This window comes from Lates calcarifer, linkage group LG2 (assembly GCF_001640805.2).
Source record: "Lates calcarifer isolate ASB-BC8 linkage group LG2, TLL_Latcal_v3, whole genome shotgun sequence".
NCBI lineage: Eukaryota > Metazoa > Chordata > Actinopteri > Centropomidae > Lates > Lates calcarifer.
In genome coordinates, this window is record NC_066834.1 from 22,263,167 (window position 1) to 22,513,274 (window position 250,108).

At 41.6% G+C, this 250,108-nt stretch overlaps 2 protein-coding genes, 1 long non-coding RNA gene and 3 other non-coding genes across 6 annotated transcripts; 2 read left to right on the plus strand and 4 right to left on the minus strand.

Annotated features, from left to right (window-relative positions):
• Window positions 1–70,040: 70,040 nt before the first annotated feature.
• On the plus strand, window positions 70,041–74,830 carry irx5a (iroquois homeobox 5a). Its single transcript, XM_018666969.2, has 3 exons — window positions 70,041–71,791; window positions 72,718–73,123; window positions 73,817–74,830. Exons 1-3 carry the CDS (start codon window positions 71,549–71,551, stop codon window positions 74,524–74,526), a joined length of 1,359 nt encoding a protein of 452 aa, XP_018522485.1. The 5' UTR covers window positions 70,041–71,548; the 3' UTR covers window positions 74,527–74,830.
• Window positions 74,831–113,292: 38,462 nt separating this feature from the next.
• LOC108877041 (uncharacterized) lies at window positions 113,293–181,230 on the minus strand. The gene is made up of 4 exons (XR_001960061.2): window positions 181,144–181,230; window positions 179,556–179,647; window positions 132,103–132,194; window positions 113,293–113,461 (listed from the first exon to the last, which is right to left on the minus strand). It is a non-coding gene; the product is annotated as an uncharacterized LOC108877041 (long non-coding RNA).
• Window positions 181,231–198,436: 17,206 nt separating this feature from the next.
• On the plus strand, window positions 198,437–203,975 carry irx6a (iroquois homeobox 6a). The gene is made up of 7 exons (XM_018666857.2): window positions 198,437–198,787; window positions 199,915–200,184; window positions 201,078–201,187; window positions 201,472–201,764; window positions 201,926–202,606; window positions 202,868–202,979; window positions 203,345–203,975. The coding sequence occupies exons 1-6, from the start codon at window positions 198,722–198,724 to the stop codon at window positions 202,972–202,974; spliced, it is 1,527 nt and encodes a 508-aa protein (XP_018522373.1). The 5' UTR covers window positions 198,437–198,721; the 3' UTR covers window positions 202,975–202,979; window positions 203,345–203,975.
• Window positions 203,976–223,365: 19,390 nt separating this feature from the next.
• Window positions 223,366–223,438, minus strand: trnam-cau (transfer RNA methionine (anticodon CAU)). The gene has a single exon. It is a non-coding gene; the product is annotated as a tRNA-Met (tRNA).
• Window positions 223,439–223,706: 268 nt separating this feature from the next.
• On the minus strand, window positions 223,707–223,777 carry trnag-gcc (transfer RNA glycine (anticodon GCC)). Its single transcript has one exon. It is a non-coding gene; the product is annotated as a tRNA-Gly (tRNA).
• A 682-nt stretch (window positions 223,778–224,459) lies between these two features.
• Window positions 224,460–224,530, minus strand: trnag-gcc (transfer RNA glycine (anticodon GCC)). The gene has a single exon. It is a non-coding gene; the product is annotated as a tRNA-Gly (tRNA).
• Window positions 224,531–250,108: the final 25,578 nt, after the last annotated feature.

The following is a 250,108-nucleotide window of genomic DNA, read 5'->3' on the forward strand; positions in this document are numbered from 1 at the left end:
TCTTCTCAAGTTCTTCTATTTAGAACTGCAGTCTTAAAAGACATTAATGTTCTTTCCCCTTCTGCAGCAAAATTAGCATGTCAACATGATGGTCTTATTGACATTGAAGATATTTTTACCTTTTGTCCTGACTTCACACTCTTTGGAGGTAGAACATTTGCCAGTGGAGAACAGGTTTCCTTTTTATTGCTGTGACATATAGTCAATACTCAATATAGTTCTTGACACCCTGAGGCACAATAGCAGTCACTTGTGTATAAAGAGTGTCAGCGAGTTATTTTGACCCCCTACTGTAATCATGACCTTTCCAATAACACGACTCCCCCACAGAGTCTCATTCCCTAAAGGCTCTTCCAACTCAGGGCTAAACTGCATTACCCCCAGCCAGCATTCACAGCTCAGCAGCTTCTAAACAAGCTACTGTTGACACACACTGAAGCACACATCCACACATGTATGGATGCGATGGGCAAGGACAATAAATGCCTGAATAGTGCACGTACACACATACACACATACACACGTGCACTCATAGACACACATATACATGTACATGAACAAGGCTTGCATATTTAGCTCAAGGGAACATAACATGTAACCAGCGATATCATGCATAAATGAAAGGGAAAATGATATGGCATGCATTTCATTCTTTTGTAAGATTGCGTCCCCAGGTCATTGACTAAATAATTAGGCGATTGAAGTGACAGATTAAAGGCAGATTGGAAGTGACTGTGAAAGCAGGATAATGTTTCCCTAATCAGCTTGGTCGGAGAAATGCAGATTGTGAAATTTTCCAGCTACTTCCTTAGAAAAATGCATTTCACTTCTGATTAGGGATGATTAGTGTGTTGGTGGAGGAGGAGGGGGGTCAGGGCCTTATGCTCCTGGGTTCCTGAGGCCGGAGTGAGAGAGACAGAAAGAGAGGAAGGGAGCAAGGTTGGAGGAGGGCATAGGTGGGGTGCCAGTGTACATATGCAGAGAGCAGAGCCTCACAGCCTCAGAGAATGACTGGAAATGATAGAGCTGGAAATAGAGAAAACACACAAAAAAAATGACTGTGTCCTCCCAATTCAAAGAGGATGATTTAGGAGTAGATAAGCATTTGAAAGAAGAGAAGATCACGTAGGAGGAAACACAGAATTGCTCTTAGTCCTGTCCCATAAGGCAGGAAATAGCAAGGGGAGATCTGCTTATCATAACGTTTCAACTGGTGGATCATTTATTTACGGGGCCATGACAAATATGCCAGATTTACACTGGCTACAAAGTCACCAGGTAAACTCTTCCCCTGTTATGCCAAGATAATAGTTTCTGAGCAGCAGCATTACAGAAGGTTAAATGTAGAACAGATGTAAAGTATAAAATACAACATGATCAAAGCTAAGGCACTCAAGACAGATACGCCAGCAAATGATGATGAATGACTCTCTGCAGAATTGTAAGCTGCACACAAATGTAGCGAACTGCAAAGGTTGGGGTGGAGGGGTGGGGACAGAGAGAGGAGAGCGGACACCAGGGAGCAAAAACAGTGTCCAAACTCATCGGGATGATCCTCTGCAGAAGGCCCCCACGATTAAGTTCCTACAGCAGGAATCACAGTTCGGACAATGTGTAATTGATTTCCCCAAAGGCTCAGAGAGCACCCTTAGTGATCCCTGGGATAGCCTCGCCTGTGAAAGTTTGCTTTTCTCCCAGGCTTGCGGCCATAACTGCATGACATCATCACCTAGCACACATTTTTACTTTTATCTCTGAAAGATATATTATCCATGTGCTGGGCTCTGCTAGTGGAGATCAAAGGCAGCACTCTGTTCAGGCACCATATTAAAGTGAAACATGATTTTGCTACAGAAAAATAATCTGTTTATTTCAAGATAGATTCTGTTACATACCTGGCTTGCACAGGCATACACAATTCAACTTGACTCAGGTGCTTTTCCACCAAGAACCACTATTGTTATCCATTCCAGGTGATGAAATGAAGAAACATATGTTTGAAATAATACATGTGGACTAATATATATAGTATACAACAAAACTGAGTAGACCCCAGGTCAATATCAGTAAAATGTTAACTAATAACAAATCCTGTCTATTTAATACAATTTGTTTCTTTTTAGGCATGGCTGAAGAAGAATAAAGCCAATTCATTTGAGAAACAGAAATGTTTGACTAAACACTCTATAATAAATATTTAAGAACCAACTGTAACAAAAGTCAGTTTGCCCTTCATTAGTGTGATTCCAATATTTTGTATGTTGACAAATTTGATCCTCCTGGGCATGGATGAAATCTGTGGAGAGATGTTCTGCCTTTCTTCACAGATGATTCTTTTTAGCTGCTCTTTGCTGGAGGGGTTTTGTTGCTCTACAGTCTGCTTTAAAATACTCCAAAGGTGTTCTACTGGATTCAAGACATGGACATACTTGACCAGGTCATAGTTTTTACTGTTTTTCTTCTTTACAAACACTTGTGTGATGTTTTCAGTGTGTTTGGAATCATTGTTGGAAAATTTTCCTCCTGTCAAGCTTCTCTAGACTGAGATTCATCTTTTCAATAAATATTTAGGATATACAAACTTGTATTCTTAGTGCCATGATCTATGACATTTAATGCCATCTCCTCTACACCTTTTGCACACATGCAGCCCCATATCAACACACTCAGCACTATGCAGGCACACTGGTAGTCCCTGCCAGGATGACTTTGCTGTACCCCATCTGATGTATAATTTTAAAAAAATAAATAAATAAAATAGCCTACAAATACCCCACTTTTCAACTCAAAAATAATATAACTATTTTAAGATTGTACAATTTTCATTTAATATTCTAGTCATAATGTGCAGGGGTTGTACTGTACATTATTTTTCTGTATTAACATTTATCATTATTACAAAAGACACCTGTAAAGATACTTTTTCTTCAGTTGCAATCAGTGCACACTCATTCTACAGCGTATGCATATGAGTGGGTATACTGCCAGAATACTGCCAGAATCAGAAGCACATGCACACACATACACCTTTATTGGCACACACACAATTGCAGACATTCACATCCTCTTTAATCTCTTGACGCTCTGTCCAGGATGATCACTGGCTGGTGAGAAGCGTCACGCTTAGAAGGATACCAGACAGAGGGACACATGTTTGTGCACTCCTAAATGAAGTGTGACCATGGTGCACCTCTGAGGCAGGGGCTGAGCTGGGGGCTATTATGGGGTCTGACAGTAGGGGGGCGCTGTGATAATTTGATGTGAACTGGCTTGATAAATCACTGTGTTGTTACCCTGGCTTTAGTATCTGTTTATGTCTCTACAAATTGAAACCCCACTGGCACAGGGCTGAGGTAGAGTCACTCTCTGGCCCCCAACGATTAGTTCAAGGTGGGGAGAGTTTAGATGGTTGGCCCCTATTGGCCATCTCCCTCTTGCTGTTTTGTCTCTCCCTGCTGAGGGAGAAAGCCATGGACATGTGTAAGCAATAAAGCCAAAGGTCTGCCTTCCACCGCAGCCTGAGTGAAAGGAATGCAGAACCAAACTATAAAATAATAATGGGCACTGGGGCAGGGAAGAGGCAAGGGAGGGTAGAGGGCGGTGGAGAGGGGGGCATCAGAGACAGACACATCTGCAAGGAAGGTGGGAGGTGGTGGTTGTGGATTGGGGAGGGGGCGAGAGGGTGTTAAGGTGGGGTGGAGTCCTGAAGCAGAGCCCTCCTCTGACCCCCGGACGTGCTGTTAAAAGCAGAGCGTAGCAAGCAGCCCAGGCTGGCACCACATCAAAAGGCTGACAGATGAAGGGCAAAGGCCAGTTTGACCTGGGCGCTAAGCTGCTGCTAAGCCTCTTAAAGCCAGAGGAGAGGTGCAGTAACAGGGAGAGAGAGGGGGAAGAGACTGAGGAGGAAGGAAGGGAGTAAGTGAGACTAAGAGCAAGGAATATCATTCACAACTCCCTCCTCCTCTGTGATAATCAAAGGAATGATAAAAAAGCCAGTCATGTAGACAGTAAATACAGATGCACAGAAGTCAGAAGAGATAACATTAAGTACCTTGTGTGGAATCGTCACACGAGGGGTATACTTCATCTAAAGCTAATAAACCAACATCCCCAAAGCCTGTTTAAAGCAGGTTTTCATAATCACCGAAAATAAACTACAATCAGGACAATAAGACAGACAGATGGAGTCCTCAGGCATTTATCTGCTTTAAACATTTTCCCTTAGAAGCCACCAACTTATCATGAGCTTGTCAACACAGTGACACCATTCTTTCAAATGAAACGCTAATGCGCTGATCTGAGCACACAGCGCCAGTATCTGTTCATGAAATCTGAGGGTTGATCAAAAGGTTCGGTACATCCAGTTCAGTGTATACCTCGGCAAATAAGTGGAAATCATCACAAGTACTCACATAACAAGGATACAAACACAGTGGAGCTGCTTCCAACCAGAGGAGCTATGACAAAGCAAAGCAAATAACACCATGAGGGGGGAAACGGCAGACAGGAATGAAGGGGAGATGAAAAAGAGGGAGAAAAAACAACAAGAGAAGAAGTAAAACTTTGAAAAAGTCCAACTGATCTCCCTAAAAGGAAGCGGACATATCCCACAATGCAACAGGACAGGAAATGCCTACTGTGAGGATAAGGCTCCCCTCTGGACCCCATTAAGGGAATGCATGAAATTAATAGTGACATCATGTTGCTTGGTCAACAAATGCAGGTTGATTGATGAAGACAAACGGTCAGGGTGATAGCCAGTTGTTGGCTTTCCCTGGGAGATGCCATTTTCAGCCAGCCTCTACTTCCAGCTCATGAAAGGGATATGGGCTGTCTAGCCAGCCCTGTTCCAATGCCACTCCTGTCACTCAAACTCACTGTAGGGATTGTTTTCAGCACTTGTGTATGGTGATTGAAAGGAGTGCTGTAAAAATAACAGCATTTCAGGTGTAATGTTAGCATTCAGATTTCTATCATCCTGGCAAATTCGTTTTTTGTTATAGTGTAGGAAAGCCAGCACAATTATACCTTATATCGTATTACCAAAGGATTAAACTTTCAAAAATATATATAACATATATTTAATATGAATGTATCCCTTTCTTTCAACATATCTGGGTCTTGTGGCAGCACATCAATCAAAATAGCCCCTTCATCCTTTTCTTCGGCCATGCACGTCCTCTAATTTTATCTAGAGGATCCTGGTCCAGGTAGGATGTATAATACCTTCAGCATGTTCTGGGTCTGCTTGAGAGTCTCCTCATATCTGTTTGAAATCTCTTTACTAGGAGACACATTTAGAAGACTGAACCTCTTCAGCTGACTCCTTTTAACACGAGTGCTGTCATACCACTCAAAGTTCCTTTATGATATCTGAACTCATCATCCTTTGCATATCAGTGAATCCAAACACCCTGCACAGGAAGTTAATTTTTCAGTCATTACCCAGAGCGTATGACCATAGGTGAGAGCTGGACTACAAACTGACTCACAAATTAAACACCTGCGTTACTTTGGTCGATGTATCAATCTGCCTGTTGATCTTGAATCTGTCAAGCTTTTGAACTTCCTTACTGACCTCTGCCACAGAGCTGGAAAAGGCTTCCCTCTAATCCTCAAGCTCTACCTCCGCTTTAGAGGTTGTCTGTCAGAGCTCACAGACCCCATGCCCCCAATCGTTTGCAGGATTTAGGAAAAATGTTTTCAGAGGTGGGAGCTGAACATTGTATGGACAGAGGCTTCAGCCAGAAGTTCCCACTTCTCACTCACTGCCTATTTGGCTTAATCAGGTCTTAATCCAACAACATCAAAGCACATTAAAGAACACATCTAATCCATCTGTATAGTATTAATAATGGCATTGAATTTTAAAATTTTTACTAACAATGTCACCGTCGTAGTAATAACACAACTTGTACAAGCTGTGTTAAAAAAAAAATTTCTTTCATTTTATTTTATTACATTTAACTAACTCATTTAGTATTTTCCCATGACATACACTAAACGCAAGCCATACATGAAAACATCACTTTTTCCTCAAGGTACTGTTGTTACTGAATTTCAGTGATACACAACTGTTTCCATTCATCTCAAATTCTATGCAGCTGTTGAAAGAAAAGTTACTTTGATTTGATAAATATCTCTGCACATCTAGTGTAGTGAGCATCAAAGGTACGTGAGCAGATATCAAAGAGTCCTTCAGGATCGTCTATCCTTGGCAGCTAGACTGTACTTTCCATCTCAAGTGTGAAGCAGAGTTACAATGTAGAAATGAGACTGCAAACCTTTTACAAGGGTACAACAACTTCTGACTGAGATGGCCATCCTGGGTTTCATTTGAAAGATGTATTGGAATGTTTGCTATTTTGCACACCAGTGATAAAAGGCTCGCACAATATTCTGGTATGTAGTAGAAAACAGAAATACTGCTTTACAAATGTATACATCCAATGTCTCACAAGCCTTACTTTTGAAGTTTCTCTCTCTCTTGGCATGGATTAATAAAACATCTTCTTTTACAGACTTGTTAAATTCAACAAGCTTGATATTGCTTTCTATTTCTCTGTTTTATTTAAGTTTAATTTTATATTCTAAAGACAATTCAAAGTGTATTATATAAAGTACATCTGAAGCACATGTTAAAACCAAAACAAAAAGTATTTAAAAAATAAAGAGAGGTACATACAGAGTGAAACAAAGTCAATCAAGTTAAGAGACCAATGTCAACTGGAAGATGGTGAGTGTTAACTTACTAATTGTGGGAGATCAGAGGTGTGACAACAATGGCCTAGTGAGGAAATAGGACTGAAGAGCTTGCACATTACTAGATGCCTTATGATAGGGAAATTGGTGCCACCAGTGTGTTGCACATACTAAACTGTGCCACCATCTGCTTGGAGACCTGGGACCAGCCCAAACCACAAGACAGTGGCTGAAACACACAACTCAAGATGGAAGCTGGTCTGCAAACACAAGCCACAAAGCTACTCTGAGTCTCAAGGATGTAGGACTGAAATACGGAAGTGCTTTAGGTGTGACATGATGACACAGACATTTGAGCTTTTGGATTTATGCCAGCGAGCCTCGGCCAAGCAGGATATTGCCCGTCTGGCCAGCCTACTACGACTTTGTGAGCAACTACATTTGATATTTCAAAGACAGTCAAAGTAAGAAGCTGGCAGCAAGTTAATACCAATATAGGATGGCAAAGGAGCAAACTGCTCCATTTATGTTCATGTCCGCATGCTAGTATGGAGGATATCACTCGGCCGGTCCCACAGGTATAAGATGTTCTCAGTTGTAGTTTCATGGACAAATAACAAAGATCCAACATCAGATAAAGGCATTTGGCTCTTCGGAACAGAGTGGGAAGCCCAGTGCAGCACGAGAGGCTGTCCTTCACTAGCAGAACCATTCTCCACACTTGGCACTGACATAAAAGCAGCTTCTACTCCACTGAAGTACTCAGACATACATACACACATATACACACAACCCCACACACACACACACATGCACACACAATGCAGGAAGTATGCCTGTCACGGACATGCAGGGAAGGGAGGCAGCAAAAACAACTTTCTGTCGACAGGAATAAGAAAAACAACAGTTGAAAGGGGGTCTGCATGAGAGAGAGCGCGAGACAAAGGCATTCGCTCTGTCAGAACTCATCAGTCTGCAGAGGGAAAATATGTAAGGGAGATGCAACCATATGAGCGCTGTCACTGTCCTCCTGAACACAAGACAGAGGGGACAGGCTGGTGGAGAGCGAACTGAGAGTCAGGGAAACCTTCAGTAAAGCCCTTCCATATCAACAGAGACATTGGCAGGTTGGTGAGGTTTAAGCATGTCTGGGATACAGGTATACAGAACAGTCTGCGGAATAGACAGAGGTGTAAACACAAGACTAAAACAAACTTTCTTTAGCAAATGAGCAGGCACTATGAAATGGAGGTGTTTAAAGCTTGGTAATGAGTTTCATTGCCCAAAGGCACAGGCTTTGCTAAAGAGAAACAGAGAGAAGAAAAAAAAACTTTGGCGAGCTAGTCAGTGAGGGCCAGATTACCCTAAGGCCTCCAGGGCCACTCTCCAGAAGAGAAGATAAAAGAGCTTATTAATAGCCCTTAGATTTACATGCACTAAGTGGATGTTTATGTTGGAACTTGCTGCTTATGTGTGAACATCCAACAACTGTAAACAGTGCCATTCAGGTCCCATTTCCTTTACATCATTGATATTGTTTCAACTCGCAAAATAGGCGGCCAGAGTTTAAAAAACATCATTCGGGCATTATCTTTTAAGTGGTTCCACAGTTCAGTCTCCCCAGGGCGGTAATCAAGAAGCTTCATTGTGCACTTCCTCTTATGCCTCTTAACGTTACGCTGACTTCAGTATAAACAGCTGAGAAAGGGTCGACCGACAGAAGCGCTGTTGTGTTGTGTGGCTATACAATGTAGCAATACCATTACGGTACTTATTTCCACCACTAGAGGCATCTACAGATACTGGCATCTGAATGAACATGATCGGGTTTAAAACTCTTTTTTAAAAACCTGATTAAACTGCAAACTTGGCCAATACAACTTGTTTAATGTCATTGTGGGATTTTCATTATGTATGGTGTGTGCCTTCTGAATGTAACTACAAGTTAAACAAGTATTTCCATTACATGTTAGATTACAATCCTCTGGAATAAATAGAAACCTATTTGATTTGATCCACCTCTTGCTTCGTAAAGGTTATGACCAAAAACATTACGCCATTGTATTAAAATACTGGGAAGCCCTTCATCAACCACATGAAAGAGAGGCAGTCAAGGGGAGTAGGGTTCATGGGGAAGCATACAGCCCATGTCTGTAACCCCCACTGCCTTTTATTGGACAAATATAAAATTAACAACAGTCAGGAGCTGTGATGGTGAGCCAAGCTGCTTCCAACACTAATTTCCAATTTGAGGTCAGCTGTATGGTCCTATAAAAGTTTACAGGGCTGCTTAAAGAAGAGCTGTCACTTTACAAGAAACAAACTTTTCTAATTAATCATCATGCTAATAACCCCTGGGCTTTTAATGCGCTTCAAGTCTAATGCATGCCCCTATTAAAGGTAAAAAGAAGGCAAAGTCCAAACTAATGGCTATTGACATAAATCAATAAAAAAGCTGCTGTTAAATTTTCTTTTCTGGGGCAACTAATAAGAAGACTGTAAAAGTACAATGCTCACCAAAGAGAAGTGACCTAGCTTTTAGCATTAAATTTTATACTAGCCTTTCACTCATGTTAAAATATGTAACTTGTCAAAACGTACAATGGGGGCAACAGCAAAGGGAGTGCCAATAGCTAAGCTGGCTGCAGACTATTAAAACCATTAAAACAGAGAAAATAATGGAGTAAAACAGTAAAACATTGGCTGGAGGGATAGAAAATTGGGGTGTAATGAAAGGTAAGATCTGTCAAAATTTTGTTGGATATTAGGACATCTGTTTGCAAATTTAATCAGTTTGTTGCATCTGCATTTTTTAAATTTTAATTTGATTTCAGATTTTCCTCATAATGTGTTTTCCAAGTGTTTTGGAATTAAATCTGTCATATGTAACAGATCCATTTAACATCTAGAACACGTGGACAGGGAGTGTGGAGGTGTTAATGGACTGGTTGACACAAGCATCATGTTCAGGATTCCAGGCTTGAGTGTTCTCTAAGTGTGTAAGGACGCTGAAGCTTTGTTCTGCCAGGACATCAAAGGGACAACCCAAGCTATTTGAACAATGACTCCCATCTATATTTAGAGGAAGTGATGGACGAAGAGAGTTGGACATGTATGAGGTCACCGACAGAATGCAGGGAACATCCATGCCAACATCCATCAGGTGATGAAAGAAGTGCAAATAGTTCTTCCCTGCCAGTCCAGGGTCAGTGACTGGCTTCTGAATATGGCCGCCGCCAAACCACTAAGAGGACTAAGTCACCTTTAAATACCAACTCTGGGTCATACCTCAACTTCCCAAACAAAGAGAACGGGGCAGCTTTTACCTGCTTAAGCCCTGTCCATCTAGCCTCAGCAAGGTCGGGTCCTGTAACATGTGAGACCTCTCCTAGATAAGATCACGGAGAGATTAAGCTCCTGTATCAGAGATTAGGCTAAGTTTGTTTTCTCTCATTTGAACCTGGGTGGGGATAGTCCCTGGGCCTGCCCCCCACCCCCCCACCCCCCCCCAGACCTGGGCATAATGCCATTAGTGGTGTTTTGTTGACAGCAGGCAACGGTAAATGAGGCCCCGCTTTAATCAGCGGCATGCCGGGCTGGTGTCAGAGTTCCCCCATGTCTCCCAGGTGAAAGATGAGCAGGGAGAGAGGTGTTGTCTCCACGTTAATTAAAACTGCTCCCCTCACGCGAGGACTCAGCGCTGCTACCGCCAACCTGCCCCCTGAAACCACGGCAGTACTCTCAGCATAAACACTAGCCATTAGCCAGGAAAGCAGAGAGAGGGGGCAAGCAGCAAGGGGTGTAATTAATCAGACTAAGATCATGTTCTAACCACTTAAAAGCAAGAGGGGGGCATTTATCTGCAGGGAAAACAGGTCTGTTTTGGTTTACATGGTAACTGAAATGTATAGAGAGTGGTTATTTCAGAAGTCCTTCACATCAATAACATAATAATAACAGCAGAGTGAATTTTTAACAATGAACTTTTTCGTTGTACTGCCTTGTTTTTATTTCAAAGAGTCTGGCCTAATACTGCCGGTGTAACTACCATCTCCACTTTCAGACAACTCAGTTTAGTCAATCAGTCAGCACAATGTTAGGTTGAATATCATCCTCTTCTTTCTCTTTCTCATAACAGTACAGTTCAGTCCATGTCAGAGGGACAGGAGACACTGTCCCAGCAGCCTTGCTATTTACCCAGAAATCCCATCCTCCACAGCGGCTTCCTGTTCCCTTGAAGTGAGACATCCTTTCCTGGGGGATCAACTGGATGAACCAGACACAGAGATGCAGATGCTGCTTTAGCCTGGCCATGCCCAGTTACAATAACACCTTCATGCTGTTCGTCCCAGCAGCCCGTCCTGAAACACCAGCTCCATCCCAGCCAGGAGCACCAGGCAGGAGGCCTGCTGCGCCCTCGATCTGGCCTGGGTGAACGAGACAAAGAGTGCTCGGTGGAGGGTGGGTATTTGGGATGGAGGGGGTTAGTTAGGGAGTCCCCCTGCTTCCCTCCCATACACTATGAAACCTCCCGGCCTCTGATGCAAATGAGGTGGTGGGGGCAAAGAGAGAAAAACAACATGAAGGGAAAACGGACACAAAGAAAGGATGGGAGGGGAGAAGGCCTCCTAAAGCACCACAGCACTGAGATCCCTTTCAAATCATGGCAGCAGTGAGTGTCAATCAAGCGGTCAGCGTTAACAATGTTAGGCCAGAGCAAGAAGGGCTAATGTCCTCTTTGCTTTGCCCAACCCCCACCACCAGCACCTCCCCAACTCCCCACCTTCCACAAGCCCCTTGTGACCACATGAATCTGACTAGTGACAGCTCGCCATCCTGTAATTTGCCAATTTGCACGCATGTCAAAAAGCCAGACCATAGTGAATTATGGCCACAAAGTGGAGATTGGGCGAAAGAAGTGCAAGAGATCTGCAACACAGGGGAGGATAATGGAGATGACGGGGAAACAGCAGGATGAAATAGATTTGAGTGAAGGCTGCTTTCACAGTGTGTGTGCCTCATTCATTGTGAACATTTGACTCTCATGATTTCTACATAACACAGCCTGGTGAGCCTCGTTCGTTTGAGTGTGTGTGAGATTGCGTGTGGATGATCGTGATGTGCTGTGCGCATTTGTTTATGAGTGTGTATGAGTGAACAAGAATGTGTCTTCTCTGACAAGACCATGTGTGCCATTCGTCTTACGAGCACTGGTGTGAGAAGTTGAACGAGTCTATCTGCGACTGCTGCGCAGAAAAGTGGGGGATGAGGGTGATTATCCACGGCTGAGCCATTAATCTTGAGCATTATCAGCACCTTGCTGGTGCAATCTGTGTTTCAATCCAACAGTCCATGAATACTTCTCAATCAGTGTTTAGCTGTACGTTATAGTGAAGACTACACAAGAGCTATAGACTAACTAAAAAACTAATCAAATAAAATAAAAAGTATGAATTGCCCACAGTCTACTGCTTACACATCACCAAGACATATAAGGGAATAGAGCTAAAGAAACTTGACCTCATATTTTTTCCCAGTGGAAAAGGAAATATACCTTTAATGTTCATATGTGCATGTCCAAATACACCTCCCACACACATACACACACACACACTCTAACACAAGAAACAACCATGAAGCCTATATAAATCTCTATCAGGAAACCAGCCAACCTCTGTGCCCCTTGCTGGTGAAAACCATATAATAGTCTAAGGAACCAGAAACACATTTTCTGGATAGTTGGCAGCAAATGTCCCATACTGGTCTGAGCTGGGTAACTTTCTAAATGTTATTTTTATTGTTGGGTCTAAAAGGTAGGGAAAAAAAGGAACAGCTGACAAATGTGTATACACCCTGAGAAGCCTACAATTGTGCTCTACATCATGTATGTAAAAAAGAACAGAGCGAGCAGATGTGGTGCCATGAAATCCCAGTCCACACAAACATTAGCTGACAACCAAAATAAACACTGCAAAACTGTTTTGTACTTGTACACAAAAATAACAGCTAGTCAGCACTTGTAAACTCTTGGTGTTGTCACATTCACATGAAGTCACGTCTTGCAAAGTCCCAAAAATCACAAACTATCTTCGCTAACATGTCATTTGGCAATGCAGCGGCAGAGTCTGCCCTTTACACTTGTTTAACAATGTTGTACGTCTCCAAAACAATCCTGAGCACTGATTAACATCTGACAAAGGGGCACTCACTACTGCAGGAGATCCTCAAACCATCCGTGAAAGTGAAAATGAGAAGCAATTCTGTTAAACACTCCACATTATGATGGCTATTTACCACACCATTGTAACTCTAAAGGGTGGACCTTTAAATGTCTCACAAAGTAATCTTGCCTTTGGTACAGTTCACTGAATCCTTTACCACCGGCCCAACAATCTGTCTTGCATTACTCGCCTTCCCAAGTGTGAGATGTTAGAAAGCTGAAGGGAGGACAAAGCTGACATTGCTTTTGGCTTTTCAAAGTTGTGTCATTTACTCAGGGGTAAGGACATCACGTGGCCAGGTGTTCAGAGAGGAAAAGTGAAAAGGAAAGTGTTTGTGCTGAGTATAGTTAAGCGGTCTGGTGTCTTTGGGGGCTTGGGCCCAGAATTTGTTGTGCAGAGCCCTTAATATTTTAACAGTGTACTGTATGTGCAGGCCAGAGTTGTGTTCCGGCTTAAGAAGACAGAATGTAGACGATGACTGTAAAGTTATCAGCTGGTGTCACAGGTAGCAGTGAGCAAGGTTTTGAGTGGTCAGCACCAGGTCAGCATGAAGTCACTCAAGTGTTGCAGCAGGATCTTAACAGAGGCACAGTAACACTACAGACATTTTCCACTTGAGAAAGTTTCTTCTTTTTTTCCCCTTTTCAAACACAGAGAATTGATAAGAAAATGACCCGTGGAACATTCACTGGTGGCTACAGCTACGTCTACATCAATAAGTTTTAAAATGAAAATGTTCTCAGTCCAGACAACCACTTTAGCTTAGTTCATACTAACACGTCTGAAAGCGTATCATGACTACACACATCTGCTGAACATGCTGGTGTAAACAGAAAACAGATTGTCCACTCAGCCATTGGTTGTTTAGTTGCAGAAAATATTGCGAGCTAAATGATCAGGTGATCAGGGAAGGATGCTTTATGTGTATTTGTGTAAGACACAATTTTCAAGAACTTTTGGATAGCACTGTGCAGTTGAATAGATGAGGTTAACTGAAAACTGATTAACTGATGAAACTGAATAACTGATTGGTTATCCAGAATTTGCTGCTTACAGGAAGTGTAAAAAACAACGACGACTATAGTTTAAATCGATTTGCATCTAACAGCATAACAAGCATTACTGATCCAAAGTTTCCAACATTCTTCTGTTGTTTTGACTTTAAAAACAAAAGTGTAGTAAGGGTAATGTAGTAGGATAATAATGAGCTACTGTGACAGGGTGAGAAAAGAAAAGTGAAAAGAAACAACCTGCACAAACATAGTTATAGGAAAGTTTTATGTCACAGTGCTTAACTGTTGACATTAAAAAAAACACACAAACAGGGAGCTAGTTATCCTCATCTCACACTTTGACTTTGACACACATAACACAGCATTACTAACCATAGCTCTGCACCTCATATATATTTTTTGCTCTTACTGCATGTTCTAACAATAAATATCTCCCTTCACCCACATCAAGCTGCAGGTTGGTTTCCTTCAGGGTAATTGATGTGAAGGTTCTGCTGAAACCAACCCTACACGCATTTCGAAGAGGTGAGCAGGAAATCGGCCCATCAGAGGCGGAACGCCACATTCCTATCACGCAGCTCGGGTCAGAACCTTGGGTAGAGTCAGGATTTGTAGCTTAAAGGCTGTCAGAAACGATCACTTTGCTCTGCGACGGCGCCCCCACCCTGACACAGCCCCTCCTTTTGTTAAGATAAAGGATGTACCCCAACAGATTTGGTGACCTGCTCTCTCTCTTTCGCTTTGCCTGTTCTGATCTGGCCTAAACACAGTTCAGGTTGTGGTGGTAGCGCAACGCTGTCGTACAGGGGGGAAAAGAAAGGCAGAGTTACTGGATATTACCCAGGGAGCCAGGGTGGAGAATCAGTTTCCATTTCACCATGACCTTTCTCCGGTCCCAACGGTGGTCAGCTCCACCACTACCTCCTTCCTCCCACATCCCCACTGAGCAGCCTCCGCTCCACTGCTGTCTCTCTTTTTTTCATTTGTCAGCCTATCCATCTCACACTTTTACTCAGATAGGACAGAAACCCCCCCACCCCCCAACAAAGGGATCAAATTCCCATAGCTCATCTATCTTCTCATCAGCTGTTTACACCAATTTAAATGTTAGCATTGCACACAGTGCAAATGCGTAAGTAATATCCAACTGATGAATACTAAGAAAATTACATCTAAACAACTCCATATCAAATTAAGGACCACCAACTACTTCTAAATAAAGATATAATTTCAGTGAAATTTTCCCCTCAGGATGGGAGTCATCCATTTCCAACACCCAAGCTATTCTTAGTGTCTGTTAGTATTGTTTTCAGTCACCAAATGTTACCTTCATACTAAAACCTGTGATGACTTTGTCGTATGCCAACAATGCCGGGAAGCTGTTTGTCACCCGACTTACTGCACAGACTCTGACACACTCTGCACACACCCTTTACTCTAACTGTAACCACTTATATTTACCTTTTTACATTTACTTTTCAGATACTTTGTGGCCATATCCAGTGAGAGACAGATATGGAGAAATAATGAGGGCATGCAAGGATCAGAATGTCATCATCCAGGTTTACTATAATCACAGCCATAATCCATACACAAGCACTTTTCTTGTCAAAACACTGTCACTTTCTTATGTGACAAAATTTGACCAGGCTGAAAGAATAGCAAAGTTGAAACAAAGAATAACATTAACTTTTAAGTCAACGTGGGACAAAGTCCTAAAGTTCAGAATCTTGGAAAGTTTGAACATCTGCAGCTACATGAGAGCTGACTTATTGCCTCAGTCTGATGTAGAAGACTATGATGACTGATTTACCAAAAGATATGCTGTTTGTGTGTCATCAGAGGCTCATTCTGCATGTTTTCAGTGAGATGTGCCTGCATACGAATGTAAAGGAAGATCACGTAAATAAGGGTGGTGGGTGGGGGTGGTGGCGTAACAAGTGTGGTTAATTGAAAATTCCACTGGATTTACCAAGGTTCACTCAATTTGCAAGGGTCACTTTTGTGTGAAGCAGGTGCAAATGTACACAGCTTTATTAAAGTAATGTGGTAGTGGTATAAAGAAAATTCATCTGGCCTGTCCTGAAATCTCAATGACAGCAGACAAAGAATGTGTGTAAGAAATACACACTGAATCACAAAGGACAGAGCAGAAACCATTTATATAAATATAATTTTAACATCAAACAAAGATGAAGAGTTGTGACTGCATATGTAGTCATTAACCTTCATCTTGAATTCATGTCCACAGACTTGCTATAGTAATTAGACTCTTTACGATGTAAATTAGACATTTACATTGCAATCATTTGTATTCTTTTATAAGCATTCTTTTCCATTGTGCATGTTTTTATGAAGTGACATCTTTAGAGGATTAACAGCTCCCACTGTACTAGTTTTACATATTTTCCTACGAATTAATTTTCAACAATCAAATAATTCTCTTAGTTAATGATTTTGTGAGGCTTTTGTTAACGTTTATAGTTTGATTTCATTTCCAAAGTTGCTGATCTTAAGACATATTAAAGGAACAGGAAAAGTGTGTGATATCGTTGAAGCTTCTCACTTTTGTCTTGGGGAATAATACACAGCAGTTTCCATTTAAATAACTGGCAGGGCAGTTTCCCTAGGTTTACTCTTCTAATAGATTGCCACTGGTATTGTGGTAATCATTGTCACTCCCACTCAAATTCATGTGCATGTTCACAAGGACTTGTCCTGCTCTTCATGTCTGAGAGATGATGCCAAAAAGTGGAGGTCACATGCAGACAGACAGCTGAAGAGTCACCTGTGCATCATTCTGCTGACATGCCAACAATCTACCAAAAACAAACCTTCACTACAGAAGAAAGGCAGCCTAATCACCCCAACGTTTGCAGTCCTCATACATTGATAAATGAAGCCATTGTGCAGTGATTATCACAGTTATTCATAGCCTCTTTGCTATGGGGATGGTACATTTGTTGCATTACATAGGAGCAGACACTGCTGGGCATAGCGCATGTTTCCCTGTCAGTGTGTATTACAGGCCGGCCAGTGACATTTATAAATACGTGGTAATCTACCCTGCTATATGAGTCGCGTTATTAAATTGCCATTATTTTGGCGGCAACTGAGCCCAGCCTGTGATTAATTGAATACGATTAAGTTGAGGTGGATCATGCCTGTTTATAAATGCTGCTTTTACATTACAAATTAATCACAGACAAATTACGATAAATTACTTTTTGGTGGCGTTATGTTTTGCATCAGTTGGCTTCCCTATGATAGAAACACAAGAAATATGGAAACATATTATTTTTTCATTACTTCTTGTGACATTGTAATAAAGAATGATTTAGAGAGTTGGCCAATATCAGATTGGACGTGTAAGCATTATGCAGTGAGTGTGTGTGTGTAGGCTTCAGACATGGGAGAAACAACAGACCACGCTCTGGTAAGCATCAGGCCAAGGCATTTGGCTTTTTCTTAGTCTTGGAGCTCTGAGTCGTGTTTCTACTCTACCACGTAACCTCAAACACAAACCCCAGCCAGCAGACAGCCGTGTTAGCTGCAGGATCTGAAGTACGCATTTGCTTTTATCTACACAGATCACTAGATTAATGCGTTTTAATGAATCAAAACAATTAAGACAATCATAAGTGTATTATGTTCAAATTGTCTTGATTTTCTGGCTTTGCTTGTACGGCCTATGTTTCAAACCCTGAACATCTGAACATATCTGGTGAGCAATCAAGTCTATAGGCAGGGATACATTCAGATAAGTTGTGCTATTTTATCTTTACTTTTCAAAGCACATGGCAGCAAAACAGAGGATGCACAGTGTCATGCTGGTATTCAGGAGCAGTACAGGCGAGTCTTGCTATAAGCACAGAGAAAGGATACACCGTGACACCAGATCTAGTGAGAGGGGTTATGGAGTTATTTAATATGATGAGAGCATTACTGTAACCGCTGCACTGTCATCTGTCTTATTACCCTCTCTTTTTTTTAGTATGGTTTTAGTGGATGACTTGGCCAATGTCTACAGAGTCCTGTTCATCATTAGAATGGCATCTCCACTGGCACAGCCTGGCATGCTGCACTGAGCTCAAGGCCTTTTCACAACTCTTTAATGAGAGCACACGATTTAGTGTTTACATTCTTTTCTACCCCTTGCCACCTCCCTGTATCCACTCCCAACTCTGGCACTTTGGCAATTCCCACTCCCACCTCATGAAGGCCGCCTGTCTTTGGTGGTTTGCAATTAGCATCCTTCATGATGTTTTACTTTGTTGGCTTTGCAGAGCTAAAATCGGGGAGCGCAAGCTACGCCATGTCACTGTTAGTCAAGGAAGGGTGGCGGTAGGAGAGTTTTCACTGGGGTTTACTGTGTCGGTTCACAGGCAGTGGCCTCCGAGCCCCCTCTCCTCTTCTGTACATTCAAACAAACTCTAGTTATTTCAGCCTCAGTGAAGGCTGACTTGGATCTGAGGAGAAAGCCTGCCTGCCACTGAACCCCGAGGGAATGGGCGACCGGTAGCCTTAAACACTTCTCCCTCACTTCTTTCCCTCCTTCCTGCCATTGCTCCGTTCCATTCACCCTCTATCCCCGAGCTTTGACAGAAGGTATGTATTTTAGGAGAGACCCCTGGTGATGTGATGGACATGAGAGCCCTGTTTGAAATGGAAACCCACACATTCTGCCCTGCCAGGGAGCACCAGGAATATCCCAACAGAGATGGCGAAAGGAAATGGAACAAGTGAAAAAAATAGCCATCTTTATTGAGGTTTTCCTTTCAAAAACACAAGTAAATATAGGAACAACACTTTCTATTCAGGATATGACGCTCTGTAATGCTATAACCTCAGTAGAGTATTCACTGGCCACCACAGATGTAGATCATTTCTTTTTCTCATATCAATTCTCACTCTTGTATACACTGACAACACATGCTGGCTCAGATAACCAAGAAAAAAAACATGATAACAGAAATGAATGTAATTCATGAATAGAGATAAACTGGGCCACACACAAGGTTGCCCTCTTGTGTGTGCAGCACTGCCATGTATTCACCATCTATCGTCTCCTTTTCCCTTCAACCTCGATTTATTTCATGCTGGAGAAGAATAGTATGCGTTTATGTATGTATGTGTGTGTGTGTGTGTGTGTGTGTGTATGCTAGTGTACATGTGTGTTTCTGTATATGTCGGCCTGCTTTTTTGTGTGTGTCTGGGTGCTCAAAGAAAATGAAGTGGCACACTCCATCTCCCTATGACTCACCTGGACTGATAAAGAGAGCAAAGGAATCGTTTCCTGCGCCTGCTACTCATTCAAATGGGCTGGCGTCTGTAAACAAGAGCTGCAGTTATCCGTGTAGCGGTCAGATAAGAAGGGAAGGAGACCTCCGGAGTGATGGATCACGAAGGGGCTCCCAGTCCTCTTCTCTTCCCAGCACCGCCTTGCCACCTTAGGATAATAAACAGCCACAGAGCAGGGGGCCAGATAAGAGCCATCACTCACATTGGCCAGGCTGATAAGACACAGACGCTCTCTGTCACCCTCCATGACATTTGTTTTTCATTCCACTTCAGACCGAGAGAGAAGTCAACCTGTTTCATCTCATCAATGGGCTCCACTCAGGATCCCCCGCTGAGTGTGTGCCACCCTTTGACACTGATGGCAGTCAGGTGACTGACTGTGTCATGCTGCAGAGAAGAAGAATGGACTGCAGCCTGAGTGTTTCCACTGTTTCATTCACAACTACAGCACCATATCTCAAGCACTGTAGCATAGGTTTAACTATAAAATTACTATGAGAAAATTGAAAAGGGATGTGATTCAACTCTTCCCCCCGCTACGCACCCAGTACGGTTACTGATACAGTAGAGCTGCAAATTTTCCACCGAGGGTGTGTACAGAACTTTGTTGACTTTGATGAATTGTGGCTTATTTATAAAGATGTGGTCACAGTTAAACAAAAGGCCTTGCACTCCCACTACAAAGTCTCTAGAGAAAATGTCCTGATGCTGTAGAGTTGTATGAACAGTCTGTTAATTTTGAATACCTTTACTTGAGCTATTTTTTACACCTCATATGTCATATTAATGGACCAACAGGGTGAGGCCTTAGAGTAAGAAACAACCAGCAAAACAGAGGTGGATTTCTATCCTTCCCCAACTGGCTATAAAACCAAAGTTAGACATGAATCAATGTGAAATCTCCTTGAAGAAAAAACTTGAGTTACAAGTTGTAAATTATGCTTTGGAGACTAATATTTCTGATAGGGTGCATAAAATTATTATTTAAGTCATTTTGTATTTTGGCACCTTTAATTCCCTAAAAACGCAGAGGCCTATCAGAGGGAATATGCAGTCATTGTAAATCTGCCTGCCCTAACATTGCCTGTACCAGGGTCACCTACAAGTCACAGATTTGAGAAGGTATAAAATGGTTACTTTATAGCTATCCCAATTGTTATACGTTAGAGTTATGTGCATTGTATTACCTCTAATGAAGGGCGTAAATTCTTAGTTTACGACTGGACCTTTACACGTGGGGTTGTAAAACACACGCTTTTTGCGTTACTTGTGTTTGTCACAGGAGTTCTGGAGTTCAGACTGTGCACACACTGTTTCCATTAGTCAGGGACCAGTCCTCCGAGAGGTCTCCGTCTGCAGTAATAGACCTGGGCCGTGAGAGAGTGGCGTCTCGTCAGTCGGTCATGGATGACATTTAACAGACAGGGCCCAACTTCCTGTGATCAGAACAGCGGTAACCACGAAGCTAATCCATGGCTCTCACAAATCCCTCATCCTCATCCTCCGGCTGTCAGAAACTGGTAGCGCCTGATAGTTGTGAGACAACTATCGCCTGTGCCGGCCTCATCTGGTATGTCCATAGTCTCGCTAAACATGGAATCTGTTTACTGCACCTCTCAGTTCAAAATACTGAGGTATTTGGTCAGTGTTTTAATTCAGAACATCTTAAAGGACGAGTGGATGTATTTATCAAAATGAACGCCAACCCAGCTGAGTGCTGGTGATATGCTCTGTTCAAAGCGCTGGGTGAAAGTCTAGAAAAAGATATTTGCTTAAATTATTATTGTCATTTTTTTCACAGTGATGCAAACCTGATGTCTGACAGTAGAGACAAGTATAAAAGTCAAAAAGGTGCTTTGCTTGATTTAAATTGTGTCAGTTGGCTTTGAACAGATGACTTACGTGACCAGTGTTGGTTTTACTTGCCATCTTGTATTCTTTACTGATAGAGCTCACCATAACTATGTCAATCACATTTATGGGAGTTGCACCTCATGCTTCAGTAAGGCATGGTAATAAACACTGGAGCTCTGAAAGGGAATCTTCGTTCAGTTTACAACCTCAGCTCTGCTGTTTCTCAACAGGGTTAACAACTGATGATGTCTTTCCTAAGAAAAGGCCCAAGATGCAACAATTTTTTTGTCAGTTCTCTGGGGCTGATTAGGTTCAGGTCATAAAGTACAAGCTGCTCACTGAGCCCTTTTATATGTGCATTTTAAGTGCTATAATTTTGCACATTTTTTGGAAGTGTTGTATTTAATGTGTACTGTAACATCAACATAATTCAGAACTATGCAAATGCAAGGCCTTGCTCTGTCACAGAGGGTAATATTTGACAGTAAAATGATGTTGGAGACAGGAGATGTACAGCGCAGCAGCACAGGATTGTGAGGGATTGACAAATCAAGCAATTAAAAGGGAGGTGATTATGTCATCATTTTCTTGGGCTGGCTCAAAAAAGGTCCTGCTACATTTCATATTCACTCTGAATGAATGAATAAGGAATGTAAGGGGGGGGGTGGGATTGAAATATCTCACAGGGACATTCTGCTTACTTTTTTAGACAGGCCTTATCTCCCCACGTTCAGCCCTGTTAATATGATGATGAACAATATTTCATGAAGGGCGTCTGAATGTGTCTCTCCTGGAGAGAGCCCAGGCTCACTCTGTCTCCTCCCCATGTCCTCATCTTTCTTTTGTACCACTCTTTTCTGTGGGAGTGGGGATGAAGGGGGGGGCAGGTGAGAGAAGGGAAAGTGAGGTAGATAATCACTACTGCTGCTCACACACACATACACACACAACACACACATCCCTCAGAAACACACTAGTCCAGGAACCACATCTTCTCCTTCAACCCCCCTCCCAAAACATTTTCATATCAATAATCAAGCAATTTTTCTACATGCTAATCCATCAAAGCGGGCTGGGGCTAATCTGCAGGCGTGGGGCTGGGAGGTGTGTGCTGCCTCTTCTTTTCAGGTGTGCCCCGCTCCTTGGCAGACATTTGTCCCGCTATGAGGCACACAAAGCCCCTGCCCTGTCAGCACTGATTGATCAGAAGCTGGCTGTAAAGGGAGGAAAGCAGCACACCCTATCAATGATGCTCTACATCTGCACCTGAAAAGAACCTTCGTCTCCTTCCACAACATGCTCAATGCTGTAGATAATGAGAGCTGTGCTGTTAACAGCTCCTGCAGCTCTGGTTTTTGTCGTGTATATAGGCAAAGTGCTTACCTTTAAGATGGAGGTAAGAGACAGTAAAAAAAAAAAAAAAAACAGGGCCCTTGGTAGGAAGATTATCATAATGTCTACAAACGCTGACAGGGTTGAATTTCAGTGACTCTTTTTCAGATTAGTGGGGCTTTTAAAAAGGGTGCATTTGCAGAACAATGTGATTGCGTGTTTGATTTTAATTTTCTGACAATCTTTCGCAGCATGTAACGGATACATGTGGATGTTTTTTTCTGTACTCTGCATTGTTAGGATTTAGTCAGGCTAAGGGTGCTTTTAGATGAGTGTGAAGGCATAGCAGGCGCCTCTAAGAGCCTGGGCGATCCTGCAGGAGGGAGAGTGAGAGATAAAATGCAGAGGCCTCATTAGTAGCACATTTATCATCTCCTGTCTGTGATTTAAAAGAATGACTGGGTCAAATCACTTTAAATACCTCGGGGGAAATCAACATTTGTCATTGCAAAGCAAACCTGCCTCTCCCCTCTCTGCTGGCATTAATTTATTCTGGTAAAGCAGCCCCATTCGCCGCTGCGCTGATTTTAATTTCATCCTTGCAAAAACCTTGGCTGACTGTCTATCTCAATTCATTGCTTTAACATACAATTGTCCCCTTCAATTCACTGAAGTAATACTCACCACTAGCAAGGCTAAGCCCTATCCATAGACACTGGGCAGGTGATGCAAATGGTCTTTAGTGAAACACTAAAGCGTGTGAGACATTGCAAATTATTCTTCTGATGTCCACAATTAAAAACGAATGCCATCAGCGCTGAACAGAAAAATGTACACGCTAAGAACAAGAAAGAGATTATGTATTATAAATGTGTTATTAATGCGTAACTCGGCAAGGTCGGGGAAGTCAAGATAGGTGTTGAAATATGGATGTCACCCTCAAAGAGCCTGCTAACATTGCTGCAAGTAGACCCTCTGGACAAACCGCCTGACAGAATATTTATGTGTTTGCCAGCACACCAGCTTACATTTCTGTAAGAATTATCTGAGGACAGTGCAGCGCTGGTCATGCTAGCAACAGCAGTTCAGGTGTGAGCAAAATAAGGCCTTGAGAGTTCTTTAGCTGAGACTCAGCTTCAAACCTGTGAAAAACTTTCCACCAAGTTTTCATCTAATGTCAGTTTGCCATTCATTATATCTAAAATTGTTTTATTCTGCTACATTTTACCAGTGAGCATGCATGAAAAGACACACACATGAGAATCAAAAAATTTCAATCTTCATAAATTTCAACCCTTTGATTTCATGTTTTTACAATCACGTAATTTCCAGCAACTGCTTCTCATACATTGTCAACATTCTTGCACACTGCGTGCATGCTGGACAAATCACATTGTGTTTTAGTTGTGGAATGGTCACTTTCACACTGCACCACCCTGTCACCTTTTGTTAGTTCTGCTGATGGGACATTTAAGATGTTGATGCCAAATATGTATTGTAAGGCACTGCAAAAATATTTCAAAGTCAGGAGGAAGGAAGCAAAAGGGACAGATGCTGAGCAAGTCCTGAAAGAAGTGCGGGATGGTGTAAAAGCTGCACCAGAATAAACGCATATCTATTTCATGCCAGTTCAGACAGAATAGTCTGCCATATGTAAATAGGGGTTCAATAATGAATGCACTTCCCCTGCTTTTATTTGCTTTAAGCCCTCACAGTCACACACACATTGGCACCATGCAAGACACAAATTAGAGAGCGTTTTAAAGAAAATATTCAAAGAACAGCCTGCCGCCGGAATATCAGTTATTATTTTTGATGTTGCAATTTCTGACACTTTGATGCAATCAGTGAGTAGCCCCGGCATTCAGCCCTCTCCAGGGAGAGAGCTGTCAGGAGTGAGGAGCCGGTGGGTAGATAATTATGGGAGATCAAACCTCGCTAGTTAGTAGGCAGGAACGGGAGGCAAATGCCAAAAACCAGCCAATGTTTCGCAAACGCTTGTTCAAGGATATCCTAATTGCTATAAGTGGTTCCTTCAGGACTGGCACTTCAAACACTGCCTGCTGCATGATGTCATCTCCCTGGCTCCCCTTCACACTCACAATAGGCAAATTAAGGGAGAGGGCACAGCAAAACATACCGAGAGGACAGTGTCCTTCCTCTGTCATGACATGTGACCTACATCAGTAGCAGTCTATGCATATACTGTATATACATACACAAAGAGACAAGCAACCATATGCAAGTAGACAAAATATTCTCTTTTCTTTATGTGGGCAGTGCACAGTTGTTACTTGTTACCTTTTTATGCTGATATCAATATAAACAAACAACACAACATCACTTAACATAATTAGTATAGAATGCCGGCTAATTTATATGCAGAACAGAACAAGTACACCCATACTGTTCGTAAATATTAGGGTTGTATGATCTCAAAAGCGATATATTCTGACATCCAACTGTGTGCTCCATAATTCAAAGTGAGAACACAGTCCTATCTGTCAGTACTGTTTCCAGCCTACCTCTCCGATTCCCTTCTTACCTTTACAGTTCAAAGGGAAGGAGAGGGAAAGGTGAGTACAATTAGCAGAAATCAGTCAGAACAAATTGTCCGACTGCATTGTACTATGCTAAGACATCAGAGTCCATTTGCTGTTGGTTGAATGACCCTCTTATCGTGACCCTTGTAGCCCATACAACATGCATAAAAACCGCTGTTGTCTAATCAGGCTCTCATACTTATGGTTGACCAATATCTCATCTAATACAGAAACTAACTTGAAAAAGAATCCAAGACCTGTTTCTGTCTGCCTCAGCTACATCAAAGGAAACTCAACCCTCGGCAATCAAAAAGAAGGATTTCATGTTTCAAAAACAATTCACATTTTCAAAGGGGGACCACAGCTGACATACAATCGCAGTAAACCTATTGAGTCTTCAGCTCCCTCATTCTTTTTCTCTCCCTGTTGTGAATGTGAATCTTGAGGGTCATTGATCATCTCATTAAATTCAGCCCCAAAGAAAGCGATCCTTTTCACACAGCTCAGGAATTCAGACACGAAACACCCCCGCCTCTCTTCAGGCACACACAAACACGCTCGCACCATCAAACATCACCAAATGACTGCCTTTCGCAGACAAGAAAGACGGCAATAAAATGATAAAATAAAGTCTATTTTGTTCAAAAAGGGTAGAAAGGGGTCATTTTCTGCATAGAGTGCTGAACTGTTAGCATAACAAAGCAACTGGCTGGTGAGCTAATGGCTCTTCATCTGTGACAAGGGGCTCACTAGCTTTTCACTGTTGTGCTCCTCATAAAGTGGCCTGAAACAACACCTTACTTCTGCTCCTGACCTTCCTACACTCAAACACAGGAAATCCCAATGTCAAGCTCAAAGTCTATACACGTTCCACACATCACACCTCACACAAAGTGAGCTAAAATAATAAACATACTACAAGGGGTATTAGTATATCTCCAAAGGCATTATGAAACAGACACATCTACACACGCACATACTCAGACGAGGCAGGCAGGACAGCCTTGTGAGCGCTCCGCAGCCCTAGAGTGGCTTGGCTCAGTCTAATTGTCTCTCTAATTGGTGATGTCTAAAGGGGGTCTTCTCTTTATTTTTGGACAGAGCGGCATGCCATCACGCAAGGCAAATTACATAGACAGACAGACTGGAACACAACAGAGGAGACACAAATGACAGCCAGAGGGGGAAAAAGTGAGAGCAGAGGGAGGAGGATGATTATCATTATTATTATTATTTTATTCACCACGGGGAAAAGACATGTTTAGAAAAGTGAGTTTCAGGTGGCTAAACATCCAAATTGCTCCCCTCCCAAAGGCCCCTCCGTCCCCTCCATCATCCCAACTCTGGCTGACTATGTTAGGGATGAGGTCATGCCGTACTCATCCAGCCAGTGGTGAGAGGCCTCATTCTCCACTCCACGACCCTGACGCTTTATCCAGGAGGCCTGCCTTTGATGTGCTCGTAATATGAAGGACGCGGGGCTATCAGCTAGCTGTCAACTCGGTAACTACCCCGCATCGCTCCCAGGGGCAGCAGAGCCAACCGAGCCAGCATGGCCGTCCAGCGCCCAGCAGCTCTGCCGCTGATGGACCTGATTAATTCCCCGGAACGCTGGTTTGTCTTCCTGCAGTTCAGTCAATGACTTCATTCAGCAGGGTGAGGTCACCAGAGGCCTGGTAATAAAGGGGCTGCACTTCACAGTAAAGACAGCACGCCTGTGTGCAGCTCTCCAAAAAAGCCCTTTAAGAAAGGAGAGGGTAAAAAAAAAAGAGGAAAACATCCAAGTGTCTTTGGCTCTGGAGCGGCAGTCCTTGAGCAAGAGGCGAGTGGAACGTACTTCCTCTCACTCTTGCCTTCTCTTCTCTTTCCTGTCTCCCATTGTGGGAGAAATAATAATTGGCAGACCAATGAATTATTACTACACACAGTAGCTACAGGAAGAACAATGTCCCTTATTGGTGGAGGCTCCACTAAATGTGACTTTCTTTTAAGAGAACAGAGGTTCATAGAGTAAATGGATTTCTTAAATAAAAAAATAAAATGGGTGTTTCGTTTCCCTCTGACTCTGACCACCTTCTATTCTATTTGAAAACTTTCATCGTTTTTATAGAGAATAATGTGTCAATGTGATGAATGAGTGTTCAATAAAACCAGTGATAATGATAGAAGTTGTCCTCTCCTCTCCTTGAGTCATAACTGATGTGGCACGGCGGTTTAAAGCAGTAGTCTCATATAACAATGCTTATTAAGAGGCAAAGGCCTTTAAACAAGTCAAATAAAATTGATGTCATTCACTTTTTGAAACTCAATGATAATCTAGGGAATTTCACTCCCAACAAACGGCATGGGAAAACGACACAACTTACGAGTGCAAGTAACTCACTCTCGCACTTATGGGATTGTAAAAAATGACAATTTCTTGAAATGTGCCATAAATTTGCTGAATTGCTCTTGCCATCCCCACGATGATGGTTGCTTTCACTCCGTGGGCCATGCAAGTCTAGTCACTTCATATAATCTGTAGTCACAAATCACAGTGGGCCTCCCAGCCTCTGAGGAGTAATATGGGACTTTGGAGGCTTTTTTGGCAGCTCAGGTTAGCTCAGCAGACGGGGACAAATAGATGGCGGTCTGTGGCCTGTCTATCCATCCGTCCTGCCTTTGGGATGGAGCGCAAATTGGGAGGGGGCGAGAGTGAAAGGGTGGCCCAGCAGTGATGCACGGCGCTGCAAGCTCATAAAGCAGGCCATCAGCTGACCTCTGAGGCACGGGGGAACAGGCAGGGCCTTTACGACCATCACCAGATTTAACAGCCAATAATGACTGGAATAACCGCTTAAACCTTTACGGACCTGCACAGCCGCATGGTAGCAGTGACAGCAGAGCAAGGCAGGAATAAAGAGAGAGCGAGAGAGTGATATATTCAGCCAGTGCACTGACAAGGGCCATGTTTCAACCGAAGGGAAAATGACAGATGCAAAGGGAGAGCACCCTGATATGTGTGTCTCTTTAAGTGGAGCCAACTGGCTTGTCCATTCCTATCCTGATGAATGCACAACAGGGAGAGCTGGAGGGAGAAGTGGACGAGGGAGAAGACAGAAGTGATGCATGGGGTTTGAGACATGAGGGGAGAACAAACAAAAAATGGCAAGAAAAGAACGCAGTTTGGAGAAGAGTTTTTTTCTGTGGGTAAATATATTCACTAAAAATCACATTATTCACATAATATTTTTGTTTTCATGATATCTTGCCAGTGTATCAGAGCAGTTTTCAGTGAATATCATACTAAATTTAACAGTCTAGGTCAAAAGCACTTATTCGACACTTGCTACTTAATATAGTGTATAGAAAATTATTTCAGCCAAGCCTGATTCTGCTTCAAACTGCACCTGTGCATTCAGTAACATTTTGCCTGTGTATTTTATATTGTTGTGTATGGACAGCACAGTTAGCATAAATAGAAACATACAATATATCCATACACACACACACATACATATATTCATTCGACATATATAAATGTATATTTTCTGTTATTTATGGGTTAAATGGCACCCATCTAATAAAAAATACACTAAAATAATACACAGGCACAATATTACATTTAGTGCAACACAGTGAAAAGTATATTTGAAGCTGCAGTATATAAATTTCTTTACTGGCGGAAAGTAAAAATCTTAATTTACAATCTCTGTTCAGCAGGCTTCTTTCTCCTTTATTCTGACGTCAAGTCTAAGTTATAGCACACTAGCATCCTTTGGACTAAGATCATAACACCAATTCATTAACTGTTGGCAGCAAACTAATTCTGATTTTCAATAAACTCTCTAAACCTAATACAGTGCTCATGAAAGGAGGCCCATTTCACAGGCTGGCACATGTTCAAGCAACATATGCTCACATAATCTCTTAAAAAGCATGATCCAAGTCCAAATTTAATTATGTAATAGCACAAACGAAATCAGAGTGCCGACACAGCAGAGCTCTGATACACAACGTTCTGCCACTCTACTCCTATTCTCCTCATTTGTTTATTGCTCTCACCAGTCCCAGCAGCCTCAGGGGCCGTGGTGTCCAGAGTCCACTCAACGGTCTACAGATGGCTCCAAGGCTCGAGGCTCGTTTCACATGGTTGTTTGTCTTTTTAATAAGGTCTGCTTGAGATATATGACTATTGTTATATGATCATAATGCTTTTTCTTGGTCTCTCAAGCCATTACTTTCAGTGCGCTGTGTTTTTACATACTAAGTTCAAAGTCTTTTAACTTGATTTTTTTGTTAGTTCATGCGGATTTACAGTGGTATGACTCAGTCGAGGCAGTAGTGTTGGTGGTGGCAGTTAGATGAGGTTTAGCAGTTTCAGGGACTAAGTGGGTGTGTGTGTGTGTGTGTGTGTGTGTGTTGGGGGGTGGGGTGGGGGGGTGTTCATGGTTCCCTGAGCCCTGCACTTCCTCTGGCAGCAGCACTCAACTTGCAAAGCACTGAGCTGAGGCTCCTGATCTCTGTAGAATACAGATAAAATTTAACCAGTGAACAGTGTCAGGCCTTCGCCGAATATGATACTGTCCCCAAACATTGCTGAGGAGGAGTAAAAATATATATATACGAGCATAAAAACCACAAAGGGGCTCTACTGAAGACTATATCCAAGATACCAGGTCACCTTTTTTCCTGTAACTGTATCAATAAATCCTGGGACAAAACTGCATATCTTAAGCACCTTACTGGCGACTTTTACAGTGCATAGTCGGCGCTTGGCACGCAGACGATAACATTCCCCCCACACAATGGTCTAATCTTCATGGCACAGGTAGCACTGGGATTGTCTTGGATGTGCACTCTGCCGTCGCCTGGGTTTGTCCCGGCATTAGAGCCCTCGGCATTCCTTTGTGCTTTTTAACCAATGAATTAAAGAGGATTTCAACAGGGGAATACTTATCGGAAAATTACCCCCTTTACTCAGAGATAAACAAATCAGACTAAATAAGTTGGAAAGAGTTTCACAAACTCATTCTGTAATCAGGAAGAGCTGCTTAAGATAACAACGCCTGATTTAGACATTTTCTTACACAAAGAGTGAGGAAAAGTGAACCTTTAAGCTATATGGGACAGGGTTCATTTTGAGCAGCTGCCATTGCTGTGTAGGATAGTTTACTTTATCATTTGTATTTATAGGAGCCAATCAGATTCTTGTGTTGTGAGTAAATAAATGAAATTGTTGGGAAGTATTGTTTGTAGATTATATATTCAGGTCACTTCTCCCAAGAAATCTTTTAATTTTTTAATCCATGCAGATGTTTGTTTTCAGAAAACTTTCTGAAGTGCATCCCCAGATGAACACTGAAAGCATTCTTAAGTAGCTAAGTTGCTCTTATACAAAATACCTCAAAGCGTCTAAGATAATACATGTGGATTGAAATGCAATCTGCCTCTCACTTCTTCCCAAGATAAGTACAGCCATTGACAAGACCTGGCTTCCTCCTCTTATCTTGCAAACACTTGATACCAGAAACTCGGTGCATGAATAAGTCTTTCAAGATTGTGATGTAAATATATCCGATTAATCACAACAAGGAAAACTGCAACAACTCGTGCTCCCACCCCCCAAACAACATTGTAAAAATGTTCCTTTGCTTGCAGTTGTATCAAAAAATATTTTTCTTATCCATACTTCCCACTCCCGAGTCTGTGATCACACAGCCCTCAGTCATATACCTATTACATTGACGTGTTTTAATCTATGCTAATCTATTGTAATATTTTCATTTTCAGTTTTAAAGATTATTATTAACATTAATTTAAAGCAAGACAATATTAAAAAAGTCGAGACAAAACTGCATTTGGATAATCTATGCAAAAGCTCTAAGCCCATTTCCATTCCTGATGGATTTAGTGACACCCCCCCTCCCTTTACCCCCCAGCACTAAAATATTTAATTTTACTGAGTAGATCCCCAGGACACGAAGGAAAACCATCAGGTCCATGTTCAAGTTTAATTACTGATTACTGATTTAAACCTAGTCTCAACCCTGCAGCCCCATCTCTGCCTCTGCTGCAGGAGTGCAAAAAAAGAGACACAGAGAAGTGCTGAGAAAGAGAGAGAAATGAAGATAAATGTGAATGTGTGTACTGGGGTTTTTAAAGCTATATTTGCTGCCCTATATACTGCCCCTGAAGCAAATACTACTGCTTTGTGTACATATTTTTGTGTAATAAAATGATCTGATTGTGTGATTACCAAATTCATCAATGTTTTGATGCTTTGATTTGCTCTGCTCTGCCCAATATCCCTCCAGTCCACAGTGTGGCGCTCCGCTCTCTGTCTGTTGCACTGCAGAGTCAAAGCAGATTGAGATGGGCCTTGTTTTGGCACTTACCATCTGCCCCCCTACTTTTCACACTATTAAACGTCTGTGCATGTGAGCATGCGTGTGTTTGTGTTTGTGTGTGTGTAGTGAAGAGAGAGAGAGAGAGAGAGAGAGAGAGAAGAGAGACAGAGTCTGTATGTGCATGTGTTTGATTAAGCCCTGTCTAGCAACCCTCATTGCTGCGGATGCCTCTGAATCTATTACAATCTCTCCATCACAGAAGCCTCTTCATTTACATTCCCTGGGCCTTGCTTTGAAGAATATCTCAGGTGGGGGAATATATTTTCAGAGTGTCCCTCTTATAGGTTTACCCAGACTCCAATTGGGCTTGAAAAGTTGCTGTTGTACACCAGAGGGAGGAGTTTTCACCTAATGAAACCCAAGATCAATAGAACTGTTCTATCCTCTCATATATAGTGCATGTACACAAGGGAAATAAAGTATTATTTTTCATCCTCAAATGTATAATGGATATCATTCTTTATTTAATACTTAGTTCAATTCCGCATGTGCCACAGAGGGGAAATATTTCTTCTGATGATGTCCCTATATTACAGACAGACGATATAAAGGTGGAAACATTAGGTCAGAAGGTATGAGAAAAACTGAGTGTTACATACCTGAGAACTGACAATAGACTGTGTAGAATTCACCATCTCGCTCAAGTATTATGCCACAATACAGTTAATCTCATATAATTAAAAAGCTTACGGACATTTACATATTAATCTGCTCTGCCTACCGCAATCGACATATTTTAAATCAAGAGCTCAGGTTTTAAAGAAGAAAGAGAGAGAGAGGGAGAGCACAGGAATGAAGAGAGGAGAAAAGAGCAGATAAGCGTAGAGAGGAAGGAAGATGAGGGAGAGGAAGATGAGAGGAGAGCAGTCACTTCAGGTGCAGCCCTTATCGGCAGTAGAGAGAGGACCTTTCTTATGTAATCTGTGATTTCATTCAGCCTCCGTATCAGATGATTGTCTGGGAGAAGAAAAAGCCATTTTGAGGGGAACGGGCTGCGTGAAAAGGATCGTCTCCCCGGCAGCTCACCCTTCCATGTCGAACCAGCCGCATGGCACCGAAGGTCAGCAGAATTATTGGAGGCGGGGGTGGCTCCACCAGAGAAGACAATGATATGGCCTTAACCCTCATTTAGAGGTGCCATTTCCCCACCTGACCCCCCTGCTAAAGTGTTATTTTTCCATGTTATGAAATGTGATAGCTCTCTGGTGAAACAGGAGTCTCCAGTTAGGGAGGTAATACTGTGGCGTGCAGCGACAGCGAGGCAGGCTCAGCCTCCCCTCTAAATAGGCTGGCTGTGCGGCCTTACTGCTCCGTGCTACGCAGACAGTTCAATCAGGGTAAAACAACGTTCATTTAACCGCTTGGCTAACAGCAGCCAGTGGCACACAGCAGTACACACAGGAGCCCCAAGATTGCACAGTTCGTGGAGATGATGATAATGTCTTTGTGGATTTCACCCAAACATGTCATTTTAAACTCAGGCTCTGCACAGGGCTGTGTTAAGTGTCATAACCTGTTGTTTTCGGTTCCTGCTCTCTTTCCCTCTCCCCACATGATAGAGGCTGTATATGAGGGAATGGTTTTTAGTATAGGTGGAAATATCTTCATTTAACACAGCATTTAAATAATTGATGAGGAATAGAATGCAGCAGTGATTAACAGGTCTATTTCTGCATGAGCTGAAGATCATGTTTGAAATACTTGTCCGGCAATTACAAAGTCAAGTTTTACATGTGGGGTGGTATTAATAAGTAAGGTGGAAAAATCATAAATGGCTAATGCTTCATTAATTTCATATTATATTTTCATTAATGTAAAATGATGTGAGTGGATCTCTGAATAATTCACTTTCAAAGCGAACCATGTGTAATATCATATGTAAATCAAATGTCAAGGAGATAAAGCATCTAATCACTTCATAGAAAAGGTTGCACGCGATTATGATTCTATTAATATAAGTTCAAATTACTTTATTCAGAAAAAAACTAATTTCCGTTTCGCAATTCACTGTTGTCTCTCTTTGCTGTAATGGTGAGACAATTTTGTGACTTATGTAAAGTGAAGAAGGTATCGCCTGCACTGGAAGATTGATTGCTGTGTGTGTTATGATGTGAGAGCTGCTCACAGGCAGAGGAGGGGGGACAACAGAAGATGTACATCTTGGTCTACTCTCAGCAGCTCCATCTAGGGGAGCGGAGAGGAGCCTGAATGCCTCTACACTCAAACCTATGATATTTTCTCACTCCCTCTGCAGATCTAAACAAAACTGTGTGATGGTTTGCTGCGACTTGCTATATCTCCGGCAAATCATTCCTGCATATTTGTCACTAATCACTCCTTTGATGTGAGGCGAGAGGACACATGGCTACAGGGTCCAGCCTGACACATGCGCCTTGGCTTTGGATAATGGTGCCCAGAGGGCCATGGCACAGGGTAGCGCTGAGGGTCAGAGGAACAGGCAGATTAAGGAGGAGAGGTGTTGAGGTTGTCACCTCGGGGCCTCCACCCACACAAGGAGAAGACGCCGAGACCATCATTCAAAGCAGATGGCATTTTTCTCAATGTGTCAGGGCTTATTTTTGGGATGCAGCCTCTGGCAGGCCCCGGATAGACTAGTTATTAAGCATGTACGCTTATAATTTAGCCAAACCACGGAGGGTTTGGACACAAACCCTGAAGCCTCAAACTGAAAGTCTTCCCCTCTCTCCTCTCTCTTTTCTCTGCCTTCCTGTCAGAGTACTGAGCAAAAGCAAGGGAAAATGAGATTGTGAGGATGGCTTTACACAAAAATGCTAATGTGGTTTTGCCGAGCACAGGGCAGCATGCTGACAACTATGTAGTTCAAGTGCACTATTGCTATAAAGGTGTGGGAATCCCACTGGGGCCACACATGCAAAAAAATACCATCCCTAACACTTATGGAATAAAAGCATTTACCAGATGCTTATATCATACATGTCATGATTTGTTAGTCTATTTAAGGAAAAGCATGTTGCATGCAACTTCTGATATAGCTTCTAACTGATATAACAATAAAGACACAGTCATTGATCCAAAACACTCAGACAAATGCGTAAAAGTGTCTGCAGAGCAAGTAGACCTGCTGCACAAGCACTGGAATCTAAATCCACACACTCACATGTCACAACAGCACTCACACAAACACACACAGGCATCAGGACTGCAAAGAGATAATTAGCAAGCACAGCTGACTCCTTGAATTGTCCTCCGTCCTCCCCCCATCGTTTCCCTGCTAATAGGGGCGTGAGTCCCACTTATTAGATGTGATTATCCACCCAGGGCTGTATGTAGATTAGCTTTATTACATCCCTCAACCAGCTTCTCTGCTATTTAGACAGAAAATGTAATTCAATGATGTAACTTAGATATAAATCTGCATTTACAGGGCAAAGTCCCACTCTAGCACTGGTTATGACAGGTTGGCTGATTAAACTATCAGGCTGACAAGCCCAGCAGCCACACAAGAGGACAGGCAAAAGTACAAAGGCCCCTCTTATTATAGAAAATCCCCCAGAATAGCCAACGGTGGGGTTATGGTAATGATGTAGTACCTCTCCATCAGGTCTACAACACACACATACACACAGACACACACAGACACAGTGCAACACCTATAGGCATGCACATATTTGTGGACTCAAGTACAAATATAACAAAAACAAACATACACACAGAGATATTCTATATAGTATGTATGTGTACTTATACGAATGTGCACAGACTCACATACGCACAAATGCACGCACGCATGAGAACACACAGACACACACACACTTATCTCTCCAATTCCCTTATCCAGCTGAATATGATGACTGGCTTTTGGAATGACCTCCAGGCAGAGGACAAGGCCTTATTCTGTGGCTCCCTCCCCTTCCCCGTCTTTCTTTCTTCCTCCCACAGAATGAATCTAAAAGATTGGTGACCTTGCTGTGGGTCTGTGAGGGAAATGAGCTACATCTTGTCACAGACTGAACAGGCCATTTGAAACCTGGTTTGTTAGCTTTGAAAGGGCCAGCGATAGTGGAGCTGATAAGCGTAAGGGGTGTGAAGGGTTGGCTTTTATTCTGAAAATTAAAAGGCAGGCCCTGATGGAAATATGTCTGCATTGGTGTTAAGCATATCATTGCAGGACACTTATCAAGTGAGCATCTCTACAGCAAGAGAGAAAGGGCAGACAGTAGCTGTGAATCCATACTCTGCTTCTGGCAAGCTGTAGGCACGAAACAAAAACAACTGGTGAAGCTTCTCAACAGCCCTTATGCCAATAACTGGGAATATGTTAATGATTTTCAGGAAGCAAATTAACTTTTAAGGGTTTCTTACCAATGTGCCATCTCTGGGATAGGATTTAAAATTCATTATCTGCACAGTTATCCAAATCCATGCTATGGTTCAGACAGACATACAACACACACAAAGTCTGGAAACAAGCGCAAATGAGCAAACTCGCTTGTTTCTCCAGCGATTGTGTGTGTGTGTGTGTGTGTGAGTGTGTGTGTGTAAAAAGCTCTCCAAACAAAAGCTGGCATCTCCCATGGCCTGCACAAATGTTTGTCTAATGTAAACCGCCATATAGGAGCATCTAATTAGGGGTGTCAGGCTGCATGTGGCTGAGAAATCTCAGCCAACTGTCAGCCGATTCAGATCGCTCCCAATCAGCGGGGAGACGAAAAAGGAAGAAAAGGCAGGAAAGGATCCGGCAACTGGGATCCAGGGACCAGAGCGGGGGGGCAATTAACAGCCAAGGTGAAGCCACTCATTGTCGTCAAAGAGACTATGCTAGCCATGCATGTTAGACTCCTACCCTCCCTGTTACTTTGCCAGCATCTGATGGCACTTTTGTAATTAGGCTCAAAATGTGGAGCAGTGCTGCATGGCGGTGGCCTCGGTGCTGCCTTAAATGACACATGAAGGGGAGCATGCTGGGTAGGCAGAACGGTGGTGCTGCAAGTACATACCTACAGAGTAAAGTAGGTCTACAGTTTTTAAGGGAGTGGGAAAGTGGGCAGGGCTCACTGGAATGTCACAGTGGGTGAAACCCAGAAAAAGGTCATGGTAACCCAGCATGGGTCCAGTGTCCTCCTCATTAAAAACCTTAGTATTACAGTGAGGTGCTCTTAACCACAGCTATGCACTTTTAAGACCACACCAAGTTAAGGTAAGATCACCTTAGAAGGCCATGGAAACACATAGTAAAAGATTTTAAACATGCAGACCTGCAGAAAGAGGTGAACACTACTTGAAAGGCTGGGGCAAACACATGGCATGAAAGGTAAGAGTGAAAAAAAAAATCAGAGGCCAAGGTGTTTCTAAACCATCTCCCTTGGCGTTGATGATTAGTGGGTGAAAACTGTGAGAGGAATGCACTGTTTTTTTTCTACCTAAAGCCATGATTTGCTTTGCATAAACAACAACAACAACAATAGCAGGCAGGTTCTTCTGTAGAAGCCACACAATGAGCTCAAGGGTTCCTCATAACATCTCATTATAGTTAATGAGCGCTGTGTGTTTACAATGTGTAGCTCTATAGAGCTAGCAGTGTTTACCCATCCCCTCCTCTCAATGGAGATCACTCAGCACACCCCAAAACAAAGGAGGATTTGTTTAGCCATGGGCTGTGTTTCTTCCCCTCTGGATCATAGGGCTCAATCTAGCAGGCACAGGCTGTTAGCACTATCTCCCAAATTCATCACAGCTACCTTGGAATCCCCAAATATATGTTGGGTTACAAACCAACATAATTAAGTTAGATTAAACAGTAAACACTATATGTCTACCTCTGACATAAATGCATATCTCTGAGGGACTATCCAAACTGAAACGTCCACAAAATTAAAGTATGTCATCTTGAAAACAACAAAGCGGCCTAGGTTAGCTTGTCCTTTGTCTATCGGTTGGGCTCAGTTAGATTGAATCAGTCATAGCAAACTCCCAAGACCAGTGGAGGTCTGGAGGGATGCAAAGCTTACACCTGGGCGTCCTGTCAGAAGCTTGCCTTGATTACAAACTCCTCTCTTACTGGAGAATCAGGCAATCACGTCAAAGAACTCAGAGACTAGGACGACCAGGCTGGTGCAGATCAAGTTTTTAATCAGATTATCCATTTCTTTGACTTTGGTAGTCAGAACAGCGAATGTAGCTCATCCGTCTTGCTTCCATACACCTCTGTAATTAAACAACTAGGAAAATACCAGAAGGGAAGAAAATTAAACACATAAAATGTTTCCGGAACATCACATTTGCATCAGTACAACACATACCTCACTGCATCATACGCCTATCCACTAATTAAGGAAATAATTATCAGCACCTAAGATCCTTGAGTGAAAAGCTACAGGAGAGTTTTGCATGGTAGGCTCTTCTCTTAATCAGTGTGTTAGGAAGCATGGCAATTGAGAGGCTGATTGAGTCCTGTGTTGGGTGTGTTAATCTCTGATTAACATCTGCGTGTGATCTCATGGAAGTATGGCACCAGTGAGCCCTATATGCACACAGGGCATGAAATATCCAGGCGTGTAATAACATTTTATTTACAAAGGGCCCACTGGGCACAATGCATGCCAGCGCTGCCAAACTGAGGCCAACGCAATTCACTTGAATGCATTATATTACTCTGGCAATCCAACTGGGGAAAGGAAAAGGGAATGGCTGTAGTCACACTGGGTTATTAGGAGCTGAGAGCTGATGGATACCTGTAAGGCAAACCTAATCCAACACTCATAAGCCTTAGCAAAGAACAGCAGAGTAGCTATAAAAGCAGAAGGATGAGGCATGATGATAGCCATGCGAATGGGTCAGTCTGGTCTAACCCGCCCGGCCCAAATCATTACATTTGTCTGTAGTAAGACCTGCATCGTCTCCCTAGCGAGGACTGAAGCAGGACTTTATTTCAGGAAGGAATGTGAGGCATGCAGACCGCAACGCCCATCCACTCCTCTTAAATCAATGGTGCATTTAGCCGGGAACCCGCTGGATCAAAATCAATAAAACACACTATTTCAGCGCACAGTGGGGAAAACATAAACGCATACCAAACATTAAATCATTAGTTTGTGGTGTGACAGAAGTTTATGGAAAAGTAAATATTCATACATGGTGACAACATGTTGGCGAATATTACCAATACACAGTGTATCTAAAAGGCAGGGGTGTGTCTATGCATTATGTGCAGTAAGAAAAAAAAAATTTGGGGCCATAACACTTCACGATGTTCCCAGACTGATTCAAGCAATGACAACATTTACATCCTGTGTGCAGTCAAACTAGAGGGTTCAAGGTATGGCAGTACTTACATATGAAGTGCAATGAATGCACAATCACACAATATATGAAAATATATGGCTCAATTCATATTCATTGTTGCTATGAACTGACAGCTTATCTGAATAATCTCCACTTTATGCAAGCGTGAAAATATCACCTATGGGCTGACCTACTGCACCCTTGGGGCTCAGAAGAACCACATCATTTATCTGGTATTGTGAATATCCAACATAATAATACCAGAATAATATTCTTGGTCAAAATGACCTTTTTGCATCCATTTTAATGGAAAATATGATACCAAACAAAATATTTAGCAGACGTGTCAAATTGTACACTGAGACCTATATTTACAAAATTGCAAATACCAAGAAGAAAGGTCAAAACACTTATGCACAAATATACTGTACATGCTAATTCACATTCATACACACACTCTGTAGTTGCATATACACAACCATAGGACTTTTCATACGACATGTCTTACTGTTTTTAAATGTACACATGTAAATAAATCAGACTGATAATATACTATCATTTGTCTGGTGGAAAATTTCTATTTTATAAAACAACCAGGATCATAAACATAAGCTCTGTTCATATAACATTTACTGTATATGTTACTTTAGGCGGACAGATATAAACAAACCCTTTCAACCATACATCTAAGGGCAGCATAAGCCCAGTAATTTTAGGTATTTTATGCTGTCTTTCCCCCTTTAAGGATTCTCTTATAATGAATATATGCAAAAGTCCATTAGAGCATAAAAACACAGGCACTGAGCCCTTGCTTCCCCTTTCCCCAACATAAAAAAATAAAAAATAAAAAAATAACGGCATCGCTTTCAGTGAGAGCTACGCCTTTCAAACTGCTTTGGTGTCCTACAAAATTACCATATGAGAAGCTATTTACGACTCGACAAAATTTCTGTGTGTTTCCATGAGAGTTCAGTCCGTTCCTGTGATGGAACAAAATGAAAAGCCTGCCTTACTTGTTGCACGCAATTAAGCCCCTGCGAAAAGACAGTCGGGGCAGTTTAACATTTCATAGGGCTGTAATTATTCTTTAACTGTTAGAAAGTGTTGTCCCCTAGGAGCCAATTACTTGAAAAGCGCTCATCACACACAAGATATATACAAACAAATCCTTCAAGCACAAAGTAAATGTTTAAACATTAAAAGGGATGAGCGGAGGAACCCATACCAATCAGTTTTGGTAGGAGCTAATTACTAATAAGAGCAGCAACCCCGTTGTGTTAGATAATTATGACACCAACTTGCACCTCAAACACACAGAGCCCCTGGCTGGCTGGTGTACCATGGCTCTCATGATCATGGGGGAAGAGCAGAATCAAGCATAGACTCGTAAAGACCAAGCAGAAGGACACAAAAAGTTATTGGCATCAGTATCTCAGCACAGGTGGGAGAATATTAAGGCTTACAACACACCCAGATCTAAAAATTTGATTTGATCTTTAAATACAGAAAAAAGACCAAGTAGATTAACTACATGTATCACTCTCCTGCAGCAAAAATATTTTTACAAGCAACCTCAAATCTGTATTTTTTATTTGTTTCAATAATCAATTTAAAAGACAAGCAGAAATATCTTTAAATGAGGTTAGTTACTACACTAGAATCACGCTCATGTCACTTTATGAAAAACTAAACACACTTAAAAAACAATTACAGAAGCTGAATTGGGCTGGACGCCACCCTGAGTGAATTACATCACTTATTTTTAACTAAAATAAAAACTTAAAGTGTCAATATTAGCTTAAGTGACTTGGATGGTTCAGCAATCATATTAACCTCCACTTACTCTCTACATCTGCTTGGCCTGTTGTTTGCTCATCTAATCAATCTCCTTCAGCCTTGTTCTTTAATGTCCTACCACGTTTGGCCATCTCTAAATATCCGTTAATGCCTGGGAAACATCAGGCCCTCAATGATAGCACTGTAAATGTAATTTATTTCTCACTCATGCAAGCACTTGAGCTAAACGATTATGGCTACTGAGGAGCAGCACACTATATAAGATAAATATTGATTGACTGGAGGGTTTGTTAGCTACAGTGAAGAATAAGGGCTGAGTGAGAAGAGATGTCTATAAAAGAGGAAAGTGTGTGTGTGTGTGTGTGTGGTGGAGGGGGGTTTGGAGTGTTCGAATTGTCTCGTGCCAACCAGGCTTGTTCCAAATAAAGAATAAGCTGGCTCGACCTGGCTCAGCCACAATCAACCATTTCATGGGACTTTGAGTCTTCAAGATCCAAAACCAAACAAACTGGGTGTCTCTCACTCACTCTCTTTATACAAGAGCATCATTTGCTATAAATCTTTCTCCTGTCCATTTAGCAACAATGTGCTAAAAGCTGCTAACATGTTTGTCTGTGCTAGGTGTGGACAGGACTGAGTTAATTAGTAAGATATGATCTGTAACTGAATTGCAAGTACAAGAATCTGGTCATTTAATTTTATTCTGAATATTTTGAATCATTATATTACATCAAATACTTACTATTTTCAAAGGGCTGTATATTTTAAATCACTGATGTTTTGAAGATATGAACAGTTGCAAATATCATTTTATACGTCTTCAAATAATGGCTGACATTAACAGCTCAAATCACTGTATGTATTGCAGCTCATTGTTTAGTTTTTGTAAGAAGACAAAGTAATTAGTTTCTGTTCTCAATAGAATTATGTTACTCGTGACATTTTTAGCAAGTAATTGGCAAAGGAATACATTTCAAGATTAAACCTCCACGTTTGGAAGGTGAGTTACAGAAAAAATAATTACACTTATTCATACTCACTAAAAAGCGTTCTCTCTCTCTGTGTCTGTGTGTGTGTGTATCGTCTGTTGTAAATGCCAGAAATGTAGTTATCAGAACAGGACAGGAACAATGTGAGATGACCTGAATTCTTTCTGATATGTGAGAGGGTCTTTATGTCTACAGAGGATCACTGATGCAGCGTACTGTGTTTCCACTACCCACACACACACACACACACACACACACAAACAGACTGTGTTTGCCTTGTTTCATCGTCCTTGACATCATATTGTAACAGCATCTCCAGAGGCCCAGGCATAACCTCAAAATCCTATTTAGCCAAATTAACATTAGGACTCGCGTTGCAACGCAGCAAACCCTTTTGTGATGTAATATATGAGATGGATTGCTTTGAAAAACATTATCGGATGAACAGCCTATCTATTCTCATGTCGCCAGGGTGCACAAGTATGTGCCTGTCATATTAACAGGAGAGGCACCGCTGTCCACATATTCCTCAATGAAATCCAAACATTACAATGTCACATGAGGGTGTGCGCGCTTGTATAAACTGCGGTAGTGAGCATATGTATCCTGATTCTGTTTGAGCGTGTGTTTGTGTGCAACCAAACTTTTCCCTGACCCTCAGTTACCACAAACACACTTGCATATACACACACGTTACACAGGAAATTTTCACCAGTGTAAACAATGTTGTGTTGTTGATGTGTGAGAGTGACTGAGAGAGAAACAAAGCTGTCTCAAATCCCATTTGGGCTGAGAGGCGGCCCATATGGAAAGTTACCAAATAGTGCTAATACTGCTAATAGGATGTTCCACTCTAAATAGGAGCTCATGTTAATACCCAGATTTTCATTCATGCTGGAAATTGTAGTTTTAAATTACAGTTTAATGCTTCAGATTTTTAATAAAAAAAAGCCCCTCAAAAAACCTTCACAGCAACACAAAAATTACCACAGCCTCTGAACAGAGCCTCAGCCTCCCATTGTCAGCCAATTACTATGCAATCTCTTTCTTATGACTGAATAGCTCACTGTTAGCAAATAATGAAAAGGCAATTATGGCAAAGCTGTGTTCATATTACCCTCTTCATTTTATGCAGGCTGTAATTATTGTCAATCCTAGAGGCTTACTCTACCATGTAAGAGGCAGCAGGGAAGAAAATGGAGTGGGCTGGTGCATGGCAAATTGGAAATGTCACAGCTACCTTTTTATCAGCACCACTAGACCCCTTTGTGCGTGTGTGAGTTCACGCACACGTACATGTGCACGTATACACATGCACTGCAAACATACATGGTTATACCTAGACGTCCATTAGCTCACACACGTCCAGGGTATACATTTATTTACACATTAACACACACATATTTACTGCCATCACCAATCATAAATTCTCCAGCAGAGGGGGAAAAAAAGCGCACATGCAGCACGTGCAAAACGATGTGTGTTTTGCAGAATCTTCACCTCAAGCTGTTACCATTGCTTAAGTACAATGCTAGCGGGTGAAGAAATAAATAAATAAACTGATAGATGAAGCGGGTGTGAGAAAAACACACACATGCGCGCGCACACACACACATACACACACACACACACACATATTCCTTTTGTTCTTCCCTTTTTTTTCCTGAAAACAATGATTCCCTGAAGACTCCTGGATTTCTTTCCCTGCCAGTGTCTGTCTAACAGCAAAGTGGTGGATATATTCCTTTTGCCTTGGCCCTCATTAGCTGTCTCCATGCTGTTCAGTAATAGGGAGTGGCACATAAATGATTCCCTTTATAGAGTTTGATGTGCCACACTGAGAGGACCACAGCCCCCGTATGGACAGCACCCCCCATCAACCCCTTCACCCACACCCCCCCACCACCTCAGATGGGAGTGCACACTGGGGGAGGCAGAGCTGGAAGAGAGTGGTGTGTGACATGCATGACAAACGCCTTGGCCTGCGTCGGTGCTAATTCTAATGGGCGGCGTTGACCCTTAAAAAAAAAAAAAACATTTCATCAATGTTTCCCTAAGTGCCACTAGCAGAGGTACATAATTAGGGTGGGACATCAATAAAGGCCCACGCAGGGGCATGACTGTGGCGCACATGGCAGCAGGCGCAGTGGCGGCAAGATGGAAATACAGAAGGGATACACAGACAGGAGGTGCAGCGAGGAGAGATCTTTTGTCAATACTCTTGCATGCATCCCTGACAAATCAAAGTGAATAAACAATGTCGTGATTCTACCGTACCTTGACAGGCGAGAAGCAGGTCTACTAACACGATTCTGACGGCAGACTTTTCAAGGTCAGCCTTTAAGCTCTTTAACTGCACTGTTTCAGGCTTTGCACCAAATTCAACTCGACATTCATATACCTGGCAAGCACATTTATAATATATTTTTTTGAAAGTTATTTTCTCCTTTCTCTTTTTTCCCCCCACTTCGTCCCACAGAAGCAGGTGCTGCTCCTTTTGTGTTTAACAAGATTCTTGAAAGTGTGCATGAGGGAAAAGTGCATTTCTTAAAGGAAGGCGTTGCACTACACGAGGCTGTCTTCCAAACGTGCTTTTCAAATGGATACTGAAACCTGTCACAGTCATATTACTTTACCTCTAACATAATAGCATCATCTAGTGCACTCCAACACAAAAGACAGCCAGGGAAACATCACAACAGTATCAGGGAGAAGAAAAGCCCTCTTTTAACTTTCAAAACTCCGTAAGTTCTCAGAGCACACAGACTTCAGTGTGCCGCTAGCTTACGATGGTGCATTTGCCTGCTGCTTAGAAGAAGGGTGGAGAGAGAGGCAGTAAAAACAATGTAGTCATTACAGCTCACTTGAGTGTCATTTTGGCAGGCAGGCATCTCTGCTTGACTTCAGATGTGTAGCTGAAATCACTCCTCTGTTGTCTTGTGGCCTGCTGGCTGTTAGGTAGAGTTACAAGGCACGCAAACAAACCAAAAAGATACCAATTTACTTCCCTACACTGTTCTCCATATTTGAGAATTTTGAAAGCAGTGTTTTGATTTTCGCCAAGCGAGTAAGGTGACAGAATATGATGGCAGAATACAGTGATCAATCATAGACATTTTGTGGAGGTTGCTCAGTTCTTTTCCAGATACAGATCTTACCCAAAACAACAGCACAAACAGCAACAGCTGCTGCAGGAACTAGACCTACAACAACACCAAAAAGGTTTCCTGAGAACAGGCTACTGAGCCTGTGTGACAGACTCTCTGCGTGCATGTGTGTGTGTTGTATGTGTGTGTGTGTGTGTGTGTGTGTGTATATATCACAGAATTCTCGGATTTGATGTCATGATTGTCACAGGCCCTTGAAGCGAGTGGCCTGTGTGTTCGTCAATTCAGTTTGATGTGTCTCTCTCACACACACAGTGACACACACACACTTTCATACATACCTTGTGAGCTGTGGTTTTCACTCATCCTCCACCTCTGTCCTGGAAAACCATGCTGTAAATAAAACAGGGAAGAGAGGAAAAAGAGAAAATGAGATTGAATGAGAGGACAGAATAATACCCTGCTCTCAAGTTATCTGGCTCAGAGAAATTATTTTCTGCAATAACAGGTAGTGTTAATCTGTAGAGGCCTGATGACATGTGAATAACACAAAATGACCAATTACACTAAACACGCCAGCTTTAATTTCCTGCCTCTGTGGACGATAAATAAACATGGCTTCTACGAAGGCGCGAGTGGAAAGTGCTCCGCTATCAAAGCCATCCCCGAGTTATTTTCTTTGATTAGCTGCCAAGGCCCAGATACCCCCGCCTGTTTCAAGTCATTTGAGGCGTTCAAAATGAAATTATGGAGCATCTCTATGAGATATTAGTGTTAAAGAGCGAGTAGCCCATGGCTACAGTAATCCCCTGTTAATCCTGACCTAATGAGACCAGGCATGAGAGAAGGGGAAACACAGGGTTAAATGGCATTAGTGAGACTTACTGGATTGGTGTAAGCTTTCTCAAAGGGTAAATTATAACAGTTTCTACAACAACAGTATAATGTAACATGCCAGTTAAAGTGTAGGAACATGAAAGACAAGAACTTTTAATCTCCAGATGAAAAAATGAGAATGACAATAAATCTAATACACAGTATGAGATGAAAAGATCAACGGTTAATATGCTATTAATGATAATACATTTTTATAATTGCATTGTAATTTGAACTTTGGTCTGGTAAGTCAGGTTGTGGTATTTTATTTGTTTTTTGCTATATGCTATATTGGCACATGAAAAGTATATAAAAAAGCAATACAGTAGCTAACTAAAACTAATAAACAGACTTATCTAAATTGCTAATTAAATCAGACTTCTTGTATTTATGATAGCTTACTGTGATGTAAGTCATGGGAGGTAGTTTACAATCAGCCAGACTAGAAAAAGAATCTTAAATCTCTAAACAATTCTATTGCAACTCTACATACATTTAGGACAAGGTGGTTATATAGAATATGTTACATATATTATATCAAATTAAAACATCCTCCTACAACACATGTAGACAAACAAAAGTATCATTAATGCGCTTGCCCTACAGCTTCCTACCACACTGTGTTGTGTACAATACCCAATAAATCAAAGTGTTACATTCACATACAGGTTACCTACACATGGTTAAGGTTAGGTTTGGGTCATAGTCAAGGTTATGGGTCCAACCAATCCCAAGAGAAATGACTGCTCTGAGGCAGACTTTGGGGCAAAAATAGCCTTTTTCTACTGCTGTTTATAAGGCATTTTGTGTGAGTGCATTCTTTCTGCAGAGCCTGCCATTAAATGCTATATCTTGTCTTGTTTAAAGCTAGGTTTGAGGATCTGAAATGATTGTGAAACACCATTAACTCACAGCTTTTTATCAGCTCTGGAAAAAGCGTCTTTTGTGAAGTTAGCTTCTTAAATTTTAATCTGTATCTGTGAAAATATTCTGAACAACACTCTTATTGCAAGCCTTATTTCAAGCTGAACAACACAAAGCATTGTTATACTTGTTTTTAAAGAATTGAATTCGTGTACTTTTTACATCAAAGTGATAAAAGCACCAAGATTACATTACAGATCTGGAATTACCACATTTATTTATAATTTCCCATGTTGCCTCAGTTAAAAACCAACCTGGTCCAAGTGTGCTCTAATAAACTCAGTAACATGGTAATAAGGTACAGTGGTGTGCCAGCAGGGCAGCCAAACTCATCCAAAGATAACACACCACTGAGCACCCAGATCACCACGGCACTTCCTCCTCACCCCTCTGATCTTTAATAGACACTAATCAGATGTGGGCCTGGAGAGAGGGAGGGAGAGAGGGAGAGAGAGAGATTAGGAGAGAGAGAGAGAGAGAGAGACACACACATTTAGCTTAACATCCTCAACCATTATAGTCAAAGTAATGTGATGTATATATTAAAAAAAGAGTTTCTCTCCAAAAATGCGTAAGAACAAATCTATTCAAAAATCCAGTATTTTTTAACCTGACAAAAACAGACATATAACGAGAGAGAGAGCGTGTGTGAGAGCATATGTGTGTGTCATAGAGAGAGGGGAAAACATGAAGCTTTTAAACCTGAGATTGAGCGCAGCCTCCATCTTTCAAGAACTCATAAATTAATCACCAGGCAGTGAAAATGTCCAAACAAACACATGAAAGTAGTTAGATGTTGCTCTTGTGTGTGTGTGTGTATGTGTGTGTGTGTGTGTGTGTGTGTGTGTGTGTGTGTGTGTGTGTGTTCTGTGTGCAGACATGGAGGGAGTACATATAGAAGCTGTGTCTGATCCTTGACTGGTAATTAAGCTTATAGTTTTACACACTTGCATGCACACACACCCCCCACATACACACAGTTGCGCACACACACATTCAGAGTTAACAGGTCATACATAAACCCACTGTTAGCAAAATGAAAGACCACGCTCTTTGTCTCTCTTTTACATTCTCACACACCCACACACACACACATATACACACACAGAGGGCACAGGCCCACTTCTAGGACTGTCAGATTAGAGAGGGTCCTTAATTTGTGTGACTCAGTGGAGTTTCGCTGGCTAATGAGATTGGGCTAATTGGTATCGTTACTGTAATCTCCTGAGGCGCAGGACAACACATTTAAACATATACTCACTGATCACACTTAAAACCTGCCAGCGATGCTAAAGGTCATTAGTGGCTGTTTTCATTTCCAAAGCCATGCAGTGTAATGGGGAGGGGAGTGTATAAAAGACTGTGGAAGTTCACCAGGGTTAAAACATTCATTTGCTAATTCTAGGATGCATGTTGCCAAAAGAAAACACGCTGTAATTACACAGGAAAAAAACAGAACAAGCTAAAGTAACACTCTTAGACATAACCATGGATCTCGCTATGCAACCCATTTTCCAGGCAAATTAAAGCATATGTTGTTGCACTGAACACTTAATTTGGCAAATTCTCCTATAAACAGATGAGACCTTAAGTTTGTAACCCTAGTTAAGTTAAATTTAGCATTTAGAGAGAAAGACAGAGCTTTTTGCATGTTATTTTATATACTTTATTGTTCTCTTAAAAAGGTCACATATTAGTTAGACACTACAGATGCACTTTTAATTACCTTTCAACACATTTTCAACAAATCTAATGAAGTCTGTAATGTAAGGTGGTAACCAAAACCACTAGAAAGCAAGTACAATCTCAACCAAAGACCAAACACCAGGATTTATTTATTAATATGCTAACTAATGTATGTACACATTAGTAGAAAAAAAGTTGAAATGCTAGAGTCCTGGGGTCAAACCCCACAATGGCCACCTGGGGCCTAAAGTATACATGTTCTCACCATGTTCATGTGGGTTTCCCAAGGACATGCACGTCACCACAAGTTTTAGAATACTTGTACTCTTGCCCTTGAGCAAAGCAGTGGAGTAAAGTTGGTCCCTTGGCACTGCACTATTCTCCTAAATAGCTGAGACGAGTCAAATCCAGAAATTTCCCCACGGGATTAATAAAATATAACTTAACAAGCTTAGGAACGATAAAAAATTCATCACTTAATATATAAATACATATCTTTTATTTTATTTATTCCCAGGTCCTAATATAATGAATGTAGAGCAAGGCCATCAGCATAAGTAGGCTATCAGTCTCCCTTTTGGCACAGGCCAGGGGAATGGCATGGGGCTGACAGAGTGAAACAAGAACAGTAGCTAATGTTAGCACTAATGTTAGCATTAGTATTAGCATTAGCAATAGAGATGAATGGAGCGCCTGGCAGCCAGGACTCGTCTGTCCACAACTAGAGACAGGTGGGCCCTTAAGCCAGGCTTCAGGTTACTTAGATGAGCCACAATGTGCGTCACATACTCACAAACACACACATTAATACACACCGTGAGCTGCAGAAACCCTGATTCATTTATTTTAGACTACTTCAATGCCACACTGTGTGCTAATATTTTAAATAAAAATAGTAACAAAAATGTTTTTTTGTCTCTTTTTCATTATCCTTTTGGATGCCCTCTTTGTGGCCACATTTCCGCACTTGATCAGAGCAAAAATAAAATGCAGAGTTTTTACTATACAGTAAGTGACAGAGGAGCAATATTCTGCATGTGTAACAGGGCTTTGTGATGCTAAAATATGTAGGGGAAGTTTGCTTTAGCGCTGTGGGGGGAACCTAAGCTCTGCCACCTGTTCGCCAGATCCAGAGGCTTTATTGAATATTCTTATAAAATCAAAAAAGGGGGAAGAGAAATCAAAGCATTTCCTGCCTGCCTGTGGCACAGCTTCTGAAGACCGGGCCTATTTTTAGGTTTTGACCTAAAGCAGCAGCCCTTCTCTTTTAACCTCCTAACAAATGTGGACCCAGATGTTGACGGTACAATAAAAACATCTAACCAATATGTATATGTAACGATTCAGTTCCTGACCTGCTCCATTGAGTGACAGTGACAAATCTTTAAATTTAAGGGACAATGTATTTGCTCATTTACACAAAAAGAGACATACGACACAACTCTGCAAGATCTGTAAATTAAAACCAAAAATTGGTATCTGTCTGTACTGTGACCAAACAGATTGAGCTGTGGTCAGCTGACTGTTTTGTGTATTGTCATAATTATCTCATAAGACATTCACAGCCCATCTATTTCTATTTCCCCCTTGCTTTAGAAAATGTTTACCAAGGGATCTGAGGAGAGATGCCATGTTTGCCTTGCAATCAGATCTGAGCTGGAATGTGGGCAGGAGGAGGGCAGGCACTGGCCTCTCTTCCTGCCTTGCTGGCTGGGTGGCTGGCTGACTGGTGGTGGGTGGATAGTTGGGACGTAAGGACCTAGCTATTTCTAAACCCCCCCCTTCACACACACACACACATGCGCACGCACTTACCCCCCACCTGTTTCCTTGACTCCCCATCATTTGAGTCCTCAAACAAACTGCCCCCTCATGGACTCAGCTTGTTCTATTCCTTCTCAGGAGGATCGTCCCTAAATAAAGCCTGGCTGCCATTAAGCCAATATGGGTTTTACTGGATGCTCATCCTCAGCCTACAAAAATAGAGAACATAGTTACACAAAGTTCACACTCTAGTCATCCACACATACAAGCCTGAGCATCTCCTCATAAAGTAAATTAGCTTATAGCTGCTGTTTCAAAACATATTGCAGCCACCTGTATGCCTTGACTACTTGACCTTTATGTGCAAGATAAAAAGGAGAGGAGCTCGGGCTTATTTCATGAAACATAAGGGCTGTGGAATCTGAAACTGGTAGGCTTGTTTTCAAAGATTTATACTGCGATTTATGCTATAACTGATCCAGGATTTTATATAATACAACTATATGACTGGTGCTTTAACCCGTCTGACCCTGTCACATCCTTCTGGTCATGTCCCATAAGGTACTTTGAGTCCAGTCAGTTGATTTAATGACCAATTTATTTTAACAGTACAGTTTTTACACTATAGAAATGAGATTCAGAATTTATGCTTTTATTGTTGCAGCAGTCTTTTAGATTCATTTTACTGTACGCTGTGTTTTTGATATTTATTGTATTTTTACTGTTTACTAAGATTTTATAAACTTGTCTGACTTTTCCACAGCAATGCTGCACTCTCCAATCCTTTTTTTGTTCTCCCCACTGATCTTACCACTGTCATAGCTAAAGGTTTTAAAAGGATTCAGCATCCTAACAAGTGATGACTGAAATTGAAGGAGAGACGCAGAGAAAACAAGACTTGGCAAGTGAGGGAGAAAGAAAGGAGAAGCAGGGAGAAAGGGAAAATGAGATCCATTGTAAAAGCCAGTCTTGTTAGCACTGCGTCACACGAGCGTCCATATATCATCTCCCGGTCTGTCACCTGACCCCGGCATGTCACAGACCCTGGACTGTCCCCTCAAACACGAGCCCTTCTCTGGTAACCCCTGGGCCCTCTGTACCCCCATCTCTCCCCCCGAGCTCCCAGTGAGTGTTAGGCAGTACTTTACAGCCTCTGAAAGGGAACTAAAGACCGCTGAGGATTGAGATGAATTACAGCCGGGGGAGCTCCTCTAACGAAGGGCGTCCAAATTTACAGCTTTGCCAGCTTTCTTAACTTCATGGATGGAGATAAAGCAGGCCCTGGTTTTGACAGAGCCCCACTAAGAGCATGAGGAGGGGGAGCAGAGAGGAGGAAAGTAAGACAGAGAGAGAGGAAGACAAGGCTTAGTTTCTCAAAGAGAACCTAATGAGTGAAAATATATGAAGCAGAATGGCCCTTGTTATTCTCTCCCCTGACAAGAAAAACGGCAGCCAAACGTCAAGTAATATTTATTGCGATCAACAGTCATTGAGAGGTTATGGACACAGAGGCCCTAACTGCACTCACTAACTATTTTGTGAAACAGAAAGAGCCAGCCACAGCATGAAACACATTTTTCTTTCTTTCCCTTTTTTTTTTTTTTTTTTGGAGATCAGTCGGTTTAAATGCTTGTTAAATCAGCCAAGTTAAAAAAAAAAAAAGAGAGGAGGGAAAAAAAGCCTTTCGAGTGCTGTCTAAACCTGAATGAAAAGCCCTTTGTAGTTCACTCTGTTGGGTTTGTAAAAACAAATGCACGCTACATCAAGCCAATCATTTATCCCCCAGACAAAGATCAAACTAATATTGACTGAAAAACACCTGAAAGATGAGACAGTGAATGCTAATGAGAGGGGCCTTCCTAGCTGCTAATCACAGTGAGCCTTTTTTCAAAAGAAGGGGGGAGAGAGGGGGGAGAGGGACGAGAAAGCCACCCTCATAAACATATCCTCATTTTCTAGGAGCGGAGGATGGTGTACAGGGTCTGGAGTCTGCAGCCAGACTTCTATAAGAACTGTGAATTGTATATCAGCCTCTAAAGCTGGCACTTTAATCCTATTTGCATTCATATGACTATAGCTGGATCCTGGGAGCCTTTATCCTTAGATTTGCCCATTTGTATGCCCCTGTGAGTGCAGGAACTCTATGCACGATACCAGTATCTGGATGTCTCTCACATCTTTCGGCCCAATTTCACTCACGCAGCCGCTGCCATTCACTGGCTGGTGAAGCAGTGGGAGAACTTATTGGAGAATGGTACAAATGAGTAAACATGGAGACTCTTGGGCAGGTAATGGACTCTCATGCACACACATGCAGACACACACACACAGGTCCCATGCACACATACAGAGAGAGAGAGAGAGAGGGGGGAGAGGGGAAGAGAGAGAATTAAATACTCCTAGTGGTTCCCTAGTGAAGAGAGCCACAGGCTTAGCTCCACACCGGCTGATTTGTGAATCTCTCTTCTCCTTAAACAGCTCTGTGCCTCTGTGCACACGTTGTGCTGGCGCAGGGGGAGCAGCGCTCTCACCCATTTGCACATTAATAAACCTCCAGAAACATTTATTAAATGCTGGGAGAATAGACAGTATTTACATGTGAAACTCCAGAGGACATCAGTGTGTTTGGCAGGGGCCACACCGCAGGCCTCTGTGGTCCTGCAAATCCTCGGCTGCACACGGGGGCATGATAATAACATCCTCTGTCCAATTACTCCTGCTGCCAATAGCACTGGTCATGATGGAGAGGAACACACTATTAACCCTGTTAGCATTATCGACACAACCAGCATAGCTCACATCAGGACTTTATTAAGGTGATGATGAAGGTGATTATTAGAGAAACCAAAACAGGATTCCAGACATTATTAGTAAAAAAATATAATGTATTCTGTTATTTATCAATTTGTGACACATAATAATGATAATAATAACAGTAAAAATAATAATACTAATAGCAATAGTAATAATAATAATAATAATTTATCATATGCCATAGTTGATCTTTATTCTTTCATGTGAGACACATTATTTGTGTTTATCAATATTAATGGTGAGCTAAAAAGGCAACCACACTGCACAATCTGCAAATATAATGTCCCACCTTATCAATTCATAACACAGACCAGCTAAACTGTCAGAAAAATCTGAAGTCACACTTAACCGAGCCCAATACCTACTATTAAGATGGCTCGACATAACAGGACGGCTGCCAATAATTGTACATAAAGATATGGAAAAGCCACAGTCCAGCTATGAATATTTCATGAATTCCGACACAAAGAGCATGCTAAAAGGATCAAAGAGAAAAATGGGAGAGGAGTCAACGTGAACATCCAAACAATATGCAAGAATCCCGACAGTATAGGTCACATGCAAAAAGACCGGGGTCACACTGAAATTGTCCATCAGTCAGACAAGCAGAACTGATTTGGATGCTAAATAATGGTTTAGATATTCAAAAATTCCATATATATGCGAAAGGCTTCAGTGCACCCTGGATCTGGCCTATCAGAGGAGTGCTCTACCACCACACTCCCTCATGCAGACCCACGCTATGCTTCTGAGCCTACACATGCACACACACACGCGCACAGATATGTAGACATCCAGACACGCAGTACATGCACATACACACTTTTACACATGCGCTTAGTGTGCAGACAGACATAAACACAAACATATATTATTCACACAGTATATTTGTCTCCCATCAGAATGAAATTGTCTTGTAAAACTAAATTCAGTTTAGGAGTACCTCTAATAATTTACTGGGCGCTTCTTGTCAATTAGAATTTAATTTCTCAGGATGGAAAAGAGAATACACTTTCAGAAATATGAATGAAGAATTCATTGCTTTTGCACACACTGCACATTTGTACACTTACACACACTCCCTGCCACACCCTGGTGTGCAAACATGAAAGTATGTGTCAATGAACAAGTGTGTGTGTTCATTTAATTATGTGTTGAACAATAGAGGAGAATAATGTTATATTTTGCACTCCTGTGTCCTCAAGGCTATGTGTCCATATGGTTGTATGTTTGCTGTCAGCTTTTAAGATAAGAAATAGTCATGCCGAAAAGCAGCCATTGTTGCCATAAAATATCCCATTCCTCTGTATCTGTATGTTTCAAAACAACAAAATCAATGCAAAATTTATACAAGGCAGTGTCTTAAAAACACAACATGGTGCCACAATTATATTGTGATCATCTGTTCATTCAAAAGGCCTCCTTGTTGTGATTGTCATATGCCACTTGCCATTGAAAATGTGTATTTCATGTTTCTCATCTCATTGAATGTCAAACATCTCTTATTGAGGGAGCCAAATCCATCTGATGATTTTTCCACCCTACTCAAATGGAAATGGTGCATGTGACAAAACAGTGGTATTAACATAATAAAGGAATTCGACTTACAAAAACCTCAACATCTGCCGGGTTGGAGAGAGTAATGGATAACATTTCTTTGAATCCAATTGATGGATCTGATGGCGCTTAGACAGTCATTCACATCATAATGTCTCAGGAGAGGCCAATAATAGGAACAACATGGGATTAATCTCAACACTCTCGACTCAGACGAGACAAAATATGCATGGGCCCAAAGATCTAAAAAGACGCTGTTATAAACAAATTTGTTTGAGAGTTTTCTCTTTTTTCTTCCTTTACACAATGAAGCTTGGATTGCTGGATGCTGTGCAAAGATATAAAGAAGACCCAAAGAAACAAGCAGTACCAAAATATACAGAATCTGAATTTGAATTTACACAATATGACCCCTAAACGAACTGACCAGCAAAGCTTTTTGTAAATTTCAGACCTGCACACACACACTCACTCACAAAAGGGGTGTAGAAGGTAATATTCCGAATATTAAAATGTAAAACCAAGTCGCCACATTTGCTCCATGAACTGCTCTTTCAATGTAGAATTATTGAATTATGTTAAAAGCACAAGTGTTTCTGTTTCTATGCCCACCTACTATATACAGTACACATGTAAATCATTTTCACTAATTGTGGACTGCTTGATTATTTGAGCTAGTTTTAATGCTTTAGGCTTGTAATCTTTTGATCATCTACCATACGTAATGTTGCATTTTTTCCTAAATCATTAACAGGGCCACAGTGAAAATGAGATGATAATGTATTAGAGACAATGACCCTGACATCAGACATCTCGTTAAATAATTAATATATCATGGTGGAAACAACAAATACATTTTGAACCAAGAACTCACAGAAACAGATGTAGTTTATAATATTATAAGTATCAGTATTTTCTAGGGTTGTCACTAGTATCAACTGATGATAATTGCAACTCATTGACTCCCCTGCCGATTTTAAGACTATTTATTTTAGTTTACTTTTTGATCTATGAAACATATTTATGAATTTTATAAAAATCGAAATCAGGCTGCTATTGTAATCCACTAGTAATTTCCTAAATATGTATTTTACATTTAGAACTAGTTATAAGTTACATTTTCTGATGACAAAACATAAAAATGCTGTTTTTCAAATGCATTGGAACAGACCACAAGTGAACAACAGACCTTTGAAATGAAAGGTTTCAACTGCATTAGCCTACCATTAACTACTATGGTATGTTTGATGAAAATAGAATAAGATGTATCTACAAAATTGTATGTTTTTACAAACATGTTTCTGACAGTTGATTTACATATTGATCTAAAATGGATACAGACTAGTGATTGCTTGAAAGGCAGAAAAAAACATTCAGCAACTGACACCACCATTGTAAACTTGAGGAAAATGTTCAGTTGTAAAGTAAAGAATACATGACTTGTTGGGATAAAACATGCCACACAACAAGGTCCTTGAAACTCACCAATAGCTACAAATATGTGAGGTGGTTTTCTTAACTTCTTTAAGATGACGCAACCACAATGGATGGTTACACAACCGTAGCAAGAGTCAAAGTTCACTTCTTGATGTGAACTACTTTGAAATCACATTAGTTATCATCAATTGAATTTCTAATTTCTTGCAGCTTTTGACCACTGTCAGCTGCCCCTTTAAAACATAGATTTCTGCCATTAGTCTAATTCATAATTAATTCTAGTGATACGACATTTCTTTTTGATGCTGTGGTTTGGGCCAGCCTGATGGCTTATGACAGAGGAAGGAAATCAAAGTGAATAACAGACATGTTTAAAATGTGGGGATGATCCGGCCAACCAAGGTGCATACAACCACCTGAATCTGATGGACAGATGATTCCTTGTGAGCTGACCTCCAAGACAATGGTTTAATAATAAATACACGGTGTCTGAATTAAAAAGACACCGGTCTACATTTTTAATGTAAATGTATTTCTGCATGCAATTAAAAATGAATGATCACAGGGCTCACCTCCGTGAACCTGGGGCCCCTGCTCAGCTGTTAGACCATGGGGACAAGGGGCTAAGACCTCAGTAAGGACACACTAGAAGGAAGGGGAGCCAAGAGAGGGGGAGTTTGGGTAAAGAGGGGATGCAAGAGTGCTGTCTAGGGAGGTGTATACCTCTACAGACCTCACTTTAAAGACTGTCCAACCTGTACAAATACCCATGGAAATCTCAGGCTGGTGATTAACGTGCTGGCTGGAGGTTTAAATCACTCTGGGAGAGAGATGGCCCAGTGTTTGACTGAGTGATATACTCCCGAGCAGAGCTCCTCTGATGGGAAGAACATTACTGATGGGAAACTAAAATGAGATTGCAGAGAGCGGGGGCAGGAATTAGGGCTGACCTGAATGGGTCTGGGGGTAACATGGAGGCTATCACATTAACCTGACAGGGGCTCCTTTAATAGGGTCCAGGGCTTAAACTGATATATCAATTTCCCTCCATGTGGACGACTTCAAAGGCCAGAGCTCATTCTCGCCATTTGTGTTGGCTCCCCATCAATCTCTGGCTGCTGTGGGCATCATCACCTCCAGCCTGAGACAAGCCAGGATAAAGATCAGCTTGGCAGGCTGCAACCAATCGGCAGCTTTGTCCAAACTGTCCACTCGTGGTCAGGGAAAAGATTACACCTCTAAAGTTCCAGTTACTTTCTTCAGTGTTCTAGCTAGCCAGCAATACCTACCAAGGTGGAAAAATGCATAGCAACATAGTAAATTGGTTTCAACATGCAGGTCAATCAAACACAACACTAATCAGTTTCAGTATCACAGAATGATTGTAATTATAATCATGACTGACAAACATTTCTCCATCTGTGTGTGCTAATGTCACAATAATTACCTGTGTCACACTAAATGTGTAATTTAGCAACGCAAATCATGGCATTTACCTCTGCTGACAGCTACAATGATAAAGATTCAGTAAAAGCGTGGCAGAGCACCTTCCAGTTCATCTCCACTGTTTGTATAGAGATTTTTTTTCCAACAACAGAGATGCAAGCAACTCCTTTCTTTTCACTAAACTCTCTGTTCTCAGAAATCATATCAAAAAGCCTCTCTCACAGTGCAAGCCCTCCAGGGTTCTGATGTCACTTCCACTGTAACACTTCGCTGATGACTGACATATGCTTCACATGAGCATGAAGAAAAAAAAAGACAAAAAAAAAACATACACACTACACACAACCTTTTTGTTTTAGACGACATTTCCGACTTTACGCTAACTTGTTTTGTCAAAACAATTCCCGAAGAAATTAAACGACACATTACTCAAGTCAAACCTGAAACCTAGATCTGCCACAACAAACCTAATCCAGTTTGAGCAGCCCCTGTGTTGTGGTGTCCTCAGAGTGTGTGTGTTTCTCTTGCAACGTAGCTTAGGTTTCAGGAAGTTTTAGGCCTGGAGTCAGTCATCGAGGGGGGGATGTAAAGGCACAAAAACAAGGGCTCTGATAGCGCTGATAATGGTCATGTGTTAACCCCTAGCAAGGACTTTCACTGCGTATAAACAAGATAGAAAAAGTCTGAAGGAGTTACTAGAAAGTGATGTGAGAACAATGTGTGCAGCATGCAGGTGGAAGGCGCTAAATAAATATTTAACAATTATAATAATTTAATAATTTTCATTCATCGTGCTCAGCAAGAAGAGCAGTCGTTTGCCAAAAAAAAAAGGAAAAAAAAAACGTTGCCAGAAGAGTACTCATCTCTAAGGTTTTACAGTCTAAGAACACATTCAAAAGGGGAGCCCTACATTTGAAGGAGCAGAATTAGGTGCGATTAGAAGAGTTGGGAAAAAGTCCATATTTGTCACAGAGCTCCTTTCAGCTTTCACCTCGTGATCAGAGGCATCATTTAGACAAAGAACAAAAGACGGCAAATATTTTGGGAAGGAGTGAAAAAAAGGGGTCTGTGTAGTGAGTTGCAAGAGTGAAACTGAGCGGGGCGGTGCGCCAAAAGAGCCCGTTGGTGTGGGCTACAGTTTGCAGTGCGTAGCAGCCGAGATCTATGAATACAGATCAGGGGAGATGTGAGGGAATTTTACAGCAGGTATTGTCTGTCACTCACCCCGTCTGTCTGTGTGATCACTGCCTCCTCGGCGGCTGTTTCATCTTCCACTCTCTCACACACTCATATTCTCACTCACTCACTCACACACACACACACACACACACACTCCTCCCCCAGCACTACCAAAGGAGACCTGGTGCTGGGGTGTGCCCTTGCCAAAAAGTGACAGGTGTTCCAATAGGAAATCCAAAAATCAAAGGGCCATTATTCCTATTATACGTTATGATACCCTGCTTATGTCTGGTTTTGTATAAGTTACTGACATCTGGATTTGACTGAGAATATAGCAATGCACATAATATGGGGAATGAAATAAAATTTAGCCGTGACACAAAAGTGTTAACATTTTCATGTTTTTTATATACATAAAATCTAGAGGTATGTTTTATTTCTCATTTTTTTGTTCTTGTTCTCACAATAGATAGAAATAGTTGTGTGTCTGCATAGCCTGCAGCTCTTTAACACACACTGTGAATTATGCCTGCAGTGAACATAAACACAGATTTTACAGCAAAACAATAGAGTTGTATATACATAATGACTTGAATCATTCACTCCTTCTCTTATTTAAGAGCATTCACTGCTGAGCTGAACCTTACTATATACTCTGCAACACATCACACACTGCCTCCCAGAGTGCGAACATGTGGATAAGATGGCCGATCAACATTAAAGGTGAAAACACTGAACAAAGGTCGGACTTCTCACAAGCAGTCCCTACTCAGTCAGTCTGCCTGAACAAGTGGTTGCTTTTGCATGGGAGTGTCAGTGTTGATTTCTAGCATCAGGAGAGCAAAACACACATAAAGCTGCCCCAACTGTTCAATCAGGGCGCTCTGCAAATGGGAGCGGGCCTTCAGCCTCAATCAGCTAAGTGTAGCAGGCAGCTGTTGTGTGGCGGATGGAGTGTGTCGTTAATTCTGTAAATATAGCTTCCCTCATGTGTCTGAGAATCACCCACTCAGGCCACATTTAGGCCAGATGAGCAACAGCTTTGCCAGCGTCTGGTAAACTGGGCGAAACTGTGAATGACTCAAAAGAGCGAAGAAGGAAATTTTAATGTTCCTCTTGAGAAATGTCTTTTTTTTTCTTTTGAAAAGACACAGTACAAGGTTGCCAACCTTACTACAAGGTTTTCAAATGTAAAGGAAAACGAAGCAGCATTTTAAACAAATAGAGGTTATTGTTGTCTGTTCATGTTCCAGTTGTAATTCATTTTATTCAAACGAAACAACAATGAGAAAAATAAATGCTGCGCTCTTTCAGGAGCAGTGCAGCGTTCAAACTGATGGTTTAGCACTTGTATTGTTCTTTAAAGTTGGAGCAGAGAGGCAACAACATTCTGGCTCTTCTTTTATGGGCTATCAATAATCTTTTTCTGACACATTATTTGCTGGGCTGGAGGAAAATAGGGAGCAGCACGGTCAGTGGTTCACCACAAAGACTTCTGGGAGCTGGCGAGGGCAGCGTGCGTGGGCGACGCATCTAACCTGGGACCCTGCCAGCATGTCTTTTTGACCAGGCTGTAGGAGCACTAAGGGCCAGCAACCGAGCTGCACACAGTCTCTGGGAAAAACACACAGAAGCAATTAGATGACATGACAGTCATGGGGATGATGATTCTTTGGCAGATCAAGTTTATTCACCACTGCGTTAAGCACCATCTTGTGTGATTTAGTGGCTTGCTGCTAAATTAACATACTTGAGAAATAATTGCACCACATCATGAAAGATTAAAATAACTTTTTTTTTTTTTTAGTAAGTGTAATCTGTCATGTTGTACATAAAAGTTTTCATTGCACCACAGATATATTCCTTCTATCTAACCTTCTATACTATTATTCTCTTTTCCATTTCTCCCAGATGCTGCTATTTTTCCCTCGATGGCCATCTTGCTGGTGTGAAGAGTTTTACACCCATATTCCCTCTGAATTCAGCACAGCTAAGGCTTTTGGGGAAATTAAATAACCTGAGGATTGAGCTACTTTAGGAAGCCCAATTAACATATTTGCCTCTAGAGGAAAATATTGCCTCAAGTTGAATGGACGGTAATTTTACGCATGGATTTTTCCATCCTAATTCTCAGAGCTTTGAATAATCCGGAGAATTTGTTTTACAGAACAAGGGGTTTTAACGTTCTGCGCTACAGCTGAAGTGGTTGAATTTTTAGAGAACTGTGTGTCAAAAACAAATAACACAGCTTTTCAAAGGGCTACATGTTCTTGCTGTGTTAATTGAACACGGCTCAGTGATTTAATCCAGTAAAGTCATCTGTTTTGACTATAACGTATGAATGCATTTTCCCAGAGCAAGATCCAAGTTTGGAAAGATAAATCATGTTTGTGGCGGCCTGTTATGATATAGTGTATTTTGACAGAAGCCACGTTTGGCCACTATGATTTTGGACAACCTTCCAGTCTGATGGGAATCTCCTGTGTCCCTCCCCCTGGCTGACTAATCCACGACATCCATAATGGTTGAGCCTACAATATGTTACACTCCAAAAATGTTCAACCAAGCTCCAAAGTTAGAGCTTTTATAATTACATCTGTGTTGCCTTTTCTCATCCTCCTCTAGACAAACATAAAATGAGTTCTAATCTTAGCATACCTTCTCCAACTCTATGTTGAAATCCCACCATGTACAAAGATCAAAGTCTGATAAAGTTGGGATAACCCATATTACTTCTCATTAGTGAGTAACCTAATGCACACTGACAAGTCTAACAGTTGCTGTGGTCAGCTGCTGATGCCTCCAAATGGCCCAGCCCCTATGTGAAACTGGCTGACCAGACACTGAAGTAGTCCCTGAGTCTAGTCTAGTGTGGCTTAGCATGAACCCCATTTGCGCTGTCGCCTCTAGGCCCAAACCAAAAGGGACTGTTAAAAATGGGCTTTAAGTCTCCAACGGCTCGGCTGACATCCACTGCTACAGATCATTAAGGCTCCACAGCCTCTCTCTCTCTCTCCAGCCTCAAACACACCAGTGGAGTCATTAAAGGCAATGTGTAATTAAAGTTGGAATAAACAAAGGCTTTTCCCCAGGTCTTTTATTTCTCCCTCAACCATGTGTGTATCTCTCTCATTTTCACACATGCTTTCTCTTTCTCTCTCTCCCTCCATTTCTCTTTTTCTCCCTGTGTCTCAGAGAGAGAGTTGACACATAAGAGAGGAAATTCTCATTGGCTCCCATGGTGGTGGCAGGCATGGACGAAGGCCCTCAGCCTAATTAGAAAACTAAATACTCTGAGTAATGCCTAACCCCTGGGAATACAACTGCCATATCTCTTACACATGTGATGTGGAAGGACCCGGAATGCCACTGGGGTGTCTCGCTGAAATATCCTGTGCTGTTCCCCTTTGCACAGCTGTCCACACAGACTCATGCACTTAAGACAGGCTTGCTTTCATAGTTAAAATAGAAATTTGTGTCCTAAGTGCTGCAACACAGCTAATGCTAAATATTTAATTCCCGTGGGTGCTAATTATGGTTGAGTACTGGCAACACGGATTCCCTTTTTTCACTCCACATAACAACTGTAAAAGCAATTTAAGCATTTTTCAATTAATTAAACACATAGTCTTCCAGTAACCTCTTGTCATTTTGCCCTCCAGGACCATAGCTAATTTGTGTAGAATAGAAAAGGGAAAGGGGAAGGGGGTGGGGGTGGGCACGGTTTTCATCTTCGCAAAATGCTCCTACAAAGGAATTAAAAGGGGAGACACATAATTTTCACGAGAGTTTAAAAAGATCACACTCTATCATCCTTTTTTCAAAAACCCTGTAGTATTGTAAGTGTAGTTTTGAGTGTTATGAACCTACATATCAGATGACTGTAACCATGAGCAACCGGCCCCCATTATGTTATCAAAGCTGTGTGAGATAGTCTGGCCATGAAGCTAATCCCTGATGTATTTTTAGTCACAACTGACTGATGAAGTGAAATTACTACATCAGTGATAAAAATGGGGCTCTCTGAAAAGCCTTTACAAGATCATGCAGCAACCAAGAGAGCTCTTTAAGCTACTGCAAGTCTAAATGAACTTGTACAACAGTGGTGAAGTGCATGACAGTATGGTGAAGATGACTAGTAGTGGAATTAAGATAAGGATACATTATGCATCTATAATATGCTGAAATGATCATTTCTGCTTTAAAGTTCTGTGTTTCCATTGTGCCAGTGGGCCAGCTAAAAATATAAAACACCCCTGCTTCCGTTTATTCATAACTTAATCAGTGGGGGGAAAAAGAAAAAGAAATAATAGGAGGAAATCTAATCACATTTTTGTGATAAAAATATGTGCAAATTTGAAGTAAAAACTGCACATAAATGGTATATAGTATCACACTTCCTATATTACACAATCTCATACATATTACCCTCTATTGTGTGTATGCCTTTGGGTACATGTGTGAGAGTTATTAGGAGGGGTAGTGGCACACCCATCCTCTTATAAAGGCCCCTGTCATTGCCAGAGATCAGAAGCAGGCTGTGAAATCCAGCTAATAGTCATTATGGGATTCTGGTCCCTGCACATCCTACCTGCCTCCCAAGGCAGCTCCCTCACACTTTCATATTTGCATTGTGTCATCTTATCAGCATTCACCCAGACAGCGGACAGATCACACGGCAGACTGACAGCCACATCACTAATATCAGTAAATAAGACTGAGGGAGAGGAGAGTGAGGAGGATTAGACATCCTGCACTCCAGTGGAAAAAAACAAAAGACGAAAACAAAAAGGAACAATACAATGGCACAACCTTGTGACACTAAAAATAAAACAATATTATTTTTCTCCTAATGTAAAATTAATGTCCAGAGTCTTTGTAGATGGCCCTAGCATGCGATGCCCCCCTCCTGTTCCGAGTGGTGAGGAAGGGTGAACTCTAAGAACCCCGTGTGCTCAGTCACTTCTGGGCCCATGCAGTCAATAAGGCTATTTCTGATCTCCGGATGGCTAGGGTTTCAAAGCCTGTTTAAATGGGCTCCCACAAAGCCGGAAGCACCAACCTCAGTCCTCTCCCTCCCTGTCTTTCTCCCTCTCTCCTTCCTCCCTCCACTCTTTCTCTAAATATTGAGAGGGAGGCTCAGCTTGCCTACCCCCTCAGTAAGGGGGTGGGGGTGGTGGGGGTGTCCTCCCCTTCCACATGCAATGTGGTGAGGAAAGACAGGGAAGCGCAGGGTCAGGGCTCCCAGTGCTAAGCTGTGAAAGGCAAACGTTTGGCAGAGTAATTACACGCCGCACTGCTCTGGGAGTGATTAGTGATAGTTGTCTGTTCAAAGTGTTTGGAGCTCACAGCCTTTATGGGCTACGCTTGCCTTCCCTTTGCCTAATGTTTAGATTGCATTTGCATCAGGAAGAGAGTTGCATGTGTCAACATAAACAGTGCGCCTATGACGCACGCCAAGTGTGCACTTGCTTGTTTTTCACTGATGCTTAAAATATATTTTACTATAAAATCCTGTAGAGATAATTATATTATTGTGGAACATATTTCACAACTTATCAATGAGGGTTTTGTCAAACTGGTGCTTGAATTAGCCAGATTTTTGCAGTAAAGGACCAAAACTCTTGAATTTATACATCCTCAAAAATATATTCTCTGAATACTGAAACAAACAAAAAAAAATGTATTCAAAATGACCTTGATCTTTCAATGTTGCTTTTAAGCTGTGTTACTTAAACTTAATACTCTGATAGCAAACCTATTAAGCACATAATGGATATAATGCCTTCATTTGGCACAACAAAATTCTCTCTACTCCCAGGTCAGGTGACACTGCAGTGCACTGCAAACAACATGTTCAGGTGGTGTGGCTGGGGCTGCCAGCCTTTGATGTCCCTGCTGTGTTTATGTTGGCTAGCCATGCTGTCCCAGCACAGCCTGCAGATGTGCCCGCAAGCTGTAAGGTGAGCAGCAACACTCCCGAGTAACGTGTCCAGTTGTAAAGAGCACCCTGACAGGGGGTGTGGCAGGGGCAGGAGGGGGTGTTGACAACAGGAACAGACAGATACAAGGTAGAAGATATGGTATTAAGAAATACATGATGTTAGCATTGAAAATATTTGTACTAGCAAAATGAATTCCCTTCTTTGTTGAATGGGGAAACATCTAATTATGTGACTCACTTAATTGCTCTATCCTGGTGACATTAACTGTGCACAACTGATTTTTTTTTTCTTTAACAAAGCACTGGCCCTTTGACATAAGTTCTTTCTTGACCTCTGTCCCATTGAAGACCTGAGATACACGAGATTTTAATCCTATTGACATCTTCTGGGGCCTAAAAAATACCTTAAGCAATCAGAATAGTGTGTATCAAAGGAAGGATAGATACACACACCTCACACTAATCCAAACACAGGGGCCGACTCTGACAGAGGCTGGAGAGTTGGGTGGCAAAGCAGAGTAGAAACAAACACAGCCGCGAACAGAAAAGGAAATACCTCAGGGACTTTCTGGGATTGGGAAAGAGGTAAGACAGTACCTGTAGTGCAATCCCCCCCAAATCTGCACCAGGTGTCAGGCATTAAGGAGAGCATCTCCGCTCTGGCTTTCCACGTCTGGCTCAATCACCCAGGGCAGTGTGTCAGATGTTGGACAAAACGGATACTCTCTCGAAGAAGACGGAGGAGGAGGAAGAAGACCTGGGGCTCAGCAGAGTACAGAGAAGAACATTTCTGCTGGCAAAAGTAGAATCTCTACCATGTCTAATAAAAACGCCCTTTTGTGGGGGTAATTTTATTATTTTGCCACGATCCTCATCAATGTTTGACATTTAAATATTCAATTACATGTTAAATGAGTCTACTGAGGATACAGTATATTGAGAAGACTGCAGTAAGACAATAAAATACGGGAAGCAGAGCTGAACACTTTGGGTTTTAATGAGTTAAGATAGATTTAGAATAACATTACACTGTACCCCTTTGAGATTTTCAGCTAACTACAAAGACAATTGAGTACCGACTATTCCCTGTGTGATAATACAAAGCAAGTACACTATAGAACGCTTAGCTTGACATTAATATTACACTCTCAATCATAAAGACAAGGTTTAAACTGAACACCTGGCACCTTCTCAGTTTCAAGCATGTAAGCATTTTGCATGTGCAATTGTCCTGAAACAAAACAGTGGCAGTGGAATACTTTAGTACCTAGAGAGATAAAGGAACATAGAGCCAATGCCGGCATTGTTGTAACCACAGATTATACATGACACAACGAATAAAAGGGGCTGATTGTAAGATGTTTAAATGTATCAGAGGCATGGGAGAGGAAACGTAATACCTCAGCACTGGGAGATGGAGAATGCGACCGGGCACGTGCGGAATGCAGAGTGGCAGGAGAAAAGCGGCAATCTAAATTTCTAATGCTGAGGATGCTTCCCATTCTGTGTTTATGAAACATGGCTGCCGGGACTACAAAGGTAAGGGGATACAGCATCAAAGTTTGCCCTGACAAAAACAAAAAAGCAACAATGCTGCAGTGGAATGCACAACAGAACATAATACTCCACCTCCTCCTTCTCCTTCTCCCCTAAGCAGTCTCATTTGATTACAGTGTAGCAGGCCCCAAATCAACCCCTTAGTCCCATTTCTCACTCTCACTCACCACTGGCGCTGTGAGTGGGAGGTAGAACACGACTTGCCAAAGTGGCCAGGGAGGAGAGGAGGAGAGGTGATGTTGTGGAGGAGAATCCCTCATTTGGGGAACAAAAGAACACGGGAATGGGTGAGCTGAGGTGTCCGCGGCAGGGGTGGAAAAGTGCTTGTTGTCCCGAGTGCGGTGACTGAGGCAGAGACTGCATGTCTGATGACGGCGAGGCAACGGATCGTTTACAGGCTCCCTCAGCAGAAGCCCCTCGCATGTCCGTCTCCAGCCACAGAGCTCGCCCTCTACTTAAGGCAACAAGAGTCAGGCTCAGCATTACAAGCCTATTAAAAGATACTTTTAATTACGCCCTGCTCTCCTGGGATCACTTCTTCCATGAACTCTGTGTTTCTTTGGCATGTGCACTTAGGAATGGCACAACCAGAAGCACGTGTTGTTTTCTCCCTCCAATTAAAGGGCATGTTGACAGATTAAGGCTGCTTCTGGTTTGTGCTCCACTAACGCATTTAGGGAAGATGATGAACATGGTGGGAGAAGGGGGGTTCAGAGAGAGGGAGAGAGAGAGAGAGAGAGAGAGACTGATAGAAGGAGAAAGAGGAAGAGAAAGAGAAAAAGAGAAAGAGCATGCACATGAACCCTAAGGGATTAATGTGTTTACATTACCTGGGCTGTGATCTATCACCAACCTCGTCAACTTCTATTATGCATCACATACATAAGCAAGCAACAGACCTGGGAGCCCCTGCAACTCACTCATACTATTTCAATTGGATTAAGTCAGTGCAAATATCTAGGGCACAGCTCCCACACTGTGGTTTTAGCATTCTGGTAGTCATTTGATTTGTATGTTGTATCACTTTACCTTCATGAAGGCATTGCAGGAGTGCCTCCTACATGCCTCAAGAGCTTCTAAGTAGTATGGGATTTAGATGATTACCATATGGCACCTATAGCACCTTCAAAACAAACATGCTATTTAGCCGTAGGTCTGGTTAGACAACAGTAAGGCACAGAAGCCCTCAGATCATGAATCAGAATATACAGGTACACACCAGTGAGAGGAGTAAGGGAATGTTAAGTATGTGGATTCACCATCTGTGATATTCGCTAACATGAGGTTTATTCTGTCCCAGCTGTAGTAGAAGATCTGTATTGTGTGTAAAACACTCGGTTGGAGAGGTCTGGCATCAATGTATAAATGCTGACAGTGGAGTCTGCAGCAGGGCCCCTGAAAGAGCTCATATTCACACTCAGGCTTCATTATATCCAATCAATATTCGTTTAGTCACTGAGCCTATTGACTCATTTCTGAAATAATATTACAGGTCATTTGTCTTGTCATGGAGTAGGGAGAATTATCCCTTTTATACCATCCCCCATTTGGAGAAGGGGGGTATGGGGTGAGTCTGGATATGCTCTATGGATACAACTGTAAATAAATATTTTTGATAAAACACTGAAAAATCAATGGGTGCTTCCTGTGATCCATCACGAGCGAATCAATCATCATCTGCGCAGCTGGCAGTGTGGTGCAGGAGGGCGGCGTGGCAGTGAGAGAAGGGTGCAATCTTTGTCTAAGACCTCTCATTTTGGAATCGCTTCTCATAATAGGGTCATCATTTCATCACTTAGCCAATCCAGAGCCCTGCCATTCAGCCTTGCGGGGATCATGGGGAGAAAGGAGGGTGGGGGGGTCAGACGGGCCCCATCAGGAGTAAACTGAACACACACACACACACACACACAGATTCTCGCTCCATACATCTTCATTCAGGTCAATAAACGAAAAAGAGATCGCAAGAACAAAAAAGAAATAAGGAAGTAGATTCTCTCTCCTGAAATCCAAATTGGCTCATTGTGCTTCATGTAAATTGTGTGATATTTTTTTTTTTTAGAGTTAAATAAAATAATCAAATCTTAACTGTGTTATCAGGTCACGTGAGCAATGGTTGTGATATTTATCAGATAAAACATTAAACAATCACATAAGTGTAACAACAACAGTATTCCTGAAAAGTGGGACAGAGTAAATTAAATGACTTAAAACACACAAAATAAGAGCTGGGGGTATGGAAGCATATATGCATGTGTATTCAAGAATTATCACTTCCATAAGTGAATAAAGTGAATTTAATTGGTGCCACAGTTACTTTTATCTGAACATGTGTGTGTCTGCATGCCTGTGTGTGATGGGAGGGGGGGGTGAGGGGTGCATTTCACTGACTGCTTAGTGACATAAGAAGACTTCCTCAACATGGATCTGAAGAAATTCAAAACATAGACAAATAAACAGTTATTATTTTTAATACATTTGGGTAATAAACAACTTTGTACCAGTAACACTGCCACTAAAAAGGTGTAGTACCAACTGATGTCATGGCTATCACATTTCAAAATACAGAAATAAAATGGGTTCAATTACTGCTGTAATAATAACTTATTATTACAGCATTAATTATAACAGCTAATCATAGCTGTATAGGATGCCAGTTGTTTAGTCAAGTAGCAGAGGGCACATATGTTTAATCATTTAATAACCCCCCTCTTCAAAAAAAAAAAAAAAAAAAGCAAGGTCAAAAATAAATTACATCCATTATTTGCAGCAAATCTCCCCAAAGCATTTGGAGCGAAAACTGTTTTGAATTTCAATTGGCTTCCAAGTGGCAAAAGCCCTCAGCTAATACATCAAAGAAAAATTGGTGTCAACTAATCGGTTTAGGACACAGATTTAGAATGGTTAAAAAATCCCATGAATACTTCAAGCATTTTTCTGTATACCACTAAAGGCTTGGGAGCAGTGCAGCTGACCTTGTGCGCTCCAGAAACCTGTCCGCCGCGACATTAACTGACTGTTTAACTCACCCGGCCACGCAATTAGTCCGCCACAACGCATAATGTTGTGTAATAATAGCCTCTATATCCAATTTAGATTACACTTGCTCCCTGAGGCATTTTAAGTGGCATGCATCATCTTTCATTCACTTCTTCTTTGCCACGTAAAGCCGTTTTCATGCGTCAAAACCGAGGTCGTCCTCGCAGGGGGAAAAAAAAAACATAGAATAAGCGATAACGAAGAGGAAGCGACAAAGTTAGAGGCTGTCAAAACATCACACAGAGAGATTTATATTCGGATCTGCATATTGCGCGAAGACGCCTTTACGCGCCTAAAAACACAAATGCAGTTTTCCCACATTGAAAAAAACGCAAATGAGCAAAACTATACTCACCTACACCTCTTCCTCTACCAGTGCAGTGCTGAGAGGTGGTAACAGTTGCCATAACCTACTCCTATTATAGGCTCCGTGATCTCAAATTATGGGTCCTCCTCCTACTTCAGAGAGCAACTCTCAAGCGAAACGCATTAAAGGAAGACACATGACACAGACCCTTCATCCCTGCCTCTCTCCTCTGTAAACTTTATCGGCATTATTTAACACAATAAATAAATACTCAATGTCATTGATTCAGCGTGCACTTTTATGACCGCTCACATCGGCACAAACACATACTAAATTGTGGGAGTTTTCTTTTATATCTCGGGATGATAATGTCACCAGGATATCTGGAGGATATCTGCGTCTATAACGCGGTTATTCTATTCCATTTTTTCCCCACCTCTATAAGATAAGCAAGGATGGTAACTGTCACTACCAGCCACTATCACTGTTGTAGCTGCTGTTATGAGAAAAGTTCCAGTAATTAGCTGATTGTCTAAACACTACAGGAGGCTGTGAAACTAGGTCTCATAGTATCACTGTCATCTGATTAGGCTATACTGTATGGTCGCTTTGTGTATCCATTCTTCTTTCTTTTTTCCTCTCTCTCTCCCTCTCTGTTTTTTTTTTAAGTCTGCGTCGGCTCCCACTGTACCAGCGTCATCATTCTTTGCTCTCGAGAGCTTTTCAGAGCGTAAAAAAACACGTGACAGTGTGTGCACACACTCTTTAGCAGCGCCTACAGCGATCCCTTTCGGCTTATCTGAGACTTGAACTGGAAAGTCAATCACCAGAATGAAAACACCGTTTGGATATCAGAAACACAGTTAAAGAAAAATGTACAATAGCCTATTAATAAATTATAACAATCCCTGTAAATTATAATATTTATTAAAAAATACTAACGCAACTATTATAAATAATAATAATAATAATAATAATAATAATACTTTCATTTTTTATCTTCTGGATCGTTGAGTAACAGAGATTTGCCAGGTGTCTAATGCCCATTCAATATAAAAAGTAACTGCCTTTAACGATGACATATTAAATAAATCTAGGCTATCCAATATTTCAGCACAGAAATGTATCTGCAGTGATCAAATGAGATTACATCCACTGGTCCAGGCGGATTTGGATGTAGTTGGCACTAATCTGCCCTGGCTTGAGGGTTTTATGACTTTCTGAGAGTGTGTGTCTGACCGGTTTATTCCAGGATCTATTACAAAAACTATTTAGCCACAGTAAATCGTGCAAACACAAGTGACGGCGCAGACTAAACATAACTTCCACAATCACAACACACGAATGTCAGTATAAGGAAAAGTTTGTTGACACACAATATATGTTCTGGTAGAGCTGTTCGGTCGGGTAGCTGTTTGCGCCATCTTACTTTTTTTTTTTTTTTTTTTTTTTTTTTTTTTTTACTTTTCAACTGTCATATGTATCTTACCAATGCAATTCGTCTGGCGTTAGAAAAGTCGACGTGCACAACAGCAGTAATCCATCTGAAACTCCCACTGCGGATTTTAACACAAGGCGCACGGAGATCACGGAGCACCAGTCTGTTGATTTAACGCACATATTTAAAATGACGACTTTTTTACGCACAAAGAAAGAATAACAAAAAGAGAGCAAAGCAGTGGAGCGCCTTTTTTAATTCCTGTCGGTATCTTGCAAGCCCACATCCTGGCACACACAACAGCCGATTTGTTATTGATCAAGTGTGAAAGTGACGGCTTCGTATTTGGGTAAAAAAGAAGAAAGTTGGGAGTTGACAGACTCGCATGATGTCGCCATCCAAAGGGGGGCTGCCAGACGCACTTGAGACTTACTGCAACGAGCCTTGTTAAAGAGGAAAAAAATAGAGAAATAGAGAATGAGAAGGATTGTTAGTTAACGCGAGAGGAGGGAGGGGGTGAGGAAGAAGGGGGAGAGAGAGAGAGAGAGAGAGAGAGAGAGAGAGAGAGAGAGAGAGAGAGCATGGATTTGGGCAGGGCTGTGGTTACCCAGCATAAGCTTGCCTTTTCCTTCACTGACTACACCCCAAGAGGAGGAGCGTAGTGTGCAGCGTAGTAGGCGTCAGGATCCTCAATTTCCAACTTAGCATCTTGGCAGGACATTTTCCCAAGCAAAGCCCCCGTCCGACGGGTAAAAAAAAAACTTCTGCACGGGCATGAGAGCGACGGTGCAACTCTGATAAGGGAGCAACAGAAAAACAAAACGAGACAAAACATCCGACGGGCAGTGGCTGGCTGGCAGCGACCAAATTAATCCATCCAAAATCTAAGCCGATTTTTTTAATTTAGTCACTTTTACTTTTTGCCTTCACCATTGTCATTTAGAAAGGGGGGGGGACAGACAGCGGGTCTGCAGACACACACGGCTCTATGCGCTCCGACAGCAGCGCATGAGAAAATAAAGGGGGGAAAGTGCGCAAGTTAAGTGGCTTCTACTCTCCGGGCTCCAGCATGGCGTATCCTCAGGGCTACTTGTACCAGCCGTCCGCTTCTTTAGCCCTGTATTCATGCCCTGCGTACAGCACCAGCGTTATATCCGGACCCAGAACCGAGGAACTTGGGAGATCCTCTTCGGGATCTGCTTTTGCGCCCTATGCCGGATCTACTGCGTTCACCAGCGCCTCGCCAGGCTACAACTCCCATTTACCGTACAGTGCAGACGCGGCGGCAGCTGCCACATTCACCTCGTACGTGGTGAGTACATTTAAGGTGATTATTCAGTGTAATAGGAAGTAAAATCGAGGATATTAGCTCGTTATAGAAGCTTAGAAGTGTCCGCTGTGTATTAGGAGTCCAGCCATTAGGAAGAAACGTGCGTCACTGATTGAGTGCGTGGATATAAAATTACAGAATGGCAGGTCCACAAAACGTGTTGGTGAGCAAACAGAACTAATTAAACTGAGCGCTGTGCTATTCTGTGGTGCATAAGTAAATTGTAGTTTTTTTAAACGAAAGACTGGGCTCTGCTTTGCCGAAGCTTCTACGCTCATAACTGACTACAACGCGCCGTCTGAAGGCAATTTAGGTCACTGTATTTGTTTCTTATCATTCTATTAGTTGTGCCAGCTGTGAAACTTAAATATTGCAACTTAAAAAAAAAAATACAGAGGAAAATTCTTTTTTTACTTTTGTTGTATTCTCACTGAGTGATCTCATGGCAACACAAGTAATTCATACAGACTGGTTCTATAGGCCTGGTTACCACAAAAGGTGATCCTATTAGAATGGGCAAAGAAAGAGAATGTTAGGCCCATCATGCATAACGTCAGTATGTTATTATCATAAATGCAAATTCAAATATTTTAAAAGCGAGAATAAATGCAGCTGCAGGTTGACATCGTGCAAATACTAATAAAATGCATAGAAGCACAAGATCACATTTCAAATACTCAATCAAGTTCAAACAAACTCCATAAACATTAATGTCAAACTTGAGCTACTGGATTAAAGCCAGTGTGTTCGTGTGTGTGCGTGTCCGTGCGCGCGAATGAGCGTGCATGTGCGCGTGAGCGTGTGTTCATGTTTGTCTCTCTAGGTCTTTTTCACTGTTGTGAAGCAGTTCAGAAAAGGAACGCGCCTGAACTTTTACACACTTTTTCGTTTTCATTTTTTTATCACAGAGTTCTCCCTATGACCACACTACGGGTATGGCCGGCTCAATAGGATACCACCCTTACGCAGCACCCTTGGGCACCTACCCTTACGGTGACCCAGCATACCGTAAAAACGCAACCCGGGACGCCACCGCCACCCTGAAGGCCTGGCTCAACGAACATCGCAAAAATCCCTACCCCACCAAGGGCGAGAAGATCATGCTGGCCATCATCACTAAAATGACCCTCACCCAGGTGTCCACCTGGTTCGCCAACGCCAGGAGGAGGCTAAAGAAGGAGAACAAGATGACCTGGACCCCCCGGAACCGGAGCGAGGACGAGGAGGAGGACGAGAATATTGATTTGGAGAAAAATGACGACGACGAGCCAAACAAACCAACAGACAAGGGAGACTCCACAGACACAGAAGCAGGTCGGTGGTGCAGGGGGAAAAAAGGCAAAAGAAAAAAAAAATCATCAATTTTTCATCGCAGTCGTTTCCACTCACGGTGCAAAATTGATTGCTGGTTAATGGTGGTATATTATTTATAATGGGACAATTGCTTTAAATAATAATCACCTTGAACTCCCCTCGTTTGACTTCTCAGGGGCTGAAATTGCTGGTGACGCAAAGTGTTTAGCAGTCAATTTATCTTTAACTGCATAATAAGGATACAGCTGGTGTACTGCGCCGGGTATTCGCTTAAAAAAGGCTGCCATTGTGTGATAATTATATCCTAGTTTTTAACCGTCGTTGAATGCTCATTATCATAATTATTGATATGAAATATTTTTTAATAGCGAAGATATATGCATAAATTTAAATAGCCATCATAGTGTAGGTTCAGACTTTAATTTGTGCCACATTGTTCGTGTTTGTGCAACACTGTTTATGCTCTTATAATTGTAGAGAGGAGTTCATTCACCTTTTAAGGCTGGCAAACATCTTTATGAGGTCAATTTATAGCTCACACAATAACTGTTTTTAAGGGAAAGTAGCCTAATTATTTTTATATATCTGATTTAATTTTTTGCATTGGTTACCTAAAACATATGTTCGAGTTTTATCAACGTTTTAATGTTGGGGCTTATTTGGCAGTAATTCTGTTCTTTATTTGTGCTTTAGATCATAAACTGCTGAACCCAGGGGACATAGGCTGTGACAGATTTAAAGAGGAGAGTCATGGCAAAGACACGGATCCCCTTCTGAGCGACTCGGAGTTAAAAGAGCAGGAGGAGCGGACTACAGACTTGCTGCCGGATTCCGCAAAACCAACCACTTCGTCTCCCTCGGCTGTGCCCCGGGGGAACCAGAGCGTTGCGCAACAAGACAAGCCGTCAGATTTGAGCCATGCACCGGGTACGGTGACCAGCAATGTGACCTCTGTTATCCACTCGCCCCCTTCGGCCCCTAAACCCAAACTCTGGTCGCTCGCGGAGATCGCCACGTCCTCAGACAGGTGTAAGGGCAGCGGCGAAGCGCCACAGGCTTGTCCCGGTTTGGGTCAGAGCGCAGTAATGGGCACCAACGCGTCTCCATCACGGTCCTCCCCTCAGTGCCCGCTCCCCAACAGCACGGTCCTATCCAGGCCTCTGTACTACACCTCCCCTTTCTACCCCGGCTACACGAACTATGGTGGCAGCTTTGGACACCTTCACAGTAACCACGGCTCGGTAACCACGGGCTCCACGGCACATTTCAATGGATTAAACCAGACTGTGTTAAATAGAGCAGAGGCTTTGGTAAGAGAGAGCCAGAAAGTCAGAGGCCAAACGCAGGTAGATCTTTGTAAAGACTCCCCTTATGAACTAAAGAAAGGTATGTCAAACATTTAATACCTGATTATTTTCCACTCACCGCGGACTTTTATTTATTTTTTTGTGGTTGCATTAAAAAAAAGAAAAAAAAGAAAAGAACAACGATGAAGCAAATTCTAAGAACAGTTATTTTCTGAGTAAATGCTTATCCTCAAATTTTTAGTTTCTGAATGGTTAATCCTAAAATGTAACAAGAATGGTCTTAATCGCTGCAGCCGCCTGAGTCTATTTGTATTAAAGACTAACATGTATATTTAATGTAGCATTTTTGTATTTAAAATGAACAACACACTATCTTTGAAGTAAATTATGGAAAAAAATATATACTTGTGCAGCCATTACTTGGGGGAGCAGTTGGAATAACCTGATCTGTGTTTTTAAGTGTTTCAAGGCCAGCTGATTTATACGAAGTATTAATTCAGTTTTGCACAGTGACAGATGTTTCAGTGGTAATTATCATTTCAAAATATTATTGGTAGTGAGAGCTTCGACAGACTGGAAAGAAAAGGCCTACATTCAGCAGAAGGATGTTGGAATATCTAAACAATTTATCAACTCAGTTTCGTTTTGGTTGGTGCAAACATTCAGAGGGGTTTTTTTTTGTGAATGAAAAAATGTTGGAAACAACACGGAGGAATATTTTGGTCTATTTTTTTCTTTAAAATACACCCAGGGCCTTTCTTTTTCCTTCCACATGAGCACGTTTCTAAAAGTGGATATATTGATATAATAACAACACAGAGGCGCAGTCATTTAACCCAATTACCTATCGTGTTTTATGCAGAGCAATCAGGTGGTGAACTCCGGTAATGAGCTCGATTTTATGCCAAATTTAGACCTCATTACTATTTTCCAAGGCGTGGCAAAGCTGTTAAAAGGGACGCGACCATGCATTTAGAACATACTGCCCTATTATATATCATTAATGGAGAGTCTCTTTAATGGCGCGTTAGATGTGAAACATTAGCTGTTTGGAGGAAAGGGAGAAAGCTGTGATGCACACGGCAGAGACAGACACATAACACTGTGTAGCCGGTAGTCTGGCCCTGTCCTCTAACTCTTCCAACTTCTGCAGGTAGGTGTCACACTTGCTCCTAATTTCAGGGGGACTCTTTGTTAATCCGTCACGGAAACCCATCCCTGATCAAATGGCCTGGTTAAAAAGAAGTGGAGCCAATGGGGCACATACAATGATCACAGTTATTATGAGGATTATAGCAACTTTGACAAGTGGATAAAAAAGGCACGAATTACATACTTGACCGACATGCAGAACAAAAACAGAAACAAAACAAAACAAGGAAAAAAACCATAAGGCTATTTCCCACTGATACACTGAAGATAAGGTGTTTTAAAAAATGTTTTTTGTTTGGTTTTTTTTTTTTTTGTTTGTTTGTTTGTTTTTTTGATGGTTTATTGAAGTTGGACCTACACATTCAGAGAAAGAAAAATTATTGTCTTGTCACTTCATTATTATGATTATTATTTATTATTGGTATTAGTATTATCATCATCATTATTGGAAGAGTTGCAGGCCAGTAAGCCTTAGAAACATAGGCCTCAATCCTTTTTTGAAATTTATATTCATATTATATACATATTTATATATATATACATATATACACATTTAAATGAGATTTTATTTGTTTAGTGTAAATGTTAAATTACAATTAATTATTATTATTATTATTATTATTATTATTATTATTATTATTATTATTATTGATGTAGTTATTATTGACCTCCACTGAAGTGGGACAGCATGCTTTTGTTTATGGCTGCCATTAATCTCCATAGTTTACTTTCCCCTTCTCCAGTTTGAAATCTCCCCTGGGGTTTATAAAATTCCCTCAGCCTTAATGTCCTCTATTCGGGCCCTCTATTTTAATCTGACAGAGTGTGCTGGAGCAGTGATTGCGACACATCAGCCGGCTAAATAGCATAATTATGTTTTTCTTTGCTGATCCCCAGGGGACTGAACTGTTCGATGCAATGTCCCCTAAGAGAGTATTAGAGTTTTATTAGAAATTGCGTTGTTTTCTCAGGATTGATCGAAGAAGTAATGTTTCACAGGGACAATACACACACTATTTCTGGGCTGCAAATCATCTGTGTGAGGCTGGGTAAATACTGTGACGTTTATATGTCAAATAGGTTGTTCAGGTTTTTCTGTGTGCGGAGTGTGTGTGTGTGTGTGTGTGTGTGTGTGTGTGTGTTTTTTTTTTTTTTGGGAGGGGGGGGGCGACTACGACGCTGAAAGCCAAGCGCAGAACCGCTCGATGATATTATTCCAATTAACTTTCTTGATATAAAGATCCACGGTAAATGTTGGGAGGATGATCATCTGCACTGCCAAACTAGATCCCGAACAGGGGGCAGACGTGATAAAACACGTCTGACTATTGAAATAGCTTACATATTTCACCACTTTTTGTACAGTGCTGCTTTACGAGACGGATTATTTTATGGTGTTATTATTGGTTTCTCTTCTTTTCCCAAGGATGCTCAAATTTACCATTCAGCTTTGTCTCCCCCCACTGTTGTTGATCAAATCACACCCAGTGGGACAGAAACACAAGAGGTCTTTGATGCTCCTGTAGAGTCTGCATTAATCCTTTCCACTGTAATTGATTATACAGCCGATTCATTATTATTATTATCATTATTATTATGTTCCTGTGGAAAAAGGTTTAAAGTATTTTAAGTAGATATTATATTTTAACAGCATATATAAGTATATGAGGGGGAGCCCGCGACAGCTTTGATGTCACTGTATTTCAGCTCATCATGTTCACTATTGGGCTGCGTATGAAAAAAAAAGAAAAAAAAAAGAATACTCTCACCAATTAAAAATATATATTTGACGGTTGATGATACTTGTTCTATTTCTGGGCGTGATAGAAACCAGTCAATTAACCCCAGATTACTTAAGGAAGCGGAGCGAGAGACTCTGCAACCCTTCATCAGAGGCACGATAGCCTACAGGGGAGATCCTCTCTGCAACTTTATACAACTCGGTCCCCTGGCTTCCCCTCCGCTTGAATGGCGTGTCGGTTCATTGTTGGGATTGCTACAATGTGAGAATACTAAGTAGGGGTGAAACCGTTCCCACGTGTGAAAATGGGGGAAAATAATCCGACAGGAGAAGAAGCAGAGGAGAAAAAGAGGAGAATAAGGTCTGTACCCTTCACTCCGACTTTGTTACTGTTTAGCAGATTCTGTGAGGTTTGAAAAAAAAGTTTCTCTTTACTATCCTCGTATCAATTAAACTGTGGCTTAACATGAAGTCTGAGGGCCGCAACTAACGGTTCATTTAAATTTACTGAATTAATTACTAAATATCGTTGCTTGGACTTGAAAAAATAAAATGTAGTTTTTTTGGTCTAAAATCGAATTAATGCGTAAATAGTATGTATGCATTGCTCCGGGTAAACAAAACAAACAAACAAACAAAAAAAAAAAAAACAAATAAATGGGGAAAAAAATACAGCCGAAACTGTTATTTTACAAGAAACCAACAGCAGATTCTTTGCGGCCCACTCTGTCGCTCATTACACTTTATTTATGCATATTTACTCTAAAAGTAGACACGACAATAATGCGTGTACTTCGGTGTGTTGGTGTCATGAGGGAGACTTTCAGTGGTGACTGAAAATAGTGCTAATATAAGACTAATGAATAACAAGAGTAAACCGTGGTTTCCTGTTTGTTTTCGACACTTTTGGGAACGGCAGGATTTAATGAAGTGAAAGTTAAGTCTGGCATCTGTGGCCCCGTATAATCCCTTTATTATTGTAATTATTTGTGCAGCCTACAGTGTGCAGATTTATCAAAGGTAAAAAAAAAAATACCCATCACTCAATTTCGTTGTCCATTGTGCAAGTGCATGGGATATTTAGACAACAGAAGCTGTTTATTAATGGCGTCAGATTAAGCCATCTAAAACGGACCTACTGCAAACTACAAGCCAGGATGTCAGGAGTTTGGCGAGAGATGTGCTGCAGGGGCAGACTTGTGAAGAAACTTGGAGCTGTGCGGACCAAACAGATTAGGCACCTGCCACTGGACAGCTCCGTGAACGCCTCTCAAATGCTACTGTATGTCAGAGCACTAAGGTGAAACCAGAACCTGTTGATACACACACTCCCAATATCACCGAAGGATTACTCTGCGGACCAAACGGTACACCGTATAAACAGCCCCACTGATAAAACGCTCGTCTACGCGATACAACACATACTAGTCGGGGTCAAATTCAGCTCAAATGTGTAAATAGACACCCGCTGTACTTGACCTGCAGAGATTATTCGCAGGAAGTAAGAGCAGCAACACAAGTACTAGTTTCCAAATGCAATATAAAAGAGGGCTGGAATAAAAAGAGGACGGCTTATTTTTTTTTTTTTTCAGAAAAGGGGGTCGTTCATATCTGTGACTGGAACGCACTCGGCTGTCGAAGATATTTGTTTTCCCTGGATTTTTCACGTTTTCCTCTTCAAAAATAGCCTTCAACTTCAAAAGCAAACAAAAAGTCACTATAATGTTTTACAGGGACCAGCTGTGTGTCTGTGACAGACAGGCAGACTTTATTCCCCTAAACCCATGATATCCTTATAGGTTACTCTTTTTTTCTTTTTTGTTTGTCTTCTGCTGTGATTTTTCCCCCCAATCCCTGTATAATGTGCTACAAAAATAATGTGCGCTCACTTCTTTCTTTCATGAAGTTTTAAATGTAAAGAAGAGAATGACTCTCCTTTAGTGACGTTCAGTGGAGAGTTGAGTAACCGCTCAAGGCTATTTAATCATCATCATTTGCTAAATGAGAAGGCTAATTAAAGACACAACACTTCAGCTTTAGTCTTCTGGCGAGACATGGGACTTGTTGAGACCAGAGTCGACAGAATATGCTCCGTGTTTGGGTAAAACAACTTGTAAATCGACTTCATTTTTAATCCCACTTTCAATCAAACAACTGACTTGTAAAATATGTGTTATCCACCCACTTTAGGAACCCAGAAAAAAATGACTGAGTCTCAAACCTTTGGCACCTCCAACGTTCATGTTAAGTGGAGTTATAAAACGCTCTTGAGCACACTGTAAAGCGACCCAGATAAGGTGGCAGAGAGTGATTTACCACTATTTTTTTGCACTTCACGGACTGTTTTTCTATTTCTCCGTAGAGCTCCTCTGGGAGAGATTACACGTGTAATTTTCAGCTGTGAGATGTTTTAAGTGACCTCCCCCCAACATAAATAAAACATTTCTATGAAGAAGGGGGAAAAAAAAAACATTAAGGAAGAGTGATGAACTATGAAGTCCTAGGAGGCCACGGGTTGGGGTTAAGAGAACTGAGGGATTCAGTTCCAGTGGCAAATAATAATAAGTCTATTTAGGTACGGATGAGTTATTAAATTTGTCCATTACTTAAAATGAGAATAAAACACAATTTTTAAAAAGGCGATCATTTAAATTCAAGGTTGGATAATTCTATAATCAGCCGGAATTCTCCAAAATGTTTCAACTATGGAAACTAGTTCTCTCAATTCTAATATATACCACACATGCACACACACACAACCCTACTCTGAAAGCACCTTGACTCTTTGGAAAGGGCTGCTCATTGACCAGTCTGCTCTGACAGCAGTATGGCGTGAGCTTCTGACCCTGTGACTGCAAAGGGTCTGTGTTCAGTGGCCATGTAAGGGCTCACTGGCGCTCACACTGGGGGTTTCTGCCCTGCCCCGGAGGAGGTGATGTGCACACACGCGCGCACACACACGTACGTATACACACATGCAGGAGGGACTTCTATTCCACGCCAAAGCCCCTCAGGTATGCACAGCCACAGAGCAGTAAGTGTGTGCATCCAGTCTGGAGGTGGAGACACCAGTAGGTTCTTCCTCCCATGACTCTGTACAGGTCCTGCTTGTATCCTTGCACTGGCTCCTCCTTCACTCTGGTCACAAGGTGAGCAAGTTCAGCACACCCACTCTTGAAACACTGACTAATGCCTGTGTTTTGTGGCACAACCCTGCTACCTCACACAATGCACCATCCTCTTCAGAAGTTTTCAATCACACATGCAAATTAAAAATGATATAGTAGTATTGTAGTATTGATCTCTTCATACTGGGCTCCACCAGAGTCTCTGATTTGTAAATTTGTTAATGGGAATAATATAGCAGATGTGGTTTGTGAGGAAACACTAAAAAAGGACATCAATCTATGTACAATAAGGACCTCTAATATTACAATATTAATGGTTGTGATGAAGATTGATGAGCTGTTTTCTTTCAGTGACTTCACAGGGTCCAGGAGGGAGGAGGGGTACCAAGCTGCCTGACTGTTTATTTACATTTGCCCTTTTTAAATGATCCCTTTCTTCTCAACATCTGCTCCACATTACCACACAGATATCTGTCCTAATGACCGCTATAATGCCTGTGCTCACACACTTGCTCCAACATAAGCACTTGCACATACACTGCCTGTAACATTACCATTATCCACCATTCACCTGGGACACTTTACCCTCTCCAAACCACCTTGCACAACAAATGGACCTTCTCTCACTGCCGGCCCTTTTCTTTTTTTTTTTTTTGTCGTTTGCTCTGAGCTTTTCCACTTTTCCTCCCAGTTTGGTGTAGTCTGATGGATGCAAATGGGCACTTACTTAATTGGATCAGTTCCCAAGATGGAGATAAACGGGGCACTGCCTTTTTTTCCCCCCCCTCCCCAAGTTATTTTGAGCCATGCTCAGTTCAGCAGTGTGTGGAGAGAACGTTAATGAGGAGGGGCAAGGAGACGCCACAGTTGGACTCATTCAAAACTCTCTGCTCCAGACTGGCCCTCACTCCCACACAATGAGGGGGGAAGAAAGCTGCATGGGCCCCATGTGTGACGGTGTCCCAGTGCCAATTTAGTAAAGTGCCTGCGAGTGATGCAACTCATAAACTGTCCAATGAAGAAGCACCACACCGGCTGCCCTGGTTTTGGTACATGCAGGTAGCTGTTGGGTTTTGTCATTCAACAGACAAATTAGATGGCAGCCAAATCTAAACATAAACATGGAGGAAAACAAATCAGCTTAGTTCATGTTGGTGCTTGCTCACATTACACTTGACACCCAAACGTCCTAGACATTAACAGATAATCATAGATGAAATACATTTGGTAGTTTCTTTTATTTGCCTGAACCCCATCACTATCCATCCAAAAAAAAAAAAAAAAAAAAAAAAAAAAAAAATCAAGCTATGGCTGCATGCCAGTGGGAGTGTGTTGGCTGCTGCACCCTGATTAACAGGGTGGTTTACAGCCAACTCCAATAGGTAATCTCATCAGAGAGGGGCTTTAAACAGATAAAGACCACCCCTAACTACCCCCCCTCGCTAACCCCTCCAACTGCCTCCCTTCCCGCATGAGACCTCCCATCTAACACACTAACTGAGATCTGCTAATACCTGGAGCAGGCTAACATGGCCAGCCACAAACCAGGCTCAAATCATCTATTGACCTCATTTTCAATAAAGGAGCCATTTCCAGTCTGATGGATGATTTGTTGGTCTTGCATGGAATGGCCATCTGGATGGAAGGATATGATCACTGTAGTAGGTATGCATCACCTGCCAGCTCGGATTCTCTGTATAGACCAAAGCCTAAAAGCTGCAGCTACGCATCTGTCTATGTATACCACTCGAGCTAATATGTTTAAAACCAGACTAGCTTAAAAAAAGAAAGGGGGGAAAAAAGAAGAGCTAATTGAATTTTGCACCATATGGTCACTATTGGCTCAGGTTTTTTTCATCTCAAGTCAAACATGAGGTTATTTTGATCCAATATGAGAAAATCCCTGGTTGCATCTGGAGACATAACAGCAGTTCATTCAGTTATCAAAAGCTTTGTACCCGGACCTCTTTGTTGCCGAATAAAGAGGAGGAATCCAAAACAAATCTGTGAAAGAGCTTTGGCTGTAGTAAAACCCCTTGTCCCACACTGCCTCCCTTTTTTTGTTTGGGGAGCTCAGATTGGGTTCACAGTAGCTGCACTTAAAGTATAGAAAGATCTGATTTATTAGCTTGTCAGGGGAAGCATTGTTCAAGAAAGCAATCAAAAAGCACTTACCTAGCTCCTCTAAAATTACTGCTTTTTTCACTGGCTAATTTGTGTAACTCCCATGGAGAGGCTGGCAAAGAGTTTGATGAGGCATATAATGATGATTAATGAATTTATTGCCCTGCTGCTCATCAAACGGTTGTAGTATATACTTCTCTCCCTTTCTCCCAATGTGTTGCGCAGGCTCCAGCGCAACAGAGGGGCAGAGATGACATAGTGTTGCCCTCCTCCCTGATACCTCCCCCTTTGGCTGATAACCTGACTGACCTGATGGGCATGAGAATGCAGTGGAGCAGGAGCACAATGGACAGTTTAATAAAAGGTTAAACTGGAAATGCGAGTAAATCTGCTGCAAGGGACACATGCTCTCAACTTTCAGTCTCTGATCACTTTTGTGGGAAAAGCCAGGGGTAACCAGATCCACACGGCTTCTTCTTCTGCCCTCCACCACCGCCGCCACAACAACCACCTCTCACAGACCCCCCATGCAACAGACTCAAAGACAGCGAGAGGGAAAAAAAGCATGGATGTCGCTACAAAGTCTTGTGAGTCAACAAAAATAGACAATCTATCACCACAAATGATGATTAATGATTGACAGGGCAGAGTGGGAGTGTGTGTATTTCAGTATGTGTGTGTGTGTGTGTGTGTGGTAGTGTGCTTGTGACACGGTCACTATGGGGTCAAAAGCTCTTCTGCATATTTGCTAAATAAGCCCACCCCCTCTATCCAGCCTGCTCCCATAACTCTGGGGTCATGCATCTCTCCGTTCAACATTGTATAGGATGTTTACACTTGATTACACTCCGTGCCTTCCTATTCCCTGCTCTTTAGCCAACTGTGCTTTATTAAGTCCCTGCTTGTTCACCACTGCTGGCAACTAAAGAACGCATTGTTGCAAGCCCCCCCCCAACACACACACACACACACACACACACACACACACACACACACACACACACACTCACACACTCACACACACACCCAACAACACCACAACCACTACCACACGCACACACAGATGCATACCCATCCCCACTCCCACCATCGCCCCCTTTGAGATCAGTTCCCTGGATAGGCTGTTTCTGGATTCACTGATTCATTAGGTTGGTCCCTTAAATACATCAAAGAGCTCCAACGCTCACACAATAAACCAATAAAAGCAATTATAACCCCATATCTTCTAGGCAATGTGGATCTCTTGGGTGCTAACGTTAGATAATGAAAGAGTTTGATGACATAAGTTTTCTGAGAAAGCTCACTTTCTGTATCTTTCTAGTGTGCATGGTCTTCCGCTGATGTTGGTTCGTTCTAAGCACGTTGTGCAAAACACCACATGCCACAGTTTCCCCCTCAAATAACATGCATGTAATTTGCCCATATATCATAACCCCAGAATTTGTAGTTAAAATTAGAAGCTATATAAAGTCTAGTGGAGTAGAGTATAGTGAGAAGGCTGCGCAAATATAGTGCTTTGCCTCTCATGTGTTTAACATTAAATGTTACCAGTTAAAGTTCTTTAAATATTCATTGCCCTCCCTTGCTCTCTCCCTCTTTCTGTTTGATGGAGTGGATGGAGCGGTTTAGGTACAGGCCACCCTGACTCTGATAACCTCTTCCGCTGGCGTGGTGGAGATGAAATGCGCTTGTCAAAAGGAGAAATTGAGATTCACTCGGTGCTGCCCAATATCGCTTCTATTCCTTCTCCTCAAAACAAGAGACGGCAAGCCAATCAGGGGAATCGGCATATGCAGATCACAGCGATAAATTTTTCATGAGCATGTTTCATCCTAAAGCAGATAAAAAGGAAGAAGGGGAAAGTGGTTATTAAACAAAAGATGGAATCAACAGAGTGAAAAATGGTGTGAAGAATGAAGTTTCTAAGTGGGTGCTTTGCTTCACAAGCCGTTTCAATTCTCTGACAAGTGTGCATATGGTATTGTACTGCATACAGTATGCTAAGTCTAAGAATTAAAACCTCCTATCATGCAGTTTGGTAGTACTTCTAGGATGTAACGTTGACCAAGTCCTCTTTGCAACCAAGTTTTGTGTGCCACAATTTAAAAACATTCTTTTCCTTCCTTATTGGAAACACGCTGAACCAACAGTCAGTAGGTTCACTTGCATATATCACCAATAAGTTATAATCACACTGTCTGTCGCCTGTGGGAATCCTGGAATTTTAATGAATGATGCCTCAATACATGAGCTTCAGTTTCTCTGGATGGGATGAATGTGTGTGCAGCAGACCTTGTTCAGACACTATTTGCAAATGTGTTTCACCCATCTACACCTAACAGGTGTAGACGCCTAACAGGTGTAGATGAAGTTTGCCACATAGGATAATTAGAGGTATGCCAGGATGCTTAGTGAATCACAATAAGCATTGTTTTTTGTTTTTGACTGGCAACCAACACACCTGAGACCAAAAACATTGAATTACAGGTACAGTTGTACCCAGTTTGAGTGTGTGTATTACGTAGTCTGACCAAATACAATTTTCAGTTTGTAGTGAATTAAGATGGGCTGTGAACAGAAGGAAATCAACTCACAAAGGTGAGTTGTGAAACCAACCACACAGCAGGGAACACCAACACCAACATGCCCATTTTCCTGAATAAACAGTCTGAGAACACAAACTGTAGCCATAACTTCCACTGTTTACCTGAAACAAACTGAAAATGGTTTAACTGTTCTCCCATGTGCTGGCACACTGGCAGAGGACGACTGCGAGATCTCCTCCAGTCCTTGACCTGTTGACTGACTCACAAATGCACCGACTTCATTAGGGGGTCACCAGTCGGCGCTCGCACTGTCATTAGTAAATACATGAGTATTGACACACACATATAAAAAGCTTGCACACATTATGTCATCGACTGGAGCAGTTTTACCTACAAGACTATGGGGCAAAGAGTTGATGAGGGGTCACCCAGCCAATTACAACTGTTCCAGTCAATAGCAAGTAAAACCCTGATTCATTATCAAAATTGCATGGATAAAAATTCAAACTAAAAAAGGAAAAAAAAAAAAAAGATATATGACCCAGCATAATATGCGTACAGTTAGACAGTCCTAGTTTGTGTGCATAATTGCTTTAATGTGGGCCATTAAGCCTAAGTGGATATGATTTTACTGTCTGCCCTACACCGGGTATGATCCCTGCCATGATCAATACTTATGATTTGTAAGTCACCAGCCATCGATAGCATAGTGTGATAGTTAAGTGTTTGACCTTGTGAGGAAGAGCTCCTTGTTCTTGTGACTATCAAAGGGCACATTGACGCTGGAGGACAAAGGAGAAAAACTGCAAACACAGGTACATACTGAAGACACACAGAGACAGATACACTTGATCTCTATATGTGACTTACAAACTATGGCTTCCCTTTTCCTTAAATGTTCACATCATTAAAGATATATCACACAGTAAATCTACTATAACATTTAAAAAGATATTAAAAATGCTCACAATATAAGTCTGGCTTTTGGATTAATTAATGTTCAGTGACTTCAAATTAAAAGCATGCAGGCAGAAGGAAGGGTGTAGCAAAGTGAAGGGGAAATATTTGAGGCTTTGACTGGGCTTCTGTCCCATACACTCTTTCTCAACATAAGGCCTGTTTAGAGTGCCACGCCATGTACGGAAGTGACACAAACGCACATACACACACGCGCTTCAGATTAGACGTTGAGCCTGAGTGACTTAAACAAGAGAAGATAACTCTTTGTATGGTGACAGATGGATAAGCAGAGCTATCTCAGGCTGTAATCTTGGAATAGTTTGAGACACTTTGTGTTTTGGCAACAGACGAACACGATATGTGATCTCCCCCTGAATGAATGAGCAATAGTGTTTTAAGAGAGAGGGATCTGTTTTTGATTCGTGTTGTGTCATGTTTTTACCGTAGGCGATCAGACACCAACATCTGGCAGGATCACCCCCTAAATCCAACAAAAATGTCACTGTAAGATAATACGTGACACTAAAAATCAGAAACACCACAGGTAAATAGCTGGATTACCTCAACATATTTCGGGTCTGTATATCATCTCTTATCTGGCCACGATATCTCTTCCCACATTTAGAAATGTGCGTCAGTGCATGCATAGGTATGTATGAATACATTAAACACTGATCAGTCATCTCAGGTTCTGAGGGGCCTAGACCAATTAAGATGTACTTGCCTGCGATCAATAAAGAAAACATCAGAGAGGAAGAACTCCCAGCCTCATTAGTATTAGTAAACCCTGACACTGGTCAATCAGTTGCTGATAAAGATCTCTCTCTCTCTCAAATCCCCTGTGTGCATGTCTACATGTGTCTGCATACACATGTGCATGTGTATTTTACAACAATACATGCGTTTGTGAATTAATATTAACACTCTAAAACATGCTGGGGATATGTAAGCATCAAAGACTTTACTTTTAAGTGGTGATTAAGACACAAAAATCATTTCAGTCTCTCTAATCTCCCTGTCAGTCATATATACTATCCAGTATAGTGTTATTCTTGTATCAGCTTGCCCTGAATCTCATGTTTCCACTCAAACTGACTCTGACCGCAGGCATTTTTTGACCAGCGGCTGGGGTAAAGTTTTACTGAATTCTGTCTTCACTGTCTGTATGGCTGGGGCTAAATCTAAGAGAAGCAGGACCAGAGGCACCTAACGCAACACAATGATCAAATGCTGGTAGCATGAGTAGCCGAGAGTAGACAGGGCTATTAGTTGTGAATGATACGGTTGAAGTTACTCCTGTGAACTTTGCCGTGACTCAACGCTTAGTACTGTTTTGGGGAGGGGGGTTCTTGGGGGGGAACCACTTGAGTTGGGGAGGGTGGGGGCTAGGGGGGTAGATGGGGGGGTTGTATGGCCTAACAGCCGATATTTATCCCAGTGGCCACACAACTCCCCTCCTTGTTTCCAGTTGAATTCCACTTATAAGTACTGCCATTCTTTCCTCCATTGAGTGCGGGCAACACGTGTTTGTGACCGCACTCTCTGTCTCTCCCTCTGTCTCTTCACCCTCTCACTCCCTTCTCAACCGAACCCGGTTATTAACACAAACACTGGCTGACACTTGTTTGTGCTTTTAATTGTGTCTGGATGTTATGTCTCTTGTGAACACATACATTAGCATTTCTCTGGCACAGTATAATCACTCCTCCGACCGCAACGCCATGCAGACAGAGCACAGGAAATTACCACATGCAATCATGTTTGCTGCACAAGCACATTTGGCTTCGCTCGGCTCCTGTATAGTCTGCCGCAGCCTCTCTAACTTTATGTTGGGTTGTGAGTAAGAGCCCTTTGGAGATGCCATTTCATTTCAGCCCACATTTGCAAGTGCAGTGACGGTAAATTGAATTATAGAAATGCTCCTTCCAGTAATGTCAGTAGTATTAAAATATTAGAAGGCTATGAAATAACATGTGAAATACAGATTATAATAGCAAATTAATGATCCATTCTTCTTTGTTTGTTAATAATAAAAGAGTCAGTATCTAGCAGTTAAAAAAAACAACTTAATAACAAAGACCAGTAGGATAACCATCTAAGGATGCGCACATAATAGCGCTTTTTTACCTGCAGCCTCCTGTGTGAAAATCAAAGACTTCACCTTACTGCTGAAATAATTCTGACTGTCAGAACACATTTAGATTTTTCTAATTTTTCTCTCACTGATATAACACGACCCACACAAAGAAAACCTCCCACTCCTCAGGCCTCTCTCACATACTGTGAACAAAGCAGTGGTGTGCCAAGGATTACACTGTAAAATATGCATGTCTCAATGAAATATGTATATAGCCGTGTGTCATCAATGACATGGCTTCTACAAAGGCTGAACCGCGTACACAGGAACGCGTGTTTCTCTGATTCTATTCCCTTGACTTTAATGGGTGTAGACACAAGAAAAGATTCATCTGGGGGGATAATTAAGCCTGACATCAGTGTACTTGGTGTGCATCTTAACACATTTCTCTGAACCACTCATTTACTTTATTTGAATAACTTCTAGAATGGCAATAAAAAAAGCATGCAATAAAGGGGGCTCAGTGCGCCAGCCAGCATTGTTTCTGAATTAAACGCCCCAAATATCTTCAGGAAATAAGATTGTTTTCCTGCGGATGGGAGCCTAATCTACTCAGTCATGGTGGTTTGAAGAGGGAATGTTTTCAAGTTTTAACAGGGTTGGTTCCAGCATTCCCACCACCACAGTGATCTAACTAGAAGAGGGGCTTCTCTTCTCCTCTCTCCACCACCAAAGGGAAAGGAGGTTACATGGATGAGCTGTGAATTACACCCTGGAACAGCCTAAGCAAACCAGCTTGAATTCCTAGGACCTGTCAAGTGTCACTGATGATTAAATGATATTTATCAAGGTGAGCACTGTTACTATCTGTTCATAGTATAACCAAACTGTGTTCTCTAAACTGTAACTGATGGAAAAGCTTTTTTGTATTTATTACAAGAATTATGCCCCAGGCTATAGGGCCACTAGATAATCTCCTCATGACTCAGGCTCCCACAATCAACACAAAAGCATAAGAACCATAACAGTTTGACAACAGTCAAGTATAAGAGGGTGCAACCAGTGTTAGCTGGTTGCCTCTAGCTGCTCGGCTCTGGGTCTCAGGTGTCTGCTTCTCTACAGGTATGTATTACCATAATAGAGTAGTTAAGAGGGCCTCTTGTCGAGGGCCCTTCCCTCCTGTCTCGGCACACTGACTCCAGTGTGAACAGGGGTGCCTGGCCGATTTAGTGCAGTCTTGTTAGATTGAGTATTGCACAATGGAAACTGTCATGCGGCTTGTAATGTGTAATTGAACTTGGAGCCATTTTGCTTGAGAATATTCAGACCCAGCTCGATTGGATTTCACTTGGAAAAGCCGACAGACATCCCGCACACTGTTTGCTCAAAAGCTCGTTTTTTTTGAGCAGGGAGAAAAGGCTGGGGAACACTTCTCAGAGTCGCTTTTTCCCAAATGGCTACATGTCCAGTGCAGTTGCACCCTTCTCTTATGTCCCCGAAAACCACAATCAACCCCCGCCCTCCAACCCCCACACTGCTTTCTCACAACCCACCCCACCCTCACTGGGACTGTTTTGTCCTCTGGAACTTTCATTATGCGAAGAGGATAAAAATACAGTACCCTGTGAATTTATGGTTCCTTCAGAGTTGCCATTGAAAATATGAACTTTTCAGACATTCGCTCTGAAACCAAAGTAAGAAAACAGAGCAACCACAGCGTTTATACAGAGTCACCACAACATAGAGGCCTATAGTCACTGCACTCGCACTTACAGCTTCTTGGTATTAAGGCACAGACACTTTAGGCTCTCCACACACACACTGATACATATCCACCCACAGAACGAGTACACATTCATACAAGCATATAAACATTTAAACACATCCACATGTGTCCATATGAGGAACATAAGCATTCAGTAACAAATGAAAACATGCATTTATCTGCACACACGCAAAAAAAACAACAAAAAAAAAAACACCCACACAGTCACCATAATCCATTACGTCCTCTTGGATATGTTACACTTGTTTATTGACTGTGCCAGTTTTAAAGGACAGTCCGTGTATCTCATCCCTTCCCAGTGTAAACCTCTCCTACCCATCTCAACCTCAGACACCGATGACACATCCCTTTAAACATCCCTTTCTCTTGCATGGACATATGACTCAATGATAATGACAGTATTGAGCGTTTTATAAAGAGTCATAATTACAATCATCTAAACCTCCATTCTTGGGAGTTTATGTCCATCTCCACCTTTCTTTCTTTCTTTCCCTCCTTCTCTCCCTCTCACTGACAGCTGCTTTTCCTGGGAAAGTTGGTCTTTTTTTCAGGCGATAATCTATTACCGTCCTCCCATCGCTTACATGTAGCTACATGGTGAGTCAGTGCTGTAATTCCGTCATTAGCTGGATAATGTGTGTGCTGTCTGTGTGTTAAAACTCTAAGTGCCAGCTTTGGTGTGACCCCGGGGCAGCCTGTGGGTTTTGACTGATGCCAGTCTACCCACCGAGCGTCATTTGAGCAGTGTAATGGGTTCTGTCCAGCTCAGTTTGGCCTAGATTGGCTTAGGGTATAAAGACCTTCACGTGTGTACGTGGGCTAAATGCTGCTTCTACCAGACTAAATCTGTGTGTTTGGAGCCTGAAAATACAAAACTAAACCAAAGTTTTATAAGTAAAAAATTCATATAGATACCCAATGATCAAAACGCTGAATAAAACAAACCGAGAGGAGACAACACATAATGAGACATTTACCAAATTGCTTGAGTATGTGAAAGCTCATCGCTGTCTCACACTCCACTTTTTCGTTCCCTGGTGAACTTGGTGACACGTCTCTGACACGGAATTCACACCGGCGCACAGTAACGCCCAATCACCTCCAGCCACTTTCTCCACAGTCAGCCATTAACAGAGGGAGCATTCACTACATTGTCTGCCAGAGACAGACACTTCTAAATCAAAAGTGGAATTACAGTAAAACACGGCTTGTATTATGCCAATACCTTAAGATACACTGAAAGACACACTACCAAATTGATAAAACGTGTCTCGGCTCAGTCCCCACCTGTCTTTTTCCAATAACAAACCCACACAATTAAGTTCTAAACTCTGCCATAAATCTTCCTGGCCTCATGTTTAAAGAGTCCCTCCAGGCAGGCAGACATTTGCTTTTGATTGGAGCATGAGGAGGACAGAAAGAAGTTTGTGTCTGGCTTTTTGAGTTTTCATTCAAAATGTCATATGTATTTATATATATACATATCTGTGTGTTGACATACATCCAAACATGTACAGACAAATGCAGACTGAGTTCATACGTGATGACTTTCACAGATTATTAAAAAATACACCGCAACACACAAAAACACAAGAGCAGATGAATCTACTCTCTGCATGTGTGTGTTTGTGTGCACATGTCACATTCAAACACCATATTCAATCACAGATGAGCTCCTACCAGCCCATGACAAATCTCCACCTGTGTGTGGGATCAGTGTTGTTGTACATGTGGGAGCTCGCCCTGATCCCACAGCCTCTGCACTATCACCCACCACCTGAGGCCCTGCCTGAGTGACTGACTGATGGGAGAATCTCACCTGACAAAAAGCATCAGTGATTGATCACCGAAGCTCACCTGAGCACCTGAGGGGGGGCCCAGCGTGCCAAGGGCTGTGGGCCCCAAGAGAGTGCACCTTTCCCGGGCTTGGCCACCTGACTCCCTGGGGCAGATTCCCCGGCACATGGATCTGTGTGGTCATCACCACTGCTACGTGTATGTACACAATCTACCACTGACTGCCTCATACCATACCAATCATATATACAGAACACCCTGGGGTAAGGAAAATTAATTAGACATTAAATCATTTATACTTTGAGACAAATGTCTTTTCTGTTTTCTGATCTTGAAAGGAGCCTACTGACAAACCAGGTCTTGGAAATAACCTTGGGCTAGACTAGTCTGAGAAATAGGATTTCATCTCATTAAAAATAAATCAGGCCATTTTACACCGTACAAGAGCAAGCCAAATTGCGCTAAGGAAAAGACAATTAGCACAGAATCAATCCCTTTCTTCCTGTTTTTTTCCCCCCTCTCATTTTGTTGTTGCTTTATTTTAGCACCATAATGAATGCTAGGAGAGGAACACATAAACCATGAGATTTTTGGAAGAGGAAGGCAGACAAACCCCCATCTCGCTCATAGCTATGTCTGGATTGCCTTCTGCGCTGAGATAGGAGTCAACATGTTTAGCGACATCAAAAGAAAACCTGATACCTTAAGTATAAGAAGATTAACACTTGCAGTGATCTTGAGCTTAGGCTTCTCCAGGACTTTCAACAGACTGTGCCAGAAGGGACAATTACTGATGAATTGGCACCAACATCTCGTAGTTATTTAACAAAATCTGGCACAGTGTATAAGCTCTCGTCCTTAAGACTTCCTTTCAAGTCTGGCCCCGGTATCAGAAGGCTAACAGATTGGGGAATGTGACGAGAGCCGACAGCAGGGGAATCTGCAGGAACACTGAGAGAGGGAGGTGGGAAAAAAAGAAAGCAAGCAAGCAAGCAAGAAAAGAAAAACAAACGAGACAAAGAGACAAACAAAGAAACAAAATCGTATCACTCAGTAGACATTTTATTTCCTGACTTTAGGGCTGTGTCATATCTCAGGGTGGATATTTGTGGTGTTTCTAAGCTCACTGGTATGCCTGTGGGTTTTTTACTGTGTACCTCAGTGGACTCAGTATGACAGCTTTAGGAATGTGACATTGTGTAAAACTCTGAGACAAATGCTGACAGTCTGACACAGCGCCAGAGATGCATGCAAAAATATGCACATAGACACAGACAGATGAAAAATTAAAATACATTTTAATCGTCTAATAACTTAAATAGCACATTATTTCACGATTATTGCTATTTAGAGTAATTTATAATACTCAAGTGTCACATGCCCACACGCACACCTCAGCTACACAACACCTGTAGGAGATGTTCTGTTGCCACAAGCTCTCTGCTAATCCTTACCTTGAGCACCATGCACTCACCACAGGACTTCTCAGGGTTTAGGAGGTACACTACTCTTTACACATATATCACTCCCTATTAATCCAAAGTACATACTCTATGCTTGTACCTACATCGATTTTGTACAGCAAATGTAATCTGCCTGTCAGAGGGGATGCCAAAAGAGGAAGCCGCATGGGGGAGTAATGGACAAACTCCTCAGACAGGAAATTCTGACAGCATCCATCTGCTTTTCACCTCCACATCATGTGAGTAGAAACAACTTTAGCAAAATTTTGTGATAACTCTTACTCTTTCTTTTTGTCAAATTTGCACTTATCGATATTTCTGACGTTAACACTGAATGGAAAGTTGTTCACAGGGCAGAAATCATGGAGATTAATCCCTCAATCCTGAATGTCTATAGAGCTTTTGCCTTTTTAAGTTCTTTGCTTTTCTGTGTTTCATAAACCACATCAGATTCTCTCTGAACCATTTGCAAAAAAAGTTCTGATAAACCCACTGTACTCTACCTGCCCAGCACTTAGTGTTAAGCACACAGACTTAGCAACTAACTTGTTGAAAAAGTAGGAACTAGGAACGAGTTAGGAGGTGATGGAATCCAAAAAAAATGCATGAATATTCCTTTTGTATATACTGTATCATTTGGTCAGAAACTCCAAATGAAAGCTAATGTTGCTCTCTGCTCGCAGGTTGTGTAAGTTGGCAAGTGTTATCCATAACAACTTTATATGCTGCTGATAGCTGTCCCCCAGTGGCCAAAAAATGATTAATGCAGCATTTTTTTTTCTTAAAGAGTGGTCTCCAGGAATGCACTTGTGAGCTGCCACTCCTTTTAAAAACGGAGTTCTAGCAGATATTGTGTTTTTGTGTTTTTCAACAGTTACAGTCGGTCCCATGTCCATGCAACATGGTTATATGATGAGATAATAATAACTGTGTAAACAGTGTCACATTCGTCTCATTCCACATAAAATGTGGCAAATGATACTTGTGGAGACAGTAAGTATTTTGAGCAAGACAGCAGCTCTCGTGAGTTTGCAAGTTTCTGCTTTTTATTCGAATTGTGCACATATGCAACTACTTTGCATTCTAGAAATACATTCCATGGGAAAGCTAAGGTTACACGGAGTACATCTTTCACCAAAATATCGACCAAAAGATTATTTTGAATGTACTTGCAAAATGTTCACTGTGACAGTTTTTCGTTGTCGTTCCTTATGCTATCGTCACATTGCAACTAAAATATGACTAAGATATTTATGGTTATGCTCATTCAATTAAAAGCATTTGGTTTTGGCTACATCACAATCTTTGTTAAATGCTGAAAAATCAATGCTGACTCAAACTTTGAGATGGGATACATGCATATTTGACTGGTGCTGCCATGAAATGCATCCATCTACCCACCTGATCTCCTCCCTGTGCCATTTCCCTCTGATGCATAGACATAACACTACTTTCTGTATTGGCAGTAAATGTTGAATGTACATAGCTATTGCAAATTAGTTGCACATGAACATAATTTCTAGGAGACACTGCTGCTTTGCTAATGATAAGTGTGTCGTCTGTCATTCCTAGTAAGTAGTTGGTTTACATCCAGTTTTTAACTTTAGACACACTCTCTAAACCATCAAATTGGCTAGATTATAGAGAGGTATGATTTCTGAGTGACTTATTCCTGTTTAACTTGTTTCCAGCCATTATGGGTCATCAGCTTTAATAGACCTGAATAGATGCCATGGCACGTTCCATGTTGTAAAACTCCCACTCTGCATTTTTTAAGAAAGCTGTTGAGTGATCCAATGCAGAACTCCAAGTCTGGTAAAGATAACAGGTGACAAGACAAGAGGCGCCAGTTCGTTGTTGGATCTAGAGGCCGCCTAGGGATACCGTGACAGACGTTGGATTCTGACACATCTCCGTGGTGGATGGGGAAGAGCAGGAAAACTGAGTGATTTGGCATTGTTTTGGAGAAAATTCCCTCCAGTCGTAGAGCTCTCTCATTCCCAAACCCTCTCTGGAGGGGCTTTGACAGATTGACAGAAGAGACCTGACCTGAAACAAGTGGCTGTTTGATCATCTCTGTACCGCTTTCATTCTGTCACAAAGATCTATGCAAAATCACTTAATATTAAAAAAGATTTCAGTATTATTAAAGTGAAAATAAGCTTGCGGTAGCCGATGCATTATACATCAATAACTCTGACAAAATCTATTTTGTAAGTAAACTGATGAGCCGAGGGAAGAAAGAGAAATTGTGATAAGTCTCAGGAAGGGTATAACATATGCCATAGAGAGACTTGGCATATGTCTGTGTCTCTGTGAGTGTATGTGTGTGTGTGTGTGTGTGTGTATGTTACAGAGGGAGAGAAAGATTCAAGTAGATCATAAAGTGTCAAGTACAGGGAAAGAAAATTTTGACTTCTAATTTTGTCCACTCTCCAAGCCAACCACAAGAGTTTAAGCCCAGTGAGTGCCAGAGCACAGACAGGCATTAGTGAGACTATTTAATTCCATTTATAGAGTGAGCATACGTGCATAAGTACATGTGTTAGGAACCCATGTGTTGAGAAAAAAAAATCATCTAGATCTGTTTGCAGAGGTTATGGTGTATCTACAGACACACACACACACACACACACAAATCTTCACATTCACACACACACACACACACATACACACACACTCAAACTCAGTGCTGTCCCAACACCTCATAAAGTCAGAGACTGCCCACGCCCAAACAAATCTAAAACAATCAGAGGGTTTGGCAGGAGCAGACTGCTCTAGTCATTACTCTGGTCACAGTGACAGCTTGCCCTGCTCACCTCATCTGTCTCCCCTCTATAAAGACCAGCCTTGTGGGCTGGCCCAGAGCTCCCCCTCCAACCCCTTCTCACACATTTCCTTAGACACTCCTATGGCCTCCTGGACCCTCATGTGACAATTTAGATATGGTGTGGATACATTTATTCTCAACCACTATGGCTGATAATGAACTGCAAAACTATCATCCTACGAACTTCATATATATATATATATATATATATATATATATATTATATATATATATATATATATATACATATATAGATCATGTTAGGCCTTCCAATCTCACACAAGTTTAAACATTTTTTTTTCTTGTTGACCTTGTTGTTCAGACCAGCACTGGTCCCATGTTCCTGAGTTTAAAATAACTGCAGCACCAGAGTAGGTCTAAATCACAACTATTACAAGCCACTAATATTAAGGAGCTCAAGAACTAAAATCTCAGTCCCAGTAGAGGTAACCAATATTCTTGTGTCCCTACAATAATAATAAAAGAGTAAAAATATCTAACCTTTACAACGTCTAATATCCATTTTCACTCTGACCTTCCTCTAAAGATCCTTTTTTTTATGGCTTTGCTGATTTATAACACAGTACACAGTGAAGACTGACAGGACATCAAGAGCAGTGTGGGCAGCAGGGAAAAGTCTGCCAAGTCATCACTATGGCCCAAACCCCCACTGATTTCGCAATTGTTCAGCTTTCTTCTTTCAGCCACTGACACATTTCTGTACACCCACACAAATGTGTAAGCAAACAGATGGATGCAACTAATCACCTAATATTCACTGACACACATTTAATCCCCCATTTTCTTGCAATCATATGTAGAATCACTGAAAACTGCACAGACACATGCAAATCTTTACCTCTCCCACATGCAGGGACAAATAAACTAACACAGCCTAATATAAGCCTCTCCAACTCTGCTCCACTGCCGTACCCTGCCGCAGCCGTCTTAGCCAGGATTTACGCAGCCCAGTCACAGCGTCTCCATTAATTGCTGAAAGTGACACCATGCACGGTTATTACACGATTACGACATGACAGCTCTCGTTTTTCACCATTAAGAAGCAGACGGGCCTGCGCTCAGCTGCAGCAGGGTGTCAGCACATGGGAGTGAGTCGGCAGGAAGACAGGTTATACTGCGAAGGCCCGTGGCCACAGCATGGTGTGCTTAGCTTCCTTATGTGCTGGCACGACATGAGGGAGGCGTTAAGAAATTTACCATCTTGACGAAACCAAACACAAATGGTCAAACCTGTGTTTGGTCGACAAGAAGAGCAATTTGACCCATGAAGTTCACTCACATGGTCCTTTGTGCCATTAGAAAGAATAGCAGGAAAAGTAGCAGCAATATGAGTAATTGTAACCCTAGTTGACATTTATGAGAACTAGTGAGTGCATGTCAAGCATTCAGCAGTGTAGTTTGGGGTTTACAGCTACCATTGCCTTGATATGTAATATATCCCAACCAGTATAAACTATGTCAGAGGGTACTATGGACAGGGTGGGTATCCATCACTATCTGGTATAAATATTCTTCCTTTTAGTTTTGGCAACTCATAACCAGCACCCTGAAGAGGCTGTAACTGACTGACATGCGTTCATGATTATAGTCTTCTTGACAAAAAAAAAAAAAAAAAGCCATTGCCATTTAATGTCACAATTACGTCCTCACCTTTATCTACAGTTATGAGAAAACTAGATTCCGCTTGCAGTTCTATTAATTGCCCACATGAAGCAAAGATGTCAAGGCCATATGGATTTTCTGCCACGGAAGTCGTGTGTGGCTGTCCCTCTCCTGGTGCGAGAGGGTTGGGGGTGGAGAGTGGGAAGGGTGTGGGTGGGTGGGGGGGCGCAAGAGAGGATGTGAATAATGCATTACAAGGTATGAGGCTGGTAAGGAGCCAGGGCTGTGGGAATTTAAAGGCATTTGTGTTTGTCACACAAATCAGGAAGTCTCGCTGCGCTTGGAGGAAAATCTGAACCGACGGCTCAGAGGAGGATGGCACCACCTTTCCTACAGAACTCAGGCCTGAGAAGGAGGTGGTTGGTGAGAGAGTGAGAGAAGCAGTGTGTATCTCTGGGTGTGTGTGTGTGTGTGTGTGCTGGACGGAAAACAGAGAAAGCGAAAGAGCGAGAGAGAAGGACAGATAGGAAGAGTTTCTAAAAGAGGTCAAACACAATTGAAATGTTCGCCAAGTAAATGGTCCAATCATGGCTGAATATATGAGATACACCAGTGAGTACAACATACATACCAATCATTACCTCACACTGTGTGAACATTTCTTTTCTGGACTGGAATTCATAAATCCTATACTGTATAATATTAACAGGAATATTATCCCTGAACAAACATTTCTACATTTTTGGAATTATTGTTTCGAATGCTGTTATTCATCAGTCTTTTTAAATATATCAGTTACATAGTAATCTTTTTAGTCCCTAACACCCTTACCCTTTTAAACAATGTTATAGAACATACATATCTGCTACACTGATTTTCAGAGTCAGAAATAGATGTCGGACGAATAAGACCCATGCTAAGGTCAGACATACTAAAGATAAAAGCCACTGACCTCTCCTCGGGGGGAGATTCGCTTCCTGTCTGGCGTGCCATGCTGCTCTGTGGCTTGTCTGTCAGTGGGGCTGTGCGTGCATGTGTGCACACAAGTCTGTATGGGATAATTTGTGCATGTCTCACTGTGTCTATCTATGTAGCAGGGGTCAACTTGGGCTCCTCGTGTAAGCCAGTAAGGCATGTCTCAGGCAGTCTGGAGATGGAAGTTGGTCTGGAAGATTTTCACCTTGCCTGTTTTGGAAAGGGGCGGGGGGACATGGCAGGGCTATGGGAAAGGACAAATGGGTACGTGTGGGTGGGGCTGTTGCCCTGCAACTGATGCACAGGGTGCTGAGGTGCAGACAGACAGGAAGCAGATCATGCTCTGAGAGACCAAAACTCCAACAGCCCTAGCCCTTTTTGACCCTCACTGTGAGCACTGAGTTGCTATGAACTTGTTCCTTAATTCAAATCATTATATGTATAAACCTTCACAGATTTAAAATTGTAATATGCATTTTTTTTGTCTTTCATGCATTAAGGAAAATGCAAACAAACTAGGAAAAGCAATGGTAAGGTTCACCTAGCTTTTCTGAATGGAATGTCTGGCTTCACTCCAGTTTCCTCTTGTATTGCTTGCCACTATTGATGTTGCTATAACTTCCCTGCTAGCCAAATAAGTAAAAACAAAGCCAAGAAAATGAAAATAAAATTGACTACCACTAAGCTAGACCATCAAATCCTCAGGGGAAAAATGTGGAAAATGTCCAACTACTCTTCTCGACTGTAGTAGTTTAAAGCAGTTTCTTGCCTGGCTGCTGGTTGCATGTTACTTAAGTTAATGGCACAAAGGCTCGGCTGCCAAGCTGGCAGACACATACCAGACCTTCACTTAAAAGGCCGTGTCAGGGGTTAAGTGGTCATGGAAAAGGAGGCAGAGAGCCGCCGCTGGAGTTATTGGGCAGCATAGTTTCTCTCGTCAGCAGGTGGGAGGTGAGATCTGGTGTGAGGAGCAGGTGCTGCTCCAGGCCAGAGATCACAGCTGAACCTTGGGCTGTGATAAGCCCAATGCCACTTAAATTACACCCCCAGCACTGCTTTGACCCTGCATGGTTTGTATGTGTGCGAGTGAGAGTTCTGGGTAGAAGTGTGAGAAACAAAAGCTGAGACATGTGGGTGTAAGGGACTGCGTGCAAATGAGTATGGGTGTGTGGGTTCTCTTTTTCTTTTAATGGTGAAGGTTATGTGAGGGTCTATATACTGTATATACATTAGAGAGAAAACACTGACAGCTAAATAAAGTCCAGTCAGGAATGACAGCTAAGGGCATGTTTGTCTGTTTATAGTCCTTTTCATTCTTCAAATTCTCTTTCACTTCAAACATCCACCCAAGTGTTGATTTGCCTTCACAACTCTCAGGGTGTGGGGGTGGATAAAGGCTGCCGATGAGAATGGAAGATGGAGGCCTATGTGGTTTTGTCAAAAGCTGCGAGTGCTCTTCCGCAAACTGGCATCAAGCCACAGATTTCAAACTCCGGCGTTTTGTCTGAACCCAGTGCCGACACATGTTAACGACATTTTGGAAAGAAAAGGAGTGGGAGAAAAGGCAAGGTAAGGGATGAAAGTGGCAGAGGGAGAAAGCGAGGAAAAGATTGCAGGGGCGGATGCATTTATTTGATGATTACCTTTTTGTTAGTTACAGCCCCAGAGACCTCAACACCAGAAGCACTTCCAGCAAACCAAAATCATAAACAAACAAAAAAACGGTAGAAGAGACAGGGGATGAAAGTGGACAGAGAGCAGAAGCATGAGGAGCTTTGAGGATGAGGCGAGGTGAAGTATCGATCATCCATTGACAAACACAATAGAAATTTTAGATGTGATGTGAGAGGCCCCCATCCATAATTTATCAGCGGGCCAAATGTGAGTGACGTGGGGTGTGGACAGAGGGGGGGAGCACAGAGTATCGATTAGTGGGGGGGAGAAAAAAAAGTGCACAGCGCAAGGGGGACTCCAGAGAGAAGACAAGGGGGAGAAAGGGCGGGGAGGCTGAGGGGATGCAAGAGAGAGATGGCTGAGCAGGGAGATGGAGTGGGGGTGAGGGGGTGGAGGGGTTGTAGATGGAGCACAGGAAAGCCATTAAGGATGGCAGTGTTACCAGACACTGGCAGCGGCTGAGAGCGCAAAACAGAGAAGCGCGAAGATTGGAGGACAGAGAGAAAGAACAAGAGGTCAACACCCCCCCCACCCCCAACTACCACACCCCCTTTCCATCCCACTCCACCCGCCTCCCCACCACCCCAATCAATATGACCATGTCAAAACATAAAATGCATGCTTTTGCTCTTAAGTAAAAGGTGTCTAAGATTTTTAAAAGCATTGATTCAGGGACCGGTCGATGGAAATCAAGGCATATTTTCCTGTGCAAAGAGGGGTAATAACACTCAACTGATAATAGCACAACAGAGGGGACTCGACAGTGTCTGCAAGCAGTGCACTGGTCAGATTACTGCGCTCCACTCCACCAGGAGAGGTCACAGGAAGGGGGCAGGTCAAGGATTTGAGCTCACTACACAAACTGGCTCAGAGAGATGTCTATGGGGAGAACACAAGAGGGAGAATGAGTTGATGGCACTGGACTTTTACTGGAGCATCTGCCAGAAACATTTTACACATTAAAGTGAGGAGTATCTAGAAAAGAAGTTCTCACAGGCTTGGCCCTAGGGGAATATGCACCATCAAACAGAGCCAGATGGAGCAGATAATTCCTCTTTTGCAATGCTAACCACACAGAGCCAAACACATTTAATGAGAATTCTTCTGAGTGATATATTGTTGTTTAAACATGTCAGTCACCCTACCTTGAGGTGATTTTGCTGTACGATTCTTACAGTTTAATTTCAAGTTCACCCTCTCAATTATTATTTGGCTGAGAGTTTTCCATGCTCCATGAATAAAAAGTCAGTCACTGAGGGGAAAACGAGTCAGAGGCAGAAAAGTTCTGGGTGGGTTCAGTGGTTAGGGAGAGTTTTTTTTTTTCCCCCCTAATGTGGGCACCAGTGAGACAGGGACAACCTCCATGCTGCCACTGGGGACACCAGCACCGCCCATGGAGAACCAAACCCTAGCAGTTAAAACAGACCAGGCACAAAGAGAGACAGCAAGAAAAATACAAGATGAGGGAGGGAAAAAACAAAATCATGTTCCATAATCAGAAACAAAACTAGTGCCCACCACATCAAGGGCACTGCCAACGTGCATCCATGTGTCTCTTGTTGCTGCAACAGTTAGCGCAGCAGCCACAAAATGATGCTTTAAAGACAATGGCAGTACAGCAGCAATTAGCCTTATCCCTGGGTGTGGCTATGCTCTGAAGACACTCATCTGTCCATGACCACAGAAGCGTATAATGAATGGCATGACATTGCTGTGACACAATAAAATAAACAACATCTGGCTGAACTTAGACAACTCCCTTCCTCTTTGTTGACCCCTTGACCTTTCGTAGGTCATAAAGCAGACTGCAGCACAGTGCAATCAAAGCTGAAATACAAAATGTGTTTGAATAAAATTTTATACTTTTATGTCATCTGCATGGTCAAGTGTTTATTTTTGAATGTTGAGATTTACACAATTGCCTTAGTTGGCTTTTCAGACTTTTCCAACTCAGAGTAGTAGCTTGCTAATATTCTGGCTGCCAATGCCAAAGTCTGTTCAAACATGGGTTGTCAAAAAGTCATAAATACTGTATGGATGTCAAAATTCAATGCTTCTTTGGGTATAATTTCAAGACTTCAGCAAATTAATTATGTATGTGGATGAATAACATGATCAGTTCAGGACCTTACCACAAAGCTCTTTACAGTACACACAACAACACTGTGAGATGATTTCACAAGTATAACTCTGGATGCTCTGCAATCATCTCAATTACCTACCCCACAGAACATCACAGAGCAAATGGTAAAGAAGTTGAGCTTTAAACATTTCATCTGTCACATGTAATTCCAAGGGATCCTTGCAGAAAGCAAGAATAATCATCCATGGAATAAGCAGTGGCTTGTCATACCTTGGTAACTGAGAATTGGACAGGATGGTCACAGTGGTCGCTGCAGCCTGAGATTGAACCTGTGGTCTTTTAGATACCCAACAATCTCTTTAACCACCAAGCCACGTTTATACCCCAAACGACATGGTTTTCAGCTCAGAGAGGTGTATGCTTGACAAGAAGTATTACTCACTTAGGAATGTCACCCATCAAACTCTAAACCCATGCCCTGAGTATTTCTCTGACACATGTTGTGGAAATCACAGTTGATTGGTCATTGGGTTGGTTTTATCCGAACTGTGTGTGATCGGTTTTCAGTATAGCGCGTGAGATTGTGGGAAATGGAAGCCGGTGGGGAGATAATCTGGTCACCTGATCTAGGCTTGGTGGAGGTGATGACAGCCGTGCTGTGCCACCGTGTGTCATACAATGAGGGGGCCAAACGGCAGGTGACTCACTCACCCCCTCTTTTAATGGACAGATGACCACGCCATCAGGAAGACATGGGAGGAGAAGGAGGAAGAACAGGGGGGAGGGAGGAAGAAGAGAAGATAGATAAGGTTAAGGAGGTAGAGCAATGGCTTTCATCTGATACCCTATTTCATGTGATTCTTGATAAAAGTGGGCCTGATGCAAGGTGGTGAGGGAGAGAATGAGGAGAGACGAACGAAAAGAAGAGGTACTCTGTTTCACACTGCAGTGGGCTAGAAGGCTCTCTGCTGGTACTCCAGCGACACTGTGTGAAGCCAGCAGGTATGGAAGCACTGTGTAACACATGCACATGTGCACATGGGCATGTGTGTGTGTGTGTGTGTGTGTGTGTGGGGTGGGGGGGTGCGCCTGTGTGTGTGTATTTAACAGCTTAATCAACTACCTAACCACTTGCCAAAGAGGAAACAGGATTTGCTCAACATGCCTCCCACCTTTCAGAAAAGGAGTCTACACAAATAGCTTATGCACACAACTCAAACAAAGAACAAAGCTTCTCCCCCTCCTTTTGTTTAAAGGAGTCTTCTGGTACATTGTATCAATAGCCAGAGTTCTCTGTGGAAACAAAGCCAGATGACAGTCATCAGTGCAAAGGAGAGAGGGTATAACCACACAAACACGTCTATATTAATATCTTGTATTACTACAGTCACACTAGATAATTGCCCAAAATAGATAAAGGGCCAGGCAGCATGCTAACACCCTCATAAATGCAGATGTTATGCGGATGATTTAATCACGGGTCTAACAGATGTTTTTAGGCTGCCCTCTTTCATTAAGAGCCTGCCGCAGCAGATACAGGAATCAAAGATTATTCTAGGAATTAGGATATGAAAAGCACGTTAGCTCAATTAAGAAAATTAAATTGTGTACATTAGACAGAGCCTTGTTCAACCAGCAGTGAGCATTTTGCAGGCAAGGCCGGGGCATAATAAAATCAAAGAATCACGGCTTAATTGAAATGCACTTAAAAAGGATCATGCTGACAAATGTGATTGTATTGAGGCGCTAATGTGCACACCTCCTCCCAGTCCTCTTTAAATCCAATGAAATTGAAATATCCTGGGCTGCTGACCGCTTCCTGATACAATCAGCTGGCCAGCAGCACATGCAAAGAGTAAGAACAAGATGATGAAAAAAAGAGGAAGCAGGTAATCAATTTAGAACAAACACATCAGGACAGCACAGCACCTCCCTCCCTGCCCCCTTCCTCTCACACACTCACACTCATATGATGTTAAGTCCACTTACAGATTAAGACAAATGAAAGGTGAGGTGTAGATAACAAGTTGCCATAGCCTTATCAGTCATGTCCTGCCAAGGGAGACCATTCACTTCTTTGAGCTCATAATAGCATGAGGTGGACGCCAGAGATGATGGACCACTTTGTGTTTAGCCTGAGGCTCAATTAAGATGCGTAACACAGCCATAGGAACATGTTGATACATACATTCGTGCATGCAAACCACACACTGACATACATACTGTATACCCTCCTGCATGTTTCCATGTACCTCATTTACATTGCATTAATCAGAGGGCTTGATTACTTATAGGCTTGATGGAAAGCTATCTACTGCCATCAGACACACACACACACACACACACACACACACTTGGAACTTGCAGCTCTTCGGTCTAAATGACTGGTCATTGATTAAATTTAGATTTAACTGCCAACTTTGTATGTAGGCGTTTGCTTCTTGGTTTGGCCTGCGTATGTTTGCATCCCCAAAATACTGTGTTTCAACTGTGAAACATTAATATCAAAGTTAAAAATGAGTAGATCACATTATTATTTGTTAATATCCACAGCAATATAGTGCAGCCTATTTTTCTCAGCACTTAACAGAATATATTAGGTTGAATCATAGCAGTAGTGAAGGCAAAAAAAATTATCATCTTGCAAGTTGAAAATCATGTATATGAAAATAAACAACTCTCTCCCTTAACACTTTTATTTTATTTAGTAGTAGCTGATGAGAACATTGTACTTGAATTGCAAACACTAAATACCTACACCCTTTTTGAGCTTACACTATGTTTCACAAACAAGTCTTTCCCTCTACATATATATGTAAGCAAACAAAAATAGAAGGTACACAGTTGATATGCTGATATGGAAACAAAAAAGGAATGTGGTTGCTATTTTTCTTGCCATTAGTGTGTTTGCTGCTGAGCAGAGTGATGCTCTCAAAGGTAATTCTCTGGAGGAGCCACTAGGGGAGCTTCCAACCCCCTTTTCAGCAAACTTGAGCACACAGTGTATACAAACACAGAGGAACACATGACACACACACACACACACACACACACACACACACACACACACACACACACACACACACACACACAGACAGGCTGGGATACTGGTAGAGACAAAAAGAGAAACAAAGGGAAAATGGAGAATGAATGTGGTCCTGAGTTACTCTACAGAGGAAGGTATTGCTGTTAACTAAAAATTGTTCTTTTCACAAAAAAAGGGCATGGACATACTTTGAAACATCCTTCATCTTTTTTTACTATCACTTTGGCCTTCATCTTCATATTATTTAGCCATCTGCATGCACTTCTTACTATTGACACTGCTGTGTGATATGATGAGCAAGCCAGCATGCTATTGTAGTACAGCCTAGTATAGCGATGGGAGTACTCTACACCCCAAAGTACAGAACACACCTCCATTATGCATTACACATCTAAGATATTTAAGCTCTTTGTAAGAGTTAAGTCTTGGAGCCGTGCCGTGTCATTCTGTGGGGGATGATAGGGAGCTTTAGTCATGTCTGTATTAGCAGGATGACTTCCAAAGCCTCTGGGATGGTGTGTTACAACCACTAGCTCCAGTCAGTCCCTGCGTTGATACCCAACTCTGCCTGGCCCTAAGCACCAGATCAGAACCCCAAATAGGCCTTGCATTAAAGGGGATAAGCCTTACCACAGGGACTGACTATTCACCAAATAAGATCAAATGAATTGCTGTAGGTTTATTGTGAGTTGAAATAAATAGAAACGCAGTGGTTCAACAGTCCAGCGTGGGGATGGAGCCAAGGAGCAAAGCTCTGATTTCTGTTTTGTGCATGGGGAAAAAAGGCTGCATAAGATTATTGTGCTTTACAAAAAGTCTTAGGGAGGGGAAGTGAGACTTGAGACCTGTGAACATCAACTGACATGAATTCCAGGACACGTGTCGTCTTCAGAAGTGGGAAAGGCAGTGTTTTCCCTTCTTGGAGCAGGAGAACATGGTTCTTATTCTAAGATAAATACCGCCCATCTGTCTGGTGCTGTATGGTGGCGGGGTGTGTGTGCCAACATCGGAGCCCTTCAAGAGACACTTAGGTCTGTGTGTATATTTTCACAGTCTGATTGAAGTAAAACACAGCCTTTAATGTATCATTTCAAGTGAACACCGTGCCCAAATGAAAACACACACACCTACAAGCCCCACTTAATTGAAGGCTACAGATTTTCACATAGCAGACAGTTTTTTTTTCCTTCCTTTTTTCCAAGGGGGAGAAGAGAGCACTTTTTGAAATCAATATTCTCAACTTGTTTTCCTGCAAATTAAAGCTGCCATTCTCAGGCTGGTGTCACCAGGGACTGGCACTGAGAGACAGAGAGGGATAAGAAGTGCAGCAGTAAAGTTTTATATTTCAAGCAAAAAAGATTGAAACATAATCCTACATTATCTCAAAATGACTGAAAGAGATAGAGAGAGAGAGAGAGAGAGATGGGAAAACATATACACCAAAAGGGAGCCCAGATGCTATTTCTGTTTTCTAACAGAATAGGAAAGAATATTCAAAAAGAGGAGAATAAAAATATCATGACATGATCATAATTTCAAATATTCCTCATACATTTCTCTTTGAGATATAACATAATAAAGTGTCTGTTACAATAACTTGGTGTTGACATACTTTCCATCCGTGGGAGAAGAATTTCATTGGTACAAGTTTCTGCCTCATCTTCCATCTCAATAACATGCAATTGCCTGCAGTTAGTCTACATAACATGCAATTTACACACAAGATTCTTCTCGCTGTCTGTTCCAGTAGACCACGACTGTACTTTGTCATAAAAAACAGATACACTCTTCAGGAAGCTTTGTAGTGCCTAAAAACCTCAATTAGGTTCATCAATATTTGATGGAATGGCTCTGATAAGGTCTGGTCCCCCACCCCCCCTTCAGTGCCCCTGTGCTGGCAGGATGTCTTTAATTGTTGGCCCAAAGCACTGAAGACAGACAAGACTTTGTTTGCTCAGTAATGGATGGCTCTGTCCCTAACACAATATTGAGACTGGGTGTTGTGCAAGCATGGCTGCCGCACTCCTGGCCTGCAGTGAGAGTGGAGAAGGGGAGGGAGAGGGATGTCGACGGCAGGAGGAGGACAATGGAGGACTCATGCAATGAGCACTGGACCTCCTTTAAGTCTCCCATTATGATGTGCATTCAATGTGTCACTACATACTGGCACTTGGTAGATGGACAACAAACCACAAGATCTCCATCACTCCCTTACAGCACATTGATTCTCCTCTACATCCAATTCTTACAACAAAGAACTTCTCCATCACCATCAGAAGTGTTGCAGACAGGAAGCATCCACGCCAGGCAGAGCTCTTTAAAACCATCTTGCACATTCGGCACAGGGCTGTGCAGATAAAAACAGGCATGAGGGGAAAACATGAAAGCCAGTCCTCAACCTCTCTGACTCCCCTTTCCCTTCCTCCTTCCTCTGGCGTGTGTTGCTTTCACCTTGGCATGCGGCAGTCACACCCGCCTGTGCTCTTCTTCCAGGACCCCTGAGCTGTCCTGGGAGGTGCCTTTACTAAGGGATTTCTCTTCATTGACTTCCTGGGTAAATTGATTTTAATAGCCAACACTTGGGGCCTTTTCTCACGGTCTCCTCTTTCAGCAGCGGCGGGCTCCGTCACGCCCTGCCATATTTCTCCACTCAGGATGTCTGGGCTATTTTCCAGGGCTATTGGAATAAGAACTGACGAATCCCTTTCAAGGTCCCAAGGAGATAATCTCCTGTCATTTCTGATTTGCATAACATTATTTAAAATTTAATGTAATGGCATTAAGCTATAGAAGGCCCTCCCTCTTCTGTGAGCCCACATCTGTTTGCAGTGCGTGTGCGTGTGCACAGACTTGTGCATTTGTGTATGTGTATATGCAGTGACACAACACAGTGGGGGCTCATCTCTAATGGGGTAACAGGGAGCCTCCTTCCTCCCTCTGCTCTTCTCCCTCTCTTCCTATCCTCCCAGAGCGACCCCCATCCTCCAATCTGTCCCAGCTAACAAATAATATGACCACACTGCACTGAGATAATCAACAGATAGCTCAAAGCAGATGAAAGAGGTATCAGATCTATCCTCACTCAAACTCACACACAGGCACAGGCACAGACACACACACACACACACGGAGCAACTAACAAAGCAGTGTGTTCCAGGGTACAGGGCCAAGGCATAGCCCAAAGGACCGAGGGCCGGATACCATTCCATTTGTCGGATCGGTACGTGTCCTACTTAGAAAGCTGCAATGGGACTCAATTAGGCTGGAACCAAGACGAGCTGATAAATTAATTTATTAATGAATACAATGGAATGGAGAATGGAGGGATGAGCTTGCTCATTTGTTCAGGGTTGGCTAGGCCAAACAGCTCGACTACAATACCAAGCTTTGATTGGGAAGGAGATGGGTCAAACAGGGATTATGTGATGGAGACTTTAATAGTTGTGTGGTGGGTTTGTGAGAAGAATTTCATCATGTATAATACTAAGACAAATGTAACATTCGGTGTTCTGTTGAGGTCACAATCTAGTCTTGCTTTCCTGTTCATTTTTTCCTCTGTTATCTTGAAAAACATATGTGTACATGAATATACACATAAAAGGCAAAAACCACACACACACTTGCATCCAGCCACGAATGCAGGTAAATGTGTACACAATGTGCAATTGCGTTACTGATACAAGCGCACACAAACACACAAGCTCACAAGCAAATCCACACAGAAACATGCTATTACGCAGCAGACAGACAAGAACACAAACACACATAAACTCATATACACACCATCTCTATTCTCTGTGGTAGAGCATCTTCCACACATTAAAAATAAATTCATTCAGAGTCAATTTGGGGAATGTTTGGCGATGCAGGGCAGGAATACCATCTGAGCTCTGGGAATTGTAGATTGCTCCCCCTCTCCCTAAGGCATTCTCTTTGTCTATCTATTTGGTGTGATTAAAAATACAATGATGAATGCATATTTCTTCCAGATGAATAACTTGAAGGGGTTGGCAGCAGATGAATCAGGGAGCAGTGTGTTGGTAGAGAGACTAGCCAGGTCAGACCGATTCACAGTCAGATCCTCTGTAGGCTGGACTTCCTCAGCATGGAGAGGAAAAAAAAAATAGAGGAGGTCATCTGGACAACAGTCTACCACATAGGGCTGGAGCTGGTTAAAGTCGCATTAAAGCTGAAGGCAAGATTTTTATGTAAAAATACAACATCTAATCATCCTAAAAATGGAGCTGCATAGACACAAAATTCCCGTTCACCAGTCAGAGACTAAAATTGACCATGTTTGCCCAAATTAATTTCTAATGTCAGGCAGTGTCACAGATAGTATATTGGTCGCACACAAAAGTGATAAATGAGGCATCTGGATTCAAATATAAAAGTGTTATTGATTAGAAGTTTCTTATACACAAACTTAGAGAAAGCTGGAGTGGCTACATGCCACATGCACACCATCATCTGCTATTAAAACAAATATAGTTTAGACTGATTCTCATCATCATATATTTTGAAAACAATCTAACAGTTACATCCTGCTGCCATTTGGGGCCACCAATGTATAAAGTTGCTTTGTGAAGCTTTATTTCTGTCAAAAATAGAAAATTTGGGAAACAATTGCACTGTGTTACAACACTCAAAAGCACCACCACAACTCAGTGCTTATGTGAAGATTCACAAACACATAAATGTATGCATGTACCCACAACCACCATACATCTACATACAGTCAATTGGGCACCGAACATATGAGACGTAAGCCTCCACAATGGCTGGGGAGGCTCTGATGCTTGAAGGGGAGTGTTTGAGGCTCATATCCCCAGTAGAGATCGCTCCTGGCAGGGCTACTGAGTGCTCTCCCCTTCCCACTCCCACTACCCCCTACAAACCAGTGAGAGAGGAAGGCCCTCCTCTCCTTACATGTCAACTTCAGAGAGCATGCCTCTTGGTGCCTGAAAGCTTTGATACCAAAATAGTCCAGGAAGCCTCTGTCTTAAAAATGCCCCAGCAGACCTTTATTCCGGGGATAGAGGGAGGGAAAAAGAAAGAAAGAGGCTGGAGAGAGAGAAAACACAAGAGGACTAGAGTATTACTAGGAAAGAATGAAAGAGGGAAAATTTATGGGTTTTGTATGATTGTTCAACAGTGTGGTGTACTGCAAACCGCTCCAGCAATATTACTAAATCTTGACCAGCAAATAACTCTCTGCATTACAATAATTCAGACAGATTTGGCATTGGAAGACCAGAAAAAAAGGTGTGAAAGGCCCATGCAGGAGAGCTAACATTGGTCTCCTCTGAGGCCCTTGACTTCCTGGGCTTTCAGACCATCCAGTGCGTACCATATTCATATAGATATATAAAAATAATAAATAAAAAATGTTACCCTTAGCATCTAAATGAAAAGAATGCTTCAATAATAGAACTGGTGGTGAGTTTAAGAGCGGAGGAAATATTGAATATTGGAGAGGGTCTGTTTTTAATGATCTGCAGCTGAAGTGAAAAGGGGGGAGAGTGGGAGGACAGGAAGACATAATCAGAGAGACTGAGGAAGAAAAAGGTCGACAGAAAGACACGGTGAAAGTTAACGGCGGTGCAACATTCAAATCCAGGCGAGTCACAAGGGTCTAACTGCAGACCACTCTTCTCAACACTCTTCTCTTCCCACTACCAAGTTTGAGCTCCCTAGATGTGAGATTTGTCCCCTCTTCCCTAATCCTGCTTGCACCACATGTGGCTCTGGTGAGGTTCATGGTGTCCAGGAGTTAACTTTCTCTCCCATGTGTCACAGTCACTGGTCGTCATTCATGCTCTGATTGGTTGCCTGCTGTCAAGAAGACTATCTTGTCAGTGGTCTGATTATGAGCTGGTCAGAGAGTGACATTACGGAGAGAATGCAATTTATTTTATTTTATTTTTTTATTTTTTTTATTTTTTGAGACCATGATGGGAAATGACTGATAACCCTCATCTGTGCCTGCGTAAACCAGGTACAACTCACTGGGGTTAAGGTAATACCACATCATTTCTTGTTGCTGGTAATCTAAATTAAATTAAATGTATCCTTTGGCCAGATAGTAGTTGGTACTGCCAGAAGCCATAAAGGTATTTAAGGTATTAAATCAACTTGACCGAACAACAAATAATTTTACCAACACTATCTGTGGCATGACACATGGTACATATACCACATGGGACTGCTGTTATGGGCCATGGAAGTGTTGAGTAGGGGCTTTCCTGGAACTAATAATACAGCTGTAGGACTGGAAACATTTAGGGTGTATATGAATCTAGCAGGCAGTGAGTGGGGCACTAACACTTGCAGGACACCGGCCAAATCGCAGCCCATGTTGGCGCACTTGCTCAACCTATTGGTGCATTAAACTACAAGCTCACCTGTTTACTGAACATATAGGTCTGGGTTAGCTTGTTTATTCAGCAATGCTTAGCGCTAGTGAGATGAAAGCACTCACACCTGTCAAACTAACTGCTGGAACTGTGTTAAATTAATGATCAAATGGCTCACTGAGAAGTACAGTGGCAGTACTGAGTCCTGTAAGCACTAAAGCCAAAGAAATAAAGATAGAGTGAGAGGGAAAGAGAAAGACGGAAGTAAAGAGTGAGAGAGACAGAGATCAAGAGAGACAAGGTAGGGGGAGACTAAAGAAAAACAGAGGGAGGAGAGGGAGAATAACAGAGTGGGAAATATGAAAATGAGGGAGGAGAAAAGAATAAGAAAAGGAACTGATAAAAAATATCTTCAGTGTGAGTGTGTGTGCGTGTGTGTGTAGAGCCTTCAAAGTAAGGTGAGCTGTGGGAGAAACCATCTCAGTGGGGGCAGTGACAGTCTCCCCCGCAAGTTTGTGCAATATGTGCAATGCAGTGGTGGCATATACTGACCATATTATTTAGTTTGTACCTTTTTTGATATGTTTAAGAACCCTGACACTGGTATGACCAAACTGCTATACACATTTACAAGCTGCCTACCAACTGGAAAAACTGGCCCAGTGGCTGTATTATTTTGTGACAGTGTTCCTACATTGCAGTAAACACATACACTTTGATAGAACAGCATTTTTATAACAGCCATACAAGAAAATATTATCGAATCAAAAGACTTCATCCAAACACAGTCAGAATCTATTATTCATCTTCAGTATTTTCATGAGGCTTTACACAAGCATATTGTCGTTCTCTGTGTGTGTGATTGAATATACTTTGGGGGGCAAGGGACTGCTTATGGCTTCTGAGGGAAAAAAAACAGGAGATGATGTCAAAAAAAGAGGTTTTGTAAACAACACATGCTTGTGGGTTTTTGCTGGTTGAAAGAGGAAGTCACAGTGAATGACTGGATACTCTGTTCTTCTCAGCACATTTCCATCCCTATTATGTCGTCCAGGCATTGTGACTGAGTGCTGCAGCTCATCTCATATGCAGTTATCCAACTAACTACCAGCCTTCCCCCTGCTGCTCCACCAGCCTTTGATAAGAACAGAGGGAAATTAAAATCATGAACCTGAATTATGAATCCAATGACAAGATAGCCTCCGAAGGCTCTTTCTCTGCACCATCTCTCTTGGCTATTTCTTCTCCTCTCTCTCTTTCCGACTCTCTCTCACTTTTACTCTTACTCTTTATTTCTCTTTCAATTCCTGTGTTGTTCTCTTTCACTTTTTTCCTTTTTTCTCAACCCCGCCCCCATTCTCTTTTGGTTGCAGAGGATTCAACTGCTAGCATATTCCATAACAGAGAGAGAGAGAGAGAGAGAGAGACGGACCGAAAAAGACGAAAAAAGTTTCAAACGACGATAACACACAGTTTGATAAAACTGACAAGGGACTCAATTAAGGCTTCCCTGTCAAAGCAGGAGTGATATTTTATTAAGTCGCAGTGTGCCATTCGATGGGTACATCAAGCGACACATCTGTAGACGAGAGGACTGCACCAGCCGGGTAAGAGGGACACGTGTTGCCACTTTCAGGAAACATCAGTCGAAGCTCACTTCATCACATCTGCTGAAAAATTAAGAGACCTCGATATTAGGATGCTCATTTACTTTTTCATGCACCACCCCTAGTATTTGAGGAGAGACTCCTGCTGCCCCCCTTTTATTTCAAACACATCCAAGCACAAAGAGTCCTGGTATTTGCTTTTGTTCCATTACCATCAGAACAAGCGTGGCCAAGATTCTGCCACATCTAAAAAGACAACAACCAAAAGCCTGCACCGTCGTAGTCACACATGCATCTTTTAAGAAACAGATTTTTTAGGGCAGGGAGTACGCTTATTTTGTAACTGCGTCTAATGTTTGAGTTGCGATTCTGTTTCCAAGATTCTTGATTCACTGCAAATTCAGTATAAAACAGGTGTATTAAATGTTTCAGTATCACTGCAGTACTTTATTTCTGAATATACACTCAATTTGGTGTCTAAAGTATAATATTTGACAAGGCTCACCAGACATAAAGGAGCATGTTTTTTTCAAATGTAAAATTTGTTTATACATTTGTGTGTGTGCAGGGTGGCGGTTTTCCTCAAAATGAGCCTTCACTGGCATGTCAGTGTAACAGAAACACTGTCTGCATTATCTTAAACTACTGAAAGGACTTATCTACTTTATCAGTACTAAAATCATATAATGTCATGTTACGACATGTATCCCATTTTCCCCGGAGGAAAAACTCATATTTGTTTCTCTCTGGCTTTTACTTTGTTTGTCTCGCAATTGCGATGTGTGGCTGATGTGGCACTGACCCTAACACACTTTACTAGTGTTTGCAAATATAAATTAAAACTCGGTCTACCGTTGCACTCATTTTAAGTCGCTCTGGATGAGAGATTCGGTAAAATACCTGCAATATAAAATGGAATGTAGCTTTCTTTGTCTATCACTGCAAACAGAGGATCTGAGTATCAACATTACAGATAGACCTGGTTGTTTGTGTGGACAATGGCAGATATATTCAGCAAGTTCCTTCCTACTTTAAATTTCTTTTTAAATAAAAGTAAACTTAATCCCTCAGAGAGAGCAAGCATGGTGGTGTTGTTAAAAAAAAAACAGCAGTACTGTGAAGAGGCCATGGTGTTACAGTAAGATGAAACTTTAATTCTGAAGTCTCTCTTGTAATTGAGATTGCTCTTGTAGGATGTTGTATTGCTGAGAAAAAACAGATGCCCCTGTCCACACACACTCACACTCACACACACACACACACACACACACACACACTCCATAAATATGTGTGTGCATGGGTTTACATGCTGTTGTACACAAGTATGGGTCAACATGCCAACTTGCCTACAGTGTAGGTGAATTGTTTGTGTATGGCTGTTTGCCTTCATCTCCACAAATGCGTGTGTGTGAGTACATGTGCACGTGGTGGAGCTGACACTTGGTTGTACAGGAGCTCAGTGCTGACCATACATAGTCTGTTTCATCTAGAACAAAAGCTCTGTTGGAGGACACAAAAGGCCAGGTTCAAAAGCGTTGCAGGCATCAGGAGCCCAGGCCTAGATACATGAAACAATCAGTGTAAACTTGTCCACAGCTAAGAGGGCTGTGATGCACCTACAACAATGCTCCTCATGCTCAACTGCAAGCAGGCTTCTGTCCACATAAGACAAGATTAAAGCTCTGGGTAGATCAAACACAGTGTTGATGATTAGCACAAAAGAATGTTTTTGTGTTTCTATCATTGATTAATATGTTGCTCCCAAGACGAGCGATGCATCATGCATGACTTCTGCGTGCTGCGTACATCTGAAACTGCAGCACTCTGCTCTGTGTAGCTGACACAGGAGCGTGGCGGGCGAAAAAAGGCAGGGGACATCTGCATGCCTGTGTGTGTGTATGGGAGGTTTTCTCAGATGTATGTGTACAAATGAATCTTATATGACAATCGTGATGAGTGAGGGTGGGTGTGTAACTCATTCGTAAGGCTACATCTCAATGACAGCTACCGGAGATACAATGATGGATTCAGGCACTGACAAGCGGCAGTTCTGTTTTAATGAAGAGTAAAGTACACACATGTACATACATACACACACACTACTATAAATGTCTGAAGGTCTCACTCTCCTCCCTCTCTGTTATTCCCTCATTTCTTCTCTTCTCCTCCTTCCTCCATCACTCTCTCCAGGATATTTATGACTGATAGATCTGTCAGTGCTCTTGCTAAACAAATGAAAGTTGTGGCTTGCGCCGTCGAGGCGACGCTTTCATCAGCGCTCGGCAGGCTCGGTTTGAAGTGGGCCCCCGCCTCCCTTGTGTACCGGCACTGAACTTGATGAGCTAGTACTTGGGAATGTGACTTTTACATTCAGTCACCGCATGTAGCAAAACTGTGTTTATTTTTCAGCTGAAGAAATCTGATTAGGTATTATAGGTCTGTCATGTGATTATGCAACACAACATTTATTTCTGTATGACTGTCATTGTGCTTATACTGCAGCAGCAAGTAAAATTATATTTGAGTATTTCACCTTAAGGGAAGTAAAAGAAAAAATCATGATCGTAACATGAGTGCTTTGCTTACTGAGAATCAGTGCAACTTAAGTTCTCCTCGGACAGGACAAGTTTTACACAAAGAGGTGAGGTGTCATTTTTACCAGGGCATTGTGAATTTAATCCCATTGGAATTGGTTATGTAAGTAATTTTTATGAAGTGAGGGTTGCTGTGCCAATAAAGATTGCAGCTTCTTCTACTTCCCATTAAACAGCCACTAAAAAATACCTTAAAGCAGTCTTACACAAAGCCATTAGTAAATAAGAGGCTACTTCCTGGTCTTACCTCAAATTTTCCTGTCCTTCATTACAAGTGAGGCATGAGATAAAGCCTTTGAATTCTTTACTCATTTTCAGTTATAGCCACTAAGAAAAGAAAATTAATTCAGTCCAGAGACATATTGTTATTCTGTGACAACACATAAATTATGCAGATTCTCACACATCTGTATTTCCATTGGCTCATTAAAAAAAAAAAAAAAAAAAATATATATATATATATATATATATATATATATATACACACACACACACACACTACAGATGTTCTGCTATAACAATCACCTATGTATGGGAGAGGGAACAATAAGTTAAGCATGAATTTATTTTTAATGTTGTGGCAGAAAGGGAAAGAAGAATGAGAGAGAGAGAGAGAGAGAGAGAGAGAGAGTGTGTGTGTGTGTGTTTTGTTCACCCTTACTACCTGCAGGCTGTTCTGCCCTGAACAGACACCAGTGTGTTGTCCGCCCAGGGGCATTGTGTCTAGTTTGGCCTAGCTTTGGTCCCCTCACCATCACTTTGCTACTGTCACTTTGAAACCTGAAAAACCTCCACCAACCCACTCTCTATCAATGAATCACACATATAGTCACACATATTCTTTTTTTTCCAACATTTGCCTTCATTGATCCAAGAATTTCAACATAATCTGACCCATAGTGGTATACAGTCCTACTACAGTCTTTCAGGGTTAGATAATCAGCATTAAAAAAAAAAAGAGGATGATTTAGGCTCATTGAGTACATGCTTGGCTTTTAGTATTTCTTCAACATCGACCTGTTGCAGACAAAATACAAGCTCTGTTTTGGTATGCAGAGGAAATTAGACTCTTCTAGTACAATGTCCTATCTGTTTGTCGGGTTATATCAAGAACAGGCTCATTCAGATGAGCTAAATCAAAGAAAAACCATCTGAGCAAGCTCCAGGTCTGACCCTTGTTTTGTTCAAATTACTTGTGTCTTGGCACACACTCACACGCAGCAACACATAAATACATACACACACAAACACACATGCGCAAAATGTTTAGTCTCCTCCAAATATGTATGTGTGTATTCAAAAGTGAGAGGTAAACAAGTTTAATCATCCTGTTCCATGTCGGTTCCACTGACAGTTTATGTTAACAGAATAGGAAGAGATGAGAAAGGTGGAGCTGCAGCGTTTTTACCCCAGCTGAAGCTATAAGTAGAAAAAACTGCAAAGAAGAAAAAAAACAACAACAATAAATAGTTAGGGGGTGATGTAACATAGCCTAACAGCGCTAATTGGATACACATATATTTGTGGACGAGAACTTAACGGGCCCTTAAATTATGCATTAATCAAACAAAGCTTAATATGAACTGACAAAGAGCTTGGCAATCTGGCAGCCATCTGGAAGACAGGCCTGTCAGTCACAGAGAGGTGAGAAAGAGGGATGGCTGAACTCTGGGTTAACCCCAAAGAGAGGGAGATAGGAGGGAGAGAAAAACAACACGACAGAAAAAGAGACAATGAGAGCTAGAGGTTGAGAAAGACAGTGAGAGAAGTTGGGTCTAAAGGTTACATAGACAGATATAAAGAATACAGAAGTTGATTTGGACATTGTTAAAGATGGGGGGTCAAGTATCACTGACGCCAAAACAAGGTCAGTTAGAGAGGCGTGTTTTTGACAGCTCTGTTGAAACGCATTGTCAGGGTCATCATATCTCAGCTTTACAAATAGCCACATGTACACACAAACTCTTTGCGCTGCACACCTCGCACACAGCCTCACTGCTCCACACACAGCTAACCACACACACAAACACACATTTGCAATGCTACTTGCAAATATTGACAAAGCACACTGAGCCACGCAGAAAGCTACACAACCACCCATTCTTTCTGTCTTTCTCACAAATGCACACTACAATCCCTATTCCACAAGCACCCAACGCACGCTTACTTAACACGGACGAATAGGCTTTACACTTAACTTGTGGCATGTCTGACTGCAGTCTGTACCTCATGAACCCTGTTGACAAGCTGAGTTGTTTTTGATAATACTGTTGTCGGTTGCAGTTGTATGCTATAAGTATGCTGTGGGTGCAGACCAAAAGCCTACAATCAGAAAGTTCTCCAGTTGGCACATAGTTATACCACCAGGCTGATCGGTTGCCATCTGCAGCTGCTTCATTCCGCAGATGGGGACACAGTAACGAGGCGAACAAGAAGAAAACTGACAAGACTGTGATACAAGCAACGAGCGATACTTCTACCAGCTCACACTGCACTTTGATTCGCTCCCTCCAGTGGTTAGAGTGATTTTGATTTTACCCGCCTGTAGTGTACTTAGGCTCCTTTTCTCCTTATAAATCCAAGTCTGATTTCACATTGTTCTCCACCTAAGTTATGTATGACAAACGCCTGGGGCCAAATCACCATCAAAGCAGCACATCGCAGGAACACGGCGCTTCCGAGCTTCTTAGTGATGACAGATGTCACTTTTGAAGTGAGCAAGGGGATGAAAGTGGCGGGGATGTGACGGGCAGCATGAGGACAGCTTCTCCGCCGCGACCTGCCATCATCAGTGCTGCTGAGGTGTAATGGGGAGAGACTGGAGGGGCCTGGAAGCTCCAACGGCCGTCTGGGGTGTCTGTCTCGGTGCCCAACGGGGGCCAAGTCTTACATGTCATAGGCACCTAGCCTGCAAGCAGCCAGCACCCAACCTGGCAGCCCAAAAGCCAGACAGCCAGCCAGCCCACAAGGCTGCTAGTCAGTCAGCCAACCAGCCAGCAACTCATCATGCCTCTGCCACCCGATTGGGATGGAAGTGTCTCCCTCCGTTACACTGGCTGCTCTGCCAGTGGATTCGTCAGGGTATAGAGAGAATAGCTAATCTGAGGGAACCAGCGGCCCAGAATCAAAGGGCCACTGGCTTCTGTCTTCCTTGTGTGTAGCAGCGCTCACCTGGGTACTATCCCCGGTGTGGCAGAGCGAGCAGCAAGAGGACTTGGTAAACAAGGCAGAGCAATGCAACTTTCAAACAGAGAGGCAGCTAGTGCAGGGAAACCAAAACAAACTCTTAACTCAGGAAATTCACAGAACGTTTTCCCCCTGCCTTCTCCACTGTTCCCTGTGTCTTTATTGTGGCTTGATATGTCACCACTGTCTATATCTCCTACTTACTCAGGACTTCAAGTGGCTGTCTCTATTTTGCTGGGCCATAAATTATTCAGTGCCATGTGTCTTCTTAGTATCTGCGCTTTCCATTGGGTTGCTATCTTATCCCCTCTTCTGAAAGAAGGGCTGGTGCTTTGAGACAGAGTTTGCAAAAGGTAACACAGGAACTTCAGCACCAACAACCACTTTCTTAGTAGGAGCTCTTGTCAAGTACATATATTTGTTCCAGCACAAGGAAAATATGAAAAAGAAAAACAAGAAAAAAAGTTGTATCTGAATACAACATGGAAACCAACAAGCTCCACTGCTGCTACGACAACAACTTGGACTAGTATCTGAGCTAAAAATAATGACAGTATTCCACATACAGGAGTGTGTGTTTTGTTTCTGTGGCGCGTGCATGTGTGTGTGTGTGTGGAGCCCAGGGAGCCCACTGTATGTAAATAGCCATATGAGACTGCATAGCATTACTGTCCAGACATTGAAGAGGTGACCTGATCCCAATTAATCACACAATCCCAGGGAGAACTGTCACATCCCATCTCCATCAGCAGTACCATCCTGTTCTGTCTCCCTCCCTTGTCATCCTCTGTTCCTCCATCTCTTTTACTCTCCCTTTCTCTCCTCTCTCTCTCACTCTGTCTCATACACACACACACCAGACACTGCACGCATACCCTACAAGGCCCCATCATCCCCTCACCAAACTTCCCCCACTTCACCTCCCTGCTTTTATTCAAACACACAGGGTCTAAAGCTGACAGGTCAGCTGGCATGGGCCAGTCGGTCCCCACCTGTCCCCTAGCTTCTTCCCCCAGAAGGCAAAGTGCCAGAAGAGCGAAGAAGAGGCACTTCTATCTTTACAGCTGCCAAAACAGGATGCAGCCTTAGGCTTTCTATCCCCCAAAGAGATGGGAGTGCTTGCATTGCACCGGTATCAGTGAAGGAGAGCGTCTCTTTTATGGCTTATCACACTGTTCAAACACGAGTACACTGATGTGAAGATGGCGACAAAAAGATTCCACATATATGTGCAAGAGGCAGGTTGTTTTATTAAAATATGACATGATACTGAGTATTTGTAATGCCAATGTATATTAGATAGAAAAAGGTGAAGTGAGCCTTATTTTAAATGAGGTATACAAGTATATATTTACTGTTCTCTTGACTGTCACGACTACAGATGTGGGTCCAGATGTGGTAAAGTGATGATTGTGTCACATGAATCCACACACACACACACAAGCCCGAGCCTGAGTATGATTAAGAAATCGTAACATTAAATATGAGGTTGTGGTTGAGTGTCATTTTATATTTGTACTGTCACCTTATATTATTTCTGGGAATATTATTTCTATTATTTCTGCTGAAATTGCATTAGTGGTCAACAGTGTAAAAAAAGTTTTCAGATGGAGAGATGAGCAAAAATGAAAAGCCCATCTATTGGACATTTTTTGACTCTTATGTGACCTGCAACTCAAACGACTGGTCTAATGAAGGTTGTCTGTCGAATCTTTCAACAACACTAAAGTGAAACATTTCCCATTTTTTTTAAAATCTTTTTTATTTTTCATTTTTAAGACACCGATGTACAAGTGGAGATCAAAACACCAGCCATGTCTATGAAAGTGGCATACTGGATACAGGAGTCATGTCGTAGCTTTGTCTTGATTCATCCTGATATAACCATTTTGAGTATTCCCTTTGAAAAACGGAGAACTGGCATCTTGCGAAATCACAGAGGAAGTCAGGAGACTATGTATCACATGTCGTTAAAGTTCTATTGTTTCACCCATGTGTTCGTAGACTTATTCACATCAGCTTGTTCAAGCTGTTCCCTTTTGCGCTGTTACAGTTACAGGACTGTGACAGAAAAATCACAGGTCTGCAAAGCAGGGTAAAGCAGGGTTTTCTGCCCTCATTCAAACCATGTATGACAGTTGATAGTTTTAAAAAGTTGTTGTGTTGGGAAATAACTTTTTGCTGCTGTTGCTTGGCAAAGTTTACATGAAAGGAAATGCAGTGTAAAACTGTGGTAGACTTAAAAAACTATTGAACTATACTACACTATTTGTCTCTGATTCAAAGAGGTTTTATGATTAGCTCAGGGTCTCTCACTCAGTCTTTCTCTTACACTCTTCCTCTACTATTCATCCCTGTCTGAGCAGCCTCCTCTGCAGCTACTATAGTTCCTCATTAGTGGTTGTGTCTGTGGATGAGGACTGTAATCGCAGGTGCTGTAAAAATATGAGTGTGTGCCAAGGGAAAGGAAGGTGGGAAGTAGGGGGCCACGGGGCCATAGTAGGGCCCACAGGGGAACCTGTAGAAGAGAGAAAGGCTTCACCTTGGGACTCAATCTTAGAGGAGAGAGGAGGAGATGGGTGGTTCCCAAAACACCATAAATTCCCCTCCTCTTACATCGTCTTGGGTACTTTCCTAGCAATCTTTCTATCATTTATTCTTCTAAACATGCCATAGAAAAACTGAAAATTGGGGGAAAAAATGGAACAGTGGGATAAGTATTTATGATGGTAATGAGGCCCCATGTGGCCTCCTCCATCTTAAATCTTGTTAATCATCAGGTGAGTGAGGGCTGTTTTACTGGGAATCCACAAAGGACAGCAGTGTGTTAAGGTGCGTGCAACAATCGGATACACATCTCTGCTAGTACCTCACAGCAGCAGCAGCACTGCGGAGACATTAACCTTTACCAGAGTGAGAAAAACCTCCGCCTCTCCTCTGAATTGATTTATTTAAACTTTTCTCCTGAGACATATATTTCAAAAAACACCTTAACATGTTCACGAGTAATAGAAAGTGAAGGAGAATGTTTTAATCTAGCAGTCAAACGTGCATTTTGCCTTACTCATTTTTACAGATCACTCTGTAAAAACTCATGTTAATTATGAATAAACTTTAAACAAACCTAAATTATACAGCAGGCTAAAAGGTCAAGTAACTACCGAATCAGAATGTTTATTTGTACCTTCAAGTTACAAGGACCTCTAGCAGCTATAGGAATTATGACTCTTGTTCATTGAGAGCAAAGATGGAGGTAGGAGAGGTTGTTATACAACCACAAAGTCAGCAAAAGGAGAGGGCTGGGGTGATGGACAGGTCGACAAAACATTGGACTTCAACACAGGAGACCGGTTCCTGTATCCAGCTGGCAGTCAACATTGGTTTCTTTTAACCCTGACCACGACTGTTCCCCAACCTTAACCATGTAGCTACTATTTTAACCATGACGACAAAGGTCCCCAAACCTTAACCATGAAGCTATTTTAACCCAGACCATGATTTTTCCCTAACCAAGTCGTTTTTGGGCCTAAACTTAACCAAGCCATTGCGGCCTAAAAATTTGTTGTGTCTATAATCTGTCACGGTTTTGGAGGTTGCTTACAAATGATGGCGTACTGCTGATGGGGGCATCAGATTGGAAAAGTGCCTCTCTGGACAAACAACACATCTTCTTGTTTCATTTGGAAGACTTACAGCCTTGCACAAAGGAGAATTCATAATTTGATTTGAACAAAATAAATTATTTTTACTGTAAAGAAAGGCGAAAACAAAACCAGCACTAAAAAGAGAGGTTCAGACAGGGTACATTTGTCTAAGATTCATCTACAGATCCATTTTAACCATTTTCAGCTTACAGATTCTTCTTCTATTTTGTGTGAACCCTGCATGGTCCAGCAACTCTGACATATCTACTGTAGACCCAGGCTGGGTAATTATGAGCTACAAAGCTCACTGACCTTGTCAAGATCTCTCTACCCTCTCCACGCTAGCCCAGTGTATAGAGGAGGGGGGTACATTCTGTGGCTGTCTAGTTTCCCCCCCCAGCACACAAACACAAACACACACACACACACACCTGGACCGTGACTGTTTACCTGCCAGGTTAAAGGGCTGAAGTCAGAGACAGAAGGAAATTTAACAAGGAAGCAAGGAAGGTGGAAGAGGATGAATATGCAGGAAGAGTAGAATGTGAAGGAGAGGGGCAGAGAGGAAGGAGGGTGGAAAGAGAATGACAGTACAAAGCAGAGGGAGAGGGTGAATGGGGGTCACAGAGTGATGAGGGGGTTAAATGCCACAAATGCCATGTCTCAAGGCCTCATAAAGACAAGCTCTGCATTGCTCCCAAGGTCAGGGCATGCACACATGCACCTGTGCGATGGTAGTGGTGGTTTTGTGGGTGGGTGGCTGGGGGAGCATGTGTGAGTGCTTCAGCGTACAGTACACACAGTCTAGTCTAGTTAGTGTATACTGTCTGGGACAAATGGCCTCGCAAAAATAAATGGTGCACCACTCTTAAAGGGGATTAGAGAGAAATAGATGCTTTTAGCTTTATCTGTAACAGATGACAGAAGAGAAGGGGTCTCTCATGAGGGCTAGTGGTAGAGCAGTGGGAAGAGAGGAAATAATGAACCGTCTCATCATAAGTTGCTAACTGGGAGAGACACACTCAGTCTCAACACTCCGCTTTAAAAGTTGTACTAGTACAGAGTCACGGTCACTCTGCAACAAAATTCTCAAAAATGTAGTGAAGCAATTATGGCAAAGTAATTCCTCTTTTTGGACATGGAATAGGTAAAAAATTAGGGTTATTGTCTAATAATCATTTCATGGTAAAGATGTAATTTTCACATTATCCACATACACAACATGTGTTCCAGACTTAGTGCTAAAGAATTGCAAAATTATATGAGAATGTGTTGGAATCCTCCTGCTAAAACATGATAATGGACAAGCCAAGTGGCAGGTTGAACATGCCAGCAGCCAACCAGCATGCACCAAAGTCTCCCAAGCCAGCCAGCTAGAAAACCCAGATGGCTGGCCAAACTGTGGTCAATGGAGTCTGCAGGAGGCAGCATTACAGCCACCCATGGTTATCAAAGCCACCGTGATCACTATGGTAACTGAGAGATCTGGAATCATCTGGAGAGCCAAGTCTTCAATTAGGGAAGGCAGGAGGCAAAAGGACAATATGTAGTATCTCCAGTCCAGCGAGCAAGACAGCAGTGAATTAGACAATGGACAAAAGCCCTTCACAAACATGCTGACATTCATACAACTATGACCTGTAAAAATACACATACATGTGCACGCACGCACGCACACACTGTACACACCCAGCTCCTAGGCCTAAAACAACCCCAAAGCCAGACAATGAATGTGGAATGGTTAAGAGTCTGATCCTTTGATCACTTCCAATATCCAGTAACTTTGCCACCTAAACCATTATTGTCCCATGAACTTAACAGGCAGAGGCATCCTTCAGCCAATTACAGGGCGGCATTAGCGTTAGGCGGGAGTGTGTGTTATATGAGACAACCAATTAAAATCACTTATGGGTAGGGTAATATCCAGTGATTTAGACCTGAACAAAACGGCTTTGGGAGGATTATCCCTAGCGTAACCTGATCTTATTCTCTTCCACTCAAAAGCACACACACACACACGCACGCACACATACATCCAGGAGCTGGCACTACAAGCTTTGCAAACCCTGCACATACACACATACACACACTAGACAGATGACAAGACAACTGGGCCTTGGGCTGCATTCATGTACACGCCTTTGTCATTCCCAGACAGGCAATGATGAGGCACATTCACATCTACAGACTACAGGCACAGAGGATTTTTGCAAACACATGCTTGCAGATAAACATACACTTTACTGGTTCTGCCACCACTTGCCTTACTACAGACCTTTTAGCCTCTAATCAAATTGCATTCTCTAAATATTTTTTTTCCCTTTTTTAGCGGAGTTAAAATGATGAAAAACCCAAAGGCAATCCAGATACACACACAAGGATCTCCTTCGAGATCACATATGAATGACAATAACTGATGAGTGGGTTGTGGAAAAGTGATATAAATCATAATAAATCAATGATCCAAAACACACAAAACAGTGAAGAGCCAAGCCTGGGACAAGTTAGCAAACTGAACTGGAAAGTGATTTTGTTGACCACAGGTTTGCTTATTTTTCTATTATATGAGGCAAGCAAATACCAGAGGTGATGGCCAGTCTTCCTGCTGTCAACAACCACTTTTCTTGCTGAAATTTTAACTTTGAAGTGAACTTACTTTCTCTGAAGACTGACTCTTCAAAAAATGGTTTGTGCTAACACTTCTTCAACTACACAATATAATCCCTGCTTTTTGTAATTCATTTATTAACTGAAATTGAATTTCATTTAAGAAATTAATTGATGAATTAAACAACTCAGATTCTGTTCTCCAAATATTTTTGCTTTCTTACCTATCTAACTACAACATCTACCTTCCAGCCAAAATACCTGCTTACAGCATAGAGATACTATACCTTTCAGAATAAAGTTTAACGAAATCCACAATTTAAAAAAATCACAATGTACAATATATATAATGTACAAGTTGGATTCTAAGGCAGACTTTTTTTCAGTGTAAAGCTAAGGTCCACAACCAACACTAGTCAGATGGATGAGGGTCAATGTGAACTTTGTCTACAAAGAGTCAGAAATACAGTCTGGCTGATGCCAGTCAATCCCATGGGATTTACTCTTTATGCTGAGGCCTTCAATCTAATCCTTAACAGGTTTGGTTTTCAGGCCTTGTGTCTGTGCTTTAAAATGTTTTTGCACTCTGGTTCAAGAGAGCAAATGCCAATTCTGAGTAAATGGAAGTTTAAGTATTGATAATGCTGTTGAGATCACTGTTGACTTTAAACCCATGTATAATTGAAGCAATGAGCCCCATAAAATGACATCATCATGAACTCTCCTAGTCTCAAAGAACTGAGACAATCCCCATTATTTTTTCAGTGTCCCGCTATTTCTCATTCCCATGGTCTGGACAGCAAATAACTATCATCTCCTCACCATTTATGCACACCAGCCAAACCCAGCATGTAGCCTACTGCGGAGCTGGGAGTCTGCTAATGAGCTAATGGCTAGTGCTCTACAGCCATTTGACTGACATGGCCAATCCGCAAGCTCTGTTTGCCTTTCACCTACTTGTGGCTCCACTGTACTGCCAAAGCTCCCATTAATTCTCCCCATGGACGTTTTTTTAAGGCATCCACAGAAAACCATTGAAACGCAACCTAAAACCTCAAATGGGCATGTCAGTGTGGGCTAAGTTTAAACTGGCACAGTGGAGTGTACTTTCCTCCACCTCGGGACCACTGAAGCTGACCTCGACATGCAGAGAGACAGTTTAAGGGATGTGTACTTGCTGATGTGCCTTGGCTAGATGTGTCTGCTAGATCACTAACTGTGAGGAAATGTAGCATTGTCAGGTTGTTGTGGTGGGCTGTGTGGTGAGACTGGTCCTCACTTTTCCCCCCATTTCTAGCCACCACAAATGTGTCTTTCCAGGGGTCAAGACAGGAAAAGAAATCTGTTTAAGTGGGGGAAAAAAAGTTCTTCCAAGACCTTGTAAAATACCCATGTCTGGGGACAAATTGTTTGACTCAAATAAGCTTTGAATAAAGAGATTTTGGAAAGAAAAAGAAAACCAGAATTAGCTGACAAAGGAAGAGATCAGTAGTTCTACATAGAAAGAGATAAAAATAAAAACAGCTGACTAGCACTAAGCCTTTTAATCTTTCTGGTTTGGAAATAGAAATAGCATTTCTGGCAGTCATTTAAATTCATCAGTCTAAAACAAAATCATACAGTCTGCCAAAATGTATGACACAGACACTCTCCATGAGAACATTAGTCCAGCAATTTGAAACCTTGCACTCACAAATCACCGTACAAAGCACAAGAGGGAACAAAGCAAAATTGACCTTTCAAATGATTAAGCTGAAACATTATCATCATGTTCCCTATTTTTTCCTCCCCTAGATCAGAACAACTGCTTTGCCAGTTCAGAGCTGGCAGGGGCAAAGCCCATCTATGATTTCAGTTCAGAGCTGCTGGGCTGAGGGGCCAAGCTGGCCAGTGCCCATCTGGAGCGGGCCAAGTGTCTGCTCCACTCAGGCTCAATGCACAGTGGTGATTACTGCGATGGTGCGGCGGCGGTCATGGTGGTGTGGTTATAAATATAAGCCCTGGTCTGATCCCTCTTGTTCATAAACAGAGGTTTGGAGCTGCTGTGGGAACCGAGCACAAAGGCTTGTGGGCCTCTGAGGGCAACTGTGCTCCACAGCCACTATACTACCTCAGGTTTGTCTGGCCAGCTGGTGGTGTCTCACCAGATGAGGACGGCTGGGCAGCAAATAAGGGGACTGAACAACAGAACAGAGGGATGGAGCAACGGTTGGCACCAGTAGAGATGGTGGCAAAGATATGAAGGTTGGAGCATGAGAGTGGATAGAGGCCATAGGGCGCTGCTTCAAATTGACTGGGAGATTCTGCTGCACTGTGGAAAAGAAATAAGGCTCGAGGATTATTTTGCACAGACTTACTCTGGAGGGACTGAGTGAAGAGTGGATGTGGATGTGTGCTTTCCAAATGAAAATGCAATATCCAGAATTTCTGAGTTCAGTCTCTTAATAGATATTATATTAAATTAATACTGACTAACCCAATAGTGCAGAGTTTGACTTTGATAACAGTCTTCAATCCCAAATACATCATGTCTCTCAGACTTGATCTAATCAGCGTAGCAGGATCTGAACCCAAGTGGTGGCATTCTCCAGTGAACTAACTCTGCCATGTTGCCCACTAATCCATGCCTGGATCAGCTTACCACCAACTCCCCGCCCCTCTCAACCCCTGCCTGCCAGTGGTCATACGGCTCACAATGTCTGCTCCATGCCCAATCCTATATTAGCATTAGCATCAAGGGTTAAGCTGCAAATGCTGCCAGCTGTGCACGGCTGCCCCCGCTACACCAAACCTGTCTGAACAATAGAATGGCATGGGGGCAGGACAGTTGGGATGGGGTGGACTGGAATCCCCGGGGGGTAAGCGTGGCTGTAGTGCCATCTTGTGCCAAGTGTTTTAAGTTGTTATTTAAGAGAGAGGCAACAGAAAATATCTGTAACATGAAAATAGTAAATGAAATAATAAATAAAAGCAAGAAAAAATTGTTAAATAATATATATATATATATATGTGTGTGTGTGTGTGTGTGTGTGTTAACTTAACAGTCTAATAAGAAGCTAAAGACTTTGCAGTGACATCTGCTATCAAATTAACAATAGAACAGAATTCTCTAAATGTCTCATGCCACATGTGTCATGTTAAAGTTGTTCAAATAAATTTGCTGCCATTTGTTACACTCTTTAACCTGTAAGTTAAGTGCCTAATCGTAGTAAGATATTTATTCTGCTTTGCTTTTAATGGGTCAGCCCAGCAGTAAATAAAACCTTTTACTCTGACAGTGCTGGTGCATTGCTTTACTAAAACATGTCAAGACAGTGCACTGGTGTAGAGCACAGCAGAGAAGGGCATGGCTGAGCTGGCGACACTGCTTTCTCAGTTAAGCTGATAATTGCCCTTATTGATGTATAAAAGATATCCCACAGAGCCTTGTGAAACACCATTAGCAGGCAAAAGCTGAATTGTTCATGAGCTGCCTCCAAATGAGGAAGAGGGGCAAAAAAAAAAAAAAAAGAAAACTGAAGATTAATAAGACTTCCCCTGGAGTGTGATAATAACATGATGTATGTGTGTGTGTGTGGGCCCATGTGTGAATGTGTATTTTCAGCCAAGCCTCTGAAGAGTTTCCATTACTAAAAGACATTATTCTCGGAAACTAATCTATTTTAAATCTCAAATTGAGGGGAAAAGATGTAATGTCATTTAGCATACAGGGAAGGGTGATGGTCATTATCATAAGGGCCCTCCTCATTTCGACTAAGGCTGCTGAAGCCTAAACGATGAGGCTTAAAATGCCCCAAGAGCTCCACAAAAACGAGACACACACAGCAAATGTACACTAGTGAGGCACTGTGTGAGGCCAAATCATCCATGCCAACTAGTCTATAGTGAATGACATGAAAGTAAGTGGCCCTAATAAGGTGGATCTTTGCCTCTGTAGGCTCCTGATGCCCATTAGAGGTCTAAACTTGGCTAACAAAGACAAGTGGCCCCAGAAGGACAATAAATACAGTACACTGGTTATCACAGCAGGGACAACCACAACCCTGGATGAGAGAGGAAGGGCAAAGTGCAGAAACTAAGTGTTTGGTGAAACTTTATGTACAAAGACTTAACCTTGTATTGTAAAATTAACATTAAAAACTCCCATTAGAAGAAAAGGGTTGACACACCATTTAAGCATATGAACTAAGCTTAATTATTAACTTGCATGTCAAGAAGAGTTCTACCAGTTGCAACATACTGTACATTATATCAAATCTGGGTAAACATAAACTTTTTCTACTTCACGTGTTTTTGAGCAAGAGCTTGAAAAAGGAAGTTGAAAGAACCTATTACAAATATTCATGGGCTTGACTGAAAAAGGAAATTTGTGAAATATTAAACAGAGCATTGCACACTGTATCTAATGATTCCTGAAGTCTCTGTATATGTATTCAAATCCAAACCTTCTAATTATTCAGAAAGGGAAGCCATGGAAATTCTGACGGGGCTTATCAATGAGAAAAGACATCTTGTTAAGTTAGGAATTCTCTTTGTGTTAGCAAGGTTTCTCTAGTTAATCTGGCACTTTTCTTGATCTGCACCAAGGTAATTGGAATGCGCAGTGAAAATGCCTGGCGTATTGAGCCAGCAGAGAACAATGAAAGAAATGGATATCACAACAGGCGTTAGCTTTCTAATCAATTCTCTAACTTACTGTTCAAAAGTAGGCTTGTACTTTTTTAATGAGGACGCAGGGGGTGAATCTTTCTGGCTCCACTAACATGGCAGATTACAGCTCCAATTAAGTAAACTTTCACTTACACATCAAGTAGACTTATCTCTTTGTTGTGGAAACCTTGTTTGTTGTTGGTTTTCCAGACAAAAACCAACAAATGTTGACTAGAACACCTATATCCATCAAACAGTTGAAAATGTAGCACAGCGAGAAACTGAGACACGGCAAAGATCACATCTTAAAGTTTGCTTGACTGTGTGGGTTAATGTGGTTTCTCTGCCTGTGTGTGTGTGTGTGTGTGTGTGTGTGTGCGTGTGTGCGCGTGTATGCACGTGTGAATCTATGTGCTGGAATATGTGTGTGCATGCTCATTTATCTAACCAAGTGAGTAAATGTGTGTTATCCAGTCATCACACCCCCAGTGCCCTGGCATTAAGCAGAAGGAGGGGTGAGAGGTCAGGTCAGGGGCAGCCACGACCTCACCGTCTCCACGGCACAGTGTCATCCTTTGGGCAAGGCAAACAAACAGGCCTGGCCCCCGGGCAAGGTGGGCTCAGCAGGGTGGCACTGCCAGGTCAGGGTATAGCCTGGGACAGGACAGGATGGGATGGCAGCCTCTGATAGATGCTGCTCATTATTTTCACCCCAGAAAACTGGGACAATTACAAACAGAGAGATGCCATGGCAACTGGGGTATGAGGTCACAGGCTGAGGGCTTTTCATCCCAGCTGACCCAGCCACGTTTGTCAACTCAGCCACATAGGAGTGCACACACATGCACACAAACACACAAGTACACACACATTTCACTGACCAACAAACTTTTCTGGGCTAGGTATCATAACAGTCACAGTATCTAAGTTCAACCTTATGTGTGATAAGCACAATAAACTTTTAACCAGTTAATAACAGGCAGGAAAACAGGACGTTGAAACAAATAGTGACACTTCCCTTTACTATCTGACCTATCAGGACATTGTGAAAATACTAACATTTTTACATTGAGGCAACATTAAGGCCTAAAGAGGAGCTATTAATTTATTCTTTTTTTTAATTATGTACATAGTAACATTAGAGTTTTTAACAGGGTCCAAATGAAAGCATTCCCAAAGGCTCAAGTGAACTTGTTCTGAACTTATCACAAAACCTCAGTATCTTCATCACCTGAAAATCCCCCAAATCCCAAATGTAACTAAGTCAAGAAACTGAATATTTCCACTCCTTTTTGGTGATTTTTTTATGACCTGCATATTTTCCCAGGTTGTTTTGTATAATTTAAAGAGACTGTAAGGGAATGAGGGGTGTGTGTCATGATGTCTCTCTGAACTACCTATATTTACTACTGAAAGTGAATTCTTTATGAGAGCACAGATATCAAAGACAGCGGGATCAAAGAGGATTTAATAAGCTACCCACTGTTCTACGAAACCTGAACTTTCATGTCATGTATTTTCCTTGGTTTCTTCATTTTGGGCTTTGGGCCAAGAAACTGACACTAAAGGCAAACGTGTAGTCACATTGTCATTCTCTATTCCTTTAATTTGTTAGTCTGTATACCTTGTAGCAGAGAATGTCCCAGTAGCTGGCAAGTACTGATTTTTTAAACAGTGTCAGTTTTGTACACCACAGCAGCTATCTGCTCCTCTTGTAGCATTATTTGGTACATGTTTCCTTTGCTTTTAGCTAAGGGTATTAATAGTCTCTTCATGCGTGTGTGGGTACATCTCGTTACAAAAAGTTGATGTGGAATAATTGCTGTTGTAACACTGATTCTAAATTTCAGATTTGTTTGATTAAGGTCTGTGTAACCTCAAAAGATGTGTTGGAATGGCATGTTGTAATAGTAAAATAGTGCAAATAATAAAAATATGCACTAAATTAAAACTACTCATAAGGTCGTTGGATAGCAACATTGTTCTTAAAAAAACAGGTCGACATTTAAGGAAGTACACTTACTTGCTTTTTTGCCAAGAATTAGATTAGAGGTTTGAAGGGCGCAGTAACTTCCTGGATTTTTGTCGACATCACAAGGTTGCCAGTCGCTGCACCTGGCCAAGAAATAGTCAAGTACACATCCTGTGTCAAACTATTCCTTTATCTGGGTAGTCAGTTAATCATATCTTTGTGCTAATACTGGGTTAGGCCCTTGCATATTCATAGCTTCCATTATGACATTTGAAGACCACAGCTTCCTACACAGACCTTTCCAAAGGGCAGCAACAGGTTTACTTGTATGTTTTAAAGTCCTTACATTCTGTAAGCAAAAGTGCCTCACTGTGCTGCAACTTTGATGCTGGAGTTACATCCTGACAATGTGTCACAAGTTAGTGTTAAACTCTACAATAAATGGGGTGTTTCCAGTGATTATATAATAATGAATAGGGTAGGAAGTAGGAAACAGATGGACATAAGGGTCCATACTTATTTTAGGTGTAGATGGTAAAACTCCCACAGATGCATAAAATGATGACTGTGAGCTGTTCAAGATAGATGTTAAAACCTATACCAACAGTATCTAATCTATGTGAAAAGATACAAGCTAAACCTATATTTGCCTAATGGTTACTTAGGATATGGTTAAAAAGAGGTGAAGAGAGAAGAAGAAAAGATTATATTTTATTTAAATAACAGTAGTCTGCATAGCATTGTTATGGAAAGAAGGGTTTGTAATTCAGCTGTGTATTCATGACTTATGATTAGGATATCCACGACTAAGGACCACAGAACTGTACCTGCAATAACATCCAATTATCTTTTGTTATTATTTAAGACACTTTATATTCTCACTGTAATTCGCTGTGCACCACACTATTACAGTGATCGCAGTATTGTGGCTTAGTAGAACTGGTTTATTTATGGTTATTTTATGCGGGTTTAAAAGCTGTCAGCACCACACTAAACAGTTCCCTTCTTTAAGCTTAAATAACAGAAGTAGTGCTTGCCTTTGTCAGCACTGTATTAAGGAAATCTGATTGAAACCACAGTAGATGAAGTGGATAAAGGAAGAGGATCACATAGAAATAGAAGATATTGCTGTAGGGTGCAAAGGTACACCGGTTTCTTTCCTAATGAATTTGCATTAAAAACAATTATTAAAAACTATTAAAAACAAGTGTACATCACATTTACAATATATTTACCAGCATGCCATCATTCTACATAAATCTAAGCCAGAACAGATCCTTTTCTAGGCTAGTATAGCTTTTCAGTATAAAGCTTCCTTGAAAAGCATCTGATGGCCAAAACCCCTTCTTATACCAAATCCAGTATACAGAGAAAATACAGCTCCGCCCTGGATGCTACACCCTAACTCTAATCTTCTGGATCCTATGAGGCGATGGTCCCCTGTGGAGGAACCTCACAAGACCCTCTGATGTCATTGGCTGCTGTGGTGATATGTATTCACTGCCCTCCTCCCCAGAGAATTACAGCTGCTCACTGTACCAATGTGTATGTCAACTCATGTCTTGGGGTATTGACACATTGCTGTTGTACTGCAGTGCACAGTGCCTACTGTATCCATCAATACTTTGAGAATACATTGCATGAATGAAGTATCATGCAATACAGCAGTTCAATACCGCAGAGTAAATTCACAGAGGTGAATTGTGTACAGCATGTGATGAATTTAGCATACAAAAGTGCAGCTGAAGTTGTGCTAAGAAGCCTGCCTGCTGTGAATACACAACCTGCTTCGAGAGCACAAAATGCAAATGTTTTCAACAAAGGACTCACACACAAACATGCTGTGTGTCAGCTCCATGCAGTCTGTATGCTTTCCTTTTTCTAAACAGCATCCAGTATCTACCTGATTTGAAATGTATTAGCCAATTACATGGTAGCTGTCCAATATATGCAGAATACATTGGAATACGATCCTGTAGCCAGCCTAGACAGCAAGCTGGCTGGTTGCATGGGTGATTAACATTTAATGTTAATGGTAGGCTTATGTTCAGGGCAAATGCACTGGGGTTAAGTAATGATAATAGCAGAGTTGGCCACACCACATCTGTAATAATGCTGTCTGCAAAGCGTGATGTGATGATTGTGAAATTACTACTCTCTGCAGCATTTACTGAACAGTCAAACAAGCAGTTTTACTGTCAAGCAACCCGGTCACAAAGGCATACATAATCACACACATCAGAGAGACAGACAGACACACACACACACACAGAGACACACACAGGCATCGCTCACAGACTTACATATATAGTCACAAGGAAATGTAATTCAGTGCTCCTTGGTATGAATGAATGAATGAAAAATGAGTTTAAATGATGTTACAGAAAAACAAACATTGAGAAAAGGGGGGATTCAGTATTCCTAGAAATGAAAAATGAGTGAAATTTACATGATGCTATTATAGTTTTAGGACAATGCTGAATTTAGTTTGAATCACTGAAGTGGTGTTTCCATTCAAGGATGATCAGACATGGTCTTCATTTATTAAGCTGTGTTTACTGAGACGATGAAACAACATCATCAATCATTCTTAAAGACTAGTGCTCCGATGGGGAGAATTAGAATGCATTACAGATGTCACGCATCATCAAGCTAAACATCTCATTTCCACCTCGCTGTGCGCTGTGTCTGCTCTGTGTCTGGGGCATGGATCTTGTTCTGTCTGTGGAGCATTTGTGTGTGTGTCTGTGTTTGTCTCTGTGTGTTTACGGTTAAGTGCTCTTGTGGCCATTCTCCCTGGGGCAAGGTATCCATCACCGTCCAAGCAGTTTTTGACTGGGCACAGCTTAGGCCCTCGAGCCTGCTCTGGTCCCCTGAATATCTCCCCTGGGGTCCCTCTATGTCAGGGGATACCACCTGCACCAAACACACACACACTTGCACACACACGCTAATACAAATCACTGTGACCCTAACACTCTTCTAATGCCCTCATTAGGTGATTAGTCCCAGAGGCGGGACTAAACTAACATTACCTACTTCCAATACCCAGCTTTGCCCCTGGGGCTAATGGTGGAGTCAGGTGGGGCTACAATACACACAAACAGACAACAGGGTGAAATTCATAAATTTTACTTGCCCTCTCAAAGTGTTTCACTATGACTATGATGCATGAATTGAGGTCAGCTCTCGATACTTACTTTAATAGCCAATACAAACGGAAAGTGATTATTTTATTGAGAAATATTAGGCATATAAGTTTCTTCTTTTTGTTGTGCAAGCAACATTGTTGAATTGTCAAACAATTGTCATTATTGAAACCAATTCACAGTAGCAAGACATGCAAGCTGGGCAAAAAGCACAACAGCTCTTTTTTTTTTGGTTACATGAGTTCATTTTTTTTCTTCTTGTTTTTCATTTATTTAACATAAGTATTTGTTTCCCCTGGCACCCGGGTGCATAATAAATACTGCAATGCAAATCTCTAAGCAGAAGTGCAGTGTCTTACAAGTGGATCACAGCTAAAGAAACCAAAAATAATTTTTAAGAGGCGTTTAAAGAGATATTTCTTTGGTGCAGAAATCTGTCAAGATCAAGTCTTAATGTGAAGAACAATATTATGGGAGTGTAACAGTAAGCTATGAACTAATTTCCCTGAGTGTATGTGGGTCTGTTTGTTTACATGTGTCCACTTGCATGCATTTATGTGGTTGTGCAGGAGGAGTGGTTTCACGATCCATCACCCTCCATATTTATTAATTCATCCAGCATTCCTCCAGTCTGGTGCGTCTAACGACAATGAACTGCAGAAACCCGCCACAAATGCCTCACCAGGAATATTAAAGTCAGTGGCTTTGCTGTCATAATTAACTATGAAATATTGATGCCTATAACTTCTTCTGTGGTCCCTGTGAGCAAGCCTTTAAGACAAGCTGGGTAAAGAGGAAACTGTATGTGTCTGTGAGCTCGCGAACCTGAGTCACCAATGAATAATTGACAGCAACATAATTAGCTTGGTGCTCTATTGTGTTACCACGTTTCCCACACATCCTAGAAGCATGTTCTTCTGTGAAGAAAAATGTCAAACACAGGCACAGAGAGATCTGTGATGTATAATTGAAATGTATTAGAAAAATGCTTTTTTGACCCTGTGTTGCATGTTCAGTGAACAAATACAATGATGAAATAATTATGATAAAATGTAAGTAAGGGTGTTTTTGTTTCTATACCAATCCTTGAGCACGACATGGAGAATCATCTGTAGAAGTGAGTGAGCCTGATGCTTCAGCTTTTACATCTGTGCTGAGTGAAGCGACATTTATCTTAAGACACTGCTGTGACTCATTGTACAAGGTAGAACACAGAGCTGCAGCTTACTTAATGTTTTGAAAGTATAACTTTTAAAAGAATTACAGCAACCCTTCCTGATACAGCATCACCTGAAAAATACCATGGCTATTATAATAATGACAGATAGGACTGCCTAGTACTCTCTAACAGGCAAATTTACAAAAAATCACAAATGAATCACTGGAAGCCGACAAATCCAAAGCTGACTGAGGGCTGTCTGCTCAATACCATCCTCATGCCATGGAATAAAATAATCCCTCTCATCTGCTCAGACTTGTTAACAAAGCTGTCAGCTTGCTTTTACAACCAAACAGGCCTCAGTCAGACCCTCTCTCTGACAGTGGAGAAGGAGCAGACTCTGTGTAATGCTTTAAACAGCAGCAATACTGCCCTCCAATACCAACGCATACACACAGACCCACACACACACCCACCTCCCACTTCCTCTCTCTCTCTCGTGTCGACTAAATGTCAACTCTCCTAACATACAGCCTTGTTTGCAGCCAATGATTACCTCATAGCTAATTAATCCTGATTCAATCAATGTGAACTGCTCAGATATTGTGTGTGTATGTGTGTTTATGCCACTTGTATATGTGTGTATGTGTGAGTGTGTGTGAGAGAGACAGAGTAATCAGAAGGGAGGACCAGTAGGTTAGATGATGATGGATGGCACTCAGTGAGAGGCCTGTTCTAATCAACAGGACCTTTTCCCCGTGGTAGAGGAGGTGGTAGTAGAGAGGATGGGAAAGGCTGATGGACAGCTGAGAGGAGAGAGAGAGTGTGAGAATGAGAGTGAATGAGTGAATGAGTGAGTGAGTGAGTGAGTGAGTGTGTGTGTGTGTGTGTGTGTGTGTGTGTGTGTGTGTGTGTGTGTGTGTGTGTGTGTGTGTGTGTGTGTGTGTTTGGCAGTCTACAGAGCACTCTACATAAGGAGAACAAGAGCAATAAAACATTGTTATGATGTCATATTGGCTAAATCTAACAAAGCTGTGAGAGAAAATCCTGGCAAGAAAAAGTCAAAAAGAGATCAATCACTCTCAATAAAAAACACATTTAGATATGCATGTATACAAGGGAAAATAAACCTGATTTTATCTTTTGACAATCACCCTCAAATTGAACAGGTTGCCAGAGACATTAAGGGAAAGAGACAAAATCGATACACAAAAAAGCCAAAGATGGGGTAAAGCTTTGTTACCCTTTTATGTCCCCATTCAAATAAGAGACAATGTGTCACAGACTTAGTGTTACTTTGGCATGGACACTAAAGACAAGCTCCATTTAATGGCTGCTCTTTTTATAGTCTCCCCTCTGCACTCCACCAAACCAGAAGAGGCCTTGGCATACATCTTATATCAAACAACCAAGACCAGGGGAATTAAAGAAGAAAACATGTTTGTTGTCTCCCTTCTTCTGTTCATTAGCAGCACTCGAGGAATTGTCCCCAGGTAGGCTCTTTTGGGTCGTTTCTGGAGTGACTTTAGAGAAGTTCTACCAATGGCATGTTTAAAAGATCATTTGTAGATATTCAACACAAACAAACCAGCCTCATTTAAAATGTTAAGGCATAGTTTATTTGCAGGGCTTGTTTGCATTTGAGCAAACATGGTGGTGTAAACATGTTATAAATATATGAGTATTCTTATTTATCTGGGATTTTCTAAGATAATTAAAAGTAATTAGTTAACAAGAATTAATAAGTGAGGAAAAAGCTGTCGCCTTGCCACTTTCCAGATGACACTGAAGGAGGATAAAAGCCTGACCCAGATATATTGAAAAAAATCTTTTAACAAACCCCTCTCTGAGAAACAAACTTGTCAAATGTTACTGAGAGATAGACGGTATCTCTCGAAGTGTGAAATATTTATCATTTATCACAGAGGCAAAAGCAAAATGTTGCCAGACCACAAGAAATAATGATTACATGTGATACACTGCTGTATTAATTATAATTGATTTTTAGGTTCAAATATGACACGTGTTGAATTTTTCCCTACAATTCTTATTTAATATTTTGAACAACACAGTGGGGTAGTGGTGTTACCTCACAGCTCTTGCTCTGTGTTGTGACTGGCTCCAGTTTACTCCTACAGTTAAAAAAACTTGCCAGTAAGGTGAAGTGGAGACTATACAGTAGGTGTGAATATGAGTGTGAAATATGTATGTTGTCCGGTTAGCAACCTTCAACCGCTCAAAAAGTACCTTGTCTGTCACCCAGTGCATCGTGGGATACTGTCCAGAACTGAGACAATTATCTGACCTTTATCCTGAAATTCTTATGGATGTTCAGTGTTCAGCAGTGTGACATCCACTTCCTTACCCTTTGGCTGAGTCTGTTGAGCCAAAAACAATCCCTACAATTTTGCAAAACCTCTATATGTGTGCCCTAAATAATGAAATAAAACAAAAGGTACTTTTAAATGCAATATGTTGTATTTTTTTATGTGAAATTACAGCTGTTCTTCTGTACATGTCAGTAATGATGAAACAATGATAATGAATAGAAAATGCCCCAAATCTCAACTGACTGCACTATATTGGAAGTATTCACTTGACAAAATCATCAGTTGAAAAGATCTACTTTAGTATTTAGACAATAAGCAACTGATAAGAGGCCTGAAAAGACAGTCAAAAGACTCATTAAGAAAATCTATAGTTTCCACTCCTCTGATCTTATGAACTAATGAGAATTTTATGTTTCAAGGCCTGTTATAATTATTAACTTCAAGAATCACAATCAATAGTAAGTTTAATGTAATATGTGATTGTGCACATTTGTGGTTTTAATTCATGTTTCCGAAATAAGCTTCTAATATATGAGAAAAAAATCAAAAGCTTAATATAACATAATTTAATCAAAAGCATTTTGTAAGAAATAACTGTTGCGGCTTATGCAGATTGAGACTTCACTCAGACTCATGACTAAACAATGCAGACCTGACTCACACTTGAATAAGTGACTTCTGAGCTTCACTGACATGCTCACTCTATTCTTTGTGCACATTGACGACCACTGGGGTCATCTGCTCGATGTATGATGACACGCAGGGCAACAGCACAGAGCTTCAGGGACTCTAAAATCATATTTTTTGAACCTGTGTTTTTGTGTAACAAACTGTGTTTGGTGAACTTGTCTGTGGTATCACTAGGATCAAAGGCAGTGACACACACTGCCAATGAGCATCAGACTGCCACAATTACCAGAGTCATTAGGTGCAGTAAGGGAAGAACAACGGTAATGTTTCAACACCCAGTCTGCTCCCTCTGGAACAGGAGCTGGAGGTGGTTGATTACACACACACACACACACACACACACACACACACACACACACACCCTATAATTACACAAATAGGCATTCTCCCATACAAACGCACACAAAGATCGACACCCACACAGAGCTATTCTCACATATGCAAGCACACTATAAAACATCCACAGGCTCACTATGAGAGCTGCACAGGTGGTGCCTTGTATGAGGTCTGCACTCCACATCAAAAGGACACCTCTGACATCTCAGATCGCTCACAAATGATGATGCACAGAGATCTTTTGCCACTACAAAGGCAGAACAAAAGAACTGACATGAAAGAGAAGTCAATAAACATAAGGCGTTTAATAAAACATTTTTTCTGCTGAATTCACTACAAAGGTTTTCACTGTTTTTCCCCTCACACGACACAACAAAAAGAAAAAGAACTGTTGAGTCACATGATTGACTGATAAGAGTGGCAACGATCCAGTCATTTTCTGTCAAGATGGGCCTGCCCTGGTTAGAATGTGGAAATTTGAGGGCAAATGAAGGCCACATTGTAGTGTCAGTAAAAAGACATATGTATGAGCACTAAGAGAGGACTGTGGGTAACATTCAAACCCCCATCATGTAAACTCAAATCTCTTTCACTGTAGCTGATACTCTAGTTTTCCACTTTGGTTTACTCTTGCAGTCATGTGCCACATAAAAAGTCCAAGCTGCAAAGACATGCTGTACATACACATATGCAGACACAGTGGCTCACAACTTGTACCAAATATGACCAGTGTTAAAGTACGCAGCACACAGCCTCACACACTGTGCTTCAGTACACACACGGACACACACATACACACAGCAGCAGGAGCAGCTGCACAGAGAGCATGTGCCCAGTGCAGAGGCGGCTGAGTGAGTAGAAGCGGTGGCTTACAGATGTTCAGTGTCCCACAGCAGTTGTTGGAGCTACAGTGAAGTGTCAGCCCAGGAGGATGGAGAGCCGAGGCACAGCGGCATAGAAACAGAATGGAACATGAGGTCACACTCAAAGCCTAGCAGCCCACAGCACCTCAAACTCCTGGCGCTGCCAACAGTCTGTGAGCAAACATCAAGTCAACGCAGGTCAGCATGGGGGGCAAGATGATGAATAGTCTGAATTTCATCATCTCCTCACCAACTTCTCTCCAATGCTTAAAAAGCCAAGATATAGATTGAACAGTGGATAGAAAACTTGACACTTTATTCAATACTGAGTGACTATTTTGTTTTGTAGATCTCTCCTGTGCCAAGTGATTCTTATAGCCAATTATATACAGTAGGTTGGCACACATTTTTGTAGCTGACTTTTTTGTAGCTAATTTAAAAAATGTATTATTTTTTAGTTTGATGATTTGTTCATGGAAAAAAGGGACCAAAATTTTAAATTAACTAAACTTTTTACATCCATGCCAATGCATTAAATATTTACTAAATTTCCAGAAATTTTTTAAATTATGAATAAAATTAACGTGATATCTAGAATGTCCACTGTAAATCTCTGCAAACACTAAGGATTGCTTTAGAGTTGAGTGACAGCAGAATTGCTCCTAACTTAATGGGCAGGCAAAGCTGCATAAATGGTAGTTAACATTAACTCACTGCTTTTCCAGGTGGTCTGTGCCAAGGTGAAAATGGTCCTGGTCATAGGTCAATCTAGTCTTTTTTTGCCTTTTCTCTGATGTGGCACTGTTCAATGCCTGTTGTTTAGACGCCTCTCAACGACTTTCCTGTTTGAGAGGCTGCTTACATTGGTGTGTTCAAGTCTTTCCATGCTGGTTTTGGCCTCAGCTGCCCAAACCCTTACTGCATAAAGTACCCTGAAGACAAACCCAGATGAAACCAATGGGTGATTTCCTATGTGTTTCAACATTCTGAGCACTATTTCAAACAGATGATGCAATATAATTCAAAAGTTCACATCGAAGCTGTTATTTCTGATGTTTAAAATGACTACGCTTGTTCCTGTTTTTCCTTATTTCAAACATATTCACTGGGTGTGCTCAGGCTTTTTCATGTTTGCGTGTGTGCAAATGTATCAGTGGCTGTGTGAGTGTTTGTAAGTCAGTGTGTGCTTAAGCCAACTGAAGGATCACACACACATGGTAGTGTAACATGAATATTCTGCTTTGCGTCTGGCTGCTGTGGTCTCCCTCGGTATGGGGAGCCGTGTAGCTGGAAGTGGGGGTGGTGGTCGGGAAGGGGTACACTCTCTAATGGGCTACCAAGGGACCTGACGCCACTCTCCAGAGACACATGGGACTCCATACATCCGAGCCTGCAGCCTTTGTCAAAATGTACACTTCCTCAGATATTCCTTTTCAAATCTATTAACTCCAAACTCAAATCCACACCCAATTAGGCTAAGCAGGGCAACTTCATAGGAACTGTGTGAGACACATGGCATGAGAAAGTTCTGATGATGCATGTGTATGGGCCAGTGCATGTTTGCTTATTATTATGCTGTGTGAGTGTGAGTCAGTGTAATTTAAATCACAGTTGGTCCCTCAAATAAACTGTGCCCACTTCTAGTAAGAGGTGATTTACATAACTGCTCATCAGGATAATACCACAGAGGTTTATTGAAACAATTAATTACCAAATTAAGAGATACATATATATGTCATGTTAAAGAATTGTCATCAGAGTTATATATTTACATACACCACACAAAGCTTTAAGTGTTTTAATAGAACTGTGAACGGGGGTCTATATTTTCTGTACATTTTTTGGGATAATTTTGATTGCAAATTATGCAGCATAGAGGTGTGGACACACCAGTTTCTCTCCTCTCACTTATACATCTGTGTGCATGTGTGCACAGACAATTGAAGTTGACATGAAGAAAATACTATCAATACTGTAATTACAATAATTATGAGTGTTAATCTAAGGCTGAATGTGTTCTTTGTGTGCATTTGTGTAGGTGCAAGTCTGTGATTGTATTTGAGTGCACATTTGTATCTGTATCAGCATTCGCATGTGTGCTTGTGTGTGTGCTTCACCTATCTCCATGACCACCATGGAAAGCAGTGTGCCTCCTGCCCTCTTTAATCAGAGTAGCACAATGGCGAGGCTAAAGCCGCCTTATCTCTACACAATCAGATTAGAGAGGATTGCTGTTCTGCTAAGCACCACCAAGTAAAGTCCCCCCTCCCCTTTGCCGGATCAAGATGATTTGATTAATAATTCGTGATCATATTATCCTTTAAGAAGCATAAATTGTTTTATTTTTATTTATTTATTTTCCCTTTGTTTCTATGTTTTTTTGTTTTTTTTCCCCACTGTTCCTAAGGCTAAACAGAGATTGAAAGATTATCTTCCCCACCTGAGTAAGTGCCTTCTTCTCCTCCCTCCCACTCTTTATCCCTCAATTCTTTTCTACCCTTCTCTCACTGGTGGTGGTTTGTTGTTAGTTCCGCCAGTGACCAGATGGGGGTGCCATGCCTGCTGCACACAGTGGGGGCCTCCTCCACACCTAATCTCATCAAAATAAACATGCCAGCAGTTGTCAGCTTCTCCAGCAGCGAGAGGCAGGGAGGGAGGGTGCTATAGAAACAGGTCAGGCTAATCATGCATATAATTGCATTTTGACATTTTGGGCTACTGGGACCAGACCTTTGGATATCAGGTTATCCTTGAAGCACTTAAGTGATTAACAAATAAAAATGCAGCTCTGAAACTTAATTAGATATTATGTCTCATCCATGCCTACCGGGTGGGGTTTTGAGGTAGCTGTTGTCAGTGGGTGAGTGAGGGGGTTGCACTGTACTTATTTAAATCAGGAAACATCAAGAGGGGCGGGGGGCAATGTTATTTTATATCTCACCAAAAGACACATCATCATGCAATTTTTTTGTTTCCAAAATTTAACGCTTCCATTTTGGGAATATATTAGTTCTTAAACAAATCCCTTTGTATTCACTGCAGTTGGTGATTAAAGTGTTCCTGATTTACAGTCACCAGAGTGCATGCATGACCCAGGTCGCTATCATATTTAAATGGCAAGAAAGTGAGAGTACTTCATCATTGGCTTGCTTCAACTTCTTGTTTGCTCTTAGGAATAATTACAATTACCCTCCCTTGTGGCACAGATAAAGAAAAGAAACATTTATCCTCTATTTTCATCAAAAAGCTGCTTTGGGCAGTGAGAAGCCTGTGCCTCTCATTCCTTCCCTCTCTCTTCCCTACATCTCTTCCTCCCATACCCAAGAGTAAATTGTTCACATTAGAGAGGTGTAAACAGCCGCGGGTTATCACCATACTGTTCTGCAAAATCAAAATTCAGTAGCAAAGATGAAAAGACCCCAGGGTTAAATTACTCAGCTGGTCTGCAGGAATTATTTTTTCATTACCAATAAACAGCATGGGCAAAATAGAATTAGATGACTATAGGACTGGTTTACTTGACAAAAATGTAGACATTACTGCTGACATAGCATGGAATGAACTGACTGTGAACTCAGCAAACTGTATGGCTTTGTCTTCATATTATGTATCACACCATTGCTTTCAAAAGCAAAAAAAAAAATGTTCCAGTACAGTTTTTGTTTGAGTTTTTTATAGGCTGTATGGCAAAATGACATATACTGTGGTTTCACTGTGGTTAATATTAATTATTAATTTTGACACCAATGACCTCTCACTTGGTGACTGTGAGGATCGATTTTTTTTAATTAGATTTGAGAAAAAATTAGATTTTTTTCAGTATGCTAAAAGTGCCCTCCTGATGCCCTCTAAAACAACATGATCCAAACCAAAGGAAAACAGAAATTTAGAAGAGACTCCACAAATTTTGAACCAAACCCTGCACCCAGATAATGCTAAAAGACTGTGATGTCAGTAGATTGATAGGGTGCTCCCTGCAGTATGACCCAAATGGAGTTCTCACCGGCCAGTGCCTAATCCTCTGTTCACCACTCATTTTATCCCCATGTTGGAACCAGCTCTAGAACATGATTAGCTACTTTTCTGCTTTACTAATTCATGGGCCAACTTAGGCCTCTGAACACTAAGGGCACAATGCATCTCCTGTTCCTGTGTTATCATTCTCTAGTCTATCTGCACTCTGAGTCTTTTTGTGCCCCTAAAACAACAAAATCCCTTGACTTTTCATATTTTACACTTAAAATAGCATTATTCTGTCTTTTCAAGTAGAGCAGATTTCAAAGGTATATTTTAAATAATCCATTTGACAATACACATAATTTTATCAAGACGTTTGAGAAATAACAAAATTCAAGCAACTGTTGTCAGCTACAGCTACAGCCTAAAGTGTCCTTAAATCCATTTACAAGGAACAATGAATTCCAATGTGGCTTTGCCACTGACCACTGGCCACTGGGACCAAGGATAGTGACATTTACTGACAGAAAAATATGATATAGAGCATACAAGCATCACTGACGTTACTGTCTGAACAGCATGATATTAAATGGGAATACATTTTTAAAAATCATAACCACATAATTGTATGTGGAGTTTGAGAGTGGATTTATGAGGCCCTTCAGAGCCACTGCCATTAATCATGAATATATAGCTGACCTCATTCTGGTTTACTACCCCCCCAGGTAAACAAGAAGTTATATGGTGGTTTTATCTTGAGTATCCCCCAAATGAATACAGCTGGACTTTGGATCTCTCTGGATCTTTGTCATAGGCAGATCCTGTCAATGACTGAGTTTGACCAAATACTTTCAGATTCACACTGATTAGCTAAAACAAGATATATTTGTCACTGACTCTGGAGTTGCATTACATGTTGACTGTATCTCCGAGCCCTGATGAAAGATTAATTTAATATATTACATTTTAAGCCTCTTAACAAGACACTGATCTTGAATCCTGCTCTCTGAGCCTATCAATTTGGTATATACGACACTTACTAAATGGCATCTGGGCATGGTAAAGTTCATGAAAAAGACATACGTTTAATTTAAGTCAGGGTCATTGAAGGACAAGTACTTTAAGTATTTCAGCGTGTAAGTATCAGTAGTGTTGAATATGATGTGGACATGTGAGTGGTAGGGCTGTCAAACCCCCCAACCCTGTCCCGTTCAGAGCTCATCATCAGCACAAAGACTGTGATGAAGACATGGCTCACGACAGACGTCCTGGACCATGTCTGTGTTTGTGCCTCTGCTTCAAGGGACAACAAGAGCCGTCAGTCAGAGAGGATAGGCGGGGAAAGGGGAGGGAAGCTAGGGGGGTTGGGGTTGAGGAAATGGGAGCGTGAACGAGGGAGGACTGGGCCTCAGCTGTCTGCTCCGTGCACTCACATATGGCTCGGTGTCCTAGTCGCACTATGTTAAATGACAAAGAGTGCCCTTCCTCTCCATCATCATACAGACAGACACACCTTTACAGACACTTCTCCTCATCTGTAGATATCCACACATGCAGATGTGTACACACACACACCGACCTGTGCGTACGTTTTCAGATACAACCACACATATACAAAAGTATGCACACACAAAAACATGCACAAAGCACATTCACAGGCAGGCATACTCATCTCCTGCATTTTGCATAGGTGACACTTTTCATTATTCAAAGCTTCTTTCTGGGGATGTGGTGTGCACATCGAGAGGCGACATGCACTCTCTCCAAACAAGGTACATCTTAATTATGCATGCCCAGACTACAGGCATTGCATTTTGGTGTGCACTTGTATGTGTGTGTGTGTGTGTGTGTGTGTGTTTATGTACTGTCCATGTATGTGTTTTGTGGTTATTTGCCTAATTTCAAGTGTTTATATGTGGAACATATACATGTGCATGCGTGTGTGTTTGTGTAAGCACGATCAGTGTATCTTTGTGTGTCTCAGGAAGTCAGCAGCTCTCTATGTACTCCTTCACGCACTGATTATAGTACCTTTGTGTACTGTATGTCCTTGCAGGTCCACAAGTGCATATGTACATTTGTGACACGGCCTGTGTTAAAATCCCATATTATCTGTGAACAAGCCACGTTAAGTTCAAAGTATTCATTTCAATAGTGGTACAGTGTGTTGCGTGCGCAGAAAGCTTAAGAAAGCCAGCCTACGTTAGCTAAGCCGATTCAGTGTGAACAGATGAGATGCAGTGTGTCATAAAGGGCTCCCACCTGACCCACCCATCATCAGAGGCAACTTCCGCTGCAAGCCCTCGACAAAACATATTTGTATTGTTGTTGTTTGCTTAGTCTCTTTATCCGCCTGACAGGGTTTCAAACTTGCACATCTCTCCCTGAAGAGACAGCAGTGATGAAACAATTTGAAAGATGGCAGCTCTTGTCGTTCACTCCGCGTTACAGCTCACTGTGAAACACACAAGTAGGCTTTCATTTAGGCGATTACACCAGATTAAAATTTCCATTAATGTTGGGGAGTGCACGTTCCTTTAGAAGAGGCCTCCGCTTTGAGTGTCGACACAACGGCGCATTAGAACAGTGAGCATCACATTAACCAGCAGCACTGGCAGCTCAGAGGTGCAGCAAGACAGGGATTTTCAGCTTGATTGGGTTTTCATCTTGGAGTAAAGGGATGAATTATTTATTTTCAGACTTGAATGTGTGTGTGAGAGGGCATACGGAAGTGTGTGTGTGTGAGTGTGTGTGTGTGTGTGTGAGATGGATGAAAAAGCCAAGCCAAGGTAAATACTTTAAAACATTCTAGCTTTCTCTTGATGCAGAAAAACAACAAGCTCCAGGGTCAGAGTGCAACGTTCCCAAAAGTGAAATTCCAGCAATTATTCACGGGAGATCCACAGCAGGTGCTCAGGGCAACATGTCCGCACCCTTGAGTGGGCAGAGGAGACTGACAGCCCCATTATAAAACGGCCTGCGTGACAGATAAATATTTCAGACACAAATAAATAAAGGATGCCCAGCGTTTTCCCTCTGAATGGCTTTTCACAGCCGAATGCCCACGGCCGCTTGCCCCAGGATCTCCTGACGGCACCCTTCACCCCTCCCTCACTATCACCCCTCCACCTATTCCACCTCAGGCTCTATGCGACACCCCAAAACAGGCGGCCAAACCCCTCCTGATGTCGCCCCCCACTCACCACCACAGTCCTCCTCCTCCCCTGCTCATATCCCCTGGGCCAACCACCCCTGGTAGCAGCACGCAGGTAAAGGCGCTGCTCCTCCATTTCTGGGTACAAAGAAGCAATTAATCTACGTGTCTGAGACAGGGTGTCTAGGAAGGCCTTCCTATTGTGTTTGTGGATCTCTCTCTGTCGAGCTAACTCAGAGAGCCAGGGTCCATTGTTGCCCAGTAATTACTGTAATGTGTAGAATACAAGTTGAATTGTAATGACTTTGTTCTTTATTTTTTAAATTCTTTTTGGCTAATGTTACCTATGAGGTGGTTACAAATTGGTTGGGTAGAATGTTCTCGTGGGATATGTTAAAAAATAATAGATTTCATTTAATAGTAGATTAAGCGTGTTAAATGTCTTTGGCTGTAATAGGCATGGCTAAGCATCTCCTCTGCCCTTCCCAATACTTTCTTATGGATTACCTCGCTCTACTTTATTAAGGCGGCATGCCATCCCAGAGGAGCGCAGTGTGATAATTCAATTAAGTGGAAAATTATGAGATATTCCTGTGGTTAGAATCTAAGACAGGTCAGATGGGAATCTAGCAGCTACCCTCTCCCTTGCCTCTAAGCAAAGAGATGGAGAAAGAGTGAGGAGACAGACAGACACTGCAGGGGAGAGCTAGTGTCCCAATAGTATTAGTTCTTCCCTCTTAGGTATACAATGGGAAAAGATAGGAGACAAGCATGAGAAGAGAGATCAGAGTAAGTGACAGGAAATCTCAGATCAGCTTCCTCAAAATATAGAACAGTATCCTCTTTTAGGGCTACATTTGTAGCAAAGTTTCAGACAGTTGAAATCCCTGTCATGAATAGTGCTGAGAATGACTAGAAGCCATATACTGCATGGGAAAACCATGTAAATATCAGCACTGACAAGCATTTTAGTTTAGGTATCAGACAAGTACTGTATCTGGCTAGAATGCAATCAAACTGACAGGTTTGCCTGTGTCGGACTCATCCAAATGTTTCTAGTGTGTGTACAGTAGTTTGGATATCAGGTTTTTTCTTTGATGTCCTGCTGGGCGGCACAGAGATAGCAACTCTTCAACCAATGGGACTATTACACCAGACAAGCTGAAATCCTGAGAACACAAGGTCTCTCTGACTGTCTTTTTGTCTGTCTCTCCTTCTTTCACTTTCCCCCTCTCCATCTTTCCCAATATTTCTCTTTCACCGTCTCCCTGACAAAAATCGTGTTGAGCGGTGTTAGCATTGAGATAAAAAGAACGCTAAAATATTAATGGAGGTGTGCTTTGTTCTGGTGAGCACAGAGACATAGAGACGGAGTTCTTCTGACTGGTAGAAACCAGGTCTGATTCATTAGCTGGGGTGTCTGTGTGAGGAGGTCCACAGAGGGCTGCCACATCCACTGAGAATGCTGGGTAGGTAACCCCCCTCCCCCACACCTCCCGTACCCTCTTCCAATCAAGCCCTCCCGTGCACTTTTTCTGTCTCTGTCCTTCCCCTTCCGTCTTTCTATCATTATCACCCACCTTCTTATTCTCTCTGCAATTCTTTAACCCCAACTATTCTCAAAACCTCGCTTTACTGTCTTGTGAATTCCCATTATCCTCTCATCCTCCTCTCCTCTGATAAGGTTCCATTTACATCCCTCCACCCCCACCCCACCTCGTATGCATGTTGTTTGTTCTTTCTAATGCAACTCCAGATGTGGAATTGAAAGGGAACCAAGAAAAAAAATCCATGTCTCCCAGATCCACTCAACACTAGATCTTGGGGTAAACAAGTCAGAGACCTAAGAGCTGGGATCTGGTGCTACACTTTACCCTCAGTGACTGCCTCTGAGAGGTAAAATGCTACGTATTCACACACATGTTTGAATTATGCCGGGCTGCGCCGAGGAAGACTGCACCACAGGGAGAGTCCAGCTTCTTTTTTACTGTCTCTCTTTTCTCTCATCTTTTACTCTACCTCACTTTCCCCTTCCCCTGTGAGACACAGATGATCAAACCATACTGAGTGGACACAGTCCCTCCATACACTGGAAGGGGAAAAACTAGAGAGTAACAGAGAGAGAAATGGAAATTATAAACTCCTCCAAAACTCCTTTCTTCCACAATCCCTTAAAAATATGAGCTGCTTCCCCACTGAATAAGGAACAGCTCATTGGGATAGTCTAAGAACAAGATTGAGGATTTCTGGGATATGTTTTATCTTTGTTATGCTCTCATTGAAAAAAAAAATCAATAGAGCAACACGAGGATAAAAAGACAAAGATAACAATGAGGCTAGATAGAGTGAAGTTTTCACAGATGTCTTGATACTTGTTAAGAAAAGTACTACACTTGTGACTTTGTTTCAGGATTAAAACTTATTAACTTGGGTTTCTGTGTAAGAAAACTCTTGAACAACAGCAACTTGCCAAAACATTACACTGAAATCAGTGCATGACGACTTCTCCATTAATAGGTCGGAATTCATAACAGATGTACACGAGCTGTAATGTCTGTTGTGGTTTACACGCATCTATTGTGGTTTGCTGGAATGCAACTCTATTCTTGTTCAAATGGCTTGTAGTAGTCCAGTGGGAAGTTGGGGAAATATGGGGACACTTGTTCTACTTGTTCTTTGTGTAAACAAGACATGACAATCTTACCTGATGCAAGAGAGGGATAACGCACCGTACGACAGAAACCCAGTAACTGAGCTGCTTTATTGCCTGAAATAAATAGTTATGAGCAGAGTACTCACTTCTAACATGCTCACGCCCACTGTTAAGGTATTGTAATATAAACTTATAATAACATAAGTTTGATGTTTTTGCTATATCAAATCGTATACTTTGTTTTACACTATATGTTATATTTAAATACATACAATTGACTGTGTTACCATAAGCAAAAATGCACAGACTTAAATGCAAACCACATATACACACATTTACCTTCTCACACACGCAAAGTGCTCTCTCTCTCTCTCTCTCTCTCTCTCTCTCTCTCTCTCTCTCTCTCTCTCTCTCTCTCATATACACACACACACACACACACACACACACACAAGAACCCCAGCAAGCAAATAAGCACACAGATGAGCCACTACAAGCTCAAAATCCCTTTATTACGTCTCGTTGTGGAGAGGATACAGAAGTGGCCTGCCAAGTGCTCCCCTCTCTGTATATAAACCCTTAAAGCCTTGTCCCACAACCAATGAAAGGCCAGTGCAATCTGTAAGCAACCCTGTTCCCATATGGGCCAGCCTGCTATGGGCCTCGTTTGCCTTTGTCCTGTGACTCTCTGAGGGCCAAGCCCTGCATGCCCCAAGCCCTGCACGCCCCAGCCTAGCTCCAGGCATTTATTAAATATGCACCTTCCAGTTGCTGTGAAGAAAGATCCCAACCAGCTAATCTCATCACAGGCTGGGGACCCTCCACATATGTAAATCTACATCTGTTCCCCTTCAAAGAGAGAGATTCTCCAGGATTATCCTGCACACAGACCCAGACACATACACATGCACACACGCAAACACACATTAAGTACTCATTTCTCCCACATGGCCACTGCCAATCAAAAAGTCCCCCCTCCACCACATGTACTTGTCTGCCACCCCCGGACTCCAAACATACCCTCCTTTCTCAATTAGCTTGATGACAAGCAATGGCCAAGAAATTGCTCTTTGTGTCAGTGCTTTGTATTTTCCTTGGTGGGAAGTGACAAGGCAAGGCCTTACAAAACCGGCCCTTTGCCTAAAAGCTATAGCTGGCATTGGGGTGCTGGGGCTGGGCCAGGGCCTATAAACAGCAGCACCAGAGGCCCAGGAAGCTGACACCATACCGAGAGAAACATCCTATAGCGCCCTGGGATATCATTATACATCCCTGCAACACAGGATTAGCTTGCTCCCTGGCTGGGAGCTGCCATGAGGCAGTCTATGGGAAAGACAGCTTCATCAAACATCCTTGACTGACTAGCAGGTGACAGCAGAAACAGATAAATGTCAGGGTCTACTCTAAATGTGCCTCCACACAACACAAACTGTACAAATATTGCAGTTATTAGCACAATTAATCCAATGATTCAGCAGAGAGAGGCAAAAGGTGGTAAATTATGATTTGTAGTTGGTGATGTTTGTGAACCCCAGGGAGAGGGTACTCCTTTATTGCTTACATTTAAAATATAAGTAAACTATAATACAAGAAGGAAAAACACAGACCATCAGCATCATACACAAAAACTGTATGTGGTTTTTAATTTCTATTTTACATATTTTGACTTGACTGTCTGTAGCCAATTCTATTAATTTGATATACATTTTATAAAAACGACTGAATTAAGGTTAAAAGATGGGTAAAGTGATTTAAGAAATAATAAAGTCTGGCATAGTATATGTGACTTTACCTCTAAAATAGAAGTAAAGCCTATTCTATCATACAAATAATCACTTAAAATACTGCCTGGCTACCTTGTGAAATTTATTTTGTTTTCTTAATCACTAACCCAAAACTGAGTTGCTATAATTAGTTTAACACAGTGTTGTAATATGTACAAGGTGCAGTCCCTCAAATGTCTGAAAAAAACATTTTAAATAGCACATGCTCCTTACAGTGTTAGTGTAAGCCAAGAAAGACTGCTGGTACATGATAGTTAAACACTCAACACTGATACACCAACATGCATTGGTGAAGCTATCCGTTGTATTATATGTAAGATTACATATTCTCTATGACTGAGCCATGGTTTGCCTGGGGGATGTGGACAAGAGGAGGTAGAAGTTGTCCCTAATTCATCATTACTTGGAGTGCAACCACATCAGTAGTCAAAAAGCATCAATCAATCTTGAATGTTTGCTTAACCCCTGGTGAAATATGTCTCATCACTGCTGCACAGCAGCCATTACACAAGCTTGTGGTGACAGTAGCGCTGACATAAGGTGCTTATACATGAATATTACTGGTGACAGATGAATATGTTAGCTTATTTTACTGTCGTGGTACTATGTGGTTATGGACTTTGGACTCCCATTATTTGGTTTCTTGGAATGTTGGTGGCACACAGTAAGACTTAAACTGTACTCTACTGCACTCCCTTTAAGTCTGAATACAGTGCTGTCGAGAATGGACCTCCATAAATATCAAAAAGGTAAGTATCTGTTGATTAAGCAATATACAGACTTTACTGATGAATTGTACTATGGATCAAGCAAGACACCAACAGTGGAAATATGAACAGAATTCAATACAGAAACATTAGTAGTAAAATGGTTAATGGTTGATTTTGATGTGTGCCCTTTGAACAATGTCCAGCACTGCTGTACATACAGTATACTGCTTCACCAAAATCAATCAAGTATATGTTAAATTTAATTCACCTTGAGATGGAACAGCATGTTCACATGAGCTGGTTTTGTATAATTAGATTTAGAGGGAAAAAACGCTCAAACACAAAGAAAGACCATCTGACATGACATAACAGCTACACAGAGAATGGTTGTTAAGATGTGTTCGATAGATCCGATTTGCATGTTTAATTAAGCTATCAGCTCAGTACTACAGAGACCCAAAACCTAAAGCCACAGAGTCAACAGCCCCTGTAATAACACATCCCTCTAGTCAGAGGGGCTGAGGAGAAGTTGAGGGAGGAGAAGAGGGTGGAGGAGAGAAGGCAGGCAAAGAGGGTGCGGGGAGGCTGCAGTCAGTCACTAATACACTGAAAGGGAAAGCGCAAAGCTTTTCATTAACACCCTGTGAAAGGCACATTCACACTCCAGCCCACTAATTAAGTCAGGCCTCACTCACTAGGGAGCAGGAGTAAAGGGGAGAGAGGGAGAGAGGGGAAAGAAAGAGGAGCAGAGTTGGGAAAGAGAGAGAGAAAAATGAGGAGACTTGGAAAATTGAAAGGGGGAAAGAGGCAAAAAGTGAAGTGGACAGATGGAGGAGAGAGACAGACGCACACAGAGAGTAAAGGAGCAAAAGGAGGAGGGAGGTGCAGAGATAATATCTATGCCTCTAATCAGGTTGATTTTAAAGTCACTCGTTGCCAGTCCACTGCAGGCCTCATTAACTCGCCCCTGGCTGGCATCATTGTTCAAGCAGCGTTTGAAATCCACCAAAGGAATGGAGATTTGCTTTAATCCGGGCCCATCAAAGGTAACACTGATGCTGCAGTGACGCTGTGCCTCTGGATTAGGCCAAGCTTGAGGGGAGAGAGAGAGAACGGGTGGAACGAGAGAGAGAGAGAGAGAGAGAGAGAAAGAGCGAAAGAGCGAGCGAGAGAGAGAGAGAGAGAGAGAGAAAGAAAGAGAGAAAGAGAAAGAGAGAGAGAGAGAGAGAGAGAGAGAGAGAGAGAGAGAGAGAGAGAGACCCATCCTCAAAATTTAACCATTTCGAATTCAGTAGGTGACAGGTCTCAAGAGCCTCACCGGCACTGAAGATGACACTTTGAGGCAGTATTTGAATAATCTGGATGGTCTAGGTTACATAATTATGCCATGACAATTTGGGCACACATGTCAGAGTACAGTCTGGCAGCCAGCGTGTCAGTGTGGGGAAGCTTACAGGGGTAGGGATAAGCACCATACTGTCCCTGCATTTACTCTCCTCCACTGTGCTCTGCAAGGTGCTGATTTGGGAAAATTTGCAATTCAAAACAACTTTTTGAAAAGAATATTTTTTCGTCTCATGAATACAGAATTTGGGAGGCAGGGTTTAAATTGCACATAGCAACAACGGGAGACCATTTTGTGGTTAGTCCACCCCTGGCTGTGTCAAAAGATGAGGACTAAAGACCAGCAGCATAAGTGGGAAATGAAAATTTAATTGTGCTGCTTTTTCCAGTGTATAATGTTTGATTTGTCTACCAGGAAGCCCAGTTCAAACCAACAGGAAGTTCTACATGTTCCAAAAGGACAATCCATCCAGATTACTGCAAACTGAGATGATAACATGGTGAGGAAAAAGAATGTCAGTGCCAGAGGGGCAAACACCACAGATGAGCTTTAGCCCCATACAGAGTGCATGGTATACTTGACAGCTGCATTAAAAAGCATGCTAAAATGCACACTTTTATCTGTATCGTCCAAACAATGTTTCGTGAAAGAGTAGCCTCCTCTTGAAGAGAGGGTACTCTCCAGTCTAGGACACTTCAGAGTCCTGGGGTTAAAAAAAATACACTGACATCTCATCTTTATTCATGAGCAAAGCCACTACAGTGGGTATTAAACTCGAAACAGCTTCAAGAATTCTAAATAAAAGAACATCTATCCTGAGAGGCTGCATCCTGGCATTTTGACATCTGAAGCAAGCTAAAAGCACAAGACCATACAATCTAGGTGTTCAATCCCAGAGTGCTGGTTCCTCACACACCGTTTAGACACAGGATGTGTTTCATGCTGATGTTTATGCTGATATCTAGCATGCTTATGACATGTTAAACAAGAGTTTCAGGTGTCACCAACCATGTCCCAGCATGCTCTGCCACAGTCAAACCCCAGTGATGCTGAGGATGCTCAGGGGTCTTGAGGGCGAGGCAGAGGGTGGGGGATAAGTAGGAGTGGCAAAGAGGCGAGAGATTGCGGGCATGAGGACCCGAGGCTCACAGGGGGAGCCAGGTTAAGCCAGTTAAGGGCATTAGACCTCCAGGCTGATGAAAAGGGGCCCTCCCAGATCAAATTGAAGTAAATCTAGCCTAAATCCACCCTACAAAAGGAGTTTAGACTTCGCCATTGTGTGGGCCAGAGTAAACAGGGGGTCCTTGGGTAAGCCTCCCTTCACAGGGGACAAAGGCAGAGAGTTGAGGAACTGATCTTACCCCAGTAGGCCAATGTTAGCACACAGATCACAGGGTTAGACACACTCAAACCTATCAGCTGCTACACAGGCCTCTACGGTCACAACACTCTCCTAAGCCTTAAACAAGCTATAAGTTCTCCACCGGCTCTGACACTCTAGCATGTCTCCCGTGACTGCTCACATTTTGCCCTGAAGACAGGAGCGAAGATAACTTTGTGTTCAATTGCTGGCTCTTGGACAGACATCTCAAAGGGCAGTTTCCTCACCCTTCTGGCTGTTTCATACATCCTGGCATTTTTCTTTCATAGGCTAAAGGGATTGTTATTGCATTGTGTCTCTACGACAACTGACGAATCAAGCCTGCATCATCCTTTTCGTCAAAGCATGAGGCGATTTTCCCAGATGGCCGCTGGGCACTTGTGCTTTGAAAGCAAGATCACAGTGGCAGGAAAAAAAAACACTCCTCATTCAGTATAAAACTTTCCAGAAAAGCAAGCACAATCATCCTGTTAATGGTTCTAATTGAGGCATCATCATACCCGTCACACTCCAGCTGAACCTAGCACAATAAATATGTGTTCAATTAGGATCCATCAAATGCTCCCAGCCACTGCTGCTGGAAAAACAAAGAGGGCCCCCCGGCCCATGGGCCTCGTTCAATTCACCTGGCAATCATATTATGATGCTCTCATTTTTGACCTGCTTCAAATTATCTCTGGGAAAACAAAACCCTTCTCCTATCCATTTATGCCAAGACGATTGTTCTTCCTCTCCCGAGTCAAAAACTCTGGCAGATTATAGCTTCTTTGTGCTTGAAAGGTACTAAAGTAGGTGTCAGGTACTATTACAGTGAAGGTCTACACAAACATGCACACACACACACACACACACACACACACACACACACACAAGTTACAGGCCCGGCAGGCGTTTGTGTGAGCCTGCATGGAAAGCCAACATTGCTTCAGTAATTATCAGCCAAGGAAACCATAACAGTGTTCACACAACAGAAGAATGCAAAAACAAAGGAGCCATTCAGCAGCAGTAACACCCAAGGTGTTTTCATAGTGACGGCCATCTTGTCAGCTGACACAAGCTGCTGAATGAAATGAAAGATAACCACCCGAGGCAACCAGGTGCTTCTTCCATTTCCCAGGAGTCTAGTCAAAGCACACTGAGCATGGCTGTATGTGCATGTATTTGTGTGTGGGTGCGTGTGTGTATGTGTGCTTATTTGAAACAAAGACAAATGAACAAAGTGAGATGGTTCTGCCTTGATTACACATCTGGTGATGATGGTATAGTACACATGTGGAGTGCTCTGGTTCTCAGATAGTGGATTAGTAGGAGGAACATTTTGGTCTGTTTTAACTTAAAAAACAGCATTTCCGTGTAAGTATGCATTGTTGTATCTTCGCAACAATTTGTTTGTATTTGCGTTATGTACAATTGACTTACAATAACTTTACTACAAAAACTACTCTGACATTATCTGTTAGCTTGTCACTTAAGGGAGGAAGCAGAGTTAGTGTTAAGGAACAGAACTAATTTTCTTTCTCTTCATTGGTATATGCAGTACGCTGTAACAATAAAGAACTATTTTTGCAATTCCAACAACTGAAAAGCGAACAGCTAGATCTTTCCAAACATTTTGATATCAGGGATGAGGCCAAAGTGCAGTCACTCAGCAAACATGCTGTAAAAAGCAACATGTTTTTCAGTAGCTGAGTTTTATTACATGGCTATGTGTCAGTGCACAGGCTTGTGCATGTGTGCAGGCTCCAAATGAGCAGGAGGTGGGTAGAGGCCCCGTCACAAGCCTGGCTATAGGAGATGATAAATAATCCAGCTGAAGTCAGCCATAAGGAGAGTCTGCCTGTCAGTCCTCTTACCCTAGAACAGCCTGGGGTTATCATGACGTGCCAGCACATTTGGTGTGAGCGTTTGACTGCTTCACCTCCTAATCGTGCCTCCTCCGGGCAGCACTCTCCTGGGAGACCTCCCATCCTCTCCTCTTCCTGCTCCCCCTCTTTCAGCAGACTCTCTGCTGTTATACTGAACAGTCACAAAACTGTGGATGGAGGAAGCTTGGGAAGTGTGGGGTTTATTTCAAAAGTGGATGTGCATACTCTTAGTATTCATTTGTCTGTTCTGCCATGATGACAGATGATGGGTTCAAAATGTTGTCACAGTTCTCGTCTGCTGGTAGCTCTGTTTTCCCATATAAACTCCATCCTTAGCAAGGCCCACAAATACCCATAAAGACATTTGTTCAGCGTAATAAAATGATTGATGGCAAAAAACATGCACATAATGTGAGTAAATACATCATTTTGACTAGTGTGAGGTAGCTGTAGACTACTCCACCCATGTTAATGTTCAAATGTGGAGGATCTGCCAACCAGGAATGGGCAGTTCACATTCACCTCCTGGTGAAAATTTAAAGTATGAAATATCAAAGACTTTGTCAGCTCAAATATCCCCCCACTTGGAATCACAAATTGTATCAGTGTAACCGGTTGATAACTGCTGATGTGTGACCACCAGTGTTGGCACAGAGAAATACTAAAAACAACATCAGGCCTGGCACCAATATTGTGGGATCTAACACATCTGATACATTTTCTTAAAAATCTTGAAAATTTATTGGACATCGCTTAAGAGAATGATGGGGTAAGAAGATGGGCGTGGTTGCGATTTTGGGGATTGTAATGCAGATGGAGATCAGTGCATTTTTATGAAAATTAATATTGGCAGTCTAACTATCTTGGCAGATTATTACCATAAGAAACATAAAGTAAACATGAGTTGTGCATTAAGATGAATATGGCTGTGAAAACCGTTAAGTACCAATGCTGTGAGCATAATATGTGCATGAGCACTCCAGGCTCAATTGTTACACTGGATGTAACATCACATGCCGCTATAACTATGTATTTATGAACTACACTTGTCTTCCCAAATCCATTTACCTTTTTAGTGTCCATAACTATTTAGAGTAATATGATTAAATCAGTATAAATAGTTCCTATATCAGATGTCACATGTGAAATACTTTTGAAAAAGAAAGAGGTATACATAAATTTCCCCTTAATATATTTATTAGGGGTATGTTTATACTTATACTTATATTATACTTGTACTTATTATACTTTATACTTTGCAGGCATACCTCCCAATCTTAAAAGCATACAGAAATATTGGTACAGCAGAATGACACTCCTGTCCGAAGTCTTTAAATTGTAATCTTAAAAGGTGCAGGGAAGAATATGTAGCTCTGCACTAAAGCACTTCCAGTAAAATTGCCCTCCATGTGTCAGCGCTAACTATATATAACTCAAGATCGCATAAAGCCAACCATTTATGACCAGCTGAACTATAAAGCTAAATAAATAATAGAATTCAACTTTTCCACAGTGAAAACTGCAAAGAGCCTCAGTTAAGACAACATTCAACATCAGGCAGGTTTGTATGAGAGGATTCAACCACACTTAACACCATTTCCAGCTCTACTTATTGTGACAGTGTCACAACTATTTTCTTTCCCCATGTAAGCAGCTATTTCCGTGGCAGAGGCAGGCTGTTTGTATGTGGCCTGTGTAGGCCGCATCTTCCTCTGTGGCTTGTTGTTCTGCGCATTTCTGAACCCACCCATTTATTTTGGTTTGTCTTAAACTATATTTATCTTTTTCTCTATGACAAGTGGGACTTGAAAAAGAACATAGTGTAAAGAGCAAAATCCGAACAGCTCTCCATCTCTGACTCTCTCTCAGAGTCAAAGGAATTACTGTAAGCCTGCAATATATGCTGCGCTGCCATTCTGTAAGCCACTGTTTTGATTATTCTTGCAATGCTTTAACAGCGATGTAATTGGGACTCATAAAAAGGTTGACTTGTTGACAAAGACATACACTAAATACAATGTCTAACAAAGGACACATGTACATGCTCATGCATAGAAGTCATATTGGAAAACCAAAATGATAAAAATCACAAGACAGGGTACACTGTTCCTCAAAAATGTCTGTGAATAAATGATGTGAAGTCTCTGTGTTCACAATCATCATGGTGTTTTGATTTGGGCAACACATCTAACAAAGTAAGCCGCCAGGTAACACTAGCTTTCATCACATTAACTTTACACTCTGTTCTCACATTTTGTTCCACTAAATTTCAGAACAGTAGATCAGTCAATGAGTGTCAGCTCAGACACTGATCCATAGCTCAGTGCTCTGCTAATATGGGGTTTTTGAGCCTGATGTTGTGCAAATGCTCTATTACCCTATCATTGAACATTTTAATGGTGTCCTTGTAATTCTTCTTTTAAAAGCAAAGCACTGTCCATATCTGAATCCAACAAAGGCAGCCATTACAGAGGTGCACTGTCCTTTATCCTGCATGTCTAGACCTTTACTGCTCCATTCTTTGAGGTACACTGATTAGATAATAAAAATGGCTTCTCTCAGGCATCAACTGGTACAAATACAGGTTTGGTTTTGAATGTAGTGTAACAGTTTCACAGATTACTCATTTAAAGAGATAAAGATACTAAAGTGGAGGCATTCACAGATTTGTTTCTGTTAAGTCCTTGCCATATTCAATTAATTTAACAATTTGTTTTTACAACATAAGCTACATTTGCTACAACGCTAAAGTTGCTAGCAATCATCAAGCAAATAAGGTGGCTTTTTTGTCTGGTCTCAATATGTGGCGAATTTGTTATTGTACAATTCGGGAAAATCAGAAACCAAGTAGGCTAATTAGTTTTCTGGAGGGTTATAACTGTTTACACTGCTAGCCAGAAAATAAACAGAACAGGAATACATACTATTCAAAACAATGGAGCACTAAAAGCTTTACTGTATCATAGTGACAGCTGATTTCTTCTAACCTTTAAAAATCTTAAAAAACACACAATTAGAAACTGCAAAACTGAGTTCTTGAGAAGAAAAAAACATCTTTGTTTTGTTATTTAGTTAGTTTGTTTTTTTAAATTATCAAAGGATAATTCCACCACTGGTCTGGACTGTATCTGTGCTCTCCACATCAGTGCTGTCATGAGATTACAGGTCATTTACAGATTTAGTCAGATTTTGGGGGCAGGGGGACACAAGACACCCTGTGCCACCCGACTGGTTGAGAACTAGTTTCTTGGAACAGTTATGAGCTGATCTCAGACTAGGTTTGCTTAGATTCTCGTTGCTCTTTAAAGAAGCATGCTGACTAAAAGAAAACTGACAAGCCTGTCCACCCACCCAAACTTCCCTCTTACGCTAAAAATTTTGACAGCTCTACTCCAAAGAGCAGTGCGCAGACTGAGCGAATAAGCCACAGCCAGAACATGGAGGCTTAAATGATGCAAGACGGTGGGCAGCTACTCAAGAGGATGAATCAGAATTTCTCAGTGCATTGGTATACACTCTAAATATGAATTATTAAGTGGCTATCATACCCCATAGTATGAAAATAAATCCAGGGTTGGATGGAATGAGAAGGGGCTGAGGTAGTGGACCTGAATACTGATGTGGAAAAAGATCCCAGAAGAGGTAGAGGTACTAAAAGGCCGTCAGGAAGCTTACTTGGATCTCCTGTTGCAAGCATCTGATCATGCCTTTTACCCTCTAACATGACAGATCACAATACAGACTGTGACCATTGCTTAAACATTTAACTGGAGCTTTCCTATATGATCCAGGCGAGCAAAGTTATTGATAAGAAACAATGAGAAATGCCATCATCCTGACATATGTGAAAGAGAAGAGTCTAATTAGAATTAAAATGCACTAGTTCCACCAACCACTGCTGAATAATCCTCCAATATGATGATTTAGCAATTTTGAAAGCTAAAAATATCCAGTTGAAGTTCTAGAAGAAACAGTTGTTGCACAACATTATGATGTCACCATGAAACTGACCTTTGACCTTTTGTATATCAAATGTCATCTATTCATCATTTAATCCTGTTAGACATTTGTGTAAAATTTAGTCATAATTAGTGTATGAATTCTTCAATTATGGCAAAAAATGTGTTTAGTGGGGTCACAGTGCCCTTGAACTTTGACCTGACCTGACTTGATTTAACCACCAAATTCTAATCAGTTCATTCCTGAGTTTGCCCCAAATTAAGAAATACCCTCAAGGTGTTACTGATATATCACATTCACAAGAACGTGACAGACATGAGGTCACAGTGACCTTGACCTTTGATCACCAAAAATCAGTTCATTCATGAGTGCAAGTGAACATTTATGCTAAATTACCTGAAGAAATTATCTTAGGGTGTTCCTGAGATATCGCGTTCACAACAATGGGGTGGCCAGACAGATGGACTAATAGAACGGTTAACTGGAATGTCAGTGACCCCATACAACAAACTGGGGGTCACCAGAATAATAAGAAGTCATCCTATACAGATCCTAAATATTCTGAACAAAAAGTTTTGTTTTGTTACTGGCAGGAGTTTTAACAAACAAATGGAATGACCCACTGATCAACACCACCATCCCTTATGCTGCCACCAAAGGGGCAATTTGATCTGTTTGTGGGGCATCTATTTGAGGTGATCTTTTTAAGAGTAAAGAGTAAACCACTGGAATGTAGATATGGAAATGTCATGAGTTCATGGGTTTTTGGTGTAAAATTTAATGGTGCCAAGCTGCAAATGGTAAGGTTAATTGTCATCAACACTACATAATCAAAATTATTCCTGATATTTGAGTTAGATTGGACATGCTTTGTAATGTAACCGTTAACCACCAAATACTCTTGAGTCCTATCTTTGCAAGGTGGATGTACAAAAGACTGAATGAATGACAGTAACATTAATACTGTTTATATCTAATTTGATGGAAAAACAGTGAGCTGATGCAAGCCATGGGTGTAGTTTGTGAGAGATGGGAGGTTGAGAGCATGGAGGTGAATGTAATTGAGTCTTTCACCACAAGATGGGGTCTGTCTAAGAGGTCTTAATCCTCTCTACACATGCTCCTGTGGCTCTGGGACACAGTGCCCAGGGGACTGTCACAAACCAGAATTACATAGCAACACAGTTTGTGCTCTGATGTTCACATCATACTCCTTAAATAAACCCACCCCTACACTGAGCTAAACTGGTCTAGTTACACATCCACCACATTTTGGGACAATGGTTGTCAACTTTACAGGCTTGCAGCGGTTAAAAATAGATTAGGCAATGTTTTTGGCTGCAACCTGCTTTCCATTCCAGTGGATGAGCATTCAGCATGGTGAGCGTGCATACAGTTAAGGAACCATTGTATCATTGTAAAACTGTTATTTTCCTTGTTGGTAGATCAGTAAATTTAATTTGATTAATTACAACAGGAAGCCTGAGAAGAAAAAGGGGTATCAGGAAAAAAAACATGTACATAATATATTTGAGATCTTTTCTTTTTCTATATTTCCATTTAAAAGATTTGGATTCTGACATCTTATGGGAAAGACATGGTGATCTTGCCTTGACCAAAGTCTTGCCTAGTAATGTTACAAAGGCCAGTTGCAATGGGAAAGCATCTGGAAAACTGAAAAACCCAACATAGGATTGTTCAAATGCACTGAAGCTCACAGCAGAAAAAAAAAGATATTTCATGGTCCTAGGTCACAGCAGATCTAAGCTGTAACATCTTAATATATCACACCTGATCAAATGGCTTTAAAGCCCTAACCCCTGTATGATTCCCCCATAGAAAGATGTACCAGACTGAACCTTTGGGAGTGAAGCCAACTAAACCACAACCATGTGTGTAGCAGCATCCAGCCAGGCAGTGTTGATCTCAGTCCAGCATATGGTCTTAGCTGATGCAGATGTGAAAATATCAAAATTGCTAACATTGCAACTAACCAACAGTGAGTACAGTGTGTCAAAGTTAAACACCCCCATAAACAGCCCTGTAAATCTACACAATAAATCAGCATTCTTAAGTTCTATAAGTTTAATAAAATAACCATCTGATGATGTCAGAGCTCAGTAAACTGTACTGTATCCACCTGTGGATCTCAAGGGAGGGTACAGTGAGGAACATGTTTTGGCTTCACATGGTGAAAGCAAGAAAGCATCTACAGATCCACGCTTGATATAGAAGGCATATTGTTACCATACTTGTAAATTCAGATTTTAAGTTAAAGTAAAGTAAGTAAAAAAGCACCAGAAAAGTGAGGCTAACTAATATTTACAAAAGACTGGAAAGTATTTGTATTCAAATACTGATAAAGTAAAAAAGAAAGCATGTGTACAACTCATAGATGCAAAATAAACACCACATATGGCAGGGCATTGCCTCTCAGAGTAATTGACGATAAAACTAAATTTATCGTTTAGTCACAGAATCAAAGAATTATTTCTCTCTATATTTTTTCCCCATTACATATAATGTCTATTTACTTAAAGAAAAAATCAGCGCTAGGAAAGTTGACAATACATAGATACAGTCAATAACCTAGAGAGAAAATAGCCAAGAGACAGCAGTGTTTTGTCTGACCGTTCATCGGCCCTATAATTCACTCTTTATGTTGTGATGTCTTAAAATGGGATTTTACAGTCACTGCTTTTATTTCCACATAAAACTGAGTCTTGTATAAGCCTGTTAAAAGAGTATCCAACGGTATCTTGCAAGCTTGGTCCCAAAGCACCCAAACTACACAACAAAGCATAAAGCCTGTACTGGTGCCAGAGTCTGACCGTCTGCTTTCACTATCACAGCCGGTTGTTTGTTCTTCTCTTCTCTCTCTATCTCCCTTCTTTCCCACCTCTTCCACACTCCAACCACCAAGAGGAGTATAAAAAAGGGAGCAGTCCAAGAGGGAGAGAGAGGGTTTTTTAGAATTCATCTTTTATCTCACATACAGTATGTGGCAAGCAGAGTGTAGAAGGGGAAAGGAGCAATAAAGTGGTAGGGAAAATTAGAGATGAGAGCTGAGGGAGAGATGCAGAGAAAGAAAGGGAGCAACTGAGGAGAAGAAAAAGAGTGGGGTCATATTTCTTTTCCTCAGCATATATTTCATGTTCTCTGATCTGAGTGGGAAATGTTAAGAAGTCATTCCAGAGAGATACAGAGAGCATGGATACAGCTTTCAATCTCTACTTTACTGATTTCGATCCTCAAAAGTACTGCCAAAAGTCTGAACTATCCACTAATAAAGGCTTTGTAATTAAATGCAGTTCTCATAATTAAATTTGAAATAATATCATTGCACTAGATGCCTACAACATAAAAACTAATTTTGCATTGCAAGCCAATAATATCAGTTTACCTTTTCCTCACAAATTAAGCTCATCAAAGCAGACAACCCAAATTAAGATGCAGCTGTTTCTGAGCAAAGATTTCCAGATGTACATCCTCTTTGTGCAAGCACTACAGTAGCCCTTAGGTTAATTCAAGAAACAGCATGCATACAAGAGTGACTGAGGTATTTGCTGAAAAGTGTTTTTAGCAACTATCAGTCACAAACAACCTCCTCCTGCTAGAAAATCACAGCTGCTGGACCAGAGCAGAACCTGGTGTAGTGGCTATCTGGCAGAGACACCACAATAAACCACTGAGGAGAGGCACACAATCACATCAGCATGAGTGATAATACACTTCAAAGTGGAGCAGTTTTGAAGGCTGTCAATGTGAGAACTGCTAGGTGGACTGTTGAGTGTTATAAGAAGAAGCTGATTCCCCACTGTCTCTATATCACTTGACAGGTGAAGACAGGGGGAGGGGGGTGGGACAGAACGTGGTTTGGGTCTCTCCAATGGCACATCACTCTGGGCAACCAATGGGAGATGATGGGAGGCTTATTGACTTGTCTAGCTTGATGGGCACTCAGTGGCTGACACTGCTGTATGCAACATCCTTCAACGCTAAACCAAATAGCTAAGCATGATCAAATCCTTTGCCCGCTAACCTCTTTACACCAAGATACTCCTGGGATTACCGTCTGACCTGTCTTCCACAATCACCTCCCTCTGGCAACAGGGAGCAATGCATTATGGAGATCAATGCCATATACACCATTTTCATCTTTCATTGAAAGTGTGTTACAGGAGAGAGTTCAAAAACAGTAATTCAAAGCCTCTCTACCTGTCCTGGCATAACCCTGACATGGACCTCACTTTGAGTCTGTCTCTGTGAGAAGAAATGCACTATTCATTGATCTTATACAAGGGCTTAATCCAAGAGGATTTGTTTGCAACTAAAGTATATTCATAAGAGCTATCCTTTCATTTTGGCAGCACAATGAGGTGCAACATACAGGAGGAGACTATATATTTATGTCACAGAGAAAAGATCATGTTTGAGGAGTGTTTTGAATTAAAAAAAAGAAGTGAAACTAGGAGTGTTCTATTTTACCCCAAATTAATGTTGACAATAAGACAGTGATGTTGTCCAAAGACTCAAACAGCTTCTGAGGTCAGCTTAATCAAATATCATTGAAGAAACATATGCCAGGACATTTGTATGATCAATTTCATATCTTTCTATACACTGGGTTTTTCTTCATGAACTGTTCTAAAAAAATCTAGCTTAAAAGCTTTAAAGAGAGGGGACTAAAAGTTAGTAAACCATGCTATTATCTCATTACAGGTGTCTCTGCTTCAAGGTAAAGTAACTGTGTTGAGGACAGAGCTATGAAGTAGCAAGCTTCTCTCTTCAGACAGACTGTAAATTGAGATGAACTTCTAATCAGCTGCCAGACACAGACAATCTCTCTGATGACTGGTGAAGGCTATTCATTGGAGAGGAATTTAACATCATTGCGTCTGATTGACTGGGCTCTCAACCATCGTGGGTTAAGGGGGCTCCTGGGGTTAGCCTGGTCAGACAGAACAAGAGAGAGCAAGAGAGAGGAAGAGACTGAAGGAGAGAGAAAGAGAGAGAGAAAGAGAGAGAGTGAGAGGGCCCTTCAGTAAATAGGCAGTCCACAGAGAGTTGAGCAGCAGTCTAATGGAGCCTCATCACGGCCAGTCTGTCAGTCAGTCAGGTGAAACAAGGTCTAACAGGGTCCTAATGAAGACAGCTTCACACCGAGTTGTCTTGAAACTGCCCAGCTAAAAAGAAGACGCACTTATTATCCATCTCCCACACTGTGGAATATTGCTCACTCAAAGTCCCTAACAAGAGCAAAGGAAGAGCCAACTGTAAGACCAAGGAAGACAACAACAGATTTTGTTCATTCTCTTTGGAATGAACATAGTTGAGAAACAGCACAGGAGAGGGAGTTCTGTTGCACTGTACAGCTGTAACTCAGTTGTAGACACAAGGCTGCAGGCCAAATGCTGAAGATAATTACAGTTGAGCTGATACATACAGTGCATATAGCAATACACATACACATTCGATTTACTGTATGTTATACATGGGCAGTCATGGAATGCCTCTTGTCCAATCAAAAATACATGAATGAATTTACCTGTCAGATTGACTTATATATTTCACCCTTAATACATATATGTAATAAATGTTTTGTCTTTATATGTTGCTTTTGTATGGTGGGCTGCACCAAGCTATAAGAAGACATTAAATATATAAATTACCGCAGTTTGCAAATGTTTCCCCTGTCTTATTAATAATACACAACCATGACATTGCTTAACTGAGTCATTAAATATTCAAAGGCGCATTGGGATACAGAGTTTCCACAGATTTTTTAAACATTTCCCACTAAATGCTCCTAAAAAGGCCAAAAGGGAATTTAGAAGATAACTCAAAGATAAAATTGGCGGTAGATAAAACATACATCTTCTGTATTGTAGCAATACATTGTCTCCTCATGCCAACTACAATAAAACCTCTTTTCAGACAATTTTTTATAAGAAAAATCTGGACAAGTACACAGTAGAATATTTTCTTCTCGAACCCCTACTGTAACCTTATCATGTTTTCCTATAAGCAACACACCGAAACCACCAACAGGATAAGGTTTTCTAGTGTTAAGATATAAAGACACAGATCCTTAGTGGTATTCATGAAAATTTCCCAATGCTGTCTGAAGCCCATCCTATAGGCACAAAAAATGAAATGCTTTTAGGTTGGTATAGGAACAGTAGATAAACTGGAGAGCCAGTCATTCCCCCTGTCCTTGCCAGCCTAGTAGCATTGCCTCAGGACACAGCCTCTGGGTGGCCCCTAACCAGGCCTCGGCCTGCCGTCTCTATGGTAAGTGCTCTGTCACGAGGCTGCCAGGGGCTATAGCATATGCCACCGAATCCCTAGCGTATGCCCCCGCAGTAAACACAGGCCCTGCTAATGGAGGCATGGTTCTCTGTATGTACTATATGTATGTATGTCTGTCTGTCTGTCTGTCTGTGCCCGAGAATGACCTTCAGCTGGCCCACTCCTCCTCTCCACCAAATGGCTTCACGGCTGGATGACGTTGCACTGCCTGACTCGCTACATTTACCTTGCTGAGAAAAAGTATTTTGACACAGGGTTTTGACACTATACAGTAAGGGCGCTACATGGACAACTATACTCATGCTACGAAAAACAGTAAAAAGTACGGCAAACTCTGCCCTCAGTGTTATGTTCACATGTTATGACCACTGTTGGTGTATTTTCATTGTTCAACATATAAACTCAGTCTTCACACATAATGATAGGCTTCTGAGCCATCCACCTATGTGTAAACAGTCTGCAAGGACTGCTGAGTGGAAATTGCTGCACTGAGCATCTGACCTACGAGTCTTGCCAACAAACCTTTCCATATATTTATTTGTGTTGACTTTGTTTGTACTACTTGCATGCCTACAGCCAGTCAAGCATGCCACTGCCCACGTTGTAACCTATTCACCAAAACACAATCATAGAGTGAAATAGTTTTAATGGACACCCGGTACTTCTTCCTCTCACAATGGCCAATGCGCCAGTGTGTGTGTGTCTGCCATTCTGTGGGCATCTAACATAATTACAGGGCTTTGTAGGTTTGTACAGGAGTATTGGGGCTTGATAAAGCTGTCATTACTGTACACATACACTGTCAACGCACAACCCCGGCGCTGGGTACAAAGCAATCACTACAACTGTATTATCTTTCCTGTACAAGTCTATAATTAGTTTTCTCCTTGTTACAAAGTGGGCATATGTTTCATGGAAGAATGAAAAGAAACAGATTACTTCAAACCTTAACCCTGTCCTATTTCTCTGAGATAGTTTTATAGCAAGCAAGATAAGAGGAGAGCCACCGGGGGGGGGACTTCTAATGTGTCTCGATATCAGGGAGTATGTGGGGAGTTCAGAGGCAGAGTGGAATGAGGAGCCCGGGGCTTATGTCTTCAAATCACAGCTTTCCCAAGCACTCTCTCTGCTTGCTCTAGCAGTGAAGATGTTAGAGGGACTAGAATTAGTTTTGACAGTGTACATTCATAGATCCTCTTGCAATATGTGTCAATGTGCGTTCATTACATACAGCCAATAATAATATCAATGATACCAACTTACAATATCATCTCTGGTGGCTTCTGACCAATATGGTGCAATTAGTTTACAATATAGTTCTACTCTCGTATCTACATGGTATTTTTTCAGTGACAGGGTTTATGCTAGCATCCATAAAACATAAAGGGGTCACATTTAATTGCAAGCGAGAGAGGAGATGAGACAAGACTAATTATCTTTATAGCCTGATGGCAATATTTTATTTAACTTCAGCACTGGGACCTTTGCTATGGGCAGTGTACATGAGAAGATTTACTCCTTGGGCTGAGCAGGTTTTTGCAGCAGCTATGATTCCCCATCAACTGCCAAAATGACAAAAGTAATATACAGATGTGATGTATTCATTCTTGAGGGCCAAATACAAAAGGTGATTGTATGACTATAATTCCACATAAGCTTATTTGTCACTCTCATTTTTTCTCCTTCTGTATGCAGGCTGCGAAAGTAGTGCCCTGGTTTATGGCCAAGACAGCTCTAACACTAAGAAAATGCCAAGAGCCTGGGACAAGAAGGCAGTCAGGGGGAAGATGAGGGCGTAAGAGAAGATAGAAGGAGAAGGGGAAAAAAAACAGAAAAATAAATTGAGTGAAAAACCTAAGAACAGAGAAGAGGGCAGGAGAGTGGTGTCATGGGAGCTGAGAGAGGCTAGTGCCATGCTATTGAGCGCATGGTAGAGCACAGTCTCTGATTTCTTTCCCTACTGCTTTTTTCCCCTTTCAAAGAGCACTTGAAAGCCCTTCTGAGGTATCGAGCAGGTGGGAGTGTATGTTAAAGCGGACAGGGGCCGGGAATGGGTAGGGCTGGGCAAAGCAGCTCCCTCTTTCTCTATCCAACTCACAGAAGTGTAAGACGCAGAGGTCCAAAGGTGCAGTGGGCCAGAGCTCCAGCCAAGTGTCTCTGAGGAGCCTTCAGCCAGGCAGAGGTGCAAATTGGAGGTGTGAGGCTGGGCAACTAAGATGAAGGCTAGGCACAAAGGCTGCCTAAAAAGTATCCACACTTGTAAAAAAGGGGAGCAACACTGATGCATATTTGAAGAGGTAGTACCTTGACACTTCTCTAACCATGACTGCAAAACATTTGACATTGTCATTTCAAGTATATTTACACTGCTTATAATGACTCCCTATATTGTTTACAATTATTCAATTTGGCAAGTCTCAAACAACGTTTATTATACAAAAGGTTTGCCTTCAATGCTCTTCTTATTCTGAAGCAGGAATCACCTTAAACTCAACAGTTACTAAAGGTCATATTATATTTTATGTTACCAAAATCAATACCTACATATGATGATGCTGGTATTGCCAGTACTTTTATATGCATGACCATTCTTAACTTATGAGTCATTATGAGTCTTGTGTCTTTATTGAGACCTGCATAACACTGCTGAATAAAATCAGCCTGGAAAGAAGTATTGATGCAATCCAGATTTTTTAAAGTTTGTACTTTAATATAATTGATCAAAACAGCAGCCAGCCTTTGAACGCTTGGTCCTCTGGGAGCAACTTCAAACAGTATCAATTATAGAAATCGGCTCAGAGGAGTGGAGTCAATTCCCTATCAATAAAGTATTCAGTGGCAATTGCCAAGAGATTAGGGGAGAGATGAGCCAAGTGCAAACCCAAAGGATTGCCTAAATCTACTGCATGGTGGATGCTTCAGTAAACTAAGTAGCTTCAGATGATCAAACAGGAGGTATTCCAATCAAACACTGCATAGAGCTACAGTAGCAGAAGCTGTTAATACAGTGTTAACCTCCAGAGGTTAACTGCTTTCAAGCTTTGACTAAAACACGTGAACTAAGATATGGCACTGTATTATCAGTCTGCTCTGTATCTATTGTCATGCTAGAACTAAGCATCAATACTCTAAACAAATCCATCTACACAATTTGGGAAAATAGGACAATAAAACTGGGTTGAAACATACAACAAAGTACCTAGAAAATTAACCTGGCCAGACAATGTCAGTGACTTTCAACAGTGAAGAGATGGTGTCAGTTGTGGCTACTCATTGGCTAGAAATATTTGTCAGTCAAAGTGAATTTGAATCATTTATATCTGAATTTGACTTGCTTACCTTGAATAATTGCATTAAAAAATTAATTTGAATCACATTATCTGAATTTGTAATGTTTTACCTGAAAATTTGCATTGAATCTGAATAGCATAATTTGACATTGAATTAATTAGTCTGGAACTGAATGTAATACTATGAAATATAGCTCATGTGCTCTAAAACTAAAAAAACAATTCTTGTCTACATTCAGTTTTCACAATTTTAATTCAGTTCTTGTAATTCAAATTCAGCTCTTGCAATTCAATTTACTTTTTTACTATTTATCAGTTTACTGAGACACACATCTGGTCGTTGAAGAAGAGCAGTCAAGCACAGATTACTGACTGTATCTGAATATTTACATTTCCTATATCCCTACCTATGCATTATCATATTGATAATAGACATGGTTGTGCCTCAGATATTTTATTTAAGCACGTAAACTGCACCATATTAACCACTTGTATACATAAAGCTTCAGACCAGTGCATCAGGCCTTTCATCATGCGTCCACACGCTGAAAACTGATGGAGTTCAGCTTGCAATATGATGTCCAGAGAACTGAAGGAACTTCAGCAACTTCTACTTAGCATTTTCTCCTTGGGTTTTCATGTACAGTGTGGTATACAGTTCTTTTTCACACACTTGTCTCAATTCTCAGCTCTTCAATTTGTTTGTTTATTCATTCACAATGATTTTTAATTGTTTACCAAAAATTCCAACTACTGAACCAAAAAATGTTTTTGTTGAAGAGAATGAGAAGCTAGTTCAGTCCACTAGGATTTAAACACAATTTAAACACAACATGTTGTATTTCTATGGCTGAATAATACCAAGACAGTGAAGAGGAAACTGCTTGTTTTTGCAGCTGAGTCAAAGAAATAAAGGTATTAATCTCCAGCTCAAGCTTGTTAAACAATTAAGAGTGGCTATTATCAGACTGCCTATCTTATCTACCAACAACACAGAAAAACAGAGAGGCATGCAAATGCACAAATTCAATCACATACACACATGTACAGTAAGTGTACATCCACTCCCCCGCACTATCAGTATTACACTGCATAGATCTATTGACAGAGCCATGCCATATCAATGACACCTTCAATCTTTACAGGCCCTTCTCCCTGAAAGCCTCTGTTGCGACACAATCATTACAAATTGATTGCAAAATAGCTAACAATCATGATTAAATCATTAAATTCTTGTCTACGCTTCAGAGAATGGGAAGAAAATTAACTTCCCACCAACCTCATTTTTTTCCGAACACGAAATAATGATTTTCTGCCAGTCTAATTACAAAGCCAACATCTGATCAAGCCCGCATCCAGAGGGGATTATCACATGCGCCAGTATTAGACCTCATTACCAGCCTGAGTGCAGAATTATTACATCTTGTAATTGGATGGTGAGATTTATATACAGATCAGGCCGGTTTCTGTAAGATTGTAATTACAGGCTTCGTTGGTTAGCTACTTATCACTCAGCAGTGGAGTGCAGGAAATCGGCACGTGGAAGAGCATTTCATTAACCCCTCACCCTGTCCGGGGGGGGGGGTACCTTCCATGTCTGTTTTAGGGACAACAGCACGCATGCACACATCAGACAATTTATCAACCCCCTCTTTGCTCCATACCTGGTCAGAGAGGCCCTTATGCTTTTGAGCTCTTCAGTGAACAATTATGGGAAATTTGTCTGAATAAACTATCCATTTTTATTCTTCACTGAGCCCCATTTTCTCATTACCCAAGATAAGCGTGTAGAATATGCCCTCAACAGAGGCTTTGTGAGGCACCTTGCTTCAGAATTAGCTGGCTAAGGTTAACAGGCTAAAAGCTCACTACAGTGCAGCTGGGGAGGAGTGTGTATCTGTGTGTGTGCATACAGATATTTGTGTATCCATTCATTTGGATTCACCCATGTATACAGCACAGAGACCACAGTATCTTTCCCTTCTCTCTGTGGGTAAAGCCTGTTCTATTTGCCTTTAGCTCATGTAAATTATTGAACACACTTTCTCCCCTTTTTTCTTGAGGAGGTCCTTAATTAATGGACCGGGACACTTGTTAAACACCTCACTTTCCATGGCACAAATCTGCCAAGTGTGATTAGACAGGGGCAACGTGCTCCAGTTCATCAGCGGAGCAAAGGAGGAAAATAGAGAAGCTTCTGCAGCCATCATCATCATTCCTCATCACAGCTCAAGCAATGGCTGCTCTACTTACAAACAGGTCACTCAAGATAAACCAAAGTAAATCTGCTCTGACAATGTCAAGCTCTGACACCTTTTACATATGGTAATAAATTGGAAACGAGACTGAGGCAATTCTTGAGGCAAATGAAATGAAAAATGACAGAGAGAGGAAAAAGGAGAAATGTGTATAACATGAAGCTGATGGAACACAACTCATTTGCTGTTCACAATCCTGCAACTCAGCAAGAAACGCCTTGATCCACGTGTCAGGGTGACACTGGTGGGGAAGAAAAGAAACCATCAGCACCTCTTCACAGTTAACACCCATGCAACTTACTTTCTCTCTGCATATCACCAAGCCCTCCCCTCTAACAATCAATACAGGCCTACATTTTATGAGACAAGGAGTTAACTTGTTCAATTATGCCACAGACAGCTCTATTCTTTTGTAACAAGTAATCTGGGTAGTGAAATCAATACTGACAGGCTCACGGCACGCTAGCTAATTTCATATTACCTCCAGCCAATGGCGGAGCAGCTCGTAATGGAGATGTAGTTCCACTTCATTATAAGAAAGGAGGGGGGATCAATACTAGGACAGACGCACACACGTCCATGTTAACACACACATCCACACACAAGCAAAAAGGTCTGATTTTCCACACACAGACTAACACAAACACATACAGGCAAAGAGGGCAACCCTGCTACTTCAAAGCCCCCAAGGGGCTACACAGAGCTGTCTGGTGCAGGGCAGATGGGATGGGGGTGTGGATGGGGGTCCAGGGTCATACACCCCCCCCCCCCGCCCAAATAAATTACACATCCAATCATCAGCAAACATGTGCACACACACACACACACACAACCACTCACAAATACACACCTCTCTTTTTCAAACTGTCAAGCAATCATGAGGGAAATATTCACATTTTTATTCACTGATCTTCCTCCGCACACACAAACACACACAATTAACACTTGACTTCTTCACAGCAAGGTCATAATCTGATTCAGAGGATGACTAGTGAGAGGGAAAGGGAAAAAAGAAAAAAGAAAAAATAAGAGAGGATAACCTTCAGATGGCGGATCAAGTCTTTGACCTCTGCAGCTAATTACAAATTAAACTCCATATCTTCTTTGTTAAAAAAAAAAAATCTCCATTCTTTTTTCCCATTATTGTTATCACTCCGAAGGATTAGCTGGGGACTAAGGGGATGATGTTGTCTAAGCCGATGTCAACTGTACAATTACTCAACTCATCCATCCCTTTCCAAGAAAAATAAGACACTGTAGATTGAGATAAGCTGTCTTGAGAAAGAATGGGGATGTAAAGCCTTTGACAATTACTAAGTACACATGGCACTGGGTGACAATTGCTCTTGGTAAACAAACTAAATACTCATTAGACTTAACTCTGACATTCCTTTTTTCATAACTTCCTATTATGCAATTTGGATTTATTGCACTCATTAATAATCTTTACCAGGTTAGGCTACAAACACCATGACAGCAGCATCATTTAGCTTTAGCAAAGGGCATCTGCAGAACGGACGGCTACGTGAGAAACACATCTCAAATGCGTTAGGAGAGAACCCAATTAAATGCATTTTAATCTAAATATCCTTCAATATGCTTTATTGTTCTCCTTTAATTTCCTTGCCACTATTCCATATGGAGCTCCAGTTATCAAACAGACAGGCTTTATGAGCCTGACAGAGTTGTGCAACACTGGAGCTCATCAGTGCTCAGCCATTAAAAGGCTGGCAGTGTCTCAGCAACAGGGGGCACAGGCCTATAACAAATGCCTGGTGTTTGGTGGGAATGCAGGTAGGACTCAAGCTATTCACTGGAGATATTCAACATTCATTACCAATTAGGTGTACACAGCATCCATCACATGTCAAAATGAGAGTCTGGCTGTATAAAATTTTAATGCGTGGATCATTGTGAGGTTTTCCTTATCAAGACCACAGGGAATCTGCTGGTTGAGGATCTGTGTGGATTACAGACATATAAGTTAGGGATCGACCGATTATCGGCCGGGCCGATTATCGGCGCCGATATTCGGCATTTTGACGCATATCGCATCGGCCGGTTTTTTTAATCCGCCGGCCGATAAGAGATCAATTTAAAACGCGGTTATTTTGGCGCTGATGCAGCCACGCCTCTCTGTCTGTAGTCACTACTCTGTCTCCAGCATTGTCCCGCCCACAGCACCATCTGATTAGTTACACACAGAGCCATGGCAACAGCCAATCAGCAGTGAAAGCTGTGCATGCACAGTGCTCACAGACAGAACAACTCTGCTTTTTGCACCACAATCTGGTGCTGCTCAATTGGGACTACTAATTGATTTGAGATTCACATTTCTGTGCAAATTTTATTTAACTTTGTTTTATTGACTTCATAAAATTTCAGGAAGCTATTTATTTATTTTATTAAAATTTCAGTTTACTTTATAAGAGATGCTGCTGACCCTGGGAGCTCCCTGCACTTTTAAGTGAAAGATAAAATAACATTTCAGTTATATTGAAATTTTGGTAAACTTTATTTGCTGTAGAAAACTTTAGGGAGATATTTATTTGTTTAAGTTTTAATTTAACTTTATAAGACATGCTGCTGAGCCTGGGAGCTCCCTGCACTTTTTGTTAGAATTTAAAAAACAAAGCTGTCTATTGTCTAAGAAAAAAAAAAAAAACTTTAACATGTTACAAATCTGAAAAGCTGTTTAATAAACATATTTTTAAAGGCATTTAAACAAAGTTAAGCGCCAGAGTTTGTATTATTCAAAATTTTTATGCCATTTTTACTGCAAATGAACATCAGCTCCAAATATCGGTTATCGGCCTCCTTGACTACTAATAATCGGTATCGGCCCTGAAAAAAACATATCAGTCGATCCCTAATATAAGTCACACATTTTATAATACACTTGCTCTGTCACTGCACTGTTGCACAAGAAAATTGTCATTTCATGGATAGTGGAACTATTTTTGACAATTTACAATGTAGCCAGTCACAGTACTGCAACAGCAATCTGAAGATATTTCTAAATGTGCTTAAGAATTCCTTTCAAGGTATGTACACCAACAGGAATCATATTTCAATAAATACCAAATGATAACTGGAGGTAAATAATCCAAATAGTAGTGTTCTGATAGGCTCTAAGATAAATTTTAGACTAGTAAAATCTGTTGGTCAAGATATAATTTTTATCCTCTCCGTCTCTCTCTCTCTCTTTCTCTCGTTGCTGTTTTTAAAGCAGAGGTGAATTGAAGTGTAAATGTGGAGAGTTATCTCCTCACATATACAGTGCATTCAGTCACCTGCAGCTGATATGTAATGTAAAATGTTTACTGTATGTAAATCGAGTTATTACAATAAAAACACAGAAAAATGCTCAGTCAAAAAACTAACTTAGATGATAGCCACATACGCTGAATTCTCACACAGCATTCTCCCTCAGATCCTAACCCTTTCTGCACAGGTGTCTCCATCCCACCAAGTGGAGTCGCTGATGCAACAACTTGGAAATGATCCCTCACCACCTTCCCCCCTGCAAATACTGACAACTGGGCACAAAGTCAAGCCATAAAGCTCCACTGCACGAAAGTGAACCTGGACCTTCTGCTGTATTGAATGTTTTGCTTCCTGAGGGAACCCGTTTATCCATTTTTTAAAAACAAAATAAAACCCGAGCGCTAAAACAGAAAGACTGTTTCAAGTTTGCTTACTAATTTTTTTTAATCATCTCTTAGATTATGGACACTAGATAAATACTGAATAGAGTGGATGAATAAATCTACAAATTCAGTTGGTATATGTAACATAGAGTGAATCACCTGTTATAGGACTATGTGCATGGTAGTAAGATGGACAATGAAACAGAGACAGGCAGAGCAGGAGTCGAGAGATTGAAGATTCCGACTCACTCTTGCCCATTTTCACCTCCCATTATCTGATTAGCCTCCCATTTCTTCCCCATCAGTGCGGTGACCTGGATTTCGGCAGGATAGTGATGGTCAGCCAGGGCGGGGTCTACACTGAGAAAGGCTAAACCATTTGAGGGTGGCGGAACCATAAATCAGCAGCAGCAGGAGAGAAGAGTGAGGGGGATTTATAAAGATGTTGTACTCGGCCAGCCCACTTGTGGACACTGTGATGAATTCACAAGCACATTGCCAAGGCAAACTACTTCATTATACCATGGCCCAGTGGTCATTAATCTCCCTGGGAGGCCAGCATCCTGGGGGATCGCCAGACCAGAGAATTTATTCAGGCCTGGAGGTACCCATTTCATTAGCCATTCAATCTGTTCAGTCCCCCTCTCTCTCCCTCTCTCTCTCTTTCTTCATTCCTCTCTCTGTCTCGACTTGCCATCACCACAGTTTATATTATCTAATAAATAGTTGCTCAATTTCTGTCTTTTCCTCTGTGTTGTCTTTGTTATAACCACTTAAACATTCACAAAACATTCTCCCAAATGTTGATTGCATTCAGATGCTGGTATTTTTTCCACAGGGGTTGGATATGGCTTTTGCTGGATTCATATGTAACAAAAAATATGACTTGTACATATATATATATATATATATGACCATCAGGTCCGATCCGTTAGTTTAGATACATGTTTGGTTATTCAAGTGTTCATATATATATATATATATATAAAAGCAGCCAAAAAAGACCAGCTACATTTGTGTAGTTGCACTGAAGTTCCAACATTGCAAGTTCAGTTGCAACAGACAACCTCCCAGCCGTTAAGATGAGGAGGTGAGGCAGAGTGGAGACAGAGAGCAGATTCCCAGAGGTAAACTCTCAACTGCTGGCTGTAATGGTGTCATTACTGAGGGCAAGTACTGCTGGCCCAACATGTTATGGGAGGGACAACATCCAGTGATTACTTATTAATGTTGGGACTCCTTATTCCACACACATATAGAGAAAACAAATATGCTATCCCCTCTGTCTATTACTGTGATCAAACAGATGCACCTGGACACAGAAAAAACAGGCACCACAGTGCGTGTTCACACACACACACTTCAAGGTGAATCATGCATGCCTGTGTCATTGTGAGTGGTGGAGGATATCGATATTTATCTTCAGCCAGGGCTTGCTAAACAACAGAGGTTAGTTAGAGTGGCATTATGTGGAATTGCCAATTGGTAACGCTGTGTCAGACACGATCATGAACACAAACACTTACGCATATAAATCTTGTCTGACACACAGACATACATTGTCTCCATATCTCTCACACACACCCCAGGAGGAACTCACATTACATACATCATTCCTCCAATATTGTGAGGTTTGTAATACTATCATGTCAGCCAGACACACAAGTACCCCCAGTCTGTTATCATGTAATCAGACCTTGCATCTAAAATTGCAGGGAAGTCTTCAAATTCCTATGTTCCCTTGCTCCTCTCCCTGATGGATTTAACCATATATATATGAGGAATAATTTCATCAACCATGCTCTGTCCCGGCGGACCCTTTCCACTTTAAACACTTAACGGGCTAAATAAATAATGATGGCTTGCGCACTGTGCGAGTGTTAACGTTAACGGCACCAGCCACTAGCCCCGGGTCCCACAGCAGCAGGAGTCCTTAAAGCGAATAATTTGCTTCCGCTCAGGCCGCCACACTGTAGCCATTTGCCAAGCAGATTATGGGCCTTTAAGTAGCAGCCAGGCCTGAAATGTGACTCTAGGGCTCACGGGCTGCTGGGGAGAAGGCGGCGAGACTCCTATGAGAGAATCACTGGGACAGAGACAGAGAGGGATGGGGACTGACAGTTAGCAAAAAGCTAAAACTATAAATAGAAAGAGAGGAGAGTGATGGGGGGGGGGGGTGAAGTAGTGGTGGTGCTTACAAAGGTCAACACGGCAACTGCCCACTATTTTAATTCATAGAACAGGTATAGGAAGCTAACAAAAAAGATTCAAAATCAAATATGCATAACTTAAATTATTACCAGGATTTAAGTAGCCCAGACTGCTAATTGTTAAGTGTTTCAGTATTGCATTGAACAGTAATGTTGCATATAATTCAAAATAAAGGAAGGGTATTTCCCCTGGTATTGTGAAAAGGCAAAGATAACCTCTATCACTTTACTAGCACTTTACTAGCTAAGATAAACACATACACACACACAAGCATTTTATGATATATCAACTGACAGTGTACAAGGTTGGAATGACTTCAGTCATCCATCAGTTCCATACTTCTAGGTGTTTTAAGCAGCTATCAACATTCCCTAAAGCAACTGTGATAATCTGTGATGTGGGCCCTGCGCAAGCAACAGGAATGAAACGGTAAGAGATGTTGCTCACCTGGAAGACACGTTGCAGGTCTGAGCACCTGTTGTCTATGGCTCTTCAGTTACCAGTTTGCTCTGGCTCCTTCCTCTTTTACCATTCAATCCCTAACAAGGCAGACAAACAAAACTTTATGAATTCAATTCAGTGGGACAAATAGGGTTTCTAAATTTATCAAAATTTACATCATACTACTAGATGCATTTAATAAAGATTACTTAAACTAAGACATTTGGTGTATGTGTAGGTGTAGGTGTATCATCCCCTCCCCTACCTTTACTGTTGGTTCCTACAAATTGCTAGTTTCTGCTGGTTTATCTATTATGCTCCACAACCTCAACTGCAGGGTGATTTAAACATGATTCATCCATCACTCAACATCATCATAGTCTTTTGCTCCCTCCTGCTCTCGGTGTATTCACTGCCTTGCCAATATCTCCAACTAGTATTGATACATATTCAAAACACCTGTATAACAATAGCATAAGATAAACAATGCATTGAGACACACAACTGTTTCTATACTGATCAAATGGCTAAATAAAGTGTCTAAGTGTATGTGTGTGCTGTCATCTGTGTGTGATAATGTCCATTCAGAGCCCTCATACTGGGTTTGGAGCTTATGATGATAATCCCATTAAGATACAGGCTTGAATTCAAACAGCAAAAAAGAAAAAAAGAAAAAAACAATAACATCTTTATTTTCATCTTGTTTTTGTTTGTGAGCTCAGCAAGTTCAGACTCAACTAACTTAACATCCACGATTTTACTCAGCAGCACCAGGCTCCACTAAAACCCTGGAGAAAGCAAGCAGACACCATCAGTTGATCTACAGTGCCATCTCCTCACTGAAGAGGACAGAAACATCAAATCCCCCTGAAATGACATCTGAACATCAATACATGGTCCCCACCCCTCCAGTGTGACAGTAAAAGCCGTATTGATTTCCACCCAGATTAAGGATACTGCTGGGAGCAATTTAAACATACAAGCTGAAGTGTCCCGGCCAAATCATGAGTGATGTCTTTCACCATGTATAATCACACAGACAATGTGCATTCTTGAGAAGCAAGAGTCGATCATGGAATTTTAAAGGACTAGAAAGACCTCAGACAGATACAGAGAGGGAAATGATGATAATGACAATTTTGATGATGACTAGACAGACAGATGGATAGATGGATATAGACACAGAAACATAGAAATGCAATATTTTCTTTCTCCATATCATGTCACTACAAATTGAATACCCTACGGGTAAATTGGTAGTTAGTCAAAGTCGGTGAATTTTGAGTCGTAGTTTTAATAGTGTGGAGCAGATTTTAAATAGCGTTTTTTTTGTTTGTTTGTTTGTTTGTTTTTCATTTGCTTTTGTCCTCGTCAGTACTGCAAGCCACACACGCACTTACCCAGAGTTTACTGAGGTACAAGCTAGCTAGCTTGCTACAAGTTTAGCTAGCAAGTTTAGCTTAACACACCTGTCCGCGGAGCTAGTGATTAGATGAAGGTGTTTTGTTGGTGAGGTAGCTAAATAAATAGCCTCATGTTACCGCCGAAAAGACCGGCTGAATAAGTGGGCTTTTTAAGGTAAATGGCTACTTACTTAAGTCAGTCACACAGCAAACCCCGCAGTATCCTCATTGCGCCGAAAAATCGCGAACAACAAACTCTGCGCGTGCGTGCATCACGTGCCCCACGGAGGGAGAGTTGCAGTCAACCTCTGCCTGATCCGTTTTTCAAAATAATGGCAGGTGGCAACAAACCAAGATTAATATACTTTGTTAGTACAGGTATATGCAGGAATGTAGACACTGATTAAATCTAGGATTATCAGTTGTTATTATAATAGTATATTATCATAATTTATTCTTATTGTATTTTATAAATTCTTTTATTTTATTTCCATATTTTAGAGTTAATTCCTCAAGACAAAAAAATGCCTGTATCAGTGCATATTTTGATGAAGGTGTTCAGCAGACTCACACATGGTATTCTAACCAGCATCTCTTTCTGCCTTTGAGGCTATTGCTAGCAAAATCTTCACCATCATTCATGACTTTCATATTTACACTACCAAGACAGATGCACACAGGCACCTACAGATGTGCAAGTAAATAAATGTGCACATACACACCCATTCATGCCATCCAGATTTTCCTTCCCCCAGCTGCGTGGCAGTGCTGAGGCCATGTATCCTGATGGCACTGATGATGCTTCATGCAGCCCTCAGGCCTCTGAAGGTTAACTCCCTGACCTCTATAGTCTCCTGGCTGTGATAGATAGGCCTGCTCATAGACAGAGAGGCTGTCCTATGTAGTTCAACAGAGAGTGCACACAGTGCTGTAGTCCAGCTGTTGCTGGACATTTCATAATGGATGGAGCTCAATATTTCTCTACTAAAGGGTCATGTTTCGCCCAGTGCGAGGAGCACCACGCTGGTCATGTGACCCTCATCAGTATTTTAATTGCATTGGTTTTATTGCATCTGGACAGACATACACTAAAAATAGCATATATGAATTTCTGTATATACATATTATTGAATTATATATAATGTATATAATAATTTAACTTAATTATTAGACATATTTTAATTATTTTTCTTTGCCTTTAACAATTAATATAAAAACAATAAAAGTGTACAGTGTAACTGAAATTAGTGTATCATTTAATTGTACTTGTAACCCAAACTTATGATGTAGTTTTGGGTTGTGTTTTTATGGCCCTCAAGCAACAGTGTTTCCGCCTGTTAAGGGTCCATCCTATCTGTACTCACTGTCTGCTAGGCATCTTTAAACAAACTGAGGAAAACAACTGGATGAATTAATAAAGGTGGTGGAGAAGGGAGGTGGTGGGAAAACAGTGGGAGATAAGAAAGAGGGCACAAAGCTAGAGAGAGGCATGAAACACAGGGTTAAGATACACATGAAAGACTGTGAGGAAAACAGAGAGAAACAATGTTTTCGGCCAAAACTAAACAACATCACATCCAGTGTTGCAGAACAATCAAAGCCTAGGTGAGACCTGAGCATGCATGCACTTGAACTTGGCTAAATGTTGCTCTTGAACATGTGATAGGTGCTGGGAAAAACAAGCCATTAGAGCCAGTTCAGGTAAACAAAATAGGACTCCAGCAGGAACAAGCAACATTGAGGGGTTGGGGTGGGGGGGTGTCTTTGAAGTGGCTCAGAGTATTCCCCTGACACTCCTGAGATATTTATTTGAATAATGTGCAGATTCACACCCGAGTGAGCAGAGATCTGTACGGTGGGTGGGAAGATGACAGGGTTTAATTTCCAACTCTACTGAGAAGAGAAGTCAGAGCGAGGTAGGGAGAGAGAGGAAAGAGAGGCAAGGGAATTAAAGGGAGAGAAAGAGAGAGAGACAGAAGGGGAGAGAAATAAAGAGCTAGATATGGGATGAGGAAGCAGATGGAGGTATATCAGATTCCCTAAAAACATTTTGACATTTTAAACCTAAGGCAGTTTGCAGGCAGTAAATAAAGGGAAAGGAATCAATAGCAGTCAGTGATAAGGGGATAAAGCAGCTAAATATGAAATACAGCCTAACAAAATGGTATGGATTTCCAATGGGGCCACGTGACACAAGCTACTTTGAAATGCAAATTGTAACTTATGCACATTGTCCTTCCCAGGCCTGGCCACCTATTGATCGGCTAAAACAAATTCTATTGATCATTGAATATTTAATGGCGATAATTAAATCTCTCATGGAGGTACTTACACCCCATTTCCAGTTTTCATCGCCTTACTCAGGAGACCTGCCTTTGACTCACTGCCGCTTCAGGACTGCTCTGTGAAGAATAGCGCACAGCTAATTGCAACAGAACTAGATACTGAGTTCATGTTGAGAATATTGTACAGGCTGTTTCCTGTCAACCTGTGTGTTCTTCACAGGGGAAGAGACATGTCTGCTAAAAATGTGAAGTGAAATTCGCCCTGTACAAATGTAATTGAGGTGGCCAATTATCAGCAAATGTTGTAAAAATATATCTGCCTTGTATAACATTTTAGTGAATGAATGCTCTACAAATTATGTATTTACTTCTAAAGCTCCTTGGTGGCTAGGTGGGAAAAAAATAAAACACATGAAGTAATTTGGGAAGTGGAAAGCAGTGACTAGATTAGTCTGGCTCAAAAACATCAACAATACTGCACATGTATCCATTCTTGCAGCTCCTACAACCACAGAGCTATGCTATAGCTTCCTGGCCATTTTTATTTGAGGTCCTCCTTCAACCTCATCAGCATGTACATATCTTTATATATATATATATATATATATATATATATATATGAGCACTGCACTGTCAGTGCTGAGCTTTGATCCTTTTGAATTCTTTCAGTTTTTCACCAGGTTCAAGTCAAGTAAGGTTTACTCATATAGTGCCAAATACTAATAACTTATCTCAGGTTATCTCAGCTTCAGTCAGATTTGCATTCTAATGCTTGGAATGAAAGAAGTCAAATGTTTGCCCATTGCTTTTAGCTATCTATTTCAAATTATCTGTGCAAACGGCTTATAATATATATAATAGTTATATATATTTTTTTCCTGCAAATATTCTATGTGCCCATGGTTGGGAATTATATCTTCTTTATTTAAAATATAAAATTAAATGACAGCTATAAAACTTGGAATAGACATAAAAGCTGTACATGTACCATTTGTGTCTTTAACTAATTTGCCCAAAGTGACCAAAAAGTAATGGTGCAAAATCACCAGAATCATCAAATTTACTAGTTTAATATTGTACAAAACTATCTATCTACATTTAAAAAGTGAAGTACACATAACTTCAGGCAGTACTGAGAATATCAGCATGTGGTCTCCTGAGGGCCCATTATGCACTTGTTGTGGTACATTTGTGTTTTATAACAGTGTAGGTTCTATTCAAAAATGCACTGCTCCTGTAGCTCTATTTTCTAGAGTGTGTTATGACTTTCGAAGCAGTTATACAATGACTCAAAATTCATATTCACAAGGTTGCCAGGCTGGAAATCTATCAATAACTAAACCCTCTCTGTACCTCATTATTGCATCTTTTTTTTTTTTTTTACACTATACCTGTAAAATGAAGTGTATTTGATCAAGCCTCTCAATCTCAAAAGTAGCATTGATACTTGACAGTACTCCATATTCCACTATAATATGATTGCCAAGCATACCTGGCTACATATGGCTGCAGATGTTGTGCAGAGGTGCTTGGCAGATGAATAAACAGATACTTGACAAGAAATATGTTAAAACTCTTAGCTGCCTCTGTAGTGTTTCCTAAATCTCTCTACATGAGTTAACGAAAGACAAGATACAATGTGTAAAGTTCCAGCCCAGATAAATCTCTGTACCACATGCACAGACATAAAAATACCCAAAATATCAGGTTGTTCCTTTTAGCTCTCAGGGGCTACTTCTATCTCCTTCTCTTTTCAGGTGCCATGATCTAAAAATGTCCTTACACTGATAGGGCAAAAGCGTGAGGGAAGAAACATCTCCTTAATCGACTAACATAATTTATGACATTAAGAGACTGGCAAACAGGAAAAGGTTGCTGTCAGAATAGTATTAGAGGGCGGCTCTCACTGCATGGGCCAGTGTTGAACAAAGTGCCAATCAATAGCCCTTTTATTAGTGACCGCAATCAATGTACCGGTGACTGAGTGAGCCAATTAACGCTATCGACCACCTAGACAGAAGAAAGAGAAGAAGAGAAGGGGACGGAGGCGTAGGAGTGAGATAGCAAAGAAAAATATGGGAGACGATAGCAGGGGATGAGCTGCAGTGTCTTCCTCAGGTCCTGTTTTCCTTCTCATCTACAGGGAGGGGGGGCATCTGTGGAGTGAGAAGACCACATTCCCACCAAGTGAGAGGCCCCAGGGGTCTGCTGCTGAGGACACCCTGACAGAAAGCAGAGGCCGCCTATCTCCCAGGAGGAAGTGAGTGTGTGTGTGAGTGTGTGTGTGTGTGTGTGTGTGTGTGTGTGTGTGTATGTGTAGCAGTGGTAGGGGGTGGAGTTCGGAGTTCAGGGGAAGCTGCTACCCACCCCACCCACACATCCCCCATTCGTGCACATCATCTACTAGTGCAGGGGGTGAGCTGTACTGGGAACACAGCACCGCTCGTCTTCTCACCACTGGTTCTGAATAGTAATGAGGTCACAGGGTTGTAAGGTCTCTGTGCATGCTCCAACTCCACCTTTCTCCCCAAGAGGCTGACCTGTGTGCTATGTGCTGTGCCTGTGCCTGTGTCTGTGAGATAACCTAGGGGACATACTATGGGGACATACATTACATAATTTCCTGACAACTATAATACTAAAACTGCATATGACATTAAACGTCAGCACTGCCGTATTTGTCACTGCTGATGAGAATCCATTTAAGAGAATGTCTCCTCTTAATTGTAATTACTAATGATTGCTCCCCTGTGAAAAACAAAAGAGATCTGTTGTCAGTTTTGTGACAATGGATTTTTCCAAAAAATGATGATCCATAATTTTCATTGGACAGTAATAAGGCTATCAGTATCTACATGTACTGCATGAGCTGAAATAATGTAGCACTGTCACATAAATATTGTTTTTTGTCTGTTTTGTTAAAGCCATAAGACTAACATATGGAAAATTATTAGTGCTTTAACACCGGTGATTGTTTCAAACCTTTTGAGGGTTTTTTGTATTTTTATTTTGTTACTTTATTTGTCATGAAAAATTGATCAGCAGGAAAACAATATGCTGTAAATATGCCAGAGTTAGTATAAAGGTCTAATTTTAACAGCTGCCCCTGGTAGCATATGATGAAAGACATTAAAATTACAGGGAATACAAGGTAGTTAGCCACAATCCTCATTATTCTCTAACTGACTTCTTTCCTCATTTTTAAATAAACACATTTCATTATTCTTTTCTGTCACTGCATTTGATAGCTATGCCTTCAATAATGTCTATAATAATACACACCACAAAGCTCAAATGTTAGCATAACAATATCTGCAGTTCATAAAGTCTAAAGTATCAAGTCACATCTTCTCAGTAGCTGAGTGGCTCTGCTGATATGCAAGCCCCTCAGTATTTGTGTTTGGTTGTCCTGTTTCTAAAGAGAAGGGGGTCAGAAGGACATCTGCTTCATGTCAGCTGGCAGTGTAGCACTTGGCGTAGGGGTTATCAGGCTCCTTCTATCAGTCTGTGTTCGGAACATGGACCCTTCCTTCCTGAGGGAAACCCTCCAAACCAGGGTGCCGACAACTTGAGGAGGTGCTACGGAGAGAGAGGAGAGGAAGACCTGGAGGGAGGTGGAAGGAAGAGGATGGGGATACAGGATGAGTAGACGGAAAGACTGTAGGAAATGACGATGTGTGTGAAGCGATAAGCCCCTGGCCAGGACCCCCTCACCCTGAGGGAGGACTGGGGGCTACAAGACTTCAGCCTCAGTGCTCAGTCCTACTGCTGTCCCTGATGACCCTTCCCAGCCAAGGGAACATTATGAACATTTCCAAGGCTGTAGACAATGCGTACATGCATCATTTGACTAAGATGTATGTTTTATGGGCTACTGTTCTGCTGAAATTTTACATTCAATTTTACGAGTACAAGTGACAAAATTCACATAAAAACTTTAAATCAGATTTAAATTTGAAGAGGTACACTGTTGCCCATAAAGTTGGAATAATTTTTTCAGACACATTCTCTTTCTATTCCCGTAATCACCTTTGAACAGGTGCAATGATTACATACTGAGTCCCAGTTACCAGTTTTGTTTTCAGAAGATATACACTTTATCTATCAAGAATATATCACATTGTCACAAGATGTAAAAAATATTTTACTTTCTGGGCAACACTGTAGTTTATTCAAAATTTAAACAAAACTTTTTTTTTCTAGAAAACGAAATTCTTACCAATTAACATAGCATGTGTTTAAATACAATATGTGATCAATTGGCAATATTGTTTACTAAAGTGCGTATCATTTATTTGTATTTGTATCTATATGATGTGGGTTCTTGGAAGAGCATCTCTTGGAATATAATGTTCTGAAGCCAATCCAAGCTGACACTGGGCAAGAGGTGGGGTACACCGTGGATAGATCACCAGCCTATCACAGGACTGACATAGAGACAAGCAACCATTCACTCTTATATTCACACCTATGGGCAATTTAGAGTTGCCAATTAACCTGAGCATGTCCTTGGATTGTGGGAGGAAGCTGGAGAAGTCTCACAGAAAGGAACACAGAAAAGAACCAGGCAAACCTTGCCAAACTGGCCAATGGAAAGAAAGGAAAGGAAAAGTACGCATCATCTTAATTACCTTATAAAATGTGTAAATGTTACACTGTTAGATCCACCACTGTTGAGATTCTGTAGATGAGGATCTGTTGACAAAAAATGTAGTGCTTTTAATACTGCTATTATGAAAAGTAAATGTAAAGAGGAAATGTGTTCCCTTCTTTCCCCTTACATTTTAAAAAAAACCCATTAATACACCAGAATTATTGTTCATCTAGTAATGAAACAACATGTATTAACAACCACATATGTCAACAGTAACTCCCTTGAAATCACAGTATGTCAGACTTTTGAGGATCTGTTGATATTGGCGACTTTTCATTCATGTGTCAGCCAAGAATCAGTGAGCACAGGTGAGCACATGGAGAAAGAAAATATACTGTAGCCTACAAGTCTCCTGTATGTGAGGCAGGAAAGGTGCCTATCACATAATATACATGTACAACTTGACCTGGACTACTGCAGTGCTTCTATAGATTCTAAGTATGCAAAGGTCAGGACAGGCTAAGCAGAGAGAGTAAGAGAAAGAACTGGATGTAAATGCAGTCAGGCTCATCCCACAGATAAACACTTCATCTAGAGTATAATAGTGGGATGCTACAGTGCTCACCAAGATTAAACTTACACAGCATAGGTCGGGTGAAGCTGGGGGCCAAAAGAGCAGAACAGAGAAGAGTCATAGAGAGAAAGAGGGAGAGAGGCAGAGGAGTGTGTGTGAATGCAGCAGGGCTCCAGTCTGCGAGGATATGGCCAGCAGTTTGTGATGAGGGGGCTTCAGATGAAGCAGAGCGAAGCGAGCACCAAAGCCGAGGCTAAGTGAACAGATTAGAGGACCGCACAGTGGTATCACTCTTCCACTGCATTTGCACTCTGGCTGACAAAGGTCAAGCACATACTACTACATCCACACAGTCTGCAGTGTGTACACACACATACAAACAGTACACAGTAACTACACGTGCAGACTTACTAGATAGTCACAAAGTTAATGAAGCTAACAGTAACATCAATTTGAGCCTGGTCAAAAAGCTCATAGTTTGATCTGATGGAACACACAAGGTGATGAGACAGGATGACCTGTCAAGGTAAAAGCTGCTTCTGGGCCCTGTAGCTCTAAGAAATGTTTTTTAGTTGCTTATGTTATTGTGTTTTTTCCCCCAGTAGGAATATTGTCAGGCTACAATCTCTGACCACACTGCAACAACCACTCCTTTAAACCATAAAATGTTCCCTCACTACAACCTCTGCGCACCCAGTTGTCTACATGATACTGAAACTGTTGACTGCTATCTGTTATATGTGCATCGCAAGCCAGTGTCAATTTGTAAACTCTGTCAAGATATTTTTATGGAATAAAACGCCACAATGTTTTGTACTGATATTTAAAAAGCTGGCAAAGATTGCATGTTTATGCTGTTCACTAAGCCCAACAGAGTGATGAGTTTGTCAGTCAATGAATAATCTTGCGTTAGCTGCCTGTACATGTCATTTATCAACCCAGTATAGTTAGTGAGATAGGGATCAAGTACTCTTTGGCCACTAATGCTAGCAGATAGCAAACAATAGTCAGAATCCCCCAGTTATACTTCAAGTACATCCCATCAATATTTCAATCATCTTAATCCATATCTACTGACAATCAGAGCTGAACTGCAGCTTGTCCTGTCAGTCTGTGAAACTATAACATTAGCTAAAGCTTCCAATCTGATATCCTCAGCTATTAGACATGATTTACCTGCATTCTGTCTTTGCTGTCATACCACCAGTCATCACCAAATATACTGCCCTTCTGAATATAATGTTTAAAATGTGGTATCTCAGTAATGTATGCTAGTTGTTATCACTACACGTGACCTACAGTTAATTGGTCTGGTTCTCTAGATCCAGATGAATTTTCAAGATCTTTGAAGTTGGCATCAAGTAAAGTACAATCAACAATATCTTTCATATTATGTCATATCTGTCATATTATTTTAATCAAAAACAAAATTTTTATATGTCTAAAATAATATGCAATATCAATTCTTGTATTATTTGAATTTTATTTAGTAGCACTCAGTGGGTGTAGTAGGGCATACAGTACTATTTGACCCTCATTGTATTATTTGATTATGAAAATGTCAGCTTTTAGGATTATTTCTACTCTCTGCTGAGGTGTGAGTACACTTAGGTGCAAGTGTTTTCCTTTTGTTACATATCTAATGGGTGTATAAAAAGAACTAAAGCAAATAGATTTTATAAGCGTTATTATTTGTTCTCATTTTTGCTGCTCCCAGGTAAAACAGTCATTTTACTTTGTCACTGATGTGCACTTCAATCTCTGTGTGTTTTTCCCCTATTTAGCCTAAAGGTAACACCGTATATTTACTCTCAACACCTTGGGGTGACACTGCTGTGCTTGCCGCTTGGAATTTAAGCTGTGCTCCCTACCAAAGAGCTGTTTTACAGCCCCCTCAGACACCGCCTGTGTCGATTTGTTTTCCCACAAGCAATGTAAACACAACACTTGTTGAAGGACCCTCTTTCACCATATATTTAAAGGGAATGTGCTTACCCCCACCCTCCCCTCCTGCACCACTTTTCTCTCCATATTTTACCCCTTATCGTCCTCAGAATAAATATCCTTGAGATAAATAGAGGGCACGTTTACCTTCTACATATCTCAAAATGGAAAACATCTTGAACTGAGCAGGGAAAGAGGATCCGAAAAAGAGCCAAGTTGTATTTCAAGGATACTGCCCCCTCATTTAGAGGCGTCCGTGTTACCCCGGAGCAGGGGGCCTTGTGGAGATCTGATCCATTCCCCTCGCTTTCTCCAAAGTAAGCTTGACAATCTGCAAATCAGAAATTAGCCTTAACAAGCCAAAGTTGAAACAAAAGTGTGTGTTTTTTTCTGTAATCTGATGATGTATTGGCCATGAGGCCAAGGTCAGGGTTCACTCAGCAACCATGTACTAAGCTCGTTTACATTAAACAGTAAAAAGGCTAATCAGAGGTATATGATTTCACCTTCTCTACAGTTAACAGGACCTTTTGATGTTAGCAACCATGTAACATCTGCTTTTAAGTTGGATGGATTGAGGGAGCCCCAGTTTTTTTTTCATCGTAAGGTAGATCCATATTGGATGACGGAAAAAGAAGGGGGAAAAAAGTTTTCTCAGGCCTGCTAATAGAGCTTGAATAGAGGAAAAGAAAAATGAAAGGGAAATGAAATAACCATGTCTGAGTGGAAATCCAACTGATGAGCCAGAAATTTTAGGAAGCAAAAAGCATAACATCAGGCAGGTTGACACTGGAGTTTATTAGTGACTGAGTCTGAGCTTTATGCTATGAATAGATAGGACTTCTTTCTTCACTTGACTTATAATCTTAAGGGTGAAACAATTACCTTTTTTTTTTTTTAAGACAATTTGTCAAGTTGACTAACTTGTTTCATATTGTACTATTCTGTTTGCTGAGCTTGCCAAACATGTGTGTGTGTCTGTTGAGACCGAACCCATCAATGGGTAAAGACAGAGTAGAAATGTCAGATTTTTGTCCATGGACTAAAAAATATACCATCATTAGCTTTGCAGCCTGACATAATGCGGCTGCAGAGGAACTGAAGACAAAGACAAATGTTTCAGCAAAAAAAATATTTTTAGCTGCATCTGGATTTAGTTGGGAGTCGACCATGGAGGGACCTCCACTGGATAAGCAGCAAATGAAGAACAGAGGGCCCAAACGATTGAACTGTCATTGGTAGAATTGCAATTTTCATCCTATCGGGGGGCTCTGGCTGAGACCCGAGGGGCCTGGGTATCTGTAAAACTTTCACAAAAACCAGTCTGGTACCAGTTAGCACTAAGCTCACGCACTTACCTGGACATGAAATCAATCAGGTCAATTTTCCCATACCTGTAGCAAAGCCTGAGCTAAGTGATGATGACTACCAATTGGTTGCCATGTCATTTTTTTTCCCCAGGATGGCGGTGTGCAATCAAAACAACAAAAAGAAGTGCCTGCAGTAGTAAAAGATATGTTTTCACTTGCTTTTTTCGTCTGTGTAACACAAGCCTAATTCACCTCACTACATAACTTTGCTTTTTCCTTCTTTAGTGTTGCCTTGACCTATGGGAGAAAAATCAAAGTGGATATGCAAGGGTTTTAGGAAGAGAGACATTTTCCCTTCATTGCATCGGGCCTCTGAACTTTCAACTGAACTTTTAGCATGTGTTAAACGCTACATTGATGTTATCGAAATTGACACTGCTATGCTACGGGAGAAGAGAGAGCAGCTCAGCGTTCTCCATCATCATACACCCACATCTACACACGCGCACACACACACACACACACACACAACCCACTGAAAAGTTCACAGTCCAAACTCACTGCCAGGAACCGAGAAGAAAAATCCAAAACAATCTTTTTTTTTTTATTTTTAAAGAAGACCAAATCTAACTGTCAGCTCAGTGGGGATTATTCCACCACGGTTGGCTCCCCAACTTCCCCACCGTAATCCACCCAAAAAACTCTTGGTGAAGCCTTTCAAAACAATTTATGCAAACAAACATCAAGCTCAGCTATTTGTATTGGCACCACTTTGCAGTAAACCAGACTGAACCAAGACCAGATGGGGCTGGGCCATTTCTTTCTCAGTGTGGTGCAACACTAGAGGCTGCTCAGCAGACACGCTCAACCCAAAGCACTGTCTTCTGTAATGGAGAGTGTTTCAATATTTAGACCACTTCTCATCACATTCCACACTTGTGGGTGTATATGTGTGGTGGATTTCTGCAAGGACACATAAAACCACAAGGGGAAATATTGCAACCATTTCTGTATTGTGTTGTGTCATAATGTTTTATTCACTCATTTTTTGCAGCTTGCAGTGCATATCCCAAAAGCAGGGTGTGATCCACAGCTCACACTGAGGGAGTTCTTTGATCACTAGTCAACTCTTGACCCTGCATAATGGCTAATTTATAATAAAAGATTACATTAAATCTTGATAATCATTTGCTTATACTTCAAAGCTGTGCTGTATAACATACAAGTCCCCTTGTCTAGAGAATGTGGCTATACATGAGAGAAAAGATGCCGCTACATACCATGACCTGTCTGGTGTTGACAGCGGTGGCTGTGCTGTGGCCGGTAATTGGACTGACAGTAATAGGAACTGTCTTTCTGCCTCTGCGGGCCCTAGAGATGGGCCACAATGCTGCCGTGGATTTAGCAGCTGCAGTCAGATGGAAACCATGTAACTGCAATTTTCCTCGTCTTCCTTTTTCTTCCTCCGTTTGAACGCTGACATGATCATTTATGAGCTGAGTGAATTTCATGACCCTCGGGCCCTTGAAACCTGGTCAACCGCCAACGTGCGATTTCAGAAATACATGGTTGTCAATGAGAAAATGAGCCCTCCATTCGTCATTCCAGAGGAACTTGTTTTTTTGCAGATACTTGTATTTACTCGACAGCAGCGTTTTGCTGCTGCTGGCCCTCCGCCTTGAGGGAAAGTTCGGTTTGAAGTCAGCATCCATCTTGGCGAAGACCACACATACACAAACACGGCCATGGTAGCAGGGAGGTAGCCTACACAGACTCCTTATTGCCGGTGAGTGAAAAATACATATTTGATCACGTTCACGTCCAAATGTGAATCCTAATGCTCAAGGAGATCCACACAATGCCACCGCAGCAGCTTTGACACACCCAGGATAGACATGTACACACACCACTTGCCGACATGAACACACATAGACAAAGAGCCTAAGGCCCCTAGATAAAAGACGGCACATGGATCCACACATCATATGATCAACCCACAACCTGCTTGTCCACACACACACACACACACACACACACACACACACATCTTCCAGACACCCCAGGGAGAAAATAGACACACATTCCTCCCACTCGTTCTCCATCTCTCTATCTCTCTTATACACACCTACACTTGCACAAGCTGTGCAAGACAGGCTCTCTCTCTATAAGCAGTTATTTCCCAGAGTCACTGCCAGCACTCTCTCTCTCTCTCCCAGTGACAAGCTACAAATCCCTGACACCACCACTGATGATAGCTTTACAGTAGAGCCTCAAGGGGACTCTGCCAGCCAGCACACACAAACAACACGCACATGCCTCGTTTTCTCTCTGCCTTTCTCCCCTCCGTCTCTCTGTCTCTCTGTCTCTCTGTCTGTCTCTCTCTCTCTCTCTCTCTCCCTCTCTCCCAGGAGCCCCAGGGGCCTCCGGGATATGCGGCTCCCAACACAAAATGCCTAGGGTTTGTTTGAGTTAAACATCTGACTACAAGCAATCAAAGTGACGAGGGTACAAATGAAACAGCAATTATGCCTGTCCATTCATGTACAGATCCATGTTTAAATTGTGGAAAACAAAACCAAATGGATATATGTGTAATTATGTTCTTTCAAAATACACATTGTCTTTTAAACTCAGTACACTGATCCAAGCATACCACAGCACAGTGGCACTACTTATACAGCAATCAAACTTGTTCTGTCATCACATGCAGTCATCATTCCCTTTTTCCCCTAAACCAGATTGATTTATTGAGACAGTTGCTGTGATGTCATATTCGCCCTATCCCTTTTTTCTCTGTTTGATTAAAGCTTTAATGACTCCCTCTGTGCACTGTAATTATTCACCAGCCCCAAGGATGTTTGTTTTGGTGTTAACCGGCCACTGCTGTGACCATATCCTCCATTGCTCTATTATTTCTCATTACAATATTTATTAGTTTTCTTTCCATTTTGGATAATTTAGCAGTACTAATAATGCTCTTCGTGGGTGGAAGTTTGTGTGTATGCAGCATATGTGTGTGCGTGTGTGTGTGTGTCTGTGTGTGCACGCTTGTGTAATAATTCCAGATCACAAGTGCCGTGGATTTATTGGCATATACCAATTTGACTTTAATGAGATCACACACCTCCAGGTAGGTGCCGCTTCATCCCCTGTTCAGCTCAGGGTTCTCCCTCCGTCTCTCCATCTTTCTGCCCTTATTACCATTTCGTATACCCCCCCTCCCTTTCACCTCCACCGCCACTGCTGCCTCCACCACACACCCCCATCTGATGAAAAAGCAGGAAGGCTTTGTGTGGTTCATTAAGTCAGCATTGGAAATGTATTAAGTAGGAGAATGGGGCTGGGAGCTACTGAGTGTTGACTTAACCTTTCCAGTATTTTTTTTTCTTTTTCCACCCAGTGATGCTTTTAATGGAGGATGCGTGCAATACTCAGTCTCATTAGTAACCACATGGATCAGTTAGAACAAGATATAATAGAAGTTTGGACTTGCTTATTCTTAAAAAACATGAGTGAATGTACTGTAAGGGTGAATGCCTTTGTCTGCTAGTAGTTAAATGTTCTATTACATGACCAGTCTTGGGTTAAAAGGTACATCTACAAATTGCAACTGTCAGAATTTGTTTCAGCCTGTTTCAAGCAGAGGCATGGTTACTTTTTTGGTGTCATGAGAATGCAGGAACAGATGATTCTTAACACTTATGTGTAATACTTTCTTGCAATCATCTGAACTTTCTGGTGCTCTTTGTGTTGCCCCTCTAACTGCCTGCACAAATGTGGTGCTCCATGAAATTAAATAAATTTACTCCATTTCCTTTCCAAATTTTATTTTACCATAGCCCAAACTTTATGTAAATTCAATGTGAATTAAACACAGGGCGGTGCACGCAGACAAGGACTTGGACTTGAACAGGGCCCAGCGGTTGAAGGAAGGCTTTACACCATCCTGCAGGAGTAGCTGCTATCTGTCAGGGGATAATACTCCTATCACATTCCAAACCATGCAACTGATCAAAAAACATATTCATCATGTAAAATGTTAAATCACACTGTAACAACCCTAAAATGGCAGACTTTGCTAAAATAATTTTACTCAAAATAACATTATACTATTCAATATACAGGCAGGAGCTACGGAGACATCCTAAACAATTGAAAAATAGGAATTACTAATTACCATTTAGCTGCTAAAAAAAAGAAGAAGAAAAAAAAGAAAAACCTTGTTACAGTGTGATTACAGACAAAACACTATAAAAAAAATGCTTCATTGTTAGGTTGTCATACATTTTCTAGGGAAGGACACTGTGGTCAGTCTGCCATTACAATTAGTGTTCATTTGGGCCTGATTCAATGAGATCTACACTGACTGCTGGACATGCATTATGCATAAGTCTGTCCATATGCACTTGGGCCATCATGCATGCCCTTGTAGAAATGCATCGACCACTGGCATGCAATTACATTTAGCTTTTTTTCCAGGCTGCTCTGTGTGCACATCCTCCTATGTAATAGCAGTTTAGGCATGAAAGTGTGCATCATCCTTAGATAACGAGTTATCATCATTGATGGTGAATGGAAAGTTATGTATGTTAAATTTGCTTATTGTTGAAACCACGTATCTCCATGTATTTGTGATTGAGAATTTTTCAAATAAATTAAAGGGTTATGTGTTACAAATTCTCATTCTTCTTAAAATCAATAAAATATTTTAAAGCCCGCTGGATTATGTGAAAATTGCATTGTCACAAGACCAAAAACAGCGCACATTTTTTCATGAAACAAAACAGACATTTACATTGTTTTGTTGGTTCAGATATTTGAACTAAATAACCAACATTACTGTATTGCCTTTTCACTTTTCACTTTTCATCTTCAGTTGCACCTCTTCATGTTGTCATTCATGCCATAAGACCATATTTAAGTTATGCTATAATCAAGCTGGCTTATCCCTTTCATTTGTGCATACTGATTATAAGTTATATGCACTGTCCCTGTTTTTGTATGAGTTTTGACAGCTAAAAATTTTTGTGTGCAGACTGACCCCGTTTCTAAGGTGAAATATCAGTGTGAGATGACAGGAGAGATGACTGGGGATGAAAAGCATCAACAAGTTGGAAACAATGGAAGTTAAAGGGATGTTTTATTCAAAGAATAATTCTACCACATGGAAGGCTTAATACACTTTGGTAACAGAGGGAATAATGCTCACAACTGAAGACCAGGATGTATTATCCAACAAGTTCCCTGCTGTAGCTTAGGTGTCTGTCAGAATCAATGGGCGTTTGTCAGAACTAGAAAACGTCTCTCTGTGTGTGAGGGTTGCTCTTGCCTGTGGGTATTTAAAAAATGGCACTTCCCAGGGCCTGGACCATGACCACTCTGTCCACTTTATCTCTGTGGAAAATCTCTGACGGGAGATCTTCATCTCCTAGACGCGGCTCTTTAGCGCCCCTCGGAGAGAAAGCCCGTAATCGCAGATGCGTCTCCGGGGAGGAGGAAACGCCATAAATCAGTTTGGAAAATGCAGGGCACCGAGAAATTTGGCACAGAGTATCAGTGGTGACATCGGAAACCTTAAACTACCCTATATAGTCAGATCATATGACTCAGTAGGACTGATCATCGCTGTCAGTGTCAATACAAATATAGTGTGTATAGGGAAATAATAAACCCCCTCCCTCCCTTCTTCCCTGTCCCAGCTCAACATCACAGGAGGAGGGGGGCACAGCTTGTTTATGTTTATGGGAGAGAGCCAGAGAACTGGTGATGGTTGAGCTGCTGATCTAATAAGGCTTAAAATTATTTCTCATTTCATTCACTATGAGACAGCACCATTCCTTACCCATCTTTCAAGTGAGCATCATTCAATTAAAATGCAATTCTCGTCGCCCCCATCCACGGATATTTAATTAGACTGGAGAGCAGGGCTTCCACTGTCTTCTTTTTTTCTGGAACAGCTCTTCGGATTTCACCTCTAAGGCATATTTTCACTCTGTAACTCGTTGGTTAAACAAGGGCATGTATCCATTTGTTAATTGATACAATTACGCATTACGCGTAATGGTCACGTAGGTCTCCAGGCGCGCATCAATCACTGGTCTATTGACCTGCCAAAAACCCCCTCTAACCGCTCCTGCTGGGACTGCCCCTCTCTCTAATAGAGAAGGATAGAAACATCATCGTCATTAACTCCGGGATGGACCTCTGGCCAGAGAGCCAGAGGCGAACGAAGGTCGAGATTAAAAAAGAAAAAAAAGGTGCATATACAACCTGCCTTAATTGTAATAGATTGTAACTAAAAGAAACAGTTATAAACGAAAATCTTTATCAACAGTAAATACTCATGAGACTTTTCCAATTTATGTGTATTCATGTGTGATTCCTGTTTGCCTGGGTGAAAAGAATTTTCCTCTGCTCACAAGACTGCCAAAAATATCTGCAGTGTTTCTTTTCTTTTCTTTTTTCCCCTTTTTTTGGTAATTTATTTAACTTCACAAAGGATTTCCATATGCTGCCATGTTACAATTCAATAATGATGAACAATAATACAGTTTTCCGAGACTGTATCTTGGCAAATCGGTGAAAGAATTCTATTACAAAAGCGGGACAAGACTGTGTACAGTGCACCTTAAGAAAACCCTGTGTTGGACGTGATTGGCAAAGACATTATTCTATCCTTGGTACCCTGCCGTTCCGGGATTACAGTGACGTCACGCTGATACCCTTGCATGGATGAATGCTAAAGAACTATGGAGCCACAAATAATAGCACAAGCAGAGTCCATATCTTGCAAGTCTTACGTTATCCTTTAAGCCTCCTTCAGCTAACACAACAACAATTTTTTTTTGCACTTAATGACGCTTAATTTCATTTCTTATCGGGTCCTTAGGGGGGGATTATTCATTCATATAAAACAATCTGCAGCTGGTGCCAGCCCAAAGTCTCCCTCCTGTGAGTGAAGTCATCTATTATTGAGCGAAAGGCCGTGCGTGGAAATGTGTGTAAGACGGTGGATTTGAAGTAGAATTGGTTGCAATCGATCAAGGGTGAAGAATATTGCTGATGGTAACAAAAGAAGCAGCTATGTCTTTCTCGCAATTTGGATACCCTTACAATGCAACTTCACAGGTAAGCCACTCTGCTTTTCTTATTTCTCCAAAGTTGTCTGTAGACACACATAAATTCGTTTTTTCTGCATATTTTTTTTCTTTCACTACAGTCTGAGCACTTTCTCTCTTATAAGAAACACTGGTGAACGAGTGACTGCTTTGGCAGTATTGACAGCTATTTTTCGCGTGGTGCTTTTGTTGTTGAACCAAATATCGATATACACGCACCCGTGTCCAATTACACTGAATTATGAATGAACTCACGTGTTTTTCTGATGACAATAGAGATGAATGTCACTTATTGCACGCCACGAGGTGTAACTGGGGCTGTAACGCATGCTGTATACTTTCGCAAACTTTCTTACTGAAATTACTGGGGACGTGTAGACAAATTGGATTATTGTTGGGGGGCTTTTAAAACTTGAATAAAGCGGTTTAGTTTGATTTTAAGACACTGTTATTGCTTCTGGTGATAAGTTGGAAGAAGCTGAAGTTGATGAGGGGACAAAAGTTGCTCTCCTGGCAGAGTTGTCACCCAACTTTTATCTCGATTATATTTTAACTCAAGGCAAATTATATGTGAAACTCAAATGTTTTCATTTGAAGGTGGTGATTTACTTGGCACTGACATTACTTTAGATTTCTCTTATCCTGTGTAGAAGTTAAACCGGAGCAAGTCACTTTTTACGCACGGACTGCGCACATCTCTTTTCACCTTAATATCCACTGGAAAATATCCATCTCATGTTGTTTGATTTCATATGCAGCACTAAATTCATTTTCTTTATTAAACACGAAAACAGGGGCATCGCTTATTGCATTTGCTCTCAATGAAAGCTACTCTCGTTCACTCCAGGAATTATCTGAAAAGTGACTTACCTTGAATCAAGGCAGGTCACAAGTTAAGATAATGACACCTGATTCATGATAACTGAACTGATGTGCAGCACCGGAGACAAACGAAATCAGCTCACTTTTCTTCGCTTTTTTAAGGTTTCAATATTCAACACTAGACCGCGCAACTTGTTAGGATGGATATATTTTTGCAGTGTATCACGCACAGTCATTTCAGAGCTGTCACAGACATCCAGATATTAGCCAAACACAGCCAAATGACCATGTCTATCCACGATTCTCTTCATGCAGTTTTTCGTGTCGGCAAACCCCAGTACGACTTGCTGCGATTCGATTTCCAGGTCGGTCTCTGACGGGACAGGCGGCTCCCAGACCGCCGCCGCCGCTGCCTCATTCTGCTGCCCGTCCTACGAGAACCGGCTCCTGGCGAGCAGCCGGACGGAACTGAACGCAGCGCTGGGGATGTACAGCTCTCCCTACGCTGCAGCGGCCGCCGCAAGCCAGAACTACGCCAACTACTTCCCCTACAGCACCGACCCATCGGCTATCTACTCCACTCTGGTGGGCTCACTTCAGCCTCATCTGATGCGCAAAGTGTGGGGGGGAGGAGGAGGAGGAGGGAGGGAGGGAGGGGGGGGCTCAGGGTGATCGATCAATCAGGTTTTGTTCAATCAATTAATCTCACACTGCAAACATATCCATCACGACAAGCCGTTTAATCCAGTATCAAGTCATGTCCCTTTCCTCTTTAAAACAAGTGAAAAAACCCTCTTCCCCCTCAGTGAGGGGAAGAGGTGTAGAAACAGTGCAGAGGAACTTTCTCACTTCAATCTAAAGATATTTTATTAATACAAAGTAATCGTTCATTCCTTGTTTCAAAATATTTGCACTTGTTTCAGTTGCTGAATGAGAAAAAGTGATATTCTATTACTCCACACTCAAGAGCTGTTCTCTCTGATGTGAGTAAAGGACTAAATGACTTTGCAGTGCAGCAGAAACTTTTCTGTCTTTCTTTTCTCTGTTTTTGAAACACCTGAAATCAAAAATTTACTGTCCATGGAAATACTGCACATTATACCTGAAAACAGTGAAAAAATAATAAGTAAAAGCAAAAAATATGTAGAATAATAAGAGAAAAAAACTAAAATAGAATAATAAAAAAATAAAAATAATCATTCTCGGATCATGTTTAGCACATTACATATTAAATCTGTTAAAATGCAAGACATACTGATGTCATGACCGGGAATTATTTTCTGGCTAAAATCACGGTCAGAGCAGCTTACTCTTGTTTTAAGAGCACAAAATCAAGAAATGTCTTTGATTTATATGTGAGAAGATTTTTAAGAAATCAAGAAGTCAAATATCAAGGTCCTGCAGCGTTAACAACTTCCTTCTCTCTCTCTCTCTCTCTCTCTCTCTCTCTCTCTTTTTTTTTTTTTTTTTTTTTACAGAATCCACAGTATGACATTAAGGATAGCACAGGCACTTTACACTCTGGCATCACTCAGACCGCTGCATACTACCCTTATGACCACTCACTGGGACAATATCAATATGACAGGTAAGGTCTGTTCACTCGTGTCCACTATATGTAATAAGAGCTTGAGCGAAACTAGCAAAAAGTATTCTATTGCTAAAGCAGCCATTCACACGGGGAATATGCTGCATTCAGATCAAAGGTCAGAGTGTAACTTCATACTGATACGTGCATGGAGTGAAGATGTATATATTTCAAACAGCAGGGAGCAGGGCTATGGGATGTCTGAGTGAGTAGTCTATGATATCCTTCATTAACTGCACTAATGGCTAGAGTCTGTGTGTATGTGTGTGTGTGTCCTTTTCCAGATATGGGACGGTAGACTTTAATGGCACAGCCAGAAGAAAGAACGCAACTCGTGAAACCACCAGCACCCTGAAAACATGGCTGTACGAGCACCGCAAGAACCCCTACCCCACCAAGGGAGAAAAGATCATGCTGGCCATCATCACCAAAATGACCCTCACTCAAGTGTCCACCTGGTTCGCCAACGCCAGGAGGAGGCTAAAGAAGGAGAACAAGATGACCTGGTCACCAAAGAACAAGGCCAGTGATGATAGGAAGGATGACATCAAGAGTGACCAAGACTGTGTCACCAAAGGTAATTAAGTTCACTTTCTGGTGGCAGAAAGTTTAACTATTTACGCAGCCACTGTTAAACTGAAAACGTGATTACTTAAACTTAACATAGGGAAATATATTTGCCAATCATAGGCAACTTTTTAAACAGTCGGAACTTAAATTCTCATTTCTTCCATGCAGATTCTAGTGATTGCAAGGAGGAAAAGGATCTGCATCTGAGTGACCTGGAGGACATGGATGAGGACGACTGTGACAAGCTGGACAGTGACTGTGAAAAGGTGGCAGCAGATGAGCAGGACCTCCAGAGGGCCATAGCAGTATCCGGAGCTCCTCAAAAAAGAGACTGCAGCTCTGAGCTGCAACTGAGTTTAACTAACAGCTTCCACGCGTTCCCCTGTGCCATTAAAAGTGTCACCACCCTCCCTCCTCTCCCGTCTGACTTCCTGGATCCCGTAGCGTCCAAGGCACCTTCCTCGACCGGCCCTGCAGTGGGAGGAACGGTGTCCCTGTCTCACTTTGAAACATCAGATAAGCCACGGATTTGGTCGCTGGCTCGCACGGCGGCTTCGGGGGTCATACTGAGCCCTCAGCAGCACGGCTCTGAGCTGAGGACAGGCAACTTGACCGGGGACTGCCAGCTCCAGAGCACCAGGCTTACCGGGGCTCCTGCTGGACAGTGTGGGGGCATGAGAAGTCTCCATGAAAACAGCAGTGTCACCAATGCTGAGAGCCCCTTCTCTGAGGGCTCATCCTTGCACTCAAAAGTCTACGGCACTGGCAGCTACAGCCACAAGGGCCTCCAACTGCACTGTTCATCCTATGCTGCACTCCCGGACACATGTCAGTACTCCACCATTGATGGTATGTCACCTTTTACCTGCAGTTTTTGACATATTACAAGGGATAACACTGTCTTAAATCCCCCATACATACAGATTTTCTGTGTTATACCGAAAGATGTACAGTAATTCCCAGCACTGCCAAATATGTCAATACATTTTTCCATGTGTTATTGGCAGAAATAGAAAAGTCCATTTTTTAAGGTTATGAAGTGATAAGACACTTGCTGCCAACTTGCACCCGAGGCAAGTTTCTTAGACATGCTTTTATTTGGATGTGCAGGATTCTCCAATGGGAAAGCAGAGACACAGTCATCGGACCTGAGTGAAGCTTGTGGGACCGTGCAGGATGACAAGGTCACTGCATTCAGACCGGTGATGAAGAGGTGAAGCAGGTGAGAGTCTGCACTGAACTGGAAGAAACCAGTGAAGTCACGACACACTCACACACACACATACACCCAGGGCACAAAAGAAAAAACCCATCAAACACGCACAGGTGAACAGGGATAGACATACAGACTCTCACCCACTTTTTGTTTAATGTATGTTCCTAAATTTTATTCTGCAAAATTACATGTAATTGGCTACTAATATGCATGATGTCAAAACTCATTTCTAATATCTATCTGAATATTAGAAAAAATATTGACACTTCTAATACAATCAAAGCTTTAAAAATCTTATTATAGAGACTATTTATTCCTCTTCATTTTGGGAGCTAATTATAAGTGCTGCTGTCTTCCCCCCCCCCCTCTAGATTTCTGGAAACTGCACCACAATAAATAAATGGGACATTTATTATGCACTAAGGGACACACTGGCGGAGTACCGGCCTCAGTATGACGCATGGGAGCTACCTGGCGCCGCTGCAGTGAGAGCTGTCAAACTGTGGACGTGGCTATCATTTTGCACAACATTGTTTTTATGGTGTTAAAAGACTTTATGCAAAAATTCTACATGCAAAAGGTATGAGAATAGGCCCAATTAAAAATAATGGCCGCAATTTGTGTATGGCAATCGTGTAGTGTAGCAAACTTATTTATTTCTCTGTGTAATTTATTATTATTATTTTTTGTTATGTTGTCTGTTTGTTTATTATTTAATGTGTTTATTGGTTGGATTCGTACCTCCTTAATATATTTTGTTACATGTTTTACTGTGGCTTCGTGTCATTTTGCCTAATGTAAAAGAGAAAAAGCTTGTCGGACATTAAGTTGACTATAAACGGACTGGATTCCTTGTGTTGCGCGTGGATTTGAGACTTTTTTGTCATTGTGTTAAAATGTGAAGCTTCTCCTGTGTTTGCCATTCATGAATTTTTTTCTAACAATACAGTTTTTTTTCCAAGAGCTTTCACTCTCTGTGTAGTAGTTATTTATAGAGGCGAATCGGCCAATTAAAACATTTGCGGATGTGCATTTGATCAAAGTTTATCGTCTTGACTCGACGCACGAAGCCGCAGCGCTGATGGAAGGTCATAACTCAGAGGAGGACGTGAGTGAAATCCACAAGTTGCGGAAGAAAGGGGACATCATCTCTCCATTGTCAGCATCTAATCACAAGTGGCATCAAACACTTTGTTACTGTTCAGGCCGGGCAACGAGGCAGGAACACGGGATGAATGCTGCTTTGTCCCCTGTGTAGCGAGCCGCTGCGCTAACTTAACATTGTGTTAATTAAAAGGTCATTTGTAGGATCAAACCCAGCAGAGAATTTCACATAGTCCATCAAAAGTCCCTTTGATTTGGCTGTTTTGCCTATAGGTCCGTCTCGTTATGGGATAACTCGCCTGCCTCTCCTACAGACAGCTGTAATAAGATGATCACTGTAGTCTCTGATGCCTGCTGACGGCCTGAAAAACTTTTTCATCCTCACATTTCAAACTTTTAAAATCAAACACTTCCGTAGTAAACGACAAAGGGCTGCTGTGTAAACGCATTTCTGTTGGGATATTAATTTTGACGCTCTGTTCTGATGCGCAAACTACAAAAAATATTAAATTTGACAAATCTGAAACGTATTTTACTTCACAGAACAAACGATGCAAAATACTGACAACTTTTGAACTGTTTGTCTGCCTGAAACCAAGAGGGAAAATCTGCCTTTTACCCCATTCGTCATATAATACGAATTGTTCGAATAATATGATTTTCCCTGGTAGTGAAGTGAAAGCCTATCTTGTTTTGTGTCTGACTTGATCTCCTGTCTTGATTCCTGAAAAACCAGTGAATTATTATTACATCAGCAGGGAAAGATTTAGATTTTTATGAGTAAATTTGATTCCAGACCACTGCTGAAACAAATACCTGCGAATAGCCCACAACCTCGCAAAACGTCATCTGAGGTCGTATTTGTGGGATTATGCTTGTAATAAAAGTCTTTTTCCCGTATTAGGGCAATTCAGGCTCAATTCTGAGGCGCTGTGGTCATCCTGTGTGTCCTTGGCCAGTGGCAGAGCTGTCAGTAATGCAGGAGCCTGGTAAATCCAGGGAAATCTACATGATGAGGATGAGGAAGGTCAGGAATAATAACTTAGGCCTATTTAGACCCCCCCCCCCCAGTTCAGTTTTTACTTCTGTGTTAATCTGAGACCTAATAAATGATGTGCGTGAAGCTGAAGGCAAAAACAAATATATCTTTAATATAGGCCAGAATATATGAAATAGTCCATTTAAATGAACATTCAAATGTGTGAATCTTGCTTTACTGATTAACATTTTCATACTTCAAGCAATAAAGAGGAGACATGGAATTAATGATTGGCATTGGCAAAACAGGTGAGAGTCATATATTTTCAGCTGAAGGTCACCTGTAGGAAATTTAATGGGACATCTTAGGAGCTTGATTCATTTATTTTCTTTATATTTATTATCTGTAACACTGTGGAATAATTAAGAAAAAATGTTGTGCAAAATATGTAGAGGAAAAAAAGTACCAGTTCATTCCACCTACTCTGAGGCAGGAATGACAGCTCTTGATATGAAGTTTCAGTCCAGTATAAGATGATATGTGTAACAGTCTGCCTGTTAATGACAAGCTGCTAACAGGGAGTCTCTCCTTTCCTCTTCAGCAGTAATCAGTCATGACGTCTGATCCGCTGCTCTTTACATTAAAATGTAGGGTAGGAGTGTATCAAATATTTACAACCAAATTTAATTAAATCAGAGGTTGTAAAGAAAAGCTGCCTTATGCTATTGAAGGTAATGATGCATGTGCAATGGGATTACCGCTATGGCGATGTACCTGGGGGAAACCACAGATAATGGCCGTGATGGGCTCATATAGCAGCGTATGCCTGAAGTAGCTAACAGGTCAATTAGTCTGTCCTATACACAGTGTTTTACATAGGGCTAAAGCAGCTGCACTGAGGAGGGATAATCAAGGGACACATCAGACAGATGAATATGGAGGCTGGTCTGATGGATCACAAACCACATTAGAGCCATTCACATCTATACCACAGGGGAAAAAAACAACATGTAAATAAAACAGACAAAACAAAACAACCTAAAGTGAAAGTAAGGATGAATAAATAGACGTTGAGCATAATATTTGGTGTATTTATTGGAGGTGGACACAGGGGGAGGGGACGGACATGAGACATTTTGTTTGTCTGACATCTTTAATCTGAGGCCAGACATGAAATCTGTGGCAAACTACAATGTTACAGAATAATAAGTTCCTTAGGTAGCCTATATAGGTCTGTGCACAACTAAATCTCCCTAATACACGCCTTCCTGTTGGTAAATTACATTTTTTATTAGGGAGGGGGGACATGAGGGAGAGGATGTTTGCATAATCCAAAACAGATTTTAGATAATCTATGAATGAGGCACAAATACAAAAAAGAAAGAAAAACAAGCTATGGTAAACATGGATACTTAAAATAGGTATGACATTATTAATCTGCGACCATCGCTGGTATGAAATCAGAAGGTGTCTTTATGCTTATATTCCTGGGAGTATCAAACACTTCCCTAAGTGTACATTCAATTTAACCCCCACTCCTCCTGTGCTGTTATGGTTCACTGAGCTTTTCTAGGCCAAGTTGCTGCTTGCACCCTGTGCTCTTTTCAAGTCAATGGGCCAGCTGACTGTCAGAGATGACAAGTGTTCTGGTAAAGTGTTTGAAACATGAAATAGATTTTTAATTGTGAGCATATTAATATAAAGATAGTGTTAACCCACTATTTATCTGTATATTCACTTTAAAACAAAAGGTCAATAATACTGTTTGAAACAATGTGAAGTAAGTTTATAACCTTTCACGACTGGTTTGCCAATTCAATCTTTTTCTATTTAGATATTTTTTCTTTATTTTCAGTGTTGTAGGTCAACTAAAGACATGATTTATGTTGTAAAAAGCTTTAAAACACAAGACAGAGACTGGGATCAACATTTACTGCCATTTTTCTCTTTTACAGCTTGCTATTTTTTCAGTCTCATAGTCAAAGCAGTACTAGTAATCAGTACTCAGAATTACAGAGTTGAACATGTAGAAATTTAAACATGAGTTTATAATAACTACAAGGACACTTGTTACATGTTTGTAAGTTATATTTTGATGATTTAAGTATAAAAGCTTCTGAATATCAGTGTAAAATATTTACTTTGTAATAGAGTAGGCATGTTGTATGTCAACTTTTTTGGACTGCAGTTAAGTGCTGCATGTGTGAATTTTAGCACTTCTGGGTTCAAGGACAACTCTGTCAAGTCATCCACATGAATATAGTTTTTGACAGCTGAAATGTCTGGGAGCAGTAGATGCAGTGAGCACAGTTATTTAGAAATTCACCTGTTTAATTGTTTCACCTTCTCTTTTGCTACTACACATTGTGTAAGATGGGTGTCAGCTCAGTACCTAAATGTAAGTTGAAATGTAAAATACAATAAACCTACTCTGCACACTCAAAACAAAAAAACAAAACAAAACAAAAGTTTGACAAAAGCATCCCATGACTATTGTAAATTGAAATATTAAGTAAGTATGTATGTCTTGAGTGGCAATGAGAGAGAAGCAAGTGCTTGTTTTGTGCATTTAGTATCTGTTTTGCTATTTATCTTCACTGGGGTGGTAAGAGGCTGAGACCAGTTTAACAATGACTGTCACTGTCACTGTCACTGTGGTATGTTGTACAATATAATGCTACAGGTCAATAAGGGGTTAACCTCTGACAAAGCACTGTCAGGGACATCCATCACATGTGCACTTTGCATGTAGGCCCCCACTTAATGAGCATGTGCCTACGACATAAAAGTTGATAAATTATTCTGACACGATAGCAATGGCCTCTCCGTATAAATAGGAGCCATAATAACAACAACAACATACCGAACAATAATTTGCCCTCTAGTCTGACAAAAGAGTCCGCATGGAGGTGCCATTTGATGTGTCCCACGCTGGGCAGCTAAGGCTCATAAAACAAAGTCTCTGTACCAATGGCTCAGAGTTCAGATGAGGGGGACAATATACACACTTCATTTAATTTTGTCAAAAGGCGCAATGAAATGTGTGTGGGACATTGTTTCTGTGCATGTCTCCCTCCATGGAATTTCTGATTGCCGATGTTGCTACAAGGTCTCTGCTAATGAGTTTTGTCAAAGACAATTATGGACTTGGTGGAATGGACAGAGAAGGGATGAAAAGCTGGCTTTGTGTGGTTTGTGTAGATGTTGTATTGTGACCCCTGCTTCTCTCTATAGCCCGTGTTTGGCCTGCGCTTCATGTCCGAAAAAATCCAGGCCTCTGTTCCATTATCAGTGCTGTACCCGAGGAAGAGTGATCTGCTCCAGCACCTTTGCCCTCTTCATACTTCATGACCCCAACCTGATCCCAGTGTACCAGGCTGAAGTATGGCACAAAGTGATGTAAGTGCTGCCATTTCCCAGGGCCTTCTGTTTTCTGTAAACCTCAGTCCTTTCAGAGCAAGCAGGGTCTTGGAGTCCTCTCTGGCCTGTTAGGTAAAGACTCAAATTCTGCATTCCTTTTTTTCCTCTCATCTCATTGAATGGTCTAGCTAGCTTCTAGCTCAAGCGATACTATTGAGGAGAGTGTCACCCTGTAACAAAGCTTTAAATCTTTGCTTTCATGGCTTCTGCTACTTGCCCAGTGATTCTATTCTGGTGTGAATTCCACTGCTAAACCAGAGGGCAAGGTCAATCTCACTCCTTGGGCCATCTGTAACTACTGGAGGGAGTACAAATGGCACTCAGGGGATAATATGAACAAGGACTGCCATGTTCACTTCAAACTCATACAGAAATAAGCGAAGTCAAGAGGACCCAATCACAAAATAAAAGGCAAACCCACAAGGAAACACAGTAAAATAAATTTTTACTGAAGGCCATCACAAGAGAAGTAGTTTTCATGTGCAGCCTGATTCCCTGTGTTGTACCCATTCACTGCTAAAGTGTGTGTGCTGTTGTTCCTGTCATCTTGTTTGTTCTTTTATGTTTGTCTGCTGGACTGGCAGTTTTCTGTTGCTGACCTTAGGTTGGCGTCACCAACATCAGAATAATCTTCTGTGTCATTTTAATGCCCTTTAATAATCCTCTGAATCTCATATTTTAATCTCGCTCTCTCCTTCTGTTTTTCTTCTCCTCTATGTTGGGCATCTGTTGGCCTTTAATGCCTGCTGTTGAGGCTCCCTTTGACTTTTAATCAGGCAGTATCATGTCAGAGCCTGACCACAAAATAGGCATAAATTCCAAAGTCTACATTCTCTACAAGCCATGTAACTGCTGTAAACTTAAAATAAATTCTAGTTATGAAATATAACACACCTCATATGCAATTCTATGAATAACATGCAAGATGAGGCAGAGATCATGTGACTGAAAGAGGCAGTGTGTTGACACTGTGTTTTGGCTGCGGTGGTGGATGGGCGTATTAATTCATATTTAGCTCTCTCTATCAGTAATCATTTTACACCTCATACATACCCTCTGGTATAAGTGAACTTTAATTTACAAGACAAAAATAAATTGAAATATTTCATTTCATTATAGCTACACCTTAAAGCAGAATTATTCATTTTATCCTTTTACTCTCTTAGCCTTTTTAATGTGTTCTGGCTCATTCAGTTTAATGCGCCCAAATATAATTTATGGTTGTTTACATTGTGAAATTGTTATATTGACCTGTTCCTCAATGGAAATCTCCAGCAGACACACTCTGATAAACCAATTGTACTGTACCTGCCCAGCATCAGATTGCTTACTTGAAGTTAGCAGCTAGCTAGCAAGTAACATTGAGCATCTAGCAGCTAAAGACCTGAATATTGTTTATAAATGAATATTTGTCAGGTGGACAGAAATTCAACTCCAAATGAATGATAGTTTGGCTTTTTGTCAGTTGAACATGAAACTAGGCAGTTATATGCTAACACATTAGCCATAACAATATATTATATATGGTGGTGGCTGTGTATTTTTCAGCTTGCTGCAATGATTTTCTGCCCCCTAGTGACCAAACAAAGTGATCAGTGATCAGCTTTAACCTAGCTAATTGTTTTAGTTGCTTAATCTGTGCCAATTTTAATCTAACTTAAACCTTTTGTATGAGACCCAGTTGTTGCACTTTTATACACAGATACAGTGTAAATTAACTTCCTTATGAATTCTTATTTTAGCATTGTATAAGAACCTAATGGCCGTGGGTCTGAGGCTACTGGATGTCTAGTCAGAGGTAAGCTTATATAAAGTTAAAGAAATAGGGCAGAATTACGTTTCCCTGCAGTTTCTTGATATATTTAAAGGAATATTTATAAATACATAATTGTAGTATGGTGTCCCTCCACTGAAGCATGGCTCTCTCATTTTCTGTGGTATTTCTATGGTTTTAGTAGAGATGACAATATTATAATTTTGCAGGCACTTTGAGGCCATAAAATGTTTATTTTTTGCAATGTTTGTCAGTCATTTCTTTGCATAGAAATATCCCATATATCTACAAAGATGTACAGTCCCACCCACACAATTTTGTAACTTCACATTACATGGACAGAAATCACATTCAAGGTCCAACTTTTGGTCTGGATTATTCGGGGGAAAAAATCAAGTCACAATAGGTTTATTTTTGTGGAGCTGTACAGGTGACAGCCTGTGGAGCAGTTCATTTGGACTGCAGACAGCAACAATGTTCAGCAGCAGTATTCTGCAAAGCAGCAGCAGGCCTATCAATTCTCTTCAATTTATGTCTCCAATTTCCTGAGTTCAGGCTGTGCCAACACCACTGCAGATTTGACAGATGAAGTCCAGCACGTGAAGCCAGCAGCTTGTCTCTCCTGGAGACTCTACACTTACCTACCCGTTTTTTTTTTTTTCCTCCCTTCTTCACAGATTTGCAGCACAATGAGTAGCAGTAGCACCTATAATGAACAGCCTCCTCCACCTGAACACAGAGTATTTCCACTACATTAGTTTCATTGGCATCATGCGGGCAGGAGGAAAACTCACAGCAGGGCTGTGTAACAGTATGGTGTCGACAGCACTCTTCTCCACTGGGCTCTGCTTGGGGGCCTGCCTCTCTGTGTGAAGCTCCGGTGTAGGATTAGACACTGGTGTGCAAGTCAAATGGTTGCTAGCTCTAATGGCATCTCCACACCTGCCTGATGTCTACATCAGCTTTGCTTACTGTTACTCATGGCCCTCATATATCAAGAAGACACACCAAGGAATGTAGAGTCATTTCCAAGAACAGTATCTCCATGATTACAGAACATATCATTACTGTGACAACGCTGACCTCAAAAACCTATGCATGCAAAGTGACTAAAAATTACAGAAGTGTACTCTGAAGCAATTATGTCATGTCGAATACCTACAGAGGGCTTCTGATCAAAAACAAAAGTAATTTATGACACTGGAAGAAGCCTTATGGCCAGTAAATCAAATTACATCCTTTAAATACATTGAATGGAAGCCATGAAATGTGAAAAATGGCTTTGTTTATCACAAACAAACCGAATGGGCTCACATCAAGCGACATCAATGCATGGGCCATAAAGTGGTCCACAACAAGTGAGCGGGGTGGCTGAAAACAAGGCGTTGTTGTTATGGTGGCATGCCAGTCGTGACGTGGCTTTGATACAGTGGAGCAATAAGAGGCATCAAAGAGGGGCAGTCACAACATGCGCCACATTCTACAGCAGCAAGGTAAACTGAGGGGAGAGGAGGTGGTGGAGAAGGAAAGGGAGGAGGGAGCAGCGAAGGGAGGTGACACACAGACCACACATTTTCAAAGTTCACTCTTAAACACAGTACGCTCATAAAAGTACAGGTCCCATTATTCACGGGTGGGATTTCTCTCTCTCTCTCTCTTGTAGCACGCAGGCAAACAGCCCAAACCCCCGAGCTGTGTCAAATGATGGAGCATCATAATTACGCCCTTTTTATTGGCCATCTTATTCCAGCTATGACTGATGCAGCTCCCAACCCTAAGTGTTTCCATTTGCACTTTCATGTGGCAAACGAGCAGAGAAGCCACGGCTCGCCTGCCTTTCAAAGGTGGGCTGACAAATATTTATGGCCTGACGTGAAGTCACTTTTAATCAGTGCTGGTGACCTGTTCCTGAGGAATCTGGCTGCTGGAACATGCTTATCTCCTCCATAATAAATGAGCCTTCAAAGGACCCACTGTGCTTGCATTATGCGCTTGTCTAAAAATAATAACTGACACATTTCTTTAGAATCACTCATAATCAAGAACCCTGAGGAGGTAAAATGCAGATCCCTGCTGTAACATGGCAGAAATAAATCAATGACCTCCCTCTACTGGTCAGAGGCCAAACTACAGTAGAGTGAATTACCAGCCCTCTGACTCCGTCTGCTTTCATGACCAGTGGAGAAAAACGCAGGCAAGGTGAGCCAGGGTTTGTTGAGGAAATATCCTGTTAACATAAAATATACTTCCTAAATTCTGTTTTTGAATAACTGTATATTTAAAATATTAGATTTGTTATATGTGTCCTGTTAAAGAAATTTAAATTACATCCACACACAGGAGGGAGGATAAAAATGGATATATTATATTTACAGGGCAAATTATCCACATTCTGTGAATCTAAATCCCTTTAAAACTCATGGATAACTTGAATTAGTTAAAATGTCCTATCCATTTTAAAAATATGTTGTAAATCCTGTGTATAATACTGTGGGCAGCCGAGGATGTGATGGATGGCAAAGGAAGCCAAGAAGAGATCTGTTGATGAAGCACTATTAATAGAAATTACCTCAAACGTCCAGACTTCATATCCAAGTCAGTCAAGATGCTCTGTAATCTTTTGCTTTGGTTTAACTTCTTCACTATTGTCCCCATCTGTAATCCTGCACATGTTTTATGCTGTCTGGTTTGAAATCTAGATTTATGACACCAATATGTTCTTTTCCATGCTTTAACAGCCTATAAGGCATTATGGGAGGGCTCCCTTAGTGAAAACAGATATTTTTCTCCATATTAGGAGTTATGGGGAGAGTGATCCTTAAAAATGAAAGCCATAAATCATTTCCCTTCACGATTATACCATTAACAGGAGCATGGTTTTGTCGTTTAGGTCATGCTAATAGTTTGGGCTTGAGGTTGTGGCCGTGGGGGGAAGGAGCATGGAGCAATGCATGTTCCCCTTAGCCAGCGAAAGGGAGGCGATACAAGAACTGAGTTTGTCTTGGTGGTCCTGTGTTAGTGCTTCAGCTTTCTTAGCCTGATCACAGTAGACGTTATCCGCATCTGCTAAGGATTTCTCCTTTCTTTTTTTTCCCCCCAGTCTTCCAATTGGAGTTTCTATATTGGGCTTGCTTGTGGTCTTCCAGAGAGACCCCACGACAAACTATCGGAGCATTTTGCACTCTGCAAAAAGGCACCGGATGCCAGCAGAGTACATATTAAATTTGTTACTAATTTTAAACTTGGCATGGTGGACCACGTAGCTGCCACTGGTTCACTGGAAGCAGGCGGGTTCAGCCCCACTGCGACCACAACCACAATACAAACAAAGCATATGGAACAGCAGCTCCCAGTGTATTACTGACAGTAAATGTTTAGAAAAGGAACTTTTAAAAATAACCCAGTGTAATAGAATTAGTGGCAGAGAGGCGCCTGGCAGCATGTTTTCTCCTTTTTCGACTCCTGTACCAGATTAAAATAATAGTTTGAGAAGCATAACCAAAATTAAAGGAAGGATGAGGCTGCTTTTGTGTTTTTATGATCATTCTTGTGAGCTGCCTGTGGCTGGGAACTCCATGGGCATCTATTTTTCTACCTTTTTTTTTGTATTTCTAGCCTTCCCAGGAGAGCACTTCAAAATCTGGAAATCAAAATGTAATAATTTATTGAGATATATGCATGCTGTAGTAGTTAATGGTACTGAGTAAGGTGTTAAATAACAGTGGTGATGGTACACCAGAGGCATAGGGACTTGGAAACATTTCATTTCCTACCTTGTCCAGCAGCAGACGTGTGAGCTGCAGCTATGGCGCACTCAGTGTCAGTGTGAAATCACTACTATTACCACCCAACACAGCCTCATGCCGATTTTGGATCTGCAGCTTTTGGTGAGAGGGTTGCAAGGTTTTTTCATAGGTGCATGTGTGTGTCTGCGTGCGGCTATTTGACAGTGTGAAACTCACTGTGATAGTCTCTGGTTTCTCTCAGCTTTTCCTCTCTTCCCTCCAGTTCATGCCTATTGTCTAAGTGGCTGTGTTAAACAGGATGTTGTTGATGGCCCCTGCTGCATCTGTCACCCATGGAACTGCAGTGACCTCTAGAGACAGCTCTCTCCACATACAGTGTTGAGGCAACCAGAGGTGTTCTGGCACATATCAGGTGAAGTGATTGTGTATGTCTGCGTGTGTGTGTGTGTGTGTGTGTGATTTCAGGCAAGTGAAGACTGCAGACGGCTCAGGGCCAAAGTCTGGATACATTGCTTGATGCACATGCACAGACTTGCACACACATTACAACAGAATCGCACATACATGTAGAACAACAAACACGCTGACATGCATACAGAACATTATAGGCACCAGCACTCTCATGCGCTTACACAGTTAAACAAACACAAACAGTCAAGACCCAGGGCCACCCTGCAGATCACCCTGGTCGGTGTGAGAGCCATGTCTTCTCTGATCTAATGTGTTTAGCAAACATTCATTTATTCTCCCCAATCAATAACACAGAGCAGCATGTGTTTATGACTCACTCAGTTCATCTGCAGTTCATCTGAGCTGACACTCTAGTCTATCCTCTGTCCTATCTGTCTTTCTCTTCCACTCAATGACCACGCTGTCTCACACACACACAGTACACACACCTTTAATTATTTGCATGTTTTAATGTTCAGCAGCTGAACTTGCAATGCTACATTAAAACCAATGCTACAATATGCCTGGAGGATCATATGGATCGAGGAAAATACTATTTTATGTCATATTTTCAGAACAAATATGTCTGTCTAGGGCCGTGAGCTAAAATCTTTGACACAACCACTGCAGTAGGAGGGAGGCCAAATAGTATTTTACGGTTCCTCTTAGCAAATAGAAAATGTTTTGATAGGGAAGCAGATGGAGATATACACGTTTCCAGCTCATTTTGATGTGCAAAACCACCACACCGAGAGAGAGAGAGAGAGAGAGAGTATAACCTTCAGTTGCACTATGAAAGTAGAGGGACTGTAGCTTAAAAAAAAACAAACTATTATACGGCATCTTCATAACATGCTGAATGATTCGCTATGGAGCCTTTACACCCCAAAATTCCCAAGGTAGAAAATTATCCTGAATAAAACGTTCCAAAAAACGTAGCCGTGAATCAATATCAGATGCAGGCTGAGTTTAATTTGAGGGAAAACCGGCACTTGCTTTAACTCTCCAGTGAGGAACATAGAGTACAGTATCTAGGAAAGAATGGAGCTCATTCATACTCCTGTGAGTGTTGTGAAGGTATTTTATATGGGTAGTTATTATTGTTATCATAATTATCATTCTGCATGTACCATAAAAGTGGATGATGGAGGATATATGGATGGCTGAGGCTATAAATAATGGTCGTGGTGGTGGGCTGTAAAGCTGTCTCTTTTCTGTGGCAGAATAAATAATGTGTGTGCATGTGCTCAATGCACATCTATACTCATCTGAAATCTGCTTTGTTCTGTGAGGTCACTTAGTTATCCATAGGTCTTTTTCTGTAGATTTGTGGCTCTAGGTGATTAAAGTCTTTCTGATCTTTGTAAGTTGGCCATCCTTTTTATGCACTGGGACAAGGCAGGTGAATGTATCTATGTATCTCCAGAAAGCAGCATGGATAGGCAATACATATCCCACGTATGACTGTGTTCTGCATTGTATGTGTGTGTCTATGTACAGTGCAGTCTGTGCTTCCCATAAGCCATGTACAGTAGAGGGGCCGATGCACAGATGCCCTGAGTGGTGCCATACGGCCGATGGCTCATTAGAGCTCAGATGGAAGACATGAATCAAAGGAGCAGAAGAGAGGAAACAATCAATCTGCCTAATGGGAATCCCCTGTGTGGAGCGTGGGCCAGCCGTCCCAGTGCAGCTGTAGCCGTTTTTATATGTGACCTCCCAGCTTAAACGACCCACCAAAAATGTCCCCGCTGCTGCCGTATAGCCACTGCCACCAGAGAACACAGGACACACACCAAAAGACACCAAAGCCCCACAACAAGCTATTAGCGCTGAAGTCTCCTACACAGTGTGTGGGCGCCGCGTGGTGGTGATGTGGTTTCTAAAGTAGAGCCTTGGAGACGCAAGTGTTCCCATGCGTCTCCAGCAGTCCCCCGCACATGTGTTGTCCATATCCTTCCGTACCAGGGAATGACACCCAGCTTGATGTGTGGGGCTATCAAAGAAGCTGGATTTACAGTGCGGAGGGCGCCTGTGTGCTGGGAGGCATGCAGAAATTGTATGCTTACTGTCACTGTGTGAGGTTGTGGCCAAGGTTAAGACATCATTGTTGTGGTAGAGCGTAACTAGCAATTCATGGGGGTCAAGGTTAGGTTTCATCCTACAGTTTACCTGAACTTTCTCCCCTCCCACCTCAGTCTTCAGACAGCCTTTTTAAGCTTTGATCTGTTACACTGCATGCTCTCTGCCTGAAGAAGACTACTTATCTATTCAGCATGGGGTTGCCAGCAGTGCTTTAAGAATCGAGTTATGCTAAACAGAGGTTGATTTAAACCAGAGGTTGACCCCTGACCTGGGCTTAGAGGATAATGTCCCAGGCAAGGAGAGCAAAGTCCTGTTACCATCCATGAATCAGGCCCCCACCGACATTATTTCAAAATTGCTTAGTTGCATGGAACTCCCTTTAGTGCTGAACGGACTTTCATAAAATTGATTTTCTGAGTACACCCTTTTAGCAGCTATAAGCTTGAAATATGAACCCTTCATTGCTGAAAGCATTTCATTTTTTTGCCCCTGTGACTAATGATCCAGGGAAGGAGTGTGTTTGAAATTCTCCTCGGCAGCCATTTCCATAATTAAACACTGCTAATTATAGAGCTTTGGCTGACTTTAAACAAACAGGCACAGTTGCCGAGCATGCTTTCACGCCTTCCATTTGGAAATTTATGCAAATTGTACCCATATTGTGTGTTTTCTAAGATGAAACTGACAACATTAAGACACATTGCTCATGCTCGCAAAGATCAGACAGTAGCAGTGAGAGTAATGCTGAGGAGAGCCTGACAAGCCATTGGTGGTTTGGAGGAAAATACCCTGCACAGGTATGATACTGTGTACAATGAGGATCAAAGCTTGCACTGCAAAAGTATCAGATGATTGAATGTGTTCACATACATGTGTGTACTTGTGTTTGTGCATACATGAATATGCATTCATTCATTACCAAAAGTGCCCTATGGTAGAAAAAAAGCCCCTGTCTTGGCCAACAAACATTTCTGCATTGTTGATTCTAGTGCTATGATACCGCTTGTCAATTTATCAGCCTTTGACAGCAAGCCACTAGAAGCCATTATATCAGACAAATGAAAATTATATATGAAGATCAACATCAAGTCATTTGTTAGGGAGAAAATAATACTGCTAGGAAATAAACAGGGCACAGGACTGAGAGCTATGCTGCCAGTAATTCACATATCAACAGCATTTAAATTATTAAAAAGATTGGAAATCATAATTGGCCATATATTTTTCCCATTCTTCTCCACACAAATGGCTCGCCTGGGGTACTTGACATTCACCAGTGGTTTGTAATGTAAATGACAGAACGTATTTTCTCCATATCTTAACAGCGGATGGAGTGATTGACTACTGAATATAAGCAAGCTACAGGTGGGGGTCAATTATCATTTGAATAATCGAGCATCAGTGGCTGCCTAGCTTGGCTGTGAAGTGTGACACATTTTTATCTCTATGCATTTCAATGAAGTCAGACTGGTACATAAAAGGTTATCACCTAGGAAACATATTTGCCTAGGCGCAAGTTAAACAGGCAAGTGAGATCAGCATAGATATTCAATTTAACCAGTCAACCCTGACCTATAAATATTTCAACAAAACCCAATGAGGACCCCTCCCTCCACCCCAACCCCCTTCTCTCCTTCTTTGATCCAATTCCATTTCAGCAGCGGGAGATACGAGGGAAGAGAGGGAGGAAGAACGTGGGGGGAAAGAAGGGAGGGCATGAGAAAAGAAAGTCAAGCATATTGTAGCTTATCTATTAAGTGAATTGTTTAATGCATCTGCCATCTTCTCACCCAAGGGATGGGTGCAGAGTGAGTGGGGAGTGAGGGGACAGATTTACACTACAGGGCACTGGTGGCTTCAAAGTTGAGGAGGAGACGCAGACTAATCTATAGTTGTGAGCTGACAAATCTGGCCTGACACGGTGCTCTGTAGCAGGTAGACTCAGGAGATGGGCATTAATCACAGCGTGTGCTCTGCTGAGAGCACTGGCACACTGGGGACACCTCAAAGTGAGCTGGAGGTTATACAGGCGAGGGGATTAATCAATACAGCCCCATAATAACAGCCAACCACCAGCACTTAAAGCCCTACTGGCACCAAGGCACGACACACTCGCCCATGGCCAACTCGTATGAAGAAGCAAACATGCACACCTGTGTGTGTTTTCCATACAAGACTGTGTGAAAGACATTGTGTGGACACCTCAGGCAAAAAGGAGGCACAGATTCAATACAAAGACATTCATTTCCTACCTTTTGTCAGGATGGGATCAGTATATGTTGTGAAAACAAAAGTAAACCTAACTGGCTGGTTAATTATAAATGTTGCCTTAATACCTCTTTCTGCAGTTGCTATAGCTGGCATGAACAATGTCAGGTTTGTCTATGTGAGGATAATGTTCCTTTCTCATGGGTAGGGCACTTTCAAGAGAAGAAAATTTAAATCTGAACTGTGCCAATAATACAGTAAAGATTGATTGTAATATCCCACATTGGCTGTATTTAATGAGCAAAGATCATGACCACACCTCACACTAGAGCCAGGCGCACAATCTATAATACCACACTGTGCTGTGATTGCAGAACTGCTTTGCCAACACGAAACTGACAAGCCCTCTCAGCTGGGAGTATATGGGGGGACTGGTTAGTGGGATGTGTGTGGGAGTGGGGCAGGGTGCAGGATAACTGCAGTCACCAGTGTGCAAAGAGCCCGAAAACTGGCTCAAGTGTTCTGTCAATGGCCAGTGACACCCCACCCCTCCCTTTTCATAGGACTCTGCCACCCACAGAGACCTCGATCAGCAGCCCCCGGCCTGACAGCAGATCTGTCAGCCCTCCCTCTCCCCGCACCCCCCCACCGCCCCCCTCCGCCTCATACAGTCAGCGAGGGCTGGTTTAGCAGGAAGCAGACAGTGTAGCAGGAGGTGAAAACTCCAGCTATTTGTCAACGTGGCGCCCGTGTCAAAATGTCAGGCCCGGGGACATTCCCCGTGCAGCTGGGCTGTTAGCTAAGGAGACAGGCCGTATGGTCGGAGCAGGAGCATGCTGTCACCAACCAGTCAAACTGCCTGGGACTGGCAATCAAGAAGCTCTTTCCCTCTCCCGTTCTCCCTCTTTATCTATCTATCACAACTCTCCTCCATGCGCTCACACTGACTCTTATCTATCTGCAGCTTTTTTACCCTGACTCTCTCAATCTCTCGGCCCATTCACTCTCACCCTGTCATCCCTAGTTTCTCAGTTTTTTATCTGAATCTTTCAGTCCTGCACGATCGCCCTCCTGTTCATAATTCATCAACTGATCAATCTTTGATTTAAAAAAAATAATTTTTTCTTCTACCAAAATGGAAATGGAAGTACTTTCTTAATTTATACAATCAAAGCTATTGTACTGTATCTTTCTCTTTTCAATAGGAAGTGCAATGGGAAATAAGAAAGAAAATAAGGGTGAGCAAAACAAGTTCAGAAGGACTTCCCAGATTCTGGATAAGCTTGGCATGTATTAAGAGTCAGCCAATCACTGACAAGGAGCTGTTATTTCAAAATATTATCCTTACATTGTGAATTTTCTTGTTTGTGGCAGATTGATAGGTTGTCAAAAACAACCATTCTTGTTAAAATCTCACATAGCAAAACAGTAAACATCTTAGTATTTGCATGAAGTGCCAGGCCCAGTGGTTTTTTTTATTTTCTATCAGCCTGGCTAAGATACAGTCGCCCTGGAGAGTCCCAATCCCAGAAGATTAAGAGCTGAAATAACAATAACAGAAAATCAAATCAAATAACATATGAAATGTGAAAAAACAACATTAACTGTATTCATGAGCAGCAAATTCATTGCTCTATCTTTTCTTAAGCTTCTTTGATTTGGCATTTACTGGGAGAGGGTGGAGGATTTACTGTGGCAAAATGCAAACAGGGTATTTATGGGTCAAACACAGCCTAGCTGGCTTTATGGCAGATTATGCCCCCTTTTTTCCCCTGAGAAGAACACAAATTCAGTTTGATAGTGGTTTGATAACATTTTACAGCATTTAATTCTGAATCTTATTAGGTCATATAGTCACAATGCTACAGGATTGGTGCAGGGTGGGGGGGTTGGGGTTGGCTGATCTTTCATTACAATTTTGACAGTGTTGTAGTTGTTTGTGTGTGGATGGGTATGTGTGTTTTGTCTCTCTTTCACGCCTGTCTATCTCTCTCCTTTTTCTGTCCATTTTGTTTTTCTTATCTTAACACCCCTCCCAGAGTCCATCTGGTACCTTTGCTCCCCCTCAGAACATGGGCCGGTGGAATTCCCTGGCCTAATTAATGAGCAGACACTCACAGACGGCCAAAGGCTCACATGTCTGTTTCTGTGCACCACATTGCCTCAGGAGGCCCTTTATTGAAAAGGGAAATAAATTAGATCAACTGGACAGAATGTACCAGCCAAAAGCATGAAATGTAATTCAGGTTTATAAACATGAGTTAGATGCTTTTGTACCGATTTTGTCAATATTTCAATATTTTGTGATCAGTCAATTAATATAAATGTAACCATTTTAATTTCAAAAGATACAGGGTTTCTGTGTTTTCTCCAGAATTCTTTAGTATTACATACAATTGAAGTTAATGAATAGTGTGGTTGTATGTACTCATGTTTGCTTGAGTAATCTACTTTCTTTCTGCATACCAAAAACAAACCTACATTACCGTTTTGGTTCAAGTTTGACTGTGTTAATCTGTATTTGTGTGTTAGCCCTGTGATGGCCTGAAGACTTCAACATGGTGCTTTTGTTCATGCTTAGAGAGCAGTCCACCCACAGTCCTGGACAGAATAAGTCATCATAACAGATGGATGGGTAGGTAATTTTATATACTTGTGTGATTATTAAACAAAAGAGAAACTCCTTGAGTTAGTGGCAGAAATGCAGGATGAGTCAACAGTAGCTGCCAGGCCACCCAGAGAGCCATGCCGGGATCCAAAAATCATATCAATGATTTCATTGAAACTCTCCTGTCCCATGTGCCAAACAAGTCCTGGAGAGCTCACAACACAAGAGTGGAAGAGTCGCAAAAGAGACACAGGGCTGAGAGCTCTCTCGCTGTCTGTCTGGCAGCGTAAAAATGAGCAAGAAATGATGTGTTTGAAAATATTTGCCTTTTTCTTGTCTCCTTTTGAGTTGTGACATTATTAGTCATGTGGGACATCAATCATGCAGTGAGTTAATGACACATCCAGCCCATGAATCTTTCAGCTCCTTTCCCCAACCTCAACAAGGCATGCTGGGGCTGTTCCTGCTTAGCAGCTGCTGGAGCAAGGCTGCGCCGGAGCCCGGGCGGATTTGCCAGCACCGGCACTTTGATCTCAGCTTGTGGAACAGATAGCTGTGAGGCTGGGCCTGGATCTGACTGGGCTGGAGTTTGGATGCTGCATTGCATGGTGCACACACACACAGTAGCCCAAAATCCCAGAGGCCCTGCTCTCCCTTGGTCACTATAGGACTCGAGTATTTGACCAAAAACTTGTGTTGCAATATCTTTACAGCTGCTATTATGTATAATTATATTTTGACATGTGTGCAGAAAGATTTGTGTTTGATCTCTTCATGCTTAAAAAGTACAAAATACTGATTTTGAGTTAAATAAAACATATCAAATACATCACAGGCTGATTGTTGACATTCTACATCACAAAAAGACCATCTTGTTAAATAATTTAAATTTTAATTTAGTGGCCAACATTTTCATATCTGTACAATTAAATGCAAAGCCCTACTTCCTATCTTTTTTGTTCCAGAGGAGCCAAAATTCAGGAACAGCCTGCTCCATTCACACTCCCTAGGCAGCTCCACTGACATACTTTCCCTGCTAATGGGGCCACCTGCAGGTCTGTGCAGGGCCCCGTCCGGACAGTGTCAGAGGGGAATGCAGACAGAGCAGGCGGTGACGTGGGAGGGAGGTGGTGCTGGACATCTGTGACTGGCACCATCATAAGAGCTCTTTCATTTCCCCCTGTTCTGCCGAGTGCCATGGGCACACACACAGAGCCGGGCACGGGTACATGCCAGGGCACCAACACATGTCAGGAAATACTTTCTCTGTGATCTGAGTGAGTGGGGCCCGAGTTAATGCTCCCCTGACATTTGGACAGAAGTGTGAAAGCTATAGAGAGTGCAAAAGAGAAAAGGATCACACAGAAATTCCATAGGGATACCACTAATTTTACTCCCAAACATTTTCACATCAGAAACCTGAAATACTATAAGTGAGTTTTCTTTTCTTTTTTTTATCAAAAGGTACAAAGTCAGCCCCCTTATTTCTAAAAATGTTAATGACTTTTAGGGTAAAAGCAACAACTCATAATGAAAGCCAAAGTTTATACTCTCAGATGGCTTTTATTTCATCTTTGTATCTGATTCAGAGGCTGAAAAATAACATTTTTAGTGAATGTTGACAATTCTGTCAAATTTTTTTGAAAAACCGCAGGTTTTAGGAGGTTGTTTTCAAACCATGCTGAGGATTTAGAATGCTTTTTCAGAAAGCACCTTTGTGTCTCTGGCGGCACAGATTGGCTGAAAATGGTTGAATAGCTTCATGTTCTCCTCCTCTCACACAATTCAGAAGTCAGACGAGGTGGGTTGCAAATGCACATATTTTGCTGAAGTGTAGTTTTAGCCTTTCCACTGCTCTGTTTACAGACTGCACAGTGTATACACCTGCATAAGTCAGAAGCCAGGTGTGAAGCTTGATGTCAGCTTCCTGTTGGCCTCTTGTGTCAACTACAAATGCAGCCTACAATACACGAGACTTCACATAATTGCAGACAAACCTGTACCTGTACACAAAATAATGCCCCGTGTGAGGCTTGAACTCACAACCTTCAGATTATGAGACTGACGCGCTGCCTACTGCGCCAACGAGGCCCTCAACACAGCACGATCAGATCAGTAAAGTTGAAAAAACCAGTTGTACCTGATGCAAAAATATGGATTCAATGCCTAAAAAAAAAAATAAAGCATAATGTGCATCACAGTGTTCACTATTGTAACTATAGTGACCATGAGAAGTGACTGTTCATTCTAATATGTACCACAAATATCTGATGCTGTTTTGAGAGCAAAGAGAAACCCTTCTCACTGTTCCTGAGATCCTCAGTGGGTGTGTGACCAAGGGTAACAAACTATACTGTACTGCATTGGCCGGGAATCGAACCCGGGCCTCCCGCGTGGCAGGCGAGAATTCTACCACTGAACCACCAATGCTTGCATGGAAAGGCTACCATGCTATCCACATTGAAAAGGTCCAATGAAGCGGTTGGTACATTCTGCCAAGACTGTCTGTCTAATGGTCAAACAGCTTCAACATTCTCCTTCTCTCACACGATTCAGAAGTCGGACGAGGTGGGTTGCAAATGCACATATTTTGCTGAAGTGTAGTTTTAGCCTTTCCACTGCTCTGTTTACAGACTGCACAGTGTATACACCTGCATAAGTCAGAAGCCAGGTGTGAAGCTTGATGTCAGCTTCCTGTTGGCCTCTTGTGTCAACTACAAATGCAGCCTACAATACACGAGACTTCACATAATTGCAGACAAACCTGCACCTGTACACAAAACAATGCCTCGTGTGAGGCTTGAACTCACGACCGTCAGATTATGAGACTGACGCGCTGCCTACTGCGCCAACGAGGCCCTCAACACAGCACGATCAGATCAGTAAAGTTGAAAAAACCAGTTGTACCTGATGCAAAAATATGGATTCAATGCCTAAAAAAAAAAATAAATAAAGCATAATGTGCCTCACAGTGTTAACTAATGTAACTATAGTGACCATTCACTCTAATATGTACCACAAATATCTGAGGCTGTTTTGAGAGCAAAGAGAAGCCGGTCTCACTGTTCCTGAGATCCTCAGTGGGTGTGTGACCAAAGGTAACAAACTGTACTGCATTGGCCGGGAATCGAACCCGGGCCTCCCGCGTGGCAGGCGAGAATTCTACCACTGAACCACCAATGCTTGCATGGAAAGGCTACCATGCTATCCACATTGAAAAGGTCCAATGAAGCGGTTGGTACATTCTGCCAAGACTGTCTGTCTAATGGTCAAACAGCTTCAACATTCTCCTTCTCTCACACGATTCAGAAGTCGGACGAGGTGGGTTGCAAATGCACACACTCTGCCACAACTGTCTGCTACTGCCACACTTCAACAGTCTCTTCCACACGTACAAACCTGTACATGTATACAAAACAAATGCCCCATGTGAGGCTTGAACGCACAACCTTGACATCATGAAACTGACATGCTGCTGTTTCTGTAATTGGATTGGGTGGGTTTGTGTCTGACCACCTCTGTAACTTTCTACAACCACACATTCTGTTTTACTGTTTCACAACTGTTTAACTGCCAATGAGAATGAATGCGTCTAACAATTTAACTTACTCTGAATGTCACTCTTCAGTCAGAGGCTAAAAGTTGTATTTCAACACTGTGGATTGAACACTGTTTTCTCAACCATTCTGATTACAGACACCTTGTACAATAATTGCGTTTTAATTTGTGTATTTAAGGTAATAATTACAAAAGCAAGACTCACAGTGGGAACAAGCCTGGGACTGCCTGTTACCTGGGGTGTAATTTTCTTAAACACCATCCTCAGCCGTTAAAGAAGTGTGTTAGGGAGAAAATACCATGCAGTCTTGATACACTGGGCCCTGCCTTTAGGCAGCTGTTCAAATTTATGGGTGTGCTTGGCTCATTGCACTAAAGAATAATCAGAATTTTAAAACAATCCTATAATTTCCTGGGGCTGTGAAGTCCACCAGTCTGTTCATATCATTTACTCCTTTACTGTATATGACTAATGCTCATTTCTACAAGATTTTACTTGATAATTTATGACACAACTGAAACTCACATGCAACAATAATACAGACAACTGATCAAATCTACTATTCACACACTACTGAATGAAAAATAAGTTTGAAAGAGGATATAAATCTATATATATCCTTGTGCTATGCAAAAAGGTATAATAAAGTATTGGCATTATGTTCAGTAAATGATATTACCAGTGTTTCTTAACTGAAGATTTTATTTCCAGTGCCTATATCAAACGTTCAGAGGTTATTTTACATATGTTGACAATTTGCTCTCTAACCATTATCTCATTGGTCAAATATCCAACCATAGACGATAATACTGATATCCATGACAACACACAAATAAGAATATCAGTCATGTCATAACTTCACAGCATTACATTTTTACTTATCTCATCACTGAGACATAATTCCTGTCAAAAGGCTACTAAAGTTAAACACACACTCACACACACAGCTATACACTGTTCACCAAACACTCAATCACTGAGAGCAGAAACCTGACTCTCCATTCAGAACAAAGTGGAAAAACGCAGGTTGAGTTAAGAGGGAATCAAAAGGAGAACGATTTAGAAATTCAAGGGGATCAAATGGTAGCTTTATTAAGAGCTGAAGCCGCAGGGCTGGGTGGAATGAAAGCCTAGTCTGTGCTGGGCCTAACTGGCCAGGTCAGGCGAGACACCCAGTGAGAGAGAGCACTCAGGCCTGGAGGAGCCTTCACACCATCAACCAAACCCTAAGGGGTCATTCCACCCTCCCGCCTTAGCATACCACTGCACTAATGTCTTTCTCAACAGGTACAGTGAGCAGGGGGGCAGTCAGGTAACCTAACGCTGATGGGATCAGTCCGCCTCTCTGAAGGCAGGGCAGTCAGTTTTTGTGATCATCGTGTTAGCACCGTCGCTTATGAGATGGCATGCTTTTAGGTGAATGGGCTAAGTGAATGGGAAAAGCATTGCTCTGAGCAGTGAATGCAGGTGACGACAATTCAGGTCAAAGATTATCTCACGTCTTGCAGGGGTGTGTGGAACAAATCCAATTTTTGCTGCGGGGACAGAAAGCAAAGCAGGCCAAAGAGGATATCATTCATAATTACAAGGCTTAGCCAAAGCAAATGCTCCCCCACAGAGAACTGCAACAATGGCCTTAATTACATTTTTTCCTCCAACCCCACCTCAAAGTAAAAACACGGATGACAAATTTGGCATTGGGATTCCAGCTCATGGCTACTCTCTGTGCCAATTTCACTTTTTTGCTTCTTGCCAAGACAAATCATATTAACACGTTACTAAAGAATACTAAAACCTTTTGGCTACATACCAGCCTACTGCTGCCAGTAAACTTCATTAAAGCAAAAAATGCTTTTAGGAAACCTTTCCTCAGTTGCAATTATAAATAAGTTCCTTCATGGAGCCCTCCGTCATGGGTGGGCTAGCAGCCCAGGGGCCACTGGCGTGCAGACAACTGATCACTAGCCTGAATAGAAAGCAAGCCCAGGGAGCCAGCTCAAGTAACTGCTTTGTTAGGGAATAAATGTCGCCAGCGACAAAGTTTACAAAGGACCATTTGTCAACATGTTTATGCAATAAAGGTCTATAACTATGGTGACGACAGCCAAAAAAAAAAGTGTTTGAGCCCATCAGGGAGAGGGAAATAGCCCGTTCTGACATAACACAAAACATCCTTGGTGGAGACTGGCTAATAGTGCTTGGATTAAAGAGCACAAAAGACTCAGTGCTTGAACCAGTGTGAACATGTAAGGTGAGATGACTGGAGCTCCTGAGTGTTACAATGCAGGAGACTCTTACATATTCCAGCCAAAGGCCTCCGTCTCTGCCTGCCGTAACGATCGATAAAAACAAAACTCTCCCTGAGTTGCTCTCCCTAATTAAATTTAACTAAAACACTCTGAATATGCAATTCATAAGAAGTGTTTCACAGATCTGGCAACTCTCACAGTTTTTCCTCCTCCTTATAGACCCCAGAGATATGGGCAGGCACATAATAACATATTAATTTAGTCTTAAATTGCATTATTTATTGCTTCATTTATTTGCTTAAGAAGCACTCTGAAACCTTGGAAACCTGCATTTTATACCTGCCTGCAGATGAGCAATTTATTGAGACTGATGTGGAGGGAAAAAAATTCCAAACTTGCAAACAAATACATTTGAGCAGATTAAAGATAAGTTTAGATTTAAGTCAACACAGTAAGGATCTGCATTACTACACTCCTACATCACTCAAAAGTCAAACAAAAAATGTAAAAATAATCACTGAACATTTTATGTTTTGAGTGGAACTAGTTCAAATAAAGCATTTATAACAGCCCAAGTGTTACAGCAGTAACACACGGCACTGCACTAACATGGTATGCTGGTTAATAGACAATTAGAAATTATTATCAGACATTAGGGAGCTGTGAAATACATTTTTGGATTAAAGAATGCAAGAGTGCATGTCTGCTGTCATGTGTTGGTTGTCAACATTTTTCCGCTTTGCACAAATTGTTCAGCACAGCACCCCACCTCATTTTCAAAAAAGTAGTAGAACAAGAACAGGGGGTTTAGTTCTATTTAAATGGGTCTTTTCAATACCTTATTAGATAAAGGGAGCTGCTGACAACATATTAGGACCTTTTCATCTGCAGCTAACCTCCTGAGACGTGCTAGACACAGGGCTATGAATGAGGGAGCTGTTCGACAAGGCCAACCAAAGGCAGTCCGCTGTCTCCTCAACACTCCATCACTCAGTGACCCCTCCACAGGACACGCCAAACCAATCAGCAGAGAGGCCTTAAAAAAGTCACCCTACCTGTCCCAGGCAATCCCTGGTCAGTTGGCGGACCCCTCCCTGATAGGCAGGGCCATGGCAACTGGAGGAAGGCCTTCATTTCAGAGAGGCCATTAATCTTTCTTCCCTTTCCCTTCTGACATCTGAACCAGACTCACCCAGCAGCCAGCCGCTTCGCAACAGCCTCCTCTCTGGGCTCGATAAGATCTGATCAGAGCCACGCGGCAAGCCGCCTGCAGAGAACCAGCAGCACAGCACTACCTCCAAACACATGTGGAACACACACACACACACACACACACACACAAACCATGTACAACCCCCCCCCCCCCCAAAAAAAAAAAAACCTATATATACTGACACAAACATAGACTTTTTCTCAGCTCACTAACAGGAAGCATCTGAGACTGACACTGACAGCAAGCTGATCCCTTCCCCTCAGCTCTCACACTCTCACACTCACACAAACACATCTCCACCTGACAATTTCTCTCATTGTAGTCAGATACCAAATGGAAGGGAGTTGAGGGGTTTTAGGGATGACTTCCGACACTCACTGCAAACGAGGCACCTTAAAGATGCTCTTGAGGATGGGGGTTTGCCTAAATGCACATTTGTTTGAACACACACAGGTGCACTCACACCCAGATGTTATTCCTGTGTTACTGACACTAAAATGATGTTTCTCACTGAAACCCCTGATACTCATGCTTCCTCATGAACTGGGTGGATGTTGCAATGACAGTAAGTTCAGAGGATGCTGATGATGCGCAGTGATACGACAGCTTACAGCTGTGATACCTGTTTAGACAAACCCTCTGACAACAAGATGTGTCACTAAGCAAGGCTTTAGCACAGCCGATTCCCTAATAACAAGATGTGGATTTGCTTGCTTTAGAAGTGTGGAGACTAGTCTCGAAGCCTCTCTTATGACGGTTAGCGCTAAGCCAGAATGTTTACACAGCCCCTCTGGGCTATTTCACTTTCCAGCACCAAAATAGCAGTCATCTCCAAAATCTTCTTGTGAGTAGAGAAAGTCTCATTGATGAGGATAAGAGGAGAAAGGGGACACAACAAGCTTGGGGATTAGTCGCCTTAAACTCCTGCACAGCACACTCCACCGTCTGGTACTATGCATTGAGCCATCTTGACAGGAGGAGGCCGTATGGCATTTGAGGAGGTTAGATGTGGTTGTGAAGCGTTGCTCAGCAGGGATTAGGAGGTGTGTTGCCCCCTTCGCTTTTAATCAAACCCTTCCAATCAGGTCAGATTACAATGGGATAAGCAGCTTCAGCACATTGTGTGGTTAATACCCCTCTCTTGGCGGGTCTCTGAAAGTCCCCTCGCCATGCAACTAGAAGAGGTCTGCATTATATCAAGAGAATGCAAATTATTTTCATAAGTGCTTTTTAGAAAGTAGATCAGAAGTGATGAAGCAACATCTAGAAATATTGTTTTTTGTGACTTTTGTATGATTTCTGTGTAATTCTTTGTTAAATCCTTTTTTGTGTTACACCCTTTTTTTCCCCCCCAAGAGCTTACAGAGGCTTTCTCCAGTCCCTTTACACCTTTGCTCTTTTTCTTTACACTAGGATCCCTCAGGGCAAATTGCTCTGCCCTTTAATGCTGCCTTAGTGTTGCACATTTGATTAAATTTGAAGTAACTTTATATCAGGCAGGTTAGTCAGAGCTAATTCTTATTTGCTCGTCATAAACAACAAAGACCGAGCTGTCAGGTAGGAGATGTTCTCCTTTTATTGGTAAAGAAAAGAAAATTGGTTAATGTCTTAGATGTGTGCAGCTGCCGGTGTGATTCACATGCATCTCTTTAGCTCCACGTCAGGCAGATCACAGAGGGGTTTTGTCACAACTGACTGTTTTACTAGTTGTTTCAACTTTGCAGAGCTTTTCTGAAGAGTTAGGTAAACAGTGTTAACAAGGTAGAGGTTTTCATGGTCTGACTGAACAAAAGCCAGAGACGAGGCACTTTGCCTTCACTGCTATCCAGCACGATCACTATCCTTAATCTGGGAGTCAGACTGCATACCTTCTGATTTCTCTGTTAGAACATGGAAAGAAGAGCGGTCTGTGGAACTTCAAAGGGGCAGGGAGACGCACATGGCTGCTAATTTTTCAGGCTGGGCATATGTGGCGGAGAGCTTGGATTTGAGGCTCTCCTCTTACTTCAAAGCCAGGCGCCTTAAAAGGTCTGGCTGTGTTTTGACGTGGATCTGCAGAGGTGAATGAGAATCAAGCACCCGCTGCAGACCCTTCAGAAGTCAGGCTCACTCTGTTTAACCCACCCGCCCACCCTCTCCCCACTTCTCCCTCTGCACACACTCTCCCCTCCCTGCCTTGACAAAGAGAAGAAGAAAAACAAGAAAATTCAATAATGCCTTTGAGAGGCAGGATTACCTGAGGAGACGCCTGCGCTGCTATGCCGCAAGTGAAATCTCATGTGCCCTCCTCTCCTTCTGCTCTCACCACATCCCTCCCTCTTTTCGCTCCTCTCTCCCTTCTACTCCCCAGCTTGGCTAAAGACAGCCCTCAAAAAGCACATCAAAACTCTCCTTTGATGCCATGGCAGGCAATTAACCCCTCGAGTCCAAAATTACAGATTGCTGGGGATGTGACACATTTTGGATGGGTGGGGTGTCAAGTGTGCATGTGCCCACTCAAGGGGAGGGTGGGGTGGATGGGGATTGGGGTGGGGGGGGGGTCTATTGTTTGTTTGTTTTAAAGCAGGCTACCTCTTTAATGAAGCGATGCCGTGGCAGATTTGAGACAACCCATTTCTGTCAGTTTGAAAAGTAAAGTAGGGTAAACCTCTAGAGAAAGGGCTAGCTTCACCGGAGGAAGTGTTTGCACTCGATTATTTGTACTCCTGCTCACTTCTGATGAACAATGCTGCAATACAGAGGGAACAAAGGAGCCAGGCTCCTTGCGAATTTTAATTAAGTTGTGGGTGCAGCCAAACAATGATGAGGTCTATCCCAATTTCAACTGTGTTTTTGTGTCACTCGCTCCTCTTGTGTTGCTTTGCATAAAAAATAATTAGGCTGGGTTGCAGCAGCAGTGCTGGATGGAGATAGCAGATAAAGCCCAGTGTTCCCTTGACTGATGTAGGTGATGAAGTACATTGTACGTCACTGGGTATTAACACAGACTGAATGCCATGTGCTGTTTTGGCACTATAAAACGATTTACAAAATGACTCTATTTTGGAGACTTGTCCGTGGCAGGGCAGGTGTGTAACAAGCCTTGCCAAGTAATGCAGCGACACTGCAGTGGAGGTGTGACAAGCACTACACGATATGACAAGAACGGCCTAGTGTGAGCCCAGTCATCCGGTGTGCCGTGACTGGTGACCCTTGGCAACAGGGGCTGTCTGTCTGATAAAGTGCTATGGCTGTTGCTGTCCACGCCGCTGACATTAAACACATCAAAACACCTGAGACCTTCATTGTATGGCATTCAGCCCCAGCAGTCTGTGCACAGCAGATGAAACAGAGCACATGCCAAATAACCCTGTTAAAACTGGAAAAAAAAAACCTGACTGATGAAGATGTGTGCACACTCACACTCACACATCCCTCTGTTTTTGACTTTACATTTTATTATTCATGTCAGCAAGGACCCACCACAGCTCTCTCTCATGGTGAGTCCCATTTGTGAATTGCCCCCATGGGTCTTTCACCTGCGAGCTTGAGAGTTAGCGATGCTGTCAGTCACAGCAGTGGGCGTCCTCAATTTGGCGTCACATGTGGGGCCTCAGAGTGTCTCTCTGTGCGCTGCCAGACACTCACTTGCACAATTACCTAAGTTCAGGCAAACACGCAGCACTCTGATCTACACAATTAGCACATATCACAGCGGTTGGGTGCACAGCATCAATCTGCAGTTCTTCTCTGCTGACGACCAATGAGTCATTCTTCCGCCCTCGCTGCAGTCTCCCTGGCTTTTTATCCTGCCAGATACAGGCAAAGGCTTCTGATCTCCTCAAGACATTGTTTTACAGAGGGCTTTTGCGCCGCCCTCCCCTGGCAGACAGTGAGATTACACAGTGATTATAAGCAACGCAATATTGTATGACAGCCTCTTCCACGTGAGGGACTTGCAATCATGTTTCATTAATTCAGCTTGAATGAAGCCTCATTTCAAGCATAGAAGAGCTTAAGATTTATGTGAAATTAATAACATAACAGATGTCTTCAGAATATCGTATTTCTGGTCTAAATAAGGGAAATCAGGTTTTTTCAAAAATACACTCATAAATAAATAAAAACATTAGACATGCATTCATACAGGCTTACAGGGGTGGTACCTTGGAGTTCAAGAGCTCTTCACTTACATCATGCATTATAAGGTACCAGAGGGGGTGTCAGGTGACAGATTTGTATCAAATGGCCTTATTTAACACTGCTTCTCTGCTTTAATACAGGCAAGCCACAGCAAGCATCATGTTGGTTATTTCAATAGGATGTAATCACCCTGGGATCTTGCTGAAACATGGTATGCATCAGAGCTTTCCTTTTTTTTTAATTTTCATGAGTTGCCATTATTTCTCATCTATTCTTTTCTTCTGTAACAAAATGCATCTGTGTTTCGAAAATGTCTCACGCACTTTGTTCAAGCTCAGGGAGCCCTACACAAGATAGCCTCAGGCCAGAACCGCTGTACTCCTTTTCCCTTTTGTATGCACTGTCTCATGCATAGACTAAATATGGGGACAAGAGCTTCACAACCTACTGTCTTGCATGGTGCTGCCCTCCCCAGGTACTCCACCAGGCGCAGCTCAAACAGAGGCAGTGGGGAGACAGCATTTCTTATGCTTCAAAGAGGGGGAAAAAGATAAATCATTCAGGTTGGGCTTTTGTTCCAATATGCCACGGAGCTGCGATCACAATCCCTTTTTCCACTCTCTTTGTTTCCCAAAGTAAAGCGTCTGGATGTGACAGGGAATCTGACTTCCTCGGCAGGTTGTTTATGCAGCTCAATCACTATAATTCTTCAAATTTGAAATGACACCACTGACGTGCTCACTTTTAGAAAAGTGGAGCTATGAGATCTTTTTGTGCAAAGACTGGCCACTTGTCATTCAAGAAACAAGTATATACACACCAAATACTTAAATATATAGATGTATACTGTAGACTGCTATATCAAACACTACAATAAAGGTAATAGAGTGACAGAACAATAAGTGCAAGCTCTATGATGAAATGTGATTAAAATATGATTAATAGAAGTTAAACTGACAAACTGACAATGATCATTGTTATTTTTGAAGCTATTTGAGCTGAGACAGATAGCGATTTACTCTGTAATTAATTTAATCACATTTATTCTGCTCCACTAAGTCGGCTGAACCATGAATTCAACTTTTTTGTCACCCTCACTGAGGAGGGCCTGTATTTATTCATGCTCTCAATCAGTGAAGTGAGCCTTGTGTACGTCTTTGTCAGGCGAAGCTGCAGAACTCCCGTCTATGCCAGCCTGCCAGCCGGCCTGGTTAAGTCGTTTAAAGGAATACAATGCAAACAGAAAAAACAATAAAGGGAAATCGGGGTTATTAAATTGGATATTGCAGTAATGCATAATCTAACTTCATCTCAATGAATCCGGTGGAAATTCTTTGTTTAGCCAGAGAGAGCTGAGGCACTCTAATAATTGAAAAACCAATTCAAATTTATATTAGAGCCGAGTCTATGCAAAAGTGGGCGGATGGAAGAATGAGGTGTAGGGGTGCATTAATCTTTATAACATTATTATTTTTTCTTCATTTCTAGAATAACAATTGTCTGCTGTATAATAGGATCAAAGTGAGTTTGCTAATAATGTCTGAAGAAGAAGGGGCTTACAGTATGTCAGTCAAACACTTTCTAATGGTGTCTAATTCATTCTGTACTCAGCAACCCTTTGCAACTGCTCGCTCTGCTTTACACATCAATGGGCACAGTGGCCCTCCAGCTCCTGCCGAGAACACAGTCGGGCAGAATAAAACACGGCATTGTACTAAACTGTCTTTAATCTATTCACTGTTAGGGTTCGGTTAATGTTCAGTGTGTCTGTTTTATAATTACATCCTGACAACAACTAGTACAACTCTTAACACTCATCATACATTCTTGCTACATCGCACCATCACGCCATGGAAGCTGTAAAGAGAAGTCTCTTAAAAGAGGCCTTTTTGCATGCCAGTACAAATTCCATTTTATTTATTTATTTATTTATTTTCTATGATCGACATCCAGATACTTCAGGTCATAGAGGTGGGTTAGGAGATTTGAGGCAGGTGGTGGGGGAAGTGAAAAAGTATCAATGTGACATGGTATTAATTTACTAATAAATAGGGGAAAGGGAGGGTGACAGGACATCCAGACGAGGGAGAGTACTCCTGCTCGTGGCCCCTGGAGTGATGCGTGGAGACATGGAGCCCAGAAGCTCTGGCCACTTGCCAGTGCTAACTGTACTTCTCCCACTCCTCCCTGCTGAGAGAACATCCATCTCTCTCCCCAGCCTGACACTCCGTTTATTCCCACATTCATTTGTCATGTCCCCAATCAGCTGGATGAATAGAAATGCTCTGACCATGATGGATGGTGATTCTAATTAAGACCAAAGAAAAAAAAAGAGCTACACTGAATTTGAGATGCTATTTTCCTTTTTTTCCACACTTTCTGTTTATCTAATAGGAGTAACCCCCACCCCCTTGCTGGTGGTGAGTGGCTTTTACAGTCACTGTCAGTCAGCTGTAGGTCAACTGACAGCAGCAAGAGAGAGAGACAGAGAATTGGGATGGGGAGTTGGGGGGCCAGATGAAGTAACTCTGGGCCCAGGACGCTTTTGTTTGTTTGTTTGCTGTGTTTAAAACAAAGAGCGCATGGCATTGAGAATTCCATCTGAAGGAACTCCCCTCAGAGATTAGTTATTCAAAGGCATGCAAATGACATCGCCATGTGCTGGTTTACAAGGGGGTTGTGTTCATTTTGGATCTGCTTAATTGCTTCATTTCTAAAATAACTTCTCTGTTGTTTACCAGTACAATACAGATAAAGGCTGTGAAGCACATTTGATGCATCCCTTTTTTTTCTTGCATTGTGTGTGCATTATTTCACTGGTTGGTCTACAATATGTTTAGCAAAAGTACGATACAGTATGATGTGGGTGAGGTCCTTATGACAGCAATATTGTAAACATGCAGAAAAAAAAGAAAACAATAAAAATATGTGAGTTGGGGCAGATCTAGAACTTAGGGCCTGCCTAGAAAATGATTACATTGCATGGTGAATTTAGTAGTCTTGAAGGAATGCAAAGGGAAAAGACAATATCTACAAACAGAATCTGTTCTTTCAGCTTTCTTATCCATTTTAACTAATTTATTTAATTTATGTCTATTTTGTATTTTGTCTGTCTGTCTAATATTATATAATATATAATTATATATAATTATATAAAATATATAATTTATTTACGATATAAAACATTTAAAGCGACATACAAAAGTAGCTAACCACGCATGATTTCCACTGAAGTTAAAACTGAGACGGCAGTGACTGCTAGTTTAGCTTCTGCTAAGCTAGTTACCTTTAGCAGAAGCTAAACTAGGTAGGCTAAACCATAACCTCCTCTAGTTATGTGGAATAACTAGATGTCAGTTAATCAAAACGCAAATTAACTGCTAGGTAAAAATTTGAAAATTAATTTTAGCTTTAGCTTACGCTACCTGTGGCTATGTCACTAGCTAACTATAGTTTGATACAGCTCTTTTGCTTTTGCCATCTAGCCGGGTGTTTCTTCATGGCAATTAGTGCAATGGTGGGTTTATATACTGTAGCCCAGAAATTACCAGGTTTGGTTATTGCAGTCAATACAAAGTCTGAATGCGATAACACAGCATGAGTGCAGTTATTGCAGTTTGTCTCAGTTTTTAGCTTAATTTTTTTTTTAAATCTTCACAGAAATTATACATTCAGCAAAATATTTTGCACACAAAAAATGCTAAAAGATCTTTCGGTCATAATGCAGTTTTGACCAAATATGAGGTTACTACATTTTTACTCCATTTTGCCAAGTATTGCTGACCTCAAACAACAAAAAATACAACAAACCATTACTATCCCAGTCAAGCCAAGTCAGATGAAAGAGAGAGAGAGAGAGAGAGAGAGAGAGAGAGAGAGAGAGAGAATGTATGTACAGACATTGCCATTATGCACGAGATTACATGAAGAATGTGATAATGGGCATAATCCAGGGGAGGAAGTCCAGCAGCACTTGTGTCCAAGAGAGTTAATCACCTTGGTTAGGTGTAGAAAGGTGGGATTGAATTACAAGGAAGCAGTATATCTGTGGAAATAAGCCATGCGTGACATGCCTGCACTCTTTTAAACATGCATTGCCAGCAGGGGCCTCGGCATTTCAAAATCATTGAAAAGAATCAATTATTGTAAATGCAACAGGGGCAGTCAAGCATGTAACATTTGACATATCTTCGCAGTTCACTTTGGGCAGCCTGAAGCAGCATTTGGACTATCTATTGTAAAATTCTGTAGGGTAGCCAACATTATTCTAAACTAATTCAACCGGAATTCATGGCACATACATCCCCTCAAGGACGCTGGATAAATCTGTAATACATCTTTTGTGAGAAACTAATATTAGCCAACAAAGAGTGTCAGATTTCTAATATCAGATACACGCATGGTGATGTTTTCAGCTGTCATTTAATCAAAGCAGGTAAAATTGCTGCTTCAGTCAAAAAAATAAAAAAATTAAAAAGGAGAAAAGATAACAATACCACTGTAATTTATGATATCTTCATAGCACATTTACTTTGGTCGACAAATGGGTTTTGAATCATTTTTATATATTGTGAGAGGTGGCAGTTATTTTTATTTTCAGTCCTTGAATGAAACATAGTAGAGTGTCTTCAAGCAAATGCTGACTGCCCAGAGAGAAGTAGTATGAAACCAGCGGTTTTTGGATTTCTGTCCTCAACTAAGCCTTTCAAAATAACCCCAATATTGCCTAAATATTCTTATTATGTACATCACATAACCTGCTTTACTTCCAATCAGCCCAGAAGCCTTAACTTCAGCTTTTTATCAGCAGTGACATGCCTAATCCCATGTTAAACAGAATGACACATAATAAAAGGAAAAAATAAACATCATCCCATGGTCAAGGCCTAAATCTCTTTTCCATGTCCATCCTGAGTGGACAAGTGATGGGGACAAGGATCAGAGCTCCTCTTTGGGCACCATCTGAGGACTGAACCACTGTTTTCACATCATATCCCAGTGTATACAAGCTGTAAACCTGCATTGGTATGGTCTAGGCCCTTTGTTAACACTTGTATATTGGTGCCTCTCTTGATCAGACATACTCACAAATATTGATCGCTACAAATTTCTAACATTGTCTCCATTGCCAAAACAGCAACCTTGAAATAATAAGGGGTAATGCAGAAGAGGATTGCCTGTCTAGCTCCATGTTGTGGAATGACACCCCCACCACCCCTCCTCTTCTTCTTCACTGCCTGTGTATGCTTATGCTGGCTGTTCTTGTTTGAGGGGCATTGCTTGATCATTCATTATTAGTTCACGTCTGTCAAACCAAACAATGAATAGACTGTTCAAAATTGATGACTATATAGAAGTGCATATGAGCAAAAAGACTTTCATTTAGTGCCCTACTCTCCATGTAGGAAGTGACAGCCATGATGGATATGACACTACACACCAGATTTATCTTGGAAATGGAATAATTATGCACTTAATGCATGACTGGTGGTCTGCATTTATACTGATAGCTAACAGGGCAGGCAGCAGGATAAGCAGAGGGGGTTGGACAGTAAAATCCCTGAGGCCTTATAGCCTTGGGCCCCATTGGAAATCTTTAACTACCAGAAAATACATTTTCTTTGGTCAAGGTTAAGATACAAGTCTACATATGCCAAGTGACACTCTGACAGAGTCACCTCCACAGGGACAGCTGGCTTATTGCAAGGTGACCTTAGAACAGCTAATGGTGACTAATACCCCTGTAGAGGGAAGCTAAGGGTCATAACATGCCACACCACTTACAGGAGAACGATACAGAGACACCAGCTAACACCGATCAATGTGTTGCATTATATATTCCTCCATCTTTCTTTGTTCCTCTCTACAAGATCAGACATGGAGACACATAATGTAGAAATAATGTAGATTTCCATCCAATCTCCTGTGAAGGCAGAACATAAACACCTTGCATGTAAATGCTCAGTGTTTCAAGAGAGCGACTTTCCATTACAAGTTCTCAGTTTGGCTGTTCTGCTCAGGGAACTGAACAAACAGCTTTACAAGCAGCGCTGCCTTTATAATTGAATGTGCATTTCCCAGACATCAAAATGATCTGAATGTGGCGGTGGAGGCCTCTCTCTTCATTTTACCTCAGCCTAACTTCAGACAGGGTTCCTCTTCTTATATACCGTGGGGGGAGGATGGAATCCATCAGTAGTGTCGCTGAGTGTTTTGTGTAACACTAGACAAATAATCCTTCCTTCTCAGAGGCGTGAATGTATTTTACAGGTATCCGTCATCCAAGTGTCAATCCTGCCGGCAGATTTCACACGCCACTGGCACCACCTCACCTCCGCCTGCTCGCTTCCTGATTGCATAAATACTCCCAGTGACACAGTGGACTGCATCCAATTCCACACCCGCTCAGACATCTCAGGCAAGTACATGCACAAGTCATGAGGAAGAGGAAAAAAAGAAAAAAGTAAACATTAACTAATAAACACAGAGAGCCAGTTAAGGACAGGGTGAGGCTTTCATCTGCAAAAATGGCTTCTCAACCCCTGAACTCATCAGGTTTCTTGTTTTAAAAAAAACATATACACACCTGTGTGTCTCCATACCTCAAAGACAGCTACTCTGTGATTAAAGTAATTGTGGTCATTAGCCTTGCATTTGTTTAATAATAAATTCCCACAGGCTTAGCATGATTACACTGTTGTGCTGAGGCCCTTTGAAAAGCCTCAAATTCACCCTGGTGCTAAGCTATGTACAACAAATGTTACAATGCCAAATTCCAGCTACAGGATGATGAACAGCAGCTGAATGGGAAAGGGGTTCAAATCCATCTGGTGAATTCCTATTCATTTCTGTTCCTGTGGTTTTAGAGGTGTGTGGTGGTGGCACGCTGCCGTGCCTTTGATCAGCTGATGGAGACAATGCAGCTCTCCTCAGCCCTGTGGCATGGGGGGGGAGGTTTACCTGCTGCTAAGTCAGGTATCACAGCCGGGGACCGAGCACCTTAAAGAGGCTTTAACCCTCTTCTGGATCAGGCTGACATGATTCATGTGGGCTGGGTGAGGATTTGAGTCCCTGCTGTGGCACAGCGTCTTTCATGTCAGGCTGTTTATGAGAATATGGAGATGGGTTTTGCGTGCTCGCGGGTGTTCCTTAAAGCAGCGATACGACCTCAGGCTGGGCTTGATCCCTGACGAGTCAGAATCTACCTCTCGATGAATCTCTTGTAGCACACTTAATACCCAAAAGAACATGGTGCACGAGGCCCCTCATCTTGGTAACAGAAAGGAATTTGAGAGCAGATTAATATTATGAACAGTAATATTCCCCCGGCGGCATCTGCATGCGCCAGGGATTACAGGGCTCTGGGGTGATTACCGGCGGGGGAAGAGGGGTTACAAGTCCAAAAAACTTTTCATCTTCACCCAGGGCACAAGAGCACACACACAGCAAGACATAGAAACACATAATAATAGTGTGTGTCTGCATGTCTGCTTAATCTGTACCTTCTTAGATAGGTTTGGTATCACAATTTTCTTCCAATATATCTACATATGCTCACCTTTTGTCCCATATCTTTTTGGTCTTTTATCCATCATTTCAATCCTAAATTCTGCATTCCTGTATTCCATATCAGATGGACTGCATGAGCATGTTGAGCCTATGCTAAATTCCACCACTGTGCACGCTGATCGTTAATCACATGGAGTAGCCACAACACAGCTAATCTTTACAGCAGCCACTTTCTGTAATTATTTAATCTTATTTTTTTTCTCCCTGATGTGTGAGCACACTATTAGTTTAGTGAATTAAGAAAGGAAGCATACAAGGTGAAGGGTAGCAAAGCTAATCTCCCATAGGACTGCATCAGAGAACCCTCAGGGCTCCGTGTCCGGCCCAATGTAGATATCAGTTTTCACTGAGGCATGAGGACCTGCCAAGCTTAAGGCTCTGCTCACTCTAAGCCTCATTATTCCCCTTGCCACCGGGCTGACGCCAGGCCACGCGTGCAAAGCAAGCCAAGGAAATCGCCTTCAGGACCTGTCTTATGACAGAAGACTCAGCAATTTCCTCAGCACCTTTTGCGTGAGGATAACACACAGTCCACTTTGGCCATGTGCAACCAATAAGTCAGCCTAATGAAGGCCAGGCCATGCAGACAAAGGGGGGCAGGGGGGTGGGCAAAAGAGAGGGCTGAAATGGGCCTCTCATGTCTGAAATTATCCAGAGGAAAGTGGTTTGACACGCTGTTCTGCTGCTAGGTGGTGGCGTGAAAGTAAAGAAACAACACTGTTTCCATTTAGAGTTAAGTTGGAATCACAGAGCGCCAGAGATTGCACACATTTGTGAGGAAAAAACAGCAGGATATTTCCCTTCTTCAGACTCTAATGTTGACTTTGTAGATTCCACAAGGTCTCGGGGATTGAGCAGAGGAAGGAAGGCAAGGGGCTCTGCAGTACACTGACATGCAGAGTCTGAGTTTGTCAGCAGCTCATAAGCCTGAAGTTCAAAGAGCAATCTGATAGAAAAGCTGTCTTGGCAGCGGTTTCCTCCCACGTGTTTGCCAGCAGACTGCTTCCGTCGGACTGCACCCAGTAGTCATCAATTAGAAAACTGAAGGGTGCCATCCACACACAAGCACAGCCACTATTTGGATGTGAGTTAAGCAGACAGCATTGCTAAAAAATATTTCAGGCCTACAATCATATGGGACCAATAAACCGCAATGTTACATGAGAGGTGCTTTTACTAGTCTCCAGCATTCTGTGCTGGTTTTTCTTTCAACTTACTCAGAAACACAGGTTCACTGATAACATGTGATCAGTCTGCTGTGAAGTAGTTTTGATTAGTTAATACGTGCAGGACAATAGATCAGCCCCATAGTATTTTGCATAAATACAAATGTAACTTAATCATATTTCTCTTGCAACAGAAGATGACATGCACTAATGTTCCAAAAGAAAGCTTGCATGAATAAAAATGTCTCTCATTATTTCCCCCAAATGTGTTCATGAACACACAGCACATTACTGTATTTCACAAAACTAAATGCTCTGATGTAGAAGCTCATATAAAAGAAGATCACTGGGATAATGCATATGATATGATTATACCTGTAAAAACTAAGTAGATAAAGTAAGTTGTCAAGGATTTACATACCATTTGTAGTCTTGTGACATTTGTTTTAAAAGCCTTGGATGACAAATCAAAACACCTAAAATCAGTGCTTTTGGTGGAGCTCCTCCTAGTGCCGAACTCAAAGAGAAGTATCACCAAACTCTCACGCTCTTAATGGCATTGTTTTTGACCACAGCAAGAAGGACACCTGCCCAGCGGCAAACAAATAGATAAAGTTAGCAACTAACTGGTGAAAATAGAGAAACATTTATCAGTTGAAGAGCTGGATATTTTGCTCAGGAGTTAGTGGAAACCACAGCAGAGCTAAAATGATTGACATCCACCAGGTGGCAAAAAACATGACTTCAAATTAGTTACTCAAAGTGCAAATATGGAACTGTTTGCTAGCATCAATCTAAAAGGTAGTAATATGTCAGTGTTATGTTCACAGCTTGTGTCTGCTGCCCACAAGTGGTCAAAAAAAATCAGTGATTGCAGGTCAAAGGTCCAATATTGGTCACATTTGAACTGGCTAAAAATAAAGAAAGACAATCCATTAGGAAAATAAATAACACCACTATTTTAGTGTGGTGTGTAGTAAAGACAAAGGCATTGCAAGACTTCACTGTGTCTCTCTGTATGTCACAAATTGCTTACTGAGATTAAACAGGTCTGCAACAGAAGCATGTGAGAAATTAAAAAAAAAGTCAAATGATACTTACCTAAAAATATCATTTAAAGTCTTGTGTGAAGAAACATCCCAATTCATAATGCTTGAAATTCATCATTACTGGGATAATGTGTTGGATGAATTACTTTGCAAACCGCAGACGCCTGGAGGGTGACCTGTGACAATTCCATACAACACCTCTTTCAGAGCTGGAGGATTTCATTTTCATCTCCCACTGGCTGTCTTAATCACCATGTCTCATTGTGGCAGAGAGTTCACTGTGACTGCTCACATTTCACGAATGTGACTTTAAAAGGATTGCACTGCTGTTCAGCAACATTCGTTATGAGTAGTAGCAAGGATTTTAACTGAATTCAGAAAGACTTCTTGATCAAAACAGCATCAATTACAGTTCACTCTACTGCCCTGTTTTTTGGGACAGCCTATAATTTGTAAAGACAGAGTTTTAGAGAGCACAGTGGTAACAATAAACATCACTGTGTAGTGGTATAACTTTTACAATATGTCATAATGTATTAATAACAGCTGTCTATGTAAAATGCTGACAGGATTAGCATTTAGGACACATCATAGCAAACATCTGTTAAGAGTTCTGTATCTTCCGTAATCCCCTGATCTTCAATTGAGAAGTTTCATATCCACAATGAGATATACAGATTTAAAAAATACTGATTATTGAATAACATCAAATGATTTATTGTCACTTGTATTTTGTTAAACATCAAGTAAAAAAGTATAGAAAAGACCATTTATATTGTTCCAGGTTGTCTTAATGATGATAGCTCTGTGGTTGGAGATGTGGAGGGAAAGTGTGAGTAGCTGTAAAAGGAGTAATGTAAGTGTGAGAGATGCTGTAGAAATCAATACCCCATTGCATTTACATTGCTTTGATCATGTACAGCAGGACCAGGAGATTAAGTAATACAGATTCTGCCTGACAGGCTGATCATTAACATTAGTTTGCAATCTGTCTGTGCATCTACTCGTCCTGTCTAACACCTTGGGAAAGACAAGTGTTCTACATAAGAGAATTTAGGAGGGCACATGTAAGACAGTGGCTGTAACAGGCCCGAACAATGCGCTAGGTGAGTGTTTGTCTGTGTAAATCATCGTCTGACTTCAATCACAACCTAACCCAGAGCCACTTCAGTAAAGACAATGGTATAGGTGAGATCAAATGCTGCAATTTCCTGGAAAAATAATCATCAGATGTTTGCAGCTGAGGATAGATGGAATTTGGGTCAACAGCGACTGTGTCGGAGGGCGACCTCTGCCCTTTGTCTCTCCAGCCAAACGGGTGTCAGCATCCTCCTGGTTTACCCTCCTCCCTCTAATCCAATCAAGGTTCATTCTGCTTTAATGATTTAGCACACTGATCCAAGGACAAAAATACTATTTCATATGCCACCGATATTCACAATGCTCTACATATGACTTTTCTGGCTAAGGTCTGCCCCCTTTTGCTTAGTCCTAACAAACACACACATGAAATAATAATACAGAATAAATCAGGTCTCAGTATGGCTCAGTAGTGGAAACCACTGCCCCTGATAGATTACAAAGATCTAAAATATAATGTGGTGGATTATGCTTTGATATCAGCTCCTACTTACTATTGTGTGCTAGAAGGAAAAAAAAAACACCTGCCCTCTATCCCAATAGGATCAGCAGATTAATCTTGGTAAGACGTAACACACACAGATGGTCAGACAGGAAAAATTAGAAAAATATGCAATATGAATACATTTGTCTCGCATAATATCAAATATGATTAATCTATCAGGGAGATAATGGCTTGATGCATTGGTGTACTTAGCAAAGAGACAAAGTTAATTTCTTTATAGGCCAAATATTCCTACCAAGATCCCCAGTAATAAAAATGATTCTTTAGGGAATATTATATAAATTAAACTTAAGCCATCTATCTGGTTTGCATAGTAATGGCAACAGGGCTACCTTGTGCATTGATTCATTTCTAGTCACATTTCAATACTGCAAACACAATGTGCTCAAGAAGATATGTTACCACCTGCCATGTGTTATATTTTATACAGCAATAAATACTCATAAATGGAATATCAAACAGAGACCAGGCGATTTCTCATCTTTTGTTTCTTGTTTTAAGATTTACTTTTTAAATCAAAGGAGCCTGTTGCATGAATATCACAGTTCAGACGTCTGACTTTGTTGTTTATTAGGATGAAGACAGAAAGGTGATACGGTGATCTGGAGCAGCACGATCACTGCTCCCCAAAGGCCAGTGGGCCTCAACTTCCTGACAAAGGTCTTTTTCAATATCCTGCAAACATGGACGGCAGTGGCGAGCGTGCTATCCGGTACTTAAAACACAGGGGTTCCTATGGGCCACGGACGAAGCCCTACAACGGGACTCAGATCACAGGTAGCAGCAATAGGAGGAGGCACGGCTTCCGAGGGAAGAACACTGGCTCATACATTGACACACTCCACTGCCACATCACACAACAACACTGTTTTCATGCAACACAGTCTGGACACTGGACAAACTACTACTAGGAAAGACTTTTTAATTTTTTTGGGAATGCAGAAAAGGGTGGTATGTTTACAGCCACATTAAGAATTCCATTGCTTTTAGAAACTTCTCCCAACAAACACATCATAAGGTATACACAGCCACAGTGTTATCAGAGGTTTATAAATCACAATCAGTCTGGTGGGTTTCTCAGAAGCCTGTGGGGAACTTGCCAGAGAGAGAAAAAAAAAAGTAACTCAACTCTCTCTTACTAACAAGGTGACACGGGGTCAAAAGTAAAAAAAAAAAAAAAAAAACTTTATTGAATCATGCTCCCTCACCTTCAGAGGTGACATCGAGCTTGTTATTGACAGGGAATAGGAAATTCACTTTTGTCTGGAATTTGTGACAGTGGGCTCAAACCATAATAACTGATGACCTATTAAGCTTTCAAGGCATTCCTGTTATCTTCAAGGAAGCAGGTTTGGTAAGCTGACTGTGGGGATTTGTTTTAGCAGCTTCAAATTTGACTGATGTTTGAATTTTCGGGGGGGGGGGGCTAAAGGACAAAAATTAAGTCCAGCTGTCAAAATTTGCTGTTGTGCATAAAGTAGGCATGGGGAAAGATACACATCAAATCCAATCAAATGCAGTCTGTTAACCTGTTTGTGTGATCTAATCTGATTACAGCTAGTTTACCTGAACAACCCTGAGGGACAAGTCACTCCAGGCCTCACCTGACTGACTGTGCAGCGTCTTCTCAAAGCTAAGGTATTTATGAAAGCAAAAGACTTTGATTTGAAACTGCTCTTGCTGCAACCGAGGACACTGCATGGAAAAGAAATATGTCAAAGGGAGGCGAGGCAGTTTTAGAGCTGAAGGAGCCAGGATGTTGCCAGGCCTGGCTGATTTCTTCTTTTAATGAGTGAAAGGAAATGATAGTGAATCTGATTTCCCAAAGGATCTCTGTTGTTTTGGATACACTACTCTCATTCTCTTTTAATGGACGATTACTTATCTTCTGATTGTTTTTTCATTCCTAATTACACTCTGAGGGGGGAAAAAAAAATCGCCATTAGCATAAAAAACTGGTGTTAATGTATGAACTATGGCTGTGGTGGGACCCTAGATTATGAGCCAAAGTGTGTTCAGATAAATTGTCTTAGTGAAGGATGGATAGTGCGGGTAAAGTAGTAATTATCATAGGGTTTACTAATTCATATGCTAAAAGTGACTAGGAGACATACAGAAGTTTCTGAAGCCGACATGTGCAAACAACATAATAGCTAATCTGCGGCACAGGTCTCAGAACTGTCAGGAGCACCAGACAGACGGCAGCATTTCAACACTCCTTTCATTCACTTGCATCATGCAGTATTTCATTTTCATCCAACAAACCAAGTAGCAATGTTCTTGACTTATCAAGGCTATCCATTTACTGTGACGACCAAATCAGATCACTGCTGAAAAATTCATCCGCAAGTGTCAGCCTGCGCACAATAAGCAAGAGCCACGGCACTCCAAAAATACCACTTTGAATATTTCAGAATTACTAAAAGCAATCCAAGGTAGACATGCATATTTCATCTGCGTGTCCTCATACCTCAGGATATCTTTGAGAGTAATTTGTCTTTGATGTGAGAAAGACATCAATATTTGAATTTCTTAAAAGATCACACGCACAGGCTGATAATGTCTCCACCAAGAAACACAGGATTAACAAACAAGCTGTTTAGCTGTAATAACTACAGCCTTTTATGGCACTGAAATCTCTCAGATACTTAAACATAAGTGGACTTGTCGAGATACAAAACACAAGGCGGTAAATATGAGAAGATGGGATCCAGTATTTAAGAAATGAAGAATCAAAAACACAGTGAAACGGAGACAGACTGTGAGAAGAAAAAAGAAAGAGAAACATTCTGAGTACAAACTGTGAAGTGCTGTAGTGGGGTCAGCCCTCCCCCTACCTTGCTTATTTCCATCTGCTGTTGCCAGCCTCTGCCACAGAGTGGTGCCGACACTGCTGTCTTGGAGTGAGGCAGGGCCAGCCCCGTGTCCTATAAACACACACAAATCATTTACATGCTGTACTCATCAAAGGCAACTCTTCCTCATCTCCGCCGAGATTTGCTGCTGATCTGAGCTTCCAATATTGCATCTCAGAGCGTTGCGGCTAACCTTTGCAACTGCCAAGAATGTGATTAATTTTTTAAATACAGCTGTTGACCTATTATTGAGATGGAGAGGAGCCACGAGAGACACTCATCTCCTCTCCTCTGTATAATGGAATGCATTATTGCATCAGTGTTTACAAGGCGTGCTAAAAGAGAAACAGAATGAGGGAGAAAGCATTAAATAAAGCAATTCGGCTAATGTCGCTTTGGGCCTTGCGCTCACACAAAGTGTCAATCAAAAGTCGCAATTCTTTGATTCATTGCAGTTTGCTCTGGCAGTTGCATCTGAGAGAAGAGTGGTGACACAATGTGGAACAATAATTACCCTGCAGTGTTAAAGTCCTCCAGTGTCTTGGTGCATTCATAAATAAAATATGTTCAAGATAATGGATTTATGTTCAATAATTCATCATCAGAATGTTTCAAACCGAGTGATATAATATGTGTCACAGTATTCTGTAACACAGTGCTTAGCCAAATTAAGTTATCTTGAAACAGATTTATTGACAGGGCTGTTGCTGCATTCATTTACTCAGCAACCATTGCTTAATTACTCCTGCAAAGCGCATAAAACAAACAATGCCAACAGACTGATTCTAAACTACTCAGTGTCAGAATTAACTACACACCCAGGCTAACTACGCAGTCAAGTCTGAAGCAAACAGCACTGAACATTACACACTTTATCCTCCCGAGCACTCTGAGCAGCTCCAAGCTGGAGTGAGAAGAGAGCAGTGGGACTGTAATATTTGTCATTCATGACCTTGGTGCTGGCCAGCCATACAGGCAGTTTGGTTTGATGACCCATCAGAGAATCTGTCTGGGTCCTCGCAAGAGCCAGAGGACCAGGGTGAGGGAAGAGGGTGACATCCAGGGCTGCGGTCTGTTCAGCTGGACTGGGGTCAATCAAGTGGGCCTGAAGATCCAGAGCCAGCTGGAGAGCCATGATACAACTGGCCTTCATGTCCAGAATGTCTCATTCCCAATCGCAAGAGGAGGCCATGCTGGCATGCTGGAGGAAGTCACTCGTCCTCATAATTAATTACACGAGTTTGTATGGTGTAGGAACCAGAACAAGCATAATGCAGCTTTGCATTAAGCTGCATTTGTAGTACATGTAGAAATCCGTCATTTAAACTAAAAAGAAATTGTTTATAATGAAGGTGACATGTACGATTTTTATGTTGTGGTGTAAATGCTGAAGTACAAATCAGCTGTGCTTGTGTACAGCATTCCATAAACCATGATTGTGTTTAAGTCAGCTATCTCAGCAACAAATACAAATGGAAGAGATGCACTTGCAATCAACAACAACAAGACACACATTTTTTTAAAAGCCTACAGTATTTCATCAAAACACACACACATTGTGAGGTGTTCCAATCTAGACGAAGCTTAAGAATTCAACAGAGGCAAAAAAAGAGAAAACAATTTACATGCAAATCAAACCTTATCATCTCAATCTCTTTATGCCACTTTCGCCTGCAAAATTGCATTCATATGCACAAAGGCATTCAATTACTGTAGCTGTGGCTCAACTTTTCACATCTCAGCATTTTCTATTTGGAGAGGCAGGCCCATGTACATTTAATAGGTAGCCATTCTGTTTCCCGGCTCTGCGAGGGATCACTGCGAGTGTGTCAGTTAGAGGAGATGGCAGCATGTATCAGTGCATGAAATAAAGCTCCTGCTCCAAAGTGACAGGTCCTGGATATTGTTGGCAAATGGATGTTAAATTCACTCTGCAACCACCAGCAGCAGCCCCGGCTATGAAAAATTAACTGTACTCTGGCTAAAGGGAAGGGAAATTGCTTTGCTAGATATACCACAAAATCCTGTTTGTGAGCTATCCATCTGTCAGATCTCTTTGCAAAAAAAGTCCTTCAGCTCTCTCTATTAAAGAGTCCGCTCTCATATGTTGTTCAGAGTAAAGCAGTATGAGAGCGGAAACAAAGACATGTCAAAGAGAGTTAAAGTAAATCCTAAATCTATGCTGTAGACAACATCTCAGTAAAGAAGACTGGCTCCAAGGGCCTCAAAACAGACAAAGATGCTAGGCTTTTGTCAGCCACCAGAGGGCAGTGACACTGATGGCTCTTTGCTGCAGTCTCAACCAACTCACTCTGCAGTTTGTCTCAAATTTGTCTCTAGTTCAACAACTGTGAGTCACTACGTATGATCAGGATATCTGGTAGTGATTAGGAGCCTGTTTCACTGAATACTGACACTGTGATGACTCAGTGATCTGCAACATAGTTTCATGCATCACATGATAATTGGTCCAAAGCATCCCCAGAGTTACGTGAGGACACTCGTGGCTTTTTTTTCTTTTTCATCTACAGCAAGACTTTTCATTTTCCAAGCTTATGTGGAGAGGTTAAGTGAAGAGAAACCTCTTCTGTTTGATAAATTATCTCACAAAGTTGAAAAATACTTACAAATGCGTAATTTTGGCGTAGGTGGAAGTAAACAGCAATATATCAAATAACCAGCCTTAAAATTAGATATAAATTATGGTGCAAAAACTGAAAATAAGATCAGGATGAGTCTCTTTTCAACATGATACCCAGTTGAGTTTTCACATCCTGCCACCAGATGTCAACATAGCACTTTAAATACCTTCCAGTCTGTCCACAGCTGGGTGTCGCTGTGGTACTGGTCATATGACACAACATATGACATTTACATCAAAAATTTAGCCTCGTATGCGTTAAACTCAGTTCAGATTAACAACATTTATATAAGCAACATTTCGTCAGTTTCTTCGCCTAAAAGCACTTCAGCAAAAATAAGGCGAGCGTCACTGTGATTTTAGGACCAAACTGCCCGTGCCGATGAAAAAATGTTTCCTGATGGGAATTAGTAGGCCCACAAAAAAAGTAGTACTAAAGGGTGAAGCAGGGACACTGAAATAAACAGTGGTGCAAGATACAGGCAACACCCACTTCCAGTTCTTATAAAGTCATATGCAGTGGTGAGCATATGACACACAGACACAAATACTAAGGTTTTTCATTTTATTTGGACTATTTTTGAATGATAGAAAAACTTAACTTTTGACTTTTAAGTACAGAACTTCACATGACAAACATTTTATTGCCATTATGCAAAATGGCCATTACTGATTAACGTGACAGGAGAAGAA

Bases quoted from the DNA above. Each gene is read 5' to 3' on its own strand.
- irx5a (XM_018666969.2), top strand. From the start codon at position 71,549: ATGGCGTATCCTCAGGGCTACTTGTACCAGCCGTCCGCTTCTTTAGCC. The intron at 71,792-72,717 runs GTGAGTACATTT...TTTTTATCACAG, and splicing joins CCACATTCACCTCGTACGTG to AGTTCTCCCTATGACCACAC. The intron at 73,124-73,816 runs GTCGGTGGTGCA...TTTGTGCTTTAG, and splicing joins CTCCACAGACACAGAAGCAG to ATCATAAACTGCTGAACCCA.
- irx6a (XM_018666857.2), top strand. From the start codon at position 198,722: ATGGTAACAAAAGAAGCAGCTATGTCTTTCTCGCAATTTGGATACCCT. The intron at 198,788-199,914 runs GTAAGCCACTCT...CTCTTCATGCAG, and splicing joins CTTACAATGCAACTTCACAG to TTTTTCGTGTCGGCAAACCC. The intron at 201,188-201,471 runs GTAAGGTCTGTT...GTCCTTTTCCAG, and splicing joins GGACAATATCAATATGACAG to ATATGGGACGGTAGACTTTA.